Below are 288358 nucleotides of genomic sequence, written 5' to 3'. Positions count from 1 at the left end.
TGAGGTGAAACATTTCATAGGATTTTTTGTTGTTTTTTTCTTTACACAATAGTGCTTTAATAACTTTATACTCCTATAATATTCATCAGCTCTTGTACTCATACATTAATTATGTTAACTATATAACATATGCCATTTATGTATCTCCTTGTGATATTACTTCAGGATCTTAAAGGAAAGTGTCATTTCTTATGCTGTACATCCATCCATCATCTATACCGCTTATCCTGTTCAGGGTCGCAGGGGGGGCTGGAGCCTATCCCAGCTGTCATTGGGCGAGAGGCGGGGTACACCCTGCTGGCTGATAGCCAGTCAATCACAGGCCTGACACACAGAAACAGACAACCATACACGCTGACAGTTACACCTACGAGTCACCACTCAACCTAACAAGCATGTGTTTGGACTGTGTGAGGAAGCTGGAGCAACCAGAGGGAACATGCGAACTCCAAACAGAAAGGCCCACTACGTCTGATCCAGGATTCAAACCAGGAACCTTCTAGCTGTGAGGTGATAGCGCCCCCAGCCCTACACTATATTATTATAATTAGTATTATCATCATCGTCATAGTTACTATATTGTTTTGGCAGTTGTCTTCATTTGATGTGCAAAAAAGCTTGCAAGTATAGGACAGAAATGATGCATTACATCCGTTGGCCAGTAGATGGCAGCAACATTCTAATAACAAACATTTAGATACTCACTTGACACTGATGCGCCCTGTCAAGGCAATGTGCTTTAACTCAAACAGCGCATCATCTGAAGACTGACAACTTTCATTAGTCGTTTTTTCCTTCAGTCAGACATCCACTCTGTCAGTGCACCACAAGGCCACACAGTCTGAGTGACAGCTCCTATAAAGTATAGATACAACATAATACATGATGATGGTTAGACTGTGATGGCAGTTGAGCTGACATGTGTGAAGACAAATTGAACAGTTTATCTGATGATCATCATACATATTATGTTATTGAAGTCTGACGTTGTGCCAAACACACACCAGATAAAGAAACAAGGTAACAGTTCACTATTACACCGATCGGCCATAACATTATGACCACCTGCTTAATATTGTTTTGGTCCCCCTTCTGCTGGTTCACCAGTTTTCCTTCCTTGGAGCACTTTTGGTAGGTCCTGACCACTGCAGACCGGGAACACCCCACAAGAGCTGCAGATCTGGAGCTGCTCTGACGCAGTCGTCTAGCCATCACAATTTGGCCTTTGTCAAAGTCGCCCGCTCACTTGCCCGTTTTTCCTGCGTCCAACACAACTTTGAGGACAAATTGTTCACTTGCTGCCTAACACATCCCACACACTGACAGGTGCCATTAGAACGAGATAATCAATGTTATTCACTGTACCTGTCAGTGGTCATAATGTTATGGCTGATTGGTGTTTACTATATTTCAAAACTACTATAGACCAAAAAAAATAAAGTGTTACAAATTAAATAATGTTACCCCCTGAAACAGCTTCCAAACAGACTTAACATTTGTCTGGTTACACCTGATGCACTGTATAAATATCTCTTTGTTATGAAAGCGTCTGTGTGTGTGCATGTGTGTTAAAGACTGAAACAGATGTCAGAGTTGACTAAACTGATTTCAAGGAGGTCTGAAGGATGTGTTGGCGAGAAGTGAGGTTGAGATTCAGGCTGCTGACGCCATAAACTGTTAGACTGTAGACTGCAGAAAATATTCCAATACACTGACCTCTCAGCTGAGTGACCGTTACAAAGCCTTTACTCAGACGTGCTGACCTTATTTGAACTAACAAAATGAAACTCTTGAATAAAACTGATTTAAGTTGTCACAAACAAGTTCTGTCTTTGTCTCTGTCTCATCCGCATATAGCCCCAACAACCCGATTGGTCACTAGTGGTGACTGACACTATCATAATATGATCCATCAACTGCCAACATCCTGTTAGCAACTCAACCAGCTCACAGAAGGCTTACTTTTGAGAGGCCCTTTACAGTCTGTAAAGTTATGCATTGAGCATTATTGCCCAGTTTAGGAGATCCTGAAGTTTGAAGGAGATCATTATCAAGGTGAATGTGTCTTATTGTAATAAGGCAACAATTTCCACAGTCTTGTCTGAGCTTTTCAAAGGGAAATGTAAGAACAAGAGACAATTAAAACTGAGTGTGTGTTGGAGGAAATATAAAAAAAGGAATCCATTGCTCTTTTGATGTTTAACGCCCTCATTTCTTTTGTGAACTGATACACGACTTTACTAAACTGCTTTCAGCTCTGCCTTCAGCCAACTTTGTTGAGCTCCACAGATCCAGAGAAAGCTCCAAAATATGTGTGAATCACAGCAAAAACCACAACTGCAATCTGAACACCAGAGGAACCAAAAGTACTCACATTCTTGGCCTTATTAGAAGAAGTTGTGTAAAAAGAAAAAACTGCTTACGTAAAAAAAATGTCCTCAGAGAATAAAAGTACAAAAGCTGTCCTCTGTCTGTTTCTGTGCTAAGCTAACTGAAGCTATCATGGAGAATCTTAAATCATTCTTCTTTCGTATTGAACGAAACAAAAAAAACGTAATATACTGAACACTAACTTTGCTCCAATATGCAAATCAATTGGATGGGGAATGCCGTGCGGATCTGAATCTGCCCAGACATCCTCAGCAATGTTGGTTGGTTTCACTTTCATCCATGTTGCTACAAGTCCTCCCTGTTGGTCACAAACATCCCTATCAAGTTTCAAGTTTAAGCAAAAAGGCGGAGGACCCTGATGCACACTTAGCAAAATAACTAATCAACAAAAAGGCAAAATCCCAAATGGCAGAACAAAAGTCTAAATACCAACAAAAAGGAAAATCAAAAGGCAGAGCAAAAGGCTTACGGAGGGATCCAGGTAACCGAAATAATCCAAAAGAAAAGGTCTGACCAATAATCCAACAAAGGCAGCAAACACAAGGAGAGCTCACAAAAGAAATCTTTACCAAGCTCACAGGGGAAAACACGGGTGGTGCCGGGTTTACACAGAAGTTTCACAAAGGAAGATGTTGGTTTCATGCCGGAAGACGCCGATGAAGTAGCACAGAAGGGTAGGAACACACAAGCTAAATACATACAGGGTAATCAGGGACAGGTGAGACTAATCAGCACAGGTGAAAACAATGAGGGCAGGGCACACAATCTGAAAGGCGGGAAAACAACAACCAAATATCATATAAATATATATATATAAAGTTTCTCTCTCGTCTGTTTTTGTGTTGTGCGTGATGTGTTTGACTGATTCTCCAAAGAATCGTTCTTTGAATGCATTATTGTACCTTCCATTTAGGTTGAAATCAGTGATGCTAAATACAAGCAGTTTACTCCCGCAAATATATCAAAGCTAAAGTAATGTGAATGCATAGAAAAATTTAGAGAGTCAAAAGTACAGCTATATGTGATAAAAGTGTAGCGAGTAAAGGTAAACACTGGTCAGAATGGAAGAATGAAAAGGCCCAAAGTAATTTAAATTTCAATCAGTTGCAGAGGGTCCTTTTAAACCTTTTCATAAACCGACCAAATAAAAAATTGTACCATGTAAACCATTTGATCTGATTACGTCCTGACTGCGTTCTTCCGCGCACGCCCTCCGTCTTGACGTAAATGTGTGGTGATGTACGTTTCACAAGACGGCAGCATCCAAGTTTAACGGGACAACCTCAGAGGGCATATTTTTAATTCAAACTTTAAGAGATCTTAATATTACTGGACGGCTAGACGGAAGAAAGGTCAGAAACGCTGAACAAACAAACTAGTCCACGAAAGAATGAAAGAAGAAGACATAACAATAAAAGTGGGTCCAACCCCGCCAACTTTCCGTCTTACAACATTACGGACAAAGTTATTGGAGGACGACCGCTCTCAAACGCCTCATACTATGGCGTGGATGTGGGGTTTGAGGATGAATCGTGTGATGGGGAGACTTTTGACGTCACTTCGGATGATGTTGAAGCTAACGTTAGCATTTCTGGTAAGTTTCCCTTACAACACGGCCTCACCACCTAACGTTAGGTAACGTAAACCAAACTAATATCGGTCTATCGGAGTTACTTATTCATTGTCAGCTAACTGCAGGCTGTGTTAAAGAATTGGGCATATTGTTTTTATAGTTTCTTATATCACAAAGGTCTACGTCTATGTGTGCATGTCACAGTTGTTCTGATTAAATGCGTCCAGATCGTAATGGATCACACCCCATGTGAGCAGTTGACCCAAAATCTTCAATCGGAATGATTTCAATCAGAACGACAAAAAAGTGTGCATGTAAACCCAGCTAATGTATGAAGAAGAGAAGCAGTGATTGTTTGACTTTGTACGACACTTGTAGACGACTTATCAATTGATTTTATAGCTGAGTAAAGAGTTTACACTGACAAAAACAACTTTCTAACTGAAGTTGTCATTTTGGTTTTTCAGTGGTGGTTCTAGAAGGAACTCTGTGTTCAACGTCGGACTTCAGCAGCCGAATCCCTCCGAAACCACATCATGGAACCATAACCGAGACATAATAACCTATTTGCTCCGTAAGTTTCGTAACCGTCTGGTTCCCCATAAAAAAAGCCTCCATGGCAGCCAGTCTGCCCTCTTTACCTAATGTGAAGCTAGGACACAGATCTGGTTCATGTGAGTGTATGTAAATACTTTCAGGCCTAATTTTCCACCTTAAGGAACTTGGAGCTCCATAAAGACCACAAGAGGACACACACACACACACACACACGCACACACACTGACACAGTACTAATGTGTTCCGACGGGAGAGCTATCTAGAGCCCCACTGATGCAAAAGTGGGGAAATCTCATTCGTCTGGAGGTCTCCTCACTCATGGCCTGGCATGGCTTTCTTGGAAGTGCGGGAAGCCGAAGCACTGAGTCATTCTAGACGACGGGTCAGGGTGGTTTCAGACTGCTGGAGGAGAATTATGTGGGATGGGGGCCGGTGTATTCTCAGCTGGGGAAGCAGGGATTCCCTCTGACAAGACCTGAGCCATATTTTCTTTCAGAGGGAAGGGGGGTGGGCATGTGTGAAGGTGACGATGTGTGAAATTATATTGTCCAGATGTATTTATACATACTGCCACAATTGGAGGAATGGAGTGAGCCATTATATTTGGCAACAAACCTTTCTCGACATATGTGTGTACGGCCTTCTACGCATATACGTTCGCTTGTGCACATGTGTGCATTTCTCAGCATGCTTGTGTATTTTTCTTTTTTGGCAGCGTCGCGGCTCCTGATCTCTTTTTACTGGACGATGATTATGGGCCCAGACGGTTTCCCAGAAGCCTTAGCAGTTACGTAGATAGCGGCAAGGCTGTGACACATGGGAGCTGCTGAGTAACACTGCCTCCTGCTGCCAGAGCTGACAAGCTAACAAACCATGAAGGCATGCAGGCTTTCACAATATCCGATCTTTCATTGGGGGGGGGGGGGGATGCGTCATGATCCCCAAACCCATCATGCATGTAGGTCCACTATGCAGTAAATGGTTATCATACCAAAGCTCTGGTAAATACTATATGCAGGAGTAATTCATCCACTTAACCACATGCAAATAACTTGGACGTGCTTTCTCAAAATACACTGTAGATCCCGACTAATGCTTTGCATAAATGAAACAAGCCTCACACTATATAATTAGTGATCTCTCTGTACACACAATGACTTCTACAGCAGCCTTGCCCTATTAGAAAACACCACAGTATTCATACTCCGACAAACTCTAAGAACACACAACTTCTGGCTGTCGTGTCAATAAAAACGCCCATCGCCACACAGGTGGGCACGCAATCCCGCCCTGCCCATTGAAAGTCAAAGCAGCTGAGGCTAATCCTGGATACACTGGCTTGCTTGCACAGGACAGGAGGAGAGTATCCTGTTTTATTGTCTGAAAGGTGCACCGCCGCTAACCTCAGCTCTCCCCTGAATGTTTTATTAATTACACAACAGCGGTACGATCCACACCAGGCTCCTGATTTTCAGACAGTGGTTTGTGTTTGTCGGGAAAGACCTGGAGTCGATGATTCATCGCATTTTGAGTCACCCTGCAAGAAAATGTGACAATGTTTTAACTGAAAATGCTGATCTCCACTGCGGTTAGCAAATATGAGTGTAACTTTGGCATCTACGAATAAGAAACAACCCTAAAAATGGAACCCAGATCCCAGCAGTCATTTAAAACAAAATGGTAATTTGTAAAGTGAGACTATTACTTACTGTTTTTGTTATAAACCATGCAAGTTATCAGCAAGAGGGAGCCAGTTTTCCTACTTCACTATGTTTCCTGGAGAGGGATCCCTCATTACACCATTATACTATTTGGTTTCGGCGCAGAGGGTAGAAAAAACTGCAGCATCAGGGTATTCCTCCTGATTGGGATCACTGTCTGAGGTCGGGAACACCGCTGTAGGATTCAAGTGAAACACGCACCAGCAGATCAGGTTTCCGGCGACTGGGGAGACGCTTAAGGCTGCACGGTCGAAGGGAACGACTTCAGATGGATCCACAGCGGGGCGGCACGCTCTCTCCCAGAGGAGCAGGGTTTTATTATGTCTACTTTCATCTCTACTGGGATTTAATGGCCTCAAATGGACTGAGAGAAGAGGAAAAACTGTCCCTCCTCATGAGTGAATGCGTGTATGAATATGTTGTATGAATTCGGCCGCTTGTGAGTCATTCTGCCCAAGAATTTGGACGGCGTGTGTCGTACAAAGCAAACACATGCTTTTAAATACATGTATGGTTGCTGTTAAACCTCGTAAAGGCCTTAAAAAGCAGAACACAGCCTCATGTAAACCTGACATCTATCAGTGGCGTCATAACACAGGTGATGTGAGCGAGGTGAAGGTCAAGCCCCGGCCTCGGCAGAGTCGTCCAACACTCAAGCATCTCACTATGTAGCTTATTCCTCATGTGATATATTCTCGGCCCAGTCGTATAACAGCCAGATGGAGGCGAATCAAAGGAGAGGAGTGACTAATAGCACCGAGTGAATCACAGCAGTTCTATCAATGGCTTGTGTGTGCTGTTTCTGTGTGCCACGTGTGGAACAGTGTAAGTTACCAAACATTAACAGGACCATTACTTAGAAAGAAGTAGATAATTAGTTATGGTGGTTATAGTTACAAGAGGATATCCAGAGCAGAGAAGACTACACTGAAGTAAAATTGGGATTCTGGGTTAAAGCAGCATAAACAGATTTGAGAGCTGCAGTGAAACCAGCAATGCATTAGCATTTGTAATAATGCTATGTAAGACAAAAGCTGTCTCAATTCAGCGGCTGCAACCTTCAAATCAGGCAGTCTATGGAGGATGCATCATTCATAGCCTGTGTAGACCGTTAAGGCCAGACTGAAATGAGAAAGTCTGGTCCATGGAGGATTTCCTGTTTGCGTCACCAAACGCTGCTCCCGTCACCTAGCCACAGGGAGCTAGCATAACTAACGTCACATAACTTAACCTATTATTTTTTGGACAGTTTTTTTCAAGGGCACTTTCGTTTTCAAGGCTTAAACATGTGTTTAGCTATTCGACTGAGTTGAAACCAAAAACTTTTACGTCTAAAAGTGTGTTCCTCGGCCGCGTCCACCATCTTGTTTGAATTGCGCGCAATGTTATGCGTCCCCCCTTCGGGTCCGGGGGGCATTTGTCGGTCACGTCTGAAGGAGCCTTCGAATTGGGACAGCCTTTGACGTGCCGCTGTGACGAACTCGGCCTTCATATAAAGATATATAGATAAGAATGATAATTTAAACAACAACGACCTTCCTTTTGTGGCCTTTAACAAACACTACTTCAATACGCCCTTGACCATTGTGTGTAAAACATCATATGGATGACAATTAGTTTTAGTTACCGGAAAGAAAACCCTGTGAACCCACTTCATCTTGTTCAAAATGACAGATAAAATAAAGGCACAATGAAATATCGCATTCATTTAGGAAAGCTATGAAAGAGGCTAGCCCAATGTGTTTTCAGGACATCTGCTTTCTGTAGAGTTGACATTGTATGTAAGACAATTGCATTTCCAACATATCTACTGACAACTGCTGGGACCTTACAGTATATTCACTCTATTTTAGCTCTGTTTTGGTCTCCACCATCTCCCGTTAAGCTGCTAAATGTCCTACAATGATCACTGGCCTCTTGCAAACCTTTTCTTTCTGTTGTTTGGTGAAAGGCGTATTGCATGCAGAGGGTTTATCAGGGCTTTTCCCCATGAAAACAGTTCTATCTAGAAACAAGGGTTGCCAGAGCTAAGACAACATCAAAGAGCTGAAAAGTGCCAAAATGCACCGTAACGCTGAATGGAGCTTAAAAAAAGGGGGGGTTTGAGTCATCACTGCCAGTGACACTCTGTACATCACAGAGAGTCTGTTTTTCCTTTGGTAATAGTATTACAATAGTAATAGTAGTAAAATATTGATTGGTGAACCTTTAAGGCAAAGTGTGGGCAGTGATGTAGAGGCATCTAAAAGCTTGATGAAGAAGGAACTCTTGAGAAAAATCATAAGGTAAGCAACCACAAATACAAGCAAAAACAACTTAAACACAACTTATTAAATGCTGTTATTTATACATTATTTTAAGGTTAAAGAGGAGGACAAACCAATTTAGCGGAACACTGCATTGCTTTTGCCCATATATCAACATGCCAACGTAAAAACTGTAAAGCATCCCTCCCACATGCTGACCTTGTAACCTTTCAGCTCCCCCAGTCACACCAGTAAAAAACAAAAAATCCCTCCCAACTGGACAGCTGCCATGGTTTCCTAGCAACCCACACAAACAGCAGGAAACAGAAGAGGGGATCCCATCAGAGGGGCCGTGAAAAAGGAAGGCATTGAGCAGAGGCAGGAAAAGGAGAGAAAAAAGGAGGAAGAGGACAGGGGTTGGTCCTTCAGTTGACCGCCCTCCACATTAACGTCCAGCTGAGGTTATTTTTCTCCCCTCAGTCAGAGTGACTGTCAGCCGATCTTAGACTGTAGTGTGACTTGCTGCAGCACTGAAGCCAGGATCGGGTTATTTTTAATCTTTTTACGACATGTCAATACCAACACCAAGGACAGGTCACAGAATCACACTGACAGCGGTGTGAGTGACCTGCTTCAAGCTTTCTATGTTCATCAAAGGCTCTGCAAGTCAGACCTCTGCAGCAGCACTAAAGGACGCAGAGTGTCATTCTTGTCTGCGAAGACAGATTAAGAAGGTGCAAACCAAAGCTGCTACTCTGATATGTGAAACAACATGTGGACAGTTTGGCATAACTGATGATACAGATGCATCACTAAGTGTGATTGCATAGACCAGTTAAAATCTAAGAAAGAAACAGGGTAGGAGTGAATGGTGGACATTGATTACTGCAGACAATGGCTCAGAGTGGTACCGAATGCTTTCACACCTGACAGCTTTGGTCCGGACTATGGGACTTTACTCTGAAAGTCCCGTTTGTTTGTACAGGTGTGAACACGCATTCGAATTCTGGTGCGGACCAAACCCCCAGACCATGGTCCGCTACAAAATACGGGACTCGGTCTGTATCCAAATGAACTACGGTCCGGTTTGATTCATGTGAGATCATAAAGTAGGACCTAATATAGGAAGCAAACCAATACCCTGTGCATTGTGGCGTGTTGGTCTGCTGGTGTGAACACAAACCAAACCTGCAACATTGTAACAAATTGGTCTTTGATTCAGATCAAACATACAGACTTTAGATGTAAAAGCACCCAAAGTGTCAACTTTAGAGTAACCAAAGTTTGGCCTGTTGGGGGCGCAAGAAAAAGGTCACCAAAATCAAATCAAATCAAAAAGGTAAACAGCAAATACTGTGTGCAATATGAGTGAGGAGATTTACAGTCATTTGCAAACTAAAAGTTGGCTGGATATGTTGAATAAAGTCATGGACTAAAAATAAACAACAAAAATCCATTTGAAAGCCAAAGTATAAAAACAACAATTTGTGGTTTTATAAGGGGCCGTGTGCCGGACTGTTTCCTAGCTGGGAGTTCTGGGAAAATTGTTTGTCCGAAGGACAGAGAGTACAGACTCTTAAGTTGTGTTTGCACAGATCAAACAATGTAGATTTACACACGCTCATACAATAAAAGTTCACGTAGCTTATTTAAAGTGTTGGAATTTGATGATTTCCTTGTGTTTTTTCTTAAATAAAATATACATCACAAAACCTCCCGTCATCTTCTAGTTAAATAAAGCAGAAATGGAAACAGTGACCGCCTGCGACAAATCACCCCTCACTATTATTTCGACAAAATGATTCAAGACGCAGAGAGATCGAGCTCAGATTTGTGAGTGACCCTTTCGCATAACCAGGACCCTGGCTGTGCTGGACTGTTTGAATGTGTTTTAATGTAGAGCAGACAAGCCGGAGAGCCCTGCAGTAAAAAATGGCCTTGGCATATATGCTTAGGTTTAAATCACTGTAATGGACCTGGATGTGACAGTCATAGGCTAGAAAAATGAAACCATCCGCCCTCATAATCCCATAACCATTACTGGGATTGAAACAAAAGTGAATGGATACACATTTGGGTAAAGGGAAAAAGAAACAAAGCTTATATCATACTGTTTGAAACTGACATTATGGCCCTCCTCAGATGTCTTGCCTGAGTAATTATCTGCGTTAGACTTGATGTGGGAAAATTGTCTCATAGGTCAGATGTCTTTGACCTACAGAAACGGTTATTGGCCACAGGGTTTGAATTAGCTACACATGTGGGTAAGATACAGTACCCATGGTGGAGCTCTCATCACATCTCGCACTGTCAGCAGAAACAACACTGACAGGGTGCAGTAATAGGTCATTAGTTACAAAAACAATGTGCAGATTTTTCAGCCCAGTGGAGCTGTATTTAAACTAGACAATAACGCACAATGGACAGCGTTATGATGCTTTTATGGTTCTGTTTTTCCTTCTAGCCACTGTTGGATTGTATTCAGGGTTTTGCACATATGCAATTCCACATTTTTTTAGGTTATTAAAGACTTCTATTGCATCTGACAGCAGAGGTGTGGACTCGAATCATGGTGACATGGACTTGAGTCGACTTGAGTCACTGTTTTGATGACTTGTGACTTGACTTGACAAAAAGTAAATGACTTGAGACTCAACATAGACTTGCTAGTTAATGACTTGAGACTTGACTTGACTTGAGGCATGATGACTCCGATGACTTGAGTTCATAAGTTTGAATGTTAGCTGTTTAATATAAAATGATATAATTCAAAGTTTCTGTCTAACTGTCAAGTATGTATGCAGCGTAAATTGGGAATCATGATTGGATGACATTGGACTCTTCGCTATGGCAACACGCAACATCAAATCCCCCACAACCTGATGTTTTTCCCCAAAGAGAAGCCTCATCAGTCCTACTCGTTACTACTAAATACGGTCTCAGAGCAGACCATCATCATGGCTGCGTCTGTGCCAAGATAATACAGATACAATTCATTGTCATACTGTTTGAACAGGTTATATAAATTGGCCAATAATATCGTTATTAGACGGGCTACTAACACCTTGTTTTTTTTCTTTATAAAGACCGGATACTACAGGTAAGAGTGCTGGATCTTGAGTGGAAAAAAAGTGACTTGACTTGGGACTTGACTCGCCTTAGCTAAGGACTCGACTTGACTTGGCAAACTAAAAAATAAAAAAATGACTTGAGACTTTCTTTGGACTTGAGCAAAGATGACTTGGTCACAACACTGTCTGACAGTTGCAGGATATCAGCTCTAAGTGGGTAGCAATAGTTTGAAGTGTTATAGCAGTCTCACTTATCATACCAAACCTCCAACAATGGGACCACACTCCAGAAACTTGTTACACAGAAGCTCAATCTGAAGGATACCATGTAAACAGCTATGACAAAGTCCCAGCCTGTCACTGTTCCTTCCCTTTTCTCTTTCTGCACAGAATCTTAGTCAATGGCCGTGTGACAGTGACGGCGCAGCTCCTTTGGTTGACAGGCCAGACATATACGTTACTTCCTGCTCATAAGAGGAATCTCTGACAAAAACCCGGGAACTAAACATACGGCAGTGTCCAGACATGCCTAAGATAGCTCCAAGCTAGTTCTGCATTGTGAGCACAGAAGCGTGCACTTCCATGCGTCTGAATACGGACAAAGAAAAAGGAGAAGTGGGGAAGTTTTTTACAACTGTTGCCAAAGGATAGAACAGGCCACATCCACTCACAACTTACCTTCATCAACCGCAGACTTCTTCATTCACCCATAACAGGCTACGATCCAAAAAGATGACTACTCCACACGTGTGCAGCTACAGGAGCTGCCACTGAAGCTGCAGGGTAAAACCAGGCTGAGTAATAAACTTGGATCAACAGAGTGCACACAAATGAGTGTTTACAGCTATTAAAAGCTGCCTGATTCAGGTTGTGGCTCACAGAAAAACTTAGAAAATACATAATAACAGTGTAGGGAACTCAAGATGCCAGTGTGCACATTTCCCCGGATATGTCAAACATGAATTATATGCTGTAAAAGGAGAGGATTAACTGTGCAGCTTTGAGGACAGAGCTTTGGGTTTGGAGCCTTAAATTTTATGTATCGCAGAGATTCCCCTGCAGTTAGCTACTCTTCTCTCGGTTTACATGTCTTGTTAGTGTCCAAATTAATATCTGCCTTCAGCTCTTTTTTTTCCTGCTGGTAGCATTCCTGATGTCTAGACAAACAAATATGACAGGACTAAGCCCGCAGCCCGGAGGGCCTTAGATGTGATTATTTAAACCTGTCAACTTCTGATCTATCTTTTACGTGTAAATCTTCCAGGAGGACTTCTAAGAAATGGTTTCTGGCCATGCAAAGATTTAGCGGGAAGCGTGGGCCCGGCATTAAGTAGCACTCGTACTGAAAAACACACTCTTGCCATTCATTATATCATCACCACAGTTGGGAAAGATTTCCAGTCCCTAGAAAGCAATGCATCACACTAGAGACGTATACCAATAACAGAAAACAGGAGAAGAGAGTTTTGAGCTCTGTATTCAAGAGTTTTGATCTCCATTTTGGCGCATTATTATGTGTCCGTGTGTGTGTGTGTGTATTACAAATAGACATGCTTTATCATTGAAAATAAAGAAAACGAGCAAAACAACTACATTTGTGTAGATGTAAAAGCAGCATGTCTCTGTTTACAAGAAACATGCTGCTTTCCAATGATCATTTTGTGCGCAACCCACGAGCGAGGAGCAGGTCACTCATAAATCTGAGCACAAGACGAAGTCTCTAATGCTCTCCGCAGACATGTTGTGGCTGCTCAGTACGTGCTGTGTCGCAGGGCCAAATGTAGTAGCACTATAAATCATCATCTAACATTTCCAGAGAGGATGTCAAGTGAATGCTAATTTTTCTGGTTGCTACACACAACACATTGGAGCTTAAAGACCAACTGCAGTCATGTTTTAAGACATATAAAATGCTCTGCATGAAATAATAATTTGTGTCTGATGTGCTTTTTCCGGCAAAATAGGTTTATTATCTTGTAAAAATCCTCCCAAGGCATCTCCTCCTCCCTCATTAAAAATTCCTGAATCTGCATAGTTCCCCTCCTTCGCGAAAACAAAACACGTCTCCGTCATCGTTTAGTGGCCACTTGTTGAAACTTAGCTCGCTTGAAATGTAGTAATTAGTAGCAGTAACGTTAACGTTAGTAGTCAATAGTGAGTTTGCAAAAGTTACGATGACGTTACAGCTGGCTCGCGCTTCGCCCAAGTGGTTGCCATAGGTTGCAGATAATGATATGCGTAGCGTCACCCCGTCCATTAATGGGATTAACGGGAATCAGCCTGTTGGTACACTGCAGTTTAAAAGCAGACAGGCCCAGCCATGGAGATGACTGCTGATGTTTTCCCTGATATGTTTTGTAGCACATGAAGAACACCACATGGAGATGTTTACAAGGTGAAACACTTGATTTTCACTGGAGGGGGCTCTTTAAGCTTTACTGACAATTGGAATCTAGTCAGAGTATTGAACAAAGTCAGATGGATCTGACAACAAACTTGTTGTCAAAGAAATAGACATTGTAGCATGATTATCCTGAATATTGCTTAAAATAAAGCTTTACTTAAAAACTTTGTGACGTGGTGGCTCCAAACACTGTTGAACTTTTTTATTTTTAAACTTTAATGCACAGAAATACATGAAGACGCTTTAAATGGGCCTATATGTGTCAACCCTCCCACAGGTCTTAGAGAAATAAGGAACAAACTGTGAGTCCAGCTTTCTTATTCATTTGTTTTCAGGACACACTTTGGATGTGAGCCGCTCTTAATTTATGATTTGGCCCTTCCTGCAAGTGCAAAAAATCCAGCGCTATAAGATTTATTTTGGCAGGTCAACACAGCCTTAGTATGGATGTTTTTTTTTTCAACATTAAACTCTTACCTCATGTATAGTTAAAGTGTAATAGGGACATGAATCTGACCTTGAATCACACTTATGGCACAGCCAGAGGAAAAGGTAAAGTTACTTTAAATACATTATTAGAAGCATTACACCATCAGGTTTATAGATTACATCTTTAAATGAGGTATAGGCTGCTTAATGACCTGATGGCTTTAATCTGTCGCTGCAGAGATGGTCTGGAGTGCTCTGACTATTGTTGACAGACACTGTAGCTAATGATACCTTACTCAGTCGCACAGAATCCATCAAGATAAGCCGTCAGACTGCCGTTTACCAACGCCACACCAAACGCTTTTAAAGTTGTACAACAACCAGTATGAGCCCGTCCCACTGACAGCGCCAATCAGATGTGCAGCTCCTTTTTTCCTACTGTGGTTTGTATCATAATTCATCTCCTAAAGTATGTGATGCTGCTTTTTCATCTCTGGGCTCACACGTGCACATCAGCCAAGCCGCAGCTGACGCCACAGAGCTACTGTAGGCAAAGAAAACAGAGCGTACTGTTACTTTCCCCCCGTGCTGTCTGCTTACGCTCGCCCCACAGCCGGTCTGCCCCCGAAAGGCAGTCTGCTTCTGATTATGTGTGATCATCCTCCAGCTTGCCAGCCACATTTCAGACTCATGGGAGTCCTTTTTTTTTCTTCAAATCTGGCCCCCGTTCAAAAGGAATTACACTGTAGCTTGTCTAAGCTGCTGTTAATTGCACTCATGGCAGCTACCAGTGATTCTCCTGCTCTACTTGTTATATGGAGTTTTCAACTTGACATTATCATTTCATATTTGTAACACATTTTGCAAGTGCCAAAATATGCAATCAGTGGTACCACTAACAATTTTAATGTGAAATACATCCTCAAGTTTTATCATATCATTACATACACTTAACTTAAAGTGATAATCTGAAAGATTTTCATTTAAATAAATGTTTGTTAAGTCACTATCTATCTCCAAATGAGGTAACACAATGGTGATTGAGCCTATGGGCCACTGATTAAAAGCCTTTGCATTTGCAGTATTACGGACTGGGTGTCTTTGGCGCCCAGTTAGTGACGCGTTTTCCATCAGCCAGCAGTGGTTGGTCTGCCAGAGAGGGTAGGCGGAGCTAAGCGGCTGCTTTTCCGCTCTCTACAAGTGTTGCGAGTAAACAGTAATCTACTATGGCTGAACAAACAAAGAAAGATGGATGACTACAGATACAACTTCAAAAATAAGTGAAAATCCAAAGAAGAAGAAACAAACTCGACGCTCAGACGAAGGCAAACAGTCTAAAAAGGAAAGCGACCGTCAACGAGGAAAATCAAGAGTTACAGCCGGAGCCAACCGTGGACGTCACACATGCAACACTATCTGGGAAGTGTGCTCCCGCAATCACCATTTATCGCCATATGTGGCGCAAAAGAGAACCAAACTGAGATCATCGAGATTACAACTTAAACTAAATGTTCCCATTAGCTAAACAATGCAGCTGGTAGCCACTTGAATGCTTAACAATGTATATTTAAATCTTAAGATATGCAATACAAGTTATGTATGTTTTACGGCACGTGTCAGGCATATCAAACCACATCTTATCAGCCAACAACACCATGTTTTTTTACTTCCTGTATCAGCTTATGATAACACATATCATGATACCATATAATAGGTTCTATTACTCTGATACATGATAATAGGAGTGCAATTAAGGAAATAGTCTGAAAGTGAACACCAGTATTTTCCTTTAACATAGGCAAAGCATAAGGAATCATGGCCGCAGATTCACCGGGGACGGCCTTGATTCGGAGTAGTGGAAAGCAGAGAAGAGGAACATGTTGTGTTTGTCCTGTCAGAAGTCCACGATCGTTATTTTGGGCGATTCTGTGAAACCATATTTCCCTCAAACACAAGGAAAACACATTTGGAAATGAAATGTAATAGCATGTGATTTTTTATTTCAATCATAGGGATTCGCTGAATAGTCGAATAATGGTAATGATGGTACAATAACACGATGGCCAACATAAACGAGGAAGGCCATTATGGTCATATCAGTAGATGTGCTGCAATGTGATACTTTGTTGTTCATGTAGGAGACCCCCAACTTCCTCCCTGTCCTCTACAGGGAAGTCAAAGGTCAGGGTGAGCGACTGAAAAACATGGGAAAATTATTTCAAAGCTAAAACAAATAAAGCAGGAAATAAAATGGAATTATTTACAGCATGATTTTACATAATTTAATCCCATAAAATCATTAATTTATGAAGACTAAGAAGGAGTTCGTCCTATAAAAGCTCCAAAAAACAACATAATTGATCATGTTTTGAGACCATTTTGTGAAATATGTTTTCTTTGTCTTTTTTTTTTCATTTAAAGTTCAGAAATAAAGAAATTTGCAGGAGTTATTATTTAAAATTGCTCAAGGTAGACGTGTTAAAAAATATTGTTTAACTCATAACATGTGGCCACCAATTGTGTTTTGTTATAACTTTATCTTACCTGAATATTACAGCAACAGTGTTAATATACTGCAGGGTTAATATTCAGTCTATACAGTTGTTATGGACAGTTTTAGTGGCAATATTACGTTTCCAATGTTAAACTTATGTCAGTGAATTGTTGAAACCGTAGATTTGGGGCCGGGTCTCTCTCTACATATCTCCTTCTCTTTTCTCTGACGCTCTCCTACAAACAAACACAGACACGCGCGCGCGCGCGCGCGCACACACACCTACACACACGAACATCTCACACACCTCCCACCTCTATCGCTGGGATCCCAGGGTGGAAGACATCATCAGGCGGTCCAGGAGGTTGCAGGAGCCGGTCGCGTCATCTCTGGATGGGCGGCGCACGAGAGCACGGAGGGTGTTTTCCAGCTTTAAAAGCACCGGAGCCGGCCCCTCTGACAAACCGCGCTGCGTCATCGACCTGGGGACACTCTTGAAAACCTTCAGTACGCTGAGGAGAGCCAAACTCACCTCAACATCGGTCCCCTTCGCAGCTCTACCTGCGCCGGTCTCTAACAGCACACGATTTACCCCTGTTCATTCAGTGCGTGTGTGTTTCCAAGTTGTACGCTCGCTTTGCTTTAACTTTACTTCGAATTATGCTTTTATTCAATAGTGTATGAAGTGATCTAGCACTTGCAACACTATCATCGGCGCTTCCCACTTCGGTCTCACAGAGGGAGAAAGTTGCGCATCGCTTGTTGAATGCAGGATACCTTCTGCCTCAGCGTCAATTCCAAGTTCAGCTTTGGAGCAACAGCCGGTAAGGAGCGGGGACTCCAGAGTGTCACCTCTCTCAGCGCCGATATGAAGTCTGCAGAAGAAGGTAAAATATGTCTAAGTGTGATGTAATATTTCAGCAAACGCTACGATTTGCATATCCTGTCTTCTACTTTGACTTTAAGCTGTGTTGACACACAGGTGCTGCGGCTATAATGCAAAGTGATAGGGAGCTTGTGCACTACTGTTTTATGGAGCTGCTATTACAGTGAAAATGAGCTGTCAAATAAAGCCACCTGCAGGTATCTTGGTACAAACTGAAGCTACTGAAAAGTGATAATATTTTGTTATTTGGTCAAGTTGACAAATAATTCAGAGTCATTTAAAGTTAAAACATTAATTAAAGAAGAAATATTTGTGAATGATCATCTGATGTGGAAGTTGCAGTTCTAAAGATGTCACCAAATAAGTGCCAGACATTTGTTGCATGATATTTGCTCTTCATGAGGATCAAATTAGCACTCACTCAAGTACACTGAGTTGCATGCACCTATTTTACATCCGCGCCATTAGGTGTCTCCAGCTGTCTTTGCAAGTGCTTCTCATCATGTGCAAAAAATGTTGATGTGGTCACCTGCACTCCTCCTGCTAAGAGGTTCACGTCCGCCTTAAATGTGTTTTTAAGATATTAAAAAGCAGTGTCATGTAGTCTCCAGTCGGGTTAGAGGTCAGGGGTCAACCATAGAATGGCATCATCAGGGTTTGCCTGAGAGTATGTGCCTTGTTTAGCGATATATGAGCTTGCAGAATAGATCAACCTCAGCCTTCATAAAAGCTTGTATTTGAGTCAACATTTATGGACGCAAAATTTGATTTGGTCCTACAGAAGTCACTGATAGCCTGTCTTGTCTTAATTCACTCTGGTCGTGCTGATGTCACCGTCTTTTTGTGGATTTTGGAAATTTCATTTTGTCTTTGAGGTCTCAGACGGATGAGTGCGGGCTGTATTATTATTCATTTCAGTCCCTCAGTCCTAAGCCTTATAATTGGTAACAGACATGTGTGTGTTTGTGTGTTCAGGGATGCCGCGTAGCTTGCCTGACAAGAAGACAAGCTTAACCACACACAGATTCAGCAGTACGCCAATGGCTGCTTTATTATCACACATATACATAAACTTGCACAGACACACTGATGCAAGCACACAGGCACAAACACACACTCCAACTGGTGTTTTGCCACAGCCCACAGTCAGCCATGTGCGATAAGTGGCCTCGGGGTTCTTAGTTCCAGAGGCTGCAGATAACTTCTGTGGGCGACCACCTATCTCTCCCTGAGGTCCCGTCAGTCTGAGCCCGGCCTAGACCACAATCCCCGTGGATAAACCCATCCATTCTTTAGTCACGCTGGTTTGGTTGTGGGGAGAGAGTGTTTTGATCTTGATAGCATAATAGAGAAAAATTGGGGAGGACATAAAGAGCAGGCTATAATCTGTGTGATAGTCAGTGTTTTCAAATTAACTCTGCTTACACCGCATTTTGAAAGCTCTGCAAACAATTGTAGAGGCTTTGCCATGAGTGCAAGAGTGAGTCATTTTTATTTTTCTTTGTTTCACCCCACAAAATGTCAGAGATCTGGTATAGTTTTATTATTTCAGCAAAAGTGACGCGTGTGACCCGGAAAAGCCAAGTTTCAAGATCATGCAGCACACAAGACTGAAAGCTTCTTGCGTGCGCGTGTGTGAGTGGGTGGTAGAAGAACTCAAGTATATTGCGGTATAGTGCACTGATCTTGTACACTTTCAAAAGAGAAAAAAAAAAACAGCTGCAACTCTAAGAAAAGTCAGTCAGGCCTGAAGTAAGGAGGTGTGTCACGGGGTGGAGTGGGCAGGAGATTATCATCTGTTCAGCAGTAGAAGAGGACAAACCAGAGGAGAAGAGCATCAGAAGAGACTGAGCTGAGGGCGTGTTAGTTTTTATGTTTAAAAGTAGTGGTAAGTCACTGGGACGGAGATGAGTTTCCAGCATGAAGAGCCAGAGTTTGATTTTAGCTACATGTTCGAGTACAGCCAAGGTGTGCAGAATGAGCCGGAGAGAGGTGCGTACTACTGTTAACTTTCTTTTCTCTATTGTATATGCTGTATATTGTACAGATTTAGGGCACTGCTGTGTGCTGAGGTACATAGGATAAATACTATTTCTGTATGGAAGAGGCTGTAATGGGTCTGACTTTAGCACTCTGTTAACCAAACAAAAGATTTTATGATTCTATATAAGACGAAAGAGAACTTTTAAGACTGTTTTTGGATATTTTACTGAGATATTGGCACTGGCCACCGATGAAAGGTGTCTTAGACTTCGCTGAACTTTTGGTTCATTGGACTTATCTGATGCACATCGCATACTCATCTCTGGAAATAGACTCTCATAAACTAATTTTAGACTTCCTACCCACAGATTTTGTGTGACAGATTCATCACTTCATGTGATGCACATCATTGTGGTTAAAAAATATCGCATAGCACATACAGGGGAATGCCCTTCTCTAAGTTTCAGAGGTGTATTCATTCTGTGACCACTTTTACACTCATTGACATTATCAATAAAAAGCAGGGAGGAGGTTTCCAACTGTTGACAGACACAGCAGCCAGCCGCGACTACTTGGCTACGTGTGGCTCCCCTGACTTGAGTTTGAAGATCATTGCACTTGTCTGTCTGTGATTTCCTTCTGTACTTGCTCGTGCTTGCCCTTTGTTTGTGTGTGTACCACGGTGCATCTGTATGTACCGCTGCAGCAAACTCTCTTTGACTTAATCACAAGCTCAGAGCGATGCGAGAGTGCTGTCAGTTTTCCACAGGGGAGGGCCTAATTCACTCAGTGAGTGATGCAATCAATCAAATAAAGCATCCATCAGCGCTGCTGGAGGAATTCCTGTAGAGTACATACGACAGCAGGGAGTGCCAAATAGAGCCTCAGATGAACTGATCAAACAAACAGGAAGGCTGTGCAACTTTGTGACTACACAGCTACCACGTACAGTAACTGCTTTGAGATGATTGCTAAGCTTCTCCAGATGTCAATAATGAAGGGAGGCAGTCATTTGCAGCAAGACATATTGGTAAGATTTGTGTAGGGGGTGCTGTTCTTAGATGTTAGAAGTTAATTACCCCTAAATGTAATGGTTGCATCAGCATGTTATCACATACGTTGCTCACATATACTCAAAATATACTTCTCTTTTTCAGATGCATACAGCTACACACCAAATGTCAGCTTGTCCCTTCCTCTTGGCATGTCCAATCCTTGCCTGGCCACCCAGTACCACACCTTACAGTCCAGCCCGGTCATCTCGGTTTCCTCTTGCCACCAAACAGGCTACAGCCTCCAGAATGATAACCATGTTGCATCAGGCTATTACTTGCCCCATGGCCTGAGACCCAATGGGGCCCCAGCATTGGAAAGCCCTCGCATTGAGATCACCGCCTACAGCCAGTATCCTGAGGATGAGGTAGAAGAGAGCAGCAGTGAAGACCACATCATAAAACGAGGCGTCAACTCCATCGTGACACTGACGCTGCCCAATGCAGACGGCTATCGCGATCCCAGCTGCCTCAGCCCTGCCAGTAGCATTTCCTCACGTAGCTGTAACTCCGAGGCATCCTCTTACGAGTCAGGCTTTTATAACTACGACAACTCCCCGCAGAACTCCCCCTGGCAATCTCCCTGCGTTTCTCCGAAAGGCACTTCCTCTCTCCTGTCCTGCCACCATGCCAGCGGCCCTACAGCTTCCCCTCACTATTCGCCCTCCACCTCCCCTCAGATAGGAGCTGTGGCCGAGGAAGGCTGGCCAGCACAACCTCGAGGCTCCAGGCCCAACTCCCCTTCTTGCAGTGGAGGCAATGGCAGCGGCAGCATGGGAAAGAGAAAGTACAGCTTCAATGGCACCCCCTACCATCAGACATCATGTTCACCCAAACAGTCGCCCACCCCGTCCCCACATGGCTCCCCCAGAGTCAGCGTCACAGATGAGAACTGGCTCGCCAATACCAACCAGTACACCAACTCTGCCATCGTTGCTGCCATCAATGCTCTGACAACAGATGGAGTGGTAGACATGGGGGAGGGGATTCCAATCAAGACACGGAAGACAATGCTGGACCACTCTCAGTCCATGAGCATGAAAGTGGAGCCTGGTAGAGAATTGCTGGGTCCTGATGGGGAGCTCTGCCATGAGGACTACCCCTCCCGCCTTGCCCTTAAGAAGGAGAACTACTGTGGAGGGTTCCTGGATGTTCCCCAGCACCCGTACTCCTGGTCTAAACCCAAGCCTTACCTCAGGTAGGTGAAGCTCTTCCTGTTACTCAGGACAACTAACAATTCCACAAGATTAGATGATTGCACCAGTCAATGTAAAACCAACCCATTACACTACCCCCTCAGTTGGCTTATAAAGACAATGAAACATCCACGTGTTAACTTATTTAGACAGATGTATGGTTGCTGACATTCTTTCCAAAGACTACGTTCAAAATGTTCAGGCCTGGCAAAGAAAAAACGATTTATCCAGTAATTCCGGGACTTCATCCCTTGTTGTTGTCTTTTGTTTTTATTTATTGAAAGAACAAGATTGTTTAAGTTTTCAAATCTTCAAAGGCCATATCAAAGGAAGAAATCCAAAAGTTGCATGCTCTGCAAATCCAAAAGAGTTCTCTTTGAAGATCAAAACTATTTCATAAATCATATTTCACAGTGAGAAGTTGCCCAGAATGTGTGTTTGACTGTTGCCATAGAGACCCATACACCAACACAAGACCTCATATAGTCACAATCACGTGCATGCTCTTACACAAATACACTTATGCACTCAACTATATCATTGACTTTTGATCAAGGTAAGCTTTTTCAAATTCACTTTTGTCCCTGGTGGCAAATTTTTCCGAGCCAATAACACACTTTCCTGTCGGAAATCAAGTGTTTGATTAAGATAGTGAGCAACAGGAAGTAATGGTGACAGGCCTGGCTGAAGGGGAAGCAGTCTGCGGGTTAATCAGCCGGCCCACTGCTCGGGCCTGTCGCGCCATCAGCCCATCTCTTTCTGTGTTGCTAGCCTGATGTCATGCACTGAATGGGCAGATAAACCCCTGTGGGGGGAAATCAGTTCGTTTTGGGTCAACAAACAGCCCGCAAGCTCCACAAAGATGCCAGAGATTGGTTTCATTTGAGCCACCCTTCAGGTCAGGGGTTTGCAGTGACCAGGCATCCGGCGTAGAGAAATATTGTCTTGCACATGTTTGTTTTGGTTTAGCTATCACCACGGCGTTCACATGGGAAGCTCTGACTCTCCAGCTCGAGAACAATGATGTTAGAGGAGGCCAGGATATCATGCTCCAAGGCAGGGTGTGCTGCTGACCTTACTCCTCTTTGTAACTCCACCGTCTTTAGTACTAGCGTGGCTGTCCTTTAGAATTTTACATTTAATAATTTGGAATGGACAATTATTGTATCAGAGGACAGGCTGATGGCCAGTTTGTTTTTGCCCTAGAAATGTCTGTCCTCCCGCTGTCACTTTCTTAACTCCCTGTGTCTTTTTCCACCTGTCACACTGTAATACAAAACACACTGCGTCAGGACCGGCGCACATTCGTCTCTCATTTATTTTTTCATATACAGGACCACTAATTATTAGACAGGATGAAGAAATTACACACGTCAGCGAATGACTTCAATTGATTAGATTACAGACCATGATGAAATGAAGACGGTTCAGGCCAGTTGGATTACACTAAAGAGTCCTAATTGAAAGCAAGTTTAGAACCTTTTGATTTAAATGCTCTTGTTGGAACTGTGGAAAAAGTGCAACCTTTCAGTTCCTATTTTGGAGAGTCAAACTAACAGCAAAAAATGCTAATAATAATAATCAAAGACATGATTCTTCATTCCAAGCAATCTGGCAATGTGAAACATGTTTATTTACCAAACAGCAGGTGTTAAGCACAGAAATTATAAATCAGAAATATTAATATATTTATAAAATTAAAGGATACATAAATAAACTGCATTAAAGTTAAATCACATGTATGTCAGAAAAAACAAACAAACAGAAATGTGCTTATTTTGTCCTAATACAAATGTGTCATTTTATTGCAGCCCATCTCTGCCTGCTCTGGACTGGCAGCTTCCGTCCTGCTCCGGCCCGTACAACCTTCAGATCGAGGTGCAGCCCAAGTCCCACCACCGGGCCCACTATGAGACTGAAGGCAGCCGAGGAGCGGTGAAGGCGCTGTCCGGAGGCCACCCTGTAGTACAGGTATGATGCAATCATCATGTGAGGTAGCAAAGCGATCTTTTAGATTTGCTGTGCACATTGCTATTAACCTCAGACAAGGTGAGCTTTGTGTGTTAAAACTGTGTCATAATGTGCTGTCATTACAGCATAGGTGGTAACAAGCAGACAAGCACATGCTGATTACTTTTTTATATTTTCTGTCCAACAACCAGCTAGCGACTTGGACGTTCAGCTGTTGACTTTATGACAGCATGTTGTCACAGAGCAGAGCAGCATGACTTTCTCTTTAATTTAGCTTGACATTTGGTTCCAATCTTTTTTTTTTTCATTAAAGAAATCATCTGAGAAATTCTTCAAGCTCATTCTGAAAAAAGGATGATATATGCAGAGGTGCCCAAATTCTTAACTATGAAGGGCCAAATATGAATCTGGTCAGAGGGCCGTGGGCCAAAAAAGAACGACATATTACATTAACAATAATTTCTGTTTCAATGTAATTTTATTAATTTGCAGAGATGATAAAACATCCATTCTCTTTTTGAGAGCATAAATGTTTTTGAAGTAAAGACACCTTTCTTAGAGAAAGTGCTGCTTGCAGCTCAAAGTGCTTTTGATAACACTTGGTGGAGCACTACGTTTCTTCCAATAAATACAAACAGACTTGGCTGCAGTTTTATCAGCGTGATCAGCCCCATGACCCATGTAACTTTTCTCCTACTTCTTGTGGGCACACACAACCTCACTCTGTGTGTGCGCTGCAGACGAAGCAGCACGTTCCCAAACGGTCCGTTTGTGTAGCCACAGCGTTAACGAGAACCGGTACCAGGTGCCGCTGATGACGGGAATACACACACTGATGTAATTAACTGTGATAGCAGCAGCGTCACATGCATGTTTACAGGCAGGTGACACACACACTCAGTGGTCACATCATTCTGGGCTCTCATAAAGAGCTGCACTAATGTGATATCAGACGGACTTTTGTTGTAGATTAGTGATGGAAAACGAGAAAATGGCGAGTACTTCTTTGGCCCCCAGTAACAAGAAAGTAGCCGCTTGACGAGTTGCAGTTAATTTGCCTCACAATCGCACGTCTTGCGATGTGACTATTGGACATGCACACATTGCGATCGCAGCTGTGGATGTAAAAATGATTCCACCGTCTGACTCGGGTCTCGCGTCTGAGCAGCCTGTATCAGGAAAAAAAGAAACCACTGTTAAATAAATTCAGCTATTTCATGTGTACAAAATACATACATTTTCACTTAAGCAGATCTTAAAAGCATTTGTTTGTGCTGATGGCAGCGTAGTGTATACACACAGCAGTATATATATTTCTGTGCTTGTATGCTGTGTTATTAATGTTCCCTGCAGCCGGGAGTAAATCTTCTGCTGCAAAAGGTCGCCCCGACCAGCAGCAGTGCATGCTGACTCAATTAGTATATAGCAGGACCATCGCCTCTCACTATTGTGCTTGGCGAACGCTTAAAGAGCACACGTCAGTCTCACCAGCAGCACAGCACAGAGCTCCTTTCTCTGCTACACTGTCATCACACTGCACTGACATCTTAGTTTACTCAAGGTGGGGATCAAGCAGTGTGTGTGTGTGTGTGTGTGTGTGGGCCCTTAAAGGTTGTAGGGTCAATTTTAAATTTCGGTGTCGTCAATTCAAAATGAACCGGCACTTAACCTAAAAACTAGAGAGAATTCTTGATTGACAACTTTGTTTTTAGACTGGGTTTAAATATTTCAGGTGGCAGATGTTCCATTTTTAAATGTAGCCAAAACAAACGTTGCACCGTAACAAAACATTTTCGGACCAGCACAGTTTCAGGTTGGTGGTCGCCCCTTGTCACACACTTAGCTGCAGACGTTGTTAGCACAACAGCTGTTTTGTAAATAGATGCTGTCAGCACATCCTGGTCTGCTCCATGTCGAATGCACTTGACAGCTGTTGGCCTACGTGGTGATATAAACAGGCTTGTCAAGCTGCAGGTTTTCTCTGTAAATACAGGTAATTATTCCCCTTCATTACAAATCTTTGTATATCAACATGTGGGTGAATCAACACCTCGCTCCTCCACGTGAGGCTGACTGCCTGCACAGCTGCAGCAGGTGAGGCTGCTTTTGATTAAGTTCACCCCACTTTCTGACTCACTCCCTGACGGTGAAAAAGTCATGAGCAAGCATCCTGTGTCTTTGCACAGTGTTGTCCAGATTTAGATTGATGACATGAGCTGTTTATTTCATACAAAGCAGACACAAACTCGGTGCCAACTTTGCAAGGATGTTTTCAAGTCTGCCTGTGTCTGTTCAGCCAATATCAGTAAGTACTAGTCATGTAGAAAATATGATGACAGCTGCTTTACCGTCACACCCCCCCCCCCTGCTCGCATAGCTCACACTTTACTCTTACTTTTTAGTGAGGAGTGATTTATGCCTCTGATATTGTATGTGCAGTCAATTGGGATATCTTGAGGGGTTTTTATAACAGTGGAAACCTCTGGAAGCAGTCGGCAGAAAGATAAATCTATAAGGATAGCGAAATCATGTGTACATGCTAGAGGGAAAAATACAGAAGAAGAGCATGAACTGTACCTCCCGGGTACGAAAGTTCTCATAAATCTGACTGACTTTCTCTCTTTGTGGTCGTCAATGTGTTGTGAGAAATTCTGTTGTTGTAATCTTAGTTGTAGGATTCTGTAGTCCCTAGTGCCCTTGGGTAATGAGTGGCAAGCGCTGGATGGGTGAGGTGCAATCAAGGAGAATGAGTCAATAATGACACTGGTGTAGGAAGCAGCTAAGGAAGTGTCTGTGTGCCTGTTTGTGTGTGTGTGTGTGTGTGTTTTGCTAGAGACTGGAGCGAGTATAGAGAAAAAGAGAGAAGGGGCAGAGGGAGTCACCAGGCAGCTGGGGCCTTGCTGCCCCAGGAGATGCTCTGTATCCTGCTGATTAGGGCCTGGGCGGCCCGGAGGTTGACTGAGCTTGGTGGTGGTGGTAGGGGTGTTTTGGTGGCGGTGGATAGGAGTCAGAATCCCAGCAGCCATCAGACGCCACCTCCCCTTTCCATGCATCGGTGCCTCCCTCCCTCCCTGGAGGACCTTGGGATGTCACTCCTCATGAACAGTTCATCCCTCAAGCATCTCCCAAACCCACAGCAGCAGGCCTCCCTCGATTTAAGCTCAGTCATCCACAGCTCAATTGTTTTTTAACTCATGGGTGATCAGACACACGCTGTGAGTGATGGTGACGTGTGTTGGAAACCAATGTTGGATGAAAAAAAAGCAAGAGAAAAACATGAAGGGATACTATGTTTCAAGCTTACAATGTCCCCTGGAGAGATGGCAACTGACAGAAAGTCAAACAAGGTAGCTCAACTGCTCATTTACTGTCGCTGTCTTGTTATTCAATAACAAACAGATGCGTTTTCTTGACAAACAAAGGCGGCAAAGTTAACCATCTATAAGGTCTGACATCATCCTTAGCTGCAGCAGATCAACCATACCCCATTCAGGCCTCTCCACCACACAGGATGGAGAGGTTGCGGTATGGGTTGGTGGAGAGAATGGAGTGTCTATACTCTAGCCGCACATTGATGAAATCCTCTAGATTATGGGTTACCTCGACTCATTACCCCTCTGCTGCTTGCACCAGCTCTCTGGGCTTGAAGTTCCAAATCAAAGTCATTTATTCTAGACTTGCACGCCGTTATTCCCTCCCCTCCTCTGCATCCGCAGCCTGTGAACCTCCAGATTGGTCCACTTTGTGACCTCCACGACTGGTTTTCCACTTTATTTACTGCATCAGACCACAGCGCCATTAGGGGGATCTGGGGTACCCTATCGGCTCCTCCAACACTGTTCCAGACACTCCCCTCTCTCACAACAGCTATGCCAAATCCTACAGAATGGTTTTTGGAGCTCAGGAAAGAAAAACAACCTGGTCCACCTTAAATCAGAACACCGCCATGACATTGATTGATGGGTTTTTCCAAAGAACAGTGGGGGGAAAAATAGATCTGTGGTGAATTATTTTTATTGGGAATATAGTGGCAGAGGACATAACCTGGCTCTGATCTAAAATGTGGATTCAGTTGAAGATGCTGTAAAAGCTTTAAGGTTCAACCTCAATCAGGAAACAAAGACATCCGCTCGGCCCAACAGCAGACAGCAACACCTGTGGAGTATTAAACCTACTGCGGCACGCAGCGCAGTCCTGCATATGGCTAGTTTGTGTAGGATAATGACCGGCCTATAGGGCCTTCCCCCTTGCGCATACACACACTTTCCTTTAATCTCTCATTAAGTCTAAAGCAGCAACAGACACATGTAATTTCAGCAGGATGTGGCCATCATCCCTATTAACTTGTGCGTGACTTAATACCCATCTCCCTTCCTCTGCACTTGTATGTAATGCACATCAAATTTGCAGTATGTTTCCGCCAACACGACATGAAAAGACCTTGACAAACACGTGCTCGGCTCTTTGCATGTGCGGTTTCACCTTGGGATCCGGTGCTGCGTAATGTCTCAAAAGGAACCCACTGATCTACAGCACCCTATACTGTAGCTACTAATTGCTCATTAAATCCACTGCCGCCTCTTGTTTGATATTAGAAAGGGTTGGTGGACCCTGTAGTGCTGTTAGAGCTTAGTCAGGGCAGTTATTCGTTGCCCAAAGGGGCATTTATGCCACTTTTAAATTGTGGTTCTTCGTCTGCGGGGTTTTCCTTACATTGGTATTGGGCTACCACTAACTACCAGCTAATAGTAAGAGGAAAATATGGAGTAAGGCTTGTATCATTTTCACTGGTTTGAGGTGATAACCAGATATCCCACATATGAAGAATGAAACTGATGGATGGTGGTGGTAGGGGGGCGCAGCAGTCATCCCTACGTCATCTTACTTAAAGTCTCCATTTTTTGGATGATGTTTCTTATGGTAGGCTGTGTTGGTAACCAAGTCATTCCTTTTGTATGGAATTTGGATCCTCACTGGTCTAGACATGGGCTTGTGCTTGAAACTATGCCCTCAATGACATAACACTAACGCAGTCAGTTCAAGAAAAACCTTGTGGAATATAGCTGATTGGTCTCCTATAAATGGAGCAGGATTCATAGAGCACATTAAAGGATTGCATATGTGGCCTTATGCCTTCATGAGGCACTGGAGACATAAGCAGAAAAGAAGAGTGATGGAGTAAAGTCTGGAAGGAGAGACAACTTGGACGAGTGTACATTTAATTGGGTACAGCAGAGACAGGCTGCGTGACTGTCAGCACTCGACAGAGAGAGGGGAGCGTGATAATGGGAAAAAGCCTGAATCTGCTGTTGAATCTCTCCTCCACTTCTTCAGTTCCCCCCTCCTCTTCTGCCTCCAGTCGTCTTCTTCCTCTCCTGAATTCTCTGCGCCACGTGGACTTCTACGAGTCATGACATCTCTCCAAGCAGTGATGAAATCACTGTGAAGGGATAGAAGGCAGCCTGCTGCAGGCCTGTGGAGTGTATTCACACTCAATTTCTAGTCAGGCCAGACACATCTAATTTACCAGCAAATGACTATTAAACATTACACGTCCAAATTTCCTTTTGAGGCCAGTTAAAGGCAGCATTGAGAACGTCAGTATTACTGAAGAAATTGGGCGAATAACAAGTGATTTTCATTAAATGAAGCAAAGAAAATTTAAAAGAAAAGTTTGGGCAGTTTCCTGAGGGCTTAAACTTTCAATACTGATGATGGATCTGTTATGGTCCACAGGCACTTGGAGATTAATGTTGGAAAGTAGGTGGGATGGACCCTCTTTTCCCTCCTTTTCGCAACACCCCTCCACATCATCACAACTGACCCAGACAATACAGCTGCGTACAATTACACAATTAAAGCACCAGCTGCCATATCCACAGTGTTTTACTTGAGCCTCAGCTATCAAAAATGACTCGTGCAACAGTGGCTTGTGGTAGGAGGTGTAAATGGATCTAGCTGACACAGTGGCAGAAGTTGGCACCCTGAGACAGCTGCAAATCAAGCCTGGATTCAAACTTGGTTTACATTACCTCAAAATAAATATACAGTGCGTGTGCCAGATACAGCTGCAGTTACAGCTAGAAAAGCTCATCTGGTCAAAATTAGCTCCTGCATGGTCCAACTTCACTGTATTTGACACAAATACAAAGCTGAGCTCACAGGTGTGCATGAAGCCTCTGACGTTGGCCCACGCTTAAAGTTTACAATACTATCTTGACTTTTTACCCCCCCTTCTCCTCCCCCATTGAGAATATAATGAAGAAGTAATATTTGCGCTCTGCTCTTGGTGTATATGTGAGTGAGCATTACAGGAGTTTAGCAGAAGCAAATGGAGAGGGTCAGGGAGCACATATGGTAAAGGAATTGGGGGAGGTCGCCCAGGGGGGACTAGACCGCCGTCCTATGCTGCTGGGAAGACCAGCGTCACCAGGAGGACTACCTGACCTCATTAATCACTTCCTCTCCTCCATGAGGTCACTACGGCTCTAAGCGTGGACGCCACCACCAGTGCTGCGCTACCGCAAGACGAGTGAAGGGATAAAGACCACCCCTCCCTTGTGCCTCTCTTGTGGGCCCCCTTATAGCCACGTGGCGGCTGAGGTAATGTTTGGAGGTCAGTGAGAAATCCAAAGAAGTCTTCTGAGGCAAAAGTGACAGACGACACGGCTTTGTAGCGCTGCTGGCTGCCTTTTATTAAATTATAAGGGGACGTCATGCAATTTAACGCTCCGGTCTTTCAGATTTGTACCTCATGCTCCGCTATAGTGCTCTCACGAGTCAATAACACAAGTAACTGGTAGCATGTGTGGCTATGGATAATTACCTCTGGTGACACCATAAGTAAAATATAACAAGCAGAGCAGGGTCTGCTGGTGAGATCACCGGATAGATGAAGTGGTCCCTTGGGATGCCAAGACTTCAAGAAGCGCCTGACCTCGGCCTAACTCACTGATGACTAGCATGTGTGACTAGCTCACAGGTCAAGACAGCTGCTAGAGACACTATGTGGAGTTGAAGAGAAAAATAGGACGGTTGGAAGTGGAGATGAATGACAGCCTTAGCTTTACCACTCTACTTGCATGCGTTTGATATCTGTATCAAAGAGTACAGACAGGCATTATCCAGACATATGGATACATGCTCTACTCCAGTGTCCAGTTATATTCTATTTTTATTCAACATAATTAACACTGTAAACTGTTTAACTGGGATGAAAACATCCGCTGCCTTGTCCTGAATCCAAAAGACCTGTCATTAGTAAAGACCACAGGCATTTAACTTCTAATACTGTATCCAGACAAAATTGTTGTCGGAACAAAGACATCAGGTGTCCGTGACACTTGGAGCACTAATTTCCACAGACTTCCAATGACGTATCTCACCAGTCTTCCACCAGCCTTCGTCTTCCTCACACCCCCATCCTGACCGCTCTCACTAAGATAATTATGAACCCATTAATCAGATTATGTCATAGGTTACATGTGGTCTGCATTTTGTTATATGACTCAGGCCGTTGGATAAACAACAGGGGTCTTTTATTCCATTTGACGGTACCACTGTTCACGGAGCTAAAAAAATTTGGTTTGAAGCGATGCACTGGTGTGCTGGGGTAATTGACCAATTTGTGGGATTTTTTAGATGGCCATGGCTTGGTGAGCCCGAGTCTTGAGTAAGTGATCGCTCAGTTAATTTCATATGCGGTCAAGTAGCTACCTGGGTGGATCCGTAGAGGTCCACTTGATGAGAAGTTATTCTCTCTCAGTTTGAACCAGATGGAATCTTAAGGTTTCTGACAGTCTTTAGATTGGAGAGATGTCCAAGCCTAAACCAACATCCGCCCATCTGACCACTTTGCACTGCAAAGAGCAGGCATATCCTGGGAGGTCTACAGTGGAAGACTCGGTTCCACCATAAATCCACATTTGGTTGGCAAATTATTCTGGTTAGAAATCACTTACAAAGTATTGGTTGTCCTTCACCACAATCTGGAATTTGCAAACCAGCCTGTGTGTTCACATTTTTGAACCGTTACACTCTTGGTTAAAACATCAAACAATGTTACATTAGACACTGTCAGAAAAGTTATCGAGGGGTGCTGAATGTAAATTGGCAGTTTCAGTTTATAATTGAAGTGTCTCTGACCAAAAAGTCAACAGTACTTTTCAAACTTTGCACAGACATGGAGTTTTTTTTTCTTTCTGTTTTTAAATTATTTGATCTTTTTATTACTTGAGCAGTAGCTGCTAATGGAGGTCTTCTAGAGGAAGTGGTAGTTGTTTGAAGTGGTGGTTCTGATACAGGAGTCTCTTTCATCACAGTAGGACACAGTCTCTGAGCTTTAATGGAAATCATAATGCATGTTCATAACTGCCCAAAGGCAAAGGGGCGGAAACCGATCTGCATTCCAAGCTCCTTGGAGTTTTTTGGTGTTATTAAAATCAGGTGTAAAGTTTGCTGAGTATGGTTTGTCCATGTTTAAATTCTGATTAATCTTGTTATCTGAGTCAACTCATATTTATTAAAGGACACAGAGCCTACCTGTTAGCCTCACCATCATTTAATACAATTTGTGGACGATCAGCATCACATCTTGAGTTAGACCTGACATGACTGCCCTGGTTTCTTATGCTATCTCTGCGAGAGTCGTATCCAACTGATTCACTGTTGATTGCTTGTCTTTCTGTAGGTTCTTCTCTAATAGCAGCAGTGAGATTTTAATAAACAGTGAATTGAAGGGGAGCTGCCCTTTTCAGCCTTCATGTCTCTGTGCCCAAGAGATCCCTACACCAGACAGTCTCTGAAACATCAAAAAAACTTCCCCTAAAGGAATGCATAGTTATAGCACTGTAAAGAATAGCCACTGCGAAAGGGTCTCCAACCCAACCAAAAAACAAACAAAGAAAAGGGGCTTATTTTTGCAGCCCCTCCATGTCAGAGCTATCATTAAAGGCCCCTTTAACTATCAGTAGCTGATGTGCATTCAATCTTTTTTCCTAAATGAGGGGTTGCCTGAGATGTGGGTCTTAAAACCTGATGTTGCCTCTCACCTTGGCCCCTTTGTTCTCCCGCCAGCTTTATGGCTACATGGAAAGCGAGCCGCTCACCCTGCAGCTGTTCATAGGGACCGCAGACGACCGCCTCCTGCGACCACATGCCTTCTACCAGGTCCACCGCATCACCGGCAAAACCGTCTCCACCGCCAGTCATGAAGTCATGCAATCCAACACCAAAGTTCTGGAGATCCCTCTGCTGCCTGAAAACAACATGAGAGCCATGTGAGTCCTCAAATCCCTTACCCATACCTTGACAAGTTAGCTATCCATCTTTTTCTTTCCACACTTTTTTCACTGGTAACCTCTACTTTAAAAGCCACCCACCAAAACACACACTACTCTCTCTCTCTCTGCACCTTGCTCTTTGCTTTAGGTCTACAAACAGAATGCCTGATGATAGGTACTGTACAGTACACACTTCTAAGTAGGTCTTCAAAAAAGAGGTCTATGCTTTTACCCCAGGAGATGCATGATTTCTTCAGAGGAAAAATAAGCACTGAGAGTTCATGGGTGACTTGATTCCGACCAATGTGTGCAGGGAATCTAAGGCTTGAGACTTGGCTTACAGTTGTAAAATATAACTGGATCCCTCGTGGAAGTTGACATTGTTGCAAAAATACTATCCACTTGTATAATGCAGTGCCATTACATTAGGCTTTGCCAATATTTGCCAGTAAGTTAATGTATTAGATAACCACCACAAGACTAACAGGTCTGTTGAAAGAAGTTCTGCACTCCATCATTAGAATTTAAATTTCAGCATTTTTAATTACTCACAATCTTGTAGCCCGATGTGCAATGAGATACTTTGTACTTGACAAATGGTAGGTATTCATTAATAACATATTGATGTCAATTAATGAAAAAATTCACAAATTAGTCTTGGAATGCAGTTTAGGTCTCCAATGCACTCATATGCTTAATAAACCAAAATAAATATAGATTTTTTTTCAGCAGGCATTTGGAATTGTTATAGTACAAAAAACACAGGTGTTACTAATAATATCAATGATTGTGACATTCAGTGCAATTTTCCCAGTAAGCCGAGACAATGGGAGAGTGGGAAAGCAAGCACAATCGCATGACCCTGAAATTGAAGCAGCTAAATGTCGTCCAGCCATGATTAATGCTATCATATAAGACCAACTGTGACATGTTAAAAAGTCTTCTGTGAAAGAGGACTTCTTCCAAATTAACAACTGGGTAACAACAGCATCAGTCTGTTAACAAAAACACAAGGAAAAGACCACAAGAGTGTAAGTTTCACAACATTAGCATAGCTGTACAAGTAGTTTCAGTTAGCTAACTCTGTAGCACTTTTTGCTAACAAATAATTAGACAAATTTTACCTGCTTAAACGTGCTACTTAGCTAACACTAGTGTTAGTTAGCAATAGCATTGTTATTGCTAACACTATTGCTAACAATAATGTTGGCTAACTGCCAAAAGACGAGCTAGCTAACAAGCCTATTGGTGGATGTTTGCTCATCATGAGCTATGGTGGTCTTTTAATTCCATTAGAAAATAACTTGACATATTTTACTTTGTGAAAGTGAAGGTGTGGTTAGAGTCACATGAAATACTCACTTAAATAGGTTATAATTTTGGTTTACCTTTAAACATTAGCATCCTTTTGCTATAGGCTTGGATATATCATCCTTGGCCTCTCTCATCCTCCCTCCAGACTTGCAGTAATCCAAGAGGCTGTGCTCAGCAGTGTGTCCTGGGGCTCCTTTCAGACTAGGCAGCAGCGACTGTTTTGGACTTATGCCCAGAAATCTGTGTTATGGATAAAGCCTTTGTATTTCAACATAGGTTACATAAGGCTGTATCATTTTATTGCACCTTATTTTATCCATGACCATTTCATCCTTTAGCCTACTGTAAAGAACCGGTAGGCTATTGCATCATTTTGTTCATGTTTGTTAAAATACAGGAGATTATGGAGCTATTGATAGAACATATGTTTCCTGAGTGGTTCTTTTGTCAGGCATGGATGATTTTAACATTCAAACTGCCTTACAATATCATTTTCAACATTACCACAATATCCTGTATATTGTATCATATTTAGCGGTGCCCCTGAATTGACTGGACTTAATGTGTCCCTTAGGGTGAATGTGATATTATAAAAATACAGTGAAGAGGAAGTTTCTCCCCCCTCTTTGTCGTCAGCACTCATGCTTAAGAAAGAGGAGTGAAAGTTATAAAGAAAAGCCTTTAACTGTATCCTTCCACTGAGCTGTTTAACAGTCATCTTGATAATGCAGCATCCATCTCTCTGTTCATGTTTCCCCATTTGCTCACTTTGTGGGATGAAAACACCACAGTTAAACTTTAAGTTTCAATCTGTCTTTCTTTAGTAATCTGTGAGAAATCAATTTCATACACACTAGATAAATTATTTTGAGTAGTATATTTCATTCTGCAAAGTACAACATAATGAATGGTCATAAAAAGGTGCAAACATGAGGAATGTTACAGCGCTAGCAGAGAAACACTTCACAAACATTTCTTTCCTTTCTGAATATTGAACTGTCACGTCAAGTTACATAGGGCGTGAAAACTGACTGCAACTCATCCATGATGTCCGTGAGCTTGTGTTTGTTTTAAAACTACACCCATGGCATAACACTTAAACATCATGCAAGGCTGATAAGAAGTGAATAGTCAGCCTTTCACATTATTTTTCCTTATTTATTTAAGTTTTACAAACCAAAGACAAGGGGAGAAATAGCTCGGTATAAAACCTGACATTTACCATGTTCCAGGAAAGGTGCCCAAATAGCTACCATGTAAAATAACTGAAATGCCAAACCATATCACATTTCCATTCCCTCATATTTTTACCAGCCACACTAGTTTTATTTAAATTCATCAAAGGCCACGTATGAAAATGAATGCCATTTTTCCACTAAGACAAGGGAAAGAAATTTCATCCCTTTACCTCCCACCTTTAATGAAATAAATAAGGACAGACAGCTCAGTAAAGGTTCTACTGCTACACGTGGCAATGATTAACAGAGGTTTAAACCCTAAATGCATGAAGCGTAAGGCTTAAATGGTGTGAAGGAACAGAGCAGAGAACAATAAAGTGACTTTGTGTATACAGACTGCAGCTGATGGGAGCTGGTGTGCTCGTTCCAGAGGATTCCTCCAGGGAACTGTTAATTCTTTGACCACTTTGACCTTTTAAAAATGTGATGTGAAGTCATCAATGTCCAACTCTGTCTTTGATGACATGCTGGATTTATAATGACACGGTCATCCTGCAAACTTCCAATGCATGATCTGTAAAACCAGTAGGGACTTCACTGCTGGTCTAAATGTACAGTAGCTCTGCTCAGTGTTCCCATAAAAAATAGTCTGTGGGTAGTTGAGAGTAATGCTTTCTTCATGCTTTCTAATAACATACAGCTCTGCCTTTCAGTCACAGACTGTGTATAAAAAGTGGACATAGCCACCATGATGAAACCATATTTGGACGACAGGGTGGATACGCATTGTTACGTGCCTGTCCTGGTTCACAGGTCACCATGGTAGGGACTTGTCAATCACAGGTAGCCAGCCCGAAAGCTTACCCTGCTTTATTGGTAATTTTAATTGAAATGGGACTTAACAAAATCAGAAACATGCTGTATTATAGGAGACGTCTATGGAGTCAATTAAAGGTCAAAAAGATTTTGAGCTCGCAAAATAATGTTCATACATAATTTCACAGCCCGCAGTTGTATTTCACATTTTGTGTGCATGTAAAAAAAAAAATGCATGCAAGTATCTAAAGTTGCGACCTGATTGGACAGTTTAGCTTCCTCTGATTGGATGGTCAGTGGACAACATGGAGGTGAGCTGATTGGCTGGTTAGCTGACACGTAAAGAAACGGTCAAAATCTGTGCTTGTAACTCGTAGCTTGTAACTTCAGGGTCACACATGCACATGTTTGTACCTCATACTTTTTACACATTTGCAAATGTTTTCTGTGAGCACAAAATATTTCTGCACCTGCAAAACTTTTACAAACCTGAATGTGTGAGGACAATTTTTTCACAAATTTAGATACTTGCATGCAATTTATTTTTACATGCACACCAAACGTGAAATACAGCTGCGGGCTGTGAAATGATTTATGAACATTATTTTGCAAGCTCTTTTTGACCATTATTTGTCTCCATAAAAAATGCTCATGCTGATAAATCAAGTGAGAGTCCGGTCTTTCTCCCATCTGGATCATACATTGGTACTTTTACAGCCAGAGGAGTCCAGAAGCAATGCAGGTTTAATCCGCTTTGGCACAGGCTTAACTTTTTAAACCAGAGGCTGCAAAACTTCTTAAAGACAGTCCATGCTTCAAACCAACACTAAGCTTTCCCTTTCCATTATCTTGAAATATATTGTCATGTTTATATTAAGGTGTTAAATTTTGCCCTCCTCTGCCCCTGTCCCAGAATTGATTGTGCAGGGATCTTGAAGCTGCGTAACTCGGACATCGAGCTTCGCAAAGGGGAAACCGACATCGGACGTAAAAACACCCGAGTGAGATTGGTGTTTCGAGTGCACATCAACCAGCCCAATGGCAGGACAGTGTCCCTGCAGGCTACTTCCAACCCCATTGAATGCTGTAAGTCACACACACTAACTCACACCAACAAACTGGCATGCCTTTTCTCTTGGACTTCCTCTTCACCGAAAGGTGGCATCTATTGTTGTAATCCAATAAACCGAGCTACTTTTTTATGACCTGCTGCAGCAGAATTCAGTGCCTCTGCACCCAATAAGCTTTATATGATCAAAGCAACTTGCCAAGGCAAAAGATGCATTGTACACGATCCAGACACGTGTGTTGTCTTTCTCAACTCACATTTTATGACTGAATGCAGAAGTTATTGTGGTAAGACTTCCCCATTAGCACAGGTTCCACAAAGGTCACTTTCCAGCCCCAGTTTTGGCACGGTTGATTGAGCACATTGAAAGAAACCTCTGTTTCTTTGTTATTCATTTGCTTATATAGGTGTGATGTTATTTGCACCCAAGGAAGTCTATTAAAGTCAGATGGTGAGACGGAGCTGGCGTTATAGTTTATAGTCCAGAGTGGATTTTAACATTATGAAAACAGTTTATTTATTGTAATGCAGATGTTCTCGGTGCTTCAATTAGCTCCTCCTAAAATTAAGCAGTGGGATGATGGTTAGAGGTGACTTCCTAGCCCCGTTCATATAAAGCACAAACAGGCTGAAGGCTAATTAATAAAAGATAATGACTAATGATCTGAACATGAAAATATTGTTTTGTACACTCTTCTGCCTCTTTCAACGTCATTTACAGAGCAGCTGTTGGCTGACAATCTCTTAGTTAGAGGTCATGAAATCATCATAATAAAGTTGATAAGCCTGTTTTTCTAACCAATAGCTGCTCTGTTAATGGCTGTGTGCCGGGCGTGTGCCTCTTGGGTTGGATGGAGATCAGGCAGCGAGCTTATACAGGCTCACACACTGTTTTATAATATGTGTGTGTGTTTCTGTCCAACAGCCCAGCGCTCGGCTCAGGAGCTTCCCTTGGTGGAGAAGCAGAGCGTGGATAGCTACCCCGCCACTGGAGGCAAAATGATTCTCCTGAGCGGCCTCAACTTCCTCCCCGACTCCAAGGTGGTGTTTGTGGAGAAGGCCCAGGGTGAGCTGCCGTCAACACACCGTGTTTACCTCTCAATTTCCCCTCTTAATATCTCTATCAAATGTCTCCCTCCCTCGCTGCCTCCGTCTTTTCCTCAGCCTCTCCTCCCGTCAAAATACAGCAGGCCTTGCCAGAGAGCCACATGTGGTGTGCATTAAGCCGCTATATTTTTAACCAAAGCGTATTTACATTTGCTGAAGTTTCCATTGCCTGTTCACTGGTGCTCGCCACAAGTCGAGGAATGAATCACAACCAGGGCATGTGCAACGTCTCTTTCTCTCACTTTCCCCTTCTCTCCCTTGATGTCTCTCCCTGACTCCTTTGCTTTCGTCATTTAACCCTCTCGCTTACTTTTACCTCCGCAGCTCCTTCTCCCACCCATTCAAGCAGATAGTCAACAAGGCTGCATGTTACCCACTCATGGTTAAGAGGCTATTCTTTTTTTCTTGGATCATATTTTTCAGCAGTTTCCTCCCTGTGTGGGAGGGAGAAATGGTAAAAACAACACTGATCAAGTTTGCAAGAGAATGATCATTTCCTACAGTGCATTGCACAGTGCAGTAATTTGACCAAAGCAAAGGTCACATCGCAGACATATGACAAATCATAGGAACAAAAGATGAATAAAAAACAACTTAAAAATGTGGAAATGCTAGGGATATTATCAGCATGTTATCGGTATCTGCAGATAATGGCTTAAAAATTACAACAATATACAAATAAGCACTTAAAAGTCACAGAAACTCGAGCCAATGAGTAGAAATTAAACAACATTCACAACTCGTAACTAGCTGACAGTTAGCTCACATTCTCGTAATTTTTTACCCGATTTAACAACATCGAACACGCTGAAAATATACTCGCGGCCAAAGCCGACGCTACCAGAGAGTAACATAAACATGAGTGCAAAACAAATTTACATATTCATGGACGCACACACGATAAAAATAGTCCGTTGGCAATCACTGATGTCACCGTAGTAGGTGCAGTAAACAAGTCCGGGCATGTCTCCCTCTCTGCCGTGTTTCGGGGGCATGCTGCATTCAGGTACACTCAGAAACGTGAGTGAACACGCCTCTTCCGTCAAGCGTGAAAAAAGGTGCAAGATGTCTGCGGTATGGCAGTTTTATGTCACTACAATAAGAGTAGGCATGATATCAATTCCACTGCAGAGGAGACTTGATGCTCTCTGCAATTAGATGGAAAAGAACACGTGACTCATATATTGTTATCAAAATCGGCAATCGGCAAAAAGGGTTGGAAAATATCGCCAAAAAATCCAACTTGCAATATCTTCAACACATCAACACATCTCACTCAAATATCTGTTTCAACATTAACTTTTATTGATTGTGAAAATTTAAAAATGACTTTAAAAAAGGAGAAAAGTTCATAAAGAGCAACTATTCCTTCCTCGTCTCTACATTGATGTCTCCCTTCCTCGCCTCACCCTGTGAGCGCACTCTTAAGCACCTCAGGGGTTAATGGACAGGCAGAAATGGGTTGAGGGGAGGTGGATGAACTTGCAAATACGGGGTCTCCCTCCTCCTGGCTTTACTTAGTCATGGAAGGGGATCCCCTGGAGAGGAAAGCCCATACATACACAACACCTACGCCTCTCCACCCTCAGCTACTTGAGACTCATGACCCCTTCTGAGTAGTATTTCCCCCCCTGCCTTCCTCTCTCTGTCTACCTTGTCTTTGCTATTTTCCCTCCTGATCTTCTTACCCTTATCCTCAATACCCGTTAAAGACATTAGCCGGTGTGGAGCTCAGCGCTCGTGGGATCCCCACGCTCGTGCGTGCCACGGACATTTCAGTGGTTTGTTTTCCGTCTCTTTGGTGTCGAGAAGGAGAGAGAGAGAGGGAGATCGAAGGAGAGCTTGTCTGTCTACTACTTAGTCTGCTTTTATGTAAACTTTAATGACCCACCACTTCCAGGGTCTCCTAAGTCAAAAAGCCCATTACAGACAGAGCTACACAATCTACACACATGCACACACAGGAACACATACATCACTCACTAATGGCAACTATCTATGAGCCAGTATGAGCGTGGAAAAGTACTTATGTCCAAATATACTGCAAAATATTGTCTTTTGGCATTTTTATCAGAGAGTCCTGCTGTTTCATGAAGGTTCAGACTTAAAATCTCTGATTGTTGTTTTAGAAGGACCAAACTAGGATGAGGAAAAAAGAAACCAATAAAATTATAATGATATTACAGATTTATTCTATAACTTTGGTTTTATTTTCCTCTGGAAAAGTTCATGACTAAAAGCGCCCACGAAATACAGATCATTGCACCGCAATAATTACTACTCGCAGACACGTGCGCACACAGACAGTCAGACACACACAGCCAAGCTCTTTGTGCAGCACAACACCAATCACTGTGTCCGCCACAGTGGTAACAGCCATTTCTGTTGCTGCCATCAAAGCTCGGGCCGGCTGCGCACTTTCCAATATTGACTCCAATAAACACCTTCCAGAAAATTCCACAAATCCTAAAGAGCAACAGGCGGTTGTTGAGCGTCCCAATCCAACTTGTGTGAATAATTATATACAGTGCAAATCACCCATGTTGAGTCAGAGGGAGATCACACAAATGAGACAGAAATAAATCATAAATGTGTTTTTCTTTAACTGTTCCCATTCGCTTTCGCTCGTCAAAGATGTAGCTGATTTTAGCACAAACATACCCAGCTGTTCTGGAATGGCCTGCAGAATACAAATCATTACTAAAGTCTTAAATAATGGATGACATTGTCCCAATTAGCTTCTAGTAAAGTGATTACAACAGAAACTTCAAAAACAAAAACGAGCGCTATGTATTAATATTTGTCTCAGGGACTGAGTCAAAAAAAAGCTACAAGGGATGAAGTCTGAACTATAAGTGATGGCAGCTGTTTTTAAAATTATAAATAAAGATCCATACATTATATTGTATATACCGTGATTATTTCTGGTCGTTTTCTTGAGATCTCGACTTATTTACCAAGTTATCACGAGACTACGCTGCACCACCGTAACGTCAGATGATCATAACTCGTATCCCCAGAGTTGTAAAAGCACAAAACAAACATAGGAACAGGCTTAACTTACCTCATTAGTGTGGGCAATGGCAGCATGGCATGTCCTGGTCTGTAATATCACTGTGACCAGCCTGTTGTTTTGTTTTCTAGATCGCTGGAAAATTATCCAGTCATCAGGAGAAAACCAGCTTTGTTTCCTCCGAGATAACGAGAAAAATATGTCGAGATCTCGAAAAAACGATCAGAAACAACTGTATGGATGCATGTGCGCTTAGGGCTTCCATACAAATGAGCTTTGCTACACTTAAAGTCAGTTAAATTTTAAGTTCAATGTTTAAAGTTCTGTCTTGAAATCTACTCAATATCAATAGTACGGGTGTGAACACACATAGCGTGCTTCAATGCTTGTTACATGTTGCACCATAGCAAAGGATCTTTGAAGGGTGGAAAGTAAATTTAGGTGTTATCTCTTAACAGAAAAGTAGATTCATGGAAGACCCTAAAAAAAGCTACATGAAAACATTATTTTAACCTTTCATACTGTGAAATCAGACAGCTTCCCTCTGTCAGTTGTAGATGCCACTTTAATCCTCCTCCTCTCTGACTTGTTTTGATTGTCTCTCCGCTCCCCCTGAGATGTCCCCAGTATCAAATGAGCAGAGCTCATTGCCGTTGCCACTGCGGGAGACCGTAATGCGCCTTGAAAAATAATTACTTCTACTTTTCAAATGCCACGTCCATCCCGACTGCTCCACGTCGTCACCCACAGGATGACTGATGCAAACACTGTGCATCCACTGTGTGTGTTTGTTGTTGAGTATGTGTGTGTGTGTGTACTACTGCTGCCAGCCCGCGGGCCTGTTTGCGTTGTTCAGTAGGAAGTGTTTTCGGTGAGTTATACGCGAGGGATTCCCTGTCGGAGGGAGAAACGGAAAAGACAAGACCCTGAGAGGGAAGGAAGCAGAGAGAGGAGAAGGACAGGGAATAAGGATTGGAGAGCTTCCTTCTTAGAAATTCTGTGTGTGACCTCTGTGATTACTGACATTTGGGCATAAGTGATCATATCCTGATCGGATTTTAATCGGTTTAACCAAGAAACGCCAGGGGCTGGGTCCTGAGAAAAGGTTTTATGTATTCATGTGACTTATATAAATGAGCTTCATTTATTCGTACAGTGGATGAATCAACATGACTGCTGATGGTTTTTCAGATTGTCACAGACCACACATCGAACCTCAAGTCCGAATTTGTGTTCCTGCTGCAATGTAAACATTCCTTTCACCAGTAATTATTGTTGACCTTATAATTTTGTCTCTGCAGGGGAGAGTTCCCTTCACATCACCACAGAAGCTTTCCATCTTCTTTTGCGTTGCTGTGCATGGTTCAATTTGTTGTTCTATTATGTGTCGAGCTTGTGTCAGTGATTCGGTTTGCCCAAACCTCTCTTTTGGCACAGGAGTAGGAGGACATACCTGGCGCACCTATTGCAGTGTGTGTTCTGGCTTGCCCTGCTTTCCATGGATAGAATTAGGGCCACAGGCAGGGAAAATAGAGACAGACAGACAAACAGAGGGAGAGAGAGAGAGAGCTGGGGAAAGCCTACACTCTGACTCAGGGGGGAGCTAAGGGAATTCCCTGGTGAGCTGGATAGTTTTTACATCTGGTGGGATTGGAGCGTTGCCTGGAGCTCGGCAGCACCACACAGCCTGGGCTGCAGCAGGAAGAAGTCTGGTCTTCTTTACCTCTGCTGTAGGCTGGTTCAGCTCACAGCCAAGACGAAGAGAGTACTGAGCTACAGCATAATCTGTAACATTAGGACAGCCTAGTCCACAACAGTACCCCTAGGCTGTAACTACAGTCATGCGGAGAATTCACAGTAACAGGCTCAACTATTTGGCCTCACAGACGGTGATCGAAGTTCATTCAAAGACTGTTTATACTTTGAACACTTCTACCTCGGGCAAGTCTAAACATCGACGAATCGGTTGATGTATTGTACTTCTAGCGGTATGTCTAGACTGCCCTTTGTCTTTGGTCTAGGATAACCTGCATGATCTTGGCTCAAAGTTTTGACACCATGGAAGCATAATGTCAACCTCCACCCCAGCTTCAGGGAAGAGATTAGACGAGTATGACTAACAGCATCCTGTCTAATAGGGACATTATACTTAAATACTTATATATTTAGGGCATAACCTCCCAAACCCCATGGCCATCCCAATTTCGAAGGGTGTTCCTATGGGAAATGGATGGGTCAGTATCAGAGAACAGTGGAACATATCATTCAGTATTGGAGGGGGACTTATCACTTCCCTCTTGAAGAGATTCATTTGGCTAGTTTAGCCTGTATTGTAAAAGTTTTGAGTGTTTTTGTGTCTCTAGCTGCACTGGTCAAAAAACCAGCTAACCCCCGGCTTTTTTGCTGAATGGGAAAGGTTACAATCGACATTCAGACCCGATCGGCTCGGATCGGCATTGATTGGAACACAAAACCTGTACGCTAATCTCTGCCCCCTTTCCGGCGCGATGCTATGCTCCGTCGCTAGCTTCTGCAACTCCTCCGTCTGAGCAGTGCTCGATCATCGTTCCAAATTTGTTGACGGAAAGTTTGATAAACAGACTGAATGAGTAATAGATACGATAAAGACCTAACCACCGTAACATCTTCACTGTTTACTAACCCTTTCTCTGGCGCATTTGTGATGTCAGACGGTGACGCAGCAGAAAAGAGACCGACAGGAGGATACTCCCCTGGCAATGGGAAAAGAGACAATCGGCATCTATAAGCGGGTCTCACCGGGTCTAAAAAACCTGCATCAATGCGCTAAATTTAGGTGGGAAAGGGTTATCAGTGATGTAAGGTCAAACCTATAGGGTCCTGTAAATGAATAGAGCTTCTGTGAAATATTATTGAAAGTTGACCTCTTTATTTCTTTCATGATGGAAAGGTTCATCAGCAGCAGGCAAGTGTGCCATTTTGAATGCCTCTGCTTTGGGCATGTCTATGCATCAAAGGAGTCAGTTGAATCATATCAGTATTCATAACAGAAAGATGTCTAGATTGTCCTGTGGCCTCCGCCCTTCCTTCAGACTTGTCTGAACAAAGCGTTGTTAGTGTGTAAGTGGTTCAAATCAGGCGTCATTTTCCTTTGCACTTTCAGTGTCAGGTCTTGAGGAATGCCCACCCAAGACTATAAATATATCTTGATTTAAAGTTGCTCAATGCATAGGTGTCATTTGTCCACAAACTGCTTAAGAGACCCTGTACAAACACTAGAACTACCTGCACTCCTCTTCATACCTTCAATCTGGAGCCTTGCTGTGACCCTACCGACGCTGTGATTTACTGGGAAACATGCCATGCTGAGCAACCAACCTTGATGTCTTCCTTGCGAACATAAATATTGTACAATTGTAAAAGTCTGGATGATGTTCCAGCCATCCCTCCCAGTCTTTAGATCATTGTCAGACTCAGTGCCACACAGCTGGAGTCATGATAAAAGGATAAAAACAGACTCGACGGCCAGCGCTCTCCTCAGCCTGCACCCACAGGTCAAGTCAGCTCACGTTTTCCCTGTAATACACCAAGAATAACTCACTTCCTGACTATAAACCCATCGCAAATCCACTGTCAGGTCATAACTTATACAGAAGCCTTTCAGTTTGAAGCAGATCCACCTTTCTCCGATTTCACCAGTCCTCAGATTGGCAGAGGTCAGGTGCTTCGGAGCGGAAAGCAGATGCACCTCTTGGATCAGTTATGGGGGGGAACCCCTTTGTCCTTTAGGCTTTGCTCTTCATTGTGTAAAATCACTGAAGTATTGTCAGTCCAGGTAGCAGCAACGGGAGAAACAGAAAATAAACCTGAAATATGAAAACAGGAAAGGGAAAGGGAAAATCATTTCTGGTAAAGACACATTGCTGCAAAGTACGTCTGGGTTGTTTCACAACACAACCTTCGCAAATTAGGCCTGTGAATCATATTTTCCATTCTCAAAAATACTACAGTGAACTCTCTTTGGTCAGTGGAAGTCGTTGTGCACGACACAACACGTATTAGGAAGAAAATCCTTTCTGGCTGTCAGGAAAGGAAAGCCAAAACCTGAAAGGTCAACGTGAGGACAGAGATTTTCTGACTCCCAAGGGTTTGCAAGTTTAAGTGGGATGTGGTGGAAATAACATTTCTGGTGGTATCTGCTTAAGTAGCTGACTTCTCATGTTTACACCAAGAAGAGTACAAACCAGTCGTCTACAATTTTATTAATGACCGGTCCCAAGTCAATTAATATTAGACATATAAGAGGATTGTGAGTTTGTCCTGTTCCTGGTCCACAGCTATATGTGCTGTCAAGAACTGAAGAGCTGACTCCAAGAAGCCTCAGCCTAATGTAGGACGAATGTGTGTTTTGGATCTTATTTGCACAAGTGAGTCACGTAGAGCAACAGACAGAAGCTTGGTTTACCTTCAAGGACAAGCCTAAGAATGAGTGTGCTTCTAATTGCGTGGGTGTTTGCACGTGTTCATTCATTCCTCTTTTAAAAAATGTGACTGGATCTTTGCGAGACCTCTCCAGACACACCTCCTATACCACCCATTGTTTCAAGCCTCCCACTTTTATCATTCAGGTTGAAGGCTGTAGCACTAAGGTAGAGGATACCGCGGCTGCGTGTGTGCATGTGTCTGCATCTGCGTGTGTGCATTACGCGTGGGTGGAGGCTGCGTGAAGGAGGAGGTGTTGTCGGGAACAGAAGCTTTTCGCAGATGTTGCAGGGAAGAAAGAGTGAGTGGAAAGTTCTGTGGTTATCACTCGTACTCTGACTCGCAAAGGTATGCCACATGTGGCACCATCCCAATGCAGTCTCACAGGTTTGCTAAATCCAAATCTAAAGTAACCACTGAAGAGTTCTGAGAAATAAAGCGACTTAGAGGTATAAAAGGTGACAGGAAAACATGAAGAGGAAGGAAGAGAAGAAAGTTTGAAAAACATGTTTACTCGTGGAGGCTGGGGTTGACGTCTTAGTCTAAGGTTTCCCTCTTGGAGTGTCTCCCAGTGCGGAGGCGGGTGAGATTCCCCCTTGGTTCCCCTAGACGTAACATGAGGAAAGCTCATCTTTGTTTGTCTCTCTCTCTCTCCCTTTCTTTGACCTTCTCTCTGCCTGTGCTCTCTGTAATCGCCCTTCTACTTTGACACTTCACAGCATTTCAGGTGCAACTTTATTTTGAGCATCTCAATCTTCTGCCACAGGCTCGGTATCACAGCTGTGCCCCATGGCAGTATTACAAATTTAAACCCTGCTTCTATTCCCTGGTCATCCATATCTATCATTTCCATCAGAGCAATGCATATTTCTCCATATGCAACTCTTATTTCCCCCAGTTCAAATAGAAAAGCCTTATCTGATCCGTTCACCGTCTGTTTTTCTCCTCTCCTGAGTTTTAATATGGCCATTTTGGAAAGAGATATCTACTGATGTTCACTCCCTGAATCATAAAGCTGACCACCCGCCCCCAATCCCACAGCTCACCAATAATAAGCCAAGCGTAACTGGGATCCTTTATTCTTTCACCTGCTGCATGATGGGAAAAACATAATGCTTTGGAAAAAGCGCAGGTTTTACATCTTCCAGGGCCGCAGAGACTTCTGCTATCAGTTATTTGGAAACTGACTCTGATTATCTTATCTGATGGCTTCCTGTCCCAGAAGATAGCACAGCGGTTCAGCAGCAGCCATACTGCTGTGTCCGTAAAGGCACAGCTGCCGCCCACCCCTGCTAACATACAGTAGCTGTGCCAGAGCGCCCATGCTATTGCCTCACATGGTGTGCCACTGGCACAAAGGCTGTTCTGTGTCACTTCTATTTCAAACAGCCTTAATGAGTCATCTGTTTCTGGAAAAAAAAGGAGAAAAAATGGCTCCGTGGTCGCTGCTGATTGCCATAGCAGAGCCAAAGAGCGTCTGTTCGCTAAGGTGTGGCATGAAATCACAGAGAAAACCCAAAGAATGTGAGCTGAGCTTCTGCAGGCTCCTCTAACAGCTGCAGCAGCTCACAGGCCTTTTACTGCGAGGCAGCCAGGAAAACCTCCTCACCACAACAAGATGGAGATGGGAATAAAAGAAACAAGGCCACTGCTTTTTGTTATTTTCACAGAGCAGAGTTAAAAATAGAGACAAGGGTATCTAATCAAGGATTTCATGCAGGGCTAAACACAGTGAAGAACTTGGAGTAGACACTGAGTGAGGAAATGGACTGTCCCAGTCGAGGATCAGAGATTAAAGAAACTTGTTGACCTAAGGCAACTGCCCGAAGATGATAAATGCTTAACTTCATATTTTTGATTGATTGCGTAAAATGTAAAAATAATAGGCAAAAATACTTTTCCAAAACCTAAAATGACATCATCCCTTTGTTTTGTATTGCTTTTTTGAAGCTCAAAAAATCTTTTGATTTTCCAAGGCTTAGAGGAGCAACATGCTCCCATTTGTTAAATCCTCTTAGAAATCTAAATGGACGCTTAACTTGTATCTTACATTTCTTGCAATTATTGTCACTTGAAAGGTAGTATCTAACTAAGCAATGACAAAAAAAGTTCTTACTTAGTTTTTCAAATGTCTTTCCCTGAAGAACCTAAAAATGCAGTATGTCGATATCTCTTCCTGCACTCGCTAGCAGGTTAGCATCCCAATGCACACTAAGCCTTTGATGGTAACGCACTTCAGCGCTATTGGCTGCTGTGAATACCAATCAGTTACCAAAGCATGCCCTTTCTAGCTTTCCGTTTTTAAAGGATGCACAAAATTTGGCAGAATGGAACAGCACTCTGACAGGTGTTTTATGGGAACTTTAAAGATGCCATATCCTTTGAATGGATAGTCTCATGTTTGCATGGGTTTCACATGTTTGGGTGTTTATTGTTCACAGTGAAAAAGTGTTTTTCCAGAATTACATGTTAAAAAAGCTCGCCTCTGAAATGGGCCGTTCAGAACAGCTGCAGGTTTCTACTTAGAACCTGAAATCGACCAATCATCATTCACCGTCATTCACCTCAGGCTGCCTTCTTGCACTAGCTTGTAGTCAAGTTGTTGTCAAGATTTCAACTTATTCCGATACCTCCTGGCGATTCTGGCTCCTACATATAAGGCCGAATAACCAATTCTAGAGCAGCCATGTTTTCTACAACTTTGGAGTGACAGTGCAGTGCGGCCGCTCCCTCACATGGGATCGCACACGTGGGGGAGGGGCTACGCGGTCCCTCCAAATACTCTCAGCCAATCGTGGCTAAGGTCTGACCTTTGAATGGCAAAATGGCTTGTTTGTTTCAGGAGGAAGGAGAGGCTCTGAAAAAGACTTGAATTAAAATATGTATACAATTTTTAAAACAAAACAAACGTGATTAAAAAAACACATTAGAATAATCGTAAATTGATTGCATAGCTAAAATATGTCCCCTTTAAGAAGAATCCAGCAAATGTTTGATAAATGGCTATTAAACAATGATTAAAAAAATATTAACTTATTGTTTAATAGAGAATTTGTTGCACTTTTTACACAGTACAAAATGCCAGAACCCCAACCTATCCCCAAAGCACACATCTCTTCCTTACTGACACATGTATCATCTGCAGATTACATCCTGTATGCATTAAAGGTCCTTGTTCCTCATAAGGAGCCTCACTAAATGTCTTAATCTTTTGTCAACAGATGGGCATCATCTGTGGGAGACAGAAGCCAAAGTTGACAAGGACTCCGTCAAATCAGTAAGTGAACCTCACTGACAGGACTCAACGGAAGTGTTCCTGGCGTCTTCAGTCCCACCATCCCTCGACACTTTCTCCTTTCCTTCCTTTGCCTCCTCCTCATCTGTCTCCTGTAATGATGTAACCTGTGTCAAAGCATTGCTTAATGATGATTAGCCCATGCAATCCTGAATGGAATTTTCACAAAATCTCATGGAGTAAACAGCAGCTGTCATTGTTTTCGCATGTGAAGCACACACACGCACACACACACGGATTTAAAACGAAAGCACAAGCACACACACTCCACACACGGCCCTCCCAGCATAGCCAGACGTTTAGTTCACAGCGAAGTGTTGTGGTGCTGAAGTGGACTTAAACACCTCGTCCGTGCCGAGCTCATGCAGCCAAGAGTGGATTACACTGCTGCTTTTACCTGCTGCTTTTCATGAGAGCCGTAATGAGAAAATAAACCCGAGCGCTCATTTTACTGACGCTCAGTCACACATTGGGATTGTGTTAATATAAAACCGAGTGAAAGGGAATCGTCCAGAGAGGGAATGAAGCAAATGTTGTTCTACGTGTCACAGAAAGCTGCTTGTGCTCTGGAGTTAATTAAGATTTCACTTAGGCTCGTTAGAGCTGCATTCAGTGTGCAGAGTAAAGTACAGGATCTGCGGAAACCTGTTTGCTTGCGCGTGATGACTGTTTGTTTTGAATTGCTGATGCCTTTCATCAGCCACGTCTCACCCTCCCCTCACATCCCCCTTTTTTTGTGTAAACTAACCGAGGCAATTTACACTTGCACGGGGTCTAAAATAAACCATGCACGTCTAAATACTGCAACTTGAGGGTGTTTTTCTCCTTGTTGTTGCCGTTACTTCACTCAGGTAAATGACTTGGTTGCATCAGGAGGGTTAATATGGACTACTATGTCTAATTGGCCTGTAGGGCTGGCTGATTTGCAATGGCTGGTGTCCCAGATGCTGGAAAATTATCGGGTGTGCAAATACAGAAGTGTGTTTATTTGTGATCCAACAAACAAGTAGAGAGTGACAGCGAGAGAGCACTGGCCTTCCTCTCCTCTCAGTTGCCGCCACACTGCCTTAAGTTGCTCCAGCCGAGCTGCCTGACTGTGTTTTTATTGCCGTCCAGAGCGCGCTCACTTTCATTGGCTAGGATGGAGGGAAAGCCATGTGCACAAACACACTCTTAACACACTCAATCAGCCACCTGCATGTTTTCTTTGTCGTCATCTGGAGTGCAGACCAGGGCTGAGGACGCACACCCCTCACCTCCAACCCCCTACCTTGCAGTTCTCTCCATCCACAGTGATGACAAAAAATAACCCGCTTCCTGTCAAAGTGCCTAATTCAGGTCTATTCAGGTCCTGTAGAGCCGCTCTCCCACTGGTCAAAAAACCCACTTACACTCGGCTTTTTTGCTTAGTGGGAAAGGTTACAATCGGCATTCAGACCCGGGTCAAATGACTCTGCAGTAGACCCGGGTAATTATCGCCTCGGCTCCGATTGGCATCGATGGGAACACAAAACCCGTGTCGACGCGCAAATATCCACACCCTTTCCAGCGCGATGCTATAATGCTCTGCTATAATGCTATGCATCTCAGCTACAAATTCTGCCCGTCTCCATCCAAGCAGCACTCGAACATTGTTCCGAATTTGGCACCGAGTTTGATAAACAGACTGAATAAGTAATAGTTACAATAAAGACCGAACCACCGTAACATCTTCACTGTTTACTTACCCTGTTTCGGTTGCGTTTGTGACGACAGACGGTGACACAGCAAAAAAAGAGACTGAATGAAGTATACTTCACTGGCAATGGGAAAAGAGACAATCTGCATCTATAAGTGGGTCTTCTCGGATGTGAAAAACCAGTGTCAACACGCTAAATTTGGGTGGGAAAGGGGTGTAAAAGGGACAGCCATCCCAGGAATTAGACACAAGCAGTCGAAAGTTCACATCCGTCCAGACTTGCCAAAGTCTGGCCTGGGGGGGGAGAGGGACAGGCGAGCTCTCCACAGGGAGGCATGGCTGTGCAAACAAATAAGACGTACAGGGACAAAGCTAAAGCTCTGGGGTTTTCCTCAGAGACAAACACAAGCACTAGACCAACCTCATGGGCTCTGCTGCTGCATCTACTCTGTCCAGGCGAGCTCATTTAGCTCCAGCCTCTAGAAAAACACAGTGCCCTCCAAGCAGGCCAGCTGCAACATAAACATAGCTGCTGATTAATTAACGACAGGAAGCCCTACATTTGCAGAGCCACATGAAATCAATGTCAGTTTTTGATGGTGTCAGCAGCCGTCTCACCTAATAATGATGTTATTTATTTTATAGAGTTCTCTTGTTGTGGAGATCCCTCCGTACAGGAACCAGAGAATATCCAGCCCGGTGCAGGTTAACTTCTACGTCTGCAACGGCAAGAGGAAGAGGAGCCAGTACCAGCGCTTCACCTACCTGCCTCCTAATGGTAAGCATCGTAAACATTTCCTACTTTTATTAGCAGTGACATTGACAGACACTTTTCACAAGCTGCACACCCTGTAGAGTATTTCTCCAGGCCTTGACATCAATTCATTATAGTTTACTGCTCTAGTCAACATGCCATCTGAAATTTGGAGCCACTTTTTGCCAGGTGTTTTTGACATTTTTACGCCTGGCATCACTCGGCCGCAGCCTGCGAGCGAGAGCAGAAGACGTGAGGTGTGTTTATTCTGAAGTCAGCGCGCGTTCCCCAGCGATGAGGTGTACCTGCTGAGTGACAGTGCCTCCGAGCGCTGTTGATGAAGAAAAGTCAATACCCCGGCGACCTGACTTTCACACCCCACCTCGCACAATGCCCCCGCCCCGGTTCACCAACACACCTATGAACGCACAAATACACACCCGTGCACATGCGCTCACACACTCGTGCATCTACCAGGCGGTGCTTTGCCTTGTCATTCATGTAGCAACCTGAAAACCCAGGAATACCTCTCTCTGTGTTTATCATGCGTCCCTGGCCTCAGTGTTTATAGACGGCTTTCACATTGGAATTTGAAGAATGTATTGCTGAGAGTTTAAGGAAGAGTTCAGCCTCGAAATTACATTGTGAGCTATTGACTTTAAACAATCGGCGCAGGTGGAATATCGGCGTCGGTATCACTTTCAACCATCCGACTACAAGACTGTATTTTTATCTTTGGGCATTCAGAGAGAGATGACGAGGGATGTTTGCCCTTCAGAGAAACAATGCTTGGCATTTTTTGTCCTTTTCTGTTGGTTGAAGCTGGAAAACTTGAACAATAGTTGCTGAACACAGGGTTCAGTAGTAGTTCCCAGCCGGTTTGAGGAATCCAACCAGCAACCTTTCATTTATTAGACCCTCCTCCTCCTCTTCCTCCTGCTCCTCCTCGTGAGGACCAGTGAAAGCCATTAGATCCAAACGATGGTATCTTGTTTTCATTGATCAGTGTCTAATGGGTCTAATGCTGCTGGGATAGCATACTTTGTGTTTGAGTCCATAGCTGTTAATAAGATGTGACATTTAGATTATCAGCAGATGTATTTAAGGCCGCAGGAGATAAGTGATTAGGATTTTGGATGAGGCTCTGAGAGAAAGTAGAGCAGGGCCCTATTTGGAGATGCCCGATTATATGAGGAACAAGTGCATTATGGGTAACTGGACCAGTTTGGTGCTCACAAACTGTGGCCTTATATAGCATATCCATTTCATGTACTGTACTTCTACAAAGAGAGACAAAGAGAAAGAGGGAGAGATGTGCTGCGCATCTCTAAGTCATTTCCCTGAGCATAAACACGGCTCTAATTAAAAGACGACTTGTTGCGTTCTCTCGTTCGCTGCCAAGTAAACCACAAGTACAGCGCGGACCACACAAGCAGGACCGATGTCTTCTCAAAGGAGAATAATTAACTCACAAGTGTTATAGCCAGAGAGACCGTGAATCACAAAACACTGAGTTCTATTTTGAGATTTACCACGCTTTTGAAGACGCACGTTAAAACACTCAATACAGCATTTTGTTAAAAAAATATGCAGTATTGAAAGCCGAGACAGAGCTGCTGTCGTGTACAAACTCTCTTTGTCAGAGAAGAAACCTGGGCGACTGACAGGGTAACTGAAGAGGGTATTATAGTCTAATGCATAGACTCATTTTTGTATATATAATGTATTTTTTGTAATGCAAGCTGGTATATAGACTAATCAGCTCTCACTGTCTGAGAGGCCTCCGCAAAGAATACCACATAAAGATTATAATCCGAGTAAACAGACCCTCTGTGGTGATGATGACTGTAATACATTCATAGTTTCAATACAGCAACAAAGAATGAGGAAATCCTCCTAGGCTGTTTGCTTTTGAGGGTTTCAGTGTGTGTGTGTGTCAACACCGAGAAAAACAACTGACACTGTGGCCAGGTACTCGGGGTGGGCTCGGGGGGAGGACACCCACACACACACACTCAAACACACACACATTCATACTCACTGTTGTCAACACTTTTTTGCTTGCTTGTATGAAAAGGCTCTTCCGGCCCGCCGTCCCACTTCAAGCACAGTTGTGGTCACTGACGTTGTTTAGAGAGAACATTTCTTTCACACTCTGGTGTCTGCTCGTCTATTAAAAGGCGAACCAAGGCCCTAAAATAGCCTGACTTGTTTGAAACAGCGGAAGGATGAAGCAAACACTCCCTGGGACACAGATGCTCGTGAAAACCACCTTTATTTTCCGTTCAGGTCATGTGACCAGCTTGTTATTCTTTGACACTCGTGCCAATGCAGTTGGCACTTGCTGTGGCTGAGCACCAATGTCTTCATTTAGATAACAAAACACATCTCAAATGAATAAGTGACACTTTATTGAATGTTCCCCTTTAGCTCAAATACATGTTTCAATGGATACTGTATTGTTTCAGACATGTTAGCCATTTTTAATTTCTCCACACTAAATCCTGTTGAGATTCATTTGAAAACACAGTGAAATCAAATCTCTCCCACTCCTACCAGCTGGCAAAGAAAGAAAAGCCGCAGTGATTTTGGTACAGGAGTGCTGTTAAACCGTTTCAACTTAGCCATCATAAATAACAGTAAAATTAAAACAAGATTTCAGCCATTTAGAAACATCACCCTTCCAAATGTTTCATAAGCACTGCTGAATATGTAAGCATGCACAAAGAATGTTATGAACAAAGTATCTTTCAGTCAAATTCAATGATTAGCTTTCCTTGAAGTGGTAATCTCGAAGATCTCAGTTTCTTTTTCTGTGGTGGCCGCTATCGTGATAAACGGTAATTGTGGGAGCACACTTCCCAGATTGTGTTGCGTGTGTGACGTCCACGGTTGGCTCTGGTGGAATTCTTGATTTTCCTCGCTGACGGTTGCTTTCCTTTTTAGACTGTTTGCCTTCATCTGAGCATCGAGTTTGTTTCTTTTTCTTTGGATTTTCATGTATTTGTAGTCAATCAACACTTGCAGAAACTGGATAAACAGCCACTTTACACATGAGTGTGTTTGTTTGTTGGTTGTCAGCCCCGCCTACCCTCTCTGGCAGACCAGCCACTGCCAAGTGATGGAAAACGCATCACTAACTGGGCGCAACTTGTGTGATTTTTTCTGCAAAAGTCGCCACTGACACCCAGTCCATAATACCGCAAATGCAAAGGCTTTCATCAGTGAGCCATAGACTCAATCACCATTGTGTTACCTCATTTGATGATAGACGATTTTTTAAAATGAAAATCTTCAAGATTATCACTTTAAACAAAAGGTTTAATTTTAAGGAATTAAAAGAATTAAAAGCATACAAAGTTCACAGGTAAGCCAATAGTGTCAAGTTTTGGCTGCTCATTAATGAATGTAAGGTGAAGCTGCCTTCAGCCAAGCTGACATTTGCTGTCGAGATGTTCCATCAGCAGCATCTGTGGTTTTCTTGTCAGGCCTAAGTGCTTGTCTGGGATGTTGAGATGTATATACAGAACAAACGTCCTTGTCTGGCTCCTGGACTGAGTCTCGCTTTTCCAAGTTCTCGTCCAATCAGTCTTGCGTGAGAGGGGACGTGACATGTTGCTCTGCAAATAAGAAACAGTTTTTACCGACCACATGAAACAACAAACGCCAAAAAAGTGCTGGCAATGACGGCACTAGAACGAAGAACTTCTCGGAACCCCTTTATTTTTACAGGCCGTTTGGAGATTCCTCTGTAATATCAAGTTCTATTCTTAACGCAAACGAGTGCCGGCTCCCCCCTCTGCATTGGTTTGTGGTTGGATTTGAAGAGGGGAGAGTCAGAAACATGTTCTGTGACACATGTAGGAAAAGTTGATGAACCACACATTGTTCTTTTTTTCTAAATATTTGCACAGTCACATTTTTCCAAAAAGTGGACAAAGACTGGCCTGTTTCTGTCATGTCTACAGCTCTGAGCTTTGCTCACCTAAGGTGCACTGACTATACTGGGTGACCAGATTGCCTACACAGTGGGACATGGTGCACCAGGTACCTTTGAGTTAATGAACTACCACCTGCTCCATGTTAAATGTCACTGCAGATTCATGCTGTTAGAAGAAGATGAGTTCAGCAGTTCTGCAACAAGACAATCCCTGATTGTATTGAGGATGCGCAATAATGCCATATGCCATCCAACAAGCATCGGAAATTAGGATTAGAAACTTTTTGATCCACTTTGCCCGATGGCTATAAGAGAAGATGCTTCAGACGATTATTTACAAATCTGCATAAGCCCTGTTCGGCTGCCTTTCCTAATGAAATACGTCGACACAGGCACAGACACACAACTATATCCCGATTTCCATTCCCCCTCAGAGCAAACGAGTGTCGAATGAAATACCCAGATCAGGCCTGATCAGTTTAATTCAAGCAGACAGAGGGGAAACTGCCTCAGATAGAGAGAAAACCATATGCAGAACATCAACTGTCTGTGGGCCGTAACCCACAGGTTGGGAGGAAATAAAAGCCAGCTGAAGTCGGGACTCGCCTGGTGAATCTGTTTTCTCTGTGCAAGTACAAAGTGGAAAGGAGACACACAGTTGGACAAAGCTGGAGGGAGAGTTTATATCTGTAGCAGGGGAGGAAAAGTCTCACAAAAAAGGGTGTAAACTACCAAGAAAGGTGGTCCAGTGTGATTGTGTTGGTAGTCAGTGGGCATACAGGAAAATCAGGTGGACGAAAGATGAATACCTTAACCAGCAACCAAACACTTTAAATGCACCTGTCTGTTTTCAACTGGATTGTAGATTGTGCCTGCAAAGGACATTAGAATCCCGTCCCTTCTGAGAAACTGCTGAGTCACCCTATTCACCCCAAATTAAATTCTCATGTTGGCTATGGTCAGAGACATCTTGTGACTTCCTACATTACATTTGTTAAATCTTAAGAAGGCCATTCAGAGAAGGCCGCAGTTAGAAAAATGGGACAATTTGCCTCTTTCATTTCTCTCATTTCTCTTTCTTAATCATCAGTAACCAGAGGGACTGGTGAAGATCAATGTGCTCTGCTCAGTTCAAATTAACTTTATGCTTCCTTTGGAGTATTTTCCTTAAGCCTTGGCCTTATCGAATCTCTTGTGTAGCGACTAGCTATCAGTTTTCAGGATCAAGGTTAATCGTAATTTAATCGTTTTACTAACAGGATTATATACGGTAAAAGGTTAAAATTTGTTTCAACTCCGAGATAACAAGGCGGTTCTTGATTTGAAGCAGAATTGGAAAAATAAATGAGTTTATGTCATTTCCACATGACAATCCAGAGTGGCACTGAGCAGGGGAAGGAAAGAGAAACAGAGCCACTGAGGGAAGTGGCTGTGGATGTTGTGCGCACCATGTGGCTTGCTTGTTATTCCCCAGGCTGTGGAGAGGAGGCCTGTGAATCATGGGACTCACCGTACGACGCTCCCCCAGATGCTCGGCCCAGTCCCTGGACTCGGAAAGCAGACAGGGTTGACGTAAATGTGCTCCCTGCTCTGCGTTATCACTGCATCGCAGCTCAGCACCCCAGAGGCTGCAGACGTGATTCATGTCTTTACAAATCAAACTCCCACAAAAATAATAACACACTGAACAACATACGACACATTTATGTTTCATACCTTTATTTACAGCTTGTGCTGTAGCTCAAAGCTTTTAAACAGGCATCTTATTCATGTTGACATCTGTACCCTATAAGTAAATGTCACTTGGAGCAAATTTAGCCAAAAGCTCTTAATGGTTGGCTTCAAACGCTCACCACACCCATTAACACATTTTAACAATGTGTAGAAATAGAAACAGTGCGGCCATTGTGCCTCTGAAGCCTTTGCTATGCATCTGGGTGTCTTAACATTGCCCTATTAGTTTTGTGCTGGCACAGTCTTTGCATATGTACTTGTGTAATAACTCACCAGTGAGCTTTTTAATGTCGATCCATCTCCATCTCTCACCTTCCTGACCTGAAAATTTCATTCAATAGAAAGTTGTTTTCAGTAACAACTCCTGACAATGAACAGGAAGCAAATGATACCTGTCAGTCAGAGCTAATCAGGAAACATTGCAGACGCCCTGCCCTGGATTAGAAATTAGATGAGAGGAGGGAAGGATGATCAGGTGGGGTCACAGCACTCTCCTGCATTAGCTGAGGGCTGAAGCTCCTGAAACCACAGGAGCAGCTCTACAGCCTCTTAAGGAGCTCAGGCGGCCTAATCAAAATCAAATCATCTCCCTTTTTTCACTCTCTCCCTCTGTCTTTGGGTCCTGGGAGAAACAATTACTTCTACAGTGTGGAGGAAACCTCGGGGTCCTTTAGCAGCAGCAGCAACAGCAGCAGCAGCAGCAGCCCAGCGCTTTAAAGTAGTCTTTTATTGCATATCAGAGCTGGAGGATAGTCCAAAGAAAATAGGCCTTATTCATTATTAGAGCCAGCTGTGGCTTTTCACACTGATGACTCATCCATTTTTCTTTCCCCCCTATTCTTTTGCTTTTTTTCATGGTGTGGTAAAGAGGGGTGGCGGGTGGGAGGCCTGAGGGTTTTTCTGTTAGAGGGCTCAGCCAAGTTGACACAGAGCCCATATCCACTGGTGGTTGTTTGTTTGGATTATGGAGGGTATCGCCGCCGCAATTATGCCTGCTCACTGCTTTACTCAGCCTGACTCGTGCACTCATTGCGCCACGTGGATTCCCTGCACGTTTTATAATATCTCCACTTTTCTTTCTACTTTTTTTCCCCCCAGTGCCGATAATAAAGACAGAACCCAGTGATGAATATGATTCTCTGGGGACTGCGAGACTGCCAATGCACTCAAAGCCCTATTACAGCCAGCCCAGGCTCACACCCATCATGCCTGTAGCCGATCCAGATGCCTGCCTGGTTGGTGGCTACCCTCCCTGCCCGCCTCACCATGCTGCCATGCCATCGTCGTCCCCAAGCTCCAGCCCAACCCTGCATGACCTGTCCCCAGTGGCGTACACCAAGTGCCTCCCCAACAGTCCCACTCATGCAGCACCACCCGGCCCCGTGGTAACCCCCATCCAAGAGACCCCTGGTTGTCCCAACCTTGGCCACTCAGCATCGCCAGACCACAACACTTCCCTTGGTATGCTCCATTCCCAGGGCAGCCCCAACCACCTCAACAGTCCAGGGCCTCATGGTTACCATCCGATCTATGCCAACAGCAGTCCCTCATCTTCCCCGGTATCACACCCTTCCACTCCCGGTGGTACTGCGGAGAGCCCGTTCGTCCAGGCCTACAGCCCCAGTCAGGCCCAGGCGGCAGCCAGCTCCCCCAACCTGTTACCCGAGGAAGCCAGCCCCCCTTCGATGGCCGTCACCGTCAAACAGGAGCCCCAGGAACTGGACCAGATGTACCTAGATGATGGTGAGTTACCAGAAAGAAGGTGTAGCCACAGTAGCTAAAAATGTCCATTTGACAATCATTCAAATATTGGGAGGCTTTTGTTTTTCTAGATGAAAGCTTCTCTTTATGAGCTCTTTGTCTGAGCCAAAAGTAGCTGTTTACGTAGCACACTACTTTTATTTAACACCTTTTTGCTTATCTGCAAGCCTGCATACACAGCCGCACCCTGCTGCACCTCTCAGTATTTCCTGATGAAACTGTGGCAGCAGTTTTACGTCATATTTGTTTAATTTTAGACTCGGCAGATTTATTTGCTTTCTGTTTTAACGTGCTGTCCGGCTTATGTTGTCCAATTGGCAGCTTTACTTGAAAACAGTAAATTGCCTTGATGGGATTTTGAAACAATCTGTCAAAACATCAGAGCGCTGAGGTCAGCCGGGGTGCAGCAGAACAAAAACAGTGGCACACGCGTAGCCAACCAAACTGTTGACACAAAGACTAATGAAGGAAGCAAAACAATGGGTAGGGGTTTCCTGAAACGAACCATTTTTTCCCCCCATCTTTCTGGGAGGGATGCCGGTAGGACGGAGGCAGAGGCTTTGTTTTCCTGTCTTTTCCCCACGGAGTCGACACCATGCGGCTGTCGTCATCAGGGGAGGCTGTGGGGTCACTAGTCTCCCTCTGGCAATGAAACCAGTCACACCCAAGGGACCATATGGTCCAGATTATTACCTCCTGTGTCCATCACACATTATGCCTCTCAGGTCACCAACCTGTTATCTGTGTTCGCAGAGACTCCACTTGTTGTTATGACAGATATTCATAGGACACATCAATGGCATGGTGCCAGCTTCAAATGTTAAGTACCCCCTGCATCCCAAGGGGGGACGGGAAGGCAACTCCACATTGAATATCTCCCTTCCTGTGCACCTTTTGTTCAGTTAGCTGATGTAGTGTGCGTGTGCGTATATGTATCTTTGTGTGTGTGCTTGTGTTCATGCACGAGTGTGTGCAAACTTCACTCAACAGCTCTGGGAGTAGAAGGGTGATAGGCATGAGGGGACCTGGGGAGATTTGCTGTGGAACTGTAATTGAGTTGAAATGCAGTTGTCAGCGTATCTGTCAGTCCTGATGAGTCCCATTAGTCCTCACCTCATAAACAGACAACACAGAGAGTATGTCTGTCTGTTATCAGCTCTCTAAACTGATCTCGTTTTTTTATTTACATTTTCTTTTCTTCTTCTTGTTGTTTCCTTTCTTCTCTCTAAGCTCTGCTGGATGCTCTGGAAATCTAATTTGAAACAAAACTTCTCATTTGAAACTCTTTTTGACAGTTTTTTATAGTCATGGCACACAAGCTTCCATTCCAGCATTAATCGAATAAAGTGAAACTGTAGCTCTATTTAGCATTTTGTAATAAGGTTGGGACGGGATCCTTTTACACCAACAGTATGAAAATACACCAGATGTACAAAGCATTGCTAAGGGGAAACGGTGTAACCTTGTTTCTCTTCCCCACAAGTCCATCCACTGTCACTTTAGCAGGCTCAATCTTTCTCCAACCAGGTGGCCAAATGTATTCAGCCAGTGATTACAGCTGCATTAGGGACGCACAGGAATGCGTATTGATTGGCCGAGGACAGTGAGGCAGCCCCTTGAAAAACCTCAGTATGCTGCCGTTTTGCATCACCTAACGTCTGGGTGAGCATCTGTGGTGAGCTACTGGAGTCCCTGTAAGTGTGCGGTGGTAACTGCATACTCCGAAGGCATCTACTGCTCCCAGGCCCGGCCCAATCCCAAACCCCTCAAATGAGCCCTAAGCTAAAATAAATAAGATCGGAAGGCAGCTCACAGGGCGCCCCGCTCCCCGTCCGCATGCATTACTACCGTATGTTAGCGAGCTGAGCGCTCCATTAGAGAGGCAAGACAAGCGGATGACCTCACCGTGGCAGCAGTGATTTAACGCCAGCCATGCAGAGTAGCGTTCCTCCCCAGCAATTGGGGGCCGGTGATTTGGAGTCTGCGGGAGCACACTTGATCTTCCCCAAGAGTGGAGCGCCTCCCACGCTCGAACGCTGAGGCCTCCGGCTCCCATCAACCGGGAGGAAATGTGTCTCTCTGGCCAGGCCCAGGTTTTACACAGCCCCTGAGAAATCACTCAACTTATCAGCGGTGAGCTACTGTACCGTGAGGAGCTTGGTTAGTACGGAGGGAGTCTGAGATGTGAGCCCCCCTGACTACCATCAACATGCTCTCCCTTGTAATCTGCTAAACTCTTCCCTCAGCTGCAATAGAAGCTTACTAACTACAGTGGGAGACATGAGGCGAGGATTCTCGTGTCTGCAAGAGGTTTTTATTGGAAAAGAATCCAGTCCGCTGTCAGATCGACTTCAAAGCGGCCATTTTTACTCCGTAGCTTGTTGGTTCTCACCTGCTTCAGTCTCACACCTGGGATAAATATCGAATCAGCATGTTCTGGGGATGAAACACCCGATGCTGCTGGAAGACTTGTTGCATTGTTGAGTCACTGCAACACATGGTGGGATTCACATAAAACTATGTGTTCAGACATTTCGTACTTACTCACAGCCCACTATCTGTACTTTACAAGACATGACTGTGAGAAACACACCAGTCAAATGACATCAGTGTGTATAACAATAGATTTTATGAACAACATGGTCTGCAGCATCTACGTTTGGCTTGTTAGCCATGCTAATTAGGCCAAAAAAAGAAATGCTAAAATGACGTCATGCTTTGTCACACGTCTGAAGGACCAATTCTGGTGACATCATACCCCCGCTTGTCTCAAACAACCACAAACACAGATGTCCATCTTCAGCACACACAATCATCTTTGAACTTTCAACACAAATTTAGAGTACGTTGCCCAAATGACTTACTGCACACCCTTCACTCGGACTGCTATTCTGGGTGTTTTTTCTGCAGCTGTGTGCGCACGTGTGTGCGCTGAGCAGAAATCATGCGCTGGCTGCAGCTTGCCGTGTGTTCCTGTGAGGCTGCTGCCGTGTGTCCTGTCTCATTAGCTGCTGCTGTGATGGGTGATATCATGAAATACAGCTGAATGCAGCGCACAGCAAAGGAACTAGTGCTAATCAGAGGGCCAGATTTCTACCAGCTGCCTCTCTGGGAAACAGAGGGCCCTTATTCCCCAAAATAAGAAAAACACAGAGTGCTACGCAGCCTCTGCCGATTACTGACATTTGACATATGCGCACTGATTGCCTCGTGTTGCAGGGTAGTTTTCCTTGTGATTATTTCCTCCTCAATTCAAGGTTTTTGCTTTTGAAACTTCTAGGCTTGTTTTCTCAAACTGAAAACAGAATTGTTGTCAGTCCTGCTTTCCTCCTTCCCTCCCTCCAGCAACAAAAAAAAAGGCATTTTAACCTTCCTGAGGATCTCCGTCCGCCACCGAAGCCTCTGAAGGCAACTTGAGGCATTCCTCATGGAAACTTTTACACATCCTGGCAAGTTGCCCAGACCCCAGGACTCCGCAAAACCTCTAATGATGATTGAGAGCGCGTCCGCACCGCGCTGAAAACATGCTGAGTCGCTAACATTGGAGTGTGCCGCAAGGCTGGGTCTGGGATTGGAGGGGGGCAGAAGAGAGAGACGATTTAGGGGAGGTGAGGGTGTTCATTAAAGTGTCTAATGGGACCCACTAAAGCAGTGCTGCTCCTGTCTGTTAGACAATATGTGTTTGTGTGTGCGCCTCTCTGAGCTACTAGAGTCAGGATGATGTGGAAGCACTGTAAGAGCCAGTGGCAGCCGAGCTTTCACAACACTCCACCTCTGACCTGCTGGCCTTTTGGGAGCAGGTCAAGCTTCAGCTAATAGTGCAAAGAAAGAGAGGCTGTCTTGTGGTTAAGTGCAATGTCAAGAACGTAGTCTCCTCCCAGACATAAGGATATTGACAGGTGCAAGAAGAAGGGTGATGGCTTTTTTATTATTTATGATTACAAAGAGGATGTGGATCTTTTTGTTCTCATTCTCTCGCTGCGGTAACCGTTTTCCTTGCAGCTCTTGACGGGTTGAGATAAAAGTAAAAGTTTGGGCTTTATGAGGAAGTTTTATGGTCATAATTGGAAAAATTAATAGGTGGCTAAGCTCTAGGTTAGGACGTCACTGACTGCCAAAGCTAAGAATTAGGAACTACACTTCAGGGATCAGCAAAAACATTATTTTTACTGCGTGAAATGAGCTGCTGTGGCTCTCATGACCCATTATCTGATATTACAGACCTCACCAAGAACTTGATGGGATTGTTGTGGTAGAAGTTATTACTTGATCTTACAAACTTGTTGTTTGTAATCACTTAATATTGAAAAACAGGATCAAGGCCAAAATTGGTTCATACCCACAGCAGCACACAGTTGGAAACTCAAAGTCTCTCTTGTTAAGAGAGGACAATCGTTACAGGGTTTTTGTAGGCCAATACCAATACCAGTTTTTTGGGTGGAAATGAAAACAGACCTCTTCGTAAATTGTTCAATGCGAACCAGTATGACTGTGCAAAGGTACTTAGAAGGCTGTTAACAAATAACATAAATACAATAACCAATTCTAGAGCAGGACATCTTGTGCTCAGCTATGATGCTGTGCTCCGTGCGACGCAGACAGTGCTGAGTGTTGTGAGCTATGTTGTCAGAGTGCTCTCTGTTTGAATAATAATGATGACACCATGTCTAAGCTGTTTTCTGCATTATATGTTAAATGTACATTACGTATAAAGCACTTATCTAGTCTTCCCACCACTCAAAGCTGCTTTTACACTACATGTCACATTCACCCATTCACACACTGATGGCAATGTGCCAATTTCCAGGAAGTATGCATTCATGCCTGATGGCTATGCCACTGGGAGCAATTTGGGGTTCAGTGTCTTGCCCAACGACACTTCAACATGTGACTGCAGCAGTCAGGAATCGAACCCCCAACCTTCCAAACGAGAGACGACCGACTCTACCCCTGAGCCACAGCCGCCTCATGTTCTGTAAAAATAAAAACTAATAATACCGACACATATCAGAAAACGTAAGGGCCAATACTGATATATCTGTGGATCATATCGGCCGATAATATCAGTCAACTTATATATCGGTCAGGCGACTTGTGAAGCAGATAACAGCACTACATTAGTTTGTAACATAAATTGCAGGAGCCATATATGGCAGGACAGTGATGGAGCCCAGACATTATCGATGTGTCTTCACAATAAAAGAGGAATACTCCTCCAGTTGGATGGACGTTCTCTGGATTACCTTAGCACCCTCTGGTTCCTCTTACATCTCTTTTATCTCTGTCCCATTGGCTGAACTTTGGAGTCCTGGTTGTGATCACATATTTTTTCTCATCACTTCGTATGGAGCGCTCTCAATTATAGACTCCGCTGTCCCAATTGCTTCCAGTTTAGCAAATAATTGGATCTAAGTGGTTTCATACAACAGTGACAGTTGGGGTCACAGTATTAGTGCTTAGATTTTTTAGCTCTTTTTATGAAACCATTGGGAATGTTATTAGTCTTGATAAGTGCAGTGAGATGAATCTGTGAGAACTCAATTCATTCATTACCGCGGTGCGCTGGCTTTTATGTGTGCGTGCGCGAGCCAGAGGATCTGGTCTGGTTTCAGTCGTGCCGTCATAATATCCACAGTCACTGAGAAAGAATGTGTCTGCTGAAAAAGTGCAGCTAAATTATCTAAACAAATTGGGTTTCCTTTGTGTCTGGGATCTGATACAGCCACACATTCAGATGGTAGACTTTGATTGTGATTTTTAATAAGCTTCATGTTTGTTTTGCTCAAGTGTCAGAAATGCATGATGCAGGTTTGCTACTGTAAAGATTAGTGTCTTTTTTTTTCTTGCAAGATTTGAAGCTGTGTAAAAAGTGGACACACTTCGTATCGAAGTCTTTGAAATTCAGTGAAATCTAAAAGCAAACAGCAGAGTGAAGCCACAAGGTACATGCTTCCTATTCATTAAAGCTATATTCCGTCGGTCCACCATACGTCATGTGTTTCTTACAGTTTCTCCTGATGCAGCAGTTTGCAGGCTCGGTTTGTGCGGCTCGCATTCTGAGGTTTAGGAAACAGCGTTGAAAAGCCACCGAGCCACACGGATCACAGCGGGTCAGGACTCAGACAGGGCCTGTGGCTTGGCTGGAATCTTCCTGTGTACATCTGTGATTATAGAGCTGCCACCTCACGCCAGACACTCTCATTACTAAATCATTATATGAAAAATGTCACTGGTGGTGACTGCACTGACAGCATGATCACTAAGAAAGCCTGCGTTAGCTTTGCCTTGGTGAACGTTGAGTTCAAACATGATCCAAGCCCTTATCTGCTCACTTTTATGGCTTTTTTATTCAAAGGCTTATTTACACCATCCTCTGCCTCAGGTGTCCATAATGCAACATTTATGCATGTGCAGAATTTTGGTCAGCATAATGTTGCTTTGTTTGCGTTAAAAGTACATTACACTAGTGCTGCATTTACCATAAAACACTGTTCCTCTGTGGAGATAACTGATGTTTCTGCAAACACCACAAACACTGCAGAGTTACAGAAACCATAAATCTGCCTTGAATCTTTGATATTTCCTGCTGGCATTGAAAATATGAGCACATGGAAAACTCATACGGTTAAGCCGCATACGAAACACCAACCACGATTTGCAGGAAGAAACATTTTTCCTTTTTTGGGCCTTCAACAGGGAGGTCAGGGGTCCGGATGAGCTTCTGGATACCCTCTCTAGAGCTTGTGGGGTGCCTTGCTCAAAGACTCTTTAGCAGTCACAGACAGTTAAATGTGGCTCAAAGGACACAATAACCACACTGAGATACCTACCCCCTAGCAGTTGCAGTGTTTTTGGTTAGTATTTTTGGGATGTAAATACCGGCGTCGTCAGTAAACAGGAGCAGGTCTCTGTCCCAGACCACTTAATAACAGCTCCCCATCTGAAATCTGTTAGCTCAGTGAAATAGTATCCTGTAGCGACGGATGTCAACAGAGAAGTCTGATCCAGCCGGGTGGGATGGGGAAAGCCGTTGGGTTTTGCAACTCTTGGCAGAGTTTGCCGTCTCTTCTGTGTGCCGATATCTCAGAAGGAAGGGGGTGGGAGTGATTGCCAAAAAGAGAGAGAGAGAGGAGGAAAGGGGAGAGTGAAGATGGAATGTGGAGAGAGTGAAATACAGATACAGACATAAAGTTTGAAAGAGTGAGAGTCCCAGTAGATTCTGTCACAATACTATAAACTAAAGGCAGATGTCCCCTTTAAGTGTTACAGTCCATTGACAACATAAAATGCAACTGTTAAAATAGTGAAGATGTCTAAATTGATTAGAATCAAGTCATTCTCGATCCATCTCCGTCCCCAAAGACACGTCCAGAAGAGCATCTGTCTTCTCTTTCAGTTCGATATCTGTCGTGATAGCTTACGGGCCTAAAATGTCGGGACGGCCACAAGTCAGAGTTTTGAGATTTTGGGGTCAGGAGATTCTCATCATGTCCTCACATCCAGGAATATTCAGCGAGCATGAGGAAAAGCAGGTCAGCCATAGAAATGAAGGAGACACAGACAGACAGATAGACGAAGAGAAAGAGGGGAAAATGTGAGGTGGAAGAAAGTAGCATGCAATCTTGGTGATTTTCCCTGGCAGCTTCTAACGCTGCCCCTGTTCTCCTCACACACACACACACACACACACACACACAGAAAGAGACACTGTGTGCTCCTTCGCAGCTTAAACTGTTAAAACTAAAACACTAAAAGTCGAAAGGAAGATAAACACTGGCAAAGTTAAAGATCACATTTTCTTCCTCTCCCACCAGTGGCCGCTCGCAGCGCAGAGACTTACCAAGCAGTGGGTGAATGGGTTTACTTCAGGGGTGGGAGTGATCATAACCACTGAACTGTAAGTGTCCTACTGTTGACATATGACCCATGGCAGTTATAAACCTCGACGGGTCCCCCGACTCTCCTGATTGTACTCGGCTGAGCTCGATTCCTCTCAAAACAACAAGCTAACAAATAGGGGAATCCTTTAACGCTCACTAAGCCTTTTTTTATGGTGTGAAGCATTGAGAGATGAAATGATGAAGCATACACAAGCCTCTAATCAACATCTGCAGCTCAAGAAGGGCCAGGGTGCTTTAAACTAACTGCTCTGCTGTGTGAAGCAACTTAAATGTTTCAAAATAACTGAAGGTAATTTTACAGCAGTAAACACCCACGTCCTTTATTTACCAAATCTAAGCAGCATTTTAACTCGTCATAAATTGTTAAAGCTCCTGTGCGGAACAGTTTGTGTTGATTTTGGCGCCCCCTGTGGACAAAGCTGTACCTTCTGATTCTGATTCTGATTCTTTGCTGATTTGGTCCTGTACCATAAGTGGTGGCTTTTAACAAAAAATCTCAGCCTGCTTTCTGTCATATGTGTCACTCACGGCAGCTTGCAGTTAATCGCTTCGTCTGACACCTACTCCCCTGCCAGCAGTTTCAGGCATTAAACATAACCGTATAGAATGATCGTGTTGCTGATGGTCTGGTTTGCTTTTGTAGGTCAAATAGATTAATCAGAATTCATTTCAGTCTGTTTCATAACCAGTGGAAAAGCTCCTCACAGCAGCTTTAATAACACACTGTTGTTGTGGAAGTGCATTTGAAGAGTTGATTAATTCGTCGACGATATTATTTATTCCAATTCCAAAGAATTGTCATGTAACATAGATATATAAGATAGAAGTATTTATGTGTATTATCTAGTTTTTATTCCTATGTTTAACATCCATTAATAACGTTACTTGCAAAAATGTCATACACCAATGAAGGCCATAACCCATATTTGAATACTTGAATATTTTTTGCACGTGTTCAGACAATTAATAAGTTAATAATAAGTAAGTTAAATTAATTAAGTTAATAAGTAATTATAACACAATATCAGGATTTGCTCTTGTGAGCAAACATTATACATGATTACAACAATTATTAAGCAGCATATTAACATGTGATGAATTGTTAATAACACATATGAAAGAGTTGTTTACGCACATGTAAGCACATTCAAGTTTACTAATGTAGTTGTCAACCCCATTAAGATGGATGGAGACTCATAATGTAAGATGGATAAATATATATTAAATTATGTAGTGACATGGTTGATACAAATAGATCTATAACATGAATTAATAAAGTATTTATTTATATTAACTTTTACTTCAGCCACTCTTGACAGTTGTGAAAGCTTCATATACTGATGAAGGCCGTGAGATGCAGCTAACAGCCCAAGAAGCCCAAACTGAATCTGCAATGTGAAGTTTTCACAAGTTAAAATGTTCTAAAATCCCTATTTGAATATTGTTTTTGTATGTGTTCAGATAGTTAATTAATGTTATATAACACAACATAAGGACTTACTTTTGTGAGTAATCATTATTATACATGATTACAATCTGCTTATAAACTATTATAGTGTGCTATAAACCAATTACTACCATTCTTATTGTACTGCCATATACTTCATAAAGTGTTAGTATGATTTAAATAAATAGAGCGACGCCTGTGAGCTCATTCAGGCACTGACTTTACACATGACATGTGTCGTTCTCCACAGTCACCTGACAAACACTTCCTCCCACTCGGCGGTCTATTTAAGCAGCAAGCTTTCCGGTCTCTCCTTCCGCTGTCATTGCCATCACTGCCCTGCACCAGTACTGCGCTCATACTTTCAACCTCCCAGCATCCACCTGCAGGCTCCGGCTAGGGGAGTTTGAGATATTATCTCATCACTCCTCTCAAATTTCTGCATGTAAAATAAATTTGAGAGGAGTGATGCTTGTACAAGCAACATTGCTGAAATGGTGTTATTAATCCTCTGTAAGCTATTAATAATAACAGCATTTAGTGTGTGAAATATGTTCTTGCTATAAGTGATCCAAAAACTTTCCTTCAAAGATCAATGTTGTCTTTAAATGTATAAACACTTTAAAAAGGATGCCCTATTGCCCTATTAGAAATTGTTGCCATTGTTTCCACATGCTAAAATGTACACACCACATGTCTGTTCCTTAAATCCAAATGACCTTATACGTAGTGCTTTAGGAAAAGACAAGTCTTCCTGCTCACGCTGTAAATCGTCCATGTCGAATGTTCAGGGAGCTCGAGTTGGAAACATCATCTCCTAAGCACCGCATGAATGAGAATGTCACGTACGTTTTAATTAAATCAGTTAGATTTACTGCATTGCAGAGTAAAATTGCAGGCTCTTGTTTCTGTTAAGGTAGTTAAGTGGCAGGTTCGGTCCCTCTGCCCCAGCGACTGTAAAATCTGCGTGATTTGAAACATTGAAACAGAAGCAGGTGAAAATGTGGGTCTGTGATTTACAGGTGACAGCGAACGTCTCTGTCTCACCTCCTTTCCCTGAGAGAATAGACCTGTCTTCATCTCTCACTCTGACCCAGCCTGGGTTTTCTGAACACAATACACCCTGCAGATGAAAGTTCTTCAAATCAAAGAGAGAAGGGTCAGGGGTGTTGGAAAGGAGATAAGTTTAACATTTGCCAAGAGCGGCTGTGTCCTTCCTCCGACTGGTCCAAGTGAATAAGTCCACGATGTGCCCTGAGGCGACCTCCTCGTCTGTGTCTTTGATTCTCTTCAGGCGCTGAAGATTTAATGTTGTAGGGCAGCTCTCAGGGTCAACAGACAGAGCTTTAATCAGATCATAGTGCTTCAGTACAGAGTCAGATTGCGCGAGCTCAGCGGGGAAGTTGAAAAGAAAGAGGCTCTATTTGTGTGCGCAGTAGGACATTTTTTAGATTTATATACCTTTAGGATACTATTTACAGCCTTTTCTTTTTTTGTCAGGATTATTATTTTTTGGCCTTTGCCCTTATAATTTTGGATGGCGGATAGAGTCGGAAATGAGGGAAAAGACAGCGGGGATGACATGCAGCAAGGTGACAAGGGTCAGAGTCGAACCCAGGGCCGCTGCGTCGAGGGGTGTGCCTCTATAGATGGGGCACACGCTTAAATCGCTGAGCTAAACTGGCACCCCTTTATGGCCTTTTCTATGACTGCAGCTTATGAAAGGGCTCCGTCTGGCTCACCAAGATGTAAGATCAGTGGAAATGTTACTTTCATCAGAGGAAACTTTCCAAAGACACAAAACAACCCATGAGAGATTAGGAGTGCCAGTTTCAGCAAGGCGACTGCACAGGAGGGTTAAATGTGCTGTGGTTCTACTTAGTGAAAAAGAAGAACTATAGCATCTAAAAAAGTTAACAAAGGGAACCAGTCTGATTTGAAACTGCTTTAGCGAGCGGATGACATCAAATCAGACGGGTTAAACAAAGGCCAGGATGTGCAGATACACACTGACAAGCAGTCATGCACATTTGAAAACAGGAAGGAGCCTCACTGAGCCATCTCTCTGTGATGGATGGTGAACAATAAAGCTTGCACTGAGGTAAGCCTTTTGGACACGGGGAACACAGCTTCTCTGTGTATAAATAAAAGAAAACAATCCTGAATCCCACATAACAACTGACAGGCAACAGGTGATTTAAAGAAGCACAATACAAATGCAGCCATAAATTGCATTATACGCAGGTGCACGGCCAAATTCTCACTCAGACGGCTGCGACACACCGAACTATGATTGTTTCAATATGCTCGCATTTTTTTCCCTGTGTGCCATTTTCGAAGGCATTGAAATCTGCAGCCGTCTGCATCAGCCCACGCCGCAGCATACGTTTCTAATTCTGAATCAATCACAGCGAGTTTATCAGATGGCTGAGTTATTTTACCATAAACCTGCTGGTAATGAGCCATACGAAGAGTTCTCCTTTCATATCTCCATCTCTAAGATGTGTGCCTTTCACTCAGTCTGCCGTATTTTCAGGCTTTGGTGTTTGCTTTATGCAGTCATGCTTCAGTAGTTGTGTGAAAGTGAGCTTTTGATTTCTCACAGTCTTGAGTCAACAACACACACTTTATGTCAGAGGCCCTTTAGATTCTGTTTGCTTTGATGAACACTTTGTTGAGTTCTGTTGTGACATTTTAACACTGCAGCTAAATATATACTTTACAACTCGACTGTGCAATCAAAATAAGTGAAAGCACCATTTAGATGCTTAGCATCTGAGCCTCTACACTGCGCTTGTTTCCATCGCCTGTCAAACCGACAGCGTGGGCGGTGCTGTGGCATCCTTTGCTTTTTCTGTTGACAAAGTGCATGCAAGTGTGCAAGCGGCCTTGTGCCAGTTAGGTTACTAGAACAGAGGTTCAAAGCCTGGGGGTCTAAGGGGTCACTATTGTAAAGAATTTCACAGCAAAATACTGGCAGCAGAGCAGTATGCCAGCATATTACTGTTAATTTACAAAGCATTGTTTCCCATACATTGATTTATTCAGCCACAATATCAACATTGACCGCCACATCATTTCTATTTTATGTACTATTTAAAAAAGTTGGCTCAGCTCCTCCTTGCCCCGCTCCCGCTCTCAAAGACACGTGTGTGATTCCAGGTCCCCACTCCGTTCAGAAACTCTTCCCGTTTGTGGCTACAGTCGACTCTATAATAGCACAAGTAAACACAAATTAGCGTGTACCTTTAATGACGCTAACTTTACTGGCTATTTTTCCACTGGTTTAAATTAAGTCTTGGGATACCGTAGGCCTACCTTATTTACAGAACTGTCTCATAAAAAGGCCGGGAAACTGCTGTTAACTTTGCTGTTAGCTAACGTTAGCTAACATTGCTCGAGCTACAGAGCTTGCTTTGCCAATTTTAGCAACCTAACCTAATGAAACATGATCTGAAATGTCAACAGTTCAATAATCATGCACACAAAACAAAACAAAATGTCAGTTTGGGGAGATAAACATAAGGTCACGTTGAACTCCCTGTGGACCGCCCTCGCATCCACGAGTTACGCTCAGTAACAGCCACACGTCGCTCAAGCGTGTATTTCCACAGCTTGACAGGAAATACTGTTTTATGCTGATAAATAACAGTATTTTACAATTATTATGAAGAACTGTAAGATACTGTTTTATGCCCACCGTACATTTACAGCAATTCGTTACAGGATACAAAATGTTCACTTGTAAAATCACGCCCTTTCACGTCTTCGGGCCCATAATCACCATTAAAATGAAACAGTCATAAATATGGTTAAACAGTCACAATAATGTCCACTCAAAGGCATTTTTACACATTATTAGACATAATTTGATTTTAGATGTTAATCAGCCAACACGTTTTGCAGCCACAAGAAGTGTCACTATCTTTTTTTTTATGTTGTTATTGTTTGTAATCCAGTCTGAACCGACTGCGTAACGGTTTCAGAGAAGTCAGTGATGAGGGCACAGGAGAGCAGCTCCAACCATGTAAACACCTCCCCCTCATCCTCCCAGGAGAGCGACCTCGAGCGAGCACACCCGCGGCCTCCTGGGCCCGGGAGGAAATGAGAGGAGGAGGAGGAGGAGAGGGAAGTGGCAGGCTCACAAAGAGAGACAGAGTGAGGTGAGATAGGGAGAGTCGCAGCACACCAAGCAAGATCAAAGACAGAGGTTATGCCCCGCTGCAGCCAAAATAAGCACATCAGTGGTGGGGCTTTCAGTAAAAGTTGTTGTCTTTAGATTTCTAATTTGGGATACTGCTGTTTTATTGTTCTCCAGCCCACATCACAGCATTGCTAGTTTATTTGGCTCTTTGCACGTGATTTTAATCTGGGCCAGGCACTGAAATTCTCCTGGGTTAGGTCATTTGCTTTGGCAACATGTCAGATTCAGCTGACGACAGAGAGGCATAAAGCATTTCCTCTGAAAAATGAGGCACATCAGAGGCTCGCAGGTGGAGATTAGAGCCCAGCTCCACTCCGTCTCTCCACATGAGGCACAGGGAGTGTGTCATCGTTGTTTCTCAGGGCTGCTCCAGCTCTCTTATCCAACCGAGCCAGGAGGCTTCGTCTAAAAACAGCAGCAGACGTATTGATTGGAAATCTCTTCAGTGACATCAGAGCTCTCACTACTTACACTCTGCACTTTGATTCTTCTTTTCTCCAGTTCTCCAAAACACACAGCTCGACACAGTCCTAGTATTTACCTTTTATCCGTTTCATTGTCCACCAGCGTCTGCTGTAAAATTGATACCTTTGTTTTGCATACTTCATAGTTTAATAAGTACTCAAAATGCTATATTGATCTTAATAATATTTTTAAGTTTCCTTTACAGAGAAATAATACTTTGTGATTGAACCAATCTTTTTTATAAATATAATGAGCTGTTAATTGAAATATAGATAAAATGGTGCTAAATTTTGTCTGCATACTGCAGCAATAAAGATTTAGCTTGTCCTTCCAGCTCCACTTGCTGCTGCCTGTTCGGCTTTTTGCTTTGAACACACAGTTAAAGGGCCAGTTCGCTGATTTTCAACCTCAGTCCTGTCGTGCTATTATGAGGAGCTAATGCCATTATGATAGACAAGAAATACAATTTCACTCTGTGCCTTTGGAGGATGCTATCTGCTTCTCCAATGGGCCCTTGAAAACCTCTGCCAGACAACATAAAACGCGTATTCTGGCGGAGGCCAGGGAGCTGGCTAAACTACACTTCCTCAATCCAGGACGCCCGCCTCCGATGTCATGTCTTGTTCAAATTCGTCATGTTTGAAATGTAGACTGCAGACCTGAAGATTTTTTCGACGATCCACTGTATATTGTCATTGTATTCAGTACCGCTCTGAGCCATCGCCAGCAATCAACGTCTCGACATTGTGTCTTGACTGGAAAATGGTAGTATTCCACGCCAGTGTCTCTTGCTAGGCCGTTCCTTTCAGAGGGAGGAACGCAGTGCACGCTGGGTGTTGTAGGAATGTGGAATGGGCGAAACCACGAGCTGCATATGTTGTTGTTTCAAATATTATTGCTTCTATTGATTACAAAGAGCACCAGCTTAGACTGACAGTGCCTTTTTACAGGGGCGAATTGCTCCTTTAAATACAACATTGTGTGTCAACTTTTTTTATAGTTTCAGATTTTCTCTCTCTACACCCAAATTATACATTTCATGACATTATTATAGGAGGAGATGATTATTATATAGGAGATGATTTGCTGCGGCCAGTAGCACAGCGGCGTTCTCACAGCACCGTAGAGATGCTGCAGGGCGGTTGTAAAAGCTCCGCTCTCAGGGTAAACCCAGCCTTCTTTTTTTAAACAAACCCTATCTCTCTCCATTTTTTTCTTCTCTCCATCCACTCTTGTCGGTCGTGGAGACTGAGCGGTTCCACATGGGAAAGCCCAAAGCTTCACACATCAGCCTCGCTGTGGGGATGAAATATGCTGTCTGTACATATCATCACATCATTAGGCCCAAAGGGATCCCTGCGATGGATTAGAAGCTGTCTACCTGCGAGGCGCAGATGAATTTATGAAGCACTTTATCATGATGAAGCATTAGTGGAACACTTTGTCTCTTTCCATGAGTGTTTATCTGTGAGAAGAACGTGTGTGTCTCCCTCCTTTTCGCTCATCCTCTTTCAGCCTCTTCATCATTATTCCTGTCTCTCTGTGTGCTCTGACCTTTGACCCCTCCCTATTTTTGACGCCGCTAGTTATCAGCACATGATGAGTGACGTTGCCCGAGCCTCTCCGTCCAGCCGTGTGTGGGAGGCAGCAAATTGTCCATTAAGTGTTTCTGCTGAGGCCGAGAGAAGATTTGATATAGTGGGGAAACAAAAGTAATATGTAGCAGGAAATTCAATTGTCTCTCTCCAGCAAGTTTGAGCTCTAGTTCGGCTTCCCCAGCAAATCAATTTCACATGAAAGCAGTTCAGATGATGTTTAACTCGAGGTCTGTCTTGCAGCCAGTTCTGTGAGCACAGATTTGATGCCAGTGTTTATCTTTGTTTATATGAAAGAGCGCTATGACTCAGACTTACATCCTCAAACGCTGCTTCGAGTCTGCGCGCCACAATAGAAGGAAGCTTCCTCCTTTCTCACAAACCTGATGTACTATAGCAGGCAGGCATAGGAAACACCCCCTTCAGGAGAGTGTGAGGGTCCTTGACCCAAACACAGCTGCTGTTTATTCATGTAGTGAAAGTGAGAGAAGTTCAGGAAGGTGCCCTCCGCTCATTCGGCATCAAGAGACTCCAAGTGAGAAGAGAAGTCCCTGGCAGGAAGCCTCCGATACAACCTTGAGTTCAGAGGTCTTGTTGTTGATAGTCAGCTGAGGGAAGCCTGGGGAGAGTGAAGTCACTCTCTGCCAGGTCATTGCCAGTTAGGCCTGATTTGGCTGAAGAGGATCGTGTTACGACAGCAGGAACCTCAGAGCCTGGAGGCTCCGCGTCTCACCAGACCATAGGGCATCCTCTGTTCTCTGAGGAAGCCCGGCTGTTATCGAACCCCAACGCACAGCGCTCTCCGCTAACAATGCTAACTAAATCCCCAGTGCAGGTCAGGTTCACACTCAACTCATACACACAGAGTGGCCAAATGAAGTCATGATGCGAACGCCCAAGCTTGGATTACTGAATAAAAAAAGGCTTAAACTTCTTGCTTCTTATATTCGTCAAAAAAGTTTAGCCATGTTAAGTTTGCAAATAACTTGTCTTATCATGTTGATACAAAATCTCTTATTTGCTTGGATTGATTCCAAATCAGTGCACACAACATATGCAGCAATTCAAATAGGTGGGGTGTGCTTATTGATGTTTTTTCGTATTTGGAAAAAAAATGTTGGGCCTGTCTTCTTCCTGTGTCTGAGCCTGTTTCTTTTTCAAAAAAGGACAGAAAAATGGCCACAAAAGTTGGATCGACTGACACAACCATAGCTACTTGTTAATTAAAATGGTAAGCATTGAGTCGGCTGCTCTTACATGCAGCCACCATAGCGGAAATATAGACTGAAAACTGTCAGTGAGATAGTTAGCAGGTAGCATGTGAACATGATAAAACATCAGCCAAAGACACAGATGTCCCTCTTATGAGCTGGAGACCAAAAACAGCATTTAAAGAAGAATAGAATATTAAACACTTGCCAGAGCTTCCAGATATATGCTAGTGTTTGCCAGTACTGTAAAATCTGGAATATATGTCGCACCAGAGTATAAGACGTAGTCTGTTTTTGGGGGTATCCCAGAGGGAAAACGGTTTATAACGGTTTTCTATAACTATTTATTAATAAAAACGTGTTATATCAACACTATTTCAGTTTATTTCTATTTGAAACACATTTAAATTACACACAAATGACAGCCTACCATCTGTTTTCACCATGTAGAGTTTGCAATCCTGCTAGCTACCGGTGCTGTAGCTAGCGGTAACCAGCAGCCTGCGGTATCGTTGATTGTTGTGAGGGTGGTGGTTGCAATGGGGATCACGACGGCGCATGTCTGTGACGAGGCGTTAGCAACAATCAAGTTAGTTTTCCTCGCTTAAAACAGGAAGTAAAACACAAAACAGCACTGTTGCATATTGTTAATAGGAGACGTTGTAGCAGCTTGGACCTGGGATTTGACATCACCACTTAACAACCAGATAGGGCCATCTTCTGGGTTTAAATACCGTAACATACCTCTCTCTGCATACAGTAAGTTCCCCTATCAACAAACAGTTAAAGTTAATAATATGTCAGGGTTGTCAAAGTCGTCAAAAGACCCTCAATATCCATATATATCTCTCATGTCTTGCTGCATATAATGGTGTTAAAATGCAACATTTTCTTCATCATCTTCCTCCACAAGGTCCTTTCTATTTAATTCAGCTAAGTATAGACTGACATTACCACTGTTTCAAGTCCTCCCTGTCTCATGAGACACTGCATTCATTACTGGCAGGAGAGTCAAACCTGACGGTGGTTAAAATTACTCACCATGGTTACTCTTAACAGTAACTTGCTCTTTGCGTTATATAGAGATGTTTTGACGTTACCCAAACAGGACTTCCTAGCTTAGATTGTATTTTCTCAGCAGTACCTGTAACAACATGCCCACACCTACGGAGCCCCTTGTGTGTTTTTTAAAGCTGTGCTATTTTTGGCGTGACAGCCCGCTGGGCCTTCTGTTATGGTTGATCTCAGACAACCTGTCGCACATGAGCAAACTGTTGCCCACCTGTGTGTCGTTAATTTAATCACTAAAGTGGTGCAGGTTATAAGAGCTGACCTGTGCTGTATTGTTTATGTATGCTCTACACAGGCAGCATTTACAGTAGAGGTATCATTTTCAATCACAGTTGATACAGACAGATTATTTTAGCAAGGCCAACATTTAGTCACACAGTCACACCCGATGCTCGCGGTGGCTTAGCTCCAAGCCGCAGCCCAGAAACACTGGTGCGCCTTCACAACGGTGAACTGACCCTGAAACTCTTCAACACAGCAAGCAACAGTCATATTTTTGAGTCACTCTCACACCTGACTGAAATAGATCTCCCAGACGCCCAGCCCTGTATAAGTCCTGACAGGTCTGCGGTTAACTGATTGCACTGGAACTACGGCTAATAAAGGATGTCACTCTGTTTAACTCAGACCAGCAGGGCTTGTGTGTTTTTTTTTCAGGGGAATATTGGGAGTGCAGTTTTCCGCTTGTTTTTGTTTATTCATGAGAGGGTATCCTCCCAGTTACAGCTTTCCATTATTAACCTGGGCGAGTGCAAAAAGAAAAAAAGTTTCCACAGAGACTTCATTTATGTACATATCTCACAACAAACATATTACCTGGCATCATTATTGTGTAACATAACAAAGCGTTCTCTTTTACAATAGCATCATGAAGCTGGAAAATAACATTCTGGCACGTTCTTTTAAAACACAACAACTTGCTTTACAAGGTCGAGTTTACAGAGGCGGTCCTTGTGCTATATACCCCTGCCTGTACGTATTATGCAAGGGGTTTAAGTTTTTGGAGCCAAATTCCACTCTGAACAAAATGTTCCCCTGCGTGTCTGTCTGCCTTCCCTTATTCTGCATATTTGTGGTTATCTAGTCACTTCATGGAAGGTGGGACAGACTCAACGGAGAGCTGTCATGTTGGAGAGCTCAAAAGGAAAAACAGAAGAATATGTGTAACCTGACCTTGGATCTTTGCTTATGATAAAAATAAGAAACTCTAACTTAATAAAAATTAACAAAGTCATTTTATACTGACTTAAACTGTATGTAAGTAAAGAACTGCTGCCACAAGCAGTCTTAAAGGTTTGAAGAGTACATGTATTCATTCACAGTCGTACCTGTGCGGTTTTGATGTGTTGTTTAGATTTGATGTGTTCTTTATAATTTCCCCATTTCCCAGAAGTTGTTGCAACCAAATAGTGACACGAGCTCCCCCATTAAACAGCTATAAATAGCAGCTTGGTGTTGCCTTGTGGTGTAACAGTTTGCCACATCCTGTTTCTGAGATTCTCACGTAGAGCGACAGATGAAAACACAGGGGCCAGTGTTTCACCTTTCTTCTCTCTTTATCACTTGTTTCTTCAGAATGGAACAAGTGGGTCATGCAAATGGAAAATATTAGTTGATAAAGCACAGCAAAATAAGGCTGCAGTTAATATGTGGGCGGGGTGGTGTCATTATTCTTTTTTTTTGCTGTGACTGAAAAGAAGAGAGGAAGCCAGCGTTTTCCTCTGAGAAAAATAATGGGTACATTTGTGGCTTTTTACCGCCGAGCTGCTGGGTTTTCCCTTTCCTTCTGAGAATAACCTGGAGCTTTTTTTTCTCACCTCAGTTGACAGAGAAGAGCAGAAACATTCAATTTTGATCATTTAATTGTTGCATGTGCTTGCACTTCCTTTTTACCCAGCGATGGCAGAGCTAAAAATAACCTCAGCGTGTAAATACCTGTTTAGCCCGGGGTGGAATAGAGTTGAAAACAGCCAAGTGTGTTGGCACAGGTTGGATTTTTCCAATGGGAGTTCCTCTTGTTTAGGGAGGTGAGCCCCATCCAACCTGTGTGTGTATGTGTGTGTGTTTGTGTAAATAGGTGGTTGTATATGGAAAGCAGGGCAGGCTATTATAGGTGTGCAGCCCACCTCTAGAAAGAGCAATATGTGACAAAAATATGTTGTTGTTTTTCTGCCTATTTATTTCTGTCTCCATCCTTTGTACACGCTGCTGTGCTGTTTTATATTGACATTCAATGTGGCATTGAATCTAATGCAGGTCACAGCATTAAAATGGTTTGCAATAAAAAGGACTCAAGCTTGTTTTCGTCTTGATCAGTGCAGATGCTTCGCTGTTCTCCAAACAGTATCTAGTGATAACAACCTGCAGGCCTCAGAGTGGGTGGACTTCCTGCCTCGGCTCCTAACCAAAGAGAGTCTGGTGGTTTCTCTCTCTCTCTCTCTCTCTCTCTCTCTGTGTCAGCGCACTTTATCACAGCCAGCTCTATAACTGAGGAGCTTCTTGTTTGTGTCGAGCCACAGGGCTCAGGGTCCGCGCCATCTTCTCAGTCACTTCCCTTTGTTATGCCAAAGAACACAGAGCAGATAAAGGCCGGGGACAGATCTGTGTCTGCCCGACTGTGGGAAAGGCGCGGGCACAGGAACTAGTGCAGGAAAGACAAGACGGTGACTTAAAAACAGAGATGTGTGTGTGGGGGGCCGATATGAGGCTGGTAAAGACAGTCATATGTTTGGATTGCAGCTACTGATAATGAGTATTTTTCAACTTGCCAATTTGTATGCCAAGTATTCAGTGAAGTATTTCCTTGAGACTTCATTTATTGCAGGCTGCAAGCATTGTCTTGAGTCAGAGTTCCAAGTGTTTTGTGAGGAGAAAAATGAGGCCACATGGAGGCTACATGTAAAATGTAGCACAAACTAATGAAAAAACATGGCTGATATTTTAGATTTAAGACTTTTTCTCATGCAAGCACAAAACTGAAATGATAACGGCCTGAAAACCACTTATGTACAGTGAGGCCCTGTTTAGGTTACATAGAAGGGTCCACAATCCCTAATCATGACTTTTATATGTACATTTTTTCTGCACTATCCTTAACAAAAAAAAGGTTTACTCAATTAAAATTATAATCTCGAAGATCTCAGTTTCGTTCTCTTTGGCCGCACCTGTGGCGATAAACGGTAATTGTGGGAGCACACTTCCCAGATATCCAGACAGTGTTGCATGTGTGACGTCCACGGTTGGCGCCGGTTGTAACGCTTGATTTTCCTCGCTAACGGTCGCTTTCCTTTTTAGACTGTTTGCTTCATCTGAGCGTCAAATTTTTTTCTTTTATTTACTTATTTTTGAAGTTGTATCTGTAGTCGTCGATCTTTTCTTTGTTTGTTCAGCCATAGTAGATTACTGTTTACTCAAACACTTGCAGAGACTGGAAAAGTAGCCACTTAGCTCCGCCTCCCCTCTCTGGCAGACCAACCACTGCTGGCTGATGGAAAACGCGTCACTAACTGGGCGGTGCTTGTGATTTTTTTCCGCAACAGCCGCACCAGACACCCAGTCTGTAATACTGCAAATGCAAAGCCTTTCATCAGTGGGCCATAGGCTCAATCATCATAGTGTTACGTCATTCGGTGATAGATAGTGACTTAACAGACATTTATTTAAATGAAAATCTTTGAGATTATTACTTTAAATAAGTATTGTACCTCTAACTATAAAGAGAGGAATGATGAAAAAGAATGAACAAAAGCACCAGAGGTCAATATGTCCTTACCTTTAGTCTTTAGTCTGGGTCATGCCCTTAAAACCCAGGATCCTACACTTCCCACAATCCAACTTGATTGCATCTCTGATCAGACCCTTCCTTCCTTAAGTTACCCCCCAGTTCTTTCAAACTCCACAACCCCAGTTTGCAATACAGGCCTTCTTTTATAAAGTTGAGCTGAGCTGATACGTTCAGAACGATGTTAGCTGTAGAAAAGAGCTCATAAGCTGAGTTTTAATCAAAAAAATAGAGCAAATTATGGCACATTTTGAGAAATTAATTGAAAGAAAAAGTTAATCAACAATAGTTTCCATCTATATTTTGTTTCCACTCAGTTTTTAAGTGAAAATTGAACTGCAAGTGCAAGAAACTAATATATGAGACATGAGACATGATAACAGTTTTAACACATGACAAGTATACTGATGGTGGGTGATGGGTGGTGCGACCCTTTAAATTAGCACAAACCAAACCTCTCCAGCTCCCTGCTGCTCCGGCTCCACTTTCCCTGGTTGAAAGTGCAGCCTTAGCAGGGCTTTAAACTCACTTCCCATCACAAGCCGCCCCTCTGTAACTCGCAGGCCTCTCTTCATTAAATCTAATAGTGTTTTAATGAAGTGAATTGTTATTCAATGTGACCAGTTAATAATGATCTGCACCCTCTCTTTTCTTTCCACAGTTAACGAGATCATCAGGAACGACCTCTCCAGCATTTCCGTGCACACGCACGCGTAGACGTCCAGGAGTCTCCTGCAGCACAAACACACACTCAAACAGCACCAACAAAAAGAGGAAAAAGAGATCCAGATGATGAAGAATAAAGTTCGACCAGGATCTCCCACCTGACCATCATTGCCAGAGACTTGCTGCAGATTCACATTGACAATCACCGGCGAGCTCAACTCTAATAAACAGATGAATGTTATATTTACACAAAGGGAAGTGATATCAGGGCAAAGTAGACGACGACACTTGCCTTAATTCACAGCAGATGTTCTTTAGTGGACCAAACAGCTCAATGAGACTGACTTACTTCTATCGTTGACTAATGACAATCTTCATGTCGAGTGTGATCTGTATGTTAATGCATGGACAAGCTAACGGGACTATAAGTCATGCTTCATCACCTGTTTGTGCAGTCAGTGCAACAACCGAATCGGTGCCTTACAGCAGTGATATTGACAGCAAACAACAGCCACAGTCACACAAATGCAAATGGTTCATTGTAACCAAAAGTGGAAGTTTTTCTATGACAGTTTTGTATCATTTCACTGATTTGTTTACAGGATAAAAGGCTGGAAAACATGTAGGGACTATGTGAATAGATTCGATTTCTTTCTTGCTTCCTCGTTATTATCTCATCGTTCATTTATACTGAATGTTATTGTATGATATTCTTTTGTATAAACATGTATTTTAATATGTATGCCTTATGCTTATATCATGCAGTTTGCTATTTAGCTTTTCTCTCTCTTTGTCGTCCCTTCATATGATTTGTACCATTTTTACTACCCTGCATTATGCTTTTCACCTTAGTGCCTATTTTTATTACCTTCGTCTTCCACCTTAACCATGACACAATGATGCAAGACAATCAGAGACCTATAAAGAACATATCCTATGATAGCGGTTCCTAGTTGTGGGGGCTTACAAAGGCAGGTATCAGAGTTTTCTTCTTCCCCAGCGCTCAATATTTAAACAACGGTATGCTTACCTGCTGAATTTAAACGAGAAAACATATGGAGACGATGTAATGTCAATTACTTCTTGCACTGCAGGTTTGCATGTAAATAGGCACAGGGATAATGTAAGAACGCCACAGGCTCGGTTTAACTCGTCCTTCGGGTGAATCCACTGAGGAGTTGGCAGGACTGTTACTTACTGCTGGCAATAATTGATCTGAGTAAACCAAAGGATTTTACCTTTGGTGAAATTATTGTCCAAGTTTCCTCTTTCTGTCGAGAGACTTCAGCGCAGAGCGGCATCAACAAAAAAAGGAAAGAAAAAAACATAATGCACTTTACAGAGCAGCTTCTCTTGCCTCCAGACCAAATATTGTAGATTCATTTCACTGTCACCTAATTCACCTTCCCTCCCTCACAGTCGCAGTCTTTTCCATGTTACCTGTCTTTCGGAGCATGCACACCGTACACAGTAGCTTACAGTATAGCTTCCTAATACATTTTCAGACTAATAGTATAATAGCATGAATAAACTGTATGAATAAGGTTTCTATTTTGTGCCTTACTCTTTCTTGGCGACAAGATCATTGCAACTCTGTAATGCTTTCTGTGTAGGCACAAGGTGAAACATATTTCTCTTTAATATGAAATATTTATGAAAAATGAAATGTGTTTTAATGTGTTCTCAACAATGAATTAATAAATGGCATAATGGTGACCATACATAACCAGCTCTCAATTATTTTTGGTGTTGGGAAGATACATAACTGAGTTTGTAACCCTTTACAATTTCATTTTGAGGTAGAACATTTTCTTAATTATTATCCTAATAAAGTTTTTTTGTTTTTTTTTAACTGTTTTAAATATGACATTAACAAATTGAAAGTGCCTACCTGGCTGCTTTTTTAATAAACCTGCAAGATAACTGTTCTTGTTTAAAATTTAGACAAAGGTATTTCTTCTACTGGAAATTTAAAATGTGTGCAACATTTTATTTCTTACGTTTTTTTATATTTTTTATATATATATTTCTATATGAAAGCTATTGTGCACCTTTATGAGTTACATTTTTTTTTATATTATCTTGGTTCTTCTTTATATTATACATTTTACATAAGAAAAAATGGTAACGCCTTATATTAAGGTCCAACAACCTCCAAGGCTGAGATTTTTGTGCTCTTGAGTGCCTCCCACTGACAATAATTGATAAAAAAAATGTGATAGCACTCTTCCCAAATTAACCAGACATTTACGGCTGGCTCCCTTTGTCATGGTTCTAACTCTTGATTTCCCTCGCTTTCTTTTTTAGAAGTTGTATCTGTAGTCATCGATCTTTTCTTTGTTTGTTCAGCCATAGTAGATTACTGTTTACTCGCAACACTTGCAGAGAACGGAAAAGCAGCCGCTTAGCTCCGCCTACCCTCTCTGGCAGACCAACCACTGCTGGCTGATGGAAAACGCGTCACTGACAGGGCGGTCTTTGTGATTTTTTCCTCAAAAGTCACCACAGACACCCAGTCGTACAAAAATACGGTATACTGTAAATGCAAAGGCTTTCATCAGTGGGCCATAGGCTCAATGATCATTGTGTTACCTCATTCGGTGATAGATAGTGACTTAACAGACATTTATTTAAATGAAAATCTTTGAGATTGTTACTTTAAATAAGTATTGTACCTCTAACTATAAAGAGAGGAATGATGAAAAAGAATGAACAAAAGCACCAGAGGTCAATATGTCCTTACCTTTAGTCTAATTGTTATTTTTACATTAAATATATGTTAATAAGACTATATAAGTGTTAATAATAGTACCATAATCCTGTTTATTGTTAGATTATAAGACATTTATAAGCACTTATAAGAAACTTGTAAACAATTTAAAAGCCTTATAAATTTTTTATAATTGTTTATAATAGCATTACAAGCTCAGTCATTGAGTCTTACTCACTTACCTATTATACCATTGTTAAGCCTTAACTAAGTTTTACAGTTGCTTTATTAAGATTAATACATATTGGATTATGCAGTAATTAGCAAATAACTATGCGCTTATTAAGTTAAGTTAATTATGCTTTTTTGCAGCTACTGGATCTAACAGTGCACACATACTAACAGGCGCATAGTTAATTGCTAATCACTGCATAATAAAGTATGCATTAATCTTAATAAAACAACTGTAAAGTTTAGTTGGCTTGAAAATGGTATAACAGGTAAGTAAGTAAGACTCAATGAATGAGATGGTAAATTATAAGAAACTGTTTCTTATAAGTGCTTATATAGTCTTAGAAAAATATATCTAATGTTAAAAAAGCATCGTATAAGGGATTATAAGGGTTGTGTTACCTATTAACTAATAGAACGTTAATGTAAAGCGTTACCAAAAATATGAATCAGTCGATGAAGGATTCAGTCTTTTATTGAAATTTTTTACTCAATTTACACTAAAAGCATTCTCTGACTATAGCATGCACGGCCCATATGGCTGTACTTTAGTTTAAAGGCCTTTTACTTTGACTTGGCTGTGTGATTTTCTTATGTTATAAAGCTTGACCTTAATAAACCTCAGACTGTTCCAACCTGTACCTATATCCCTAATAAAACCAGAAATGAAGACAGTTTGACGTTGACACGCGAAGGGAAAAAAATAGTTTTTTTGGCACACTTATCATCCACATAGTTTAACATCATTATCATTCTAATTACTGGCAAATAGTTGTAGTTACTAGGTGTTTTACTTTCTTAATATTTCCTATGTTTCTGCCAGCAGGTAGAACATTTAAATCAATCAACAGATGGTATTTGGTCTTGTCTTCCACTGTAGTTTCAAACTGAATTACCTACTCTGTACTTTAACAGGATTCAAAGCAACAATCTGCTGATCGGACAATCCTACAAGCAGAGGCCTGTGTGTTTTCCGGTGAGGATTGTTAGCGGTGGCTAGTTAGAAGTGAAATGGCTCCTCGCCATGGGAGCTGTGCCACACTCCTGTGTACCACCTGCCAGTCCTCCAGACTTTTTCCATGCAGCAAAGTTATGAAGCTCCCATCCCCATAGTGACAGAAGGCAGGCCTAGGCGGTGCTCCCCTGTACGACCGTGGAGAGCCCAAAATAGCTCCACTATTTACAGATGCAGTCACGCCCCTTTTTCCTGGCACCCTGTCCTTCTTACCTTAGTCTTCCTCTGACAGCACCGTACCCTTTGACACAGTGGAGAAATGACTCCGGGCCATAGTTTCCACCGAAGCAAGAAGAAGTCTGTCAAACAGAGCTCTGAAATCTATTCACATCAGTTGAAATACATACATCTATTTTTTTTATATTCTGTATTACAGAACCTGCTCACAACAATCTTGCATTTAAAGCATTTTGCACCATTGCATTAAATGTTGTTTCAAAATCCTTCAATTGTAAGAGCGAGACATTCACAATTATGCATGCACAACAATCAATGCTCGAAAGGTTTTGTTTGCTTTAATTTTAACGTGTGAGTCAACATTTGTGCAGGTGCATTTCTTGGAAGCTTATTTCTTGCCAATATTAAAAGTTATACGAGGGAAACATACAACTATAAATCCTGCATATGGAGAAAACTGGTTTGCTTATTAAGTCGATAAAGTAATAACATCTACATCTACCTTTTGTGTGAGATCTTCAAGATGTACAATTTCAGTGTTCTTATCCCCGTCATATTTGCACTGAATACTACGATACAAGCAATCAAATATTACATATAACAGTACCATGTGGTAATTAATTGCTTTGCTGCAGTACAGTAAAGAACACATCAACATACAGTACATGCAAAGGGCACTCTGGTCCAGTTAAGTGCTATTGTGGTCCTTACCCTTCAGCATCACTAATAACATGCTGTCTGCCCATGGCATGCAGGCTGTGAACGCAACTCTGTTTACTTGATCCCTTTTTACCATAAGTGCTGTCAGTCAAACACAGACGGACATTTTTAACCTTTTTCAGTCCTGTTTATTAAAAAAAACAATAACAGTGCATTTACAAAACAACAGAGGTGGAAAGTAACTAATTACATTTACTCGCATTACTGTAATTGAGTAGTTTTGTGTACTTGTACTTTTTGGAGTAGTTTTTAAAATCTGTAATTTTACTGTTACTGAAGTAGGTTTCGTTTGAAGCATTGTACTTCACTACATTTTAAATCACATCTGTTACTGAGTAAAAAACATCACACCCTGCAGTGAATGATGGGCAGGAGAACAAACAGGCACTAAATCAGGAAGATGGAGACGGACACGTCAGACAGCAGTGGTGCAGACCTTGCTGAAGGCGACATGTTGAATTCTGATTTTGGTCTTCTTTGGGTCATTTAGGGAAAGTCACACAATTGTGACCTTGATCTGTTTTTATTAATAGATTTGCAGTATGACTGTTGTTGGTGTTTGTTGGTGAAGAAAAGAAGGATGGTCTACTCCAACCGTGCTCCCGGAGAGCTACCTTCCTGCATGTTTTAGGTTTCTCCGTACTCCAACACACCTGATTTAGCTCTTTATCAATCCCCTGAGCCGCTTCGGTTGGTTGATAACGAGCAGATCATTCAAACCAGGCGTGTTAGAGTACGGAGAAACCTAAAACACGCAGGAAAGTAGCTCTCAAGGGGCACGGTTGGAGACCCCTGGTCTACAGAATCCACAATTTATGCCACCTTCAATGGTTGGAAATGTTTTATGGGATGGTCTGAACTAAAATGACACATTGTACCTCCCTAAGGGTTTTAAATGTCAAGTGTCGACATATTTTGTTATTGCACTTTAATTTGTAAAGATTTTCCTTTAATTAAAAATAACTAGTTTGGGATTTATATCCTTTTTGCACTACACAGGAGAGACCCCCTCCCGTTGTTAAAAAAAGCAATAGTACTTTTACTTGAGTAGAATATTTTAGTAAACACAGTGTGAATGACAACAAACGCGGATTACATGTGAAGTCAGTTGGACCTTAATTGGTTAGGATAAATGACTTCCTGCTACTTTCATCACAAAGTATACATCATAAATTATTATGTCAATCTCCTCTGTTTGAGGCGCAGCACAAACAAGATCATGAATGTTAGTTTTACAGTAAGAGTTTGAGGGCAGGATATGCTCGCTCGACAGCCTGTTTGAGTTTTGTTCAAATACCCCGCTGGTGGAGCTCACACAATTTGTAGGAGGAGAGATGGCTTCTCTGTCGGACTGGTCGTCACAGTGCAGCTCTGCACAAATGTGCACTTTAGGTTGCAAGAAAAAACATGATGTTTCCTTTACTCCAATAATTAAAAATTTACAATAAACTTTTTTCATGAATTCATTGATTTAGACATGAACAAACTTGAAAAAACACAATGTATTTATTTGACAAAGCATCCCAGATCATTAGTTTATCCAGCTGTTTGATGCACAAAGGAGATGTGGCTGGAGATGGAGATTCCACTGATTGCTTTACCAAATGTCCAAATGACTGATAGACTGTTGATGTGACTGACAGGCTGACCTGCTATCAGACAGACTGAATAAATAACTGACAGAGACTCTGACCACATACAGTATGCACAGACAAGCAAAAATCCTAATCTCTGATCATAACGATTGCAGCGCGTGCCATTTTCTTCCCCAGGGTCCACCTGCGCACGGCACCTGGCAGAGGGCACGACTTAGAAGTTTCATTGTAGGGTTTTATAGTGTCTTTACGGCCCTGCTTCCTGCTCCATTGTATTCCCACAGAGCCCTTAGTTTGGGCTTTTATAAAGTGAGTGCATAGGCACGGCGCTGGAGCTGCTGCCCTCGTCTCCCATCAGCCATCTGCAGGCAGTAAATCCTCAATATACCTCTGTTATGAAGGGCATGTTGAGAGAAGCATGGGGGTGGCTTTAAGAGATAATTGCTTGACCATATTCAGGGACCTTTAATAGTTTTGTCCCTTAAGACTCTACATTTGATCTTTTTTAGTCCCTTGAGCCTTGATTATTCTTTTCTTTGTAGACATATGTCAGTCGACTATAAACAGACCGTTTTATCAATAACCTCAGGATGATAAAGAAAGAAGATGAGGACCATGTGTGTGTGTGTGGATTTAAGCATGTGTTTACATGTGTTTTCTTAATCTGTTTAGGGTGGGGTTTCGGGGCTACACAGGTGTACACAGCCCCCCTTTTCATGGGGCCATTTCACATGTGACAGGTCCAGCAGATGACCCGCTGACATGGTCACATGGTCGTAGACCAACAGACAAATCACCTTTTTAAAAGACACTTTAAGAGACGCTCAGAAAGGCAACCAGATGGGGCCTGGAAAATCCTGTGCCTTCTTTTATTCTCCATCTGCAATCATTCAGCTTGATTCGCTCTCTCTTTTGTGATGCGTGAAATGTTGTGCATGGATTTATAAAATTTAGAGGCGGGACAGATGTTTGCACTTAGGAAATGTGAAAAGTGAGAATTATTTTTAAGGGTCCGTTTATACGATCGCAACACGTGAGTTCTCTATTCACCGCATCAGAGCGGATGCATTCAAAAGTCTGAGAGCTCTATTTCTTCAATGAAGTCAAATACCCCAAGACATCCGAGGCAATCATTCTCCCATTGTTTGCTGTAAATGTTTCGGTACATATGCAGAATGTTTACGTTGAAGTACATTGTAGCGCACATTAGGGATGCTCTTAATGGCCTACAGTAAAAGCCCTTGCTAGTCAAGAGTTCAGGCAGGTGCAGACTCTTACAGTAGATAAAGGAGCCTGGCACTGGAGATGAGTTCACGACAATCACTGTGAGGCTTTTAGACGCCTTCTCCAAGCTCAATCTTCATTTCCCCTGACACTGATTTTGCAATAAGGATCCGGAGAAAAGGGGAATGTCCATCTATTCATTTTAATGATCCCTCATTATTGACTGCTGGCAGGGAGGGGGCGGGCAAAGGTAATGATTCTTTGTCTTAGCTGGCCAATCACTCCTCTTAAAGGAATCAGACTCTAAATAAGGCCACTAATGGATGCCCAGTATGACCTTAATCTGACCTCAGGCAACCCATGCAAACTGACTTCCCGACATGGAGGAGTGAGAGTTTGTCGCTTTAGTTATTTCTCTTTTTGAAACTGGATTTGTTATGATTCATCCCAATAGGAGGAATTGTAATCAGACATTTCTAACCACAGATTACTTGTGGTTTGTACATTTTGATTTTTAAGAATCACCGTGTTTCACTGGAGCTGTGGCCTTGATTTTGGGAAGGTTTTTAACTCATAGTTAGACTTTCTGGGAAATCAGCGTATTTGCTTCCTCACTGAGTGTAAGAGAAAAAGTGTTGTCATGTCTGCAAGGCAAATATGAGGCTAGAGCTAACAGTCAGTTAGCTTAGCTTAGCTGGAAACAAAGGAAAACTACTGTGCCTCTGTCGGAAGGAAGTAAAATCATTCTCCAAGCACTGATTTTGTTACCCTTTGGATAGATATAAGGGCACAACCTGTATTTGGTTCTCGTTTGGTCCTCTTAGAGCAGGAGATTGGTATCTTATGTAAGGTAAATACTACTACCAGCCAGTTAGCTTAGCTTGGCATCAAGTCATAGCTCGGTCTAAGGCCAGAGTTATACTTGCTTTTTAACCATAATTTATTAACCGTAATTGTTTCCATACTTGTCTATGCACTAAGCGTGTTACTGCAGGATACCTCTCCGTGCACGGACGTAACTGACCCAGACTTAGTTTCGCAGGTTTCCCTGCAACTTCTTGAATGGAACTTATCTGTCAGCAGCTATTTTGACAGCCTTGTTTGTCTCTGTGCAGTGTTAATGACAATCCAGTATGTGGATATTGCAAATTGCATCTCCTCTGCCTCTACACTGCCCTTACCGTTCATGTGCATACTGCTACGTGAACAGCCGACGCTCCAGACAGACGCAGGGATTGGTGGCAGCCATCATGAGCACACGGACGCGTAGTTAAAGAGAGTATATCTTGGCTTTAAGGTCAGTAGAGTTGGTGAATATATCAATTGTATCAAATAGTTTATAAAATAATTGCATATAATAGGATTTATGGGTAACTCATATTAAGGCTAAAGTTCTCTCACAATTGATGTCATGGCAGCATTAGCAAATACAAATTCATGGGGTTTTTTGCAGCAACGTTATCAATATGAAACTGATCTAAAACTCTGATTAGCCAACGCGAGCATGTTATGAGTCCTGTGTCTTTTCTTTGGTATTCGGTATAAATGAAAGATTAAAGACTTAAGTAGGTCAGGTTTAAAATAAAAAGCAACAGTAAAGCTGAGATACTCAGAAAGTTTCATTTACTTTTCACATTTGGATAGAGTCATGCAAGCTAATTCCCTATGGTCTTTGAGCTTAGCTAAGCTAAGCGGCTCCTGGCTGTAGCATCATAATTAGAGTGGTATCATTCTTCTCATCTATCTTTTAACAAGAAAGTGCATTTCCCATAAAGACGGACTTTTCTCTGCAAACATTTTCCCACCAAACTTTTTAAATCCAGACTTTCTCAGCACCCTGAGCTTGTTTATCACATATTGATGTGGATGCCTTCAGCAAATGACTTTCAAGGGAAGAAGAAGGAAGAAAGAAAGAGAATGAAAGTGATCTTAAATTCAGAACACACCGGGGGTTCAGGGGTTTTTTAAAGAGAAGATCTTACTGTTTATGTAGAGAGCGAGGAGCACAGGACGCAAATTATTTAGCCTTTCCATCAGTATTTATGTGTGAGCGTGTGCACATCTCTGCCCGTCTTAGCTGTCATCAGTCTGTCAAGGTAATGAACCCTACTTTACTGCAGCCTCCAACAGCTCTTTAAGGCCTACTTCACACCACTGAAGAAATACACTCAGGTATTAGTTGTTTTGCCTGGATGGTCGGCGGGATGATGGGTGGGCGGGGATGTTATTAGGAGCATTCATCTACAAGGCTCCCCAAGCCATACTATACTGAAACTGACCACAAGACAACCCTATCATCCTCAAAGATTACCTGTCTCCTGCACTGTATATGAATGTTTTATCATAAAAGCTTTTCTTTTTTGCTAAGTGCCTCCTTGAGTGTTTGCTTTTAACTTTTGATTACTTTATGTCTTGTTGCGAAGAAGAAAAAAAGAAAAGGGCCCGGGCCATTTGAATATAATGGACATAACGGGAAAGGTAGTCTCTGTTGCTTCATTGAAAGGATATATCACGGCGGTGTAATCCGGCACAGCGGGTGCGAAAAAAAGTTTGGACAGAGTGGTGATTTCAGGGCGATGGAGTAAGCAGATTGTAAGAAGTTTTTGTCAAAGTGGGTCGAGCAGGTGGAGAGAGTCGAGGGAGAAACAGACATGACACAATCATATAAATAAAGCAGTATGGCAGGCTTTGTATAGGATCCACATGTTTCCGTCTGTGAGGAAATATAGGATGTCATGCATTACAGTGTAAAAAGACTCATTTACAAACCACTAAAAGCAGCCCAATTCACCATATCTCTGTTTGATGTGGCGGATCACTTCTCATTTGGCTCACTTTTTATATGATAGCCGAGTTTCTCTTTTTATATCGTCGTGAGTCATTTAGAAGAAAAAATATTTTTCTCTCGTTTGGTCTAGACGTTGAGGTTTCCAGCCCCCGAGCCCCCCCTCCTCCTGCTCCTCAAGGTTTTACCAGACGTCGCGTTGTGAGAGGGGAATGGTCGATTGCATAACGGAAGGCGAGACTTGATCGTTCCTGGCCTTCTCACAAAATTCAATCATTCTCTGCATACTCCAATCCCATGACGGCCCATTAAAGAGCAGCGCGGGCTAGGATTTCCCCTCATGTGTTTTAAATTGAAATTACGGTCACAAAGTCTGCCATATGCATGAATCGAGGAAGACAAGGAGCTTAGGGAAAAGGAGATATCAAAATGGTTGGACAAGAAGGAGAAGGAGAGAGGCAGGCAGAGAGATAAGAAGGACTGCTGTTACTCGTGTCAGCCTGCCACCCACATTCATACTGACCAGACTGTCCTCCTTATGTGTTAGACAAAATCACCAAAACAAACATTTAAAAAATGTAATGTTTCACAATACTCAGATATTACACTTAAATCCTTCCAAGCAGGTCTGCAGCTTTTAAACTCAGCACACCATAAGTCATAGAAACTACGGGAAGAGATAAGGAGAATAGGTGAAGTATGAGACATCAGGAGATGATCGGCCCAGATGTTCTTTTGAGGAACCACTGGGATCTGAATCAGACTCTGACTGGCCCTCAGTTCCTCTTTCTTATTTGTCCCAGTGGACTCGGGGAAGGATGAACACACACACACACACACACACACACACACACACACAACTACATAACATGTATAGGACACTCTGATTTAGTGTGAGGAGGATGTGATGCAGACAGGACTCAGATGACCCGAGCAAACACCCCAGAGTCTCCCCTAACTAAGGTTGAGCAATTTCTCTCTACTGTTGGAAAAATCCCAGAATCAAAGAGGATAACACATTTAGGTTGATGCTAATATTTTCATCTGAATTGGGCATAAAGGTTGGACTCGTTTTTGATTCAGTGTAATGTCTTAATGTGGCTTGCTGTGTGTATAAAAACTGTTGCACTGCTTGAGTCTTAAAGCTTGACTGCAGCTCGGTTTACAGACAGACTCAGTTCCTCGGTCAGATCTTTTAATCATACAGCGACATCTAGTGTTGAATTTAAAGATGTGCAGGGAACAAATCCTAATGAGTTGTTCAGTAGAGCTTCATATAAGCAGCTCATTCAATTAAGATGTTTAAAAGAGCAAATAAAAAAGTAAAAAATATTTCAAGTAGGGCTGTCGATAGAAAAAAGTTAACTAATTTATCGCACAATTTGCTGTGATTAATCGCGATTAATCGTTTTTTTCTTCTTAAGACTGAAGCTTGCAATAATGGATATTTAAATGTAGAATCAACACAAAAGAAATGTAACTTAAAATACCGTTTAATAGCATCTTTTTAGCTTTAAACACAGATTCTGTCCTGTGAACCACAGATTTCCAATAGATCCCTCAAGGCCATAAAAATTTACTGAAAGGCACATTTCTTATATGTACTAAAAGAAATAATAACAGAACCAAGGCCTATAAGTGCCAGTTAAATTTCAAAACCATCATTGTCCTTATCCATCTGTAGCCAGGATGGTTCACTGTGGCGGTTGTCACAGCACTGCTGCGGCGAGAGAGCTGTCCGATCTGCCACTGTCCCAGGCCAGGCCCGCCCGCCCCTGACTGCCTGCGCAGTGCTGGTGTGCACGGGACAAAAGGAGAGAGGGGAGAGAGCAACTCGGAGCCGTGAACTGGGATTACTCTGAACAGCATACATGGGAATGAACTACAATATAATATATTTCACTGGTCTGAAAAAGATGCTAAATCTGTCGTGAGTCGCTTTTTAGGAAAAAGTCCCCAGAGGGAGAGAGAGAGTCGCTAAATTGGCAACACTCACAGAAATTGCCAGAGGAAGTGAACACAGCTGCGTTCATTGTGATTTTTTTTTTTTTACGTGTTAAATATTTCAAATTCATCACAAAAAGGAACGTGTTAATTTTGACAGCACTAATTTCACGATAAATTGTGAAGTTTGGGGTATAAAGCCATCCTTTTTTCTCACTGGCAAACCTGAGCGAAACATTACCTTCAGATATTTTTAGATATTGTATATATTTAAAAAGATACTTATAGCTTGTTTCATCTCTTTATTCAGATTCACACTGAGGCACCGCCATCAGGATCACCCACTGTTAACCATAGACTGTGTAAATAACAGCCATTTGGTTGAGAGTTGGTGGTGCTGGAGACTCCTTGCACGGCTAGATAGTTCCATAAATCACACAGCCAGCCAGATTATTTGTCCAAATTGTGATTGACAAAAATCCCCCAAAACGCTCCAACAACACAAACAGGCCAAGTTAAGCTCAGTGACTGTGCGTCTGTGTTGACATCTAGCAGACAGCCAGGACTCCCTCCTGTCACTCAAGTGACCCCGCCCCTATGCTAAATAGGTTATCCATTACAGTTATCTTGAGCAGTAAAATGAGCTATTAACGACCTTTATGTTGGGAGCATCTTTTCCTCGTTTGCAGATTTATCAGCAAAATGTGAACTCCCAAGTACTCACTTATTCCGATTTTCCCAGATAAGGCAATTCCCCCAATTTCCTAGTCGCCCTCTGGATTTTCTAAAGAGATTTGGGGAAAAAAGAATTATCCAGATATGGACCTCTCATTTTTTGCTATCCAGGATCAGGTATTCCATCTTACTCCTGGTTTTTCAAATTAAAACTGGTTTGGATAAACCTGATCCAGATACAGACTTTTAGGTTAATCAAGTCTAGATGATCAGTGCTCTGAATGTGCAATCCTCACAGTTGCTTTAAACGTTGAAATATGTTTAAATTGATGCTATTTAGGGGACTATAATATGTGGACAAAAATGTCTACTTTATCTACTTTACTCTGTATCTGTACAGCAATTCAAGTAAAACATATTTAAAAATGGTTAAAGTATAAACAGGCTGTAAACATGATTATTTCTGCTGTAAAAATGGGCATTTCCCATCTGCCGTAATAGTATTTTTTGTTTTCTGGAGCCAACCTCAAGTGGCCATTCGAGGAACTACAGTTTTTTGCACTTCCACATTGGCTTCATTTCACTCAACACCAGAGGCTGTCGCTTGCTATCAACACATGGCCAAAGCTTTGACTTCAAATTTGTTTAAAATGCAAATGATATTTCATTGGTACAGACGTAAAGTGTCTGTATGGAATGTAGATGTATTGACACACTGTTAGTTGAAAAAGAATATAGTCAAATATTTCTAATTTTGTTCAGACACTACGAGGCCTTATTAAATTATAAAATGACAGATATGATGCATCACCTCAGAGTTACAGACAGAGATCATTCAAGTCCAAAGTGCTCACTTTTTATAAAACTATTGGTAATGTATGAATCGTTTTGGGTCTGTTGATGTCATTTATTTTTCATGCTTTGTGACATATTCATTATTAGATATTGTGACTCCCATACCATGTATGTATGTGAAAACCAAACCACACACTTAACTTCATGCATACCGCACATCGGCGTATTTAACAGCAGAACAGCTTCTTGTGTTGGTCTGAAGCAGACGTTCACAGGTATGGAAACTTCAATGACTGTAGTGATTGTTTTAGTTACGTCTCCTCTCGCCGTTTGTCCTCTACTCTGCTAATCAGAAACAGATTGGCTGCAGGAGCCGGATTTGTCAACAGAGCTGTTAATCATGCTTTTTACAGCATCAAATAACTCATTAAAAATAAACTTGTCAGAAAAATGAACACTTGGATGTAAATCAGCATGATAAGAACTAACTATAGTGACAGAAACCATGTTTGAGAAAAATTTGTTTGACGTGTATTTTGATTTTTTAGTTTGACTCATGTCCCACCTGTTAACATGGAGAAGGCCGGCTTTATGACCTATACTGCAGCCAGTCAGCAGGGGGCGATAGAGAGGTTGTGGCTTCATTTCTAGGGAGCTGTCATGTCGTCCATCTTTTATACAATCTATGGTGAAAAATCGTCATCAAGTGTGTAGATAATTGTCAATGAAATGCAAAGTGGCAACACACATGGATTGGGCAGACAGGGTCCTTGGATGAATTATTTTTTCATCACCTGTTCTTCTCTTTCTGTGTATATTTTCAATCATGTTATTGTATTTTCCTTGTACATTTATGTCTGTTCTTTACCCTGTTTACTTATCAACTTTTTGTCTCCATGATAGAACTTAAAGCAAAACACACAACAAAACATATCTAAAACAGGTTCCTGCCCCCTCCCCCCACCACCCCCATTCCCTACCCACCGTTGTTTAATTGTTGAATGACATTTGCAGTATAATGCAACTGTGGCTCAGTGGTAGAGTGAGCCGTCTCTTAACCGGAAGGTTGGCGGTTTGATCCACTGCCCCTGCAATCTGGGGTTCAGTACCTTGCCCAAGGACACTTGCCACTGGTGTATGAATGTATGTGAATGGATAGTTGGATCTGGAGATTTGCACTTTGCATAGCAGCCTCTGCCATCAGTGTATGAATGTGTGTGTGAAAGGGTGAATGTAACATGTAGTGTAGTGGTCAGAAGACTAGAAAAGCACTATAGAAGTCCATTTACCATTTACTTATTAAGGCAGCATTAAAACAAGTGTTTTATTTGGTATTGTTTAACAGTTTCTCCAATTAAGTAACGCATACAAAGAAAATTGTCATCTTTAACAACCATGTACACCAGAAAAAGTATTCAGTGTCTAAAATGAAGGCACATATTATATCCAATAGTACCATAAGTTCTTATAAAAGCAACATCAATCAATAATACCGTCACATTGTGTTAACAGTTCAAGTAAACTGGCTTTGACCTCTGATTGAGAAGGAAGTGTTATATGTTGAGCAACAAAATGCTCTTGTTAAGTCTGACACATTCATAATGTAGCTGCTTGTGTAGAGCTCTCTCCATAAATCAATAAATACACCATATAAAACATAAATCTGCCATCTGACTCTAATGAGAGTTAATATGTAAAACATTAGGGATTGGTACATTTATAGATGAACAGCTCTGACCTCTCAGCTGTAGAAATAACTAGGAATATGTAAAGCTCATGACTGCAATGAGTTCAGTGCTACTAAAATAAGCGCAAGTCTTGTTCATCTGTACAACAGTGTTTACACAATCTATAACTTAAACATATTTAGTCACTACATTGGACACTTGGTGTTGCAAGCATCACCTGATTTGAAAAGTCCATAGACACTGACCAATGGGAACATGGATAAAGCACCAACCATAGAGCCCAACTGCACTACTGCTCCACACCACACAAGGGCGCTGTGGCCTTCGTCCCTCAGAATCACCCCAATGATGACCTTCACATAGGACAGGGACAAAACAAAGAGGATCCAGGCCAGCACCTGCAACACAGAAGAGGTAAATATTTCACTCTGTTACACACACACACCAATGAAATCTGCAAAGTGTCCTGGTTTGACCTCAACATGGAAGCTAACTCAATAGCCTTCAACATTTTGCCACCACGACCAGATGGGGAAGGAAGTGTCACTCTAGTTTAAATCTGAATCAGTTTGTTAGTTCCTCCTATTTGTTGGAAGTGCTTCCAATTACTAAAATAAGCAGCTGCAATATTTAGAACCGGTTAACTTAACTATTGTTTTTATTAATAAAATTAGGACAACATTTACATCAATGTAGAATACAAAATATACTACACTACACAAAGCCCAATGAGACCAATGACAAGTACTCTAAAACTTAGGGTCAAAATCCTTTATGTTTTTGTGTTAATCCTGCAGTTGCCAGCACCTCTTGCTCCCTCTCTGTCTTTCTTTTTATTTTTATTTTTTTAGCATTTTAGGCAACACTTGCACATGTAGAAACACTCAAAAGTTTTTGTAATTATCATAACATTTAAGCCTTTCCTAAAAGACATGCTAACTGATACCCTGCTATCTTGCTATTCAGATCTTTTTGCCTATGGTATTTAGAGGCTGTGTTTCGTCTGTGATGGTAATGCTTTCTGTGATGTTCTGTGATGTAATGCTTTCTGTAGAGACATAAATGAGTGTTCACAAATGTGGCACAAACGTGGTTTGACAGTATTGTCTTAAATCAAATTACCATGGCTGAGTTGACACCACCACATTGTAAAACCTGTCAATCCCACGACAGTTTCAAGTTCCAAAATCAGCTGCCATTGATGTAATATATTTAGAAGTCGAAAGAAACATATTAATGTCCCAAATTATTAGAGGAGCGAGTCTTACTATGACTGCAGTTCCAGAGGCACTGTGGACCAGCAGTGGGCAGGGACTAAGAGCAGCCATGGCCATGATGTAGGCTCCAAATCCAGACCCAACCATTGTCAGGAAACCCATGAAGAAGAGAGACCTGGAAATAGATATTGATACATGCTTAAACAAAAAACCTTTTCTTTCACACGATGACAATTACATGACCACTCATTTCAGCAAAAGAGCTTGTTCCAGGTTATCCTTCTTACCTGATCGGCACAAACATGGCAATGAAGCAGGCCACTGGGTTAGCAACAGCTGCCATGGTGGCAGCTAGATGGTAGGCCTTGTTCCCGTACGGCAGACAGGAGTAGGACTGAACCGAGGGCAGCACTGCGTTGGTCAGAGCATTCACCCAGGCCAGTACAAAAAAGATGAACAACACCTCCAGAGTGCTATATGTCCCCCTCCCAAAAGAGCTCCGAGGCTCCCCTCTGACAGCCTCCAGGGGGCAGATCATGGGCTTCTGCTCTGGTGTCTGTGCGTGTAGAGACAGACCTTGTTCCCTCTTCCCAGGAGCAAGATCACCGCTGAAGTACAGGTCGTTATTCCTCTCCCGAGCCACAGCTGGGTGATGGTTGAGCAGGATGAAGGCTACCATGCAAGCAACCATCATGACACTGAGGAACATGAAGAAGATCTGTGCAGAAAATTTTGCTGGCTGGTAGATTGCCTGTAGCTCTCCACTGCCAACAATAGTTGCATTATTACCTGTTTTGTTGGCAGCATCGACCAAAGTGGCGTTCTGACAGTGGACGACACCGACACCTTGAATCAGAGCCACCAATGCAGGCACAAGACCACTGAGGCCTTCGCCTGCAAAGTACGTAGTGAGGTACTCTGGACGCAGTCGCATCATGAAAGGCAGAAAGGTAACAGAGGAGGTGCAGTCTACCACAGACAGCAGGAAGCTCAATACGAGCAGGGGCACGCTGTGCAAAGAGCCCCCGATTGTCACTGTGTGCTTCCAGAAGAAAGCCAGCAGGAATGTCGCAATGATCCCCAACCCTACAATGCAGTAGATCACCGGCCGCTCATCTAGTGTCCCTGGGCGGAAACGGTGCATGAGAGTGATGAAGAGAGGACCTATGTTGGCCATCTGGATGAGGACAGTGAGGTAAGATGGCAGGAACCAGCCCTCTGGGATCTCAGGTACAACAAGGGGCAGCTCCACCCACATCCCGTTGATAGCCACCCAGGAGCCCATACCGAACAGGCAGGCCAGCACGTGAGTGGGCAGCGACATGATGGAGTGATAGTGATGGAATGAGGTAACTCAGGAAATGTAGTCGTACACAATCTGAAATACAGACACATCATAAGTTTTATTAGTAGAGTGCAACACTGAGAACACTTTTTTTTTTACAGTTTCAACCCCCCTCAAAAAATAATCACTTGACTTGCATATAGGAGTTGTTTGAGATGGTTGTGACGTGTGTGGCTCATAAATAGGACTAAGAGTGTAGAGCCATGAAAACAACTGGGAGTCAGTACTACAACACAGGTACAGCAGTGCTTTTGAGCTTAATGCAAATCGTCACACCTACATGCTTACAGATTTAAAGTCGAGCTGAAACGGCATTTCGAGAGTATCTATCTTCCGTATCGTGACGTATTTCCGAGTGAAACAGGACGTGCAGGCGGGACATATCATTGGAGGGATTTGATTTGATCGTTGAGAAGTGGGCGTAGACAGAGGTTCTCCACAGCGCAGTAGCTAGCTAACTGACCGAGCGTTCTTGGTGCTCTGCGGCTAAATGTTGCAGATTGAATGGCTGAAATTGTTTGGTGCTAACTTACGTAAGCACGCGTGAAATTTAGTTTTACCGGAAGAAAAAATGATCGGATTTTGATATAAGAATAAGAAGAAATGTATTTTCTGTATTTTTTTTGGCCTATATGGTCAAATAGATGCACAATATTACCGGGGATGTGATCTAAAAGGATTAAAATGACAATTTTCATTTCACCTCGACTTAACAGTAAGCCTACCAAGTTCCCTATCATTTAGCACATTAGCAGGCAAATGCTTGATTATCAACAGTTATTAGGTCCAAAAAATATAGGCTACATTGTCAAAAATTTGACATAATACTGGTGCTAGATAAGACGCTAGCAGCTCTGTGAGGCTGCACTTGGCATATGCAAGCTAACATGCTCACCGTAACAATGTTAAAGTTCTGGTGTTAATCTGTAACGGTAATAATGAGGTCTATCACAGTCAACCTCTTAGCATGTTAGCATGGTAATATTTGGATATCATCGCTAAAAACACAAGAAAGAGGCTGATGGAAATGTCATTGGCTATAATCTTTCAGTTACTTATTCAGAAAGCAAAGTACAGTACAAATGAGCTGCTACAAAAAATGCTAACACAAGCATATTAACATTCTCACAAAAACAATGAACATCCAGGTGTTTATCTGTTAGAGTAATAATTACCATCTAAAATATGTTAGAATGTAGCATGCTAGCACGCTAACATAGTCAAAACAAAGCTGAGGCTGAAGGAAATATCATGGTAGTTTTCCAGTTTATTGGGAAGTGTTGTCCTATTAAAGATTACGACAATGGCCCTAGTTAAGATGTTAAGGGATCATCAAAGTTGTACAATTAATCTAATGGGAAAGGTGAATGTCTATACCATATTTCATGGCAAATCCATCCTTAAGTTGTTGGGACATTTTAGTCTGGAGCAGAACTGACATTACCATCCCTAAAGCCTCACTAGCATGGCTAAACAGTAAAAGATCAAATGTCTTGAAGATGATGTTTACCAATAACATCAAGGACAAAAATACTGCTTCATAGCAAAGCTGAATGTTACATTGTGACTGTGTACGAAAGCAAATGCCCATGTGATCGGAGATGACCTTCACAGCCTCCCCTTACTTTGCCTCTTATTCTAACCCTCCCTCATGTACAGCTTGGCAAGTGATACCTGACCTTTCACTTACTGACACACTGCTCCCATAAAAAGCCCCATGTGGTTGTGACATAAACAGACACATTAAAGGGAAGTTATAGTGAAGCTGTGAAAATAAAACTGCATCACAAGTGAAGGACTTGCTCTAATTAAAATCACATAGCATATTTTTATTTTGTCTTTGAAACAAAAAGGGTTTTTCGATGTGTTTTAGTAAGATGGTGACAAAGAAATGCTTCTATTCCTAGAAAAAAAAAAAGTAATTGGAAGGTACTTAAATTAAAAAGAAAGATTCTAAATAATGACTTGAAATAAGATTCCCAGTATGGATTGAAAATAAAAGTCGTCCTCCCGACTCTGAGAAAATAACAGTAGTATTAAGAAACTAAAAAGTTGGTGTGTGGTGTCCAACTGTTAAAACTTCCTGTTCCTGCTTTTATGTCTAACATCTAGCTTGGATAAGCATCTCTTCGCATTGTTAATGCCTTGTGTTTTTAGGATCACCAGGAAATCCAATAATCCTTTGGTCTACTTCCTCCATACACACGTCTCCCACAGTCCTCAAAGGTGTCAGAATCAACTTACCTTGTTTAGATCATCACCCGGAAGAGATTTATCCCCTCTTCCCCCTGTCCATTCAAAAACCCCTCACTCCATTACGATCACACTTTTTTTTTGTTACATCAGCCGCAAGTGTGAGTGTGTGTATGCCTTTCCTCCCCCTTTTCTCTTCCACACACACTATCACACAGGCTCACATTCGACTTCCGTGTCCCTGCTGCACTTAACATGGGAGGGGCTGCACAGGCGCACACACACCCTGCACCACCATGACACTTTCAAAGTCCTCCTATTGCAGGCTGGCTTCAAAATCAGACAGCCATGTGCTCACTGTGCCGGGGGCTCAGCAATAGGAGGAGAAGAGTAAAGGGGCAGGTCTCAGATGGAATGGCTCCTCCTATTGCTTTCCCCTCCCCCAACCAGCTTTCAACCTTGTGGTCTGCCCTCCTTTAAACACACAGGCTGCACTCAGGGTGAGAAGGCTGGTTACACACTCTAAGTTATGTACTAGATATTGGAAATATCACACTGACTCCTTCTTTTTCCCTCGCCTTTTATTTCTGACTGCCTGCTGAGCCTCTATTGGCTGCTCTCTGTGCCAGCTGTTCATTCACATAGGCCAGTCCGTTGCATGTTGATTTGCATTTCACAATCATAGACATAAATAGGCTTGCTCAACTGAATAGACCAGTCTGTCAGGTTTAACTTCAGCACCACCCGCATGACATTGCAGTTTATATTTACAATTTAAATCACCTCAAAAGGAAACACTCACAATGTACAGTATGTTGTTTGTTTTAACTACCTGTTATACTACAACCTGAACAGGCTGACATGCCTCCTTTACAGTCAGTCACATTTGACACAGTTACTCTAAGGTAGAGTACAGTTGTATTATCTTAGTAGTAGTCTAAAGTGTGTTAACCAAAGCTTAAAGGATTGTAACTTAAAAAGAGCCTTAAACACTTGGAGGTGTCCCGGGAATCTTAAAGAACTGTGGTACTACGCTTCAGGCCCTTAACTCTGATGGAGATGTTTCCAAAAGGTCCGCAGGGCTTCTTATCGCCTCCTCCAAGCACCCCTACTTAGCAAGGGTGTAAGTGAGTAGCGCTGCCTGGAAGACCAACATTCCCCAACAAGTAACGGACGCTGTTGTTTCATCTTCTACCTGCTCATCCGACCCCTCCTGCTAAACCACATCACATCACTGCAGCCGGGCTGACACAGAGCACTACATGTTTTTTAACCAGCTGAACTCAAGAAATTCAGTCAGTCCGTCAGCCAGACTGAAACATCATAAAAACTACTGAATGTCTGCAATGAAAATTTACTGCAGACAGTCAGTAGTTTTTATGATGTTTCAGAGGTTTTGAGGTTCCCAGAGGATGAACTAGACAGATAATGACTCTTATGCAACTATGAGGTTTAGGAAAAATAGACTTTGAGTGAAAAAACTTTTGGATAAAATGTCAAGAAAGTTGGTGTGAAATTTATGCCCCCTCAAATTTAATTTTAAGAGCTTTGCTTATCCTTTAAATTTCCATTAAGCATCATCATCAGGTCAAATAAAAAAAAATGAAATAATTCCTGATTTTATTGAATGGTTTTGACTAAAGGAGGCAGCAGTACGGAAGCGTATTGCTCTTTAACAGGATTTGATTTAGTTCTACTTCATGCTTGGGTTGAGACATGGCGACATCCTGCTGATATTGAGCACGGTGGATGATAATGTGATAAATATGTGTACACTTAAAAGTATTTTTAAATGTCTTTGGGCTTTACAGAAGGCAGGATGAGTCCGACCCGCTGGAGGCTGCGTCGTTTCTCTGGTTAGCTGGAGGGGAGCACGAGAGGCTCCATGGATGCCAAGTGCCAGTTCACACCCGAAGTACCTCTAATAGACCAACTCACGTTAAAACGTTTTAATGTTATAATGTGAAAATATAGTTATAACATAAAATGTATCACGTTATAACATGATAATGATCCTTTTTTCTTTTTTAATTTCGGCATGGCAGCAATACGCTTCCGTAAAACAGCAGACATCTAATAAGGTCCCAAAAATGTACCTAGAATCCCCCTTCTGCATTCTCTCATGAGCGTGTAATGATATTGTCCACACACAGTCAAAGCAGTACCTTTTTCAAGGTTGTCAACTACAAATTGCTTAGATTTTCTCTCAAGTAATTTTGATACTAAACTATCGTGCCATTGTGTTGCATCAAACTACAATATATTACATGTTTACAAAATGCAATATGACACACTTATCCAATATGAAAATAAAACTTCTTCAAAGTGACAAGCTTTTTAGGATGTCCAATTTTAATATCTTAGAATATTGATTTAAGTGGCATCCAAAATAAATATTGCAATATTGCAAGTATATATTTATAAAGATGAATGCTGATACAATACAAATGTAATAGAGTTGGGTAACATGAGGACACTTGCTAAGGACAAGCTCTTATTTCTAAGTTTGTTTTTCCTTCTAAACTCCATTCTACACCAAATTTCCTCATTGCTCAAGATTACACAACTTAGAAAAAACCACCATAAACTTTAAATTACCTCTATTCATCACGCTAAATTACACAAGACACCACCTACCTGCCTGTGGGAATGGAAGTGAAGAGTCAGTTCTTGTGAGAGGTTACACAAGTGCACCACTGTGTGCTCAGGGTAACTATTCAGACGCGTACCAGCACAGTGGCCTTCTGCTGTTTCTGTCTTATGCACGCACATTGTGTTGAGTGCTTGTACTTTACTACTCTGGGTCTCTCGATCTGTGTCATGTGACTGCAGAGGGCTGAGCCAGGGGTCCAGTTTGGGAACCAAAGTCCTCAGCAGCAGGGGTGGGTGGAGAAAGGGGAATGAGGACAGAGGGAGGAAAGAAAGGATAGACGATGGATGAAAGAAGGGGTAGATGAGAAAATGTTGGCAAGAAAGCAGAGGAAAAGGATCCGACCGAATATAATGAATCTACTACATCAACAGGATGGTTCTACTTTTTTTGTAGAAAGGTTGAAGTCTGGGTGGCTAAGCCAACCAGAAGATGACTTTGGACAGCTTTGGTGCTTTCTGAGTGGGTATGTGATCGAGGTCAGTCCGGCTTTTGTTTTGCACAAATTCCAGCCCAAACGAATGACCCCTGTGGAGCACCAACCTCATTGTATTTCATTCGAGCGCCCTTGCACCCACCTCTGCCTTGCCCCCTGACTGGTACTACATGTTCCCTTTGGAACAATAACAACATCTCTTTTTAGACTCGTGACATTCAAGCAAATTATTTTTGATTCAGTGAATTAAAATGATTTAAGCATACTGGATGTGTGGTTAAGGCGACTGTTGCATAACTAACACATTTTAACCATGGCTTTTTTGTAGCTGCACAACATAATCTTTGTTCTTCCAGTCCCAAAAATATTCCTGTTCAACGAATCATGCAGTTCTCTTATTCTGTTCTGTTGTTTGCATATTGGCATGTGCAATATTTGAAAGGTTGTGAATGTGATTATGTAGAAAAGTTGTTGATATTGAGTACAATGTTGATAAGATAGAGGCAATAAAACACCATCATCAAACTCTACAGCAAACAAGGACACGCAAGTAATCTCACAAACATTAGCTAGGTGGTGGGTTAATCTAATGTGCAGCTAAGCTAACACTGACTGACTGCTAACACATACAGCATACATCTCTTCAGCTACTAAAGCTAACATTACAACAACTGCATATCTTTGCATAACATTAGAAAGAAGAAATGTAGCACATAGTGGGCGGGGCCTATGCAGATTCAGGAATTTTTAATGAGGGAGGAGGAGGAGATGCCTTGGGAGGATTTTTACAGGGTGATTAAATGTATTTTGCAGAAAAAATATATCAGACACAATTCATTATTTCAAGTAGAGCATTTTATGTCTTAAAACATGACTGGAGCTGGTCTTTAAATGAATCATAGTCACTCAAGTGTTTTATGTACAAAGCTGTAACAGCTATCCATTTGCATTATCAAGTGAAGTGAGACTGATTAAGTAGTTAAAATGTATGAAATATATTTATGAAGTGTCAATAGGCAACAAATCATACCATTGACTCTTGCAGCTGAATTAAATTGTCTCAAATTCTGTTTTATTTTGTAGCCTTAGGCTAAGGCTAATTCTGGGGCCTATCCTGTGACAGCAGTGACAAAAAACTTAGATGATTGATTAAGATAAGTTTATTTTTCCACTGAGCTAAATGGAGTTCTTCTTATTGGTCTTACAGGATGTGTTTTGGGTCTGCAGTTGGACCACAAAGACCTCATATGGCTGCAAATCAAAGAGTGAGTGCCATATTTCCCTGTGCTGTTGATTTATGCCCTGAACTATAGTCGGTGATAATAGAATGATTGGTTTTCAGCATAAATATCATAGATGGATAAAAAACTGAAATAAAAGAGTGAAGAGATATTTCCATACAGGTAAAGGGACCACTTGTGAACCATTGACTCCGATGTCCAGTCACAGGACAGTGTTGTTTTCATAAAGCTTGAATACTGTGCCAGGTGATCCAGTGACCTGGAGTCATGGTGAATATTTGTGTAGAAGTACAATACTCTGCTTTCTTTCTCATAACTGCTGGGCTCCTTGTTTAAACAAATCTGTCTGTGTTTTTGGTACTGCATGTACATAACGAGTGAGACTGAAAGATTCACTTGTTTAACATCAACAGGGGGGGAACTTGATCTACCGGTATGTATTCATAGAGAGAACGTCTGACATTGGGAATTCATCACTCAATATGGTAGCAAACACAAGAGTAGCTACACTGACCTTTATCCTTAATCTGTAGTTAGGATGACTTCTGATGCGATGCTTTTCTCTCAATATAAACTCAATGTTTGGATGTCTATATTTTTTCTTTTTCATTCAACATTGTAGTGGGTATTGATCCTTTTTTTTCTTCATGCTTGGACTACTGAAAATCCTGTTTACATGCCTCAGAGCCCGAGCTGTGGCCCAATTTGAGATTATGCACATCTCCGCAGCAAGACTTCAAACTAAGACAAAGCGTACCACTCACATCACCCCAATTTCATCTTAAAAATGTACTCATACCGTACAAGGCTTTACATGGCCTGGTACCAGAATATATTGATGCCTCACTTCTCAAGAAGGCCTCTTAGATCAGCCGCATTAGGCCTGCTAACCATACCAGATTCGAGGTTGCGGTCAAAGGGTGATCGAGCTTTTGCTGTAATGGCACCTCAGCTCTGGAACATTCTTCCATTTAGTATTCGATACGGTCATAATATAATAATAATGATAAAATATTTTTATTGTGAAATATAATAAATACGGTCGTTAAACTGTATTCTGGAGTTTTGCTGTTTTTGTGTTGTTATCTACATTTGTGATTGTCCCTGTTGGAATCTTTCATGTCTGCCATGGCAACAGGCACACCTGTGCTGGCTGGAGTAAATGAGGCACAGGTGAACTCAATCTCCCCAATCAAGACTCTTATAATTAGGGGGAGAACCCGTTGCTCAGTTTGCTCTGCCACCAACCAGACCTGGGCTCTCCTTTGCCTGACGAGTGCATCTAATGTGAGTTTAATTTATGATTTATTAGTTTGATGATGCCTGGGCTCAATTCAATTTAACTTAGTGTTTAACTGATGTTGAAGATTAACTTTGTTGAGCTAATGCTAATTTTACATTTTAATTGAGAACAATCCTTTTTGTTTATAATAGACATTAGACTAACGCATTATATGATATACTTTTTCTCTTTGTGTAAACACGGACCCACCACTTAAAAGGTGCAACTGTCTAAATAAAAGTCCTTTCCTGTGGAATATGCTGACTCACAGGAATTATTTTGTTGCTCTTTTCAATTAACTCTTGGACAACAAATTTGGCACCAACTAAAATATATCAATATTGTGCACACAACTTTTTTACACTAGAAGCTGTCTGTTTAATACTAATGCAGTAATGATCATGGCAAATATTTGTGTTTTTATTACAAAAAGATTTATTTTTATACAAGTGGACGTAAAATTATTAGTGACATTCATCTACAGTTTTCCTAAATAAGACATCAGAAAGAGTGCTGGGTATAGAAACATTTACAGTACAGAAAGATTAGGGTGCATAGCAATAGAGGTGAAATCTGGATATTGTTTTTTTTACAGTACAGCAAAAGAAAGTTTAACCTTCCTCACAGCAACACACTGAGGAGAATAGGAAAAAGGTACTTTATCATGTAAAAACATTTCTGACTTTAAAAAATCCTTTTTTTGACAACTGCATAGACCAAATGCAATTAGGTAAATATAAGCTACTGTGTTCAGCCTCAGGTAGATCTAGTACAAACGTTCATATACAAATACAGTAACTTTACACGGCTTTGAGAAGGACATTGAGATAATGAAACCAGAGGCGAAGCCAGGCACAGTGCGACACTGAACAGCCTGTATAGTAGACTGGTGGAGGAGCTGCAGCTGCTTCTCTGTATTTTTTGCTGAAACAATGCATATTTTTTATCTTCAGTCTCATGGGTAACCCTCGTATGAAAAGTATGTACATGTCTCTTTAAAAATCTTTCAAAGTAGAGTAAAACAATTAAAACAGAATTTCCGAATGGATTGGCGGTCAGAGAAAAAAGACTGGTACCGAGAAAACTGAAAATAAATTGCTTTGGGTAAAAGTGGCTGAAAAGGGAAAATAAGGAACCTAAAAGGTTACAGTGTTTAACCAAACATAACACCTCCAGTGCATTCTTATGACAAATACATTGTCTTACTTGTAATAACTGCCATATTCCCCACTTAGCAAAACAACCTATCTACAGTAGTAGGACACAGAAAAGTGCATTTTTATGAAAGAATGTGCTAAAAAGAAAAACCTTTGCAGGAAGTACAGTGTTTTAAAGAAAAAAACATCTACATGTTCACAGTAATGTTCCATAGAAATACAAACATCCAAAGGCAAAAACCAATCCTGAGAAAATAATCTCTACAAATCAACAATGACCTTGTTGTACTTCAGTGCACTGTTCACAACACAATCTCCAGTGTTTCAAATACCCTTACAATAAAAACACAAACATGGTGTCAAAAAAGGTAAAAGAAAAAAAAAAGAAGCGTGGCCCTGCCAACAATTTCCACATCATAGAATGAGATAAAAATAAAAATATCACAAAGTTAAAGGACAGCTCACTGTAACCTTTACAGACTTATGGTTTTGGTATACATGTTTTTTTGGACGGTATTTGGGCTGTCAGAGTAAGACACCACATACTATGTACACGTGTTCTTCCTGTATGTATTTTTTAAATCAATTTCATTACTGCCCATAACAGAGCAGAAGTCTCAGGTTCTGGCACCATCTGACTTTTTCTTTACAACCAAATAAAAATAAAAAGCTGGAAAAAACAATATTTGATTCAAGCAAGGCTTTTGCTATCATGCAATAAGCATCCATGCAGAACTTTTCAATTCCTACGGAATTCTTTAGGCAATAAGAAACTTCTGTGAAATGCAAAAGGGAACAAAAAAAAATCTGTCTCTTGCATCTGGGCTGACCTCCTTTTTGTCCACATACAGACACCATGCTCTTTACACTCAGATTTACTCAGATTTTTCAAAGGCAAAAAAAGCCCTTAGCATCACCTCTGTTCACCTTTGCTCTTCATTTAGTTCTCTGTCTGCTCTTCTGATGTGACTGAAGCGTTGTTATTGGGCCCTTCTGTCACGTTACTACTTCTTATCGTTCTGTTTCCAGGCCTCAAGGCTGTGTTTGGGTTCAGCACGGCAGCATTGTCACGGCGCTCAGGGGCGGAGGTAATCATGTGGGTAACTTCTCAGCTTCGTCTGGAGGGTGCACAAGAATGAGAGCAGACAGGGCGGGGTTAACTCACCAGATCGAGTTCTTTTCATGTTTGTGAATCAATTGAAAATGGTGATTCTGCAGGATGCACGACAAAGCAGAGATAAGTCAGGTGATTGGCTGACCTGACGGCGAGGGAGAATTGTCCTCTCCTGTTGTGACAAACTGTAGATCTGAGCCCAAAGCAGCGATGGAGCTCCTGGGACGGATGCAGCGGTCACCTGAGAAACTTCTGCGCAGTAAAGCCTGAAGAAAGACATGTTAGAATAATAAGAGAAAGAGGTCTAAATAGTGAAATGTCTCACATGCAGTACTTTGTGTTCCTTAAAGGTCTAGTACAGTGATGATATTTAGCTTTTAAAATACCTCATGTAGCACCTAGATACATTAATTTCCTTATGAAAACAGAACAGGATATTGCTGCAGCAACTTGCAACAGTACACAGTTTTTGTACCTTGCGTGTCATGGGGCTGGTGGGGGCGGAGGCACTGCTGTAGAGGCTGAGGCTTGAGTTTGACCTGCTGACAGTTAAACCCTTAGAAGAGCTTCCAGCCGGGGACAAGTACTTCTCCTTGATCTTCAGGTTGGTCCTGCCTTTCACTATTGGTGACAGAGCAAGGGAATTAAACACAATACTGAGTGTAAAATATATGTCAATAACATTACTCAACACAAAAAATTAAAGCAAGATTGCCTTAATAAATCAGCAAATCCTTATCTGTACTCAAATGGCAGACATTAACAGAAAAATGACTACATCAAAACTTTAACAGACACGTTTTTTTCATAGAACACATTGACATGCTTGACTAGTTTTATAAATGGAAAATGCAATATGTAAGCAGAGAGTAAGAGTAAGAGTATCTGATATTAACCTTACATTAGTACAAGAGAAAACAGAACATGAAATTCAAGTTGGATAGTTTATTGTGTGTAGAAAGTTTATCTGAATTAAAAATATTGATCCATCTGACACCAATCAGGTGTTTAGGTTATCATCCATTAATTATAGCAATATCACACTTGAGGTCTGGATGATTGATTGATGATTTAGTGAATACCAGCACTGCTGTGATTCGATTGTAGGCATGAGTGCCACAGATAATACAAGCTTCAAATAGTAGTACAGTAATAATCAGCAACAGATTATTTTTTCCTCCACCAACTCTATTAGCTCCACATTTTTTTGCTTATGAATGGAGTTTTAAAAAAAAGCATAAATGAACCGAGTGTTAAAAACTGAGACTTTTTCACACTTTCTTAAGTGCAGAAAATTTCCAGGAATTCGTAGAATATTTATTAGTAGTAGTTACACTTTGAACAATAAAAATAGCAGTAATGTGCTTATAATGTGCAAAAGCTAAATGTTTCTTAAGCCAGTTGGGTTTTTAGAATTGAACCAATAATGCATAAAAAAACATTTTCATTAAAATAATAGATTAAATGTGCCGTTTCTAAATTTCAATCAATCAAAAAACCTATTGTAAAAAAAAACAATTAATGAAACTGAGATTAACAGCAGGTTTGTCTGCCAAACTGCAGCAAATTATGGTATTTTTAAGATATTTAGAACCAAAGGAAATAAATATAGATAAGTGCACATAATAGGAACTTTATTATGATGTATTGTATTTAATTTTTATCATCAATCAATCAAATTTTATTTGTATAGCGCCAAATCATAACCAGAGTTATCTCGAGACACTTTACAGAAAGAGCAGGTCTAGACCGACTCTTTGTTATGTTATTTAAAGAGAGGCCCAACATGAATCACCATGAGTAGCACTTAGCAATTCGGCACATTGGCAGAAAAACTTCCTTTTAACAGGCAGAAACCTCGAGCAGAACCAGACTCATGTTGAACAGCCATCTGCCTCGACTGGATGGGCCGAAAATGGGATAGAAGGAGATGCAGGATAGAGACAGGCAAAGAGAGCAACAACAACATATGTTCTTGTTACAACAACAACATATGTCCTTGTTACATGAACAACAACAGACACATACTTATGGTTACAATGCCAATAATAGTGGTAGACTAGGGTGAAGATTAGCAAAATAAATAAATAAATAAATTATCGAGAGAAGCAGAGTAATGATAAAGGCTGAGGTAATCGTAATTGTAACAGTTGAAGTCAACAGGTCTACTATTAGCATTAGCAGCAACAATAATGATACTATGGGGAAGGCTGATGTTAGTAGTTGTTGCAGTCGAGCAGGTTCACAGCAGCAGGTGGTCTGCAGCAACGATCCCCAGGAACCTTCAAGACAAGGGAGCACAAGAACTCCCGGGAAGATATGTGGTTAGTAATGTTAATGGGACCAGAAGATACAGAGTTAATGAGCTGCATTAATCTGACGGAGAGAGAGAGAGAGAGAGAGAGAGAGACAGAGAGGGAGAGAGACAGAGAAACACAGAGAGAGAGAGACACAGAGAGAGAGAGAGAGAGAGAGAGAGAGAAGCTTGGTGTGTCAGATCCCCCCGGCAGTCTAAACCTATAGCAGCATAACTATGGGCTAGTCCAAGCATGAGCCAGCCCTAACTATAAGCTTTATCAAAGAGGAAAGTTTTAAGTCTACTCTTAAAAGAAGAGGGGGTGTCTGCCTCCCAGACCTTGACTGGTAGATTGTTCCAGAGGAGGGGGGCCTGGTAATTGAAGGCTCTACCTCCAACACTACTCCTAGAGACTTTAGGTACCACAAGCAGGCCCTGGGAGCGCAATGTTCTAGAGGGGTAATATGGCACTATGAGCTCTTTAAGATATGATGGTGCCTGACCATTAAGAGCTTTGTAAGTAAGAAGGATTTTAAATTCTATTCTAGATTTTACAGGAAGCCAGTGCAGAGAGGCTAACACAGGAGAGATGTGATCTCTCTTCCTAGTTCTTGTCAGCACACGTGCTGCAGCATTTTGTACCAGCTGCAGAGTTTTTAGTGACTTATTAGGGCAGCCTGATAGTAACGAGTTACAATAATCCAACCTGGAAGTAACGAATGCATGGACTCGTTTTTCTGCATCGTTTTGAGACAAGATGTGTCTGATTTTTGCTATGTTGCGAAGATGAAAGAAGGCTGTCCTTGATATTTGTTTTATGTGGGAGATGAAGGACATATCTTGATCAAATAGAACTTCCAGATTCCTAACAGTAGTGCTGGATGCCAGGCTGATGCCATCTAGGGCAGCTATATCATTAGAGAAAGAGTCTCTAAGGTGTTTTGGGCCGAGCACAATAACTTCAGTTTTGTCTGAATTAAGTAGCAGAAAGTTTCTAGTCATCCAGATCTTAATGTCTTAAGGCATGCTTCTAGTTTAGATAGCTGATTGGTTTCGTCTGGCTTCATAGATAAGTATAATTGAGTATCATCTGCATAACAATGAAAATCAATGGAGTGTTTCCTCATGATATTACCCAGAGGAAGCATATATAAGGTAAAAAGAATCGGTCCGAGCACAGAACCTTGTGGAACTCCATGACTAACTTTGGTTTGCATAGAGGACACATCATGAACATTAACAAACTGAGATTGATCTGATAGATAATATTTAAACCAACTTAATGCAGATCCTGTAATGCCAATTAAATGTTCTAATCTCTGTAACAGGATGTGATGGTCTATCGTGTCGAAAGCGGCACTAAGATCTAACAGGACGAGTACAGAGAGAAGTCCTCTGTCTGAAGCAGTAAGTAGATCATTTGAAACTCGCACAAGGGCTGTCTCAGTGCTATGGTGGACTCTAAATCCTGACTGAAAGTCCTCAAATAAACTGTTGTTATGAAGAAAGTCACATAATTGATTAGCGACTGCTTTCTCAAGGATCTTTGAGATAAAAGGAAGGTTAGATATAGGTCTATAGTTAGCTAAGGTGCCTGAATCTAGGGTAGGCTTTTTAAGAAGTGGCTTAATTACAGCTAGTTTAAAAGACTGGGGTACATAGCCAGTTGATAAAGACATATTGATCATATCTAGTAAAGAAGTGCTAATTGAGGGAAAGACTTCCTTAAGCAGCTTGGTTGGAATCGGGTCTAAAAGACAGGTTGATGGTTTAGACGAAGATATCAGAGAATTTAACTCAGGAATGTCAATTGGAGAAAAACAGTCAAGGTAAACATCAGGTTTTTGAGCAGTTTCCAAAGATACATCTGCACCAGTTAACGGCAGGAGGTTACAAATTTTGTCTCTAATCTTTAGGATTTTGTCATTAAAGAAGCTCATAAAATCATCACTGCTGAGGCCTATAGGAATACTTGGCTCAGTGGAGCTGTGACTCTCTGTCAGCCTGGCTACAGTGCTGAAAAGGTACATGGGATTGTTTTTATTTTCTTCTATGAGGGAGGAGTAGTAGACACCTCGAGCATGCCGTAGGGCCTTCCTGTATTTATTAAGACTATTTTGCCAGAGTAAACGAGACTCTTCTGTTTTGGTGGATCGCCACATTCTTTCAAATTTGTTACGAGTTTCTGAGTCATACCATGGAGCTAGCCTCTGTCGTTTAATAATCTTCTTTTTTAAGGGGGCAATCAAGTCTAGAGTACTTCTCAGCAAACCTGCAGTACTATCAACAAACTGATCAAGCTGAGAGGGACTAACATTAGCATCAGAGCTTTCTGTAGTAAACAGATGTGGTAAAGAATTAAAAGCAGCTGGAATTGTTTCCTTAAATTTAGCTACAGCCCTATCAGACAAACATCTTGTGAGTACATTTTTGTTAACTGGAGAGTAGTCGGTTAATAGGACATCGAATGTTACTAAATAGTGATCTGATAGAAGAGGATTTTGTGGGAAGACAATTAAGTTTTCGGTTTCAAGGCCATAAGCTAGAACAAGGTCGAGGGTGTGGTTAAAGCGGTGAGTAGGCTGGTTTACACTTTGAGTGAAACCAATAGAGTCCAAAAGGGACATAAACACCATGCTAAGACTATCATTATCAACATCTACATGAATATTGAAGTCCCCTACAATAATTATTTTATCTGAACTCAGGACTAAATCTGATAAAAACTCTGAGAATTCAGTTAGAAAATCAGAGTATGCGCCAGGAGGGCGGTATACTATCACAAATAAAACAGGCTGTAAAGTTTTCCAAGCTGGGTGTGAAAAACTCAGAACAAGGCTTTCAAAAGAGCTGAAACTAAGTTTTGGTCGAGGGTTGATTAGAAGACTAGAAATGAAGATAGCTGCCACTCCACCACCTCGATCAGTGTCTCGAGGAATATGAGTATTAAGATGACTGGGAGGAGTGGATTCATTTAAGCTGACATATTCTTCCTGACACAGCCAAGTCTCAGTTAAAGAGAGTAAATCAATATGATCATCTGATATCAGATCGTTCACTAATAGAGCTTTAGATGACAGGGATCTGATATTTAACAGACCACATTTAATTCTCATATTTTTTGGCATAACTTCGGTTGTTGTTTTAATTTTTATTAAATTATTTTGATTTACTCCTTTTTTATTTGAGTTTGAATTAACTGTAATAAAAGGCCTGGGTTGGGGGGCAGACACAGTCTCTATAACATTAACATTGTGGCTGGGAAACTGCTCACAGGGACGCGCAGAGGAGTGTGTAGGACTACAGCTCTGCCTCCTGGTCTCAACTCTGGTTTGTCAGGTTTTACGACTAACAAACTTAGCCATATTACGAGACAAAAGATATATATTTATTTATATTTATGTAATTATTAGGCTACATTAAATTATGTATATTACATTAATTTTAGTATCTGGCCAGTGTTAAAATGTAGACAGACACAAAGCAGCAGGAGTGTCCCTCTGTTCCATGTGATATTGGCTAATTATGCTACATTGAATGCTAAAAAACATTCTGGTTGCCACGGTTAAAATTGCAACTGCACACAGCAGCATTAATTTGTAACTCATTCTACAAGCAGAGAATTCTACAGAGAAAATGCAACGAGTGCAGAATTCAAGGAGACACCTGAGGACCTCTGAACAACAGGTCGAACCTAGAGCTCAGGAGCTCAATCAGGAGGAAGAGATGGAAGAACTCCGTAGACAAAATAGGCAGTATGAGTTTGATTTGCGGGTGACACAACAAAAGTTGCTAAAAACAGAAAAACTTAAAGACGTGTACATTGACAGGAGCAAACTGCAGAGAAAAGAACTCGAGAAGCTCCATTACTACAATGAGGACGAAACGCTGAAAAATGGCCAGATTGCAGCTCAGGTGAGAGGACATGTGAAGATCAATCGAAAGAAGAATCTTCAAAAAGATTATGAAGAGCTGCGGGTGGCACATGCAATCAGCTGCAGCAGGAGAAGGAGAAGAACAAACTTCTCCAAGAAGAGCTAGACGACTTCAAAGTCTCCAACCAAAACCTCCGACTTAAGTATGATACTGAAGTCCCCGCTGTCAGACAGCAGGTTGACTTCCTTAATCGAGAACTTGAGAAAGAAGTCCGGAATCATGCTGATGTAGTGTTGGAGTACCAGCAAGTCATCACTAAGCTGAGGGCTGAACAGGATGCCCTCCGTCAAAATATGGCGGAGGAGATAAACATTCTGCAGCAAACGGCTTTTAAAAAGGAGAGGGTTCTCTTGAAGGAGCTGGAAGAGCTGAGGATTCAGGTGGAACTACAGCAACTGCTCCAACAAGAGAATCAGGAGCTTCAGACTCGACTCAGCATCCAGACCTCTCTCAACCTTGAGCTTTCCACTGAGCTCAAGGCTGAGAGAGAGAATCACATGCCTCCTCCAACAAATATCACCATCTGTGAGGAGAAGCATGAGACTGAGCCGTGCCAGCAGGAAAAGCTCCAGGAGGAAGTTCATGACCCTGAAGACCAGACCAAACAGCAAGAGTCGTCCCTCCCTGATCCACTGGCAGTGGAACTCCAGGTAGAAGTTGAGGACTCTCAGGACAAGACCAAAAAGCAAGAGTCGTCCCTCCCTGATCCACTGGTAGTGGAACTCCAGGCAGAAGTTGGAGACTCTCAGGACATGACCAACAATCATGAGTCATCCCTCCCTCATACACCGGCAGTTGGACTCAGGGAGGAGGTTGAAGCCTCAGCCACAAAAAAGGAGCCTTCAGCCTGGAAGAAATTCCGACACGCTCTGGGGTTGAGGATGCCAAAGTGTTGGAAGAAGAGGAAGGAGTCCACTACTCCTAACCCCCAACCCTCTGATCTTCCCTCAACCGGCATCTAGACTCACCCTCCTCCCATCCCCCCACCATAACCCCACCCCCACCCACCCAACACCACCACCCCCACCCACCCAACAACACCACTCCACCCTTCCCCTTGTGGGTTTTCTCCAGGATGCTCCAGTTTACCCACACATATTTAGTTTAGGTTAATTGGCTTATCTTAATAACCCCCCCCCCCCCCCCCCCCCAAAAAAAACCCCCTCTAATTTGTCATCTACATTCTAAGTACATAAATACAAATTTCTTCAGAAATGTTTATATCTTGTAGTGTTCATGTACATCTTGTTGTCTCAGTAGTGTTGCAAAAAAGGTTCATTGGCTTCAAAATTGTCAATTACATTTCAGCAAAAAAATAAAATAAAAAATTCCAAAATATGTAATTTGGGTATATTGTCCACTTTAAATTGTCATTTTCATAAAAAAAACAATATTAAAAATTAAGTTTCTGTATAAATGTTTGAATGCCTCTTGTCCAACAAGAATACCTGGTGGGAACAAATGACTATAGCTACTTTTATCAAAAGAGTTTATCCTGTTTTGTTAAGAAAATATAGTTAGCAGGAATTATTCCCGGTGGTGCACTGACCTCTGCAGGGGTCATTCTTGACCAGGAACTCATCCAGAGCAGTCCAGCCTCCTCCCACTCTGACCATCAACGTGCTGCGCAGGATGCGAACCATCCGCAACTGTTGGGAATCTCCAAACTGCAGCAAACAGACAGCATACACATTGCAAATTATTTTCTATCAAAAATGTTTCTTCAGGCAAAAACAGCAAATCATAATATGTGGAAATCAGAGAGCAAATGTTTTAATTCTACTTTCCATGACAAAGACTCACCCTGTATCTATTGGCACTTATTTGCTCCACTTGGAACCTCTTAGGACAGTTACACTGTGACACCTGTCGACTCACCTGAAGAAGACAAAACAATGAGTCTACATCTCAGTATGTGTAATTACAATGAATAAATACATAATTAATCAAATCTTTTTGTTTATTGTTCATACCTCCTCATTGATTTGATCTGCGTCCAGTGTTTTCCTGTACGGATCTCTGCTAGGGTGAAGCGCACTCACAAACTCATAATAGTCGATGAAGCCGTCGCTGTTCAAGTCAAAAATGTTTGCCACTGCGTTCATCTCCAGAGAGTTGGTGGGAAATTCTAAAGTAGGTAGTGAATAGCAAAGGGGGTTAAAACTGTGTTGTCTAAATTACTTTGTCATGGCATACTTTGCTGTGTTATTGTCATAAACCAAGAATTATTGACAACTTAAATTGAATTAACTAATGGGGCGACGCCTGCAAGCTAGTTCAGGCAGACAACTGGAGTTGCACTGATTTAAATTTTGATATGCGGCACTTCCACAGTCGCCTGACTACACTTCCTCCCAACTAGCAGTCTATTTAAGCGGCAATATTTCCGGTCTCTCCCTATGCTCTGTCATTGCCATCGCTGCCCTGCCCCAGTACTGCGCTCCTACTTTCAGCCCCACCACCACCCCAGCATCCACCTGCAGGCTCCAAATAGGGGGTTTAAGATATGATCTCATCACTCCTCAATTTCTGCATGTAAAATAAATCTGCGAGGAGCGATGAGGTCGGAGCCTAGACGCCTAAACAAGTTATGTTCTGCTGCTGCAATAAACATTTCAAACTATAACAACGCGAGTTGTCTGACTGAAATGGAAATAAGTACTAGATGGGTTGAAATATTGGAGCAGTTTATGGGTCTTACTGGAGGCCAGGACATAATCGACAAACTCCTTCTGGCTGATGCGTCCGTCCTGGTCCCGGTCGATGCTGCGGAACACGTCTAGAATCCGTGACTTCAAATGACTGATCCACTGTATGTAGCGCTTTCGCCAAACGTTGAAGTCAAAGTTTGCAAATTCTTCCATCTGCACAGAGACGCAACGTATCACAACATCAGTATTGGTTATTACATTTAACAGTAGAACATTTCTACCATATTGACTCATACACCAATACAATATCTACCATATTGTGTGAAAATGTGTTCACTCTTAAAGTACAATAACCTCTTTGAGCATTTGCTGGTGTTGCTCCAGACGGGTTTGTCTCGCTACAGCCAGGAGCCAGAGTTTCTGCCACTGACTGACCAGCTGACTGAGCTCTGGGGTCTGGGGGTCGAGGTGCTCCAGGGGAATGGGTACAACAGGCTGCAGCTTCAAAGCACTCCTCCTCTCTGGATGGAAAAAAAACAACATGGGAGTCAAGATTTAGGTGGATAACTTCTGCTTTACACATCATGAGCAATGAGTCATCCATCAAGATGTCAATGTATACAATTTAAAAAATACTTTTTTGCATGCATTCATACAACATAAACTACACTGTTATCTTTGATGCTTACTTATGAGTGGCCGCTTGCTGGGGGAAACTTGATGCTTGGGAGTGCTCTTGTGTTTGCAGGACTTTGTGGCATTCTCAACCTCTGGAAACTTTTTATTCAACTCCTCCATGAATACCTGCAGAGAGGATTGGTCAGTGATAATGCAGTGCAACAGTTTACTTTACTTATTTTCAGAAAGTGGTGAATTAAGGGCAAATTGTTTTATAGTGAAATTGTGCACTGGGTGCTCATAAGTCAAATGAAATAAAACAAATTATTTATCATAAGGCAAAATAATTACAAGACTCTTGGAAACAAAATTACAAATAAGAAAGATTTCGTAAAGAATCGTACTGTGTGCTGTTCGATCAGTTCCTGGTTCTGCTCCGTGGTCTCAGGCAGCGGCTCCTGGTCTCTGAGGCCGAGTGATTCCTCTGCTGATGAGATCCAGTCCAGTAGCCTCTGGACTTCCTCTTTCTCTGCCTCCAGTGCTGCCAAGCTGGTCTGGATCTTCTGGCCCTGCTGCTGAGCCCACGTCTGAACCTAGCTCGCAAAACAAAGAGGGGGATTAAATTACTAAACTTCAATATAATCTCTCATATGTTGACAAAAACTTTTCTACAATAAACTAACCTTAACCACCTAATGGTTTTTTAAATAATATCTATGTCATTTAAAGGAAAATAAAACTTTGCCTATGTTGTCTTGCCTTTGCCATGTGGACACTCACCTCTTCATAGCGAGTTTTAGTGACACTGATCCAAGACTTCAGGGTGATTATGGAGTCTGGGTGACAGGAGGCCAGGATCTCCTCACCCAGACACTGAATGTTCTGTAACTCCACCGCCTGAGCCTGCAGGGCGCTCATCGATTCCTTGAATGGGGCAGAAAAAGGATTTTCATCAGTGTGGTTAAACAACGGGGCTCTATCTGATGGTCAGAGAATCTGTCCTTCAACCAGGTTAATAGGTTCAAGCCTGAGCCTATGCAAACACCCTGTTAACTACCCTTGAGCCAAATATTGAACCATATCAACACTGACTTGTTGTTCTATAGCAGACCCTGACCTTTGACCTGCCCAGAAGTAGAAAAGAAGAGCATAATGTATTTCCCTATAGGCAGTGATAAGCGATGATGATATACTGACCTCGTGTTGTTTACGGAAGGCGACCAAGCCTTCCTCCTCCTCTGGTATGACCCCATACTTCAGTATCCTCTCTGCCTCAGTGAGCCGCTCCATAAAAGAGTGGACAAGGCCGTCGAACTTTTCAGCCTAAGAAGAACACAGACAAGATTTAGATAAGAATGGAGAAGGGGTTAGCCCCTCAACTTTTATTTATGGTAAGATACGCTAGAGATAGATAGATCAGGTGGCATCCATAGTGACCTGCAACCTGAATGTTCTTTATGGGTGTCTTTGCATATAAGGATACATGTGGTGTATGTAGGAGTTATAATTAATTTATACAGGGAAATTATCAAATTTCAAGCCACAGTCAGCACAATTTATTTATCAGAATTTCAAAGATCACCTTCCACCTTACTTATGTGAGTAGTAGTACCTGCTGAAGTGCAGCCTCCAGTCTGTCCTGCTTGCTGACTGACAGTTTGCACACTGCCTCCCAGCGGCCCTCCAGCTCGTCCATCTGCTCCTGCAGCCAGTGAGCATCAGCAGTGCTGCTCCTGGTCAGATCCCGCACAGAGCGCTTCAGGGTCCTGATGCAGCCTGCTCGCTTCCCCAACTCCTTTTGGAAGGCCTAAAAGCAAACAGAAACTGGCACTTTACAAAAGAGAGCATTGTGAAGAAAACGTCCCAAAATGTATTTTTCTACAGAGCCCCTGAAGCCCCAAAGGGTAACATTTTTTTTATGTTGTTGGTTTATCTTTTTTAACAGGTTATTATCGTGTGGAAATATAACAGTGTTAATGATTCTACTTGCCCTCATTTGCCATCATTTGTCATTATTTGCCTCTATTTTGCCAGAAATTTGCTCATTTAATTGTGTAAATAATGTATATAATGTATTCTTATTAGCGTTACACTGGGGCTGACATTTGTGTGTAACATGAACGCCCTCTGTTGGAGCCCCTGCAGCCATGAGGGATGCGCCTCATGTTGTGTTAGTATGAAATAAGCTCTATTAAAATACATAATAATAAGTTAGTTAATTTTCTGGGTTAAAGTGCTATTTATCCATATTTGAGAGAATCTCCGAATTAAGCGCTTTTGTGATAGATAAATAGTAGCTTCATCATTAATCTCCGGGGTGTAGCTCACTTACCTACAGTTAGTTCAATATATCATTCGGTGTTTTAGCATTTTTAAAGCGTATCACTACTACAAATGTGGCTGTGAGAGACTCAATATGTTTCTGTTTTTATCAGAATAAATAGTGAGTGTTGGAGCCAAAAGTGATGTTTATGCCTGGTTCATCGCACAATACAAGAGAGAGTAGGCCTACACAACTGTGCGCGGATAATTATCTTGTGGGAACAAAAATGTATCACCTTTTGGGACTTCAGGGGCTCCTTACTTTTCAAAGTCAGACATAAAGAAACTTAAAATCACGAAATCCTGTCCACTTCATTAAATTCATCTTTGTAAAGTAATAATTGCGAGTTTAACAAAGATTTCAGCATTTTTTCAGCTACATTACGTTAAGGCAGTGGTTCCCAACCTTTTTTCTTTGGAGCCCCCCCTGCTTGTATCTAAGAAAGGCTGAGCTCCCTAGCCTGCACACACGTACACCAAAGCAATAAAATGATAGATTCCAAATTGGCAAAAATTAACACCAATCAACCTACAGTTGGCAGAGGTGTGGCCTACAAAGTAGCTACTATATTTGAATGAGGACCAAAAATATATATTTTTTAATAGTTGAACAGACTTTTGATTATCAAGTAAGTGCTTTTTTAATGATTTTATTTAACATGTGCAAATCTAATCTTGACAATCTCAGTGCAGACAAAGCCTCGCACACCCCCAGCGATCTTTGGACCCCAGGTTGGGAACGACTGAATTAAGGCATTGTGTAATATATGTGGATGTTTTCTGTGTCTGTAAAAAATAATGATGTTATTAATAATGTAAAATAACTTCAAATGGTATAATAGGTGTTGTACCTTGTGTTTGTCTATCAGGTTGTGCACCATGTCCTTGTCTCCACCAACAGGAACATCCTCAGCGAGTTGGGGCTCCGCTCTGTACAGCCAGTCATTCAGTGCCTGCAGAGCATCCGTGAATCTACCTGAGAACAGCAGTGCTTCCTCCAGCTTGTGTTGTCTGAGAGAGGCCAACAAGAATAATGATTAAATTCTAAAAGATCAAGTCTTTTTCAATCAGCTGTTAATCACATTTCCATACCTCTCCATAGACTTGCCACTGATGGTGTCCCATGTGTCTTTGAGTTCAGCCAGTAGATTTTCCAGATGCTGCCTGTCATGGCTGGTTTGAGCTCTCTCATGGAGGCTGCGTCCGCTCTTCGATGTAGCTTCATACATGGGCCTCTTCGACCTCAGCAGTTTCTGGAACTCCTGATTACAAATGAGTCATCAGTGAAGGGATTCATTAACATTTCTTAAATGAGGTTTGTTCATTAAGAGGCATACTGCACCTTCTGCTCGGTCAGTTGTTGTTTAATCTCCTCGTGGGACACAGCGATCTCTTTATGCGTGTCTAACGTCTGTTCTACCTCCGTCATCCAGTCCACGAGCAGGCGCCACGATTCATTAAACTGAAACGAGAAATAAAGACATTTTATTTCAAGTAAGTCACACTTAATGTGTAATTGTAGAGAGAATGAGAGTTGACATGGTTATATACCTGTTTGGCATTCTTTTTCACTTCCTCCAGCGTCCTGCCTCTCTCTGAAGCACGCTGCTGTAGCTTTTTGAATCGATCCTGCACGGTCATGATCAGGTTATGGATGACATCACAGTCCTCCTTCCTGCTCAGCTCTGTCAGTCTACAGGCAGTGTTCTCCACCGTGCTTTTCTTCTGACCGTAACAGTTCACCTCATTCACCAGCGCCTGTGCAAATTAAAGTAAAATCTCATTAAATCAAAAAAAGAAATACTTCCAAATGTGTCTGTAACTTGGATCTGTATATAAACAGATCATAACATAAATAAATACTACAGCAGGTATAGAAAGACGTACTCTGTGGTCCTGCAGCTGGTTACAAACAGTGTCCAGGACAAAGCTGGGAGACGGAAGATACCCGATAGACTCTTCACACTTGCTCATCTTAGTGAGAAGTTCCTGGATGCTACTGTGGAACTCCTTTGCCAGACTGAGTCCTTCTATAAGCTTTGCCTGCGGAAAAAAATAACCCTCTGATATAATAATGCGCTGAATTAATGATAATCAACAGGATCATGACACCTAACCATGAAGAGTTCAATAACCTTTCGCTCCTGGACTTTGCTGTAAACAGACGCCCATTTCTGTTCAAGAATAGAAAGGCTGTGTTCGGTGCTCGATCCTCGCACAACATCGCTGCTCTCCAGCATCCTGTGGATGGCGTTCTTCACATCTGTGTAGGCGTGGAGCTTTGACTCCATCTCATTGCACAACTCCTATTATAAATAAAAAAAGACAATGAGTTTTTATGGAAGAAATATTTTTTTACACATTCTTGTGCATTTTGATTTTTTGACAGTTGAAGGTCTGGTCTGTTTTACCAAGTGTGCGTTGAGCCTTTCACTTGCAGAGTCGGGCATACTCCATATGGTTTTAGTAGAGGACAGTCTCAGGTCTGTGTTCTCCAGCCACTGCAGAAGATCCTGAATCTCCATTGTAACATCTTGAACCTGCAATGAAAACAAAACTACAGTAAATGCTAAATCTCCTCCAGTGGTGTGGATGTCAGTTCACTACAACCTTCATTTTAGTGTAACAATGAATTATAAAAAAATCTCTTTTTAATAGATTTTATTTAAGCGTAGTGGAACAGTGATAAATACATAGATGCATATTTTTTGGTTATTACCATTTTTATCGTGTAGGTATACGTGATATCTAGCCTTTCTTTATGGCAATAAAAGCCACCAGTTAAAATTTGGACTCGTAATTACATGCTTATATGTTCACCTTTATGATCACCACAAGAGGGCGCCATGATACACTGATAATCCACCCATCCATCATCTATATCACTTATCCCGTTCAGGGTCGCAGGGGGCTGGAGCCTATCCCAGCTGTCATTAAGCGAGAGGCAGGGTACACCCTGGACTGATCACCAGTCAATCACAGGGCTGAGACAGACAACCTTTCACTCTCACACCCACACGTACTGGTAATTTAGAGTCACCAATGAACCTAACGAGCATGTCTTTGGACTGTGGGAGGAAGCCGGAGTACCTGGAGGGAACCCACGCATGCACAAGGTGAACATACAAACTCCAGACAGAAACGCCCTCTACATCCAAACCGGGGTTCGAATTAGGAACCTTCTAGCTGTGAGGCAACAGCACTAACCACCGCACCACCATGCAGCCCTACACTAACAATAAAACATTGAATACAATATTGCTGATAAAATACTGCATACTAATATGTTGCCCAACAATGTTTGTATAAACCATTTCATTTCTTTGTGACTTTTGTTGCAAACAAAATATCTTCTTGTCTCTCCTCACCTGACTCAGCCTGTTCTCTAACTCCAGCTGCCTGCGTTCCGTCTCACAGCGGACAAACTCCCAGCTCTCGTTGAGTTCCTCCAGGTGAGACTGCAGACCATGCGGGCTGTCCCCAGACCCAACCTCTAGCAGCCCCCTGCCAGCCTGGTTCAGTGACTCCATCGTGCGGACGTGGGACATGACATCATTACGCAAGACCTTGGAGAAGGTGGGAGCATGAGAGGTCAGAAATAAGACGAACAGTCGTGTGTTAATGAAATGTTCTGCTTGGAGGTGTTATCAAAGCTGAGTGTTTCCTTGTCTTAGATGTGTTATGCAGCGCAGATAAAGACATTCATTGTTGTCAGAGCATTGTAGAAGGGTGTATTGTGGGCAGAGCTTTAATGTACAGGAGTAATACATAGATACAGATACTGTTGACACAATGTTTAATTCATTCAAGGCCAGGGTTCAGTTTAATCAGCTAAAACCACAGCTGTATGAGGGACGGGAGAAGTCTGAGTGCTTTATCATGAGAGCAAACAGTGAAGCTGTATAATGAAGGGCTTGTTTTAAAATGTAAGTCACTGTATACTGTTGTATTTAGGTCACTACCTACCTTGTGTTTGGCCAGCTCTATTTCACAGGCCTGCAGATCGATGCTGATCGGCTGGCTGCCCTGTAGTTGTTCGGCAGTCCGGGACAGCCATGTGTGCAGCTCGTCCAGTGTGTTTTGGAACTGACCCAGACCCAGCAGAGCACACTCCAGCTGATGCTGGTGGCGGAGCAGAACAAAAGTATGTATTATAATTTTTTACTGTTTGAATTTTCCTCGCTAAATGTTGCTTCTACTGGGCTGTTGTTGAATTATGATCACATTTGGAATAAAAATCTTGATCTTACCTGTCTGTTGACAGTCTCTGACTCTAAGCTGTCCCAGCGTTGTCTGAAGTCACACAGCGGAGAGACGGAGCCTGGGCGCTCCGAGCCTGGAGACAGCCGGCACACAAAGCGATGGTTCATGCTCTCGATCTCTATTTTCTTCTGGTACAGCTCTCGCTTAAATTCCTGAAGGAAAGCGTAAAGACACAATATATGTTTGGACTTAAATTTAACAAGCTATTGTCACAGAATAAATAGTATATGTAATGATAACATTTTTACATTATGACAGAAACATACTAAAAAACTTTGATCATCGCTGGTCTGAATACTTCAGTGTACGAACTTACCTTGAGATCACACAGCTGCTCTTTGACTGATTCCAGGTCAGGTCCAACCATGAACTCTTCAGTGGACCTCAGCTCAGCGGACTTCAACCACTCAAAGAGACCCTATTAGCAAAACAAAAGTGAAGTTTGAATTAAAGAGTGATAAATTATAAACTGTACACAGCCTTTGTTTCACTCAGCTCCTGAATTCTTGCTATATTATGTGATTTTAAAGGGGGGCTAATTTTAAGCTTCATATTTCACTCTGTGATACCTGTAGAGTAGCTTAGCATTATTTACAGTTTTAAAAAAACACATCATTTTTCTCACACTGGTGCTCTGTGCAGGCCCTCACACAGCCTCTGCCTGAAAAGACTCTCAGCTCTGTCCCTTTAAGAAACCCCGCGCCTACAAGCCCGCTTTCTTCTGATTGGCCAGCTCTCTGAAGCCTGCTGAGGCTGCACTTTGTGATGCCCAAAGTGCAATGTGTAGAAAAAACTGTGTGAAACCTGGTGTTCCCAGCAACCTGCAGACTGAGTTGAGAAGCCTGGGGATTACTCCAACATACTTTTTACCTACAGATTTGAAACTTCACCCACATTTAGTCTGAACATCAAACACTGTATAATTATATATGTCTTAAAATGTGAAACAGCATCATACCCCCTCATGTAAAACATGTTTTGTCACATGTACCCCAATGTTGGCATTGCCTGCTGGATACATTTCACATAGTTTGCTTTTCATACTGTCTCAGTTTGCTCCATTAAACTCATTTGCTTCTGGAAGGGGACCACACAGTCTGTCAGTCACGTATAAAAAAGCTGCAGGGAGTAAGAGTTTGAACTTTGCGACGGCGACAGAATAAAAGACTTGCTCTGTCTTTGGCTGGATGCCACACCACTGCTTGAGTCGGGCAATGGTAGCCAAAGTGCCATGTTTGAAACAGCTATGATTCTGATCAAGGAATATTTATTAGTGTATGGGTATGCATACATAATGCAAGTGTGTAGTGTACAAAGGCACAAACCTGCATTGTGTCTTGATAGTGGAGTGCCATCTGCAAGGACTCCTCCAGCTTTTTGTGACATTCGTTCCACAGTTTGCTCAAGTTGTTCCATGTGCAATAGAGCTTTAAAACACAAGACAAGGTTTTAATTTGGACAACACATCACCACAAGTCATAAAGTATTTCGCATTCACATTCATCTCTTACTTCATCTAGGCTCTTTGTCACATCTGGTTTGTCAGTATCCCCACATGCTGACATCAGATCCATTCCCAAAACGCCAAGGGTGTCCAGGTCACCCTGTAAACTGTCAATATCCTCCCTGAGAGTCTGCAGGCAGGAAAGGATGGGAAAGGTTATACAGTATGTTCTGTATAACAAAGTGGGATTCTTATGCGTGATTCCTTTAAGAGCTTCCAGACAAACCTGCATGGTTTCAAGGCTCTGGCGGATTGTTTCGGAGTCTGTCCGACTTGAATTGAGATCCAGAACTGCCTGTTGAGCATCGGTGAGAGCCGCTGTGACGTCGCTGACATCACTCCAGAACTTTAAGGCCAGATCCAAAAGTTTGAGCAGCCAGCTCTCCCGCTCCTGAGCCTGAGTGTGCGTCTCATCCCACAGCTGGGACAGGCTGGACACTCGCTCCTGGATTGCTAAGATCACAAGGATATAACAGGGATAACGCTTAGCACTGTCCCTTTTCCTACAGTACGTAGCATTGCAACTTGTGTACAAACAAGATCACATTACCTGTGCCGACTGATCCATCACCAGCTGCCTGTGTGTTAGCCAGCAGCTCATCTGCCTGTGTCTTGACGCTGCCAAGGCCCAGCTCCAGCTTGGACAGCTCAGCCAGGGTGTGTTTGTTGTCCTGCAGCTGCTCCTGGATCCTTGGGGTGAGGCCTTGAAGAGAGCTGAGCGTCTGTATGCGACTGCGCAGGCGATCAAGACTCTCTCTGATAAGGTTCATCCTCTCATTGAGCTGTAAGTTCAAGAAAAGACATGTTGTGTGCTTGTACCTATTTTTGATTGAAAAGTTTAAGGCTATCAATAGCATTTTCTGCGTTTCAAAGTATTCTTACCTGTGCAAATCGAGGTAAAGACTCCTCTAGCAGATTAGCAGTCTCTCTGACCCGGTCTCTGATGGCTCTATGATGCTCCTCAGCCTCTGTAGCCTTTCGACAGAACTCTTCCCCCTGAACTGGGTTTAGTTCTGACAAGCGTTTTGCCAGAGAGCATAAGCGCGCGATCAAGGGTCTGTGTTCAGCTATAGATTCCCTCAGACCCTAAGTAGAGGAGAAATAAAAAGAAAGGTTAACTAAAAATGAGAACAGACATTTTTTTCCAGACAGAACCTGATTTAAAATCAATTTCTAAAATGTATTGAGGTTGTCCTAGTTTTCATGGCCTAACTGACAAAACTAAAACGCAAAAATAGTATGCTGGAGGAAAAAAGAACCCTGTCAGGAAGTGTGTAACATTAGTGAACTGTACTTGAACAAAACACCTTATTTACCCACAGGGATAGTGGCAGACTGTGAAGTAAAAAAGGACCTCTTTGTTGAACTGGACAAAGAAGGAGTGATAAAAAAAGAGGAAAGCTGGCACTCTGATGCGGAGAGGCAGGTTTCTTCTACCTGTAAGAGATCCTGTTGTTCCCGAAATGCTTCATAGCTAATTGTGCTCAGGGAAAGCTGGCCAATTAGGGATTGGGTTTCCTCAAGCCAAGGCGAAACCTCAGCAAAGCCCTCTGAGAACTGGAGAAGAAGCGACTGAGCATGCTCAAGCTGCAGGACCACATGGGAATTAGTGGCTGAGGTGGTGTTGCATTGTTCCTGTAAGGCCTCCATTGGTGTCTGCATGGGAAGGTAACAATAATTAAAGACATATACATTTTAAACATTTAAACTTTTAAACTTAAAACTATGTTCATTTACATTGTCAGTAAAATTGTTAAATTAAACGAAGTGTGGAAAATACCCGCAAATCGGCTGTTTCGCCTTCATCACTGTATGTCAGCAGGATTTCAGTAATCTTCACCATCTTCTCAATGTTGAACCTGTGTTGGAGGATCTCCACAGCCAAAATCTATCCAGGACACAAAATCTGTTTTTTATTTAATTCAGAAAATGTGTATTTAGTTCATTAGTTAGTCTGTTTGTGTATAATGCTCTGACCTTCTGCTCGTAGAGCTGCTCTGCTATGTGCTCTGTATCCAGATTGAAGGATTTCAGCCTCTCAAGACTCAGCGCTGTGTCTCTGAACCAAGCCATCTCCTTCACCACTGCCTGTTCCAGCTGAGAAGAATAAAGTGTATGTTAGCATTTAATTAACAACATCACATGAAAATGTTTTATTGAATACATTCTTACATTCTCCTTCATGTGCTTTTACGGATCTCTTAATTAAAAAAATAAAAACAGGATGCTGGGCATGGTCAAGACCTGCTGCAAAATTGCAGGCACCACTTTGAATGACTTGACTGAGGTGTTCAAACTCAGGACTCTTAAAAAGGCACAGTCAATCCTGAATGATCCAGACCATCCTCTTTTGAATGACTTCTTGCTACTTCCTTCTGGCCGCTGTTACATTGTACTGACTTGCAGGACAAACAGACTGAACCACTCTTTCACCCCAACTGCCATCAGCCTTTTAAATAGCTCAAAGTGATGTTTATTTATTTGTTGTCATTACCTTTTTTTAGCCATTGGTGTGTTTCTTATTTAACCCTTTATGTTGGTGTGATTGTTGTGTGGTACTGCTGGCTGTAAAACAAATTGCCCCTCTGGGATAATAAGGATATCCTTGATAACTGAAACATGATACGGTTATGTTTGAAATCAACACCTCCTGAAAGCAGATACTATCATCCAGATTCTGAATTACCTGATTTAAAATCAAAGAAAAAAAAACTTTGTAGCCTATATTATGGTTTAGTGCTAAAATAGAGTTCGTCAACAACAAAGAATCATGTTACATATGAAAACAACAACACAGTAACATATTAATGAAAATAATTTTAGCTACTGAGTTGCTTTGCTACCTGCTTGCTAGTTGGCTAAGTAGCTAGCTTTCAAAGTTAAAAAGTGAGTGTAGCTTCGTGAAAACTTTTGTGTCTTTTAGAAATGTGGACAGCAAATTAAACATTGTTTATCACACAATGCCATGTAGCCTTATGCTAAGCCATGTACAGTCAAAACTTGCAAAAAGTTAGCAAATTTTTGTTAGCATCCTTTTGTTCTCAAAGCTAATATTTACACTCGCTTATAACCATTTTACTTTGCATCGCCACGTTACAGCCATATCAATTTAGGATCACATCGGCTATAGACAATAAGCCTCTGGGGACACCGGTGAACGTGCCTGGCAGCAGTGGCAGTAAGCGATAAACGACTTCCGGTCAAGACTTCCTTTTCCGCGTGCTGCATTGTTACTGAAAGAGAAACCGTTTTCTTGTGATTTACTTGTTATTAACGGGTCTTACCTTTGCCGAAATTTCAACATCATGATACAGATTTGTAAGAAGTAAAAAATCAAGCTTTGTCAGGTCTGTCCTCAAGCGGAGAAGACAACTTCTAAAATGCTCTTTTGTTCAAAGGAGGTCAGATGATCTGATGCATTCGAGGAAGTCGGGAAATCTGAACGCTGGACGGCTTTGGCGACACAGCCAAGGGCATTCATCTCAAGTTAAATTTTAGATCTAGAACGGATTGCTAGCTGAATTTACATGCAGATATCTGTATATAGAGATTAATATGAAGCTAAATCGTCATCAGATCACGCTGATGGGATTAAGGATTACGTTCCGCCTGATTTTGCTCTCCTCATGACTGTTTTTCTTGCATATGCAGCAGCCTGCTGATACGTGATTGGTCAATATTACTAGGACTACAAGCGTAGTTTAAACGGAAACCAGAACACTTGCCTTCCCGGAAATCCACTTCCCTGCCTACAGATTCTACTATGTAGATTCTACTATGTAGTTTACAGCATACTTAAGCATAGTGTTTACTTTGAAATTAAAGTAAAGTCAGACACATATTGATGAGATGATAGCAACTTATGGCTAAGGATAAAGTTAGAGTCAATTCATTTTAGCTTGACTACATTTAACTTTTACTTTTTTGGGGATCTCTGTGTCTAGCAACATCTTCAGAGCAAGCTTTAGCTTTCTGTAGAGAACAGTTTTCTCTGCTAAAGCATTTTTTCATTGTAGGGTTGGATGGTAAATTACCCTCTGTCTCTCAGCTGCGCACAGAACTGCATCTCCTGAATGTGTCTGTGCTCCTGCTGCCCCCAGGAGCTCCCTCTCTATGCGGCCCAGCCACAGGTGGAGGTCCTCCTGGCTGGAGGTACAGCGACTGCAGGCCTCCAGGGCCTGCTCCAGCCTCTGCAGCACATCCAGACTGCTCAGACTCAGCACAGAGCAACGGATGCGCAGAGCATCCATCTTCTCCTGTACCTGCTGTGCTTCGTCCTCTGAAACACAGGACAATAACAAACATTGGGCACATAAGCAGACATAAGGTAAGATTTTTTTGGTTTGATGTAAGCTGCATTTATTAAGAGACATATTATATTGTTATATATATGTATATATATATATATATATATATCGCTAAATAACAACTATTGTTGAAATCTGGTTTAGATACAGTTTATAACTTTTTATCAGATGCCACAAATATCCACCCACAGCAATATGTATTAGTAGTACTATCATTATATATTATATATTAAGATTACTACTATCATAATATTACTAATATCATAACGGCATTTTACAATGAAAGTCTGCCAGTGGCAGCACGCTAGTTTTACTTAACGACATGCAGTAAACATTACCTGAAATAGCTTCCATCAGATCATGTCCTGACTTTTGTATTTTCCCAAGTTCAGCTGTTTTCACTTGAATCTCTTCAACAACAGCCTAAAAGAAAAAAAAAAGAAAATTACAATTCTTAAACAGCACAATGCACATTTTTACTATACATGCAGTTCAACCATACAATGACATATTTCCAACCTTGGCCCTATCTGTGGACTCTGAGAGATGCAGCATCACTCTCTCTGCATTTCGTAGTTCAGCTAGCGTCTGTTCCACTGATATGAGCCACTGCTGCAAGCTGTCTACTCCTTCCTGGAAGAGCTGGGCCCTGGGCAGAATGAGCTCCAGAAGAGCTCTCCTATTAACAACAACACATCCACAGATTATTACAACCTGTGAGTACGATTTGTATCATGCGGTGAGTCTTGCAACATGACAGTGTTAAAGTAGCTGACCTTTGCTCTGCCTCCAGCTGTAAGGCCTCCCACTTCTGTTGGAGAGCAGAGAGCTTGACCTTGGCCTGCTCCCCCTCCTCTCCTGGGTGGGCCTCCACCAGCCGAGGGCCCTCCAACATCATACAGTCCATACTACGCCTTCGATCTGTCAAAAGGCGCTGCAAGAGCTGAAAAAAAAAAGCAGAGAGAGCTAAACTTTCAACTTTCATTCAAAAAGATTCCCTATGGACGAGTCTATAATATTTAACCCTTATTTATTTAAACAGAGAGAAGCTTGAAGAAAAAGAACAGATGATAAATATTTCAAGACCCTTGTAGACACTCCTTTGTATTAACTCAAAGATGTTTTCGTCACTACTATTGAAATTGTTTACCATGTATTTCAGCTTTAATCTAGTAGGAATTACATTTGCAGTAGGAATTAAAATTTATCAAAGCCTCATTGTTGTTTTTTCTCCACTTCCTCCATTGTAGGTAAGCCCTGTCTCATGTGTCAATCTTATATTGTTAAGAGGCAGGCAGGTTTCACTTCATTCAGGAGAGCTCACAATGGGTGTGATTACAGCTGAAAGGTGAGATACCTCCCTGCTTTTTTCATACCCCCAGGAAACGTTCACAATGACTTAGTGAAGCTCATTGTGGCTCTGAACCACCAACCATTCAACGCAGACCAGAACTGAATTGGTAGCATAAAGGAAGCAGTTGAGCATTTTCCATGACCTGCAGCACACGTTTCACTAGGTGAACATTTCAGGTGTATTCCCCCTACGATATCAATCTAAATACTTTTTTGAAACAAGAAATGTGGTGATGTGATGTCATTGATAACAGACCTTTTGTTCCTGGAGCTGTGCTTTCACCACTTTGACCTCTGAAGACGGGGGTTTCTGATTGGCTGTCAGCTCCTCAATCTCGCTGACCCATGTGAGCAAAGCTTCCAGGTTTTGGAGAAAAGTCTCAGAATCTGTTGACGCATCCCGCAGTGCCAAGGCAGATCTTGTTCCCTTGAGAAAGAACATTGCAGAGTACGAGCTGAAGTATGGATGAATGAAAAGACTGTGTTCCAGGTGCAACATGATCAGGTTTACTGCTTAAACGCAAGGCGACAAGGGTAAAGGGTTAAAACATACCCTCCATCTATCCAGGCTGGAATCCTGGTCTGAGCTTGAGTGTCCATCACTTTGGAGCTGCAAAGTAAAGACAGTCCAGCTTCAAATCATAGAATCGCTGTTTTGAAGGACCCACCAGGAAGTTATAGATACAAAACATGGGAATAGTTTAGAATTATAAGTTCAGATGAGAAGAGGAAAGAATGAAATGGAGCAGAGATGGGATAGATCAACGTTTGAAAGTTGGTGTTTTTATAAACCTCAGCGAGTTCCTCTGCGACACCGTTCAGGACTCTAACAGTTCTGGTGACAATGGGGTCTCCTCCTTTATCTCCAGACGGATACTCAGTCACTTCCACAATTTCAGTTACAATCGTCTCTGTCACCTCCGTCACCTCTGTAACCTCTCTTGATGCCAAAGTCTTCCAGGACCAAGGACTCCCTTCTCTAGAGTCTCTCCTCTGGAAGCTGGCCCTCCTTTCGGCAGCGCTCTTGTCCGGGTGAGCCAGGGGGGATCTGGCAAACTCCGGAGGTACTGTTCTCCTTGTAAGGGTCCCATTTCGGGATGTTTTTATCGGAGAAGGGCTGCTGTGCCAGACATTATCCAGAGTACTGGTGCTCCTGATCGTGGATGCAGGAGAGCTGCGAAGGGGTTTGTCAGAAATGGGAGTATAAGCCCCTTCCTCCCTCTTTTGATCAATTTCCTGAACCTCCTTGTCACATTCCAAATCCTGCTCCTTGTTTGCATCATCACTTGCATCGTCCTTGACCACGACTTCCGGTTTAGGCTCTCCATGTTGTTCTGGGGGCTGCCACTCTCTTCGACGTTGATAGCACTCCTTTAGGAAGGCCTCATCCGACCTCACATGCTTGGACTTCTGGCCCAGGCAACTGGGCCGGCTGATGAGGTTACCCATACTCCTTCAGCCCAGAGGCAAGTGAGGTAATAGGTGAGGCGAGGCCCCTTGGCCATGCATGCGGAAGATCCTTCAGCTACCTAAAATAAGACAAGGGTCATCATGCAGGGAACAAGTGCTCATTGTGTACATCAACAAAGAAATATTCCATTGTTCTTCTGTCTTTAAAAGTAAAACTTCCCTGCCTAAAAGTCACTGAGTACTGCTCGCAACAACTTACATCTTTAGATAATTCCTATGAGACTATATGAAACCAGTCTCTCACATTCTTTATTTGCTAAATTTGTGTGCCAGCATTGCACTTTTCTTGGCACTGAAACCGCAGAGGGAACTACAGCAGAGATACTTGGCCTGGATTGTCCCTTTCCCCTCTGTCTTCCTTGAGACAACATAGACACATGCTCCCCATCTATCTCACATCACCAACTAAAATATTCTGGGCTTAGAAATCAATGTGACAGGCTTGTCGAGAATCCCACTGTTGAGCCTGGCACAGAGGAGCGGTGGCAAACAGCCAGTTTTTTCTCGAACTCAGCCTGGACCAGTCCTGGGAAACCCGCTAAGGATCTGATCAAATATGACAGCCATAAAAATGCAGACATCGCCTCATTTCTCGTGGGTGACAATAAGAAGAGGGGGTCGGAAACCAAAGTGGCATGTCGGAAGTAGGGGGGTTGGAGTAAGGAAAACGTACAGCCATCAACAAAGCATCTTAGTGTGCTGAATAAAATGGTGATTTATGGATAAAGTAAATTCTTTTCCATAGGTTCACCCGGGGCACTTGTCATCAACATCTTGTTTGACCAAAATGAGTACATTACCGAAAAAGACTCTTATTGGCAGTGACAATTTCAAACTGTGTCCGCCTGCCTGCTTCCCCCTCAGCTCAGTGCCTTCATTGCTTTGACAGAAGGGTTAGAGGTGAATGTAATTATCTTGGTCTAGAGGAGCTGAGGTGAGCCCATCAGGATATCACAGGGAGGGTCCCTGTCGAGCCTGGTTCCTCCCTTTGAGGCAGGGTTGGACCACTCCATTCAGAATTATAGAGGTCGCCTCAGGTCATGCTTGGTGACTAAAGATCTGTTGGGGGGCAATATGGGTCGACAAAGGGGCAATTGGGATGTTGGCTCTACAAACTACTGAGAGAGATTTCTTTTTACCGGCTTGAAATGCAGAATAGGCGGATTGTCAGTGCTGTATGAGTGTAATAATATGCTACAGTCATGCTGTAGTGAGACCAAATTATGCTGAATATGCAGCTCTTTCATCCTTGCCAGAGGTTAGACACAAAGACAGTCTGCAGTCAAGGAGGACTCACGCTGTGCTACTGTAGATATCCTCACCATATTTGAAATAAATCAGATCTCATTTGTGTCTTCCAAGCATGAAATTAATTATTATGAACATAACGTATGGCTTTTAACTAAATGAGAATCTCAAAATGACCTAGTTGGATATGATGCCTCCATGTGCATTAGGTTAGTAATTACCAACGTCCTGCAAGTCTCTGCTGAGCAGATGATGCAGTCAAGGGATCCACAGGGGAGCACACAGTCTGATCAGAGAGTGGTGCCCAGACAAAGCCGGGGCCACCGGATCAATGATTACCCAGTTAGCTCAGATCACTGCCCAGCGGTCTCCAGAGGAGGGCAGAGAGAGTGCCTGTGGCCGTGTTCACATGGGTTAACAATTCAAGGGAGAGGGTGTGCCGTGTCTGGTTACTGCTCCGCATGTGTGGTCGTTTGCTAAATTACACGGTTGCCTCTACAGTGATCTCACTGCGATGTACAGTAAGCGAGGATATGCTGAGTAGGCTCATTAGAGAGCGCATGGTGCACTACCAGGGAGTTGTTATATATGCAAATATATCGTTATGTTATGCCTACTAGACCGTGCTGATCAGACGCTTTTATACAGCCTGTGACTTTTTGTGTTTAATCTAAGCATTATCACATGAAAGAGTATTAAAAATCCTGTGACCTACATTATTCTACAATCAAAGCACACCCGGGAAACCCTCTCAAAATGTCTGAAGCCCTCGTTTGAAATGCACCTCTCACTCTCTAGTATAATGGCACTAGAGAGGGAACCAGAGAACCACTCAACATTTAACTCATATTGCCGATGACCTAACCATCCCATCACTTAACCTATTTTGAAATGGCCCTTAATTCAGCCGAGCCCTTTCTCCGCTCTCAGCAGTGATTTATGATACATGACTGCAGTCCATTTCATGATGAATGTGATTACAACCATAGTATGGGGGCTTTTCCTTGGTATTACAAAATAAATATGAAAAAAAATCGCAATATTATCGTTTGGAAGAAATACTTCACTTTCACATTTCATGACAAAATCTTATTTTAATCTCAATTGGGAGACGCTTGTTTGTTTATAGTGTTGACTAACACCAAACATATCAAAACACTATATTAAAGATCTAATGTTCAACATATGTACTGTGCCGATTGACCCAAATATTAGTTTGCATTGTATGAAAGGGGTTCGTAATTAGTAGCCGGACAATCATCATCAATCACAACAGTAGAGCCCCATGATGTTGTGTCACTGCTGTGTGTCTGCTTCTGTTAAGGGAGGTCCTGAAGTAGTAATCATGGTAGTGGTCCCTAATCAGAGATGGCAGCTGTGCACTCACCCGTGAGACTCATAACATTTTAGGGTGGATAGTCTACAAGGTTGCACGTTCAGCTCAAAGACAGCTCCCTAAAATGCAACAAAAAGCGACTGTAAAGAAGCGAACGTCAGCGTGGCGTTAGCAAAATGAACAGTAACTGAAAATGGGCATGTCTACTGAGGTAAGCTAACGTTGGTTTAATCCTTTCACTGAATGAAGTAGCAAAGAACAAACTGTTGAATTAAATGAAATATACTTACATCAAAAATGATCCATTCACACTCATGTTGTCTCTACCTGGAATAATACATAACCTGCTGCACTTGCACTTTCATTCAGTTAGAATAAGCGAAGAAAAACGCACTATTTAGAAGAAATTCCCTGTCACATGGCTCCCTCAATCACTGACCAAGTCCAAAACCAAACTCTCCCCGAGCCAAACCTGAATTAGTGGCAGTTTTGGCGGTTTGAAGCTCACGAGAACCACACTTACCCTGAAGCGCAGTTGAGCCAAACAGCATGAGTAAAGGAATCCAGCCAGTCCTCAATCACCATTCAAAAAAAAAACGGAGAGGGGGGAAAAAATCCAGCTTTGTTTGAGCATCCTTTGAACGGCCTCCCAGCACCAACATCCCAAACTGAAGACTCCTAACACACACACCAACATAAGCATACTTTCTCTAACACACACTCAATCAAGTCCAGTAATTCACACATGCCCACATACAAACACACTTTCTAAACACACTCACACATGCCCTGATAACTCATGCTTTTCCGTTGCCCACAGTCACAGGCAAACAATGTCCTCCTCTCCCCTCACGGTGCACCCCTCCCCTCCCCTCACTTCACTTCTCCTCCCACCAGCTCTGCTCCTCTCCCTTTCTTCTTTGTTGTGGGAGCTGTGATAGAGGAATTCCTTCCTTGTTAACGCCGCCGATGGGATAGTGCGCCCAGATGGAGACAATGTATTCCAACGGCTCAGTTGAACTCCCACAGTTCCCAGCCAAGAGCAGTTTTCACATGGAGGTCAGATTGTGCCAGTTCCATATAACGACCAGGCGGCGTCATTCTCATCAGTGCTGCTGCTGCTCAGGTTGCTCCTGTGCCCGGCAGCAAGGCGGCAAAGTGCCCCCTTTACCTTCCCCAGGCTTTTTCTCTCACTCTCTCCCTCTTCTTATCCAACAAAGCCCCTCCTCTGGGGTCTGACTGAGGCTCAAAAACTCCATGCTGCTTCTGCTTGAAAAATGGGATGGGTGGGGGGCAAAAAAAAGGAGAGTTTTCTAAAGACCCCCGGGCCGCCCCTTGGAACATTCACATGTTAAGTGACAGCTGCCTCAGCCCATTCCCTCTCTCGATGGCGAGGGAGAGAAGTGCAGGCTACAAAAGAAGAAGAGACCCACACCCACCCTGCTACTAACCCACTCACACATTCACCCCCAACCCCCTTGCAGTCCCCCCCTTTCCCCATTCAGAGCCAGTGCGGCAGTCTCCACAGCAGCAACAAAGACGACTAATTACTGTAAAACATCTCAGATTACTTTTCAACTCACTTCCAGCCACGGCAAACTCCAGCACATAAACAAAGAGGCTGGAAGCAAACACACACACACACAAAAATAGAGAGCAATGGGAAGATAATACAGAGTCTTTTCTCTGGTTTTGGCATGGGAAAGCAAAGGAAGAACCCCTATGGTGAAATTCTATCATTCACTGTTTCAGTTAGTCACAATATTTGCCTTGAAATACAGAACACCAAGCATGCTGTATGCAAACTCTATTTAAGCAACATTTACTCACTTATTCTATCTTTTGATGTGAACTGTTTCTGTCAAATATGGTTCAGGTGTGTATTTAGACATTTTAATACACAAAATGATTCATTGCAGGTGCACACAAGCCCAACAGGGCCGTGCACACAGGTGACTCTCTTACAAAGAGTGCTTATTCCCCAAATCCTGCCCTGTTTCATTCCTTCCCTTCTGTCTTTGTCCAGCCAACCAAGTGATCAAGCAATCGACTGATCCCCCGAATGCATGCATGCATGTACTGCACACACCCACACACTCTCTCTCACATTGTCTCGCCTACAAAGACACACACATGCATGCAGATACCAGCAACTCAGCCTCCTAACTAATCTGAAAGGTCACTCATTTCAGTGAAAGACTTATTTAAAGGAGAAGTCATCTGAAGGGAATAAAATCTTGTTTTGACTTTATATTTATGCATTTTTATATAAATGATAATTTGCTTTTATCTGTCAGGCATTGCTGCCAGAAATGGTAATATCTTCTATGAGTGGGTGGAATATGCTTGCGTGCTTGCATTTGACTGTGCATGTTACATATATCAACTCATAGAATATCATATAATCAATACCACTCGCTTCAGTGTAGAGAGCCTTCTGTGTTACATGTGAGTGGGATGTCAATGCAAACTGAGTTTATTCTGCATGAGATGTGTACAGAGACCTGATTTATTCAGTGTGGACCACAGGATCATCACGTCACTCCATTAACAAAGGCTTGAGTCGAGTATATTCTTCATGAGCTTTAGGCAGAGTTTGTGCGTTCAAGAATTACACTGAATTTTGAAGGCTGGAAGGCTTTGTCTCTGAATAAGTCGAAGCATGTACAGCCATGCTGGCAGCCATGCTAGCAGCCATAGACCTTCATTAGGCACAGTGGTGTTTTGAGCTCAATTCTAACATTCAGATCCCACTTAGTACATGTGATGGTAATGCCATTAGTTTTGAAGCTCTTGTTTTTGGTCATCAACTCTGTCCCTTTAAGAAACCCCGCACCTACAAGCCCGCTTTCTTCTGATTGGCCAGCTCTCCGAAGCCTGCTATGGCTGCACTTTGTGATGTCACAAACAAGCAGCAACCTCCAGTGTTGAAAAACGAAACCAAAGCATAACTGCAAAAAACTGCAGTTCCCCAAGTGGCCACTTGAGGCTGGCTCCAGAAAACAATCTGAGAATCCTGGGGATTACTGTAACATACTTTTACCTTCAGATTTGAAACTTTACACACGTTTAGTATGGACATCCAACATTGTAAAATTATATATATGTTTTAAAATGTGAAACAGCATAATACCCCCTCTTTAAAATACATTTCATGGTAATTCATCCAAAAGTTTCACTCAAAACCAAAGATTCAAATCTCAAGTTTCCTCATGTAAAGGTCAGTAGGATTAGTTCTTGAGGACCATAAACGTCTGCAAAAAGTATCATGGAAACCAAAGTGGTGGACAAAGATCACCATCCCTACAGTTACTAACAAAAGTCCTGTTAGTTGACAAAAATAAATTGTACGTTTTCCTTGGTGCATTGAAGTGGATGTGATGATCACCTCTGAAAGTTACGTTTTGAATAATTACATCTGGGTGTTCAGAATATTTTCTGTCATTAGTTACACAGAAGATAAATAACTTGCTGAAATCTGTATTGTAAGTTCACTGGCATGGAACACATTTCTTGCATACAAAGGTTATTTTTTGTGTTTCAAGTCTATCATTCTTCAGTAGCATTTGTAACCTCAACGACTGAGCTCTAAAACTGCTGCTGGTGGTAAAAATGTGTCTGTTTATACTTATTTCCCACTACTGCCCTATTTCTGCCTCCCACCATCTTCCAGCCTTAATTTATGCAAATGGTGATAAAAAAACAAAGGAGAAGAAAAAAAAGTGAAAATGCCTGTCACTGTGGCCTACGAAAGAGAGGGAGAGTAAATTGAATAGAATGACCCCTGCAGGGTCAAGTTATTTAACCCCTGAGTACTCCAGTGGTGATGCAAGAGTTCTCACTCTCTCCTTACTACCAGGATATCCTTTTGAAGAGGTGCAGCAAAATAAATAGTACAGTAAATAATAGGAAATCATACATTATGGAGACCTTTATACACAGCTCAGACTGTTTAGCTGTGAAAGATTTACAAACTCACAGATAGCTGTTTCTCGGGGTCACTTGGAGAGCTAATGTCTTTAGCTGTTTAATGAGCAAGTAAGGCCTAGGTTCCCCGTCCCCCCTTTCTTTATCTGAAAGGAGCTGGCAGTGACGAGGCCCCACTTTGCCAGGAAGACATTGTTGTAAAACCATGACACCTGATCCCAGCTTTCAGCATCCTCCAGCCCCCTCTGTACTAATTAAATGATTTTGCCAAAAATCTCTCCTCTCCATTTCACAGTAGGTGCACACAGAGCCCGCACACAAAAAGACGAGCTGATGTGGCTGAAGAGCGACTGGCACGCTGAGCTATGCGGTGATGCAATGAGCTGCAACTGGCGGCAAGAAATTAAGCTCATTTTTCTGTCAGCAGCCTTCATTATCCTTCCAAAAAGCATGCGATAATAGAGTGGCAAGGTTGGGAGATAGATGAGTTTTCAAATTAATGTGATTCCAAATTAGACTCCAATGGGAGCTTAAATTCGATCACAGATCCTATGTGCCAAAGGGCTAGAGAAAAAAAAGATTAATTTTACGGGCTTGTTTTCCCCCTCCTCTGCTATCTCAACCTCTCTGCTGCCTTCAAATTAAATAAGACCTCAATGGCTCCTCTACAGAGCATGGTAATTAGTCCTCTTCATGAGACATGAAAAAAAGAGGGGGTCCTTTTTCGGGGTCAAACTAGAAGCACTATTCAGCATGCACACTGTCATTTATCACCAAAAGAGGTTCCTTCCAAGAAAAGTGGATGAAAGGCCGATGGGCTTCCCTACTGGGCTGCTCAGGCCCTGCTGGGCTGCCCGGGCACTGGAAATGTACGGCCACAATCGTGAAGGAGAAGAGGATTTAGCTACTTGGGGATCATCCGCTCTGCTTTTGGTTTAACTGCTCCTAGGAAGAGAGGATATAAAGCCCAAGTCCACATTTTCCTTAAGCACAGGAAGGCAATAAAGAGGCCCCACATTGCCATTAACCCTGATAAAGTGTGTGAATAAAAAATTCTCCTGTAGGAGAAACTATCTTAAGGGTTGTAAGTTTAAAATCAATTTGACACGCCAAGCAGGACAAAAACAATCGGATCCAACGGAGTAAAACAAATATATTTCCCACCTTCCAAGCATATCCCTCCATCATTAGTCATTTGTCTTGTAGGTGATTCACAGCAAGAAAAACAAGCCCCCCTCCCCTTTTTTTCCTAAAGGTTATGACAGCGTCAGAAAGCAGTGTTACTGTTTGCTGTCTGTCAGAAACAGAGAGGAGCAGATAATAGGCTGTGATCTCTCACCCCTCTTCCTGGGTCTGTTTGTAAGTTGTGTGTGCACGGCTTATTTGGGATGCAGCATCTGCCACAGGCCCAGGGAAACCAGAGACCTTTAAGACACAGAGAGCCTTTATCCAGAGGAGCCTCATCAGCAGGGGGAGGGCAGGGGGGCAGAGAGAAGAACTTCTGACCCTAACCTGACTGTCAAAGTGAAGAGATGTCATTCTGACTTGACAGTGACATGACATTCTGACACAGTGCGGAAAGAAACAACTAGACTATTAAAATACATTTAAATGTAACTAATAATCAGATTAGAAACTTAAACATTTCATGAAGTGAGATTACAAATGATTGTTACTGGAATCACTTCAATGCTGTGAATAGCGTATGGCAACTTAGCCTGCCCAATGTTGACATTTTAGAATGTATTGATGAAATGGAGTACACCTCCAAATCAAAGAAGTTTAAAGGAGCCATTTGCCCCTGTAAAAAGCCACTGTCAGTCAAAGCTGGTGTTCTCTGTTATCGATAAAAGCAATAATATTTGAAATTGGAACCATAGCTGCCGAAAAAGTTGATCAAACACCCAGTGTGCATTGCCCCCCTCCCTCTGAAAGGAACGGCCCAGCAAGAGACGCTGGAATGAAATACTACCATTTAGCTGCAGGCACTGTCTCAGAGCGGTACAGAAACCGAAATATGACGAGAATATACCGGTGGATCGTCTAAAAAATCTTCAGGTCTGCAGTCTACATTTCAAGTCGGACGATTTTCAACGAGACATGACATCGGAGGCGGACGTCCTAGACTGAGGAAGTGTAGTTTAGCAAGCTTCCTGGGCCCATTGGAGAAGCAGATAGCGTCCTCCAAAGGCACAGAGCAAAATTGCATTTTTTTCCTACTGTAATGGTGTTAGCTCCCCTTAATAGCATGATAGCACTGAGGTTGAAAATCGGCGAACTGGCCCTTTAAAGAACCAGACAGTTCTGTGATCCCTCTCTACTACATTTATTATCACATTACATTTAGAAATCCATCAGGTATAAATATGTATTTATCAGGAAGTAAACTTGTACTTGTATATCCCTTTGGATTTGTTAACCAACATTTTGGCATTCCATTTACCCGCTTCATAGGACCTCTTTATGGCAGAATTAGACCATAATATTGTAAATATTTACAGAATATTTAAATCCATATGAAGTGTAATCATTTGTCACATTTTCAAGTCTCTGGGCCGCTTAAAAACAAATGTTCCAATATAATTATTTTATCTATATCATGGAGTTTAAAAACTCATATTTGGTGAGGGGGAAAATTGCAGTTGATAAATTAGTCTCACCATAAGGTCCATTCAGTAGTTTTAAGGAGCTTTGGTCATATCACATGATCGTGCTTTTTCAATTTCATCCTTAATTGTGCTTAAAGGATTAGAAATTTAAACATTTCCAAATCCATGGACTCTGGGAGACTCCACATGCTGAGGAATACTGTGGTATGACCGAAAAATTCAGAGCAGCTTATTTATGGATGCTGCAAGATAAGATAAAATAAGATGAGATAAGATAAACTTGATTGAAATTGCCTGTAGGTGTGAGTGTAAGCGTGAAAGGTTGTCTCTGTTTGTCAGCGCTATGACGGACTGGGGATCAGTCCAGGGTGTACCCTGCCAATCGCCCATTGACAGCTGGGATTGGCTCCAGCCCCCCTGCGACACTGAACTGGATAAGCGGTATAAATAATGGATGGATGGAAGATAAGAAAAAATAAGATAAGATAAACTTTATTGATCCTCCTTGGGGGTAAATTCACGTTATGAGTAAATAACACTACTACTACTAATTTTTTTTAAATAATAAAAGTGGTAATAATTATAATACACTATATAAATTATGTACACCTTTTACTTATTTATATAGATATATAGACATAACTTAGGTAGGGTGAAGAGAAAATTGCACATATAATTTTAATACACACACTAGCTGTGTCCCAATCCAGGGGCTATAGCCTTTGAAGGCCGATTGCGTCACAGCGGCACGTTAAAGGCTGACCCATTTCCAAGGCTTCTTCAGATGTGGCCGACAAATGCATCCTCCTTTTCCCGAACCCCAAAGGATCCATCGGGCTCATCCTTCGCGGCTCAACGTATCCCGAGATTCATTGCGTGCAAGTTAAACAAGATGGCGGACTCTTATGCGGCCGAGGAATACACTTTTAAATTTAAAAGTATTTGGTTTCAACTCACTCAAATAGCTAGCATTACACATGTTTGAAAAAAACCGAAAGGTTAACGAAAGGTAAGGTAGTTAAAAGTTAAAGGTGACGTTAGTTAAGCTAGCTAGTTAGCCAGCTTGCTACCTGTTACTAGGAGACAGGAGTCGCATTAAGTGATGCAAGAGTAAGGACAGGGACAGCTGGTGACACAAACAGGAAATCCTCCGTAGAAAAGACCGTCTCATTTCAGTTCGGCTTTAACGGTCTACGCAGGCTATGAATGGTGAATCCTCCATAGATCGCCTCCTTCGAAGGCTGCAACCGCTGGATTGGGACACAGCTATCGTGTGTAGCATTTTGGTATCATTATAATATTGTAGATTAATATTGCACTGTATAATGTACTTTTATCACACAGTTCATTTTACATCATAGTAGCATAGTAGCAATGGCAATGTAAATAGTGATTCATGCCTGCCACTATGATTCATGGGTGACATGGACAAAGAGGCTCTGTGATGTCACCCATGAATCACTATGTTGCTGTTGCTACTATGATGCCAAATTCACTTACCATGATTGGGAATGTTATGATCAATGCCTGATCTGATGTTCTGTATTTTAATGTTGAGTTAGCTTTGATACTCATTATGCAGGGACTTTAGCCATCATGCATACAGTGAGATGTTCTGCTCTTTGACTTCTTGGTCTATTAAAAATCATTTTCATATTTAGGCTTTTGTGGTCCATAAGGTATAAATTCACTGGTACTGGTATTTGCATATGAACCGCTTCTTATTAATGCTTGACAACCTCCAATTTGAGGCTCCTGTGCATCCAAGTGTTCGTGGGAAAAACAGCTTAAGATGTGTCAGTGCATGCCTGGTGTTAAGGAGCAGGTGTGTCTCTCTCCTGTGTATTATGGAAGGGTCTGTATACGGGGGGCTGCTGAGGGATGTCCTCATTCATGCTGCTAACTAACGAGTCCCTCAGGCCCAGACTGAAACCAGCAGTGCAGCAGACTAACAGCATTACCATGACAAAGGTCTGCTCTCGGATGCAGTATGATAAAGGCATGGTAGAGATGAAAAGACAACCCGTTATTTCACACATTCTCATTGGGGGTCAGACTAAAGCTCTCCAAAGCGGTCAAAGCTTTTGTGACATGCCTGTGCATCTCACATGTCAGTCCCTGGGGAAACGCAAACAAAATGTGACATGAAAAAAGAACTTAAGGGAACATCTTATAATGAAGAATGTTGCTGACGAAAACCCTTCCAGAGATAGCGATCAGTACGTTTCTGCGAAGATCAGACGGGTTCAAACACAGATCGTATTTCGTCCCTTGGCCCTTTTGAACCACACAATCAATTAATGGCTCAAACATTCAGTCCTGACAATGGAACACATTTACTTGAATGGACCATATAACCAAATCAACCAAAACCGATTTTTACTGTGACAATAAAAACATCAAACACTCTTGAGTCTTTTGTGTAATTGATTCACAGCTCATTGAAGAAGGTGCGGTCAGCCTTCACTAAGGATAATCAAATAAATTATCATCCCACCATATTGCTGCACTTCAGAGCTCTTTCATGTTACCGGCTCTCAGACGGTGCTATACAAAGGTTTAAGCTCAATGGAAATATTTCTTTTCAGTGTAAATGCACACTAACCCCACAAGATAAAACAAAATGTGACCGTTTTATTGTTCTATTGTCTCGTTAAGCAATATGAGATCAGCAAAGTTTTCGGTACGCAAACAGTTCTCAAACGCAGAGCTGCTTTGGAGGAAGACATAATGTGATTGGTTGTTAGACCTGATGGGCGGGACCTTATCGCAACCTGTTTTATGGTCAATTAGTCAAATTGGAAAAGAGACAAGGGGAGAAAATGTGACATTAGTAATGCTAGTTTTAAGGTTATAATATTAGCAATCCTGCTGACCTGTCTGACTATAAATACACAAGATATGTTCCTTCTTTTCATTCATTCCAAATACTTTCTAACCAGACCGCGAACAACTTCTGGTCCAGCTTTAACTGACAAATCTCTGAACAAATATTGGTATAAATGGTTGTTCAACAAAATCTACAGTTGGTGTTCAATAAATGCCTCAGTAGACAGATCACAGTGCTCTTACCATAAAGATCCAGCTTTTCTTTTTCTGCCCCCTCGCCTCTTCCTCCCATCTGAGTCTAATGTCTTTTCAGTGTGTGCGCTCATGTGTGCAGGGGGCCTCCAGTGCCAAGCACTTCTGTAGCCTGGCTGTCCAGGCCGGGCACAATGGATCCCGAGTCCCCGTCCCCTCTTTCCCCCTGTGGCCTAAAGAAGTCTCCCTGCAGGAGTGGAGGAGGACCACCTCAGTATCCCTCTGAATATGTGGGACTTTGAAAAACCTCAACAGTCCTTTTCCCCTTTTTTGTAAAGCTCAATTAACTTGAGTGTTAGTGTACTGACTGGCATGACTTGTTGGTTCATTCTTCCAATTCTTGTTTTTTGTCTCTCTTACCAACAGATTCTTTACAGGTGCAAGTTCACTACTTTTAAAATGAGATCAACCTGCATTGATCTGCATAGGAAAAATAGGATTCTGTTAATGTAGCTAATGTAGCTAAGTAGCTAATGCAAAAGTATGGTATAGGCAGAAAAGTGTTTATAGTAGCATTAATGATGGCTGTATTCCATTTAGCTGCTTCAATTTCATGGTCCTGGTTGTGTGCATGCTGACTGCCTGTCATGGCTTTCTCAGACACCTGAATAGATCAGAACCATTGTTTAAGTTATTATTAACACCTGTGCTTTTTCTCCTATTGGATGTAAAAATGTCCACTGTGAAATAAGCCCAAAATTAAAGGACGCCACATGGGGGCATTTGAATGAAATTCTAAGATTAATAAGCATTCATAGCTTCAATAAGTCCATCAATAAACAGGAAACTTTCTAGAATAAACCATGAGACAGCATCTTTTTTGCTTGAATGAGACTGAATACAATGCACTTACTTCATGTTCAGACTCCTCCGAACCCATTACAGTTTACATTTGGCAGTGCGCCTTCTTTTAACCAAGTGCCCACGATTTAAACCATTTTCAAGCCTGTGTATCTTCTCGAACAATGATCTCAAAACCCTTGTATTTGCAGTTTGTTTGGTCTCACTTAAGGGACCATTTTAATCCTTTTGGCATATTTAGTGATGCTAGCTGGAAGCTCTTGGGATGGTCATGCAATGCTGTTGGTCCACCAATTTGATCCCGGTTGGAATATCTCAACAACTGTTTTTCCAATATAGATATCTACAAAAGTAAAGACCTTCCCATCAGCCTCAGCTGTACTTTGAGTTTAATGCTAAGTAGCAAATGTTAGCAAGCTAACAGTAAGATGGTGAAGAAAGTAAACACAACACATGACTAACATCAGCGTGTTAGCATTGTTTTTGTGAACATGTTAGCATGCTAACCTTGAAGCACAGCTATGTCTGCATATTCACAAGCTCTGCTGTAGAGTCACGTTACTAATGATAATGCAATGTTGTGACATTGTTCCCACTGTGATGAAAACATATGGCCATCCAAGGTTCTTTGTAGCCTTCAGCACAACTGGAGTTGAAACATTTGCACGATGAGAGAGAGAGACAGAGAGTGGTGAATGGTAGAGATCCAGCAAAAATCAGTCAGACAGTAAACCCAACTAACCCTGGAGTCCAGAGGAGGCAGCCTCATCTCCATGCTTGTCAGCCATTCCCTCAGTGCCCTGATTTGACCCCTGAACTCACACTGCCATTGACCTAAGTCTTCCTCGTCCCTCCTGAAACAGAGAGAAGTATTTTTAAATTGTATTTTAGAATCAAAAACCTTCATCATACAGACAGGGAAGTGGAACACGTTCACAAAATGATAATGTTAATCTATACAAATAAATGTTGGAAATGGCACTGTTATCCATTTGTTCATATAGAGACACCTAGATTGGTTATGTTTTCTTCTTCTGGAAGGGCTTAGGTAATATTTACTTTGCATATGGACTTAAACAGTGAGATAGTGTAAGAACCCTAGGGTTCTAAAGGCAAATGCTGTCCTCACTAGTATTTTCATGATTGACTGTGACAGTGCTAAGAAAATTGGGAGAACAGACACAATAGCAAACCCATGACCTGAACTACTGCAGGAAGAGGTAAAACAAAGCTGACTGTGATCATTACTCTTATCAAAGGAAAATGTAACCAGGGCTTTGGAAAATATCTCATTAGGAAGGCAGATGCTCTTTTTCTCTCTGCTGGGCTGGAACCTCAGTCTTCTTGTCCCAGTATGTTTCAATCGGATGTGCTCACTTCACTATTCAGGGTCTTTGTATTGTTGGCAAATGCAGACGGACCGGTCTACAAAGCTGATACAATTGACCAACTGTCGTCACAGGCTGACTGTTGGTGGCCACTTTCAGTGACGCACGTCTCACTTGGATTGCAAAATTATTTGTTTGATCAACTTTAAGTACATCTAAGTCTCATCATTAAGTATTTCTTGAATGTGAAGTATGTATATGCATTATAATTGAACATGTTCATTTAATTGAGTTGCTGTTTTATTGTGACACTCTGTTGAGAGGAATTAACATCAATCTATCACAATAGCATACCCATATCTCTGATCCTGTGATGTAGGTGTTGGGGATCCAAATACAGCACTCCCTTTATCCTGCAAAGGACCAGTGGAAGAAAAACAAACATACAATATACTTTTACCAGTTCTTGTGTAATGCTCACTTTTGTAGCTTTCCCAGCTGCATGAGCTGTTCATTCAACCGTCTATAACAGCAAAAAACATGGTTCCCAACTGATGGGTCAGGCCCAAAAGTGGGTGGCAAAAGGTCTATGGTGCGCTTTTATTTTGAAGGACATGGGTTTCCTATGACGTGCATACAGAAGTGTAGTTTATTCACACTCCATGTATCCACTGATCGGGTAATCGCAGCTACAGCTACATTATTTACATTCTTCAAACTTGATGAGCCCTAAACTATTTGCATTTATGTTGACATACTGTGATGTTTCGTTGCGTCTCAGGTCCAAACTGCACCAATTTTTTTAATTAAATAAATTTGAGTGGTTGAGAAATTTCAGAAATTTGGGTTGCGATTTGTCATTAAGGATGTGGTGGTGTGCTGAGGCTAGACCAGTTGAGAACCACTGGCATAAAGTATGCACTGTTCAACCTGTCTACCTCATTTATAAGCAGCCTGTTACACAGCTATGATATATTTACGTCAGCTTTCCACAGCTAACATCACTGCACACGTGTGTCTATTTGTGTCTGTAAACTGAGCGTAATGTTAACCGGAGCTACATTTCTTGTATGTGTTTGCATATTTGGCCAATAAAGTGTGATTTTGATGATGTATTTCTATATTCTCTCCCCTCGTTGTTCTTACCTCCCTGCCTCCAGCCTCTGATGCAGGGAGAGCTGGGAGGGAAAGCGTCAGATCAGAGTAGTCAAGGGAGCTGAGTGAAGAATTCTGGGAGGTGAGTGCCCCGTTGCTTCTGTTGGCAGTCTCCTCCGTCAAAACCAGCGGCTAATGTTGGCACATAGAGGAAAATATGTTTACATTTGGTATGAAGTGCTCGGGAGGTGACTCAAAATGCACACTAGTAATATTAAAAAGGGGGAGGTGATTTTAAATGATGTTCTACATTAAGTTTCAGGTTCTTTTACACATCAGTGCAAACTCATTTTGTGGGAAGCTGAATATGGTGTCATGTAGGTAATGCTTTAACTTCACCAGCCTTCAGAGTAAGACCCACATTAATCTGACAAATGTCTCATCACTATAGTATGAAATGATCTCATGTCACGTGTAGAGCAGGTGTTGTAGCTGTGTCACGAGTGATTCACTTGCTCTCGTGTGTGTATGCCTGGCTAACACTGCCCCCATGTGGTCAACTGCTGCTTTTTTCAGAGGGAGGATTTTTACCACTGAGAAGCTACTTGTTTGCTTCATGAGAAAGAATGAACTTTCTGTGAAGTAGTAAAGAACAATCACGTTTGGCTCAGTTTGTAGAGCAGGCGCCCCATGCACAGAGGCTACAGTCCTCAACACACTGATTGCAGGTTGGATCCCTCTCACTCTCCTCCACATTCCCTGTCTCTCTTTTACTGAAATATTCCCATTATCCTTTATACTATGTGCATAAATGTTTATTTACTTTTGCTTGCACATTTCTCAAATGTATTATAACTATGCTACCATGAAGCGATGGAAAATGGGCATTATGTTAAGTGCCTTATATTTGATTTTCTTTGTATTCCAACGTTACTTGAGACAGCAGCATTGAAGTATTGTACTTTTAAAATAGCTTTGGATTCATAGGTATTAATATATGAATGACACAAGGGTCTATTTTGAGCATATTTATTTACAACATAGTGTTATTCTCCGAAAGTACATCAGAATCCACTCACCACATCATTCAAAGCAAAATCTGCCCCACAAGTAAAGCGAACCTGTTAGTTTGTGAACTTTTTCTGTAAATATTGTGAAAATCAAAAGTATTACAGTGACATCTGAAGTTGTGTGTCATTTTATACTAACGTATTTCCCAAATATCCTTTGTAAATGTAGTAAAACATGCAAAGCAAATATAAAACTTGATGAAAACAAAATAAAGATGTACAGATGTAAAACACTTAAGAGATACAGAACAAAAATACTTGCTGCTGAAAAATAACTAAGCAAAATAAAGCTTAATTTGAAAAGGAAATATGTGGCAAAATGTCAACTGAAATCAGTTAATTGATATGATACATACATTCATGCGATGTGGTGCTGTATCAAATATGTCAAATCTCAAATGATCGTATTAGCACTTTGGTTGGATTGAATTTACAGAGAGAGATGATACAAAAATATACTCAGTGGACCTATGATTACTTTTATGAAGAAATGCTGTTCAATCACTACAGTTAATCCCAATTTGAATAAAAGAATACACACACACAGTGTTCAATCAGTGTTTGCCTTGGGAGTGTTCTCTAAAAAGGTAGGATATGACAGCATAAATAGTATGATGAGCATTCAAGTAATAAATATATGAAAAAAGGCCATGTATGATGAGTGTTCCTAGAAAGGCATCCCAAGATGGTGTCAGGTTGACTCAGCCTCAGCTGTCTTCAACTATGATGATGTGCAATGGAAGAAAGGACATATTCAATGGCAGATCTAGAAACAAAAGAAAATAAGGATGAATTGAAATGAAAAATAAACCAAAGCATGCACCTTAAAAAAGCAGAAATTAATAAAAATTGCAAAACAAATCATGATGAATTGAAATTAGCTCCATTTTTTTACACATTCCCTCATTAACATTATTTTACGCTACCTGTGCAACTGGAGAAGGATGACATGGACTCACAAAACCATCAAAGTTGAGGGGACCGTATGCTCCAGCCAGTTGAGTATCTGTGTGTATCATATGTTGGATTCTGAGGGACTGATGCAGCTGTCAAAAAAAAAACAGGATAAAGAACTGTCAATCAGCAGTAATGACAATTTTGAATAGAAACAGTTCACTTGTGACATCATCAAGATGGTGTGTGGGACAGGGAAAATGGAATGAATAAATGCCATTATCAGTCTTATGTGATGTGATAACAATCAACTGAATAAAACAAACAAACAAAAGGAAAACAAACAAACAAAAATCAACTTACAAGAACCAAATAACAGGAGGCAGGTCTGTATGTGAGGGCAGGTTCAAGTCTGACATCATCTTGGGATGTAACGGGGACACTTGATAGATGTTGAACATAAAGAATCCAAAACTTGGGAGTGTGTAAAACAATGGTGTAATGAAGTCAGACGATGCAAAAGTCCACTAAATAAAAATTGTAATAAGTACAATGTAATGACAGATGTGAAATTGGTTTCTGAACAGTGTGCATTATTTCATTTTCTGGCACTTATTTTCAGTGTTGTATTCCTGTAGTGTCTACTTTAGTAGTGTCTCATATGTGTATGTTTACTGGGTATATCATTTAGTTAGACAGCATTTAACATAAAAACATTAACAAAATCTGTTGACACTCTATACAAACATTGATAAATTTGAAGGCATCTATGTATCTCTTTTTAACCTGTTAAAAACATTAGAACTAAGTTGACATAAAATATCTCAAGTAGGACTGTCCAAAAAGATAAAAAATAGACAAATATTCTTGAATTTCAAAAGAAACAAGGAATACTGGAAAAATATTCTGTCTGACATACATACAGTATATATTAGTTTTAGAAAGCACAAGTATACAATTTTTTGATAAGTGTGAAGTGAAAACTATAAGGTCACTTTAAAAAACAGCAGAAAATGTCATGCTTAGATTTGAAAAATATAAACTTGGTAATCAGTACTAAAGAAATTAATATATCTAGCAATGCTTGTAATGTCTCCATATATGAGGCACACGTTTAGACATCATTTATATATGAATAAAATCAGTAAGCTAGGTTATTATTTAGTGACCATTTGCAGGGCAGAATAAATAAATAATATTTTCTTTGTTAATGTAACTTTTGTTTCGGTGTATTACTATTGTTGGTTCTTAGTAACAAGCTGTTAGGAACAGAACTAGCTAACTAGAATCTGCGACTGTAGCCAGTTGAAGAGGATGTGTAGGAGGACGATGAGAAGTTCATGCTGAAGCCAGAGCCAGCATCAATGCTGCCTCTCCTGGAGCCCGTTCGGGATCCTGTCCTTGAGCCAGTCCGGGAGCCATAGGCAGATCCAGGGCCACTTGCATTGTAGGGACTGTAGAGGCCTTTGCTGGACTGTGAGGAGGCCTCCAGAAGCTTCAGGCTGGATCCTTCCTCCACCATGCTTTTGTCCATGGCATCTTTGAAGGAGATTTTTAGTTTGGTTTTCGGGCATGTTAGGTATTTAGAATAAGAATTGACGTCTCTTAGTTTCTGGGCAGTGCGGGCATCGATTGTGCCCTTCCTGATGGATTCATCTAGTGAGACTCTGTTTTCAACATCTGGCTCAATAAGTCCACCGGTCAGATATTGGACCTCAAGGAAACGTTGGCCAGCCTCATAGTACAACCAGCCTTTCTTTAGAGCCTGGGATGCAGACATCTTCACTTTCGTTTTGGGGTCTTCAAATCCATTGAATGCTTTTTGAGCCAGGTTGAGGCGATCAACCATGATTTTATCCACAAGGTCTTTTTCTGTCGCCTCAGTAACTGAGAATCTTTCCCCAGTTGTGGGGTCAATTATTCCTCCAGTGCAGGCTTGGGCCTCCAACAGTCTTTGGCCTGAGATGTTGTCTACCAAGTTTCTGCGTATAGCCTCAGTGATAGACACTTTCTCCAATGTGTCTATGTCTAAGATTCCAGCTATGGGCACAGTCACCTCTGTTGGATCATTATGTATGACTGCAGGTGCTTTAATGGAGGGTATGGGACTCATAGGTGAGGAGTAGGTGGAGCCAGTGGTGGAACCGAAGGAGGATGATCGAGAGCGGAAGCCTCCCATGTTTCCAGAAAGCATGTCAGCAAATTCTGTAATGGCAAGGTTGCCAGACCGGTATGTATCAAGAGCATTCTGGTCAATAAGGCCACGCGCAAGAGCATCATCAACATCATACTGTCTCCCAGACCGCCGGTCAATGATCACGGATTTCACAGTACCGTCAGAGGAGGTCATTGTGATCTCTTCCCATTCACACTCCTGCTCCGCAAGCTCCAGGTAGGTTTGGTGGTCAATGAGCCCCTTCCTGTAGGCCTCGTACACAGTCATTTCTTTACCTGTTTCTGGGTCTACGATAACAACCCTGCGTTTACGAACTGAGGATTTGGAGGAGGTCTTTCTTTCTCGCTTCTTTTCTTTCAGAAGCAGGAGCATCAGGCCAGTGTCAGGATCAGTAATGCACCTGTCCATCAGCTGGAGGTAGGTTAGATTTTCCTCTGTGTTGGGATCAAAGAAGCCTTTGGTGTCATCAGAGGGATCTGTCAGGATCTCATTCATTTCCTCATCAAAGAAGCCACGTTTGTAGGCCATCTCAACTGGCAGACGATGACTTTCCTCTGGGTCAATGATTCCACCAGTGGCAATCTGGGCCTCCAAGAGTCGGATACCATGGTCTTTCAGGATGAGCCCCTTTTTCATGGCCTGGAACAGGGAGATCGTTTTGCCTGAATAAGGATCTCTGTATCCTGTCACTGCACGCTCAGCAGAGAGGAGCTTGTCTTTGAATTCCGGTCCGACAATTCCCATTTTCACTGATTCATGGACAGTTAGTTTGAGGTTTTTGATTGGATCAATCACAAACCCGGTGGATGCCTGGGCCTCAAGAAGTTCAAATGCTGTGCCTGGCCTGATCATGTTCTTCTTCATGGCCTGATAAATTGATAGACGTTCCTTTGAGGTCTCTAAAAATACACCAGCAATACAGCTTGTGCCCTCAAGGTACCTTGACAGTTGTTTGCTAACCTCCTCTTTTGAAATAAGACCTTCATTCAGTTGAGTGACAGTCTGCTGGTCAATAATATTTGAGCGGAGCAGCTCCTCCATGGTGATCTGTTTCCTCAGACCGTCAAACATCACCCTCTTGTCTCCCAGGGAGAGTAGGCGCAACCCACCTTCAAACTTGCACATCTTGAGCAGCTGTGCATATGACACTTTATCTTCAGTTACAGGGTCAACAAACCCTTTAACATCGTCAGACAGTTTCTCGTTGGTTTCCTTGTTGATATAACCTCTTTGCAAGGCAATATCAGCTGGAAGGTGGAACTGGAATTCAGGATCAATAATACCACCAGTAGCAGTTTGTGCCTCCAACATTTTCAGAGCATAATCTTCGGGAACAAGATCCTTTTTCATGGCCTGGAAAAGAGAGATGATTTTCCCGCTGTATGGATCTTTGTATCCTGTCACTGCTCTCTCAGCTGAAAGAAGCTTATCGTGGATCTCAGGGCCGACAATACCTTTGCGGACAGCTTCATCAACTGTGAGCGTTTCATTTTTAACTGGATCGACAATGAATCCTGTTGCAGCTTGTGCTTCTAGGAGGCTGTGGGCTACATCGGGTTTGATGAAATTTCTTTTCATTGCTTGGTATATGCTTATCTTGGTGCTTGACTCAGTTGTGACCCCAGCAACACAGCCTGTACCATAGAGATACTGTTTGACATCAGTCATCTCCATTATATCACGGATGTCCCTCTTGCCCTGTTTAAGGAGGTTGTATGTCTCCAAGTCAATGATGCGGGCATTGTAGAGCTCCTCAACAGTTATCCTTCTCCTTATGGTCTTGCATGACAGTGGATCATTTTTGATTATCTCTCTTTGCTCCATGATCTCAATAATTATGATAATCATACGCTCTTTAGTGATTTTGCCTGAGCGATATTCATCCATGAGCTTCTGTCTCTCCTGCTCTGGAAGCAAATTTGAGTTCATGATGTCCCAGAGGTTCATTGATTGGTCAGCAAGGCCCTCAATTGGAATGTCAATTTGGGTGTTGGTCAGATCACTCTGTGTTTGTTCCTCTGTGTAGAGGTATGTTTTCTCTACAACCGTTGGAGACTGAGGCTTTGAGAGAGGGAGGATGTACAGGCCTGTCTCTGGATCTCTTTCGCTCTTGTCTTTAAGCTGTCTGTAGGTAACACTCTCATCAGATTCTGGATCTGAGTAAGCCTTATTATCATCGGATGGTTCGGATAGGGTTTTGGCCATTTCTTTTGTGAAAATTTTCTTCTGATATGCAACATCAGTTGGGACACGGTGGCTGTTTACAGGGTCAATGATTCCTCCACTAACCATCTGTGCTTCTAATAGTGGCATGGCATGCTCCTTCAGGATGAGATCTTTTTCCATTGCTTCATACAGTGAGATTTTGTTGCCTGTGAATGGGTCTTTATAGCCGGTGACAGCTTTTTCTGCAGAGAGAAGTTTTTCATGTAGCTCTGGACCAACAAGGCCTGACTTCACTGCATCATCTACTGACACACACTGATTCCTCACTGGATCTACAATGAAACCAGAAGCAGCCTGGGCCTCAAGAAGTGAAAGACCTGTGTTGTGTCTGATGAGCTTTTTCTTCATAGCCTGATAAATGCTTACTGTCTCTTTTGTGGGCTTAAGGTAGATGCCAGCAATGCTATCAGAGCCCTGCAGGTATTTGTTGACATTGGGATTCTCACTGACTTGTTTAGGTGTTGTTTTGCCTTGTTGAAGGAGGTCAAAGGTTGGCTTGTCGATGATTTTGGAAGCATACAGAGAGCTTGCTGGAACAGGAGATCTGAGTCCCTTGAAGCTGGATTGTTCTTGTTTCTTGGCTTCTTTCTCATCTACAACTGTTATCACAATTCTGATTATTTTTTCAATTGTAAGCTTTCCGGACCTAAACTGTCTGAGCAGGTCAAGCCTTTGTTCCTCAGTGAGATATTCAGAATTGAGGATTTCCCAGATGGTCATCTTCCGGCCCTTAAACGGTCCAGAGTCAAGCTCCACAGTTGCCTGAGTCATAGCCTCTTTTGTCTGGGCTTCAGTGTATGTAAGCTCCTCCTTTGCATTGATTGCGTCATCAGAAAGAGGCAGAAGTGGGAGACCAGTCTTCTTGTCAGTGACACATCTCTTGAAGAGCTCTGAGTATGTGACATCTTCTTTTGTGTTAGGGTCAAAAAAGCATTTGGTTTCATCTGTGGGACTGCTGAGAACCTGTTTCATTTCATCATCAAAATAATTCCTCTTGCATGCCACATCATGAGGAATGCGTAGGCTCTTTACAGGATCGATAATGCCACCGGTGGTTGTTTGGGCATCGAGCAGCCGGATGCCTTGTTCTTTAGGTATAAGATCTTTTTTCATTGCCTGGAACAGAGATACAGTCTTTCCGGTGTAAGGATCTTTGTAACCTGTAACAGCTCGCTCTGCAGACAGGAGTTTCTCATGCAGCTCAGGACCAACAACACCTGCTTTGACAGCTTCGTCGACAGTGTACTTCTGATTTTTAACAGGGTCAACCATGTAGCCTGTTCCTGCTTGGGCTTCAAGCATATGCAAGGCAGGCCCTGCCCTCATCACGTCTTTCTTCATAGCTTGGTAGAATGACATTGTCTCCTTGGATGAGTCAATAACAACACCTGCAATGCCATTTGTACCTTTCAGTGCTTTTTGGACAGGTTTCATTTCAGACACCTCTTTGACTGTCTTATTGCCCTTGTGCAATTTGTTGTACAGGTCTTTATCGATGATTTTGGACTCCAGGAGCTCAGTGGCAGGGACAGGTGCTCTCAGACCATCAAAAGTGATTTCGTTCTTCTTCTCTTTGTCCTCTGCCACAGTAATCACAATCTTAATGATTTTTTCAATTGTGATTTTGCCTGTCCTGTATTGACGAAGGAGGTCCTTCTTTTGGTCTTCAGTGAAGTACTCAGAATTGATAATTTCCCAAATAGTGACAGTCTTTCCCTTAAACCTTCCAAATGGCACTGACACGGTGGTTTTGCTGAACACATCCTTGGTCTCCTCCTCTGTGTACATACTTGAGCACTGGGCAGCTTTTTCTGTAATTGGCAGGAGTGGCAGACTGGTGTCAGGGTCAGTCGTGCATCTCGTCATTAGCTCAGAATATGTCAAAGGTTCCTGAGTGCTGGGGTCAAAGTATCCCTTTGTATCATCTGAAGGTTTCTCCATAACTCTGTTCATTTCAACATCATATTGCCCCTGTGTATAGGCTATTTCATTCGGTACACGATGACTATTGATGGGGTCGATGATGCCACCGGTTGCAAGCTGAGCCTCAAGGATTCTGATGGCATGATCATGTTCTATCAGACCCTTCTTCATAGCTTCACAAACAGAGATCTTCCCACCGGTGTATGGATCTTTGTAGCCAGTAACTGCCCTCTCAGCTAAAAGCATTTTGTTGTGCAGTTCAGGGCCAATCACGCCTTCCTTGACAGCCTCATTTACAGTAAGCTTCTGATTCTTAATAGGGTCTATAATGTAACCCGTGGCTGCCTGGGCTTCAAGTAGGATCATGGCTGTGCCTGGAGTAATCTTCTTCTCCTTTGATGCTTGGTAGATTGACATCTTTTGATTTGATGGTGTTAAAACACCTGCAATGCAGTTTTTGCCTTTGAGAGTTCTTTTAAGATTTTCAGTCTCACCAAGCTGCTGAACAGTGGTTTTGCCATTTTTCAGTTTGTCAAACTCCTTCTTGGGTAGAAGACCAAGCTCATGAAGTCTGCTTGCAGGTACCTTTTCACGGATGCCGTCAAAAGCTAAGGGATCTGGTTTCTTCTCTGCACTGTCTACTACATCACCTGCATTTTGACCATTGTAAACTGTCTTTGTTGTTGTAACTGTTTGAACACGGATGAAGTCTTTGTCTGGAATGTCGGTGTTTTGGTCTTTCTTAGCTTCCTCAAGCTGTTGCAGCTGCTCGCGCAATTTCTGGTTCTCCTCTGCAAGAATCCTTTCTTGCTCTAGCCTCTTCTTTTCCAGTTCCTGCATTTCTTTCTGCTTGTTAATCATCTCTTTCTCAGCCTGTTTTTGTTTGTTGAGGGCTGCATCCATGTTAGCCTGGAGTTTCTTCTTCTCCTCCTCCATCTGCTGTCTCTGGCGTTCCTGTTCATCTTTGAGAGCTTTGGCCTTTTTGAGCTCCTCCTCAAACTGGCTCTCCAGCCTCTTTTTCTCATCTTCAATTAGCTTCTCCTTCTTTAACAGCATCTCCTTTTCTGTCAGGAATGTCTGCTGCAGGACTGTCTTCTCATGTTCTATTTGTTTCTGCTGTGCATCAGCCATCTGGTAGGTAAAGAAAAAGTAGAAAACACAAGTTAACATAGGTATACAGGTAAGGAGGCACATATATATTCTTTGATATTTTTAATGTAACAACTGTAGGTTTTGTTTATAAATTGTTTAATATTTTTTTCTCATTTTTGATGGTTACAATTTGTACAATGCACTCTGCTTATGCGTTTTTTTTATTTTAAGGGGATTATAGTCCAAGATTTATGGTGCTGCATTTTATTTTAAATACATGTATTTTTTAAAGCTCTTTTCAAGATTGAGGATAAAAAATCATCACATTGGTCCCTTTTTAGTATAATTACTACGACTGAGCAATTACGTTCAGAAAAAAACATGAGTTACCCTTGTCAAATGTAATATAGTGTCATGAGATAGGATGGAACTTTGACAGAACACAGTCCCCGAGGACACAATTATTACCTTAGAAATTATTCTCTCCTTGACTTATCATGTGTGTAGCTAATATAAAATGATGCACACAATTCAGCCTCTTTTCTCTATTAAAAAAATCATATTATAAAATTAAAAAAAATAAAACAAACATACTTCAAATAAGTTACAACTACAGCCCGGATCAGACAGTGCACCTTTATATTATGCATCTGCAAAACTAAGTACAGCAAGTCCAGAAGGACCTGTGTGGCTCTGCGACTAGGGTACTACGCCTTCAAATCAGTCCAGTTCAGAAAATCACTGTCAATCTGGATTATGAGAAATTTGACAATGTTGGTCACTGTTCTTGCCCACCATGTTGAATGCTTTTTCTCCCCATAATGCTAGTTTGCTGGCTCTCAGTTCTTTAGGGCAATATTTAATTTATATTTTTGTTATTATGTTGTGATATGCAAAAGTGAAGAAATTTTGTTGCAAAACAATTTGGAGCGGTGGCCATCAAAGAAAAATGGAGCTGCGTGGATTTTCAAATGTGTCTTCATCAACCAAGTGTCACATTCCTGGTCAAAGGCGTTGGAAATCACCTGGCTACTGTAATGTTTATGTTACTTCCACCATCAGTATCCCCCTGCCCCGGGCCTAACAACTTTGACTTCCCAGCATTGCATGGCGTGGCTCCTGTGGAGGTGTAACCGCCATCACTCCTCCAATGCTCACAGCTCCCACAGCGGGCTAAGAGTAAGCTATTAGTACCACTAGCTGCACGGCTAACTAAGCTATGTAGCTAACAGCGGCGGCAGTAACTTTAGCAAAGCTACCTATCTATCAGAAAACATTCTCCATAAAATATGATCCAGTTTCCCCAAAACCTGAAACTGAAGTTGTTGTTTTTTCTCTCTTTTTTTTGTAGAAGTTAAATTAAATTAAAGAATTGTGTTTTTTTGCACAGCAGTCACTCTTTTTTGGTGTGATAATCAAAAAACTCCTGGTCTCTCTATACCTCTCCCATCAAAAAATCTAGGCGTTCCAGTTTTTGACTTTGCATCTCTTGTGTATTTGCAGTACGTTTACTGTTAATTAACTGAAATTTTTAGCTCCATGTTTTTGTTTTTTAATAACAACATGTTTCCGTTGTTGTACTTTTGTGTTTGTTTTAAATGTATTTTTGAATTTTGCATCGTTTCTGAATTTTTAGCCCATTCCTAATAATGGAAATCTTTCAGGCTGTTACAGCATTTTTGCCCTTGTTGGCCACCGTAGCTAACAATAGGATACCATTAGATACAGAAATTAGGAGGACAAGGTGAAAATACTTAAAGAGGGATAATACCCTAATATCACTTTGATAAAGAGTTTGTATGGTATATTGGAAGAAAGTGTTTCAAATAGTTTAAAATGAAATGAGTACGACACTCAGTACTTCAACTTTACCTTGGTGTGTTCTAATAGTAACAGTATTGATCATATCAACAAGTCTCCCAACTCAGTACGTGGTATAAACTAAAGCAAACTGGGGGGTGAGGGATGTGGTTGAAGCCAACATACACGTGTCAAGAAACAGGTAAGGGTGGGTGCATGCCTTTTGTGTCAATCGATGTACACTAGTGCATGTCATGGTCATGCTAGTTGGAGGGTGGACTGGTTCAATATGGCAAATGTTTTAGCATGTTAATGTAAGGTTCAGATTCAGTTTGTCCATGGTGAAGGCATGTTTGAGTCTTTTGAATGTTTTAAAGCTTTCATGACAAACACTGGTCACTGTAAGAAATGTGAGCTTGACTATAAGTAACAAATGTCTTTTTGTTTAAATGTTCTTTTTACTTTACAAATATGGGTTCAAATCCAAGGTTAGGCTGCCATCAATGAGTCTGCACATCCCTTTAAAACTGGACATCCCTTTAAAACTCACTTAAATAGTGAGCTGGTGGTAAATCTATGAGAATATGTCTCTCTAACTTTTGACCCACTAATTTAAACTCTGCGTTATCTGACGTTGTATCAGAACCTATATACTTTGTAAAGCAATTTAGTCAGTTTAATATCATTTTGGAGCTGAGCTACAGATTATCTTTGAAGCTGCAAGAAATATGAAGCATGTCTGAAAAATGATGAAACATTCCAGGATATGAGGGGACATTCAGGATGCGGTCTGCATGAGCACAGTGCACTGTAAAAAATGCAATCTAAAATCATATTATAACAATTAAAAACAAAGGTATGGTTTCATGGTTAGTATAATCAGATAAGGAGATAGAGGAAATTGAAGAAAGAAGTTGATTAGTTTTCAGATATTTAACAATGACATAAGCTGCTCTGTTATGCCATTTTTGACACAATACCTCTTTAGATTTATTTTGAAGTTCTTCAGCGTCCTCTTTCAGTCTAGCCTTCTCCTTTTCTAGGTCTGCAATAGCTTTGCGCAAACTTTCAGCCTCTTTGCTGGTATTTTGTCTGTCGGCTTCCAGGTTTTCCATTGCGGTCATTTTACTATCAGCTTGTTTCTTGAATTTTTTAACTTCCGCTTCTGCCTTGGCCTGGGCTTCACTGAGCTGAGAAACTTGAAGCTTGAGTTTTTCGGCCTCAGCTTTGATCTCCAACTGCCTTCTCCTCTCTGCCTCAAGTGATTTCTGGTATTCCTCTGTTTCCTCCTCCAGGCGCTGTTGCATTAGCTGTTTGTCCTCCAGCAGCTTTTGTGCCTGCTCCTGAGCCAAGTCCTTCTGCCTTTGGAGCATCTCTGCCTCAGCTCTAAGTCTAGAAGCCTCTTGGATGGCCTGCATTTTCTCTTTCAGCATTTTATCTGCAAGAGCTCGCTGCTGATTCAGGTCATCTTCTGCCAGCTGTCTCAAGCGTGCAGCCTCTTGGGCCTCTACACTAAGTCTAGCTGCATCCTCTGCAAGCTGTTTCATACTGTCAGCCTCTTTGGCAAGGAATTTCTGAGTGTTATCTTTGTCTTTCTTGATAAGGCGTTGATTTTCCTCCTCCATTTTGATTTTCAGTTTGAGTAGTTCCTCCATCTGAACTTTAACTTTGAACAGTTCCTCCTCGACTTGGGCCCTTTGTTTGACAGCATCATCAACCTCATCCTTCAACCGCTGCAGCTCTTCATCCAGGACCGATTTCTGTTTATCAGTTTCATCAAGCTTAAGTTTAACCTTTGTGAGCTCTTGCTCCACTTGGAACTTCTGTTTTAATGTTTGCTCTGCCAGTTTTTTGTGCTTTGCCATTTCAGCGTCGGCTTGTTGCTTCTGCTTGAGTGCTGAGGCTTCTGCTTGTGCTCGTTTAGCAGCTTCAAATTCAGCCTCCTTCCTCAGCCTCTCAGCATCCTCCTGAGCTTTGGCCTGGTTTGATGCTTCTTGCTCAGCTGCTGCCTTTTGCCGTTCTGCTTCCTCTGCTTGTTGACGAAGGAGAGCCGCTTCCCTTTCTGCCTTCTCCTTAGCAGCCTCTGCTTCTTTGGCGAGCTTCTTGGCTTTCTCATACTCTGCCTTAAGCTTCTTCTGCATCATGGTGTCTTCCTTCTGTTGAGCGAGGACACTTTGGACTTGCTGCTCAGCTGCATTGCATTTCAGCGCTGCCTGTTGGGCTGCAACGATCTGTTTTTCTGCTTCTTTGTCGGCCTCGTCTTTCTGTTTCCTGGCCTCTTCTGCTTTCTTTTTCAGACGATCGAGTTCGTCCTGGGCTGCCTTGCGCTGTCTGGCTGCCTCTTCCTCTGCAGCGGCGATCTTCTTGACCTTTTCCTCGGCTTCCCTTCTCCTCTTCTCTTCCTCAAGGGCAAGCTTTCTTAGTTTCTCTGCCTCCTCCTCTGCTCTTAGTTTGCTTTGTTGAGTTTCCTCTGCAATGTTCTTCAGTTTGTTAAGTTCGAGCTCCAGGTCAAGTTTTCCGGATGAAGCCTTTTCAAAGTTGAGTTTAAGAATTCGTATTTCTTCTTCGACAACTCGCCTCTGTTTGAGCGTGTCATCCACTATTGCCCGTTGTCTATCCATTTCAGCATCAGAAGACTTTTTCAGCAGGACTATCTTTTCCTCAATGTCTTGCTTGTGCTGGTTGGCCTGGTCTTCGAGAGCCTTCCTCTGGTAAGACTCGTCCTCAGCTTGCCGCCGAAGTCGTTCATTTTCTGCCTCCTTCTCCTTCAGAGCAATTTCAGCCTCTGTTTTTAAACGAGTGGCATCGCTGATGGCGGCAAGCTTTTCTTTCAGAATCCTCTCAGCCTCTGCTCTCTGACGAGCTGCCTCTTCTTCGGCGACCTGCCTCTGATGCTTCGCCTCCTCTGCAATGGCTCTAAGCTTGCCCGCTTCGTCAGCTAGGTCCCTCATCTTGGTGGCTTCAGCTTCAAGAAGTTGCTTGCTCTTCTCAGTGTTGGACATGGTCTCCTTTTCTGCCTTGTTCTTAGCCTGCATAAGCATATCCATTTCACTTCTCACTTTGGCTAGTTCATCCTCCAACTGTTTCTTATCTTGTTGAGCTGCAACAACTTGATTCTTAAGGCGGTAAAGTTCATCTTCAAGGAGGGATCTCTGCTGCTCTGCGTTGTCAAAGTCCGCCCTGAGTCGAATCAGCTCCTGTTCTGCAGTGAGCTTCTGCTGAGCTGTGCTCTCAGCCACCTTCCTCTGTCTCTCAAGCTCTTTCTCGGCCATTTCTTTCTGCTTGAGGGCTGAGTCTTCGGCTTTAGCTCTCTTTTTAGCCTCGCGCTCAGCCTCCTCCTTTTGCTTCTCAGCATCTTCCTGAGCCAGGCTCTTTTTGTGAGCTTCTTCCTCAGCCTGGAGTCTTAGACGGAGGGCCTCGTTAGCTTTTTGCCTCCATTTCTCAAGCTCTTTTTCTGCATCTTCTCTGGCATATTCTGCATCCTCCTGTTGTTTCTTGAGACGTTCTGCTTCCTGTTGCAGCTGGAGGACAGTGCCATGCTCTTGTTTGAGTGACTCTTCCAGCTTTGAGGTCTTTTCCACAAAGGAGAGGTGTTTGCTCTGGAGCACAGCCGCAGCGCTCTTCTGGGCTGCTACATGAGCGACCTGGATTTGTCTCTCCTTTTCAATTTCTGCTTGCTTTACTTGCCTTTCAGCCTCCTCTGCCTGCATCTTGAGGTTATCAAGGTCTTCCAGAGCTTTTTGCTTTTGTTTAGCAGCTTCCTTCTCTGCCTCAGATTTGAGCTTGAGTTCCTCCTCTGCCACGCGTTTTTTCTGCGTCTCTTCAGTGACTTGTTTGCGGAGCTTCTCAGCTTCTTCCTGGGCGGCCTTTCTAAGCCTCTCAGCCTCAGCTGCCCTGTCACGAAGTTGTTTGAGCTCAGACTCTGCAGTGGACTTCTGTTGTACTGTTGTGTCAAGTTGGAGCCTGATGATGCGGATTTCCTCTTCAATCTTGACCCTGCTGTGAAGAGCCTCATCCACCTGTTGACTTTTGTCCTTGATTTGCTGCTCCGACAGGTTTTTGAGCTCATCCAGCTCAAGCCTGATGTTCTGCTTTTGCTTTTCTGCGTTTACAGCGGCAACTTCTCTCCTGTTTACTTCTTCCAGCATTTTGAGCTTCAGCTCTTCAGCTTCTTTCTCAGCTTTGGCAATGGCCTTTGCGTGAGCTTCTGCTAACTGCTTTTGTTTGTCTAACTCAGCCTGCATCTTGGCAATTTTTTTCTGCTCTTCCGCTTTGAGTTTCTCTGCAGCTTTCTGCATTAGTGGAAGCAAATGGTAAAGAAAGGATTACAATCAAGCATGACATGTTAAAGGTAACACTTCACATTAACCAGCTCTAAAACAGTGTGAGTTAAAATTGTAATTACTTTAATAATCACAGTCTCATCACACTGAAATATGAGCAGCTTAATGTACGGTATTGCCCAGGCATTGTTAATGTTAAAGTTAGCTCAAAGTCGAAGATCACTTGATGCAAATTAGATGCACATTCAGTAAAGTGATGTTAAATTCACGATGCAATTAACACAGTTCACGACAAGACAATTCAGGGGAAACAATGATTGATGGGGATGTATTAATTAATGTATGGAAACAAAATATCACTTCACAACACAGCAAGAAAATCATATGGCATGCGGCTGTAGCTGTAGCAACGTTCGAAAACTGCATTAAAATTGTGATTACATTATTATTTATAAGCTAGTAGACAAAGTGTAATTGAGCTTTAACTGCCATCAAATAGTTGAAAATGTTTTTTGAAAAGTAAAAAAATAAGTCATTTATATGTATGTTAATGTATTTTATATCTTACACATTTAGTTTATAATCACTATATACGGTATATTGTTATGTTGATTGTCTGCGTGCAAGTATGGGGTTCTACCTCTCTTTTTTAAATGAAGAATAAGCGCTTTATGTTAGAGTATTATTCTCTCTTATACTAGTGTTCATCTCATCCCATGCACTGGGGGTTCTTTAAATCACTATTTGCCACAAAATGATACGGAAAAGAAAGGCAAAGTCGAAGATAGGAGGTTCAGATGATGTCACAGTAAGTTTGGAAACCAGTTATGACTCCGGCAAGTGCAAGAAGCGTTGTAAAGTAGGTTTAAAATAATTCTACGTAGTGTATATAAGACCGGACATAAAGACGGTGTTGATAGTTACTGTAAAGCTATAAAAGGCTGCAGTGAAAGGAGGAAAATAAATACGGCATGACAAACAGATGTTAAGTGGACAGAGGGAATGGAGATTATACAGTATGGTGGAAAAACTGTGAATAATTTACCTCTTTAATGCTCAAACAAGTTAAGCATTCATCATGGCAAAGCACTGGCAAGCAGTTAAGAGAAGCAAAGAAATGAAACAAAACATTAGGGTTAGAAAATAATGTAAAACTTTAAACCTGTGTTAATTTGGAAAGAAAAAAAGGAGACCTAAATACCAGAATAAGTGAACCATAGTCTTAACTTTGAGTTTAAGGCTCAGGAAATAAAGTGGCCAAAGTGATCAGAAAGGAAAGGAAAGGAGTAGTGACAAAAAGAACCCCTCACTCTAAATCTACAATAGTAAAGAAGACACGATGAATGGAGATGGAGTGGCTCATACAAACAGACTGAGTGCTGTATTCAGTCTAGTTTTTGACACTGAGAATGGTTGTCTCAATGTGGCTTAAATAAACCTATTTAAATACCGTATTCACTTGAATGTACACACAATCAAACCACATGCAACATATGTGTTTGCCCTAAATATTTTGGTCACAGTTTTACTTACTACTTCTCTGGCTTATTGATCGGCTACAGCATGCCAATGTTTCATCTGTAACTTGTGCAAAGGAGCTTTTGTCGCCCGTACATTAAAGTAATGTGTGTGTGTGTCTGTGTGTGACACACACAGAAAAGTGGGTGCATGCATGTCTTTTGATGATCGGCGGCTTTTCGTTTGTTTGTTGGTTGAGTATTTAGTTTGTTGGTTAGGTTTATGTTAGAGTTTAGTTTGTTTGGGATCCTCAGCCAGTTGTCACGCACCTCCTCGTCGTCCAAGCGGCGCTGTGTGTCGGTGATGAACTTGATGTACTGACTAGTAAGAGTCATCAGCTCACTGTACCTGGTCCTCAGTGTTACATACTGATACAGGGAGAGACAAAAAACACTTAAAAATGAGAATTTACAGCTTTATGCATACGTCAAAGGGAAATCAGCTTATTAAACTGTATCCAATATTATCTGTGAGAAAAACACCTCCTGAATGATGTTGTCAGAAGCAGAGTCCAGTTTGGTTTTCTTCAAAGGAGAAGCAAGAGGCTCCACCTGGGCTTTGTAGGCCACCAGCTGGAGTTCATAGTCCTATTTGAAAAAGAAAATACATTCTCCATACATCAGTTGTGCTACAGATACATTCACTTAATGCTCCAAATTACAGTGTTTACAATACTTAATGCAAACTGAGGTTTGATTAAGCTCACCTTGATAGAGTCAATGTATGCTTTGGCATATTTTTGACATTCATCAACTTTGTCTTTGTTTCCCTCAATCTCCTCCAGCAGTTTCTGTTTGAACAAGGGGATACAATTTCAGTTTCATGTGGAAACCATTTCAGGAGTGTTGGTAATATTAAGCGATAAACAACATACCTTCTCCTGGGTCAGTTGTTCTTTCAGAGTTTTGCTGTCACTGATGGGCACGGCCTGGATCTTCTCCTGCCTTTGCTTGGCGTCGCCAATCCAGCGGATCAGCCAGTCGTAGCTCTCGCGGTAGTAGCCGAGCTGACGGCCGAGCTGCTCTAGCTCTCTCTGGCGGAGGTCCATCTGTGTGAACACGGCCTTCCAGCGGTCCTGGAGACTAGAATGCAGATAGCGGTAGTGGTCCAGCTCAGCGTCGCGCTCGCTGTGCACACGTGACATCTTGTCACTCACTGTAGAGGCCTTCTTCAGCTCTTCATCCAGGGAATCGAACACTGGCTGTTCACCCTCAGCCTCACCTCGCATTTTCTGCAGAATTTAACAAAAAAAAGGCCGATCAGAATCATCAGTTAGGATAAGGCTTAACTCCTCGAACTAAACAGTTCCCGGTGGGCTTTTTACCTTGAGCTTTGATCTGTAACTCTCTACTTCCTTGACATCTCTGGGCACGGTGTGAACCTCGCGCAGACAGTCCTCATACTGCTTGAGAACTCCCTCAGCACCCTGTGTGTTACGAATCACCATTTCCACAGTCTTCAGCCTGGGGCACAAAAACAAGTAGTAAATAAATTAGCAAGGCAAAACGGCGTTAGCGAACAGTGCATTTTACTGTTAACTTCCAGGAGTAAGTGTGTGGGGACTCACTTGTCGAGATAAACAGAGGAGAGCATGTGGGCATGATCCATCTTCTGCACGGTGACGTCAAGCTCTGAGCGCAGGACGGGAGCTGAGGCAGACTGCTGAGGGGAGGCCAGGACCTCCTTTGTCTTTACGGATACCTTGTTGAGGTCCTTCTTGAGGCCATCAAGCTGCACCTGAACTTTCTGTACAACAGAAGAAGACAACAATATTTAGTAACATGATAAGAGCCTAAACCTAACTAAAGACAGCCTTAAAAGCATGTTATGAGGAACAGTATTTAAACATGTTCTATAAAGGCACCTATAAAAGTTTAAGTAACCTGTGCAGGAGGGTTTCTTTTGGCAAGGATTGGCCAGAGGCATCCCACAAATTATTAACATTCTTAGATCAGATGGGACACAAGCAGCTGTAGTAAAAGGGTAACCAGCAGGCCTGCAATCTGCAACTCTCTCATCTGTGTACAAACTCAAGACTCAAAGCAAATGCAATTCTCTGCTGTATTTTCAAACTTCAAACGAACCCGAGTGCAGCTGTAACCCAATTTAGACAGAAGAGGATGCATGACCTTTTATTACTAATTGTCCTGTCCTCCAATTCAACTCTATCCTGCCTGTCACTGCCCACTACTCTTCCTACTGCATGGATGCTGCATGATACAATAAGATGAATCTAATGAAAGGGCTGAAAAGAGTTTTATCTTGTTATCAGATTATAAATACAGTTCTAATGGTCTAACCCTACCTCATCTTTTCATGTTTATTTTCTATGGAGTGACTTGTTTTGCCACGAGATTTAACAGGTTGCTTAAAACCTGTTTGCATTTAAAAAATGCTGGTTCATTAAGCTAATTTGAAAACTAGTGCTATGAGGATCATTTAAAGGAGCAGTTTGCCCCTGGAAAAAGCTGTCAGTCAAAGCTGGTGTTCTCCGTCATCGTAGAAGCAATAATATTTATAAATTGGCGCCATAGCTGTGGAGAAAGTTGTACAAACAGCTCGTGGTTTCGCCCATTCTACATTCCTACAACACCCAGCATGCATTGCGTCCCTCACTCTGAAATACTACCGTTGCGCTGCAGGCAATGGCTTAGAGCGGTACAGAATAGGAAATATCTAATCTAATCTTCAGGTCAGCAGTCTACATTTCAAACCGGACTATTCTGAACGAGACATGACATCAGAGACGGGTGTCCTAGAGTGAGGAAGTGTAGTTTAGCAAGCTCCCTGGCTTCCGCCAGAATACGCATTTTATGTAGTCTGGCAAGTTTTCAAGGGCCCATTGGAGAAGCGGATAGCGTCCTCCAAAGGCACAGAGCGAAATTTTTTTCACTACCATAATGACATTAGCTCCACATAGTAGTATGATAGGACTGAGGTTGAAAATTGGCGAACTGGCCCTTTAAATGGTGCCTTTCTAGTCTTCGAAGCACTCAAGACGCTGTTACCCTACATGTCCCCATTCACCCTTTCATGCACACATTCATACACTGATCACATGCCATGCAAGGTCACTGATCAGTAAATATTTCACATGCATTCAAACAGGCTGTGCCTCAAGGCACATTCGGGGCTCAGTGTCTTGCCCAAGGACACTTCGGCACGAGGAGCTGGGGCTCAAAGCGCCAACCTTCTGATTGGAGCAACCGCCACAGCAATGACCACATTTTGTTAAGGCCATGTGCAGAGAATGTATTGTCTCTTTAAACTAAAACACATTCCCTCTTTTCAACCTCAACCTCACATGTAAGCTGACAGGAATACAAAAAAAGAGATGTAGAATCATTTTAGGAATCATTTTTTAACGCAGTACCTTCTGCTCTGTTGTCTTCTGAATGCATTCTTTCAGAGGCTCCTTGTCCATGGGTCTGCGGATGCGAGCCACAGTCCCAGCCTCATAGTCTTCAATACGCAGGCGCAGGTCCTTGATCTCAGAGATGTAGTTCTTACACAGAGACTCATCCTGTTGACCTGTGTAGAAGCATGTGTGTTACTAAGTACGGCAGATTAAACTATTTAGCAGGTTGGGGGAAACATAGATTTTTGATACACTTAATTTTGAGTAGATTAGAAAAACCAACAGTTTTACCAACTGCTTAGAAAGGAGTTTGTGTACATGGCAGAGTACGCTATGCCATGTGTACGATTTGGTATGGTGATGTAACTACTTTAAAAATCACATTCGCTTACTGCACATTTTAAACATGTGTAGTGCACTTATGCACAGTCATACATGCAGCTCGCCATGTGTCAAACACATATGCAGCTCCATTTACACTTTAGTAATAGCATACACTATAAAGCACATATTATACCTAGCAGTAGTCATCACACTATTAGGTGACATAACTGAAAAAAAAAACAGCATAATTTAGCTTTAAAAAAATACTCTGTGCAGAGCTGGAAGGAATAAAAGCAACATGGGAACCAAAACAACATGCAGTCACTCAGAACTCTGCTCTAGTGCTACTCATCAAAGCTCATCCAAGGCTTAAAGCGTGTACACACACTAGCTTTGTGAGCTGTAGCTTTGACTGGCTCGACATGACTCACCTTTGAGCCTAACAACCATTATTCCTGAAAGGTTAATGACAATTATAGTCTGTAAAGTTGCTGCACAATCATTGTATATTCCCTTTACATAATGAACAATCAGAAGCATGTCCATTGTTCGGAGAGCAGAAGATGTTACCTTTCTCCATGGAGCGAATCAGGCTGTCGAAATGCTGGGTCGACTTGGTGTAGTCCTCCTCGATCTGCATGCGGTCATCGGGGCCGAAGAGCTGGGAGTCCTGGCTGTCACGCATGTAGTCCTGGTAATGGAGCTCCAGGTTTCTCATGATCAGCCTGTATTCCTCTGGTTTCATGGTCTTTAACTATGCAGGAAAGAAGAATTGGGGGAGGGGATTAGGAACAGGAATTCAGAGGAATTCCACCTCATATTTTCAGAGGTTGTTGGTATCATCTGATTTAATTATGTATATTTATTGTGGAATCAGGTTTATTTCATGGGAAAGTGTTTGTATAGAATCCTTAAAGCAAAAATTAACCTGTCTTTATTTTTTTTAAAGCGAGTGTAGCGCTTACAGTGTAAACAATTTATCCTGCAGTAATCACTAAACATGAACTCTTCCCAGCACAGCCTGTTCTTAAAAAAACAGACTTTAGGGGCCTTGTCTATCCTCCCCACAGCTTTATGTATTTATTTAGCTTCTCTTAGCTGTTTACACCTATTAAAAGTAGCCAAGCTGACGCCCGAGCTCGTCGTTGGGGCCACTGCTGGAAAAGCATGTTCACCCCTGGTTTTCAGCCTAGTCTTAGGAACGACAAGAAGCAGCTGGTCAGCGGACCTCAAAGACCTCGAGGGGGTATAAGAATGAAGGAGGTCAGAGATGTACCAAGGTGCTAACCCATGTAAAGATTTAAAAACGAACAATAAAACCTTAAAATTAATCTTAAAAAGAACGGGTAGCCAGTGGAGAGAGACCAGGATCGGGGTAATGAGTTCACGCTTACAAGGGCCCGTTAAAAAACGAGCAGCAGCAGTTTGGACCAACTGTAAGTGTGCAAGTGAGGCCCGGGCAAACCCAACATAAAGAGCATTACAGTAGTCAGAGTTTATGTTTATACAATTTAAAGTCACAGTCCATTTTTAATACATGAAAGTTGTCAAACTCACTGTGGTGATGTTCCAGGCGCGGATCTGTGTATAGTCTCTCATCAGGTACTGCCATGACAGCAAGCTCTTCATGTCGATATGGAGCCTCTGCCACATAGACACCATCTGCTGATGACCTGCATCAAGACTGGAGTAGAGGACAGAAACACGGATGCGTGTGCAAAATTTAAGAAAAGTTTGGATTGGTTGGCAGAAAAATTGCATCAGGTACCAGTTCAAATGTATCCGTAGTATTACTTATTTCCCCAAAGAAAGAGAGAGAGAGACCCAGAGTTTGACTGAGTGGCTATACTCCTCACTTTATACACCCTGCTGTCACATGGCTGACTCATTTTCTTTTGTGTTACTGTTATCTTACCTGGTCACATTGTCCACAGCCTCCTTGTTGACCGGAGGAACCATGAAGCAGACGGAGGGCACCACCGCCTCGTTTCCGGAGCGGTTCAGGACGTTCCACTTGAAGGGCTGAGAGTTGTTCAGGAGCGCACACTCGTCTCCTTTGTGCACGGTGATCTGGAAATTCAACGAAACATCAAATAGGGCAAACTGAGGCTCTGCGGCAACAACAACAACCACTCTAATGTGACTGATTATAAAACATTAGAAGCAGGGGTTCTCACCTCCTGTTGCTTGAAGTCACAGACAGCCTGAACAGGCAGTTTGCCTTTGATGGACGTGGTGGGGTTGCGTGGTTTCAGCTGGATGATGGACTTGGCTCTCTTGTTGAGGCCGGTCACAAGGGTCTTGTATTCATTCAGCTGTTCTTTCTCCTCCTGTAATAAGAAACATGAACATTCAAACAGGATAAGAATAAAATAATCCCTTCTTGTCGTCCGTCCATCATCCTGGTAAATTTGTTTAATCCCATCCACATTCTTTTAATTAGGCTTGTTTGGCATGATCGTGTGCCTGTGCAATTTGATATGTCTGAGTAAGCAGCGACTAAGAGCAAGTAAGAGCTTTTGCTCATATTGCTTATATTTCTATGTAGAATCTGTAACTAGAGATTAGAATCAGCAATATAATTATTATATAATAAGTAATATTACTTACCACAGCATCCTGCAGCAGATCCTCCAGACGGGTGGCTGTGGTGGAGCGATCGCAGCTGTATTTCTTTTTCATGTTCTCCTGCATCTTCTTCATCTTATCCTGAGCCTCTTTCACATCAGCAAAGAACTGCAAGGAAACAGCATCAAGGGGACAGAAAACGTGACTCTTTGTTGAATTGAAACTTAATTGAATTTGGATCAATTTTCATGAATATCGCTGATCCATACCTGGTAGTAGGCTGTGTTTTCTTTAAGATGAGCCTCAATGCAGCAGCACAGCTGCAGGATCCAGCTCCACTGAGTCTGCAGGGCAGCTGTGAAGGCCTGGTAGAGATAATGAAGACATGTTGACAGTGTATTAGTTAAGACCTCTGTGTGTGAATTTTTAATGTTCTGCTGGGTTTGCGAGAGTAATCACCTCAACTGTCTTCTTGCCAGGATGTACGTCTTTGACAAGTCTGTCGCCCATCGCCTGGATATCATTGACCTTCCTCTCCCTCAGCTCCAGCTCTCGCATGAGACCCTGTACAATCAAATTCAAACAGTTAATGACAATGTTATAAAAATCATTTGTATTTATTCAATTACTTTAACTAATAAAATTGGATTGGAATTAGAGACTTATGACAAAGAATGAAGCATGTAACTGTAGATTTCGAGCCAACGTTCTACTTAAAAAACACACCGAGTAGTTGTCTTTCTTAGCGGTCATGTTGGTGTTCCTGTCACTCCAGTCAAAGTTGACCTCCTCCTCTTCTTTGTCATTTAACCACATCAGTTCCTTAGTGGCAGCACTGACGAAACCGTGAAGAGAATCTAAATTCCTCAGGCGGGACTTGGAAGAGTTCTGGCAGAAAATAAATACATGAAAAAGCTTAAAATAAAACAATGAAAGCGTAAACATTCTGTGTAGAGTAATTTAAGTTGTGCGACAGCCACAATAAGACAGCAAAATGTTTGAAATATGAAAATGTTTACCAGTAGTTTGGCATACTGAAGGTCCAGTTTGCCCAGGTATTCTCTGTAGGAGCTCCTGCTGACAGGCGATAGCTGGCTCTGAAGAATAGGAAAGATGCAGCACATTTAAAATCAATAGCACGCCACACAGTATGTAATCCTTTGCAGAGGTTCTGAAAAGGGTACTACCTCGTCAGCCCTGGCCCGTTCAATCTTGGATTTGAAGTCCTCCACAGTCTGGTGCAGGCCTCTGTGGCTGCCCAGCTGAGACTCCACAGCGGGCAGATCAGAGCCCCACTCAGCCTGATCAATGCGATGCTGGTTCTCCTCCACCCAGGCCAGAAGGTCTTTGACATAGCGAAGGGTGACATCATCCAACTCAGGCCGCATCTTTGTGGACTGCTGGGTGCTAGAAACCACGCTCACATTGGTTGTAGTCACAACGGTCTTCAGACGAAGGTTGTAATCGCTTCGCAAGTTCACCAGGCGCTCATGGAGGCGGTAAACCCTGCAGAGATGAGAAATACAGTCAGCTGACTAATGCTATACTATACTAATGCTTTTATGTCCCTCTTTGAACTGTTTTGTAACAGTATTTGTTAGGTTAAGAATTCACTTGAATGCAAGACACATAGCACCCACCTGCGATACATCTCTTCAGCCTGAGGGTGGCGCCCATCCTTGAGTATCTGCACATCATTGAAGAGCAGGCGAATCATGTTGTCTGCCTTGTCCAGCTCCCTCTGAATTTCTGCGGTGTGCTGAGCTGGTTTCCCTGCATTCAGCAGACGGATGTCCTGAGGGGATGAAAGCCAATGACAATATAAATTTAATCTCCCTTTTTTATTTACTTTTTTGTTATATATTGCGCAGTTAACCTTGACAGAGTTTAAGTACAATATTTCTTAAATGTCGAATTGGAAAGATGTATAAGTATGAGTTGGCTTAAAACTAAAAACTACGAATTTCAATTATGACTGCAAAGTTTACTATTGCCAGCATCATCTGCTGAACCAGACCACGAACAACTGTACAGATTAGTTTGAAGATTAATTTAGCATGCAAAAAAACTAAAAAAAAATCAAATACTAAATTGTGAATTTTAGACAAAATTATATTTAAAAAGCAAATAATGCTTTATAATCTTTTAGATTTGTTGGATTATTTCTTCTTTGTTAATACGTATCAACATTTAGTAGTTCTACAGTTAGACCTGGATAGGACTCACCGTCTGCAGCAGGGTTTCCAGGTGGCTGAGTTGGTCATCGCTCGTCCTTGACTCCATCTGGACTTTAGTGACAATCCTCTGGAGCCGCTCAAGTCTGCATTAAATTAGAAAATAAATGTGAAAAAACACAATTATCCCTCATCCCTGTCCCAAAATGTCCACTGAATCTCTCTCCTAAACATTTGGATGAACAGAAACTGAAGCTCACAACTTACTGAAATCTGTATTGCAGCAAAAACTCCAATTTATAAGGGTCACTCACAAACGCCATTCCTCGACTCTAATATAATTATTACAGTTCCACCTACAAAAAAACTCGATTTTTCTCACAATCCCATTATGCCTTAGGAAATCTGATATTTAGCGCGACATAAATCTCTCTGTTTTTCTTACAAAGACATCCAGTCTGCTCAATGAGTCATCCCACATCTCACAACCGTGAACAGACTGCAAGATGACCGGACATTCTCGTGACACTAAACCACCACATTCGCCAGGAATGACGCAATTCTTATTACGTGGAAGACGTCTCATTCTGTTTCATCAGAACTTATTAAATCACTTAATGAGTCTAATTAAGAGGAAAATGTCTGTCTCATGGTGACACAAGCTAAAACACAAAACAAGACAAACAGTCTAATGCTAACCCTTTCACCAGAATGTTTATCTTTTACCAAAGCAGGAAAATAAGCAATTAAATCCGCACTTACAGTCTGTGATAGTTAATAACCTTTAGTAGTTTAAAAAAGAAGTAACTTTTGTTAAGGTAAATTAAAATGTAACTGGCAAAGGTATATTTACTTCATACATCATTACAGCTCTAGTGATGTTGGAAGGCTAACTAGCATGCTAGTTAGCTCAATAACATTAAGGCTTAAGCTAGGCTACTAGCTAGTTGGCATGTTCCAGTTGTGTAAAGGTGATGTACTATGTTAGATTTAGTTTCTTTTAATATATTAAGTTTCTAAAACTAAACAGCAGCATAACAGGGATTCTTTACCCATGTTTAAACAATCTATGTGTCCTTTCTAAACTGCTAATCTTGGCCTTAATGCAAATTATTATCATGACAAGTTACTGTTGTCTTACAAAGAAGCACAGTGTAGTGACATCTTTACTTTATGTTTCTATCTGTTTCCTGTCTGTGTTACAATAGTAGCCAGATTTATTTAGCCAGAAGTTATTTCTGGTCATTTTCTCGAGATCTCGACTGTTTTTCTCATTATCTCGGGATAACAAAGCTGGTTTTCCCAAGATATCAGAGTAAATATAATGTATGGATGCATGTCCGCTAAGGGCTTCTGTACAAATGATCCCCAAATATATTCACTAACTTATTTATGTCAGTAATGTTCTGTCTTTTTACCACTTAAAAAGAATATAAAAATATGATCCATAAAATGCACAAGTCTTGCTGCATATCCACCGTTTTTCTAACCTCTCAAACTCGATCCTGAGCAGCCGTTCTCTTTCCAAGATGGCCACATGAAGTCGACCCCATTCTTTCTCCACATCAATGGGATGGTAGCCTGGAGGGACCTTCACCTGACCAGCTTGCACTGCACTCTGTGGGCGGATGGGAGTAGAATGGGAGCAGTATAAGTAATCACAATAGAACATAATACAATAAAGAAAATAATAGGAATAGAATGATAAGGGTCAGCTTGCCTCAAAGGACTGGTAGATGTGTTTGGACCGGTTCTTGTCGGTCTCTTTCACTGGCAGCTCCGTCTCTTTGAACTTCAGGAACTGGCGCCAAAGAAGCTAAAGAAAAATAACATTTTAATTTGTATTTTTATATTTCATTCATTTATAAAGTTAAAGCTTAAAAGGTGTCAGCCTTTAGAGAACAAATGGTGAAACCTTATGCTGCTTTTTGCAGTACATGTTATGCAATTGGATCTGTTAAATTTATTTTAAATCCTAATTTCCTAAATGAGATAAGTGCATTAAGGTAGCACATCACACCACAGTTGATAGTTTAAATATAGTAAGTTGCTATGGTCTATCGTATCATGCGCTCATCCTCTGGTGTACATTTAGTTTAACTTAAAATGAGTCAAATGACTTAACTGCCTTTGTTAGAGAAGAAACTAGTTACTCCCTCTGTAACCAGACTTACAGAAGCACACCCAAACCTGTACTTTTGCTGATGCTGGGCTTCTCATAATATGACTTCAAAGAGAATTGGGAAAAATACTAAAGTCACGCTACGCTTTTGTTCTGCAGAACTGGCAGGGAGTGGCACAGTAGTGTCTCTTCTGAGGATTAGATTTAGCATTATTTGCCTTGTGGCTGCATTTTCTCATCACCAGGGCTGCCCCACCTACAGTACAACAATACATGTGCCTCTTTCTCCCTGCATTATGCAAGCATGTTCTTTCATCAAATATTGGATAACCAACCAAACCTCAAGACTGGCAATGTCTCTATGTTATTAAACGTTTTCTTAAATAACTTTTTCAACTTTTAACATGTTCTTTGGTGTTGCTCGACTGCAGACATACCCATAACAAAGCTAGTCTCTGGCCTAGAGGTATCATATCAGCATGTCATCTTACCTCTATCTCCTCATAGCTGGCAGGGAACTTCCTCTCCTCGAAGATCATGACATGGTGGCGGATCCACTGGAGCAGAAGAGTCACCAGCTCGTAGTACTCCTGCCAGCGCAGCTCCAGCTCCTGCAGCCAACACAGCAGAAAAGATAGTTGGGAGTTTAACAACAACAGACAGGAGAGCTGTTCTTCTCCTGCAGCTCTGTGTCCGATCATTCACACACCACGCTAAACTCGATTAGGTACCAACAATCCAGGTCTTGTGTGAGTGCACAGGGAGGCAGAGAGTGGAGACGGGGTTGATAAGGTGGGAAGTGGTAGGGGAGACAGGAGAAGTAAACAATGATGGGAGTTTTGCTAGGACGTTAGGAAGTTTAAAATCAGGATTTTTTATGGCTCATTAAAAAATTATTTTAACAAGGGGGTTTGTATTAGGGACCAAACAGTGTGTATAATGTTAACAGATGATGTTTATCAATGCATATTTGCCCCTCCCCTCCTTTGGCCTCTGCACCGTAAACACCACAGGTTGCTAATTTCCTGCGTTACTTGGTTTCACAAGACTTCTATTTCTCTTTGAACTTCTTGAGGATTTGGACAACGCTGCTAACAAAAGCTCATTTATAATAAGAGTCACAAGTCTGTTCAGTTTTGATTAAATCTCATCAAGCACAGAATCAGATCCAATTGGGGCAAACATTGTGTTACCCTGTAGCGTTTATTTATAGCACTTTTTAATCAGTTAAGATGAATTTGTGTGGATTTGGCACCCCCTGTGGCCAAGCACTATGTCTTATCTCTTTACTGTGTCAGTCCTGGTCCTAGTCCAAGGCACAGACTGTATAAAAAGATGGACAACATGACAGCTCCCTTAAAGTGAAGCCAAAACATTTCAAGCGCCCCCTGCTGACTGGCTGCAGTGTAGGTCATAAAGCCGCCTCCTCCATGTTAACAGATGGGACATGAGTCAAACAAAAAAATCAAAATACACGCCAAATAATTTTTTTCTCAAACATGGTTTCTGTCATTATAGCTAGTTGTTATCATGCTGATTTACGTCCAAGTGTTCATTTTTCTTTAGTTTAGTTTAAAAATGTAGTTTTAATTAGTTATTTGATGCTGTAAAAAGGATGATTGACAGCTCTGTTGACAAATACGGCTCCTGCAGCCAATCTGTTTCAGATTAGCAGAGTAGAGGAGGAACAGCGAGAGGAGACGTAACTAAAACAATCACTACAGTCATTGAAGTTTACATATCTGTGAACGTTAACTTCAGACCAACACAAGAAGCTGTTTTGCTGTTAAATACGCCAGCGGGATCTTTGCTGTTTTTTGGTAAGTTGTGTGTTTTGGTTAGCGGCTATTTCGGTAAGTGGCTATGGCAGCTCCACCCGCAAAATCTCTATGAGCATGAGTATCAAATTCAGACTGTTTCAAAAACTGTTAACAGGCCATAGTAGGTTTACATATTGTGAGTGATTAGTGATAGGAACAAAGGTGCTTACGTTTGATCTGACCCCATCGTGGACGTCAGCCCGAGGCATCACATCATACAAGGATGACACGTATGTGATGATGGACTTCTCATCAGGGTGTGGAACATCAACATCTGAAAGGAGAACGAACAATTTTATCATATGCCATCTAATTATATCCTGTGCCAATAACACACACGAACATGCAGCATAAAAGAATTAGCAGAGCTAACAAACGTGTGGTGTTCCAGGTTTGACACATTTGCTGTCAGTCTTACCCTCAGGGTCCAGAAGGCGTGTCACTCCGAGGTCTCGCTCTGCCACACCAAAGGCGTGTTCCAGGTTCTCCAGGTTGGTCTGTCGGTACACTTTGCCCATGTCGATGAGTCTGGGACTAGTGGAATAAAAGAGTAGAGAATTAATCAACAAGGGTCATGGGGAGAGGGGTGGGCTGTAGTCATTTCTAGAGCTCTTCTGAACAGGCACTGAAAGTGAACATGTCCTGTGATGTAAGGATGTACATATCCATAAACAATACCTTGGATAATGATGATGATACCAATGGCTACTTCTACATTTGTTGTGTTGTAGTTATTAGTTACTAAAACAGCTGTTTACCATTTACTTGTTTCGTTCAAAAATAGGTAGGCAGGAGGGGGACGTTTTGCACACTGATAGGAGTTTGCAGTAACCAATAGACGTGAATGTGAGAGCAGTCCAACACAAACACTGTGTGTCAAGGAAATACACTCTAACATAAAAATAGAAAACCTATACAACGATTTATTTTGTCATTGTTGTGCAACACAGGTGATTAAAAAAAACATCTATTTTGATTTCATGAGAAGTTTGACAATGGGATCAAATGAAGGACAGAATGTCATTGCTATTACCTCATATACAGAATGGATGCAGTCTATACAGGTCTGCTCACTTATATTGCTTGGCAGTTCATTAGAAGCAGAGGGCTGGGCTTTTTAAGTCCTTCTGCCAATGGCTATATACTTTCAAAAGGCCCACCTGTTCACTTTCTGACAAGCACCTGCCTTTTTTTTTGTCCTCTGGGTGTTTGACTCTGGCAGATGTCAGAGCATCTATAGGTGGAATGTAATTTATAGAGCAGCTAACATAACGAAGGCTGACACATTATAAGCTGGCAGCCAGTCAGAACTTAACTACCAGAAGAGACAAAAGTTCATGTGTTCAGAGAGCAGGACAGCATGACAGAAAGCATCACAGTCATAATATCAGAAACTATAGCAGTTTTAAATGTATATGTGTCAGATCCACAAATTCAAATGTACAATGCATACCCCTGCAGGACTTATTATACTACTTATGAAGCTAATGCACAAAGAAACAGTAGGTGCAGATTCATACAGCTCTCTGATGCGTAGAGTGGTACGGCTCGCACTCGGCACATAAACAGGAGAAGCATCCACATGGCGGACTTCTCGAAGAGAGTACTGCTTCACTGGCCTCGAGGAGCTGCTCGTGGTCTGTCCCTCTCTAACATGAAAGCTATGAGACCTCAATCCGTGGCCAACTTCCTCACCGCTCGAGCGTCCCCCCGAGCTCTGGGAACCGCGCCCTGAGTCCCCGGAGGACGCCTCTGATGGAATATCCTCACACAACATGACCACCCGGTTGTCCACATCACTGACAGATCGTGACCTGCCACTAGAGAAGCCTAGGCTTCGCTTCTTAGGCTTTGACTTCTTCCTTATACTGAGCATCTTCAAATCAGCAAGAAGTTGCCTGTCCTGTGGCTTAAGTGGTTGTTCTTACAGCTTCATTCATTCATGCTAACAAATCTTTTGATGGCTGAAAATAAATCCATTCGGTGCGTCTCAGGTGTCCATCATCATGAGAAGATCCTCTTAATCCTTCTGCAGGGTTGCTGAGATGAAAAGCCTCCAAGTAGTCACTGAAGCTTTTCTACATGAATCCTATTTTCAACTGTAGCTTGACAAATTCAATTTGTAAACGCTAAGCAATCTTAAATTCTCTTGATGAACAAATATTCTGCACTAATGCCCAGGCACAAAGTAACGCCAAAGTTTTCATGTAGCAGCCACAGAGTGCTACAGCTACGCCCACACACCACACCCCTGCCCATTATGAAAAGCAGCACTAATCCTCCCTCAGGTGTCTCCAAAAAAAGAGAGAAAGGCTGCCGGTACATGCACAAGCTTAAGGAAACCTGCCCCTGCAGGCATCTCTTTCTTGCGATGCATAATGGCTCTAAAGAAGTAGATCTTGCATGGCATTTAACTTTCTCTCTTCTAATACCGCTTCTCTTCTGTTTGCTCTCTGGACTCTGCTTGAATGCCTTTGTTAAGATCTTTAAAAGGAAACGACCGAATACAAAGTGTATTGACAAATCTTCCTGAGAATTCAACGCATATTCATGTCTCAGGAAGCACGACACAAAACAATCCTTAACCGCTAATGCTACTACAAATACACAAAACCACAGGGGGATATGCATGTTTATGTTTTCAGCAGCAATGACTTTAGATGTTACCTTTTAATACAAGGCTCCTAAAAGTCTAACGAGCCAATCATGTATAATTGAGGACTCCTCATCTTAAGGTCCAACAGTATTACTCATGGCTGATGCCTGCCAGTGGTATTTCTAGCCTTAAGCCTGAAATGTTCACGGAGAGGCATTAATACAGAATTTATTACAGCAGCATGAGAGCAGCACTGTCAAGTGCAAGCTTGAAAAAAGGTCAAAAGATGTTATTTTTTATGAGCAGAGTAAAGCTAGAATATTAAGTTTAAAACCTAATTAGAAAGACAAGAGTGCATACATTAATCTGAGCACTGTGGGGGCTAATAACTGGCAGCTCTTCATCATTATCATCTACTGACAATTTTGTTTCCATTAAATTAATCTAATAAAATACCATAGAAAAGTCGCATTATGGTTATTATGACTTTCCGTAATAGATACATCTTGTCAATACTGAGGGTAAGATCTAATTGAAAAGCAAGTTGAAACTGGTGTTAAAGAGTTTAATTTAAACTTTGAAAATGTGCCAAGGTCTCACTTCTGCTCCTGTGCGTCCGATATTCAAAACATTCAGATATGGTGACATGTCATGACAAGAGCCAGCATCAAAGGTTGTATTACAGAAGCAAAAGTTGTTAATGTTTGACATTTTGTGGTTAATAATGAGCTAATCTCTACTCACAGCAGGGACGTGGATTTTAGGGATGGCAAGTGTTCTGGTTTCCATTTGAACTACACTTGTAGTCCGAGTAATATTGACCAATCACGTATAAGCAGGCTGCGGAGTATGCAGGAAAAACAGACCGTGTGGAGAGCAAAAGCAAGCGGAACATCAGCGGTCATCTGACGATGATTTGGCTTCTTATTAATCTCTACAAACAGACATCTGCAGCAATTTCAGCAAACAATCTGTTCTAGATCTAAAATTCGACTCGAGATAAATTCCTTTGACGCTGTGTCATGAAAGCCGTCCGGCGATCAGATCTCCCGACTTGGTAAGACCTCACCACAACAAAAACAGTTTCTCTTTCTGTAACGATGCAGCATGCAGAAAAGGAAGTCTTGACTGGAATTCGTTTATCGCTAACCACTGGCTACATGCCCTCTCTTGTTATTTAGAGAGTAACGGCACATGCCGCAGTATAATGTTTGTTTGTCTTTATGCACTCATGTCTTCTCTATATGGTTCCAAACAGCTGATAGAAGGTGGGCCCACGCTTGTGCAGTGACTGAGACGTTCCTGTTACTCCTTGCATTGCTGTTGATTTCCTTTTCAATCATAAATCAATTCAGTAAATCAGCAGTCATTCAGCCACTCACTAGTGTTTGTGTATGACGGCGTTGAAGAGCTTGCCGTCCCTCCAGCTGGTGGTGAAGTTGTCACAGCGGATGCCCTGGTAGCCGTCGGTCATCCTCTGGGACCAGAGCAGCAGCTTCTCCTTGGCCGTCATGTCCTCTGACTGACCATTGATCTGAATATCTGAGATCTGAGATTATACATAAATAAAATGTTAGGAGGCTGGATTATGTTAGGAACATTAATGCTTATTAAGTAAATATGGGAAAAAAATAGTCATTAGTGGAAACCAAAAAGATTGGAATCATTGGACACCCGTGATTGACATCAAAGAATGTTCATATCACCAATTAACACCTTTGTCTTCCCAGTGTCTTAATATCTGTCCTAGACGAGCAGTCTCATAACATGATACACTTATCAGTCAATGTTATTGACTTGGCTCTAAGAGTGAAGCAGGATTTCTGTCTGTTCTAGTTTGGGAAAACGCCTCTGTGGCATCAGATCACTTTTCATTTCGGGGAAAAGAGGTGTGGACGATGAGTCATAGGCATCAGGTTTTCCATGTTGTGTGTTTCTCCGGGTCTCATAGCTCGACCATGCAAACCTGCAAATATTTTTATACCAGGAATCATTTTAAAAAGAAACAATTTCACTACTTTTGGAAACTTCTATCTGCTTCAAAAGAAAAGCACAACGTTTATATCCATTGCAGATGTTTTATATTGTTTGAGAAAAAGTATTTAAATCTTTAATCTTTTAAAATTTATAGTGTGAAAAATCTGTTTTTATCTGTAATTAAATGAAATTGGGATAATCATGTTGTGTAAATCAACACTAGATTATATTATACGGGAGGATTTCACTCTTCCCTTTGATTGCTATGACTCATCAGAAACCACAAACATTCATTATCCTTGCTATTCTATGAAAGTCTAAAGACTCTGGGAACATTATATCCACAGGACTGGAAGGCACCTCCACCAGATTACCTCACAGAAACCTCTCTGAACACCAACGTCTCCTTTGTTTCTCGTGCTCAGCTTCGGCTCTTTGCAACCCAAACCTGAGTCATGTGATATCAAAGGGTGCGGCCATGCCCATTGGGCCGATACCCAGGGATTTCAATCTGTCGGCTCTTGGCATAACAGCAGGAAAGGGCCTGGGTACATGGGATGTGGTTGGGAGTGTAGCATGTCAACAAGTAGCACACTCGACTGGACACACCCTCCTCTTGGGAGTCAGGCAGAGGGTGACTCATGCTTACACACCCTGACAGTGTTTTATGTCTTTGTACTGTTCATAAATAAGCTTCTGCACACTTAATACTCTACCAAAGTGTGGGTGTATTATAATAGCTTCTAGAAATCAGGAGAAAGTGGCGTGTTTTGATTGTAAAATGTGTTTTTTGAGAGGAGTTTTGAAGAGTAGGACCCGTTGGAATTTGTTCCAGGCAGATGGAAACAGCAGCTGACAGGTGCAGATCCCAGGGACAGAGGTACAGAGGGATAATAAAATTAAAAACAACACTGACAGAGGAGGAGACCTGGAAGTGAAGGATGATGGTCCATATTAACCCCAGGGTGAGCTTGGGGTTTCCATCTGCTATGTCGTCGTTTCTGATGTTAACCAGCTTCACCTGAGAAGACAAAGACAGGAACAGTTGTATTGTTTTAGCAGACACAATGAGGCATCTTATGACAAATAATTGCCATTGTTTGGTTAGTTTTCCAAAGTTAAAGATATCATTTCAAGTCTTACCTGCCGGTGTCTGAGGAAGTCCAGTGCTATCTGTACATTCTGCAGTTTGTGGAATCGCATGCGGCCTTTCTCTCTGGGCTGAAGAGGAGAGGAGAGAGTACAGGAGATGTTAAGTGACATGACACAAGACTGTCAGAGACGATCCTTCTGTACACTCATGGTGAAGGAGAACAGAAAGAATGCAATTATAATGAGAAATTAATGGGATGAAAACTGGAACTGGAAATAAAGAGACAAATGTGGGAATAACTGGTGAATCCTGGATATTCTGTAGCTTGGATTTATTCTGGTAGGTTGTCTCACACACTGCAGCAGAAAAAGGAAATATGATGGAAATAATAAACCATGATTACAGCAAGAAATGTGCATTGGCTGGGCCAGTCACAAGGTTTCCTGTCGTTTAAGTCTTCAGACAGCATGCCGAGATTAGCTTATGTTGCATTATGCTAGCTTTACCTCTAAACTTCAGGTGTGGATTGGTAAAAATAAACAATGTGAGGGCTAGAAATAAATGCTGCAGAAAAGAAAAACAAGACAGATAAATAGAGACAGATCCTGCAGCTTCATGCCTAAAACAAGCCTGTCAATGAGGGGAAGGAAAAAGGCAACAAAAACACTTGAATTGCCATGAAGCTCAGGATACCATGCACGGCCAAATCACTGGCAAAGCGCAGATGAATGATATAAAGGGGGAAAAAAAGGAATAAAAAGATGTCTACTGTAAGTTATCGACCCACTCACCAACCGAGCGCTCCTGACCATGTCTCTCTCCCTCGGCTAGCCCAGCAAGAGCAAAGAGAGGAGGAGAAGGCCAGACGGCAAACGTCAGCACACACAGAGAAGGGTTTAAGGAAGGCAAAGAGGAGGAAAGGTAGGAAGAGGAGAAAAGTCACAGATCTGATCGGAGTATAGTTCACACACAGGCCAAAGTGGAGTTAATGCATATAAGTTATGGAGGCGTTTAGATGAAGATGCAGAGCTGGAGCTGGTGGAGCAGCAATGGACTACAGCAGCGGAGAAGCTTCTGCACAGACCTGCACCTCAGAGCATTTAATACAGCACCCTGCCGCTGGCTTTGAAATGAGTTTCGTCTTTAAGCCATGAGTAGAGGAAGAAAAACTAAGAAAAGAAACGTGACTAGCCAGACAGTTGAGATAGACAGAAAGGGAGTGTAAACACAGGGGCTGCCAGAGTGGTTTAGTCTTTGTTTAGCAAAGTTCAGCTCAGGTTAAGACTTAGACTGACTCATTGGCTGCAATTTGTTGCCACAGGGATGATTTACCGGGCAGCCTTCAGTTAAATACTCCTCATGTAATTAGTCTGGATAAGGCTTTAGTCAAAAGGATGGATGATGGTTTAGGTTAAAGATGCAAGATGCTCCCAGGGAAGCTGAGTTCAGTCGTCATAGCGATACTCACCAGTGTTTCCCCAGAGAGGACCTCCAACAGCGAGATCAGGTTGTGTCCATCTCGCAGGTCTTCATACAGATCTGTGACGTGTCGCTGGGACTGTAAGGACACAAAGGAAACAAATATGTTACAATGATTCAAGATCTTTTTCCATTAATTACAAAACACGCCAATGTTTCTCCAGGGGAGGTTCAGACTTGTAGCTGACTTAAAGTTGGCACCGTATATTTCATTTACTCGTGACTGAAGAAAAACATAAAATTATCTTAAGATTGTCCTCCTTCCAACCACCATATTAATTATTTTACAAAAGCTGTTATTATAGTGACAGTGTGGGAAAAAGTATGGGGATATTTTGCAACAATTGACGGTAACAGTACTTAATGCAAAGTTACAACAACCGCATTAACTTGGTGAAACTTAATTAATGAGCCACAGTTTTAACAGAGGCATATTGATTTGAAGAACACTTTTCTAACTGTGTTGTACAAGTTCCCCTCACTGGTACAATTCTACACAGGTGAGGAATGCATCGCCCCGAGCAGCCAAGCCTGCCTCCTGCTCTAAATACCAAATGGCAGCTGTCATCTCTGACAATTGATAGATGGTAATAAAATACAGATCAGTGGGGTAAAAAAAAGGTGCACTGGTGACCTCAGAATCAACTATAACACAAAGAGACGAAGGTATCTCAGGGGTTTTTGCATTCACTGTGTATAAAACTGAGGTGTGGTGTGGCTGCAATTAGACAGTGAAGCATGTGAAGGGTGTGAGGGCAGATGTGGTGATAGTGCAAGAAAACACAGGACTGGAGAGGAGGAGAAAGCTTGAAAAAGAGAAGGGTCTGCCTCCATGCAATGCCAGTACTTACCTCTGCACTATAATGCTGGGTTAGGAGCGGTCAAAGATGGAGGATGGATTAGCAATGGAAGGATTAGAAACAAAAGTGAGTAAAAGCATATGAAGAAAGGAATCAACATTAAGAGCGATGATTAGGAGGAAGTAGAAATGTACATGATTTGATGATAAACATGAACGAGAAAGAAAGTTGAAGAAGAATTTTTATATGTATTTTTATGAGAAACTTCAGTGGATCTCTCATGGGAGTGTGTTTGGTCACGTCGGTGAACGGGGCCTCGGCCCTAAAATGGAATGAAAGTAAATTTCCCCTGCAAGTTACAACAGTGGCTGATTTATGTTGGCAAGAATTTCAGCACAACCTTTGATATGCTCCCACCTGCCTGCACAGACACGATGAAGCTACAGTGATGATCTGAGTGCATTAAAGGCAACAAACACTGCGACCACTAGAGTTCACTGTCTACTCAAGGAACACATTCTTCAGTTTGTTATGTAGTAAAAAACACTTACTGCACTATGATTACCGAATACAGTCCTTTTATTTGAGTAATATATGTAATCTTTAGTTGCATAGACACATTATAAGAAGCTTTAAACATCCTAAACAAACTGATATGATTGTTTCCTTTGTTAAAACATTGTTTTGTGTTCTTATCTAGTCCTCAATCTCCTCAGTGTGTGCTCAACAGCCATCTTTCACCACCCCTCAATTACTTCGACCGAAGGGGCGGTGGTCTCTGAGGCTCCGCTCAGTCACACTGTCACTGCTGAAAGAGCGGGTGTTATGCTACAAATTGCCCTCTCAGAGCTGTAAACTTTTCAAGGTGAAAATGATTAGCACAAATGGCTGACGGTCCTGTGGAGGGACCAGGAGGGGCTGTGATACTCTGTCTGGAAACAAACACTTAACATGCTTTAGGTTTTACGTAATGTGAACATCCTCCCGTGAAATTCCTGTCAGCTCTGAGGGGGCATCCTGCCATTAACAGGCAGGTAGAATCGTACATGAACAAAGCTTTTAATGTAATCAGATGTAGCTGTAAGGAATCCGCTGCTCTGACTCTCCTCTCTGTCTTACAGTAAAAAACGATTTACTGAGCAGAGGAAACCACTTGATGGCCCTTTACAGCTTTGTACCCGACCTGTAGTCTCAAACTGTCAGGACAGCCATTAAGCCATTAAATCAGTTTAACTTTAGAGGAGCAGTCTCACACTTTGAGCCAGAGTTAACACTTTCCCTCCCAAATATGTGCCTTCCTCCTCAAATGAGATTTCCAGTGGCTGACTGTAGGTGGAGCCTTTTCTCATTTTATAGTGGCTTGATGCTGTCCTAAGTTAATAGACCAACTATCAATAAAAATATGTACGTTAGAGCTGCGATGATTGGTTGATTGAATTAATTAACCAAATTAAAAGTATTTAGATTTAATTGATTAAATATTGAAATTGTTTTTTTAAGCAAAAATGTTAAACATTTGCTGTTTCCAGCTTTTAAAATGAAAGTATTTGCTGCTTGATAGTTGATATTATGAAAGTCAAAGACAAGTCTTTGGATTTTGGATTGTTTGATGGACAAAAGCCGCAATTTTAAGACATCGATCAAGCATTTTAAAGTTGTAATCTTGAAGGTTTCGTTTTATTCTCTTTGGCATATGGCGATAAACAGTAATTGCGGGAGCTCACTTCCCAGATATCCAGACAGTGTTGCATGTGTGACGTCCACGGTTGGCTCCAGTTGTAACTCTTGATTTTCCTCGCTGACGGTCTCTTTCCTTTTTAGACTGTTTGCCTTCATCTGAGCGTCGAGTTTGTTTCTTTTTCTTTGGATTTTCACTTATTTTTGAAGTTGTATCTGTAGTCATCGATCTTTTCTTTGTTTGTTCAGCCATAGTAGATTACTGTTTACACAAAACACTTGCAGAGACCGGAAAAGCAGCCGCTTAGCTCCGCCTACCCTCTCTGGCAGACCAACCACTGCTGGGTGCTGGAAAACTCGTCACTAGCTGGGCGCCACTTGTGATTTTTTTCCGTGAAAGTTGACACAAACACCCAGTCTGTAATACTGCAAATGCAAAGGTTTTCATCAGTGGGCTGTAGGCTCAATCACCATTGTGTTACCTCGTTCGGTGATAGATAGTGACTGAACAGACATTTATTTACATGAAACTCTTTGAGATTATTAATTTAAATTTTATAATTTTTCAAAAAATAATATTAATAGTTCAAAGTTATTGAAATATTTTTTTTGAACAGACTTATAACCAGTGAGTGCTGCTTCACATTATGGGATTTTTGGGTTATAAATACATTTTCTGACCGTCTCCACCCCAACCTGTGACTGTTACGAGTGTGCATAACCTTTGATAATGAAAATCCTATTCTTAAATTACATGAGTTATTCTCATTAATTTAACAACAACAACAACATTAGTTTTAATTCTTGGGCCTTATGCAACTTCCCACGCATCAATGCATTCCTTCAGTTTAGGCTGGGCATGAACGCAGGTAGACACAAAGACCCTGTGAGGAGTCTGTGCAGCACATGTGCTACCGTAGGCCTTAACCACCGTGGGCTCTGGGCCGAGACCAAGATTTGCCTTTTCAGAAGGAGCTAAGTGAGTCCAGATGTCTGTGACTCACCCTCAAAGATTCACAGAGAACACTTAAGAGAAAAAGAGGGAGTAACTACGCCGTGAGTGGTGGCAGAATACGTTAGCACTGCACATTCATGGAAACTCTCTTTGTGCACATTTTTTTCCCTCTTGTTCCATTTATAAATAAAAAATGAATGGCCCTGTGTCTGTGCAGTGAAAGTATAAATAATGTGGAAGCACTTAATGTCACAATGTTGTAAATGTGTTGCTGCCAATGGGAGTTTCCTGTTAGAAAAGGGATACTTTATTGCTCTGTGGGCGGGGTATTGTGTGATGGGGGCTCATTTTTCACTACTAATGAGGAACTCCAGAGTGAGGAGTATGGCCTGTTTGACTCTCCCCCCATTCTGACCTGTTTACCTCCCTGAACGTGTGATGCATTGCAGGGCTTTCAGGTCGTAGTTTGAGAAAGGAGAGTGAGGTAGGTGAGAGTGGACGAGTGCTGATGGATAGTTTACACAGTCTCTCAGCTGGTGACAGACTGGACTTCTGGTGAGCCTCCTCGTCAGTGTGCGATGTTAGCAGCAGAGTGTGAGACAATATCTGACTAGCTAATGTGTGTTTATGCGAGTGGGGGGTTGAGCTGTCTGTTATAAGCTCGAAGGAGTTTATAGATGACACATTTGGGGGACGGATTACATTCGATAATGATAGCCTGTCACTCAAAATAATCCACAACATTACAATGCATTCTGGGAGTCTGATGAGATAAGCTGTCATAAAGCTTTGTTGCTGAAATTGCGTGCATAAAATCTATGTCACTGTTCAAGGACCTCAGTGTTGATACTGACATTATCTCATAAAACCTCCCGCAAGCCAAAATATTATCTTCCTTATATAGACATCATCCTCCCAATTATTGATCTGAGTCAGACATTGACAATAAAAGGTTCTTGCCAACATAAATATAAACCAAGCCCTACTACTGTATTTGCACATGAACACGTGTTCTAAAGGGCGAGACTGATAACTTCTAACATCATAATTGCAACCATGGACTGTGTTAATAGTGGGCGTAGCCACTGATACCCTTTGGTTTATGGACTGACTTCCAGATGGCCTTTTGGCCCACGCTGTTGTTTTGGTGGAGCCAGAAGTGACCATATTTGGACGAGAGGGTGACGCTTAAGAGGAGCAAGCTGGTGGCAAACAATGATAGCCCTTTCCCACCAAAATTAGTGCGTGGATGCAGGTTTTTCAAACCTGGGAAGACCGAGTCTTTTCTGCTGCGTCACCGTCTGACGTCATAAACGCGCCAGAGACAGGGTTAGTAAACAACAGTACACACAAAGAACTTACATTATACTCTTTGGTAAGCAGCATGGAGCCCAGTGAAGATGTTATGGTAGTTCGGTCTGTATTGTATCTATTCCTCATTCAGTCTACTTATCAAACTCGGCGTTGACAAATTTGGAACGATGTTGGAGCCCTGCTCAGACGGAGACGGGAGTCATAGCATCGTGCCGGAAAGGGGACCAAGATTAGCGTGTCAACCAGGGTTTTGTGTTCCCATCATTGGCGATTGTAGCTGAGGCGATACTTACCCGGGTCTACTGTAAAGCCGGGTGTTAGCGGGTTTTTCGACCAGTGGGAAAGGGGCTCAAGGGATTAAAGCTAAACAGTGCTCGTGGCTGAGCACAGACTTGTTGGATGGTCTGTTAGTGCTATAAACTGCACAGTAAGTCATAATATTTGAAAGGCATGTGCATGAAAGAATTTCAAAAGGCCCCAACACCACCACCAGCTGAGGCGACAATTAGAAAACAACTAGCAGCGTCCATCTGTCACTCAAAGGGACTACGCCCTTATTTATGCATTACTTTCAGCCTGATATAATTAAAGGTTCCCATGAATAGAAAGAAGCTATGAAGACCAAAGTCTACCAGGCTGTTTAATTCTGCTGTAAAGTTGGGTTTTTTAACATGAGGCTCTATGGGGATTGACTCACTTTTGGAGCAAGCCTCGAGTGGCCCCTGGAGGAACTGCAGTTTTTTTTGTTACTTTGGGGCTGAGCAATAAGGCTAAAAGAGGTTGGCAACATTTATTAGTGACTCCACATAGCATCCTGTGGCTGAAGGCAAATCAGTTTGATGACTCACTGAGAGAACATCTGCTGTTTGCCTGCTGTATTATTTAGACCTGGGCCACAGTTATGCTATTTTACCCTTTGATATCCACCTTGCTTGTGATTACAAGTGGTCAATTGACAAAAAAGTCAAATTCTTCCCCTTTTTGGTTCAGTTCCAATTATTTAACACGTCTACCTGATTAATATTGAAATAAATATGGAACATGATATTGTAGGCGCGTGTGAGCAGGAGTATTAATGCACCTTAAGAGCACAAAAAGAACGAGTGAAAGTCGAGCACAGGTCCTTACCTTCATTAAGTGCTTGTTCACCCATTTTGTGAAGGTCTTCTTCTGTACTCGATCTCGCTCATCTGCAAAATAGAAAAAACACAGTTTAATATCAGGCACGTATAGATAAAATAAATTTATATAAATGGAAACATTTACACGATGTATTAGAGCTAAGGTGCAAGTAAATATGTGAATTATGGATGGACAGAAGTTGGAAGTTGCATGTATTTGAGACACAAGCAGTCAACAAAGAGGAAATCCCTAAGATACCAGACCACGTAGGACAAACAGATTCATCATTAGGTGGAAAAACGTCTCTTGACTGTGCACGCCTGCATCTGAGTCATACCGCATCAGAGCTCATTCGTTGTCGGCAGATGCACCCTTATTGTCTTAGAAACACTGTATTTGGAAGCTCATGTCTCCGTCATTGCCAGCTGTCCTCTTGCAAACAAAAGGATTCGTTCACCCCTAATGTTCTCGATGCGTAAAGACATGCTGTGCGATTACCACAAGACCTGGCTGGTATAACTATCAGAGCGCAATTTTTCAACAAGAAACAACAAGATCTGAGCGAGGAACACACCCACTAAGACAACAGACCTGCATTCACCCACCCAGTGATGTGTTGTTGGATTCAGGTGAAAAACCACAAGGTGTGTCACTGCCACATTTATTATGGACACATCGGTCTGTTCTCAGCTCTCTGATGTCGACCTGTGTGATCTAAAGGTTGTGGTTCACTGAGCAGCTTGAGTTACACAGGATTAAAAGTGTCACTGTGGGACTGAAGAAGACCATTTAGGCCGGATGAGGAATCTTCTTCACTCCGTTTCACTTTTGCTGGGGCGCCCCATTGACTCACACAGCCATCATTCCCATTCACACCATGCCATAAAGATCTCCAGACACAAAGTCCTGTTTCTTATCAGTTTTAAGGGAGTCATCAAACAGTCTACTGTCCTGACACACCCTGCAATGAAATCAAAGGGCAGTGATTCAATGCTAAAGCTAAACTGGCGCCCACAGGCTACATGTGTCTTCTCAGCAGGGTGTCGGCAATGACTCCTGCAAATGTGTTATGGCGCTACCATGGAAACCTCACACAGACACTGCAAACCTTTAACCTCCTCATTTATCATTTAAACCAAAGCTTTACTACACGTTCCCCCGTCGGTCTATTTCCTGTCAGGAGGGCAAAGTGTCACCCAGAGTGGGAGCGTGATGAGAGGCGGGTAACAACACTGGGATGTTGCTAAATGCTGAAGTAAACAAAGCAGTTTCCCACAGGAGTTGCACCTTGACCTGCCGGGTCTCAGAGTTCTGTTCACACCACGTCACCTGATCGGGTTTCAAAAATTGCGACCCTTTATGGAGCCATTGCTCTTTATAAGTGAAAGGTATGTGTGTGTATGAGGGCCGAGTGAAGTTCAGTATGAAATGTCAGCAGACAAAAACAGGCTTTAGTGAAGTGTGAAGTTTACAGCACAGAACTGCACGAAAGTTAAAGTCACATTAGTACATTTTACTTCAGTGTCTCCATTTACTTTTAACTTTTACTTCACTACATATCAGAGGAAAATGTTTTATTTAGTCCACTTGATTTATCTCAGAGTGAAAGTTACAACTTCTATTAACCTTCAATTTGAGGTTACACGCAAAATATAGGATATACTAATAAATTATGCTCAAATGTTATTAAAAAAAGGATCCAACGGTGCCATTAATAAAGCTCCACCATAGCCAATTACTTGTGCATCAGTGCATTAATAATATTTTATTATTACATTATATATTTTAACCCATAATCAGGGGTAAATCTTACTAACTTTACTTTTTGAGCGAGAGTTTGAGTGCAGGACTTTAACTTTGTCCACCACTGGTCAACAGTTCTTCATCCTAGTGTCATCACTGTGAGACACAGGAGAAAAGTAAACACATAATGACAGTGGCAGGACCCAACTGTGCTGATGAGGTTAACGCCTTAATACGACTTGATGGTACAAACAGGATAGGAGTAATACTTCTGTGAAATACCCATATTATTTAAAGATGGCATTTAAATACATGTTAAAAAGAGAAGCAAATTCATTGGAAAAGGGAAGACTGCATCAGTCATCCAGGCTACAGTACAACCAAAGGCGCATAGTCTGTAGCTACAGTGACTCACTCAGCCCAAAACACACACACACATGCTGCACAACAGAATTTGTGAATGGGCTTTGCTGACCAATACAAAGTGAGGAAGCTGCTGATGCATTAGAAAAGGGGAGTATCCTCTTTAAGTCAGAGTGTGGGGAAACACCGGACAGTACAGTCCAACCACAATAACTGCAAGTCACTTTAAATGTATGTTTTTACAGCTACAAAATACACTCTGATGGTCAATCATGCATTAGATAACACGCTTAACAATAAATCCTCACTGCATCAACCTCCAAGGCTCCTCTCACCTTGACCTGAAAAAACACTTTACTCTTGCCCAGCAGCGTCTCACACAAAGAGGAACAACTAGATCAAGATTAAAGCTTGTCATTATGCAATTTTAACATTAACCGCCACCATACTGGTACCTTTTCTGCCGTCCATAGCCTTCAGCATCCCCTGGTAATAGCCATCCTCTGAGGGCACCCTCTCTCTGCCCATGCTATCAGAGGAGAAATTCCTGTACCTCTGCTGCTGAGAGTTCATTGTGGCGGTTTGTTAGCACACAGAATAAAAATCCTAATGATAAAATATCCTTGGCAGTTTTTCCCGTTGATGACAACTTCTGCTCTTCTCGCTCCTATCTGTCCCTCTGGTCCTTAGTTCGTCCCAAAGTATGCAGTCCTGTGGCCAGCCCTTCACAAACCTATGATTTCTCTCTCCCTCTCGCCTCTCAACCTCCTCACTCCCTCATTGAGCTCGGCTCTGCCCTTCTTTTTTCCTCTATTTTTTTTTCTCTTCCCTTTTCTAGCGCTCACTTTATTCCTTTCATTGCAATCGGTGCCTGTGGGCTATGAAGTCTGGGCCTGTCCCTGTGAGTGATGTGCGAGTGTGTATTTAGTGGCGTTAGTGTGTGGAGGACATGGTGGGTAGGGCTGTGGACACACCCCTTCCTCCTGCTGAGGCGAGGAGGAAGGAGGAGAAGGCGGGGAAGGACGAGGTGTGGTAACCTGCATGTGCTATAACCTAATCGCTCCGTTTGCGCAAGACACACAAGCTGAGTCATAAAGGAGCCAAATAACCGGTGCTGATAAGTTTTTATACTTCATTAAAGTGCAATGCAATATGAACTAAATACCAGGAGAGCCTAAAAAGATTTCCGTCTGCTCAGTGAACACTCACATGCAGCTAAACTCACATCTCATAGTTAATCATTACTTATTCACAGCATTCCTCAGACCTCTCACATTCAGAGTTACTCACTGCAAAAAAACAAGAAGAGATGGGGGGTGAGATAGTTTGGGGAAGGGCTGTGATGGATTCCAGGCAGTGATGAATGGCCACACCCTGAATGTCCCTGATTTACAGACAAGTTGAACTAAGTTAAACTGAATCATAACTCAGGTATACGGACTCTTATGTGTATTTTCAACACAGCAAAATGCTTTGTTGATTACTTCTATTTGTTATTTCTGATAACATCTGTGTTTGAGTGGTCATTGTTGTAATGAGTCACTTCCTTACTTAAACTGATGATGAGGTCTGTTGATGAAGCTTCAGTTACTGTAGCCAAAGCTCCTTTCTTTAGGGGTCCAGCCACAGTGACTATTGTTTCTCAGTCTACACACGCTTTTCCTATTCTGTGGCATTAAATACAAACGTAGTAAGGTGCTTTTTGACAGCAGGAACTTTAACCAGGAACCAGGAACCTTTTAAAGAACTTTGTGCGTTTCAATAGAAGGAACCAGGTTCTAAATTTAGTACCGGGGTAATTGATTTACCCCCTGAAATGTCCCTGCTTGGGGGGTAGTACTTTCCAAAGGTCCAGGAACTTTTAGGGTGGGGCCTGCAGTGCTGATCGTTTCTGATTGGTGGAGTACTCGCAGCGTTTTATTTCACCCGCCATGTTTAAAAGACTGCAGCTACAAGCTCACTGTTATCAACGTGCTTTGAGATGGAGTCAGATGAAAGCCTACGTCAGATGGACCGCCAATGAGGCGCAGGCCTTGCTGATGAAAGTGAAAGGACACCCAGCGGGAATCAGACACGGCGATGGCTCCATACATCCTTGGCCTGATTTGTATAATCTTCCCGGGACTTTAGCCTGCTGTGGAAACGCAGAAAACAATGGGCCTGAGGAACCATTTAGTTCCTTGAAGAGAGGTTCCTGGAACTAAAAGTTCCTAGTACTCTCGGTCGAAAAGCACCTTTAGAGAACTTCAAATGCATCACTTCCTGCTTGCCACGGTGTTTTGCCGAGCGAAAACAGCACAACTGTTCTCTGGGTTTTCTTAATTAAACTTGAATCATATTTCAAGGATCACAGCCTGGATACAAAGTTATTTTCCATGGTAGATTAAACTGCAGAAAAAAACCCACTTTGGACTTATCAATCAGTCATTAGATCAAAAAGACAAGCAGGAATTTTTGGCAGATTCTTCAGCCAAATTCACAACCCCAAGGACCTTTTGCTAAACAGCAGCACCTGCGGCAACACGTTACACTTAATGAATAATGATGCATGGTTCAATGTAAAATAACAGTATCCCAAGTAGAAAAGAGCCATACAGTCAGTTTAGTGACAATAATGTCAGATACAATAATATTTACGTAAAGTATGCTAATATTAGCTAAAGTTAGCGTACAACTGAGTATATTGAGTAGAGTAATGGTGCATTTTATTGATGCTGAATTCTTCTTTTGCAAAAGTAAGATTGTTTTTTCTTATTTAAAAACATATTCTTGCTTTTAAAGTTTCCGCCCGGCAAGAGTGAATCCTGAGTCTTGTTCTTATTCACAGTTTATTACTTTGGGCTCCATAATGGTCCCCTATATGACTAGTATATGTGCTGCTTAGCTGGAGGACAGGGTGTGTCCTACCTCTGCTAAATCCTGCCCCTGCAGCCCTAAGGTGGGTATACATCCCTGACTGACATCACTTCATCAGGCATCTTAAAACCACTCTCTTCTTTAAGAGCGCTGAGTATTGAACACGGCCTGTATGAACATGAAGGTACTTAATGTGTCAGTGTGAGTGTATCAGCGTGGGTGTGCGGGTGTGTGTGTGTGTGTGTGTGTGTGTGTGTGTGTGTCCGCGAGTGTGTTGACTCATTTCAGAGCCACGTTAGCAAATTTGGAGACACACCTTTGTAGTTCCATACAATGTCTAGGCAAGCCGAGGAATTAGGGAGTGGTATGTGGGCAGGTAATTAAATGGGAAAAAGGAAAGGATTCATATCGAGCACAGAACTGACTGTCAGGAATCATTGGAAAATGCTTGTATCAACAGCCTAAAAGCGTGCCTGCAGGAATTCAATTCATTAAAATGTCTATAAATATTTAAAACTTTTTAATTAAAGGTGTAAACTGCAGACTACAATAGACTGTAATTGAATCAATCAGAATATTAATGGTTATCTGAGATGCAGAAGCAACAGTAGATGGTAAGTGATAACTGTCACGTTCTGGCAGCAGAACATGCACCAACACCCATCGCGTCGGATCTCTGAACCTCCTGGGAAACACGAGCAGGGGAACCCGCCTGGAAACAGGCGAGGATGCAGAAAAGTGTGGAACATCTTAGTCATGAGATCTTTCCACCAAAAGAGGAGACATATCATTAAGGTCTCAACATGCTTATTACTCTGTTCCCTCATCTGGCCTCATCAAAACCAGATGGAACACTTGGGCTTTTTATACCAGCAGAGAGAGAGAGCGCGAGAGAGAGAGAGAGAGAGAGAGAGAGAGAGGGAAAGCTGGTTGAAAATAGGAGGAGAAAGTATTTTCTTTCTAAATGACAAGTTTGAGGTTTGATACTTTTCTTTAGGATGGAAGTGACAGGGATGTCGGCCTTCCTCTTCCAACACTCATCTTGCATTGCCAAGGGAACATTCTGACACAAGGGACTGCATTAGCTGAAGTGAAGTGCATCTATTTGTATGCTAAATGCTTGATTATGCTTTGTTTTAATGCTTGTTAAGCTAATGATATTCCCTTAGCAGCACTTTGACAAAACATTAGCATGCTAGCATGGTTTAAATACGCATGTTAGCATTAAACTACTAGCTTGAACTACTGCTGTGCCAAAATGCAGTCTCATAGAGCACACAGCGCTAATGTGGCTGTAAACGCAACAGATAGCATACTAATACATGTAGGCTACTACTAATGGCAATACTACTACTACTGCTACTACTACTACTACATGTAATATTAATACATGCTAAACTAAGATGCTGACATTAAACCTGGCAAACCATTAGCATGTTAGCGTTCTCAATTTTGCATTTAGCTTAAACTACCACTGTGCCAAAATGCTAGTCTCACCGTCGCACAGCGCTAATGTGTGGCTGTAAACTCACCAGATAGCATACTAATACATACATGTACTAATAATAGATATAATACTACTAACACATATACTACTATTACATATAATACTTACATGCATGCTGAACTAAGACTCTGGACATCATAAAGATTAAATCTTGCAAACCGTTAGCATGCTAGCATGGTTTAAGTGAGCATGCTAGCATTCTCGCTTTGCATTTTGGCACAGCGGTAGTGTAAGCTAAATGCTAGTCTCACAGAGCGCACAACGCTAATGTGTGGATGTGAACTCACTAGATCGCACACCGATTGTGGTCACATTTGTTTACAGTAATTATACCAAACCATTTTCACAAACATAACGAGTTAGGTCTATCCTGCACCAGTGCTTGAGGTTCTGAAAACCAGACCTTCTGCTGTCACTGGTTTTTCATTTGGTGCTGAAGAAAAATTACATTTTAAAAAGTAGTCTTGATGCCTTAACCCCACACTTTACTTCATTATCCCTCAACATTCATACCTATCTATGATAGGCTGTCCATCAACTTGTTTGGACGTTTAAAACGTTTATAGTCTGACCTGGGAGTATCAACGGTTTAATGTCTTTTTTATCCTTTCGTGTTAATTTAGACTACATGGAGCTGAGCAGGTTGGCATGTTTCCCATACATCTGTAATGCCTCCTATACCTACAAACACATGGTTGGGCTTGCAGGCACTTAAGGCTAAAATAACCTGTATTTAAGCTCGAAGGAGTCTTTACCAAACAAGCAAACAAATCAGAGAACCAAAGAATTCTAAGAATGGCTCATTATGGTTTCTGAAAGTGCTGAACTGCAGGGCTAATTAAAGGGTTTACACAGAGGGAGGGTGGACTGAAGGGGAACGATAAAGCCACTGAAAGGTTTGCTCTTACAGGTAAGCTCTTCTCTCTCTCTATCTCCCTCTCCCATTCTTTTTCTCATCCCCCCTTTTAACCTCCTGGTCTCCCTTGACCAATTAAGGTGAAAGTGTAAGCTTTTACTGCAATTTCTGGCAACCACACCCAACAGGAAAAGGAATTTTGATAAAAGTAGGAGCAGCTCAAACACACCCTGGATTATCACCTTAGTTGTTTTGTGAGGGTGAGGGTGAGGAGGAGGAGGAGGAGTAGGCGGTAACTACCACCTGAATCACAGCGGAGGCCGGATCGTATTTCTGCTGTGCTTAGCAGTCAAAGCCGGTTGAGCAAAGAAAACAACCTCACGCCATGCAGAGAGATCCTTTGCAACACGACTGCCCTTTTAAAGGTACGGATGCTTGGAGATCAAACAGTGTTATCCAAGCTGTGATGCTCAGTGGGCTGCATGACTCAATCACTCTGGCATGTGGGACACCAAATTTAAAACCTTTTTTTTTTAAGCCTTTTTTCATGTGACCTTGAATTATTCACTTCAAAGCAGGAAGAAAGGTATCAAAAAAAGTAAGAAAAGAAAACACAGACTAACTGGAAATACAAAATCAAGTGTTGCCTTTCAGTCAAGTAGAACTAAACTAAACTAAGACTTCCTGTAACTTTATATTTGACACTTTTATGGTCTTTAAATTTAGATATTAAGATATATGCTCATCCAGCTCACATTCATTCTAATCACAGGAGTGTGTGCCATATCTGTGCCATGATCCGCCGTGACCTCCAGCCTGACAGCAGCCTTTAGATAACGTTGTCAGAGTCAGATCGACTGATGAAGCTGCAAACCCAATTTAACTCAGACTCAACAAGCCTCTGGATTAGACACGGCAGCTGAGTACTAAAATAGCTCTGTGTCAGCTTTGGAAGCCTGCGTGGAAAGCCCCACATCTGGGACCGGGTCAGTTGCTAATGTTTCATTTGGGTGATTGTGAATGCAACATTGCGATGTGGAAAGAGCTGAGGTAGTTTGACTGGTAAAGGGAATACATTTATAACAGCATGTGTCTCCCTCTGCAGGTGAGAGCGATGCAATGTGATACTTCAGATCAGGGGCTGTCACAGTGTACAGAAAGGAAAGTCATTACATATTCAGGTTTAAGTATTACACAGTATTTTTTCATTTTAGTATACAAAATTAAGTGTCTTTGTAAAGTGTAATACAGCAAAAGGAAGGGATGTTCTGGGCCTAGATCTGTGTGTTTTCATTACCACGCTGAGATTTTCTGTAATTTTAGAGCTATAAGCTCTAAAAAAAGACAGGATGAGCTTATAACCTCTGACCTTTCATTGCCTTGTTTCTTTCTAGACTGAAATAAACCACCTCAATGAAAAATCCACATCCACACACATGCTGACTGTGTATCTTTATTGCTGACTGCTGGTGCATATTGGGCTTTTGTGGGGAAAATTCCTCTGCTGAACAGGATAAAACATTATCATTATTAATTTTAAAAAAAAATATTAACTTGCTACAAGACATTTTTGCATTGTTGATTAATGGGCAGGTTCATTTATGGATTAACCAGCTCTGGTGGGCGGCTGTGGGCTCAGTGGTAGAGTCGGTCGTCTTTCATTTGGAAGGTTGGTGGTTTGATCCCTGACTGCTATAGTCGCATGTTGAACGTCCTTGGACAAGGCACTAAATTGGCACTGAGACCTTTCCACTAGTGTGTGAAAAGGTGAAAGTGACTGGGGTGTAAAAGCACTTTGAGTGGTGTGAAGGCTATAAAAGCGCTATATAAGTGCAGTCCATTTACCATTTATCAATAGTGGCCCGCGATGGCCATCACAAATTGCATGTATCTAATTGAGAAGTTGTACCTATAGTGTTTAGCCTGGTCTTATTTCTTTTTTTTCTCAGGAAATTTGTGGCTTGTTACTTAAATTTTTATTCAAACACTTATTAATGGATAAAGCGAGAGGGTAGATAATTCCCATCTCAAGAGTCGATCATTTGAAAAAACTGACAAACTGAACAGAGAAAACTGGATATTTGTCAAACTGTTCAAAGAAACTGTCAGGACTGAGCCCTCATGACTAAACCTAAAGCAAATACTGTAGGTTCCCCTTTTTCCCTCCTGTTCTATTAATCTGTTGTCAGGACATGTGTCATTTCCAAGTTGTCTTACTCACGACAGTTTCCAAACACCACCGCAAATGTGGAAAAAAGGGGAACCCGAGTAGTGTTTCTATGGCAACAGCTGTAAACAAACAGAACCATGTGCAGCGGTAACAGCGACTGACTCTTACTCACGCCTGTATTTATAGATATGAGATGGAGGAGTCTCCTATAACGTTTGAAGGAAAACACGTCCTCCACCTAACAAACATGTGCTCTACAAGTGAACTAATTCTCACCACTAGATGGCACCAGAGCACAACCACACCCAACTGCATCCCTGATTCAACCACGGAAACAGTCCAGATCACACTCCAGTAAACTTGTGTTAAACTTTTTTTCTCCCAATAACCTTGAAAGAATGCCAGAAGTGAGACATTGAAACTCTTTATGTATATAAAAATGTAGTAATAAGATTAAATACTATCAGCACTATAACAACACTTTAAGACACCATAACTGCTACTTAAATCATTGTTTTCCTCCTGTGTAAACGATTGTCTCATTTTAACAAAAATTGTGAGAAATACTTTACCATGTAAAATACAATAAAATGTAGCTGTTACCTCACTGTGATGCGGGGTGCTAATTTAGCTTAGCATTTAAATCACCCGTCCTATAGAGGCTTAGTCGTTGATGCAACGGCCCCAGGTTTGACTCCGACCCTCAGCCTTTTGCTACATGTCATCCCCACTCTCTCTTCCCATATTTCTGGCTCGTCCACTGTCTTATCAAATAAAGGCAAAGGCCAAAAACATAATCTTAAAAAAAAAAAAAATCAAGTAATGAGTATCTGATACCATGATCAGTCATACTTGATGAGACTGCTGGTTGGGTTTTGGATGAATATTTTTCCACCTGACACTATCAGGGTGGACATGCTGCTTTAAAACAAGTTAATAAAGATTGTAACGACAACCTCATATCAACTGCAGTTATTCATTTACGACAAGAACATACTAGGTTTTGCTTCAAACCATAAAGTGCATACATTAAACAGCACACCCTCACAGCCATCTCAAGCTATTCGAAAGGATTGCATGTAAATTACGACTACCTTTATTATCTTCAAACATGTCACAACATCTAAACGCCTGACACAGACAGACAGGTCCCATAGGTTTGGTGCCTCCCTCCTTCATAACACAGGAATGTCAAAGATGGTGCTGCTGGTCGTAATGTACTCATTGCGTGAGTGACTTCTTCTCTCAGGTGAGATTTTATAGCTGGATTTATGGCATCAGAAACAGCTGGAGGCAAATCATCTCTTTATGTTACAGAATGTTTATAGAGAAACGTTTAGTGGATCTTTGTTTTATCTTTTGATTAAAACATTAATTTTCTCTTTGTATTCAGAAACTGAACTGTATTATTGTGTTTTTCTGTGCTCTTTTGATTAAGCAACATTTAATGCTCCTCTTCTTTTTACAGGTATGGAACGGACTGAATGAAGGCATCATTTTGCATGTGTAAATGCAACCCTGATAGAAATGTCTGGATGCAAACTCTTTAATCAAGCTAATACGATTTTGCATTCTAAAATTTAGACTGACTTCAGAATGTGATGGTGGTGATGTGCACGTGGGGCCGGACTGAAGACGAGGTCAGTTTGAATTTGTGTTTTTAAAATGTGTCTTGTCGAATCATTTTCTTCTGCTTGCTTTCTCAAAGTGAAATTCTGCCCTAATTAATTATAATTTCATTAATTATTGCTTTGATACTTCAGATACTTGATTATTCAACTTGTCGCTCATTACTGCCACCAACTGTTGGTCAGTGGCAAAGCATGTTATAATAACCATAACGATAATTATCATTCTAAATATGTAACAATATTCAGCTAAACACTTACTATACTATACTGTACATTGACTGTAATGAGTAGACTGACCCTCTGTTCAGTCTCTGTGTCTGCCTCTGGTAGGAAAAACCATATGGCTTCACCCTCCTGTTATAGATCCATAAACTAACTCCTCCCCTGCCTGCCCGTACAGCATCACGTCCCTCCACTCACCTGCACAACACATCTTACTGTACAGAAATCTGATCCTCTCTCCATACGAGCTCATCTCATGCAGGTAATCCCCTCGCTCACGATTCCACAATGACGCCATTATGAGGCCGACGTTACATCCCCCCAGTGAGCCCTCTGTGCTCCAGACACACGGTGCCAGCTGACATGACGAGACTTTAAAAAGACACAGGAAGCACTTTCTGACAGGTGAAAGCCGGCAAGTCGGCCCTGCCCCCCTTTTAAGGACGAAATGAAAGACAACAGGTAATGCAACATTACATTCATGTTGACTTTTCTCGTGCCGATTGTCCTTTGTACTTGTACTTCACAGCTCTAAAATAATCTACCCGTACTTATCAGCATACCTGTATCTGGCATTTTCCCACAGTTAATGTTTGTATTCCAGTCTTTGCTGACACCAGCAGTTTAAAGGGGAGGTGTTTAAGGGCCTCGCAATATGTTGGTTTTTCCATTTCCTCACTGTAGAAATCAACAGCTCCGTAACTTGCAATATAATTTATGCGTTTTGAACACAATAAAACCACAAACAATAAATACTGACTGTTTTAAGATCACTGAGGAATTAATATATGTCTGGTCAAAGCATTAGGCCACTCCAGCTGACACACGCACCCACTGTCGCCAGTCAACATTAGGATGTGACAATTTACGACAGGGCACAGCTGAGCTCTTTCTAGATCACATTTAAAAGGGAAAGTGACCTAAATATGCTGCGTTCTCCTCTTACAGGACAATGACCTCTGACCCAGGACCTTACAGGACGCTCTCTGATCTCCTCACACGTCACACCGGACACAATCACTCACAGAGCTGCATTTCTCAATGACCTGCTTTGAGTCTTTTAACTGCTAACATATCTCTTTTTGACCCAAAGGGATATAATGTTGATAACGGTGTGCAAAATGTATTAAAGTATTTTAAGACTACATTGTCAAAGTATATTATACCTATTAAATTCAGAGTTTAGATATGAACTGAACTGATGGCTTATGGGCATAGCATATAATATCCACATAGGATTATCATAGCACAGAAGGATTTTTATAATGTTTCGCCAAAGAAATCATTTAAAAAAAATCAAACATAATACAATACCCAGACGGAAGGCTCTGTTATTGTCCAGAAATTGAATACAAACCAAGCTCCAAGTATTGACAATGCTGATACTACCTACCCTACCACATGGCTTCTACAGGCACCCACATTTGAATTGGGACTCATTTTTGGCAACAATTTCCATAATAGCCTAATGCAATCATAGATATCAAAGCTGTATCTACAACAAAACTGCACCAAAAACTCTGATACTGAACATGCTCACACTGTGTCATGGCACTGGCAGCCTGTTAGCTTAGCTAAGCATAAACGCAGAGGAAACCAGCTAGCTTTGCTTCTGTTTTTAGTTAACAAAATCCCCCAACCAGCATCTTTAAGGCTCACTAATTAACATGTTTTACATCACATTTTTTTGGTTTTGCCTTTATTTATAGGACAGCTGAAGGGAGGCAGGAAATGCGGGGAGTAGAGAGTGGGGGATGTCATGCACCAAATGATGGGCAGACCAGGAGACGAACCTGTGATCAGTGTGACGAGAACTGCAGCCTCTGTACCCACTGAGCTAACTCCGGGCCCTGTGCATGAACATTTCTTGGCTGGGTGTAGTGACTCTCTCCGCAGAGTCTTGGTTTGTTGCAGCCTCGTGGTGAATACAATCAAAATACGTCACTGTACTCGACCAAGATTTTTCCTTTGAACAAAGCCAGGGTAGCTGTTCCAAACCGTATGCTAAGCAAATCTAACCAACTATAGCTTCATACTGATCGTATCCATCAGAGAGGTATCAATCTCCTCAAACAGTCAGACTCCAAACCAGTCTGAGGCCAAACCAAAAGTAGATTGGAGGAACAGTCTGAAAAGAAACAACCCAAGAACCTTTAACCATGTAACTGAAATGTAATTTTGTTTATTTGACTTGAAGAGCTCTGTTTCTCTGCAGTATATTCATCACTATAACTGCATACAAAGACCATAGTCATACTATACATTAGCATCTCTATGTAAACAGCTGATGTCAGTGTTTACTATAAGGACAGAGAGAGAAATCCCTTATGGAGGCCATGAGTGGTAAAAGTAAACTCCCAGCACAGGACCGGATGTGTTTCCACAGTCCCTGTGCTGCTCATAAATTAAAATCAGCTCTAAATGAGCATCCTGTCTGTGCTCCATGTGTCTTTCTGTCTCATCAGGGATTGTTCACTACTCCCAGAGGACATGAGAACTGTATCCAAAAGGTCCTTCAGTTTCCTATGAGCCCCTGAGACATAAATGTACTGTTTATGTTATGACTCATACCCACTGGTTCACCAGCGGTAGCCACAGTGGTGTAGGCCGTCAAGTCTGTTTTATACACACTCATGAGTCCTGGAAAAAAAGGCACACTCATATGCACACACACTGGTGTACAGTAAGCGGTCCAGAGTAGGAGTCGTGGTTGTTTCCAGGAAGAACGCTGGCTTTTCCACAAACCTGGCCAAAGCCAAAGAGCCAGAACTCAACCACCACGGCCCACACGGCTCAAATTCATCTCATAACGGCTTTTGTCTGGCAATGTGTGTGACTGAACGGCACTCATGGCCTTCACATGTCGAACAGGATGTTATACAAGATGACTTGCCACATTAAAGAGATGGAAGGTGAGCCGACTTTAGCTAAAAGAGTCACCTGTTCAACCAGTTATGCCTGACAATACCAGGAAATCCTTACAGACCATTTATGCCAATGTCCTGTTAACAGCCTGGGAAAACCCCATGAGTTCTAACAATCCAATAGATAATAATAAATGTCAAGTCTGATGAAGGGTGCGTTTGAGTTTAAGGAAATCTGCTTTGGTATTTTCACCGCACCCCCTGCGGTTGACATGCCAGTTTTGGCGCTCTGAGAAAGAGAAAACAAACACAGATGAAAGTTCAGCGACAGAATGCCGAGTGATGCGCCTTGTGTTTGAGACAAAGTATTTAAGGTCTAGCTCGGCCATGCCCCCTTCCTCGTGACCTTTCTGCTGACCTCATTCCAACATGGCCTGGGGGAGGATGTGAATATTCATGTTCCCACCTCCGCATGTACAGCACGGTGGCGGGAATCCAACGAGAGGCTGAGGCAACTCTGAGCTGTAATAGGCGATATCTCCTGCTGAGGAGCTAGAGAGTGGACAGAGGACAGAGCTGTCATCATGCAGAATGAGTGCCAGTAGAAAGGGGACAGCTAAGACCAGAAAGCCTCATCTGACAGGCCTGGGCCGGAGAGAGCACAGATCACTGCGGACAGCAGCTGCATTAAAGTCTTCAGGATCTCAGACAATAAAACATTAGCATGGAACATTATGATGTCAGGGTCAGGTGGACAGCAGAGAAATAGCTAATGTCAAATGTATCATAGATTAGAGTCATGTGTCCCTAGTATATCAGTGCAATTGTATTTTCTAACTTCAAGAAAAATGTTGAATAATCTGCAAAATGTATGTTTTAGTACGATCTATCCTTGATGCTAAAGGATTTTAGCATCAGTTAAGTGAGATCAAAATGGATTAGCAATGCATAGCTGATCATATTATTGCATTTTTTGTGAGCACACACACTGCTAAACATATATTTACTACTGTTCCCTCTACATTCCATTGAAGCCGAGTTATATATTAACTATATCTCAGCCTAGTTTCCTTTCACTTGTCCCTTTCACCCAAGTCACGCTTCCTTTACAGCTCTTTTAGATAAGTTAAACCTTGTCTCTGGGTCATATTCTCGGGCAAAGCTTTGCTTAAATAAATGTGTTAGCATCCTAGCATGCTCACAGTGACAATGCTAACAAGCTAACAGGTGTGAAATTAAGCAGATTAGGCCTCTTAGCTAGATGTGTTAGCCTGCTATCATTTGCTAATTTCCACTAAACACACTGCTAAGGCTGATGAAAATGTCTTAAGTGTAATACACTGAGACAAATTTAGATTCGTATCTCATAATAAAGCATCAGGAAAAGTCAGGGCATCACTAGATAGACACAGTACGTCTCTTTAGCCACACAGCTAACATGGCTACAAAACTGCAGGGAGAAACCGAGTACCTTTGGGGGGATACACCAAACTCTGCTGTAACAAAGGCCCATGCGAAGTCATAGTATCAAACAGCTCAAATCTGCAGCATTAAAGGGCTGTGTCTGTTAGTAGTTCATTGCATACAAATTGAATATTTCTCCAGGGTTAATCCAGCATAGTCATCAAAGACACATTGATCCTTGTCTTTTGTAAGACTGTCTGGTTGTTCAGCGGCTGGCAGCTGGTTTGGGGACTGGCAGTGCTTCTAACCTGGCAGGTGTATTGAAACAGTATTAAAAGTAAGGGAATTATCTTACAGAAGATACACTAGAACACACATACACGCCCACACACACACCTTTGATCCATAGCCAAACTTCACTAGACAGGTTTGGGAGGGTCCCGGTTATGCATTGTTGCAACAGCACTCATCAGCTGCTCTGCAGTGCAACAAAAGAGAGTCAGCTAAGTTCACTTAAAAAACAGGACTGGTTTGTGTCTGTGCATTGTGGTATATCGGACTTTCAGAGTGTAGGCCACTGCAACATGAGCCAAACAGAGGCCTCATGCTGTCTGAACATAATAAGGGTAAATTCCGTGACAGCGGCACGGAAAGGCCTGGTGGCACCTTCTGTCGGTCAGAGTGGCAAGCTGACAGGTTTCAAGGTTACACGTAAACGTGAGTAATGCTCAGGGTAAACACACAACATGTGAAGCTGGGTGTGGGCTTGTAGAGTTACTCTTATAACCTATATAGATCAAAGTATCAAGAGTACATGCATAGTAAATAAAGCAAAATGATACATAAAGTTTGCTCTATAAAATCAGCATGTAGCAAGTTAAACATCCATTAGACAGAGAGGTAGACATACAGAAAAGATGCTTAGAGTCTAGCATGCTAGTCTCTAACTTTTCAACCTGTAGGAAACCACTTTTTGCCAATATCCCGCAACCTGCAGCTCTCTTACCTTTCCTCTTGTGTTTTCTCAGGTGCCAGAATAAAATCAGGGTGACTAAGTGCCCCAAAACCACCAGGGCGGGGAGAGTGGGTCCTGGGGGGCTTGCAGGCATTTGTTACGACAGATAGAGATAAGACAGAGGGGATGAAGGGACGAGCCTGTGCCGCATAGTGACAGGTGGGACTTTACAGGGAGGGGGGGTGAGAGGGGGCGGTGTGGGCGTGGCAGCGACATCTTTAAAAAAGACGCTTCGAGCTGGAATTCCTGCTGTTTCCCCCACCCTGGAGCTATTACTGAGAGCCTTCATCTGGTCTGTCTGCGCTGACTGTTCAGCTGTTTTCAAGCACTTGGTGGTGCTTTCTACTCAACAAGTTCTACATATTACACTTTTCACAATACTGTTTTATAAAGCACAATGTTCCTGTATCTCTACATTACCCATCTTTCTGTCTCAATTGTGGCAAACTAGCTGGAGGTAAAATAACCATCTTAGATATTTAGCTTATCTGAAGTACCTCTGTGATTCATTCCATATTTTGCAACAAGTACTTCATGTTATCACGAAGGATGGGCTTGCTATCTGCATTCTTGACTGATAACTCATTTCTGGAGAAAAGGGTCAAACCCAGTGAAGCAATAGGATACATGAAAATCCTTCTTCACCAGTCTTATCTAGATTTAGAAACATAACTAGGTAGTGACACCACAATAAAAATAGTAATAAATAACACAACTTTAAAAAGCCTTATAATAAGTTTTAACATCAACAAGCACACTTCAGCAGATACATTGTACATACAGGACAATAGAAGGTGGTTGGGTGAGAAATAGCCCAGACACACACACACACACGCGCGCGCGTTTGTCTCTGATAATGACAAACTGAAAAGTGTTGAATATAATAAACTCCATGTTGACGCCCGTCAGAAGTCAGACTGACAGGAAAGACACCTCCTGAAGGGATTGACGGGGGGTGACAATGCCCCTCTCGACCCCTGCCCTCATCCACTTCTCTCTACATACCATCAAATAAAGGAAACTATAGAAGGCAGCCAACCGCACTTGTAATTCAAGTGAGTCACATTGTGGACAGGTTTAAATATGGAATACATTCTGTGCTGCTGTTGCTGAAGGTTGCTCTTCGGTAAATTTGAATGCGCGTGTCTCTGTTGTGTTTGTGTGCGCACCAACCGGGAACACAACAACACTTCACACAGTGCGTTTGCCAAAAACACACCGACAGTCAGCAGCCAGACAGACACACGCAGTTAGACACAGACAGATACGCCACAGCAACAACACTCTGTGGACCTACCAGGTATGATCTTCATCTAAGAGACGGTACAGGGAGGAAGAGGAGGACGAGGGCGAGGATAGAGAGAGCTGGACAGAGGGGGAATGAAGAGGACAGGAGACGCTCCTGTTTGTTTGCTCGGAGCTGCCCTGTTTCTCCCTTGTGTTAAACTGTGACAGGCTGCGCCTGCTGTTTGGATCCGTCAGCCTGCTCTCCCCGTGGCAAGGGGAGGAGGGACGACACGCCAAGCAGGGGCGAGGGGCTCACAGGGCTGGTGGGGGGTAGGTGGGTGGTCTAGGGGAGAGGGCTTAAACTGACTAGGGGTTATAAATATCCACTAGAGCCAGATGATCACACAGTGTCACAGTTAGAAACTGATGGAAGAGCTCTGGCGGGACACTTGGCTACACTCGCCCCCTAGAGACACCCCCCACAAACACAAGCAGACGCCGCCACCCCCCAGCCCCACCTCCTCTTCCTACTTCTCTCTTTGAAGATGATGGTGGCAGGTTTATCCTGTGATATTAAGTCTCAGATCTCCGCCAGAAAGAGTTTTAATATGAGAGGCCTCTTGGGGATAACTTGACCAGCATGTGCTAGAGTCATCATGTGGACATTATATTGTCAGCACATTAAAAAGTCGACCCAATGATGATAAAATACGATACGATACCTGATTTTCCGTCATGTAGATAATCATCAACTTTGCTGCTGATTTTTGCACTTTGCACTGGTGATCTAGAGATGTCAGCTAATTCTACTGTTCCCCTCATGATGCATCACTTATAACAAGAGTGTTTACTCATTATCTGGCAATTAAATTGTAAATGAGCCGGGTTAGCAAGATATGTTCAACGTCATTATGGGGAAAATGCCCTGGCAGTAACATTAAGAGGCCACAAAGCCAGCAAATGAGACTGAGCTTATATCAACTAGATCAGATTCAGCCTCACGCAGAGTTTAGTGATGGACAGCATCGCCCGAGTGCTCGGTGTTCATCCCCCATTGCTTCAGGGATCACAGCAATGCACAACATTCCCTAAATATAGTACTTTCTAATGTATGCATTCGGCTGTCAATTGTAGCGTTGACAACTGGTTGCATTTCACCGTAATGCCTAAAGCAATTCCACCCAGTGTCTGGACAGTAGAGCTGGGATTGTCTCCTCTCATGCAACCTCGCCGCTTTAGATGTATGCCCTGCGAGAAGCGAGGGCAGCTATACAGAGACGCCATGTAGGGGCTTTGCAGAGGATCGCAGGGAATTCCCGCGTGAACATTCACATGTGCCTTCACGAACTCCTGAACCAAACATGCGCCTGAGCCCCATGCGCGCAATCATTCATGTTAGGACGCAGAGCCGAAAGGTATTCTGAGCTTGTGTCCAGAGGGAAATACCTCTTGTCTTAATCTGCACCAATATAGTGCAGAAGCCCCCTTATGTAAACAGTGCTCGCCTATACCTCCATATTGAGAGAATGCTGTTTAAAGTAAGGGTCAAAACATGAAGACATGAACACTTGGGCATTTAACACACCCTAAGGAATGAGCAGGCTTAACAGAAAACTCTCGATCTGAAACTTTCACTTCACTCAAACTGATGTCGCGTTAGTCAGCCTGTGTAATAAGTCCCAATGTGTACCCCAGGAAATGACTAACATCATAACCATCCCGGCCAAACCCTCAATATATTCCACATGTTATCGATCAGTCTGTTTCCTGTGTTTAGCCTACAATGAGTTAACCGTTTGATTGCTACAGCAGACTGATTCTGCGTCACACAGTCCACCCCCCGACACATGATGTTGCAACGGACAGCTATTAAATGTGATATCAAACACTTTGAGCTTGCCAGCGCGGCACTTCAAACTGGCATCTGTTAGTATATCACACACAACTGGCTCATGGGAGAGATTATGTTTTGATTGCTCATTACACTTTGTACCCAATTATGCACACTTTGCATAATGAGCTTCTCACTGCCCAGCAACCCTTTAAGCTAACTTTAGGTACTGATTCTCGTCTTAATCATGATTTTACGGCAATGATTTAGCAGCTTTGGAGGACTAACGTGGCCTTCTCAACTTTCAGTCTGACTCTGTATTTTCAGTGCTGGCACAGTCTGATGTATCAACACATCTTCACTGTCAAAATGTTTGCTTGGTGTGCTTGTGTGTGACTTTATGAAAGGCACGCTAATATGTTCAGACACTTATGATGAGTCCAATAAAATAAGACTAAGATTCAGCAGTAAAAGATAGCATAGCTCAGGTCATTAAATTTGTTTTGAGCATAACACCACTGGTGGCCAACAGCAGAAACAGCAGCAGCAGATTGGACTTAAGCTGCTGACTAACAACACAGGCTATTGATATACAGCATGAGATTCAACATTCACAATAACCCCCATTTTTCTTGTATTTTCTCCTCGTAAAGGTCAGCCTCATAACTCTCACAGTCGGTCCGGGTGAGTCATGACATCAAAATGACGTGCCGCCATAATGACAGGCACAGAGCGGCAGCATACTGTAGCTCTCCATTTAACCAATCACACAAGAATGCATCGGGCACATTTTCAGAGATGAAAACATGGAGGACCTCAGTGACATGTCAGTCTAATTGGCCCTGGTGCCACGGGTGGGCAGAGTTTAAACAGCCTCTCAGGCATGTCCATTTCATACAAAAGAGCCAGCAGAACACGCCATTCAACAGAAATCAATGAAGTCACACGCGATGTCAAAGTGTTTCCGAGAAATCTTAACCAGCTTAAGGAGCTCTTATTTTGAAAGCAACATTTTTGTGGGATTTTCAGTGTTTCAAATACTTTCCTTCTTCCTGGTTTCCACATCATTGAATTTCCTTCAGTGAAAGAGAAGCAGAAACTGTAGCAGGACAACAGCAGAAATACCTAACAACTTTATCTCAGGGCGTGTGTGTGAGTCTGCAGACAGCTATCTAATTGGATAACATACTTAGAATACCAAAGTTCACAGCACAGGTCCATCTAACACTACTCGTCCTATCTGAGGTCACATCTGAAGGAAACTGCAGTGCACAATCTGGCTAATGCTAAGCTTTCTTATCAAAAAGAAAACTCCATATGATGTGAAGAATGCATTGCAAGTTCTCTCAAAACACCTCTGATACTGTTGCACCTATGGTCTGCGCGACCTATGACAGTGGTTGATAATGGACAGCAGATGTCAGCAGTGTGTTACAGCACACTGTGTCCATCTGATAGAATGGCACTGCTGTGTCTAGATCTGATAACAGCACACATCAGACAACTTCACAACTGAAAGTAACAATAAAATCTTGATGAATGTTCATATTCCAACTGGCAGAGCTGAGCAGAGTTTTCTTTAGTTGCTGTAGCGCAAAGTTATAAATCACAGTCCGTGCATGATGAGTTGCATATGCTGCTTACTATACATGTGAGTCATACATGTGGTTTTATCACGCTGCAAAACGGGACTGATTTTCCTGATGAGTACCGCAGATTGAATAAAAGAACGGGGCTGCTAATTGAATCCAGACCTGGTGTCACGTGTGGAACCAAACAAACACACCCAGAGAGCTGTGAGCAAACCGTTCCAACTTCCTGACTCTTTGTCCGTTGCTCACACCCACAAAGACAACGCCCATGTGAAGTCCTTGCTTTACCCCTCTCATGACTACAAAAATGCACATGACAGTCAAAATAACAAATCAATGTACTTTTGCAAGTTGTGAAATTTTAGTCATCATGCCAAATCTGGAGTCACATGAATATGCTTCATCAATCTGACTTCAGAAGTTTCACTTCAGCAAAGCCAACCACGGCATCAACTGGCACCTTTCTCCTTTTTTACTTATTTTCCAGTTCCAGCAAAGGAGGCCTGCATATACTACTGTTATCACATTGTCTACATAACCCCCATATCCTACGCATACCATTACATAATGGTATGCAATGGGCATGCTTATCTCCTATCCAAGACAGGCTGAAAGGAGGACCAATACAAAAAACACACAGAACATGAAACTGTGCCAGGAACAGAGTCTTACTGGAGCAAAGAGGAGTCGTGCTCCCAAATGCACCACACCTCCTTCTCACAGTCAGCCTGGCTTTAACTCGCGTACATCTAACTCTACAGGGAACAGGCGAGGCAGAATCTCAGCAAACAGCCCCACCTTGTTGGAATGACTGCAGGTCTGCATAATCTCATTTGGCAAACACTCAGAGATCACTCCAGAGATTAGGGCTTTCACTGACACATGTGCAGAGCTCAATTTATGGCCAAACAGGACTGGAATTCCCCACCCCAAAAAAATATGTGGGTTACATTTGTTTCATTTAATTGTTCAAATGCCCTGCATGTAAACAGTGCAGTAAATTACAGGTTAGAACGTACAGGTACTGAATGCGGAAGCAATGTAGTTTTATAGTTAAGAGTTTAAAGTATAACGCATGTGTTAAAGAACAATCCATGTCACAATGCTGTCTAAAAATCTTACAGTCTCCAATACATCACAGTGTGTGCTATGGTGGTGTTACTGATACTTCATCTATTTTAACACACACATAATTAAATCACAGCCACATCTCAATGGACTCTTCTCACCAGCTCACTGAAACTACTTCTAAAGACAGCCTGCCTCAAGTCCACATCACAAAGTAGAAGCCGGGCTCTGTAATATGTAACTTTAAGCCATAAACTGTAATCAAACAACCCCAAATAATACTTTGGACGATAAGCAAGAGGCATGCAACTGCAGTGTGGGAGTGTCCCTCGGAGTATAAAACACTTTAAGTACACGATAGTGTGGAAGAGCAACAATAGATCTGTCATCACAAGACCTCCCACACTTCAAATAAGATGCAAGAGCAATTACATCGCATGCGTGAGTAAGATAAGGCCGGATGTAGGTAGCTGGTAACACATTCAAACAAACCTTCATTGAAGTTTGGCCACGTCTTCTCCTCTGGCTCCTCCAGTGAGTGGTCCCAGTCTGAATCAGGTGAGGCCCCTTGAACTTTGGCCCCCGCTGTCCCTGACAACAGTGCCCGCTCTATGGCGAGTGCTTCCAGAACATCCAGGTCCAGTTCTTCACCCTCCGTTTCAGGTTGCACAGGTGGAGGAGGTGACTGCTCCCCAGTTGCTTGAGGACTAACAACCTGTTTCACCTCCACTATCTCTTCCACCACTACAATTTTCCTCTTCATGGCGGCCTCGTCAATGTCAGGGCTTTCAGATTCGCAGGTGTCCCCCAGGTGAGGCTGGTCAGGCTGGGCAGCTGCGGGTGTGGCAATGGCAGAGGGTGTGTCCTCCTTCAAGTCTCTCTTCTTCTCTTCCTCCTGCTTTGAGGCCTCAGAAACAGAGAGCCTTTTCTCTGTGCTGCGCTCTGCTGCCTGACTGGCTGAATGTTGTGCAACTCTGGGAGGCTCCTCTCGCTTAGCGAGGGGGCTGGCCTGTGCCTGAGCTACAGCTGCCTCTGCTGTTAGCGCTGGTGCTGCTGACGCTAATTCTCCGGCTGCGTGTGCTTCCCTCGCAGTCGAGGATGTTTTTGGTTTCGGAACCTCCCGCTTGATTTTTTCTGCAAAGAGCAGTGCTGGCTCCACCTCCCCTTTGTCTGCTGGGGCCTCAGAGAGCACAGCTGCTGCCTGCCTGGTTTCCTCACTGCAAATTCTTTCAGGAGTCATCTTTGGGGAAACATTCTCTTCTGTCAGTCCAGGGGCCATGACAGGGCTGTCTTTAACTGTGGTCTCCGGCAATGATTTAATGTCGGTGGATGGCAATGCTTCGGCTTCAGGCAAAAAGACAGACTTTGTGTTTACGGTGTCTGACGCTGTTGCCTGGGCCTGCTTCTTCCCTTTCCCTTTCTTCTTACTCTTTGAAGCTTCCTCTGCAGCTTTCCCTGCACTTAGTGGGGATTTCATCTCTGCTGTGAGTTTTTGTGATTCCGACACTTTTGCAGGACTTTTCTCTTCAGGTTTAAGACTTTCTTGTTTGAGCTCCACTTGAGTTATTTTCTGCACAGTCACTGTTTCCACTTTAGTGACAGTCGTTTCCTCAGATTTCCCCGGCTCTATGTCGGGCAATTTAATGTTTGACTTGTCCGTTGTGGATAATGGTCCCTGCATTATCTTTTCGACACTGCTTCCCTCAGTCTTCTGTTTTACTTGTGCATCATCTGGAAGCCCTCCTGGGGGCACTGCTGGGATCTGTTCTAATGGTAGTGATTTTACATCAGAAATACTCTGGTCCTCAGTTTGTTTGGGGACTTTCATTTTTGGCTTCCCATCCTTTTGTTTTGGGGCTTCCTTTACTTCTCCCACATCAATATTGACTTTAGTCTGAGTCTTACTTTCCTCTACAGGTGATGCCTCCTCAGTCTTTATATGAGTACTCACTGTTAAGGGCTGTGAGGTAAGCAAAGGTGTGCCTTTGAGGTTAATTTCGGCCACCTCTTCAGGGGGCTCGTCTATAGAAGTTTTTTCCTTCTCCAACTTTGATTCTGGTGGTCCCTCGACACTAATACTCTTAGAAATCTCACCTGGGGATTTCTTTTTCTTCCTTTTTGATTTAGAGCTTCCTTCGACCACTTGTTTGGTTTCTACAACTACGTCCATGGCAATATTTTGACCGACCTTAGGTGAAGAGGAGTCTTTTTGCTCTACTTCAGGGCCCTTTTCTAAGACTTTAACGGCTTCTTCTTGCACTATTTTCTCCTCTTTCTTGACAACAGGAGCCCCCTTTACATTGGGTTTCTCTTCTTTTGCAATATTCTCTGTTGCTGTAGCTTTGACAGGTTTTGCTTCTGCAACACTGCCCCTTGGTGCTGAGAGAGCTGCCGTACCAACGGTTGTTTTTACGTCAAGTACTGAGGACTCGGACACCTCAGTCGTTTTCTGGGGCACTTGATCACTTTTTGGCTTTGCTGAGAGACTCACTGAGGTCACCTTAGCATCTATGGGCTCCTGAGTCACTATAACTTTCGAGGTTGTAACCTGAGTGACAGTTACTTTGGTAGTTTTCTCAGCCTTCTCATGTTCTATTTTAGATTCAACTGGGGTCTTCACCTCTGCAGGTTTAATTGATTCCTTGTTAACCTTTGCTCCCTTAAGGATCTCTTCTTTGACATCCTCATTAACATGGGTAGTGGTGGCAGTGTCCGTAAGGGGTTTGGAGGTTTCCTGAGCAGTAGCCATTGTAATAACTGATTGGGTCTTAACTTTCTTAGTTGCTTTTTCAGATGTAGCCTTGGCTGCTGCAGATTGAGCTGGATCAACATTCACTTTTTCGGTCTTATCTTCCTTGACATCTTTATTGGCAGGTTTTGCGATGACAGGGGTTGGGGTGTCAGTAAGGAGTTTGGAGGTTTCCTGAGAAGCAGTCGTAATAACTGCTTTCGGTTTTATTTTTTCCGTTGCTATTTCAGATGTTGCCTTGACCTCTGCAGAGTTTACAGGGTCCACAGTCATCTTTTTTGTCTTCTCTGCCTTGACATCTTTATTGGCAGGTTTTGCGATGACAGGGGTTGGGGTGGCAGTGTCAGAAAGGGGTTTGGAGGTTTCCTGAGAGGCAGTCATTGTAATAACTGCTTGGGGCTTTACTTTGTCGGTTGCTGGTTGAGCTGTAGCCTTGACCTCTGCGGATATAATTGGATCCACTGCAATCACCCTTGTTCTCTTCTCCTCTTTGACCTCTTTAACGTCAGGTTTTGTGATGACTGGGCTGGTGGAGGCAGTGTCAGGAAGGGGTTTGGGTATTCCCTTAGCCTTCACTTCATTAACTGCCTTATCAGATGCAGCCTTAACTGCTGCAGATTTAGCTGTATCAACAAGCACTGGTTTTATCTTGTCTTCCTTGCCATCTTTATTGACAGATTTTGTGATGGCAGGGGTGACACTGGCAGCTTCAGTATGGAGTTTGGTTGTTTCCTGAGAAGCAGTCATTGTAATAACTGCTTGGGGCTTTACTTTTTCACTTGCCGTCTCAGCTGCAGCCTTGACTCCTGCAGCATTAATTGGATCCACCACAATTGCCTTTTTTGTCTTCTCCTCTTTGACCTCTGTACCAGGAAGTGTTGTGATAGATGAATGGCATGTTACGGTTTCGCAAGACTTCACGGAAGCTTTTTCATCAGGGATCTTAAGCTGCTCTTTATTTGTTTTGGGAGAAGAGTGTTCTGGTTGAATCTTTGATGTTGTAGCACCTGTAGCCAAAGCAACAGCAGCCGCAGTTAATGGTAGGGCTGCTTTGGAGGACACCGATGTCAGAGTTGTCTTTGACACATCCTGTTTCAAATCTTCTCTCTGAACCTGGAAAGAAGCTGGGGGCCTCTCCCTTTGGACTTCAGACACTCTTCTCTCCTGTGATTTTGTTACTTGCTTCTCACTGCTAACATCAGGCTGCTGACGGGAGACTCTTTTTACCCTGGTCTCCTCCATCATTGCTGATTCACCTGGGAAGCTGTTCCCTTTCCTAAACAAGGACTGAGGCTGGTCCTCTACTTCCCATGATGCTTTTTGCCTAACTGGGCCTGCAGCCTGTGGACGACCCCTAAACCTTGGGGTTCTATCAGAGTAGCCCTCTTTTTCTCCAGGACCCATCATCTTGTGGCGATAGCCTTGGCGTTCAGCCAGAGCCTCCTGGCTCTCAAATTCACCCCTGCGTCCTGGCTTTGGAACATAAGATGTTGGACCTTCCACAGATTGGACCCGTGCAGCCCGGTGGGCAACAGCCAGGGTTGCAGCTGGCTTCCTAATCCTCTGCAGGGAGGCAGGAACAATTTCAGGTGGCAAGCGGAGGAAGTCACGCAGGTAAACAATGCCCTCATTGGTCAGGTACCAGTAGAAATGTCTCCAAGCAAATGTCTCCTTCACATGGCCCCTTGACTTAAGAGACCCCATGGCACGAATCACTTGTAGATTGCTCACACCTTCTACCTCAGGATGCTTGGCCTGAGGCCTCTTGTCCTTCTTGGCCACCATGACACCATCTCGAAACAGGACCTCATAGATGGCCCTCAAGTCCCGCAGTGGCATCAGCATTCCAGCAACCATTGTGCTCTATGTTAGTATGCTCTCTTAAAGTGAAACCTAAAACAACAACATGGAAGGAAAATAGCTAAGATAATCTCCCGTCTTGTTGTGTGAAAGAATCCAGTGGCAAAACCAGCTGTCACGTGTTTCTTAATTCAGTTAGAGAAGAGAAAGCCTGGTAATCTTTTTCCTTACTTTCTTTTCCTCTTGTTCTTGCTGCTCCTTTGGATATCGTGAAGAAAACAAATAATCCTCTGTGAAATCTGACTTTAACAAAGTCAAAAAAGTGTGCTGTCCCCCCCTACATTCAGCGTGGCTGGGAATGAACAGTCTCCGTTCTGCCGAGATGGCAATGACAGAATGGAAGAGAGGCAGCGTGTGTGAGAGAGTGTGAGAGAGAGAGAGTGAGGCACACTTCTCAGTCCGGCTCCTCCCACCTTCTCTCTGTATTTCTTAGGAAAAAACTGGCATGGAAAAAAAGTCTCACTAAAGTAAATAGTACAGCAGGAAGTTGCAAGCAAAGAAAAAAAGCCGTTGCAGTAAATTGATTAAAATAAAGTTACGAGCGAAGTCCCAAGAATGAAGCAACACAACTATGGAGTGTGTTTGAGCACATGTTCTGTAACTCTGTGACTTTTACGGAGACACCCACTCCTGCACAAAAGTACACGCTTCCTATGCAATTTACACACACCTCTAAACACACATTAAGACTGGCCGACACACACCCTTTGGCGTGTCACACACACCGTACCAATATAAAAGGGCTGCTCTTAAGAGATTAGTTCAGAAAAAAAAAAGAGTGAACCTGTTGGCATACATCTATCCTGCCCTGGGACGACTTGCGGGGCATCCATGTAGGTTATCGAGTACAAGGTGTCTAGTTTTACACATTTCCTGATCAGGTATCACTGAAAGCCACACCTTGTGTGCAGAGTAAAAGCTTCGCAGACATCATGTCACATAGTACTTTAGTGTGTAAAGTAAAGGCGAGTGACATTTGAAGATGTATTTTGGTCTCTCACAACAGACAGAGACATTTAACAAAGGTTTAATGGACAGGATATGAAAAGACTAAACAGTCATGACCAAACCCATGCTGATGTAGTCATAGATGACTATTATAAAGTTAATTCTATAAATATCCCTGTTTGTTTGGAGGGTCATTCGTCACCTAGTGAAGGAAACTACATAGCTGAATTAGTATTTCCTAATGCAGCTCATAAAGTAAAAAAACAGATGATTAAAATGATGCAACGGGCTGTAAAGCATGCTAAAGTTATGTTGCTGCTTCAGATCCGCTAACATTAGGGCTTCATGCCTCGATTTAGCCGGGAACCATGAACTATATAAAGGGCTGCACATTATAGCTAACCTTTTCAGCACTCCCAAGGAACATGATATCAGATTTCTTTCCCTGGATCATTTCCCTCTTCTGTACATCTGTCTCCCGTTCGTCTCTCGGTGTCAGTGAGAGTGGCCAGTGTCCTGTGAACAGCCAAACTGGTAGTAAAACTGACACTTGTTAGATAGAGGAGAGCACAGATTACATATTCACTCGTCCCATTGAAAACAAAAGAGTAAGCAGGCGGTACTTTGCTGGAGCACATTGCTCTGGTTGCGCAATTATAGTGGCATTGAAATGACGCTTTCCCCCTGCTGTTTCAAACCACACATGCTATTACTCTCCCAAACACTGGCGTAAAACTGTTTGTATTTTATTTACCATGGCAACAGTCAAATGTAGTAGCCAGCTCTGAGTGAGTTACATATCCGCTTACAGGGCTGCAGTGGAGCAGCAGGCTGTAAATCTGTTGTCCTGAACAGCTGGACTTCACTGTCATTTATCAGAGCACCATTTGCAAAGACACTGATGTGAGCTGAAAAACTATTAGCGCATCGTTAAGCTTTTATCAGCAATCAGGAAAAACTGAAAATATAGCTGGTAAAATCATATTCCTATAGACATACAGATTATGCCAAAGACAGCCCAGACACAAAATAGTACTGCAATATTACATTAAATTACAATCCTTCAATAACAGCAGACCTTTTTGCTGTACTCACTAACATTGTACTAAAAACAATTCCTGCCCTAAGACAACTTTTTGACACTTATCCTGTCAACGTACAAGGTGATGCCCCAGGCCATGTACGTATGTACTCCACCTACAGCAGATATGCTCAAATGCATCACTCACTGTGGTATATAATCTTTTGTGGCACACGTCAAGTTCATAATTCAAACTTGAAATTCCTCCGAGCCTACGGAGAAAGACAAAGGAACTCTCAGGTTCATTGTACAAGACAGGCATTCCTCTGTATTGCAAAACAAATGTTTCATCGTTGACATGTTGCAGTTTGCCTGACATGGGAGAGGTGAGGTGGCTGCAGGTAAAAGCTGGGTGTGTATGGCACAAGTATGAATATGTAAAGTGAGGGTAAATAAGTTGCCTCTGAGGCATTTTACTACCAAACCCATTTTGTGGTACACTGTTATGTATAAGGACCATATTGAAACAGAAAACAACACGCAACGCAAACAACACAAATCAACCCCACCGACACGCTAGTCGGCTCTTAAAACTGAAGCCCACAGCCATCTCGTTTGGGTAATCTGCATCACCACACATGGTGCATGCGCTCTGGGCCGCATATCAGAGTGATTTCATGCACTGTTTATGCACAAAGTGTTCAGTGAACTTCAAACGTCTCACAGTGACCCTGGTTCTGGCTTGAGGCCCAGTCCATTCTGCCATCCAAACATGAAAAATGCCCGCTTCGCTGTACCACCAGACCTGATGAACCCTGGCTCTGAGGATGGTGCTGCTGCTGCTGATTTAAGACACGGTGGTTACAATAGCTGTGTTCAAGAGGTGGCATTCACATCTCGATAACTATATGTTATAATGGCGTCTCCTTTTATTCAGTCTATAAACAGATATTGTAGCAAATGGAAGCCTGATGTGATTGATTGAAGCAGATAAAGGAGTAATAACACTTTGGGGAAGAGTATCTGAATAGTTTCCGGCTTAAGAGTTTCAGAAGTCCTAGAATAGACTTGTCATCACGAACTGATGGTGGTTGGCGACTGGCCCACTGTAAGGGCCTGCTGCTCCGGGGTCTATGGACCTGCACATGTGCCCTCCCTTCTGATATCAGATCCAAGCCTCTCCAGCCACTTCCAGGAAGAGCAAAGGTCAGGACCGCACTTCTTGCCCACTAGCATGTTTGCTTACATTACATGAAGTTGGTACAAAGTTAAACATATGTTGAAACTAAAGAACAAATGTTGCCCCCCCCCCCCCAAAAAAAAAATAATGACCTGCAGTTCAAATGTACAGGACAGCTTGATGAATACCTGACTAGCTCTTTATCTTATTTACAGTGAGGTTGTTTAAAGCAAAGGTTTTAAAGCAGGAACAAATACAGTAATTCTCTTCCATCTGTCAGCCACTGATGAGAAAGCACTGAAGCTTTCAAGCTAAGCAGTGCAAACTGGAGCCAATTCCTACACACTACTTTTAAGCCCTATGTGAGAACGCTGTCCTAAAATGAGTTATAAAAAGCTATTAGAAATGCCTTTAGATGGATAACACAGAAGAAAGGATATTTTGACATTTTGTGTTAAGGAAAAAAAGAAGGGCAGCCCTCAGTCTACCACAAGCACATGACCTGCACTTTCGTATTCATGACCAATGACTCTGCAATGCATTAGAGCTCTCTGTTTAACCGGACCATATGTCTATTTTCATATGAGTAGCTTGTCTCCTGGGTATAGTTAGGGGAGCGAGCCCTCAGCCTGGGACAGCTGTGCCCCCTCACAGAGCTGACGCGTGTTAGACCACTAACACCTCGGGCTGAAGGAATCTGCTAAAGTTAGATTTTGTTGTAAGCTGCTTTCTATGAAGGCAGGGGTAGTCCCACAGTAATTATAGGCTTTCCCAGTAGTTCATTTAAAGTGATTAGGTGAATTGGAGCTTTAACAAATTAGAAAGTAATGATTTACACTACAAAACTAATTAAATTAGTGGAAAAGTTGCTCCATGTATTGAAAAAGGACTGTGTATAATGCCTGAACATTTCTTTGTGTAGAAGATCAAAGTGCTAATCTTAAAGATCTTTGTTTGGTTCTTTGGTGGCACCTATGCCAATAAAAGGTAATTGCAGGAGCACACTTCCCTGATATCCAGACAGTGTTGCATGTGTGACGTCCACGGTTGGCTCCGGTTGTAACTCTTGATTTTCCTCTCTGACGGTCTCTTTCCTTTTCAGACTGTTTGCTTCATCTGAGCGTCCAATTTGTTTCTTTTTCTTTGGATTTTCACTTATTTTTGAAGTTGTATCTGTAGTCATCCATCTTTTCTTTGTTTGTTCAGCCATAGTAGATTACTGTTTACTCACAACACTTGCATGGACCGGAAAAGCAGCCGCTTAGCTCCGCCTACCCTCTCTGGCAGACCAACCACTGCTGGCTGATGGAAAACGCGTCACTAACTGGGTGCTGCTTGGGATTTTTTCCGTGAAACATGGACACCCAGTCCGTACTACTGCAAAGGCTTTCATCAGTGGGCCATAGGCTCAATCACAAATGTCTTGCCTCATTCGGTAACACACATTTATTTAAATGAAAATCTTTGAGATTATGACTTTAATATCTTAATTTAAACATTCTAAAAACCCCTCATACACATATACTGTTGGGCAGTTGTTTGGTCGACCACTTTGGTCCCACCTGAAATATTTAAACAATGATTTAATTGGACATTGGACATTCATGGTCCAGAGATGATGAAGCCCACTGACTGTAACAATCCATTAGCTTTTCCTCTAGTGCCACCCTGAGCTTGACAGTTTTGGTTTCAAGTGCAACCATTGGATGGACTGTCATGAAATGTCCCCCTAAAATGGAATAAGGACAATATGGACAACAAAAACAGACGTATGTCTCTATTAGCCTCAGTTATGCTTTCTTTCTAGTGCCAATAAGCACATGTTAGCATGCTAACGTGCTAAACTAAGACTATGAACATGAAACATTATAGTAGCTAAACATCAGCCTGTTAACATGGTCAATGTGAGCATGTTAGCATGCGGATGTTAGCATTTAGCTCAAAGAATACTGTGCCTGACTGAAACCTCACAGATCTGCCAGCGTGCCTGCACGTGCCTAAATGATGGTACAGTTTAAAACTAAACACAATTGATGTGCCATCATTTTCTTGTATTTTCAGATTATTTTCTACGTGATTGTTTCCCATTATTAGTTGCCCAGGCCCTAAACATAAGTGTCATGAGTTGTAAAGACTGTCGAGCCATCTGGGACAGGTTTGTAATTTTGTGCTATGTATAAACCTGACTTGTTGACTTGACAATTGTAACATGCTGTCCTGAGGCCTCAATCTCACAGTCATACAACCCCTGTGACAACCTTGACTGACATTTGTATGTGACACAGTGAACAACAGTGTCAATTAGAGTTTGTGCAGACAGAGAAAGTAGCCTTTGAAATACAAGTAGGATGCAGCTGAGAGGATTAACCCTCGGCACTGACTGGTCCCTGACCACTCTGGAGGTAATTGGTATGATCCAGTGGGGTTAAAGAGGACGTAAAGGGAACTGTGCGTCTCATGTACAGCCAATGGGAGTCAAGATAGTTTGAGGGGTGGGCAGAAGAAAAAAACTCTATACGTTCCCAGCAAACACAAACCCACAGAAGTGTGTTAAACCGCAGAATGGCTTCAGACAAAGACGCAGTGTGTGTCTGCTAAGTATGGAAGGAGACTGAGAGGTGTCTTTGGCATTCCTCAAACGGCTGCAAAAATAAATAATAAACTGTTCTTGGATAAGTGCGCTACAAACAAGGGGGAAATTAGGTTGGAAGGAGAGACATTCTTTGCTTTGTTCAGAGCTGAGGGGCAAAAACAATAGACAAAGAAATGTTCTGAAATTAAATCAAGACACTTTATGAACTGTTTCACTGCCAGCCTTAACTTTTCTTGCCCCATAAATATCTTTGGCGTTACACAAGGCTTGTTAAAAGCAACTCTGGAGTAAGACACATTTGTTTTATATAATATAATCTGTGTGAAAGTGAAAGAACATTTCAGCAAAGTCTGTTTTTTTGTGGAAATCTTAAGCTAAGCATTATAAACCTGCATGAATATCACAAGAAGAATAGCCTACTGTGTGAGGGGAAGAGAAAAAAGCCAACTCTTGGCTTTTGTCTCACCAATATGCACATAAATGCACATGGAAAATCTATAAACCGATGTATGCTTGAGGTATAAACGTCAGGCCCTGCTTGTGTTCTCAACTCCACGCGTCACAGATCACACGGACTTCTCCTTTTCCAGAGTGGAAAGAAATGAAGTCACAGATTATGCCTCCCTTCGCCCTCCTTACCGGCCAAAAATAAGCAGGAGCACCCAAAAAGACTGCCAAGTCTCTTTCATTCTTTCTTACTCTCTCTCCAATGAGCTGTCTGTTATGTGTTAGTTGTTGGGTCTGTATGGGCCCAACCTTACAACGCCCCCTAGAGCTCCTCAGACTTGGAAGTGAGCCCACCCATGAGGGGCAAACGAGGACGGCTGAAGGCAGGAGTCGTAATGTGACAGATTCGCCATGTCTGACACCAGGAACGGCATCAGCAGTGGATAATATTAGATCTCACATTGATGAACATGCACTGTGTAATACCTATTACACAGCACTTTGGGGAAAAGGATATAGCTCATCCGTCTGCATTTGAAAAAGCAGAATGGGTTGCGTGCCATTCAAACTGGAGCAACAGAAATCAGTTTTGGTGGGAAACTCTGCAAACAGTCAGCGACTACAAGAACGCTTTGTGCTGTAAACAAGTTCCAGCAGTGAGTTCTGGACAGAAAATTTGAACCAGCCCTCGGCTCTCTTGTTCTGTCTCCTGTGTGAGCCGTTTGCCAGCTCAGCCAAACAGCAGCCAGGGATTGGAATCAGCATGCAGGAGATGTATCGAACGATTAGAGAGCTACAAAGGGATTAACCATTGTTGCATAAGACAGATGCATGACTCCCTTTTTAAGTCTTCAGAACTCAAAATATGGCCACACCTCTTCATGACATTAACAGTCATCCAACCAATGAAGACGACCACTCACTCGCCGCCTCCTGCGTCCTTTCCCAGCATTGTGTTATAATCTCACTTACCTTTCTTTGGGCTGAGCCAGAACCGATCTCCAAGTGGATCTCCTCTCTCCATGCTGCTGGTTGACATGTCACTCAAAGGCCTTAGTGGCTCCAACTAAACACAACACCTTCTTTCTGCCTTCACAACCCAGTCAAAACCACACTGCTACTGCTTCTTTTCACCCCTGTGAGACCCACTTGCAGTCCAGCGGGAACAACATGGCTTGCAAGATGGGTCTAAAAGAGAGAAGGCATTGGTCGGGAGGGGAACATTCAGGGTAGGGAGGGTGATTGTGGGAAAAGAACAAGGGAATCTTTTCATCTGTGGCCCATAAACGCAGAGGAACATCTACACCATAAATCTGAGGGGCCTTGCCAGGCTGGACACATCCTCTCCGCTGCCCCGGATACCCTGCCCCATGTCCCATACATCTGAAGGCACCCACGCTTTATTCCAGCAACAGCTAACTGTGAGATACACACTGGACGCCTTGTTCGAGAAACCTCACAACTTGCAGACCAAGAGATTAAGATGAAGGGTGGACAAAGGGGAAAAAAGTGAGGACAAGGGGACTAAATAGAGAAAGACAGAAAACAAAGAACCAGCAGCCAACTCTGCAAAAGGCACCACCAAGGCATCTAAAACAAACCCGATAACAGCTCTGGCTTTGTCTTTTGAATACTTATTCCTTGGTTTATGGGGAGCAATTAACTTTTTGTGGGTACTACTATAAACTAAATCGAGTTAATGTTGGAAGTGAAGACACACATTAGCCAAAAACCAAACATTCCCACCATGTAGAGCTCAAACGCACATTTCCATTCAGTGAGCAACTGGATTAACCTTATTCTAAAAAGCTGTGAGATTATGAGATAACAGCGAATACGGTTGAGTTCTTATCAGTTCTGGCGTGTTTCCAGTGAGCACAGTTCACCCTGAGGGGTACTACAAAGCGATAAAGTTAAGACCGAAGCGAACAGACAGCACTTTGTTCAGACTAATCAGCATGGCGCTGAAGCTGTCAAAATAAAAGCCTCCTTTCAATAACTTTGCGAGGACTGTGTCAAAATAACACCATGGCTTCTTCCTTTAGGAGTCTTAACATACATGACAAGATAATCATGTGAGGATTTACAACGTCTCCAGGGAAAGTTTCACATTTTACAAGTGTGGCTTCATACAATATCCATACATCGTCTTTGTACATTGAAAGAGTTATATAAAGTTGATTCCGACCGTCCATCCTGCACATGAAGACACATTTTTAAATGTGATTCCAATAAAAAGGTCCAAAGTTCTTGTTCTGTAAATGAACTGCACATATATAAGGCTATTTCTAGTCTTCACACCACTTAAAGCACTTTTTACAGAACATACACCCTTTCACACACATATGTACACACACTGATGTAATGCAAAGTGCCAAACTGCCCACCTCTAACTACCACATGCATATCACGCAAAACAACTTGGGGTTCAGTGTCAATCAAACAATTCGACTGCAGCAGCCAGGGCTCGAACCACCAACCTTACGATTGAGAGATGACCGACTCGAACACTGTCTGCTCATGGAACACATCCAGTTTAGATGAAGCTGGTTCAGTCTGCATTTCTAAGAGAAGTTAAGAAAAATGTTGCAAAATTGCAAATATATTGAGCTCATATTTTCTCTCTCTGTTTCCAACTAAGGCTGAGTCAGGAAACACCGTCCAGAAAACAAAAGGATAAACTTTATATCTTAAAGGTATAATAAGTAGGATTTATAAAAAATAAAATATAGACTTTTACAAATATAATATAAATCATCACTTATGGGCCTCTATACATGCGTATTAGTGAGTGTGTGTGCAGACCCTTGTGAGACCCTTCCCTCTGCATCCATTCTGTTGTTTTGCTTTGCATGGGACGTTTTCAGGAGGGGCGCTGTTGTGGTTCCCTGAGCCAATCACAGCGTATAGGTGAGTGTGGGAGTGGTTCAAACTAGCAACTGGGCCCCATTCAGACCAGCGAACATGGCGAAAGAGCGATGCCTCAAACCGGGTAGGACAAGCTAACCGGCGGTTAGAATGCTAGCGCAAAGATAGCCGTGATGCTGTTGGTGTTAGCTCGGCGGGGTGGGCGTGTTCTCCCATGAGAGAGTGAGGCCCAATCTCAAATTAGCCCCGACTCACTACATCTCACTACCAAGTGTCACTCTAAATCAAGTTACACTCACAGCTGTGCAGAGCCTTCTAATGAAGGGGGAGGGTATAAATGGATAGCCTGATTTCGGGACGCCCTCCCCACTCACCATGGCAACGGACAGACGCCCTGTTTGTACAGCTGTCATGCTGTTCCACCGTTTGCAAGAGGTGAGGATAGCTCTCCCTGTAAACATCTAAAACAATGACAATGAGATATTTGGTAAATATGACTTCATTTATTTTTATGTAGACCACGCATGCATGCAGGCATTTGTGGGTCAAATCAAGCGACCATGGAGACCAAATTATATTCTCCTCTTTTTTGTTTTTTTCTTTTATATTTTTAACTTACTGACACCACACAATGTGATTATGTAAAGTCAGCGTGATGAAAACAAAGGTGCAAGCGCTAGATCTAAAATATAAAACACCTGTGCAGACTCGCTATTTAAGGGCTTAACAGGGGCTTGGGACGGCCCTTAATATGGCGAACCTCCACGAGGACGCGCAAACGGAGGGGGAGTGGATAGGGCGATGGGATAGGGGCTGATTTGGGATTGGGCCTGAGAGTGAGCTTCTGGTGACGAAGAGCCCAGTTTGAATATGTTGACAAAATGCAAGGAAAAATCAGAGGAAAATAAAATCCCAGCTTGAGCTTTAGGTTCAAAGTGGAACCTGGCATTTAGGAGGATTTCTTATGGCCTGGTAATATCACTGTTCAGAGATCAGAGATAAGCAACAATCATCAAACTCCTAGTGCAAGTGGTAAAAAACTCTTCATTGGACTCTACACCTGAGATGGTGATTGATTTAAAGGACAATCATAATTGAGTTTTTGAAAAGAAAATGAAATGAATGTTTTGAGTTGATATTTTAAAAATGTTTTGAACTTTCTGGTTGACAAAAGATAATTTGATTGGTATATGTTTTTATTTTTTCTAATTTTCCTAATACAAGGTGTCTTGCTTAAACTAATTTCAAGTCTCATGAGTTTTATTCAATAATGTAATATCGTCCGTCAATTATGTCAGTAATCCTATCATTATTATTATTTTCAGACATATACTATTATTAAATAATATTATATAGTCAGACACATGCAACACTTATATGGAAGCTGACCCTCACAAAATGGAGCTCCAGTGTGGTTGGTGAGGAGGGTATAAAATGGCTGAATAGAGCACCAGGCCTGGCAGTGCCAACAGGGATTAACTTGTGCCACACTGACACAAACTAATGCCATGAGTGACAAAGCTCATTAACTCCTCCTTTAAACCGTGTTTGAAGCAGCAGCATATGCAAATATGTCCCAAACAAAAACAACAAGATCACAGATCAGAAATAAAAGAATAAATATAATTCAATATTTGCACAGTGAGTCAGCGTCTGCAAACCACTCATGGGTGTGGCCTTGCCGGGCTTTGTTGCTGTAGCGACGCAGCCCACAGGTTAGGCAAATACCATGTGCCGTCCACGGTTGAGGAACGTGGGCCTTCTGCTTCTGCTGCTGCCAGGGGCAACCGCCTATCAAACAACAAAACCTGACACAGGAGCCGGACTCGGGCTGTCCTGACTGGCTGCCACCATGTGCCCATTTGCATTGTAACCTGAAGAGGCTGTTTTATTTTTACAGAGGCATGCTGACGACCAGCCTCTCATAAATACAGACAGACATAATGCGAGTACCTTCTCTCTCTGTCTCACACACACACACATACACACACACACACACACACACACACACACACACACACACACACACACACTTACAGAAAGATGATTTACCATCCACTCTCCCATAAAACCCCTCCATCTGGAGAGAATGAATCAGTTGCATTCTTTCTTCCCTCTGAGCGTGGAGGGAAAAAAATGACTACATGAGCTGCTCCTTTCACAAAAGAAAGACTCGCAGTAACTCAGTTTGTGGCTGACGAAAGAAAAGGGCCTTTTCTCCCACAGCTTTAGAGCCACAGTTTCAGACAGCCGTGACTCACCATCATTATTATCTCAGTACTTTTACACACTGAGCTGAAACACCCACCAGAGGGCTCTTGTAACCCCAGTGTGTGGAAAAGAATTGCAACAGCTCTGGCCGTAAGGGACTATGTGACATTTTTAATTCATGCTGCTGCTCCTTTGTGTGTTTCTCTGAAAAAATAACATAATTCACTTGCAAGAAAGTTTTGAGACTCTACCCTTAGGCGTGTTTTTTATCTGATGCAGTAAAGAAAAATTACATTTCACTTCCGGGAATCCTGTCATTCCAGCGCTGAGGGGCGAGGACGGCGCACCGCCCCAGGAGCATGACAGACAGGTATGCATTCAACCAGAGCCAGAGAGCCCCCCTTTAAAGGGTCTGGAGGGGAAAAAAGAATGCAACCAGCAATATGCATGCAGAAAAAAAAACATTTTAGAGGGATTATCTAATTATCTGCACAAGTTGTTTTGCTGTGGTAGTCTCCTACAGTTGTGTACTCCATGAACTGCAGGAATGCTCTGGTTGCCTGAATCCCAGCCCCTCTGCAGCACTGTGTAATTACTGGAGGATAAAAACACTACAAAATGTGCCCAACGTCTCCGCTCATGCAACGATGTGACGAAATCAGAGGCAGCCTGGCACCCATGTCACAGAAATAACTTATATAGCACGATGATAAGTCTGTGCATGTGACCTCAATACCAACAAGAGGTGATGGGATAATTATGCAGGTAGACAGCTTCACCCAAAAGTTGGAGCAGGATATTGATTTGCATAAGATATTTAACTTCTAATTAGGCTAATAAGGCTATTTATTTTCACACAACATTGTCTGTGTGACTGGAAAGAGTTCAAGACATGAAAGCTGGGAAATAATACACCACACCCACGCCCACAGCTACGCCGCTGATGGATTAATAAAATAGCAGGTGTTAACTGTCAAGGTGCACGCTCAGAGTACAATACACTGGAAGCAATAATAAACACCCACACTAAGCTGCACCACTGACTCAGTGTGTTATAAATTTATACTGTTCAGGTAATCTTATTTAATCCAGGCTATTCGTGTCAGGGTCACAACCCCACCCACAATTCCAAGTGTCCTCACTGCAGCAGCAGATGGCATTTCTCTTTCCTCTTCCTTTGTACTTATCAGCGCGGCTGGATTGGCTCTGCATCCTGTTTTCCACCTACAACTGCATGAAAGATAGAATAACAGTCCAAACAATGGGCGGCTTCCCTTCCCAAAGTGTAATAAAAGCCAGCTAGGAGAGGCTGTTCCAGTGCAGAACAATACGGTGGAGTCATTTACAGCTATTGGCACAGAAACCAGCCTGAAAGGACCCCTATGTAAAAGCCCAAAGAAGTTACAGTGAGAGCATATTAACAGTTTGTCCTTGAGGCTGTGTGGCCCCTGTGGGGGCAACAACAGCAACCGACAGCCTATCAGGTAACTCCCCCTGCAACTCTGAGGATTTGTTTGTGCTTAATTGCCACCTCTGTTTATAGAAACAAAACCACGCTGGGAGAGTTTAAAGAGTTTGCTGCGATGTATCCGTCCAGAGCGTAATAATAAAAGGTGTGCAGCTTGCACATATGTTGCAGCAAAGCAGGAAATTGGATAAACAGTACACTCTTGTGGTAAAACTGAAGCTTGCCTCCCTGAAGCACATGTTCTGCAGAGGGGTTACAGATAATGGAGTATCAAATGAATTCAATAGCGGCCCGTCCTTTTGAAGAGAAAAGCAAACCAGCTGGATCACCTCCACCGATGATCAACCTCGCTTTGTGCAGCTGCCAGAGCGCCCCTGTGAGGTGTGACCAGGCCTCAGCACGAGTAATTACCCACCCTCAGGTGATGAAATGTGAACCAGTGTGCACTGGAGCTCACGCAGAACATATCACACGGCCATCCATTGCTCAAACACCTTCAGGACCAAGTTCTGATGTTTGGAAGCACAAGTTGGCTACTGTACCGGGATGGGCCGACCACACAGACACACACACACGAACACACACGTTCCCTGCATTTTTGCTGTATGAGTAAAGTCCAGAGTAACTGAAGTAGCATTGTTTGCCCCCACCCCACCCTTCAATCACACCCACACATTCACTTCTGCAGCATTTCATGCAATTTCTCTGCTAATCAACTGCTTTCATCTCACATTTACTGCATGCAAGATATATAAGATACACTGTAAGGAAACATACTGATAATCACTAAATGGGCCCACCATTGGCCATCCTTTCCACGACACACCTTGAGTTGTTACTACACTTACAGCACAGCAGTGAAGTGACCTGCTCTATTATGGGGGCCAGGCTGCACCCAGGTGTTACCGACCCGTCAATGGTTCAACGCACAGGTTGTAAAACATTCCAGATGCACTTCAGAGGAGAATGACGGCCTGTACGTGCAGGTCTTGACCCAACCATTCCGTCTCATGAGAACCGTGACGCTTTCCAGACAGCTAAAAACATGCCCTGTCCTGAGGTAGAAGTGAGTTAAGAAGATAACACACTTAAACTTTGGAATATCTTCCACTGAAGTGCATCCAACTATTCTCTAAAAACCTGAATCAAACAGCCAGAAATCACAATTAGAGAAATCAGAGTACTTATGGGTTCAGATGCGCAGGATCATCCTCTGACCACAAAGAAACAGCAGAAGAAGGGGCACTCACCTGAAAAAAAAACAGAGAGACAGATCATTAGTATAGTATGTGATGCATAAATTATACATAGGCTGAAGTTAAATAATAGAAACAGGTCTGTTGCATTAGCAGAGCACCACAAGAAAAGGCCTCTGACACCTGCAAACACTCAAAGGGCTGCATTTTTCTCCACATGCTGGAACACTTTGGTTTTAATAGCTGTCCACTAAAGAGAAGATCAATAGATTTATTATCATCCTCAAAGCTTTCCCTACGGTGATTTCTGAAGCATACAGGTGTGAGGAGGGATAGATCTTGTGTATTTTGTTGCACAGAGGATTAAAGCAAGAAAAATCACTGATCCGAAGTTGAGGATGTCCAAGAGGCCGGCTCAAGTTAACGGGCTAATGTCGCCACCTACTGGGAAAACAGGAGAGAGGCAGGGTTGTTTTGCTAAGATTATTTTAGGAGCCAGATACTGAGAATTGTTATACGAAGTATTGAATGAGTATCATTTACAAAGTATGAATTACTAGTTTCTACATATTAGCACAGAATGTCAATCATTTTAAAAGCAAACTCAAGACCTACCTTTTTAGTCTGGCTTTTATTTAAATCAGATTTTATCTAAGGTAACCTTATTTTTTTTATTTTTTTTTATTTTATTGATATTTATATATTGTTTTATTCTATTGTTCCTAAGACCTACCTTTTTAGCCTGGTTTCTAATCAAATGTTATCTCTTATCTTACGTATCTTATGTAATGTGACATTTAACACTTTTGTTTGACCTCCGGTGTTTTCTCATTACAATTACATGATAGCGTTTCCTTGGTTTGTCAGCTTCTTGATTTATCAAGTCCATTATTTATTACATTCTTTTTGTTTTAAACATCAGAATTATTTGCTCAGTGTTCAACCCATTATCATAACTGATCAAGCAAAGGCAGCTACATGAGTAAAGGGAGAGTATGGCTAAAATAAAAACAAGTTTATGGGGCAGAGTTTCTAAATTAATTCCATCCTGCCTTTTTATTATCATTATTTCGACAAGTTACACAATTTTAACTGCAAGAGAAAATTAGAAGAATTTCAACACAGTAAACAAGTTTTGAAATACAAGCTCCAGAAAAACAGACTAATATCTTAAATATGTTCCAAACCTCCTCAGTAAGACGCCTATTTCAGCTGAGCGGTCAAACTTTACAGCTGTCCATCACACCGGGGTCACTCCACTCTGCTCCCAACACTTACGACCCACATCGCCCGCTACTGTGTAGGTCATACCTCCCATATTCACTGCTACAGTTTCCTGTTTATGTGAGTAACATATGAATACCTGCTACCAACCATCAGCCCTGCTAGCGTTTCTTCAGGGTAACCAACACTGTGTTAAATCATCGCCTTATGACTTTACAGCGCCGGGAAACATCCTGTTCTAAAAAAGGCCCCGAATAACTGTTGGTGTGGTTTTCAGCAGCTGTCTGTCACTGACTAAGTGTTTATGGTGAATATTTATGGGAACTGTTTTTTTTAACGTTTATGTACATTTAAGTTACGGCGATTAAATAACCTTAATGTAGGCAAGTTTTAAGCTTTTATGGATTTACATTAATTTTGTCCTCAAATGCTTCAGACTCCGGGAATCATTTTAAATGTTTGTCTTCTTCTCATGGCTTTACATCCCCTTTAACACGAATCAACTACCCTATTGCTTAATTGCACTAATAATTCCAGTTGACCTGCCAGGGGAGTGTGGATGAAAATTAGGGTTTAACCCAACTCTGGTACAATGCATCGAAGTGTGACATTCATGTTTAATACTGTACATGGCCCCTTTTAAAATAATATTCATAAAATTAAAATAAAACATTGATAACACAGCAGTTGAGGAAGTTTAGGCCGAAAATCAGCCGATTATTTTCATGATTCATTGTTTCGTTTGGTCCAAATAAGTGTGTAAATCACCATGTTCTAGTTTTAACAATTGATTGATATGGTTATCGATATGTATCAATGTTAAACATTAAACTAATTGTCATCTTCAAGGATGTCTTTTATTCTGGACTACTATATTGTGTCATATTAATAGCAGGCCAATGAATTTAATGACTGAGTATCATCATTTAAGGCTTGTATTAATTAGAAATAACTCAGGGTTCAGTTAAGGCCTCATTTCACTGGGTTACGCACACTACGAAATACTTAAAGTAAATTGAATGTTAAAGATAACCTTATAAAAATAGAACCAGAGCGTGTGTAGTTTTAAGCAGTTTCATTTCACTTATAACATAAATTCAGAACAAAATAAATGTATCTAAGCAGTTAACAAAATTATTTCTCTCTCTCCGTCTTCAATTAATCATTTAAAAAAAATGAGGCAAACATTTCAACCAAACCAACATTTCTCCGTCCCATTAATCGTTCTGTCCTCAAGAGTCTTTAAAAAAAAAAAAAAGGACAATTGTCCAATTCAGTAAAGTGGGGTGTGTGGTTTAGAGAGTGTGTTAGTGTGTGAAAGGAGTAATCAGTCTCAAAGGATCCGACTGAAGTGTCCAGGCTGAGAGAAACTGAAGAATGGGGAGACATTTCTATCGCTTTAAAGTGGAGGGGAAAGCAGAGAGGGGTCATTCCGCTTAAAAAAGCACTAATCAAATTATTTCTTGGTTGTATGTGTGAGCCTACTTGGCAGTAAACTTTATTCTGATTCAGTATTAGAAGCCAAGTGTGTCACTAGTTCCAATAACACTGCAAGATGCTTCAGATAGTGAACAGTTCAGATCAAATCATCACAAGAACCAACAGGTAAAAAGGAATAATCAAACCCGCTCTGGTGGTTTGTTAACAACAGTCTGGAGCTCAGGGAAAACTTTACAACATCCAATAACTGTCTTGTTTCTAGACAAGTCTAAAACACTCACTTCACATCCTGCCACTCTTCTCTGCCATGTGTCTATCCTTTGTCACACACATCCTCACAGGTGTTAGCAATTATCACCCCCTCCTCTGCTGGACCACTCCCACTCCCTCACAGAGGTCATCAGTGCTCTGCTGTGCAGTAAAGGAGCAGCCTGCTGTGTTTTTGATTGGCTGCTACAGACTCCAAATTTATATTGTGACTGAATTTGTGATCACCAAATATCTTATAACTGTACAAACAGCCCATATAACAGATTGTTTTGTATAATGTTGTATTGTACTGTGATAAAACTTGTGATTTACACCTTTAACAGTTTCCCATCTTCAGATTACATATTTGACCATCAGCATCTAACCGAAGTTGACAAGTTGCCTTGTGTCGCTCTAATGAAAACTGACATGTTATAACAACTGCTGCCTGAATTACATGCTATGATTTCAGCTTGTGAACTTGTCACATTCAAATAAACCACTGAACAACAGGATGTGACAGGGAGGATGCTATGAGAGCAGTCAGACTCTCCTCTGGAACATCATGGTCACATTTCCTGGATGGACAATCTGCTGCCGAATAGTGTCAGTAACATTACAATGTGTGTGTGTGTGTGTGTGTGTGTGTGTGTGTGTGTGTGTGTGTGTGTGTGTGACAAGGCCAACATGATGGGCTAAGGAAGATTATTTTTTGGACTGTTTCCTAGCCATGTTTTTGTCACTGCATGGCATCCTGCCTGGTTAAAGGGGAAATGGCAGTATTATTCTTTTAATGGAACATACTGAATGTCATTTATGTCACATTTTATTAGGTCTGGAGCTGCTCAAGGATACAATAGCTTGGTAGTGTCTGCAAAAATTTAAAGGCTGACTCCTACTAAACAGAAACATTTTGGTTGTTGCTGAATTTGCAGAATTACAGGGGCTTCTACGACATCTGACAGGGCAGCGAGTCAGCATTCAAATGATGTGAGGGGTTGTACGGTTTAGTCTGATTATCTAAATAACTTAAAAGTAAATGCACCCATACCAAACAAAAGAAGACCCTCAAAGCTAAACCAGGATTGCAGTCTTTGAACCAGGACAGATGTTTACAAGAGCCTGATCAGAAACCAAATTTACTTTCCATCTTTCTTTTCTATGGCTGACCTGGAGGAGAGGTTGAACCCTGTTAGGCTGACTGCTTATTGCCCCCATTGGACCTTTGATTACAGATGTTAATATGTTCCAAAGCTCAACAAGTAACTTCAGTTCACTGCGAGCATGACTGAAATCAACTAATATAAAAAAACAAGCATAAAAGTTTCTTCTTGACCTTGGATTTAATAGTAACTTGTTCTTTTTTCATTTAACACTGAGTCATAGGCTTCATCAGCTGATAGTTTGATTAGTGCATTTGTTCACTGAGCAAGCTCGATATGTCAAATCTCTGGGGAAAGAACTTAAGGCTTTCAACACACTGACATCAAACTATTTCCCCATCGCAGTTGTATGCCTCTGCCAACCAACAAGCTGCGGTTTATAAACCAATGTGTTTCCCAAAGAAAGACATATTGAGTGTGGGGAACGAGGGATATTAGTACATTGCAAATATTTCAAAGAATGCATGACCCTGAAAACAAAGAAACGGCATGGCCTACAATAAACAGGAAATGTCACACCACTGTCATTTACAGAAGGGACATAATAGCAGAAACAGTCTGCGTGTCTGTGAGCTATTTCTATGCAGAGCATGTGAGTGTCAGTTGGCCGTTCTCACTGCAGCAGACCACACAGGTACGCTGGGGTGGAGTAGAGATTGTCTGGTAACAACTTGCAGATGGTGTTCTTATCTCAGTAAGATGCAAAATTAAACCAGCTTTTCAGATTAAATTCCCTCCGTGATTTACCAAAATATCCTGAAATAATATGTGACGATTGAGGTCTCTGTGGCCTTGACCTTTGACCATCGCAGGCTATCAGTTCATTCTTTAGTCCAAGAAGACATTCACTAAGATATCAGCTCACAAGAATGGGATGGACAGACAGAACGGGGATTTTTATCCTGAAAACATAATGCCTTCGCTATGGCAAAAATATAAAGTAATTCAAAGAAGATGAGGGCAGGATATTCTGACTCCAAGTCCCTAGCATAGACAGTATAAAAAAAAGGACGACAAGACGGCTCCCTGAAAGTGAAGCCAAAACATTTCGAGTGCCCCCTGCTGACTGGCTGCAGTATAGGTCATTTAGCCCGGCTCATTAATGTTATCCTAATGTTGATGGGACATGAGTCAAACTATAAAATCAAAATAAACATACACTTTTCTCAAACATGGTTTCTGTTATTATAGTTAGTTCTTATAATGATGATTTATGTCCAAGTGTTCATTTTTTCTGACAAGTTTATTTTTAATTAGTTATTTGATGCTGTAAAAATTATGATTGACAGCTCTGTTGACCAATACGGCTCCTGCAGCCGATCAGTTCTGGATTAGCAGAGTAGAGGAGGAACGGCGAGAGGAGACGTAACTAAAACAATCACTACAGTCATTGAAGTTTCCATATCTGTGAACGTCAGACCAACACAGAGAAGCTGTTCTGCTGCTAAATACAAAGACGTGTGGGATCTTTGCCGGGGGTTTTTTCCTCGGTAAGTTAAGTGTGTGTCTTGGTTACGGAAGGGGCGGGACATTGTTACTGCAGCTCCACCAGTTGAGCTCTACTGCACAGTCTCTGGCTCCACGAAATGTCACCAGCGCAAGATGGCAACACCCGCCTTGGGAGGCGTTTTGACTTCACTTTTGTACAATGAGAGTAGATGGAAATGTGTCATCCATCTTTATATACAATCATTGGTCCCTAGTGTTAAGCTTCAAAAAGCTCCTACAATTCCCATAATGCAACTCAGCAGAGTCTGTCCAAACATCCGCTCTTGAATGTTTATTTCCTTGTACAAGGTCAAAGCCAGAAATGCATGACTCAGGCAAATATTAGTTTGAAGTTGTAAGCCTAACTGGAGGCAGCCTTGATGACATCATCAGGGAAAATAACCCTGAAAATATATAATATATATATAATATAAGTTTTTGTACTATACTATTATTAACCTCAGTTGTTAGTGATCAATACAGTTGAGTTATTCATCTTTAGCCAGTCCTTGTGAGATGTGTTGTTTTAGTAACACTGCTTGGTTGCCCAGGAGAGGCTGAGGCCTGCAGTTTAACCCTGTTTGACAACAACCAAACAGACATTTCCACCAGCGAACGCAGCCTCAGAAATCTGCCCTTGGATTTTCCTCTCTGTTCTGCTGCAGTGTCGGGAACGCTGGTCACTGCCAGACAGACAAGCCTCCACCAGACAGAAACACACAGTGCACCCTTCTTCTCGCTCTGTGGGAGGTCTTTGAATCATACTGCGGCCTAATGAAAGCTCTATGGGAAATTTTCCCTCAGTAATCCCAGAGAGTGTGACAGCAAAGGGCCTTTGAATGAGAGAAAAATCCTTCTCTGTGGGCTCTGGACTCTGGAGAGTAAGCGGCATGACAGCACAGTCAGCAGAGCACACAGAGGGTAATATACTGCTCAGGCTGCTCACACAGGGACAGAACTGGAAAACTTGGGCAGCCACGAGTAAAGACTAGAGAGTAAATCTGTGAGGGCCACAGTCAGCATCCATTCACTGCTGAGTTACACCTCAGAAGGCTTAAACCGTTTAATGGAGCATTATAAGATCAGAGGTGAACACTGAATTTTCTCTGGTGCTACATTTAAAGGTTGAGTGATTGTGTGTATAATTTACAGTGTCTGTGCTGTTGTATAATATAATAATGCATCAGTGTGTGCAAAAAGTGGGTTCAGACACTTTAAATGGAGCTTCTGAGGACAACGTTTTTTAAACTTGTTAAATACTTTTAAATAGCCAAAACACTGTGGGTTTTGGGGGTGTCCCAGAGAGTAAAGCAAGGCTTTTATTTAAAGGTTAGCTATTCATTAAACATGTATAGTTAGTTATCAACACTATTCCAATTTATTTACGTTTGAAACACATTAAAAACACACAAATTACAGCCTACAATCTGATTTCACCATGTCAGGTTTGCAATCCTGCTAGCTACCAGTGTGGTTGCCGAGCTCAGCCTACGGTCACGTTGAATGTTATGAGGGTGGCAGCGACGCATGTCCATGACGAAGCTTTAGCTACATTATAGCGCCATCTAGGGCTGTGACGGTAACCTCATGACCACAATACCGAACCACCGTTGCCATAGCGAGTTTGACTGACAGCCAGTCAGCCAATCATTACAATCACATACCCGGGAGTATGCACTGCATACGTACTTGATAGTTGGAAAGAAACTTGACAACATTGAATTTAACAGCTAAAATTCAAACTTACGAACTCAAGTCATCCGAGTCATCATGCCTCAAGTCAAGTCGAGTCTCAAGCCATTTATTTTTTGTTAAGTCGAGTCAAGACAGTGACTCGAGTCAACTTGACTCCAAGTCACCAAGTCTCAAATCCACATCTTTGCTTAGTAGTGGTTAATAAACTTGCGTTTCCACTGCTCATGCTGTGTATTCATGTCAATGATGTTTTACTGTCTGGGGGATGCGCTGTAGTGAAAAAAACAAAAAAACGCTTTGAGGCGTTAATGTTTCACCGTGGTTAGAAAAATTCAGTTCCGTCACAGCCCTACCGCCATCGTCTGGGTAACACAATAAAATACTGCTCTCTGCATTTTATACTGTTATATTAGTCGCACAGGAATATAGGACGCAGCCCACTTTTTAGATAAAAAAATGTATTAAAAGTGCGTCTTGTACACCAAATTTTACTGTAATAAAAAAGTAAACAGAAATCACATAGACTATCAGTGTGAATATTGTTCATATAATAATGCCAACACTTCTTGAGAAAATAAAACAAACAAAGCCCTGACATCTTTGGGGAAATAACATGTTTTGAGGAATGGCATGAGGACAACAAACCTGTAGTCTGCTATACTACTGTAAACATCATTATTACCAGCTTTAAAGTATGTTGTTCTGTGTTGCATGCACAGACAGGAAAAGCAAAGAGCCAACAAAACATGGATGACACACTGATCCAGTGACAAACAGAGAAGACAGGGAAGAGGGGGAAGAGGGGTTCTTCAACCACTGAGGAGAAAAGATTCAGTCCAACATGCCAACAAAGGTTCTTCTTTTTTACAGGAGACAAGATTACTGCTGATTGATTGAATGGACAATGTTTGTTTCTCTGCATTTATTATAATATTCCCAAGAGATCCTGAGCAATTCTACTCCATTGTACTTTGTATATACTTCAGCTAAAATACACAAGCCACTTTGATGTTATGTTTTACATGAGGCGTCTCTAGTGTCACTTTTTATTTGACCTCACTCATCACATTAATGCCACAGCGTCCCTACCTCAAGGTATTACATTTCTAATGAGTGATGAGAAGCATAGAGCAGCAAAAAATGTGCAATTCCTTTCTGATTAATGACTCTACTTTCTGTCACTGTAACATTAGACAGAACAGCGTAACACTAATATGCCTTCCCTCAGGCGATAGACACACTCAGCTGTATTATAATGTAGCAATTGTTGCATGGTAGCATAATGTCACAGCCGCTGGATGATCTAGTGCAACTCTAAAATTCCAATGCATTCTCAGCTGGATGATAAAGGTGCATCTGCAGCCGTATAAATCCCAATGTGACAGAGCAGACACCAGTTAATGCACGTTCAGTGACAATAATGAAAAGTTACTTACAGATACTCCCGCTCATATGCACGATACACTATTTTATTCATGCCATCAGTGTGCCATTAGTGTGCATTCCATTATGGACACAATGTTAAGACTCTGTAAATCGGTATAACAGTAAATTGGAAATTCAATTAGGAAACAATATGCAGTTAAAATAAGTTACAACTGCACCCAATTGATGCAAAACCCTGCAAGCCCAATGCTGCCATTAATCCGTCCTGCTCACAGAGGTTCAAAACAACCTGAGACACTGAAAAGATAGCCCACCAACACATTCCGACTGTCTCATTGTGTATCATCGTATTGTCAGACTCTAAAGGTATTCAAAGGCCCAGACAGACACCTGTTACGTGTTTGCTGCTGCTTTATAGTCTGACCCATGTGCAGTCCCACCCACAGCCCAGAAATTCTCTCCCCGTCTGCCCTGCACCTGTATCACTTTACCTCCTGGCTGCGTTACCTGTCTCCTTTCTCTCCTTTCAGCCGCGGCTCTGTTCACTCACAGTATAGAAACAACAGCGTGGCTTACCTTTGCTCGAGTAGAAGGACTCCATGCTGAGCATTTTCAGTAAAGTTCAAAGAACTCCAAAAGTTGCTGCAGCGACTCTCCCCTGACAGCTTTCCTTCACAGCTCGCGCCCTCTCTTCTTTTTGATCTCAGTGTGTCACGCCGGATCTTTGACTTTCTCTCACTATCTGTGTTCCTTCTCCGCTCTCCCTTTCAAACACGTCACGCTGCGGAGATCAACAGAATGGGAGTCTCCCCCTCCTCCCTCGCAGGTCAGAGCCGCCCTCCATAATAATACCTCTGTTCATGTGTGCGTGCACGAGTGTGTGTGTGAAGTGTTTGAAAAAGAGATAAAATTTCACAGCAGAAACAAAAGCAAACAATGGCGTAAAGTTGAAAGGGAACAAAGAACATGAGTGAAAGGATAAAATTAAATCTGACACAAGCACTCCACGTTCCTGCCGGAATGACAGGCGAGATGTTTAATTCAATAATTACAGTCACATTAGCGTATTCATGAGGCTAAATGGAAGGTTTCCATGCAGCTTTGTGAGGGACAGAAGACATTTTCACCCTCTACTGCTCTAAGATAGCGTGTCAAAAGTCTCTTTCTCTGCAGACATGCAGAGGAAAAGAATGTGTGACCATCAGTCAGGGACAGAAGTCTCTCTGACTAAAGCTGCAGCGTTTAAATGCACTGGATGTGAGCCACACACTGTAGTCTCAGTGACAGGGCTGTGTGCCAACACTTCTGAAGCCACAATGACACCAGCGTGCACGCATTGTGTAACAAACTGTAAAGAGAGGGTGTGTCACAGAGGTGAAAGAGAGTCAAAGTTATACATAGTGGCTGCATTGAGGCCATCTAACTAGGACTATTCAAATTAAACAGGCTTAAAATACATTTTAAAGCTGGTGCAGGAGGACTCCACTAAAAATACACTTCATGTACAATGAATGATATCCTACATGTAGTGTAAATAGCAGCACTTTTATGGCGATGTGGTGTAAAGCTGCAGTCAGGCAGGTGTTTGACTGAATGAGCTCTGTGCACAGAGTTAATGATTAACACGTATTCTTAAAGTGCAGCACAGCACCACACTCATTAACCCAAGCTGAGATATCAAGTGGACCCAGGAGAGAGAGCTTTGAATAACGAGGCTTCAAAGTGAAGTGACAACATTTTGCAAATAATCAAGATGATGAATGGCTCATCTATATGGGTATGAATCAAGCTAATCTCTATTCAAATAGCAGCAACATTAATTAAAGGTTTAAATGATTCATTCTTAAAGTCTTCTCTGAGTCTGATCAGTGTGTAGTCCTCCTCTGAGCACACAAGACATGGCCTGTCTTTTTCCTTTAACATCCATTTACACTATTTACAGTGTAAATAAATGTTAAATATTAGCTTTATATTATGTCATTGTATCTTGTCTGTGTGATTTGTCATGTGCAATGCAAGGATAGCACCAGGGATTTACCTATGACATCATATTTAAACCAATTCTAATCCAAGACAGTGTAAATATTTCCAGAGGTACTTATTATCCAGATGCTGCTCAAAACACTCTGTTGGATTAGGACTTCATCTCCCTCAATCACAGTTAAAGACCTGTTTACATTCACAGATTATCCCTGGTGAAATCCTGCTTTGTTATTCTTGTGCCTGTTTGACATTTATGCACATAAATACTACTTACTTTATACTAGTGTTTAAATGTGTTACATACAGCTAATTAGCTTAAAGCTCACAAATATTGTATTTATTTGTATTAGTTTCCAAATAGCTGTGATGCTCGGTGCAGATGCATACAGCTAATAAGCTTCATTGATACATGTCCTTCTTTAGTCATTACCTCAAGAAAAACGTACATTTAAAAAAGTATTCAAAAGTATATACAAAAACCTCATTTGTTATTTTCTTCTGCAGCATATACATCCTTTAAAGTTGACAATAAGACCTTTTGTTTATAATGAAAAACTGTTATCAACAACTGACAAAGGTTTATAGCATTAAGGTGGATGGTAGCAACCAACAACGAAATCAACTTCTTAATATGGCTGAAATAGTCATTGTGTGCAACAGTTTTTTTTTTTACATCACACCTGATCTTATATTTTATATCTAAAGCTTAACTCATTATTCATCAAAGGAGGGAGGTCACTGGGCTTTCTTCAGCCACACTCGCACCGAGGCAAAGATTTAGTTTAAAATGCCTTTATTGAATGAGGGCATCTCTAATAAAAAAAAACATCAGATAAATAATCACCGGTTTTCACCCTGATCTGGTCCTCCTCAGGGCGTGGCTAGGAAGAGTCATGACAGTGCCTGAAGAAAGCCCGGTGGCTTCCCTCCTTCGACAGTTAACTTTTCAGCCCCCAAGAGCACCTGGCATTCATCTGCTACAGAGAGCCCTCTTTTTTCTACTTAACTAATTACTATTTTATATTAGTATTGGAGTAAATGACTGCATATGATGTATGTGTGTTATTAGAGATGTAACAGTATGAAAAACCAAAATTATCGCGGTTATCAGTATTATCGCGGTATAAAATATTCTGAAAATGTTGAAAACGCACTGATACACACACTGAAATAATTTGAAAACCACACAATAATACCAAACAATAACAGCAAACAATAACAGCGGTATTTGCATGAATAAACACTAAAATAATAACTTAACATGTGGTTCACAAACTTTTTCTGCAGGGCTTCTTTGTAAGAGGCAAGTTGAGCATTTGATGCCACAGATGCAACTTTAGTAAAGCCACTCTGTCTGGCATGATAGTTGAGTATAGTACTGAAACAACCATCGCAGTTGTGATGTGCGCATGTGCAGTATTCATATTCGCAGGACGTACGACAGAGAGCAAATTAAATGAAACATCTAAAGCTGCTACTTTATGGCTGCTTAGTGCAAAAGGAAAGCTCACCATTTTCTGGTTTTTCACAACTTATCTACAGGAAAAGTCCGTCTGATATCATGTTGCTGCAGCTCTTCACCAGAGCACACAGAGACCTGACCGCTGTGCAGCAGTCTGTGTGTCGCCTGCATAGTAGAAGAGTCTACATAGTAGAATATGTAGGCAGGGACGTGGATTTCCGGAAGGGCAAGTGTTCTGGTTTCCATTTGAACTACCCTTGTAGTCCGAGCAATATTGACTATTCATGTCTCAGCAGGCTGTGGTGTACGCAAGAAAAGCAGTCTGTGAGGAGAGCAAAAGCAGGCGGAACGTAATCCGCCGTAATGACAACCCGGCTCCCATCAGTGTGATCTGACAACGATTTAGCTTCTTATTAATCTCTATAAACACACATCTCCATGCTAACAGCTACCAATCTGTTCTAGATCTAAAATTTAACTTGAGGTGAATTCCCTTGACGCTGTCACGAAAACCGTTCAGATTTCCTGACTTCCTTGAATGCATCACATCGATCCGACCTCCGTTCAACAAACGAGCATTTTTAAAGTTGTCTTCTCCTCTCGAGGACAGACCTGACAAAGCTTGAATTTTTACTTCTTACAAATCTGCATCATGATGTTGAAATTTGGGCAAAGGTAAGAACCGTAAATAAGTCAATCACAAGAAAACGGTTTCTCTTTCTGTAACAATGCAGCATGTGGAAAAGGAAGTGTTGGCGGGAAGTCGTTTATCGCTTAACACCCGGCACGTTCACCGGTGATCCCAGAGGCTGTATCGTCTCAGACTGGAGCTGATGGGATCTGAGATTTTCTGCATGTAAACTGTAAACAAGCAACCCGACGCTGCTGCTGTCACAGGGAATCTTGGCTGGATGATCGAGGCTTTCAGTTACGCCAGGCGGCTTGCTTTTCAGTGAGTGTATTCCCGTTATCAGCAGCACGCATCCCAGTGCTGTTTAACGCTGGGGCCACTTCAACGGGCTGTTTCATGTTTCATTCACACACACAGGCAGTGAAGCCGAGGGAGAGATATAATCCTTCATATTTCATTGTCTTTGTTTTAGTAGTTGTGACGTTTGGTATAGATTCATCAGTTTGGTAATCACTGCTGTAAAGAAACCCACATTACATGCTGCACCTGCGCGCTTGCACCTGGGAGACGCTGGATAGTATTTACCTTTTCAAAGCGCGGTAATCAAACACGGTTATCATGATTATTAAAATTGGTGGTACGAACTGTGGGGAATGTTGCTGTGAAACCGGTAACCGTTTCATCCCTATGTGTTATATGAAAGGTTTTGCTCAAACTCACAGAGAATAATCACTCGACTCCGCAGAGAGCTCAGTGGAGTATTAACAATCTATTTTTTGGCCCGCAGCTGTCAGTTTAGGATGCATAAGGAAGCTGTTCTGAACAGGCGACTGTTTGATACCTGACCAAACTTAGAGGTTAGTTTGTGAACAAAGTGGTTCAGCTCAGGAGTCAGGTATTCTCTCTATAGAGTTAATGACCCAACATGTGTAAATATGGAACTGTTTGATATGATCTCAATATTGTGTTTACAGCTTGTTGTGCTGCTCCTAAATGGCCAAACAAACTGTCACAAGTTTAAGAAAACATATTTGATGTAAACAGCATTCTTTAGCTAGCACTTTGCTTTCTGAGTCTGTTCTTGAACCCTTACTTTATTCGAACAATTATCCAAACTACCCGTACACTTTGTACTGCCCTCATAGCATAAAAAGCTACACCCGAAATCTGCAAACTGACACAGACACAACTTTCACCTCTCAAGCTAAAAAAGTCAATATGAGGAAGTGAAGCGTGCAGGCCGGACCGTTCCTTTCTCTTACAGTAGCTTAACGTTCACCGTGAGGGGGACACTAAGTGAAATCACAGCTGCTGGGCTGAGGGTCGGCAGAATACTGTCAGGTCTTTCCCCAGGGTCCCTCTACCACCAAGAATAGCCCAAGAACAGAGAGGGGAAACTACCCATGATGCATTTCCTACTAGGGATGCCGGGATAAGTATGTCAAAGGAATGTCCTGAATTGTGTTCAATCTGCTGATGGGGTTGAGGACAAGGGTGTGAAACCCGATGCACTGAGAGCCCGTGGCACACTGAGCTGTGTGTACAACAATGTGTATATTTTAAATACAATAAAGATATCTCATAAAGTGCTGTGTACTTCATGGTGGGCGATGGACACATTGCTTTTGTGCCACAGCTGGTACGTGCAAGAGAAAGTCTGATACTCGATAAACAGACGAGGAATTTGATGCGATTCCCATGTGGAGGATTTCAAGGAAAATTAGGAGGAAAAGATGGAAGAGCTGTTCCACAGGTCAACAATAACAAGAGTTACACAATCCATTGTCCTGTCCCATCTTCTAAAATAGACCACACAGACCAGAGACCACACAGGAGCCAAACCACCTCCACAGTTTGATGATAATCAGAGTTTACTCGCTGTCTGTTCTGAAGGTCGTGTCCTGAAAACCTATAAAAATCCACCAGGCTGAACGTTCTGTTCATCTCTGATAGGACAACAGAGGCCCCTAACTTCAAATGATCACTTTGTGGTTACCAGGAGGATTTCTCACAAGTTATACTCCTGATTTAAGAGTTTCATTTGGGCAAAATGAGCAAATCTACAATATCACAGGTGAAAAGAAAGTACTGTTAATGTACAAGTTTGTGTTTATCCTTGTTAAAGCTGCTACCATAATTATTTGTATTAATAATTTTATGACCTACAACTTTTATATATTCATTTTGACCACTCTCTTCTGTAGTGTTTTAGCTGTAACTACTAGCATTAAACAGCAGGCGCACAAAGTGAGTGACTAGGTGAGCAAAGAAGAGCATTTAAATGCTATGGAGACAAATTTTCGCCTCAGGAGTTGGTAGAGGGGCTGCATGATGGTGCAGTGGCTAGCACTGTCGCCCTCCAGCTAGAAGGTTCCTGGTTCAAATGTTGGTTCGGACATCGGTGTGGAGTTTGCATGTTCTCCCCGTGTGTGCATGGGTTCCCTTCAGCTTCCTCCCACAGTCCAAAGACATGCTCATTGGATTAATTGGTGGCTCATGATGGCTTGTAGGTGCGAATATAAGCCTGATAGGTTGTCTGTCTCCATGTGTCAGCCCTGTAATTGACTAGCGATGAGTCCAGGGTGTACCCCGCCTCTCGCCCAGTGACAGTTGGGCTAGGCTCTAGCCCCCCCACGACACTCAACAGGATAAGCAGTGTAGATAATGGGTGGATAAAGTTGGTAGAGACCCAAAACAGGGCTAAAAGTGAATATTGAATTTATCAGATAATCAGAAACAACACTTTAGTTTTGCTTTGTGTCTGTTGGATAAAGAGAAGCCCTGTATTTCAAATCAAATATGCTTCTTCAGAACAGTTCCTCTCAGCCTTCATGCATGAGTCAGAAGCCTGTGGTCAAAAACGGAGCCTGGTAAACACTACTTTGAGTCATTTGTTGATAATGCATCTCTGTTTATAGGAAATTCAAATAGCTAATCAGAGATGACTGGTCAGTGAGTCACTTCCTGTCTCGACTATTTTTTTTTCAGTTTTGTAAGCTTCTATATAGTTGTCAGTCGCTGTTACCACCCAATCATGAGGAAATAAAACGCTGATTGGAGGACAGAACACACATCAGCTGTGTGAAGACTTATCTTAACATTTTTAAGACCAAGAGGCCGGCAGCCAATTGTTCCTTTAAGTTCAGAGTCCAGAAGCAGTATATCAGTGTTAAAATGCAGAGTCAGGAAATGTCTTCCCAAATTCTTATCTTATTCTCATCCCAGCTTTTGTTAACCTGAGCCTCATTCCATTCCTCTGACTGGCAGCTTCTGTCAAACAGTTTGTTGCCTTTTTTGGCATTTTTGGCAGCTGGCTGTCTTCACTCAGAGACTAAATGTTTGTGGACAGAGTAACATCATCTTTCTTTAGAACTGCAGCCAAGTGATTACAGAAACATGCCATGTAACAGCAACATCGCCAGTTCGGGTCTGATCGGTGACCTTGGTTGCATGTCATACTTTCTCTTTCTGCTTCCTGTCTGCATCTTGTACTTTTATTTAAAAGAATTTGTTGCTTTGCAGAATCCCACAATACAAAATATATTGAATACGTTTAAAAGTCGTCCCACTTTCACCAGCAGGAAAATTAAAGATGTACACATGAATGCATCAATAAACATGATTCTTCTAAGTACTCTTAGTACTTGAAGTATATTTTGACACCTAAACATTTGTGCTATATTTCATTTTTATTTTTATTTATACACTTAGGTACGATTACGTCTACCTACGTTTCCCACATTGATCTTAATAATCCTTCTGCCACTGCAAAGGACTGAAGTTTCCATTACAGCAGCTACAACTTCCTGACACTTTGAAACAACTTTTCCTTCCTTTGTTTGTTCTCCCTGTTACTTCAGTTCTATCAGCAAGATCCAAGAAGTGACGCATGGATCGAATATAGAAGCACTTACAAGAAACACATAGCACAGTAGTAAAGAGATTGAGCCAAACACTTTTTGGAAACTATGTAACCGCAGAGTGTTGGAGACCACTGACTGTAAATCTAACTAGCACACTAATTTACAGTATCATCATTCTATTATTGCTTAATTGCTACAGAAGCATACAATTACTCTAAATTTGAACAAACATTTGCGAGCCAGCTGAGAGCATCTACAGTTCTCTACTGTCGCTGTGTGTTACCAGTTATCTAATTGACTAAATTGATCAGTTGCCTCATTTCTGCTTCACCAACTTCTAGGCTACCAGCTGACTAGCAATGTCCAGATCATATTCATGCAGATGTACAGTGAGACAACAGGGATACGCTTTACCTGAAGAATCCCTGTTGCTGCTCAGATAGTTTGAGTGCTTTCTTTGCTTTCTCTACCAAATCGAACTGCAAACTGTCTGGAGCACACAAGGTTGAAAGGGTAAAAGGCAGAAGGATATTTCTCCTACCACATGTGGCCTAATGTTATTCATCCATATGCAAACTATGCACATAATTTATCAAAGTAGTAAAAGCATATTATTCAACTGGAAATGGAATCTGTCTGTGATGTTTAGCCATGCTAATCGCATACACGGCTCTCAGGTCGGCCATGTTTAACGGTAGGTCAGTTGGTCGATCTGTCCAACCATCACCTTGGTCCAGTCTGACAGATCTCAATTACTGTTTAATGGGCTGCTGGGTAATTTGGTACAGCCAATCATGTTGCCCAAACAATAAATCTCATAGACTTTGATGATCTCCTGACTTTTCCTAAAGTGCTACTTTGTGGTTGACATTTGCATTTTTGACATATCTCATCAGCTGTTGGATGGATCACTACACTATTAGGTACAAACATCCGTATACTTATTTAGTATGAAATGTAATTAATGTGATGACCCATTTGATTTCTATCTAGCGCCATAATTAGGTTGAATTATTCATCTGTCTAATACTTTGAATGACATACCCATTAGCCTCAGCTGTGCAATTGGGTTCAGTGCTAATTAGTAAAAGTTGCCATGCTAACATGTACGCATCCATTTCCTTTACTGCCTATCCAGTTCAGGGTCACGGGGGGGCTGGATCCAATCCCAGCTGTCAAGAGGAGGTTACCCTTGCACCATCATGCCCCCTGTCTTGCTAAAATGCTAAACTTATTCAGCTAACATAGCTAACATAACACCCTGTGGCTCAGTGGTCGCAGTCGTCTCTAAATTACAAGGTTGGGGGTTCGATCCCTGTCTGCTACAGTCCACATGTCGAAGTGTCCTTGGGCAAAACACTGAACCCCAAATTGCTGAAGTGAATGTGACATGTAGTGTAAAAGCGAGAGTGGTCAGAAGACTAGAAAAGCGCTACTGTATATTAGTACAGTTCGTTTACCATTTACCCTCATTTCATCAAATTTTTAGCATTATCAGGGTTAGCACGTTAGCATGCTGAGGTTTACATTTAGTTCAAAGAACTGCCAAAGTACAGCTTCACAGCTAGCATGGTTGTAGGCCTTTAGTCTTGTTGACAGTTGATCAAAAAAAGTAACATTTGAGCTTCAACTACTATTGTGGCCTTGGTGTTTTTTCAGTTTATCTGTTTTTAGACGAAACAATTATTCACAAAAGTTGATGAAAAAACTCTGATGATGAAAACATCAGTTAATCCTAGCCTTTGGGATCCTGCGTACAGGTGTTACTTAGTGTGTGTCTCGTGAGGTAGGAACCAGGATCAGGGCGATGACGGGATGGAAAATACCACTGCAGGGTAAGAAAATCAAAGGGCACACTTCTTTACACTCACAAGACAAAGCGCACACACACACATACGCCTCACACACTGGTCACTCTGCTATGAAGTGCCACATTGCAGGGTACACACACACAGAATACGCACTACCTCTCACTCTGTTGTCAAATGAGCATTCATTCATCATTACCCCGAGCTGTGGCGCCTCCTCAGGACTGACAGCAAACACGGGCCTGAAACTGTCCTGAATGCTAACAGTGTTCTCTGTAATCAGCAAACTGGTGATAATGTGAGCAGCCGGTTTGTCACTGCTCACACGAATGCACCATGACGGCAGAGAGGGGAGACACTTCAAAGAGTGTTCGTCACGCAGACCTGCAAATGCTGACACGACAACATGTAATTATGGGAAAATCATACGCATTGTGTGCTGAGTTCCCTACAAATATCAGAGAATAAAATCCAAAGTAGCAATTTTAAGGATGATGTGAAAAATCCAGGAGTTATCTCTCACAGATTTGAGTGAAACAGACATTGGAAGGCAGGAAAACTTCCCAGTATGACACTAGGGGAGCTTACTGAGCCCAGACCTACCTGACCTCTGTCTACCTGACCTCACATGAGACAGTACAGAATGCCACCTTTGCCACAGATTGTTCTGCTCAGGAAACAGAGGTGCACTAATGAGTGACAAAAGGAAACAAAGTCGACGTAAGTGCGCTCTACAGGCAGGAAATACGGGGGTTTAGTCTGTCGGGCAGATCAGTGGCTGACATTCTTTGGCTGTGGCCCAGGTCAGGGAATTCCCTCTGACTCTGATTAGTGTGTGTATGATGACAAGCTTGGTGCAGATACTGTTAAAAATACAATGTGAAAGGGAAGTGTACGGGGATCTTTGTAATCTCATGATTTTCCGGCTGGAGTACAGTAAAATAAATGTTTGATCTCAGAGCAGATGTAATTAGCTTACACAGTGTTTTACCAGGCAGGTGTACAAATCTTCAAACAGCGTTCAGACTTATGCACTCAGACATTCTGTAGTTTTCCAAACACACTGGAATGCAATACAAACACATTTACAATCCTTAGGAGATTTCCTGTATAATAAAAGTGATTTCCTTCAGACAATAGTGGAGAGGAGACAAGAAGGCCTCACCCTGTTCCTCACCTCACTGTGTCGCACTGCTCAGAGGAATAGTGGGCCGTAAATATACTGTACCTGGGTTTTTAACCACGACTTTGCCCCTCTTTGCTGCTGATTCATATTATTTATCATTGAACTGTATGTTGCTGTTTGCTCTTTGAGTATAATGGGTTTTTTCCTGTTCACATTTTAGTGCTCTGCTGGACAACTGTAACTCCCTGTACTTGGATGTCAGTCTGTCCATACTCTCATGTCTGCAGTATGTACCAAACAATGCTGCAAGACTTTTGACTGTTACCTGTGAACATAGCAATGAACATACACCAATCAGCCATAACATTCTGACCCCCACGCTGACCGATAGAGACCGAAAAGCCCATTTGTGGGAGCAGATCGGCCGGACACTAAATGTTACTGATAAGTTGTGTGCTTTTATCGCCTTATGCGTTGTTAGCTGTGTAGCAAGTTGAACTTATTGTTGTCATAGAAACAAACCCCGCCTGCAGCATTTTTTCTTTCAAGCACTCCCCAGCACTTATCTGCCAGAAAAAGGCGCTATGTGGACACGGGGCCTAACATATCCCACCCACTGACAGGTGTCATTGTATTGAGATAATCAGTGGTATTCACTTCACCTGTCAGTTGTCATAATGTTAAGGCTGATCGGTGTACCTCACCAATATTTGCCTCCCTCTAATGGTCAGTCTCAGAATCCAATAGAAAGTTGTACAGTACAGAATGAATAATGGACACACACACACGTTCTTGCTTCATTTGTTTAGAACTAACCTGCCTAACAGACCAGAATTTCCCCTCTGGGGATCAATAAAGGATTATCTTATCTTATCTTAGATGCAAGCTAAACACAGTGCTTAGGAACACAACTGATCTTATATTTTAGAGATTACATAATCACAATTATTCATCAGCATTTAATTAATCACCTAAGCCTGCAAGATTTCCTCTCTGAAACAAATGATACATCAACCCCTCTTGCCTATGACAGGACAGACAGAACAGAGATGAATGCAAAAAGGATTCACATTCTTCCTCCCTGCTACATAATCCAGCTGTTAAACGGTACTTGTCATATATCGGGTGCCAGTAATATGCTTGAGCTGTCTTCCTAATGCACACAGTAGCTGTCTGCGAACATCTGTATAAAACAGTAAAAGGCCACAGGGATTTAATATGACTGCAGATCTCCTCACAGGAAGTGCAACCAAGACTGAAATCGATCTGACGACGAGACACAGAAAGGAAGAGAGAGAGAGAGAGACTACTCGGAGAGATCGCATTAATCACACACACTGTTCATGTGGCAGCTTCCTGGAATCAGGCTTTATCGGATGAATCTCCACATGAAGAGGCCTGTTTCTGTGGCAGCGGCATCACACCATGTTCCCAGTATCTGCAGTTTAAAGGATGTGATGTGCGAGCATCAAACATTTGGGGGCTCTCGTCATAAGTCAGACGAGGTCTTTGTCCAACTTTTGCACCGTGGTGAGATCCAATAAACAGTTTCCTATTAGTGCGACTGTGTGAAGTCTCACACACAGCGTCTACAGAGAGACCCGAAGTGTCAGACAGTGACACAGCTGTAATTATATAAAGATTTATTCAGGGTTTCTTAAGTACCTGAGACCTGCGATGCTCACTAAATGCAATCCTCTGATGTTTGCATCAGAAACGCTTCTTTAGTGTGAGTAATGGATTCATTCTGTGATTCAGTCTCAGGATCATGCTCATTCTCAGAACAAGTGTGTGGGTGAAGGCAGGGGTCTGCTTGTTAAGTCAGCATGGCATTCATTAATCAGCAGAGAATCAATATGACCACCTCCAACCTCGACCATTATTTCATCCTGACGGTGACCACACCACGTCCCCTTATAGCTGGGGAGTGGCATCATGACATCATCAGATCACATTTTCTCTTATCGTTGTGACAATTTGGGGAATTATGTTTGTCTTGTATTGAATTTATAACACTTATTTTGGGCTTAGGTCATATTGATGGGTAGTTACATCTTCTGAATAGGAGGCATTTTTGGGCCACTTGCCTTTTGCTTCCCCCAGCTTCTACTGCCCAATCTGCAACATTTCTGTTAAATGAGCCTCACCCGAGGTTTCTCTTTTGCCATACTAGGGCCGTCACTTTTCCCAAAAATCAAGAAAGAACGACTTCAACGTTCATCGAACAAAAAAGGGGGGGTACGTGGTGGTACACTACATATTGGGTACGGAGTGTGGTACACACAATGTTTCTGAAGCCCCTTTCCCACTGGTCAAAAAACTAAATAACACCCGCCAACACCCAGCTTTTTTGCTTAGTGGAAAAGGCTACAATCGGCACTCAGACCCGGGTCAAATGACTCTGCAGTAGACCCGGGTAATTATCGCCTAGGCTCCGATTGGCATTGATGGAAACACAAAACCCGTCGCGACACGCTAAACTCCGCCTCCTTTCCCTTATGATGCTATGCTCCATCGGTAACTTCTGCGACTCCTTGTCCGTCTCCGTCCAAGCAGCGCTCGAACATCGTCCCAAATTTGTCGACGCCGAGTTTGATAAACAGACTGAATGTTAACTAAACCTGTTTTGGGCACGTTTGTGACGTCAGACGGTGACGCAGCAGAAAAGACACCGAAAAGCTTATATTCCACTGGCAATAGGAAAAGAGTCAATCGGCATCTATAAGTGGGTCTTCCCGGGTCTGACAATCCTGCGTCATCGTGCTAATTTCGGTGGGAAAGGGGCATGAGATGCGTTCTGATCAGTTCTGTAGCGCGGTCTTATACCAGAAGCGTACCTCTGTTTTGGGAAGAGCTAAGTTAATAAGAGTGGGGTGGTAGAGCGAGTGAGAGAGAACGGAAGTGTGAGTGCACTGGTTACGTGCCGTACGTTAAGTGTCAGGGACCTGAGCAGCAGAAGAGCAGAGAAAAGAGTGATCGGTAGCTGTTTTAACAACAGAACTAATGTACAGTTTAGGCTGTGTTAGTGCATAATAAAGCCTACGACTCCTCGAGAATCAAGCCGTGCTCCCGTGTCTTGCTTCCTGCTTGTTGCTGGTGTATTAAAGTGACAGGAGTTAGCCCCAAAGCTAGCTACAGCTTCAGCCCTGGAGCAGAACAACACTCCCCTGTGCTTTCTGACTACGGTCGGGACGCTGAAGCAGGAAAGGTTACGATGGCTTGGCTCGTTAGTTTCCTCCATTGGTTTGTAGCAGGCAGCGTATTATCGCCATCCGTTGGAATACTATGCACACTGCTCTAAACATAAGAGCATTCTGGGACTCTGGACAGCAGATTACTAGTTTGTTCGTGGGCAAGCATTATCTGCTGTGCTTTAATTTTGAATTTGAACACACCATTACAGTTCAAACTATTAATATTTCACCAGGTTCGAATGAGTGCTTTCATACATACTGTTCTGCAAATACAAAAATGACTTGATAATCCTGTATAATCCTGACATGTATGCATAGAGACCTGCTTGTTTTATCATCTCATACAGTTGCACCTGACACAACAGTGCCTTTATGCCTTTGCCTCTTACATTTTTCTTCCTCTTCCTCATCATTGTCAGTATCAGTAACTAATAAAAAGGTAACTCAGGGTTTCAGTAGTGACGTCATTCTGGGCATTCTCCTGTTAGAGGACAGAAACTGGAGCAACATCGGCGCATAACTCGTTGTGAGAGGTAAAACCTGACAGGTCACATGTTACTTACACATAGGCGTAACTATGGAAACAAGTGAAACAAAAAAGAACATCATGTGCTGATAAAAAGTGCAAACATCTCTGTTGTCATTCCTTACATTCCCTGTCTTACGTGTCAGAAGTGTCTCTCTCACTGACTATTACACAGTCAGACACAGAGGTATGGATCGGTGATTGATTAAGCACAATTTCCCTGTAAATTTTAGCTTTAGAGGCAACATGCTTCACTTTGCGTGGAGTTTTTGCATGACAAATGTGAGGTCTGAGTGCATGTCACTCAAATACCTGCGTGCTTCCCTCAATAAGTATTAGTCTGTTTGCACAGGCTGGCATACAGTGACACATTTTTCTGTGTCAACAGCACAAAGGGAGTATACAGAAGTCAAGTACGTCAGTCTAACAGACAGTACAGCATGCATGCTACAGCTGTCATCGCTTGCTGTGCACCTGAGTTTTGTTTTGCAGTTTAAAGTATAATTGTGAAAGCTGAATTGAAAGTGTCTGAGCTCAGGGATATTCTGAGCTTCCTCTACTTTTCAAACAATGCCTGTATCAGACACCCCTCCCTGTCTGCCTTCCTGTAGGGACACAATAACACAATAAAAGTACGCCTCTTTCTGTACGTCTTTCTAAGAACTAAATCGTATATTCTGAAAATCTGTACCAGAATATGGAAATACCTTTGAGAGACGTGATCTCATTTTGGATGGACCTGGGGCTGTCCATAGTCACTTGTTGGCCTCCTTTTGAAGAACACTGACGATGAATGGAGACGCTTCAAACGTTCTGGCTCTTTCCTGTTCAGCTGAAGTGACGCCTTGTCTGAGTAGATTCCTGAGTCTGATGTTTGAGTCCTTTCTGCCTCTCTTTGGTCACTTTCCTCCTCTTTCTCTCTGCCTCTGCAGGTCTGCTGACCGGGACGCTGCTCTGTTTTGGTTCCTGTATGTACACCATGTGCACACACACACACTCTCATTTAAAGGCACTCACACCCACAAATATCTTACGTGTGTAGGCATCTAAACTGTGCAAAGGCTCCTCCCTTGACCCCTCCTCCTCTTCCTTCACCTCCTCCTTCCACCTAAAACTGGCTTTTCATAGAGCAGATTATGACTCTACTCTAAAGGATGGCATCAGGATGTCAGAGGAAGAATGTTCTATTAATTTATTGAGCAAAGGAAGATATTTTAGTGTTTGTGTGTTTGCGTGTGTCCATGCAGAAAAGTAGAGTCCCTGTGCCACACCCAGATCCCTGCAGTATGAGCCTGCTGCTTACACAGAACAACCACAAACAACTCTCTCTAATTCCTGATCAAACTAGCTTAGCGCTAACTACACAGATATCAGATGATAGCATGTCACCACATTACTGTAAGCAGCACAGTAACTGATGGGAGAACTTTTATTACAGAAATTAAACATTTATAAGTGGTTTGCATGATATACTGTTTCAAAATAAAAGCTCAAAGTTAGCTAACATAAACAGATAAATAGATTGGACAAGATAGTAAAGACAATATAATGCAAACCACGTTTTTTAATGTTACTGTACATGGTTGAAAAAACCTTTATATTTGCCAATAGACTGAAATTGTTTAAGATCTTAGTTTCTTTCTCTTTGGCGGCACTTGTGGCGATAAACGGTAATTGCAGGAGCACAGTTCCCAGATATCCAGACAGTGTTGCATGTGTAACGTCCACGATTGGCTCCGGCTCTTTTAAAGATTTTTTGGGGCTTTTTATGCCTTTATTTTTAGAGAGAGGATGGTGGATAGTGGTGGAAATGGGGAAGAGAGTGGGGATTACACACGGCAAAGGGCCGGGGGTGGGAAATGAACCCGGGGCTGCCGCATGTAGGACTATAGCCTCTGTATATGGTCACCGATTAACTGCTGAGCTAAACCGGCGCCCTGTGGTTGTAACTCTTGATTTTCCTGGCTGACAGTCGCTTTCCTTTTTAGACTGTTTGTCTTCATCTGAGCGTCGAGTTTGTTTCTTTTTCTTTGGATTTTCACTTATTTCTGAAGTTGTATCTGTAGTCATCCATCTTTTCTTTGTTTGTTCAGCCATAGTAGATTACTGTTTACTCGCAACACTTACAGAGACCGGAAAAGCAGCCGCTTAGCTCCACCTACCCTCTCTGACAGACCAACCACTGCTGGGTGATGGAAAACGCGTCACTAACTGGACGCCACTTGGGATTTTTTCCGCAAAAGTCGCCACAGACACTCAGTCAGTAATACTGCAAATGCAGAGGCTTTCATCAGTGGGCCGTAGGCTCAGTCACCACTGTGTTACCTCATTCAGCGATAGATAGTGACTTAACAGACATTTATTTACATGAAAATCTTCCAGATTAATTCTTTAACAGACTTGTTTTAAACTGTATAAACTTTAGATTGTGTACCAAAGTGCACACCCAACTTTAGCAGAGGGGTTCAAAACTTTTTTATTCACGACTGTAGCAGCTAGATTCTCTAAACTGCAGCAGCATGGGGAACAAGAATCAGCAGGAGCAGCAGCTTTAATAAAAAAGTTAGCTCCAAAGGCATTCCAAACAGCTCGTTTAATAAAGAGCTAATAAAAATCCACATGTGCCGTATCCATATAAAGTAAACACTGTAGTTGTTTCACTGTGTTGTTTTATTCTGATACAATCGTGGACCACAGGAAGGAAAATGTTCAATTTCATCTCTGCAGGTATGCTAAAAATGCAGTGCTTCTTCAATTTAAGGTACCCGTAAGGCTCCTAGAATCAGTCATAAAAAGTGATGTAGTTCATACCTGCTGTTATTTCTTGGTGTAATCTCCCAGGTTATTGTGATCTAAGAGAAAACGTAGAGCTTTATAAGTCATTTTGATCTGTGGCTTGTTGGCCAGATTGCAAAGCTACTGCGGTGACTCAGCCCCCTAATGTGATTTATTGAAAGCAATATTATTTCCTAAAGTCTGCTGAAAGGCTTTTGATGTGAGCATGAAACTCTCGAAGAGAAAAAGTAGGCCCTGTCAACAAACAATCTACGCCTAATTTGAACCAATTTAAAACCAGCCTCAGACAATAAACTATTTGTTTTTTCACTGATGGCCTCCAGCCTCATTCTCACCATGGTGGCCCTGCTTGTACCCAGTAGCACACACTGCGGTGAAAGCCACAGGAAATGCATAAGTATGCACCAAATTAAAATCCAACAAAATAAATCACAGTAAATCAGTCCATCCGCTAAAAGTCTGTTAGCCTGTGTGTCAGCTCGGGCAGCAGGCGGCCGCGCTGCAGAGCTACTGTTTGTCTCAGCTCTCGCACGGCCTCTTGAACATAATAAAGGACGTCTGGAGGAAATGACTGGCACATTTTTGGCAGCAGAGAAAATGGAAGTCTTGCTGTTTTGCACAGTCAAGGAGAATTCAATCATGTGTGTGTGTGTGTGTGTGTGTGTGTGTGTTTGAGAGTGTGTTTTGAAGTGCACAGCTTGTGGAAGTTGCTGTGGCAGCCGTCTCTGAGTACTACTTGAAATTGTTCCCTTTTTTACAAGATTTATACAACACAACTTCTCACACACACACACACACACACACACACACACACACACGCATGGACATGCAAGTAAACCTAGAGATGGACCCAGCTGTGTGCTTTGTGTGTGTTCAAGTGTTTGACAGCTTGTCTTGGCTGACATCAGTCGCCCTGTGGATCTGTGCCGTCTCTCTCTTTTCATGCCTGATGTTTGTCTCTGTGATGTTCCATTAGAGACAGCTAGGAAATGTTACCAAGGAAGTTTTTACTTTGTTAATTAAAAGGATCATTTTTGTAGTGGGGTCACATGAGGTACTTATCAATAGTCAGTTTATTACCTGAAGTACAACGGGGGTCAGCATGGCCCTGGTATAGAGAAGCTAGCCAGAGAGCCGACAGGGACGCTAAGCTATGTTCCACTGTACAACGAGGGGTTGTTTGGAGGGTTGTTTCATTAATTTATTTAGCACTATCTTACCTTTTTTTCAGTGCAGCTAGCCACAGTTGCCCAATATCACTTGACAGTACAGTAGTTGACACTGAATTGGGATGGGCACGGATATACGGATATTTGATTATTCTGAATAACATGGGTGTTCGACTATAACTGTAGCTTATGGATTTTTTGGAGCAAAAAACATGCCTGGCACAGCAGCGTAATGTCATTAATTCAATTAAATAAATCTCCAGACACGCCGTCAGGATCGGACAGGATCATATGGCTGTACTCTCCAGTGCATAATGGACACTGGGCACGATTGTCAGTGCCAAACGTAGGTTTATAATAAATTTACCTCTTAGCTGCGTGTGTGTGTGTGTTTCTGCATGTGTAAGAGACAGCATGCTAAAGAATGAGCGCGCATGATGGAGAGCTTGGTGTCACTCTCTGGCTGTTTTTGGCCCGTGCGTGGCTCGAGCAGGAATCTCCCTGAGGTGAAGCAGGCGTGTGCGGAGGCAGCAGTGAGCGTGTCCAAGTCTTCCAGCACTTCCCACCAGATCGGCACCAAACCGAACGCAGTATCATGATGTGAGGAGACGAGTGAAGCAAAAGCTCGCCGCCTCTGTGCCATAAACAACATTATTTCACTGTATCTGCAAGTACACTGATATTCTCTGCCCCCGCGGTTGGTCCGCCACAGGCTACATTATGAGAGCGCTGCGTTAGTGAGGGTAACCGGATATTCAAATATGGATATGCCTTCAAATGCCCATCCCTACACTGTATAGAAACCTAAACTGAAATTTAAAAAAACAAGGCAGGTATTTTTGATGATAATCAGCAACCACAAGTGTGCGGCAAACACAGCGCCTCCATGTGACGCTTCCCCATTCACAAGCTGCTACATTAGCTAATGTGTGCTTTAGTCAGAATGCAAATCTCAGTATTAAGTACAGTTAAAGGGGGAAATTAGTCCTTTATTAAGTGGGAAATGAGCACTTCGTGTTTGTGTTTGATTTGCCAACATGACTCATGTTTGTTTGTTGAGCTATTAACCAATCCTGTTGTGCTGTAGCAGATTTTCCAACACCAGACGCATTAATTCATAGCCTGTAGCTGGATGATCAATCAGGCATAATGTCTCTAATGACAGGAGTAAATACCTCGGTTGGAGGGCAGAAGGGAAATCTAATACTGAGACTTAATTGCTGGGTGCAACAAAATCCTGTAATGAATCTGTGTCTGCTGTGGAAATACTTCTCCAGATTGTCTGCATTTGTTGCTGCTACTTAATTCTAACATGACAGTAGATGGATCATTATACTGTAAAACACATTTCAGCTAATGCTCAATGTAAGTTTTACCCTGTGCATGGCATATGGACAGTGCAAACACACGCTGTCCTCTGTTATTCTTTCAAATGTTTTACATAGATGCTGAACAAAGCATAGGCCTGCAGATGCTCATATAGTTACATACAGCAACAAACAATGATTACAATGTCAAACACAAACTCTTCAGCTGCTCAGGGTTACAGCGACGTCTCTTTCAGTTACTGGGTCTGAGGAGGAATGGGAGTTATGGGGAGCGGTCCTTTTGTCATGCTAGCCCAGGCAGAGTTATCTGCTTCTGTCCAGTGCAGACTCACTGCAGGATCCTGCCAATCTACACAAAAGTTTATAAGCAGCCAGACAGCCTGTAAAAGGCTGAGGTTTATTTGTTAAGGCTTGCTACGGGATTCTTCTCTAAACCTCTCACTAACAGTCAAAGCCGGTTAGATTACTGCTGCTGCAAGAATCCTGCCTGTTCTTCTCTTTATTACCTTTTTCAGAAGTGTCAGAAAAAATGAGCTCAGACTGTGTGTGGTGAGATAAGTGATACGATGTGCTATATTTATCAAGAAAAAGGTTTAACCATGTTGGAACCGAGATAGATATTGGGCTCCCATTCAACAATATTCCAAAGGGCATCTTTGTGGCCTGTTTGCATGAGACCATGCAGTTCACTACATAGGGAAACCCTGGAGAGTTTTTGACCATTCGTAGTTGGAGCAATGTTTTTTCAGAGCAGGTTCATATCTTGTGCACGTTACTAGTGATGTGACGCACAATGCAAAGAAAAGCAAAAGGCAGCGAAGAAGAATATTAGCAAACAAACATCAGCGTAAACTTTGTAGGTTGAAACCAATGACTATATATAAAGATAGACGACGTGTCTCCACCAGTTCTCATTGTACATAAGTGAGGCAAAAATACCCCCATGGCGAGCGCTGCCATCTTTTGCTCGTGATATCATTTGGAGCCAGAGACTGCGCAGTAGAGATCGGCAGGTGGAGCCACAGTAACGATGTCCCGCCCCTTCCGCTAACAAGACACACACACTGAACAAAAAAGGCAAAGATCCTGCACATCGCTGAATTTAACAGCAGAACAGCTTCTTTGTGTTGGTCTGAAGTTAACGATCACAGGTATGGAAACTTGTAGTGACTGTAGTGATTGTTTTAGTCACTGATCCTCCTCCAATCTGCTAATCCAGAACTGACTGACTACAGGAGCCGTATTTGTCAACAGAGCTGTCAATCATCCTTTTTACAGCGTCAAATAACTAATTAAAACAAAAAATTAACATTTGGACATAAATCAACATGATAAGAACTAACTATAATGACAGAAACCATGTTTGAAAAAAACATTACTTCACGTGTATTTTGATTTTATACTTTGACTCATGTCCCATCTGTTGAAATGGAGGAGGCGGGCTTGATGACCTATACTGCAGCCAGTCAGCAGGGGGCGCTCACAATGTTTTGGCTTCACTTTTAAGGAGGAGAAATTGTCTCTGAACATGATGCGTTTTGTTGATGAACAGAAATAAAGTTCCAAGGTAAATGCTCCTGAAAAAAGTAGGTAAAACTTGGGTTAAAAATATATTAAGGCCAAACATTTAGGCTAAAACACGTAGGCAAGAAAGAAAGTTCATGTTGAACTAAGAGACAGTAATATCATTTTTCCACAGTTCTACATAAAACCTATAAAATGCTGTTACAAACGGGCTCACATTACACGCACTGCTCATTAAACAGTTAATAAATATTTAAAGACTTCACATCATGGAGCATGAAAGAGATCAATTTGGCTTCTGTTAAACTCCCCTTGTTGGTTGTTTGCTGAAAGCTTGTTTAACAGTGCTTACTGTTTTTGGTTATCTCTCAAGCACCTGTTCAACTGTTACATAGGCTACAGCTAAAACCTAAAATATTAGTAACTACTATCATCACCATCAGGCTAACTAGCCTTGTTTGCTAACCTGACCTAAAAGCGCTGTTGAATATTCACAGCTCATTAGTGCACAGATGCGTGCATGCGTTCTTGGCAACAAGACTAGCAGAGACTGTGTGAAAAGATACAAACTGGCCAAAAGGCCGCTCGCCTAAGTGTTTGAAACTTTCAATGCAACATATCCAGGTATTATTGTACCTACTGAACTAACCCATCCCTTTGATACTCTAAACCGAGGATTGTTTCATAGTCCCGCTGGCCCTCAGCCCCTCTGCTCTGCCTGCATCAGACTGGTAGCCCTGCTGTGGATCCAGACAAAACATTCCTTCTGTCTGAGGTCACCCAGCCACTCAAATCTCCGGCCCAATGTACCGGCTTAGAGCCCCGGGCAGCAGTCAGCAGGAGACCGGCCTCGGCACTGAGAGAGACAGTCTCTGGTTAAGCCGATGGACTGAATACAGTGGATCAATGCCTGTCAATCGGGGATGTGGGGAAGGCTTACTGTAGTTATATCATTAGTTTTCTTTTTACACAAGTCAGGGAATCCACAGCTCAAGTAATATTTCACCGTCCAATTGTTTTGATTTCCTTAAAAGCATCTTAAACAATCATGTTTCTGTAGGATTTCATGGCTCCATGTGTTGTCGAGTAAACAAAGCTGAAAGCGAATGCGTCAGGTTGACAAGCGAACATCATGCAGCTGTTAAAAGCTCAATACGGAGCTGATTTTCCTACCATACTGATATACTCAAGACTGCTGAGGGATTCTGGGAATCAGAGTAAAAGGAAAACAAGGCACACGGAGCAAATGACCCCTGCTGGTTTCCTCCCATGCTCCACCCTCGCAAAGCTTAGACCAGGTCCCGCGGGGGCCTTTCAGCAGTGTGAGGTCGCTCCCTATAAAGAGCCTCCCGTTTAGAGATGTGGATAACTTACGACAGAGAGGCGGAAAACTGGAAGGTTCTGCTCTAAGTCACACACTGTTTGCAGAAAGGAGAAAAAGAGGGCGTGATTAAGATGTTTCTGCAGTGGACAAGGAGCAACCCGAGGCCCCGAAGGTCCCCCACCCACACTGTGACTCACCGGCTTTAACTCAGACTCATCTGCTGGGATGCTGTCATTTCTGCTTTATTTAGACTCAACCGTCGGCTACTGTGAGAGAGGAGGTTAATCCAGGCTTTGATTAAAGATCATCTTAGAATTCCCCAAATTCCTATAAAACTGACCGTGTCCGCTACGAATATAAGTCATCCAACTCAGCTTCCTCGGAAATCAGGTCAAAGCAGGATTTCCTTAAAAGTCCATTCCTCTTCTCTTCTGACTGTCAGGTGTGTTGTTATGAGGACAGTGATCCACTAGGGGCTGTGCTTACCCTGTCAAGCTCAAATAAGCTCAAGCAGCCTGAGGAGACGTGAGAGGAGTCGATCCTTTAGGTGCTAATACCTAAAAGATGAATAAAATATTAAAACTAAATGTTTAAAAGGCCTCATTCAAATCTCTACACTCTGAAGAGCACTTACAAATGCCAGAGCAGTGGAATACTTACAGAGGAACAGTCATCAATTATGGAGAGTACACTTAGTAATATGCATATTTAATAAATGGAGCACACTCCCTTTCATCAGATACCGACTAGGCCTGCTGTGTCTCAAGGCACAAACCTCCAGGGAGCTGTAAGCTGGATGCATACGCAAGCCTGGAAACACTGTCTTTGCCAAGCGATGCCTCCCCTGGGCCTTAAGGGAAAGTACATGGAGCTGCCAGTGTGTGCGTGTGTGTGTGTGTGTGTTTAAAACAAACCCAGCAGCTGGATGGAAAAGTGTGACACTGCTGTGGGCTCTCATCACCTGTCAAACCAGTCTGATTATACTGGTGGAGCCGAACTCTGCTGCCTATTTTACTGCTGTAGGCACAACAGAGGAGATGTCACAATTAGCTAAGAGACACACTGTGAAACCTGTCAGACATTTTCTGCTCATGGAAAGACATTTAATATCCAACTTTTATTGTCATTTCAAGTAAGAGAATACTAAACTGCTCGTCCCCGCTCCTCAGATGAGAAAGTAACATGTCATTTCATTGGCAGACACTTTTGGAAGCCATAAAACCTGAGGCCCAGCTTGACAGCAGCCTCCCATCTCACCTTACACATATCGCTTCATCTAAACAAACTAACACTGAGCGTGAAATCCACCACATCCCTGATCAATGCTCAGTGAGAGGGGGACTGAACCCCTTCCTTTCCATTATAGTCAGCTTCCTTTTAATCTCTTATGTGCCTCTGTCTCTCTGCTTCCTGTCTTCCCTCTCTCCCACAGTCTCTGACTGCCTCATCATCTTTTTCTGTCTCTGCTATGCATGACGGGGAGTTTCTGCTGCAGGCGCCGCTCCGGCTGCAGCCCGCTCCGCTCAGCTCCTGGGATGGGTGCTGGGACCCGTCCTACATGTCTGACAGATTTACATTGATTCTTCCACAGAGCTTTCAGCTTTCCCAAAAGTGACACCAGTGACTCTTTCTAAATCCTGCCTCCTACTGTAAGTCACACAAAATAATTAGGCCATTCCTCTCTTTAGCAGGTCTTAGGGCTTTTGTCTCGTAGTCTGGGCTCATGACTAGGGGTGGGAATCGCATGCTAGCTCATGATACGATACAATATGCGATACGTGGCCCACGATAACGCTAAACATCATGATACAGCAATTATTTTATTAATATACTGCAAGAAAATCGTACGCATTTGGACTTTGATTTGATAGTGGCTGGCGCTTCTCTTAACTTCTTTTCACCACTCTCCGACCACTGTCTTCTTCGGCCAGTTAATTTCTGTTCACATTACCCTCACTCATGTCATAAGCGCCACTGTGAGGAGACATGAAGTAGTGACGCGGTGAGTCAAAATGGCAAGGAAAAGCCATTTAGAGCGCCGTATATTCGTAAATTAAAATATAGATATTTGGTGCCAGCCTATCGATAATTGTATTGCACGAGTCGGGACGACGCTATATTGCTGTGTCGATATTTTGTCCCATCCCTACTCATGACACCGAGCATTAAGTCACAGCTCTGGGCTGTGAGCTGATTTGGGAAAGTGGTCACACTTTGTATTGCATCCTGCATCACAGGACATCACTGACCCAAAATAATTTTTTCAATACGCAATCAATGAAATAGGATGGCTATAAAACTGTGAATACATTTAGGAGCACAAACACACCAGTATGTATGAATAGAATTTAATCCATGCTGTCCAATAAAATAACCCACTGATTAAATTACTTTATCCCACCCGTGTTCAAAGAGTTGGCTTGGCCATGGGAAGTATCAGACATCCATTGGCTCTACCGGCTAAGTTGGACAATGACTTCCATGTGCTACATTATGAAGTGATGAAGACTTTGGAGGCATTTTACTCTGTGCATGCGCTCACTGAGCAACTTTCATATAAAAGGTGGGATGCCATCTTTGAACTTGGGATCCAGTAGCAGAACTACTGACTCACCACATTTCCTGTGTCCCTATCAGTAATTAGTCTGATGATAATCTTTGAGCTTTAGCAAATGACAGAAAACAAGCCACCCATGCTGTTCAGATCATTATGACATCATCAGGCAGGGTGTGGAAGCATTTTGAATTCGACACAATAGATAGAAAAATCATTGATGAAGGTAGCACTCATGTTTGTCACCAATCCCGGATCCCATCAGCTATAGTCTGACGACGATATAACCTCTGGGGACAACGATGAACATGCCGGGCGTGTAGCCAGCGGTTAGCGATAAACGACTTGCAGTCCAGACTTCCTTTTCCGCGTGCCGCTTTGTTTACAGAAAAATAAACCGTTTTTCTTGTGATTTACTTTAACTTATTCCTTCTGCTATTAGGCTGCGAAATGCTGACAGCAGTAATCGATGTTTGGAATGTTCCTGTAAACGGTGATCTGTGCGACCTGCGTGTCTGCAGCCATGCTCTGGTTCACAATCCATGACCTGTTGTTACTGATGTGTTGTTGTTTATATTGTTTATCTATTGAGTGCTGCTGAGATTGTGTTTGTTTCATTTTTTGTTTTCTTTATGTGACTCGGTGGGCTGTAAAACTGAATTGCCCTTTGTGATAAATAAAGCTGTCTCAAACTCAAACTTACTTGTAATTATCGGCTCTTACCTTTGCCGAAATTTCAACATCATGATGCAGATTAGTAAAAGGTCAAAATGAAGCTTTGTCAGGTCTGTCCTCAAAATGCTCGTTTGTTGACCGGAGGTCAGATCGATCATTTCTGGTGCATTCGAGGAAGTCAGGAAATCCAAACGGTGAACGGCTTTCGTGACACAGCGTCAGGGGAATTTGTCTCAAGTCGAATTTTGGATCTAGAACGGATTGTTTGCTGTTAGCATGCAGATGTCTGTTTATAGAGATTAATAAGAAGGTAAATCATTGTCAGATAGCTGCTATGGCGCATTATGTTCCGCCTGCTTTTGCTCTCCACACGGACTGTTTTCCTGCATACGCGGCAGCCTGCTGATATGTGATTGGTCAATATAACTCGGACTACAAGGGTACGACAAACACAAACCAGAACACTTTCCAGCCCTCAATTCCACGTCCCTGCTTACATATTCTACATTTCTACAGAGATTAGTTTGTCACTAAAGTGACGAAACGATTGAATGGGGAACTAGTTCTAAAGAATTCAAATTTAAGGTATATGTATGTGGGCTAAGCACAAAGTCATGTTAACAAGTTACGTGATAGTTCAAATGTGTTGGCACTGTTTTTGTAAAAGTGACAGTCGTACTTTCTAATAGATTGATTCTGTGTCTTGACTCAAGAGTAAAGATGTTACCTTTTACTTGGATTTGCTTTATCATTGTACTTTCAACGTTAAATACTCGTAATATTCATTATATTCTGTCCATTTATTTATTAGAAACTCCCATCTGCCTCACTGTGACATACTGTAGAGTTGAAAACCAATGATAGTAGCATTTTAGTGGTGCAATATTTCCCATTGTACTGTACAGTATACATGTCAAGTGAGCAAGTATATGTTCTGTCATATCATATTCAAGATCATCGCTCCTGTCCTTCAGCTGAGAATTCATGGTATGAATGTAAAGGCCAAACATAAATGATGTATAGCAGAGGTCACAGCATTCCACCTCCACGTGTAAGCCTCCACGCTTCTGCTACACATCAAGCGTCTGTCCTGCCTTAACTGTGACAGCAGCTGTCACAACTTAATGAGAGAAAGGTAAAGTATCGCACTCTGGGTTCACTCCACACAAATGAACATTTCAAACACGAGCACCAGCAGACAAAAGGCCGCTGGAGAGCAACTGGAGCCCGGCCATGCTGTATTTCCTGACCGAACTGCAGCTACAGTCGAACACGAAGGCCAGAATTAGCAGTGATATGAACTCTGAGATAAGAAAACAAACAGCATGCACTTTTTTTTCCAGGATTGTTGTTTGACCTGCGGTCGGAGGGAGAATCGGCACACCCCTCAGAGACCCGGCGGGTCAACAGACACACGAACGCAAGATAGTCCCTGTTTAGTTTAACAGCAGTCTATCGTCTCTGAGGCTGCCTAATCTACGAAACAAATCATGCCCTTATGTAACGCCAGTTTTTGCAGCCCTTTTTGGTGAAACCCCGGAGCCAGCCACACCATTTAGGGTCTGCATCTTCTGTCAAAGCCGAGGAGAATATGTCTGTGAGAAGGTATTTGGAGCTGCTAACAAGCTCAACTCCTCCGTCTTTGGTACGTCAGCCCCAAAGAGATTAAGTGATCCGCTAACAGAGCAGAATGTAACAAGTTATTCCTTGAGGCATGTTTGTAGCCCCCAAGGGTGTGCGTGAAGCTTCATACAGAATGCCAGTGTGTTTGCATGTGTCTGAGCGTCCACGTGGGCCACATTCCCCCCGCCGTCAGCTGTGTGGGGTGACCTGCTGTGACATTTCTGGCTTGTGTGGTGACTGTCACACCGACCGGCAACAGTTGCCCTGAATACCGATGACCAGCAATAAACTCTTTCAGTGTCGGGAAATGACAGGGCAGGCTAGGAAAGAGGCCGACGCTCTCACACATGCACGCTCACACTCATCATTACCTGGTAATACGCATTACCAAGCGTCAGATCATGTGCGAACGGGGTATTTCCAGTCTTAATCACTTCAAATGTAAACCCCCAAAGTCTATTTAAGTCCCTTTGGCAGTGAAGCGGAAATGTTTCCACTTGCTCTGGAATCTGGACGCAATTCAAGCCGAATAAAATTACTACAGTGTATCAAAAAGTAGTTGTCTTCCCTCAACAAAGTGCTCCTTCACAGCGGACAAACAGATTTCTATGAATTGACAGTGGAACAGATGGTCCTCCAATTACTGTGAGAGCACGTCAAACAGCTCACACTGTCAGCTTTCACACACTTTTTGTCCTCATTTGTCTGCTTTCTTTCAAACTGTCTAACATTGGTTGCTGTTTACAGTGGCAAGGTGAAGTTCTCCTTTGCAACACCGTTTTCCAAAATAAGGAAATGGAACGGAACAGAGTTCACGCTCAATTTAAAAACTTCTGAATGAGGAAGAAGTTGGCTAAACAGCTTTTGTTTAAGATCAAACACTCCTTTTCAATCCCCGACTCCCTCCAGGGTCGGCCTCAGGAAGGAGCCAAACACCTGTCATTGTGTGTTTAAGTAACATCTGACTAACTTTAAGACATTCCAATGCTTAAATTTAGACTTTACACCTGGCAGAGACTTGTGTAAAAGTAAGATCAGCTAAATATAAAGAAATATCAACTGCGTCAATCATTCTGTTACTCTAAGAGGTATCTAAGTGGAACATGTACGATTGTGTTGACACACACATTCAGGCACTTCAGTCCAGTCTTAATATCATAAGAGAGGGGAGGGTTGGGAAACGAGGGGGAGAGAATGTTCTCACAGCTCTGGAGGCGGTGACTCCTCTGCTGCTTTAAAGTGATAACCTGGAAGATTTTCATTTAAATAAATGTCTGTTAAGTCACTATCTATCACCGAATGAGGTAACACAATGGTAATTGAGCCTATGGCCCACTGATGAAAGCCCTTGCATTTGCAGTATTACAGACTGGGTGTCTGTTGCGACTTTCGCGGAGAAAACTCAAAAGCGGCGCCCAGTTAGTGACGCGTTTTCCATCAGCCAGCAGTGGTTGGTCTGCCAGAGAGGGTAGGCGGAGCTAAGCGGCTGCTTTTCCGGTCTCTGTAAGTGTTGCGAGTAAACAGTAATCTACTATGGCTGAACAAACAAAGAAAAGATCGATGACTACAGATACAACTTCAAAAATAAGTGAAAATCCAAAAACAAATTTGACGCTCAGATGAAGGCAAACTAAAAATGAAAGCGGCCATCAGTGAGGAAAATCAAGAGTTACAACCAGAGCCAACCGTGGACGTCACACATGCAACACTGTTACCATTTATCGCTGTAGGTGCTGCTAAAAAGAACAAAAAAGAACAAAACTGAGATCTACCACTTTAAAGACCCTTCGTCTTTAGCAGTATGTTGCAGCAAAGGTATGCATAAAAGCGTGTGTTGGTGTTAACCTGCAGTTAACAGAGAGGATTTTTTTCCTCATTAACTTTTTCATAGCTCATTGGAGCCTTAAAGCTGCAGACTCTTCTCAATAAAGCGTCTGAGCTCTGCCCCGCAGTACAAAGCTGTGAAGACACACAGTCTTTGTGTTAGACGCAGCCCAGGTGCTAGGACCTCAGAATTTTCCACACAAATGTGTTTTCCACACTCGTTTTTTCCTTCCGAGCCACAAAGCCATGTGTTTCAGCCCTTGTAAAAATCAGGGAGAAACTCTAAACGCTTAAATACCACAGGGCACCTGGTTTGTGTAAGAAGAGGATAACTTAGATTCAAACTGAGAGGCTTGGTGCTACAGTGTGATGCGTGACGCTGGCTCTCACTCTGCTAATTAAGCAGTTCTTTAGCACTTTAAGAGCAAACAAGATGTCAGATTAAATAGGATCATCAGTAGAGTCGGTAGCACGGCAACATCTACAGGACTGCCACATGGCATTACGCAGGGAGACAGCAGATACACATCTGCCTGACTCAGCAATGTCATACAGTCAGACAGGAGCACGGCTTTGACATCTGAGTCTGAGTTTAGTTGGGTTAAACTGTATGTGTGCGAGGTCTGTATACATTAGCATCATGTTAGTTTGTGAAGGTGAACCTGGGAGAGTGGGTCAAAAATGTTGACTCAGTCTTTTCATTCTTTTAGACCTGGCCATGATTTTCCATTGTTTAAAAAACTTTATATGAAGCAAGAAACAAAACAGAAAGTTTGTACACTTAGCCCCAGCAGGGGACAAGCGCACAAAACAAAAAGAAAGGTCAGCACACTATAAACTCCAAGCTAATGATAAATTGTGACAATGTTGCAATATATCGTCCTTGAAGGTACTTTTAATACTCGGTCAGGTCTTTCTGTTTCCTTTCCCAAGGACATTTACTGACCCTTAACATTGGAAATAAACCCACATTGCACTGTACAGTAAAACATGACCGAGGAAAAAGTGTTTACAAAAAACAATTTAGGTGATATTTTTTTGTAAGCCTTCCTTTTCTCTGTCTGTTTATAACCTGTATGATTGTTGTGCTGTTCTTGTTTGAAGAAGAAGAAGAAGAAGGCCTGAAATACAGACATGCATAAACAGGGCCCTATGGACATGCATTAATGGAGAGATGTCAGAGTGAGGGGGCTGCACACAAACATGCACTGCGAGCAGTTGAAGGAATCAGTGCCTTGATCAAGGACACCTCGACAGGAAGGGAACTGGCACCTCTCCAGCTACCAGCCCCAATTCCAGGCTTGGTCAGTACCGGGACTTAAACCGGCCACCCTCCAGTCCCCGATTGAGCTACCGTCTACCCCAAAGATGCCCCATTTGTTGCCCTCTCTTTTGTGATTTTGCTGCGTTCCTGGACCTCAGTATTCACTTGTTTGTGGAATGCTACTAACCAACCATAAAACATTGTATGAAACAGGGATTATTATTTCAATTGATCATTTATTTTTTTGTCTATTTAATGTTTATTTGTACAGGGACAAGTCAACACACCGCAGTATGTATAGCTTTTGGTCATTTGTAACGCCCGTTACAAAGCCCGTTAGGCTTAAAAAAACATAAACCTCGACAGGAAATAAGAGAAAACACAAAGACATTTAGAACACATGACATGACATGGCTAAATCAGTTAAGGTTTGAAATGATGCCAGGATCCAAACAGTTCACTTCTAGACAGAAGAAACACACAGGACGCACTTTTCCATTACTCTTAGGAGTTATTAATATGATCCAAATTGAATAATAATGAGGGATAGAAACATATGGCATCTCTATTTATATTGTTTTATGTATCTCAGTATGTGTTCATAACTAAGTAAACACCTCAGCAACAAACTTCACACTGTCTCTAAACATTCCTTCCTTTTATTTACTCTGCTTCTCTCGGCAACATGCCCCCATTATACACTAACAGTCATAAAACACCAGAGATCCAGGCATAAAAGAACAACAGCTCCTGTTCTGCCATAATTGTTGAGTGTTTGACAGGAAAGCCGACAGATTGGGGGAGCATCCCTCCGGAGCTTCTCTCTCTCTCTCTCTCTCCCATAAAAGGCTCGAAAGGAATCCCAGCATAGTCGCGCTTATCAAGGCCTGCCCCGGAGTAACCTCTGACCTGAGCTGTGTGTCTGTGCTGATCTATCCCAGGCAGCAGGATGCTGACACACATGAAAACAAAAAAATATAAACCAGAAAAAAGGGAACATCACACTGACTTTTTGGCTACGCAGAGACACACCCTGCATGAGTTGAATGTGGAGCTTCATTTCAGTTCGTGTATCTAACAGAAATACAGTAACAGCTCCATTACAGAGATTTTCCTATCTGGTTTGTATGGCGGGTAGCTGGCAGCTTCAGCTCTGAAAGGGCACCATTTGGCTGAACTGCATTGAGGGGAAATGTCCTAAAATGTCATACAGCTGTATATAGACACCCACACCCACGCCAAACCCTCCGATTTTTTTACCAACGGCCTACTTTCCATGAGTGTTTCACCTGGCACTGACGTCTGTGTATGGCTGACCTCAATGTGAATTCAGCACTTTGTGTTCGTAGTAGTAGTGGCCAGCACAGTTAAACAGTTCACTGCAGTGACAGAAGGAAAATAAACTGCACAAGTTTAACTGATTTAACTGGCAGTGATAAAGAAGTTCTGACTGTCATCACATTTATTCAGCTCTCTAATAACAGTATCATGTGTATTAGGTGGCACATTTTGTTGCAGCAAACCGCACAACGGCATCCTGATCCAGCTGTGGCCACATACGGCTGGTCTCTCTTTCTTCATTGTAGTGTACTTTTTAACACCCTCTTAGTAATTTTTTTAGCGTTAAATGTACAATTGTTTATTTGTGTGCAGATTGTTAGCACTTTTATAATACCTTAACTTGCTATGCAGCACTGTCATCACCCCATAATTGTTCCAGAAATGTTTAAATACATCGATTTTCAACCAAATGCCTACAAACATTTAGGGTATCTGCTTTCGCATTAGCTGTGGTTTCAGATTACCGCTAATCAGTGAATGTTAGCATGCTATCAAGCTAAACTTCCAGCTAACCTTCAGAATATTAGCACTGTCATCATAACAAGTCAGTTTGCATAATGTTAGCTCAAAGTACCACTGTGTTTAATACAGCCATGCAGAGCTGCTAGCATAGCTGTACTCTCTTTAGCATGGCCATTAGCTGACGGTTAGTGGGTATGCAAATCGACCACAATAGAGGCAGAGATAACTCTTTTCTCTTCAGAGAAACAGGGCATCCCAAATGTAATGCTGCCACAGGACTGGGTAGTACATATTGTTTTGTGACTGTTTAGAAACAAAATGATAACCATAGCGTAGATGGTAACGTGGATAAGAACAGAAACATGTATTTAATCTTAGTAATTGGTACAAAAAGAGCCACATAACTGTGCTGGAGGAAAGGACAGGTACTTTGTGTTTTCCATGCACTGGAACAGAAACTAGACACTAGAAGGACATTTATTTGTTTGCCCCACACAATAACAGAGGACAGTGAGTGCATCCACATCTAGTTGCTGCAGGTTAAGTGCTTTTCTCAAGGGCCCTTACCAGTTGTTCTCTCTGAACTCTTTATTACAGTAACACTTTTAAAGCTGTGGCAGGCAGCCAATTTAAGACTCTGAAATACGTGGGAAAACATTAAAAGAAAAAAAAAATGTCACCCACAATCTGTCACCACTCAGGAAGCTAACATAACTTTTCTAATTGATATCATTTTTCATAGCAGCAGGACAGGAACTGAAAAGACCTCGCTGGCATCAGAAAGAGGCTCTGACAAGTCACAAGTGTGTGAAAATAAAGCACATCCTGCACTCAGCAGCTTCAAACAGACACATCAGGTTTAAAATATACATTACTTAAGTATGCAAACACACACCCAGACATGCGTACTTGCCACTCAGCTTTTTAAATAGCTCATTCATTCACAAATCTGTGTGACAAAACACTTCCCACGCCACTTCTCGCCTCTAAAAATGACACATACTGTACAGTCTTAGCAGTCATTCATAAAGATAGCTTGGATGTAGGCTATGTCTATATTGGGCTACAAGCCAAAATCATTAATGCAGTTATTACTTCTATCGCATTGGTTTATATTCTTGTCAGGCATGGTAGTTCCTCTTCTGCACATCAAAGCGAGCCTTGGCTTAATAATTGACAAATGTTTGATGTTTTTCAGCCAAGAAGAAAAGGGAATTTTAATTACTCGTAGCAAGACAATCAAGTTCGCCAAAAATAACTGTTTAATTGGCTGGCAGAACATTAGCAAGGCTATATTTAGGGGTTATTTTAAGCCCTACGGGCCATAGGACAGGGCCTTGCAGGACACACACTGCGGGGAAATATGGATGCCAGCCGTGTCTGTGCACCCTCAGCAGTCCACCTGACATGAACAGGGCAATCCCCCGCTCAGGCAGCCCAGTAACATAGACATCAGCTGCTAGCATAAATTGCATTAGAGAACAGTGGTAGACAGCCAGGCCTTTACTGTCCAGCCAGCTACAATTTAGATGGAGGCAATGAGACAGCAGTGAGTAACAATTGAAAGAGCCAACTGGCTGATTGACTGTAATTGTGTTTTAAGCCATTTGGAAAATAGTCTTGATGTTAAATCCAACATCAAATTTATGTTTGCTGTGTTTTAAGTTTTAAATTTGTTATATGGAAGGTCTCACCATTTGGAAAGCTATATGTCAAACGAAATTAAGAACTTTTAGCCATTGCATTGCCTTTTACAGTATCTGCTATCAGATAAGATATGGTTTAAACAAGCCACAGACATAGCTAAAGGATTCACAGCTAAATAAGACAAGAGATTTTACAGTAGGCCTATTCTAGACTAGCAAAGCCATGCTAGCAGGTTAAGTGAGGCTGCAAAGTGACACAAATGCTAATGCTAGCATTCTCACAATTGACAAGGCTTACATGCTGATGTTACATAATGAACCCAATGTTGACCTTGGCCATCTTAGTTTAGTGTGTCAGCATGCTATCATTTGCTAATTAGCACTAAACCATGTTTACAACTGAGCTTGTAAATGATTTGTTTGTTGTTATTTTTAAATCTATATTTTGAGCTGATGATTGAGCAAGATGGAAAATAATACCAGAAGTATAACAATTCATCCTGAGGGAGACAAAATTTCATGGAGATTGAGCCAACTGTCGTCAAGACAGTTCACTCTGAACTACAAATGTCATGGGGATGCTAGAGGAAAGGTCAGGGGATCATCAAGTTTATGGCAATCAGTCTAATATTTGTTGAGATATTTCAGTCAGTAAACCAACCAGCTGACAAACCAACCATTCCATTCACAAAGTATTGCTGCTGCTGTTCAGGTAGTTGAGTAGAAGCATCCTCTTTGCTACAGTTGAATGGACTGCACTTATATAGTGTCTTTTTCATCTTCTGACCACTCAGTCAGCATTCATTCTTTTACACACACACACATACACACACACTAATTTAGTGCCATACAAGGTCACTAACCAGCTAATCATCCCCTCACATTCACACACCGCAGGCTATGCTTCCGGGTGCGATTCAGGGTTCAGTATCTTACCCAAGGATACTTCGGTATGTAGGCTAGAGGAGCTTGGGATCGAACCACAGACCTTCCGATTGGAAGACAACCAACTCTGCTGTGGCTACGGCTGTGGCTCAGTGGTAGAGTTGGTCATCTCTCAAACGGAAGTCAGTCACATGTCAAAGTGTCCTTAGGCAAGACACTGAGCCCCAAATTGCTCCCGAAGGCACAGCCATCGTGTACATAGATACTGATAGGAGAGATAGGCCTTTACCATCACTGTGTGAATGTGAGTGTGAATGAGTGAATGTGACATGTAGTGTGAAAGCTCTTTGAGTGGACTTGAAAAGCGCTATATCAGTACTGTCCATTTACCATTTAACTCTACCTCTTAGCCACAGCTGCCCCGAAAATTCAACCAATTATACTTCAAGGAAGTATAGAAACTGCAATTATGCCAATGAGGGGACAGTAACTGTCCCTAAACGTTAGACTAGGCTGACTGCACCCTGATAGTCAAACATCCACACCTGGAAACTGTAATTGTGTATCTGGAAGACATCAGTGATTACATAAGCAAATGATTTCTTTGCATGGCAGCAAGTTGAAGATACCATGAGACAGCTTTCTAACCTCCATGAAAGGTTTTACATAATATCAAACTGTAGGTAGGCTGCTGTACAAGTTGATATTATGGCTGTCTAGGCTCAAGCAATCCAAATGTTTTGGCATCAGTTAATAGAGGGTTAAAATGTAATGACCTCAAACTGCAGGAAATATCTCGCCCTGATCCAGTATGTAGGTCACAGAGGATGTATTTCTTGAAAAATACCAACGAATCTGTAAGCTGGAGTGAAAAAAAGTACTCATCGGCCTTGGTTTGTCTTGTTCTAACATCAAACCGTGGTGCATGGGGAATACGGACAAGGACAGGTATTAAGGACAGTGTGTTGAGATTATGCAAGGATTGATGATCTGAGCGACAAAGACATATCCATACTACTGGTGACCTTGAGAATGTTAACCAACCAAATACTTTCCAATATCAAGCATCAGTAGGTACATCTACACACATACACACAATCTATACACCTGCAAAGCATGTATTCTTATATGGTGTAAACCCAGTCCTTCAGCAGCAACAGTAAGGACCAGAACCATCCCAAGTGTTCCTACAGTGTTCCATGTCGTACAGAAAAGTAGCTAATGTTTCGTGTTGTGATTGAGTGGGACTCTGCAGTGTGTTATAAGTAAAAACATGAGAAGCATATCTTTAAAAATGAGAAATGGTGTGTATTAAACCCAGACAGCTCTCTCATTGGCTGTGTCATCAGTGTGCCTTAATAAGGAGCGCAGGACATCAGACAAGCCCAGACGCCGCCGAGGATGGAGCACAGAGGAACGTCTGGAACATAAACACCTGCCACAGGGCCGGCTTCTGCTTCACATTACCTCCCGCTGCAGAAACAGCACGACAAACACAGAGCTGACACACGCACACTCACAAACGCAGCCATACATAATCTATCAAATGCATTCCAACGTTTTTGTTTTCTATCGGTCCTTCACTCTTTCCACAATGCAGTTGCAACTATAAAGCTCTCTTTGTACTTGATAACAGCACCTTCCTCCTGTTTTCTGAGCAGTCTACCCTTTGTCCTGTGAAACTCCAACCAAATACAACCCAATGACCCAGATGTGGCTGCCTGTTTGGCAATGCTGCTGTTTGTTTACAGTGAATAAACTGACATCTAAAAATCGATGTACCGATGGCATGCAGAGCAGCGTCTAAAAAAAGATGCGACAAATCTGTACAAAAATACACCCACTGACAAAAAAAACATACAAACATGCTGATACACGGAAAATAAGCGAGAGTGATTCAGCACAAGTACAGTCGCAGGATTCTCGCAACGACAGAGAGGGAGAGAAAAAACTGGGGCAATATTTATAGAGGAGCTCTCTCCCGCTTCCTGATGATCTCTTGGAACGGAAGAGATGAAAGTCGGAAGAGGAGGAACATCTATCGGAAGGAAAAGTGGAAGATTGTTTACATGCATGCGGGACGGGCAGGGATGAAACCTAAACCAAACTTTGAAATGAAACCTGGAGGACGCTGATGACATCTTTTCACATGAAGAAAGTGCAAAGCAAAAGTGTGTACAAAGTTTGACCTGGACTTGCTTCACCTGTCAGAACTAACTCATCCATCTTTCTCTGATTCTTTTCCGCACCGCATGAAGACTTCCAAAAAAAGTAAAGTATGTAAGATAATCCAGCGCAGGCATGCTGAGCCGCACACAGACGGGATAAAGGGATAAAATGAGATGAAGATTTATAAGCTCCCTGCCGTGTATTAATGAATTTCACTGTTGCTCGGCAGCACCTGTTAATGTCCGCTGTTGTGACTGGATGGGGGATAACAATCAGTGGGGCACTCAAACTTAAACTAAACCCCCCTCACGGCCTCGTGGAGGTCAGAGGTTGGCGGAGCGGGTTTGTTGCTATACGGTCACATATCAAAGCGAGGCACTCCTGTAAATCCACCGGACTTACACGCTCAGAGAGGCAGCGTGGAGGAGTGACAGCGAACATGTGCGGCAATCAATAAAACACTCAGCAGCCAAGGAGATGCGGCGTGCGCTGACTGCCGCTCCGTTCCACACACACACATACACACACACACACACACACATATACACACACACACACACCGAAACCAGCATGATCAAAGGCACTGCGAGGAGCATATGCAAATAGTATTATTGACTCTGCACAGGTGCCAACATGTGACTAACATTAGACAGATGAATTAGACCCTCCCATTTCAAACACACATGCAAAGACACCTCCTCCATCAGCATGTAGCCGTGCAGTAGCTGTCATCACTGTAATGTGAGTGCAGGCTCCCACCTTTGTACATCTCTCTGACATTCTCATAAGCCTGGATGAAGTCCTGCTCCTCGGCGTTCGGAGGCAGGTAGGCGGGCTCGTACATGGCCATGCCGGCACTCTCAGCCTCTTCTCCTCCTCCTCCTCTCTGCTTCCTCTTCTTCTTCTTCCTTTTAGGTCAGCTTCTACCCCTCTGTCTCGGTGCGTTTGGATGTGTGTGAGGGAGCCTGTGCTGTCCTCTGTCTGTCTGCTCTGTCAGCTGTGTGTGTGAGCCCTCCACAGCTCCCAACTTCATTCCACAGCCCAACTACCCCCCCTCTCCTCGTCTCTTCCATACCCTCCCATAGCCCGACTCAGACATACTAATAGAAATGTCAAGCCCCTCCTCTTAAAGATACACAGACTGGACCAGCAGCCACACACACACACACACACACACACTCGCAGTCTGCAGCTTGCCAAGCAGGAGCACAGCAGGAAAAGGAGCAGAGCAGCAGCGTAAGGCTCTCTGGTAACTCTTCAACTGGATTAGACTGTGATGGATGGAAAACACCAGGGCACGGATACACTTCTCTTAGTGTCAGACAAATGTTACACAGCCTCTCACATGATCCTGTGGGGCTGATAGATAATACTTATTCAATCCTTTAACGTTAAACTGTATTGGGAGTAAGCGATTTGCCAGACAAGTAGTAGTAATAGTAACAAGTTTTAATATCAGATATTACTATTTGTTATATTAGTGTACTTTGCAATAACACAACAGCATAATCTGGCATAGATCTAAAGTTACACATTTCTAGAACAAAGTGGATCCTGAGCTCTAAAGCTGTGCGGGCAAATAGCATGCCTTTCAAATATGCTCTATTTACTTTCTTTCATGTTAAACACCAGCTCCAGTCATGTTTTTAGACAGGGGTTTTCAAAGTGTGGCAAAGTGAGGCTCCCCTAAAAGATCATTAAAGCAGCTTCGCCCCTCCACCACTGCAAATTAATTATTCAATAATTAATCCTCCACAATTCATTAGCTAATCTGAAAAAGACTAAAAAAAGCATACATTGTACGACCTATTTGAATAGTTTTATAATTTTATGAACACATCAATGTCAGTTGGACACTAAACAAAATTATCAGTGAGACAAGCAAGCAAAGCAGACAGAACGTTATGCGCCGTAATGACATCCCGGCTCCCATCAGCGTGATCTGACGACGATTTAGCTTCTTATTAATCTCTACAAACAACTTCCTTGAATGCATCAGATCGATCCGACCTGGCAAAGCCTGATTTTTACTTATTTAATTACTTACAAATCTACATAATGATGTTGAAATTTCAGCCATGGTAAGACAAATTAATAACAAGTAAATCACAAGAAAACGCGTTCTCTTTCTGTAACAATGCATGTCTTGACGGGTAGTTCATCACTTAGCGCCTGGCATGTTCACCGTTGTCCCCAGAGGCTCAGACTATGGGATCAGAGATTAATCTTTATTAAAACATTTAAAATGATGATGACGGTTACAGCTGGCTCACGCATCGCTGAAGTGGTTGCCATAGGTTACACATAATGATATGCATAGCGTCACCCCGTCCATTAACGGGATTGGCTCCTTAGGTTTGTGATGTCGCAGACCTGGCAATTTGAAAACGTGTTGTTCAGCCTGTCCTTGGTACACTGCAGTTTAAAAGCAGACAGGCCCAGCCATGGAGATGACTGCTGATGATGTCCCTGATATGTCTTGTGTTTTGGAAGTTTTAGAACGCGCCTCATGCAACTTAACACTGGAAAAGTAATTATACTAGTTTCCAGGAAGTTGTTTTACTCCTCCTTACTGTTTTAAGCTACCATGACATGGCACTAACATGTTATATCTCCCACTATACTATATAAGGAGTGACACTATATAATAATAAAGATGTCCAGCCTGTTTGTGACTCTCCAGCTGGTAGCTGGTACGTTTCCTCCAGTCATTGAGAGAGTTGACGCCTGCAGTGCGATGAATACATTCAAAGGCGGTTGCAGAGCAGACATGCCCTTGACATCCAGCAGGAGCGTCAACTGTTGGGGCAGCCAATGAATATTCAACAGAAACCCTGATCAGCCGAGCTGTGAACAGTCCAGACCCTGATGAATTATGGGTAAGAAAACAACTTCCAGTCAGCGACACATGTCAACTTGACTCCATCGGTTATTTTGAATAGAAGACTGATTGCTGTGTCAAAATGCTAAGATAAATGCATGAGGTAACTTTAATACGGATGCAAGCTGTGGCATTAAAATGATTAATAACAGTGGTGTTGGCAAACAGAGAGAGGATCATGTCACCTAACAGAGACGTACTGTGCATACTTAATGGCTGCAGCCAGCTTCTCTGTGTTGGAATCTAAAAACTGTCTTGTTGAAGAGTTTTATGACTGCAGGCCTCGTAAAAATGATGAGGAAAGTAAAGAAGATATCATCCTGCTCTGTTTCCATGCGGCTGTGCGTAGGAGTCTGCTGTAGCACAATAGTGATGATCTGATGTAGGAAAAGGAAAATCCCTGCAGCTCAGCCCGACTATCAGACATTTCTTTGGCCAAGGCCGCACTGACATCAGCCAGGACACTTCCCTGAGAGGAAACACGATAAGCCTGCTCCAAACTCCCCGTTTATACTGCTGCAGGAGTGAGCGCGTGTGTAGCTTTATCTTTAAACTCTCTCCAACAGGAAGTTCTTATGGCAAAGACAACGTTAGGCAAGCCAAGTACAGTATGACTTTTTTTCATTTGCTCCAGACCTTAGTATCCTGATTTAAAGGAGCAATTCTCCCCTGGAAAAAGCCACTGTCAGTCAAAGCTGGTGTTCTCTGTAATCGATAGGAGCAATAATATTTGAAATTGGCGCCATAGCTGTGGAGAAAGTTGTACAGCTCGTGTTTTTGCCATTCTACATTCCTACAAAACCCAGCGTGCATTGCGCCCCTCCCTAGGAAAGGATCGGCCCAGCGAGAGATGCTGGAGTGGAATACTATCGTTTTCCAGTCAAGGACATTGATTTAGGGCGGTACAGAATCCGAAATACGACGAGAATATACCAGGGTTCAGGTCTGCAGTCTACATTTCAAACCTGAAACCTTGATTGAGACTTGACATCGGAGGCGGGCGTCCTAGATTGAGGAAGTGTAGCTAGTTTAGCAAGCTCCCTTGGGTTTTCCAGGGCCCACTGGAGAAGCGGTTAGCGTCCTCCAAAGGCACAGAGCGAAATTGCCTTTTTTTGGCTACCTGAGGTTGAAAATCGTCGAAATGGCCCTTTAATTAAAATAATACGGCAGTCTTTTAATACATGTGCACACATAATAAGTAGGCTAAATCACTCTTTTTTTTTTAACATTATTCCTTAAATAGAATCATACACACACTGTAGGCAATGGCCTTTCAAAAAGCAGTAATATTTATAAGTATGCACAAATAAGCGGGTTTAAATAGCCCTGAGCACATTAATAGATTAATATGCAGTCAACATAACCTCCTCCTCAGGCAGCTTTAAACAGCTAAATGCTTACGTGGCGCGAGATATAGAGAGGACACTGACAGATAAATGACATCAGCATGTTAGCTTTGGCTTCTGACAGATAAAACAACCAGAAGTATTTAAAACAGAGTCATTTACTGTAACTGTAGAATGATAAAGTGTGATATCTGGGGCATAGTCGTCTTTCTTAGTGTTCAAGTTTTATATGAAAGTGACATCAGTATAAAACTGCTGTTATATGGGAACTGAGTGGAAGCTAAGGGGAGATATTTACAACTTAACGTTTAACACCTCTCCCACTATTAACACTCACTGACGCTGGATCTCCTAACGTCTATTTCCTAAACACACAGAGTGGTGACACTTAGAGGATACTTAAGTTTCTCACAGGGAACTGAGGGGATAATTCTGGACTGGTACACTGCCGGATAGTGGGACAACCAAATCTGGCTTCAGGACATCTGTTCATTTAGTTAGGCCGTGACTTTAAAAAGCTTGTGATCTGGTGGAGGTATGTGAAAACGTGTGTGTGTGTGTGTGTGTGTGTGTGTGTGTGTGTGTGTGTGTGTGTGTGTGTGTGTGTGTGCGTGTGTGTGTGTGTGTGTGTGCAGCTAAGGGGTTTGTCTCCCACATCTCATTCAACAATACACAACAGGTGCAAGCAGGGGCTCGAGGCACTCGCATGTATTCTTTAGTTCACTCACGCAAGCTTTCCACATAGATCTGAATGTGTGGGTGCATGTTCTTATATGCTGTATATGAACCCCTTAACACGTCTGCAATGATCTCTTGTGTCGTGTTTACATTTTGGAGTATGTGCGCATGCATTCACACTACATTTGATGCCTGTAAATGGTTCCAAATGGTGAACTGAACACAACAACGTACAGATTTCCTACTGCACATGTCAAAGAGAGGCCTTATAAACACTAACAGCCAGTGATGGTAACGTAACTAACTACCAGGCTTGTGAAGTAACGGAATACAGATAACAGCGTTACGTAATTAGGATACAAAAAAAGGCAACTGTTACAGGTACAGAAAAAAAGATTTATTATTATATTTATATTTATATTTATTATTTATTAAAAATGGGGATTACTAGCAGGATTACAATTTTAAAATACACTTTAAAATGAGGACAATATAATACCAAAGATGCTCTATAACATATGGCGTCTCATTTCTAAACCGTCCGTCTGACCGTCTCTGATAAAACCACGCACCTGTGCGCACACGTTACGACACTTCACGACACACAAATCTCAGAACACCGCTCCTCAAAGTTGTCATCAACAGTCTGTGGTTGCCATGGCTTGTGGTGAAAAAAATGCTGTCATTATTCAAGGACTCCGCATCTAAGCTAAAGAAACATTTACAGGTAAGACCAACTGCTAACGTTAGCTGCACAGAGTTCCAGTTAAAAATGTTAGCTAACCTGTCGTCTTCCACTACTACTACTCAGACTGGAATAAGTTTATGGCAGTTTACTTGAAGTTTGAGTGTGAAGTAGTGTGAATAGCATATTTAACAAAGTACATTTAAATACGCATAATTACCGCTATTAATTTAAACAGGCATTCGCATATTACAAAAGTTTCTTATCTCATGTCTTTATTTGCAGATTTAGTATTGATGTAATAGTGTAGTTATGTTACTTTAAAATTGGGATACTTGGATCAGGTTACTGATTACATTTTTTAACAGGTAATTAGTGACTGTATCAGAATACATTTTTAAAGTAACCCTCCCAACCCTGCTAAGTACGTTTACTCAAACAAAAGTCTGAGGTACTTATACTTGACTGGATTATTTCCGTTTTTTTGCAACTTTATACTTCTTTACCACAACTTCAGTTTCAATTTACTTTTTGGATTATAATTTTTCATAAAAACGTTGTCCAGTGAAAAACTAATTTGGTGATTTTGATAAGGATAAATGTTCCTTCAGTGGTCGATAAATATCTTCTACCATTAAATACAAATGAACGATTCAACCCCTCTGAGCTCATGAAAAGTGGACTTTTTACAGATGCTGTTTGAGGTTCTCACTGATCTCATATATTTGTAACAATGCTAAAAAAATTTGATCTTGAAGAATATAATGCGATGTATTGCTGTTGACTGACCTACCCAGCATCATACCAAGTAGTTTAAACTAATCAACCTTTAAGTAATAATCTCAAAGATTTTCATTTAAATAAATGTCTGTTAAGTCACTATCTTTTGCCGAATGAGGTAACACAATGGTGATTGAGCCTATGGCCCACTGATGAAAGCCTTTGCATTTGCAGTATTACAGACTGGGTGTCTGGTGCGTCTTTTGCAAAAAAAAAAAAACAAGCAGCGCCCAGTTAGTGACATGTTTTCGATCACCCAGCAGTGGTTGGTCTGCCAGAGAGGGTAGGTGGAGCTAAGCGGCTGTTTTTCAGCCGTATCAACAGTAATCTACTATGGCTGAACAAACAAAGAAAAGATCGATGACTACAGATACAACTTCAAAAATAAGTAAAAATCCAAAGAAAAAGAAACAAACTCGACGCTCAGATGAAGGCAAGCAGTCTGAAAAGGAAAGTGACCGTTGGTGAGGAAAATCAAGAGTTACAACCGGAGCCAACCGTGGACGTAACACATGCAACACTGTCTGGATATCTGGGAAGCGTGCTCCCGCAATGACTGTTTATCGCCATAGATAATCTATTATCTTCAAGATTACCACTTTAGACATGTACAGCAGTAAAACACATATTTTTCATATTGTAAAATGTTAATCTACCATTTTTAGAGTAGTATCAAAGTACAGTAAACAGATATCATTACAATTTTGATCTTTAAGCAGGTGTGTTGTTGTTGCTTTGCAACAATTTCATCATGTTTTGCTTTCCTAATAAAGAGTCAGTCAGTCCATGTTTACTTCTGTTTGAAATTCTGTTGGGGCCGACTTGCAAGACAAGTGGAGCTACATCATTAACATTAATAACAGTTTTTTGGCACTTCAGCCTGTACTGAGACGGAGATGCCAGTCTTCACAAATCACAGCACATCTTTTATACTTAAGTGTCAGGGGGATTACTGAAGCACAGCTCACCGCTGATGGAAAAAGCCATGAGGGAAACAAACAGAACTGTGTCTGAGAAATACACACACACACACACACACACACACACACACACAGGAGTTTAATACTGGCCACCAGCTAGACTGATGGTCGGGCTTTGGAAGATGACAAACCTCTCTTTTCAGGGAGGATTTATGGCCGATTTAAACTAAAAAAAGATTTCTTCTCTGCAGGATTTTGATTGAATGTAAATTATTTTGAAAGTGAAGGAAATCTTTGGGCATTAGAAGGGCATAAAGAAGGTCCAGAAGCCCCTCCTCTAAAGCAACCATACATTAAAATATGTGTTTGTACATGATTCAAACATGGCACTGTCAAATTATTCAAGTAGTGGATGTGTAACTTCTATTTCAGCTCCTCAGCGCCGACTGTTGCTGCAGTATTTCTGCATGAAAAGATATTAATTAAAGCCATCTCATCACCTTCTCCTCTGTCCTTACTAACACTCTACTGTGTATTAACTCATCATCACCACTGTGGAGGCTCGACACATTTCTCTGTCATTAGCCAGGACTGGCAGGGACTGAACACTGCTCCGGGATAGTGCAATAACACTGCAACGTTGCTGTAATGACAGTTAAAATAACAGAGACATAGAAACAGGCCTGGCTCCCTCTTCTGGAGATCAGAGTCGAGCTGAAACAAACTGATGCACAGAAGGAAGAAGTTATTGTGCGTGTTTCCTCTTTCTTGCCCGGGTCTGTCCATTATGTTACGGCTCATTTACAGAATTCCAAACTGATGGTGGGGTTTGGCATTTCTGTCCCTGATGGAGCATGAAATGGGAAAGGTATAAAGGTCATAACTGTAAAAAATGGGCAGAAATAAAGCTGTTCTGTCTGATAGGCTCCATCAATGCGGATAGACCTTACAGTCTGCTGAAATAAGGCAAAGCTCTGTAACACCACAGACACAAGGAACACACTATGTAGTGAACGTGATTTAAGACGGGGGGTGGGAAATGAGACACATTTTCCAGAAGCTGCGATGGTTCTCAAGGAATACTTACAGGCTACAGAACCTTTGATAGAAACTGCCACCTAGTGGGCAAATTATTTATTGCTGTGTGAAGGGAGAGAAATAGATGTGTTCACAAGCTTGATGTTTGATAAGATGACATTTAATAAGATATTGTAGTGCTTTTTAAGCTGCATCTGAGATCCAGGAATAGACATATGATTAAATACAAAGACGCTTTCTTAAGTAGCCTAAATCAGATTAACAGAAAAATATTGCAAGACATAATAGCATAAAATGCCACTGTATTTGACTCACACGCTTCCGGTAAATGCTTTTTATTGTACGTTTAAAAGCCGCCTGAGGGCAGGAGTCTGTATTTCTATGGAGTGAATGTCAGCGGAAAATATTCCCACATTTGTGTAGATGAAGATTTTATGTCTAAACTGGCATCTTTTCTCTGCTCCTGTCACAGAGCACACTGATAACATGAGGACCAGAAAGTGGATGACTCACATAATTCCCCACACAGCCGGTAATATACGAGCTGTGTAACACAGCAGCGATACAAGGGGCTCTGTTCATTTACTGTAATCATCCCCATAGTAAATCTCCTCTGCTTAGGCCATAATGTGTTTCTGTGTGTGTGTGTGTGTGTGTGTGTGTGTGTGTGTGTGTGTGTGTGTGTGTATGTGTGTGTGTGTGTGTGCATGAGAGAGCCTCTGTGTGGCGTTGTCTCAGTATCAGATCATAGCGTCCCCATAATGAATAATTGAGGAGTTTTCTGCAGGGATGTTTGCTGTTAAATACAGCTTGGATTCTCAAAGCCAACACTGCAACACACACCATGACTGTAAGAATAGTCCTCAAATAAGAAGTTCAATTTTATTAGTGTAGACAAACT

The 288358-nt window shown here is 42.2% G+C and overlaps 4 protein-coding genes across 14 annotated transcripts; 1 reads left to right on the top strand and 3 right to left on the bottom strand.

The window, feature by feature from the left end:
• Positions 1-17614: 17614 nt before the first annotated feature.
• LOC138584020 (nuclear factor of activated T-cells, cytoplasmic 1-like) lies at positions 17615-82443 on the top strand. Its single transcript, XM_069656132.1, has 10 exons — positions 17615-17774; positions 20914-22006; positions 23816-23975; positions 33051-33253; positions 37478-37650; positions 38559-38699; positions 49436-49491; positions 51833-51965; positions 58714-59358; positions 81713-82443. The coding sequence occupies exons 1-10, from the start codon at positions 17654-17656 to the stop codon at positions 81766-81768; spliced, it is 2781 nt and encodes a 926-aa protein (XP_069512233.1). The 5' UTR covers positions 17615-17653; the 3' UTR covers positions 81769-82443.
• Positions 82444-96897: 14454 nt separating this feature from the next.
• Positions 96898-102261, bottom strand: slc52a3-2b (solute carrier family 52 member 3-2b). Its single transcript, XM_069656244.1, has 4 exons — positions 102083-102261; positions 98781-99871; positions 98545-98668; positions 96898-97674 (listed from the first exon to the last, which is right to left on the bottom strand). Exons 2-4 carry the CDS (start codon positions 99815-99817, stop codon positions 97462-97464), a joined length of 1374 nt encoding a protein of 457 aa, XP_069512345.1. The 5' UTR covers positions 99818-99871; positions 102083-102261; the 3' UTR covers positions 96898-97461.
• A 5834-nt stretch (positions 102262-108095) lies between these two features.
• On the bottom strand, positions 108096-132715 carry macf1b (microtubule actin crosslinking factor 1b). Its single transcript, XM_069655669.1, has 36 exons — positions 132585-132715; positions 132328-132487; positions 132147-132231; positions 131536-131780; positions 129479-129598; positions 129282-129389; positions 128939-129157; positions 128384-128587; positions 128052-128283; positions 127728-127954; positions 127509-127631; positions 127323-127424; positions 126314-126415; positions 125985-126149; positions 125701-125856; positions 125103-125300; positions 124146-124274; positions 123870-124040; positions 123622-123777; positions 123286-123492; positions 123077-123196; positions 122827-122996; positions 122586-122745; positions 121025-121219; positions 120610-120735; positions 120193-120336; positions 119817-120005; positions 119484-119598; positions 119149-119315; positions 118845-119007; positions 118117-118271; positions 117947-118021; positions 117693-117810; positions 110387-110532; positions 110057-110177; positions 108096-109915 (listed from the first exon to the last, which is right to left on the bottom strand). Exons 1-36 carry the CDS (start codon positions 132713-132715, stop codon positions 109890-109892), a joined length of 5430 nt encoding a protein of 1809 aa, XP_069511770.1. The 3' UTR covers positions 108096-109889.
• Positions 132716-151069: 18354 nt separating this feature from the next.
• LOC138583579 (plectin-like) lies at positions 151070-280151 on the bottom strand. 11 transcript variants are annotated; one of them, XM_069655463.1, is made up of 35 exons: positions 279889-280151; positions 192424-192485; positions 186539-186628; positions 185121-185198; positions 184894-184998; positions 183383-183549; positions 179823-179938; positions 179575-179678; positions 178076-178195; positions 177183-177278; positions 176953-177080; positions 175515-175608; positions 174929-175083; positions 174476-174794; positions 174308-174385; positions 174015-174176; positions 173748-173852; positions 173558-173653; positions 173331-173456; positions 172898-173050; positions 172636-172790; positions 172278-172404; positions 171291-171474; positions 171152-171175; positions 170412-170569; positions 168606-168784; positions 168363-168501; positions 167913-168269; positions 167745-167828; positions 167521-167625; positions 167308-167406; positions 162218-165529; positions 152384-159476; positions 152053-152172; positions 151070-151892 (listed from the first exon to the last, which is right to left on the bottom strand). In XM_069655463.1, the coding sequence occupies exons 1-33, from the start codon at positions 279977-279979 to the stop codon at positions 153303-153305; spliced, it is 13542 nt and encodes a 4513-aa protein (XP_069511564.1). In that variant the 5' UTR covers positions 279980-280151; the 3' UTR covers positions 151070-151892; positions 152053-152172; positions 152384-153302. The 11 variants fall into 11 exon arrangements, with proteins under 11 accessions (XP_069511564.1, XP_069511556.1, XP_069511557.1 ...); XM_069655455.1 differs by lacking the exon at positions 279889-280151 and adding an exon at positions 215259-219372; XM_069655456.1 differs by lacking the exon at positions 279889-280151 and adding an exon at positions 215259-219372 and having other exon boundaries at positions 184906-184998.
• Between the last annotated feature and the right edge of the window lie 8207 nt (positions 280152-288358).

This window comes from Semicossyphus pulcher, unplaced genomic scaffold (genome assembly GCF_022749685.1).
Source record: "Semicossyphus pulcher isolate SPU_LCO1_2020_fin unplaced genomic scaffold, fSemPul1.0.p SCAF_9, whole genome shotgun sequence".
NCBI lineage: Eukaryota > Metazoa > Chordata > Actinopteri > Labriformes > Labridae > Semicossyphus > Semicossyphus pulcher.
The sequence above is the reverse complement of the archived record's forward strand: the minus strand, read 5'-3'. Positions and strand labels throughout refer to the sequence as shown.

Coding starts and splice junctions, on each gene's coding strand:
- macf1b (XM_069655669.1), bottom strand. CDS start 132,715: ATGGACTGTATGATGTTGGAGGGCCCTCGGCTGGTGGAGGCCCACCCA. Junction 125,857..125,984: donor CAGAGACTGTCAACAGACAG/GTAAGATCAAGA, acceptor CTCCGCCACCAG/CATCAGCTGGAGTGTGCTCT. Junction 124,041..124,145: donor AAAGGCTCAACGCACACTTG/GTAAAACAGACC, acceptor TATTTATAATAG/GAGTTGTGCAATGAGATGGA.
- slc52a3-2b (XM_069656244.1), bottom strand. CDS start 99,817: ATGTCGCTGCCCACTCACGTGCTGGCCTGCCTGTTCGGTATGGGCTCC. Junction 98,669..98,780: donor GCCATGTTTGTGCCGATCAG/GTAAGAAGGATA, acceptor ATCTATTTCCAG/GTCTCTCTTCTTCATGGGTT. Junction 97,675..98,544: donor CCTCTGGAACTGCAGTCATA/GTAAGACTCGCT, acceptor TCTGTGTTGCAG/GTGCTGGCCTGGATCCTCTT.
- LOC138583579 (XM_069655455.1), bottom strand. CDS start 219,372: ATGGTTGCTGGAATGCTGATGCCACTGCGGGACTTGAGGGCCATCTAT. Junction 192,486..215,258: donor GTGGCCAAACTTCAATGAAG/GTTTGTTTGAAT, acceptor TCTATTTTGCAG/ATGAGCGAGATCGAGTACAG. Junction 174,177..174,307: donor TTCAGTATGCCAAACTACTG/GTAAACATTTTC, acceptor ATTTTCTGCCAG/AACTCTTCCAAGTCCCGCCT.
- LOC138584020 (XM_069656132.1), top strand. CDS start 17,654: ATGCAGGATACCTTCTGCCTCAGCGTCAATTCCAAGTTCAGCTTTGGA. Junction 49,492..51,832: donor ACAAGGACTCCGTCAAATCA/GTAAGTGAACCT, acceptor TTTATTTTATAG/AGTTCTCTTGTTGTGGAGAT. Junction 59,359..81,712: donor CCAGATGTACCTAGATGATG/GTGAGTTACCAG, acceptor TTCTTTCCACAG/TTAACGAGATCATCAGGAAC.